The sequence below is a fragment of the Strigops habroptila genome, chromosome 3 (assembly GCF_004027225.2).
Source record: "Strigops habroptila isolate Jane chromosome 3, bStrHab1.2.pri, whole genome shotgun sequence".
In the NCBI taxonomy this organism is placed as follows: domain Eukaryota; kingdom Metazoa; phylum Chordata; class Aves; order Psittaciformes; family Psittacidae; genus Strigops; species Strigops habroptila.
In genome coordinates this window covers 54,243,921-54,532,278 of record NC_044279.2, presented here as the reverse complement: position 1 = coordinate 54,532,278, position 288,358 = coordinate 54,243,921, and the positions used below count along the sequence as shown (strand labels likewise).

The 288,358-nt window shown below is 41.7% G+C and overlaps 5 protein-coding genes and 2 long non-coding RNA genes across 18 annotated transcripts in view; 4 read left to right on the top strand and 3 right to left on the bottom strand.

The window, feature by feature from the left end:
* Positions 1-84,432, bottom strand: part of LRP6 (LDL receptor related protein 6) — a 131,848-nt gene extending 47,416 nt beyond the window's left edge. Inside the window, exons 1-7 of the mRNA XM_030479714.2 lie at positions 83,854-84,432; positions 68,800-69,193; positions 29,055-29,252; positions 17,002-17,198; positions 16,121-16,252; positions 7,100-7,496; positions 6,062-6,233 (exon numbers count right to left, since the gene is read on the bottom strand). Coding sequence (XP_030335574.1) covers positions 6,062-6,233; positions 7,100-7,496; positions 16,121-16,252; positions 17,002-17,198; positions 29,055-29,252; positions 68,800-69,193; positions 83,854-83,908 — 1,545 coding nt within the window. The 5' untranslated portion in view covers positions 83,909-84,432. The remainder of the gene's footprint in view (positions 1-6,061; positions 6,234-7,099; positions 7,497-16,120; positions 16,253-17,001; positions 17,199-29,054; positions 29,253-68,799; positions 69,194-83,853) is intronic.
* A 13,196-nt stretch (positions 84,433-97,628) lies between these two features.
* Positions 97,629-103,726, bottom strand: MANSC1 (MANSC domain containing 1). The gene is made up of 3 exons (XM_030480496.1): positions 103,407-103,726; positions 102,434-102,574; positions 97,629-98,960 (listed from the first exon to the last, which is right to left on the bottom strand). Exons 1-3 carry the CDS (start codon positions 103,624-103,626, stop codon positions 97,960-97,962), a joined length of 1,362 nt encoding a protein of 453 aa, XP_030336356.1. The 5' UTR covers positions 103,627-103,726; the 3' UTR covers positions 97,629-97,959.
* A 4,589-nt stretch (positions 103,727-108,315) lies between these two features.
* Positions 108,316-177,926, top strand: BORCS5 (BLOC-1 related complex subunit 5). Its single transcript, XM_030480924.1, has 4 exons — positions 108,316-108,718; positions 109,333-109,476; positions 154,937-155,094; positions 173,769-177,926. Exons 1-4 carry the CDS (start codon positions 108,661-108,663, stop codon positions 173,997-173,999), a joined length of 591 nt encoding a protein of 196 aa, XP_030336784.1. The 5' UTR covers positions 108,316-108,660; the 3' UTR covers positions 174,000-177,926.
* Positions 177,927-180,574: 2,648 nt separating this feature from the next.
* On the bottom strand, positions 180,575-248,447 carry DUSP16 (dual specificity phosphatase 16). Of its 8 annotated transcripts, none has more exons than XM_030480916.1 (10): positions 247,929-248,447; positions 246,880-246,965; positions 219,691-219,955; positions 218,537-218,614; positions 211,068-211,668; positions 209,776-209,914; positions 196,112-196,275; positions 189,362-189,521; positions 188,569-188,692; positions 180,575-184,697 (listed from the first exon to the last, which is right to left on the bottom strand). In XM_030480916.1, exons 5-10 carry the CDS (start codon positions 211,296-211,298, stop codon positions 183,533-183,535), a joined length of 1,983 nt encoding a protein of 660 aa, XP_030336776.1. In that variant the 5' UTR covers positions 211,299-211,668; positions 218,537-218,614; positions 219,691-219,955; positions 246,880-246,965; positions 247,929-248,447; the 3' UTR covers positions 180,575-183,532. The 8 variants fall into 8 exon arrangements, with proteins under 8 accessions (XP_030336776.1, XP_030336782.1, XP_030336777.1 ...); XM_030480922.1 differs by having other exon boundaries at positions 218,541-218,614; XM_030480917.1 differs by lacking the exon at positions 247,929-248,447 and adding an exon at positions 247,622-247,730.
* An 18,729-nt stretch (positions 248,448-267,176) lies between these two features.
* On the top strand, positions 267,177-281,278 carry CREBL2 (cAMP responsive element binding protein like 2). Of its 5 annotated transcripts, XR_003990749.1 has the most exons (6): positions 267,194-267,379; positions 274,726-274,923; positions 276,064-276,211; positions 278,760-278,823; positions 279,625-279,747; positions 280,271-281,278. XR_003990749.1 is itself a non-coding variant. In XM_030480913.1 (4 exons), exons 1-4 carry the CDS (start codon positions 267,365-267,367, stop codon positions 280,273-280,275), a joined length of 366 nt encoding a protein of 121 aa, XP_030336773.1. In that variant the 5' UTR covers positions 267,177-267,364; the 3' UTR covers positions 280,276-281,278. The 5 variants fall into 5 exon arrangements, 3 of the variants coding, with proteins under 3 accessions (XP_030336773.1, XP_030336772.1, XP_030336774.1); XR_003990748.1 differs by lacking the exon at positions 278,760-278,823; XM_030480913.1 differs by lacking the exons at positions 278,760-278,823; positions 279,625-279,747 and having other exon boundaries at positions 267,177-267,379.
* On the top strand, positions 270,117-273,967 carry LOC115605861. The gene is made up of 2 exons (XR_003990750.1): positions 270,117-271,920; positions 272,259-273,967. It is a non-coding gene; the product is annotated as an uncharacterized LOC115605861 (long non-coding RNA).
* Positions 281,279-283,875: 2,597 nt separating the features above from the next.
* Positions 283,876-287,433, top strand: LOC115605862. The gene is made up of 2 exons (XR_003990751.1): positions 283,876-284,722; positions 285,073-287,433. It is a non-coding gene; the product is annotated as an uncharacterized LOC115605862 (long non-coding RNA).
* The last annotated feature ends 925 nt before the right edge of the window (positions 287,434-288,358 follow it).

Sequence of the window (288,358 nt, the reverse complement as noted above, 5' to 3'; positions counted from 1 at the left end):
ACTGAATTTCCAATGTGGAAAGCCTCAGTCAAGCTGCAGGGATGTAAGCAACAACCAAGTCTGAGAAAGGTAAGCTTCTACCATTAACAATAATGCGCATTAAGGTTACAGAAGCCAGTGTGACTTTCTGCTCACACATGTCCTGAGTGTGGGCATCTGCTTCTGACACGGCTGCTCCAGGCTCTCCTTAAGACTTAACAGAAATGAAAAGGTGCTTTCAGAGTAGGACTCATCCAATCTATTTTAAACATTTACTTTAAGGTAGAGTAAGGCACACTGCAGAAGTGTTGATTTCTAACATTTCCTACAAAGGCAACTTACTGAGCTGCAGGTATCTACACCTCATTAGATGAAAACCACCCACAGATTTCAGGGAGAAATGTAGATCTATGACACAAGAACCATTTTAAAACTGAATGTTGAAGTCTTCTGTAAGATCACATCTTTTCTAGGGCAGTAATTTCACTTCTTAGAAAAATACCATGCTTGGTATGCAGATACAGAGTTACGTTACTCCTGGACAAGAGTTCTGGCTGTATTTACCCAAAACCTTCCCTTTGTATCCTCTTTCTGCTGTGAGGTGCTGGGAACCTCCCCCTGTTACATTAAGTATGACAGCAGATCCCTCAGGACTTCTCTAAGAACTCCTCAGCACAAGTAGCTTGTAATGGGTGTCTCGATAATCAAACTTTTCACATTTCAGTTTTTTTGAGATAGTCTCCATTTATCAAAAGCAATAAAAAGTTGACTTTTTAGTGTTCCTAAATCGAAACCAATATGGATGGTTTAAGTATGTTTTTTCTTTTTTACTTTTAAAGCACTTTGAACAGCTGCAAAAAGTACATGCCTAAGTGACAATTCTGTAGCACCATGCTCAAAAGCCAAAGCAGAAAAGGAATTTAACTTTTTGTCTTTTTTTTCTTATTTTTTATTTAATAACAAACGTACAATTCCAGGAGGTCCTGGGGTCCACAGATAAGACATCACTCAAATTCTTGTATGTGGCTCTTTGACAGTAAGGAGACCTTACCAATATGTGATCTATGGCTGTCATTCATTTGCTTTGTGATATAACTTTCCTATCTTGGTCTCTATAATGAAATTTAATTCTTCCTTAAGTTCATTCAGAAGTTCAAAAGAAACCTCCCAAATGGGAATTATATAAAGTATAAACTAATCTGTGCTTTTGTTGTTGTTTGTTTAGGGGAGGGTTGTCATTTTTTTTGTTTTAGGTTTTTTACTTGTTTATTTTTTAAATAAGCCCTTACCCTACTACTAATTTTAAAGTGTATATATACATATATACATATGTTTTTCCTTAATGCAGGCCTAGCAGGTGTTAAGAAATAGCTGCGAATTCCCTGACAAAATAAGCTTTACAGTTCCGAAACTGGGATGGAGTGGAGGGATCTGCCCCCACCCTCTGCAGCGCATACTTGTTGTTCTTTGCTGAATGAACTTTCCACGTGCCGCAACTATTCCAACCAGGTGGACATAGAAACGTGGCCAAAACTAAACAGTGAAGCAACTTCACCTACCGTGTTTCAACCACCTCACTTCCCATATCTGCAAAAGCAGCAGTGTTGAACAGCTAGGAATTCAATGGTTTCTGCTTCTCAATTTTCAAACCTTTGCTTCAAAATAGGGTGGATGGGGTAGGATCAGTAATCAGGCTTGGTAAATCATCAGCATTTCACAATACAAAGACTAATGCTGTGAGACAAAATTTCTCAGTCAGAAAGTAAATGGTGCATGCTTAGAAAACAGGATTTCCTTATTAGGGTGGCAGCAAAATTGAGGGAGTTGTCATCAGAGGAAAATGTAGCCCTGCAATTTCAGGATTAGAATATGAATTAGAGCATTCTCTAGATGCCAAGCTATTAGCTCCTAGGTCAAAGACAAAAAGGTTCTCTCTGTTCAAGATTTTTGTGCTCAAAAAAGTCTTAGCAGCATCTGCTTTCTGTTGTCCAACAAGGCTGGGTTCCGAAGACTTATGTGTACTTATTCTGAAAAACAGCAGGATATAAGACTTTCCATATTAATCATGAGGATTAGAGACAGCAATGCCAAGCACGGCTAATAGATTTGGGAATGCAGAAATACTTCAAGTTAGAGCTGCACTCAAAAATCACTAGATAATGGTGGTTCTGTATAGGAGGCAGAGTCCTTTCTTTAAACTCACCACTAGTAGGTGTAAGTGGGTGTCATCTCTGGCTCTGAGAATGGAGAATAGGAAAGAAGATGAATAAAGAAAAATGAAGCAAAGACTGAAAAATGGTGAGAAATCAGCCATATCACCGTTATTTCCTCTTAACGCACACAGCCACACATATACGCAGCCATTTATAACTGCTTTATCAATACGAGTTTTGCTGACCATTTTAAATCCAACCTATGCCTTAGAACAGGTAGCGTACGTGCTCAGAAGACAAATAGTCACTTGAGCAGGAAAACATAAGACCAATTCAACAGAGCAGATCATACATTTTTAACCTCATAGCACGGCAGGAAAATGCTTTAAACCTGTAGCAAGTCAATGAGAAATCTTCCCTACTGGTAAGCACAATAGCAGCCATCCATTTCAATAGAAGTTTATCAGCAGTGAAACCTGACCGAGATAAATGACGAAGCTGTTGAGCCACAGCCTGCTTCTGCCTGCTGCAGGCTGCCAGATAAAATGGGAACAAAAGCTCCCTGCTGTACCCCCTACCCGTCTCCATTAACCCCTGCTGATGCTTTATTATCGTCTGGGGGCTCCAGAACAGCATAGCATGAATCAGTGTGTAAAAAATAAATAATAAAAGCTCATATGTGGCACAAACAAACCAGAAACATAGCCCTGCAAGAAGCATTCATTTTGGTAGTACTGCAATTAAATAATGGTTATGAGGAATTCCATATACTAAGGGGTGGGGAAAAAAGGAGTATGTATGTATAATCATGTATGAAAAACTGCTTAAAAGCAACAGAATGCAAGTACACAAAGGTGTTTCTCCTGCTGTTACCCCCCTCCCAAACATATACAAACAAGGCAGGGACCGGGCATTTATTCTGATGTCTTCATGTCCAATTCCAAGTTTCATCTTTTGATCCTGTCACAAGAATCCTCTCTGTCACACCTCCTCCAGCGTCCTTTCTCCAAATATAAGCTTAAAACATTTACTGAAGGTCAAAGTGTCTTCTACTAAACTGATATAAAAAAAATGGATGGGAAGGGCAGGGAAAGTGTAACAAATCTCCTCAGGATTCATGGTTGCCATAGGAGAGAAAGGCAGTTGGAGGAAAAGGGAAGACTTGAAATGTTAATAGTGTTTTAGCTATCATAGATTTAGATAGTAGAGATATTTCTGTACCTACCGTAACAAAGCCAATCTCTCATAAAAGGTTACAGAGAGGCCACATGAGATCCTGGGGAAAATTCACTAAGATTCATCACTAAAGAAACTCACCACTACATTTGCATTACTTAGCACATGAGAGGGAAAAGAGAACTGAACCATTCTCTTGGATGAACACTCCCTCTTCATCTTATAGAGCCTTTCCATGCTTTATTAATTACAGAAGCCGCACTGAACTCACACTCCAATCTATCGCTATCAGAGGTCATAGATTTTCAACCTATTTCTTCCCCTCTGAAGCATAGTTAGGAAGTTAAGCAAGCAGCAACAGCACATCTAAGGAAGAGCACAAAGTTTTCCCTAAAGCTAATGCAACTAGTTAACAGAATAAAGACTCCCTAAATTGTCACAGAATAGAATGGCCTCAACACAAGAAAAGAGAGGCTATACGGGTTCAATCCAAAGGTCCCATCCCAGTATCCACTCTCAGAGAATAATTAAAACTTACATTACAGAACAGCATACTAAAGCAAACATACTGAACGTTTTCAAGAAGACTCTTTCATTCCACTGCAATTTACAGGTCAGTGATTTGTGGTTCAGAAGGCAATTTTATCTTCTAGTAAACTGCAGTGGAATTCCCTTCCACAGACTTACCCAGTCTTCCCAGTAACACATGTAAGCTTTTAACACCCACCACCACTTCCACAACTCACCACACACTGTTTGAAGAACCACCTGCTTTTGTTTGTTCTGCACCCATCACCTGCCAGTCCTATTTATGAATGTCAATTTCTTCTATCAAAAAAGGTGTGTGTGTGAAAGTCCTGGTCACCTCATACATAATTTTCTTGATTTTACAGATCTCTATTACATACCCCTAAATTAACACCTTCTGCAACTAAAGGGAAAAAAAAAAAAAATAAAGGTAAAAATCAAATCCTCAAATAAAATTAAAAACCAAAAATGCCAAAGAAAAACTGCGGGAAAATTTCTTCTCTGCTGCTTTTAGCCAGGCTTTTTCAAGATTCTCTGCACATTACTAAGAGTTAACAAATGTTAACTTTTTGTAAAAAGCAGCAGCAGTAAATTCGTAACTCTAACACTTGGAGCCTCATAGGAGAAAAAAAAACCCCTAGTAATTCTGAAACCTTACGACGATAAATCTTCTCTGATGCCCTGCATAGATGTTACATGACAACCTGGAACAAACTCATTCTGCTGGCTCACATTGGTTTAAAAACAATGAAATGGAAACTGTCTCAGCAGACTTTGTGCCAGATCAGATATCTTCTGTCCTGCCACAGACATAGCAATGTTGGCATAAACATTCTATCATGTGTTCTGCCCAGTTTGACAGAACTGAAGCAGTGAGCTCATGCTTGATCAAGATGAAAATTTCTACCACAAACTGATCCAGCACTGAAAAGAATTGTTATTAATGAATATGGAACCATGGTCTGAGTAAGACTGAAATGCATGAAAAAATTCTCAGTGTTTTGGCAAGCATGAGAGTGGAGAATGCTTAACTTTCCTTTTGCAAAATACATTCTAAGTCCAAGACAGTATCAGGGCTGAAGTGCTCAATCTGTTATAAATAAGTCTCTAAGCATACCTAAGACACTTCCCCCCCTGCTCATTTCCCAGGGCTGGTATAATGTTAAGTGAATTATAGACTAAAAATCTTGTTTTCAGGACAAAGAAAACTGTGCTTCCTGAGGCTCTCCTGAGGAGTGCTTCAAAGCAACTCACCTTGCAGGACTGGAGTTCCTTTGACTCTGAAGGAGAACAATGTGACCTTCCAGTGCAAGACTATGACTCCACATTGACTTATTTGAAGTTATAAATAAAGAACAATTTCATAAGGCTAGAGAAGATAATGTGCTATGTGCTGAAAATTATTTGCAATGGTAAGGACTACCTAATGGAAAGCTATAATTCATCAAAAGAAAGGTAAATCTACCAGGATATAGCAAAGGTAGGTGGTGCTGCTATGCACCACGTAGTAGCCAAATCTCCTGCTTCCCGAAAAACGTCTGCCTTCTGACAGTAAACCAAACAAATATAAAACAATACCATTTTCTTCAAAGACTGGCAAAGAGATAATGTCAAATTTGTTCCATAAATGCTATGTAACAAAATAAACAAAATTTTCCATGGGAGAGAGAAGAAAACAGCTCCTTTTTTTTTTTTCCTTCCCCCCAATTAAAAGTTTCAGCAGAACAATACCAGAAAGAGAGGAAAATCTTTCCCCTCGCTGGAACCCCAATAAAACAAGGGAGATGTAAAGCATAGAGGATTTGTGGGAATACAAATAATTACATGTGAAATGAGATTTATTTCTTTGAAATATGTTCTACTAGCATCTAAGCTGAACAGCGCAAAGAATGAGGGTTTTTTTTAACCTACAAACATTGTTCTCAGTAAAAATCTTTTTTCCTTGATGATCTAAGAATTGAGTTATTTAACAAATACTAATCATACATTCTTAAAAAGAGAGATCTTCTACATGGATATCGTTTCCATTTTTAACACAGAAAAACGAGGGAAGAACAATGAGCAACTTGCCCAAAGACACACAAGAAACTGAACTGTTTCTCAAAACACAAATCAACCATTAACCCATTGCTCTTGGGGTTATATCAGAATTTGAACACCTAGAAAAGTAGAATAACTACATTCTATAGCTCCATGGAATTAAAAATGCAGATGCAATTACAAACCTCTATTTTGTCTGTTTTGGCATCTCCCCAGTATATTTTGCTTTCTGCATAATCCAGTGCCAGTCCATTTGGCCAGCCAAGCGAAGTATTCACCAGCACAATTCTGTCTGAGCCATCTAGTGCTGCCCTCTCAATCTTTGGCATTTCTCCCCAGTCGGTCCAGTACATGTACCTGCAAAGGAAACAAAATCCTAAGAACTTTTATTGATCCAAACTTTCAATATTCATAGAATCATAGAATGGTTTGGTTTGGAAGGGGCCTTAAAGCTCATCTAGTTCCAACCTCCCTGCCATGGGCAAGGACACCCTCCACTAGAGCAGGTTGCTCAAAGACTCGTTCAACCTGGCCTTGAACACTGCCAGGGATGGGGCAGCCACAGCTTCTCTGGGCACCCTGTGCCAGTGTCTCACCACCCTCATAGTGAACATTTTTTTCCTACTATCTAATCTAAATTTCCCCTCTTTCAGTTTAAAGTCATTGCCCCTTGTCCTATCTGTACACATCCTTGTAAAAAGTCCCTCTCCAGATTTCCTGTAGGCCCCCTTTAGGTACTGGAAGGCTGCTCTAAGGTCTCCCCAGAGCTTATTCACATAGCTTCTTATGAACTGCTGTTTCCTGAAACCACACTGCACATAGAAAAGAAAATTTAAAGCCAAATATATTTCCTCACCTAAGTAAGGACACTCTAACCATTCAAAAAGCACTGACATAGAAACACACTGCCCCTTTACACCAAACTCCCATATCAGTCTGCCCAGTGAGACAACATAAACAGTGCTATTAGCTAGAATAAACAGATCCATCTAAGTCACAAAAATATTTTTAAACAGGAAAATGAAACATAAAGATGACTACCTAGGTGGCCAAAATAGAGCAGCAGTCCCTGTGCCTTAGAGCCTTAACTTGAAAGAATACCAGTATTTTCATTTTGAAGGCCTGAAAATTTATCACTGCATTCCATTATCTGCATACAGGTAGACAGAGGTATCTTCTCTACATGACTAATATTTAAAAAATGCTCACAAAAAGCTCCTCACCCAGCCATGGGATCCAGCACAATAGCTCTGGGTTCTTCCAAGTCTTCTGATATCAAGATTTTTCTCATGGTCCCATTAAGCCTTGTAACTTCTATACGGTCTGTGCCAGTGTCAGTCCAATACAGATTTCGGGCAACCCAGTCCACTGCAATGCCATCAGGATGAGCAATCTGTGCTGTGACAATAAACTGACTACCTGACCCATCGATGAATGAGCGTCGGATGGCCCTAACTTCATCATCAGTCCAATAGATGTATCCTTCCAGAGGATCAAAGTCAATGGCGATGGCATGGCGGATATCTTCCAGTGGCAAAACGATGTCTGTAAAATCTGGGGTGTCTAAGGAAATTCGCCTCAGATCTGTCCGGCGGGCTAGAAGCAGCAGTTCAGTGGCACCTACATGAACAAAGCAAAAACACAACCATCTTACAAACGCTGTGCAGTAAGCCTGCAAATAGCGAACCTGATTTTGTACCACTTGGTACAAGCTTATCTAGCTGCCTTGATTTCACAGGACCTAATCAAACTGATGGGCACTAGAAAAGAATTTCACTCAAAGGCTTCAAATATGAGGTTGCTCTTCTGCAGAACAAGTCAGATGTGTTTACAGAGAAAATTCAGTGGTCATTTCCATGACCAAAATGTATCATGCTGGACATGTTTTCTATCCATATCATTCCCTCTAAAGGTACTGAGATAGATACACAGTGACTGTGCTGCTATTCTATGCAAATCAACAGATGGCCTGCAGCCTCTTACATGAAAAATTAATTATATAAATAATCTACTGACTGTTTGCTGTTGTTGGTATAGGGGACAATCACGACAAACAAGCTGCATGTTTCAACAACACCCTTAGAAGTCGGAAAAAATGTAACACAGAATGCCACAAGTAAATCTCCTTTGAGAAAGGGGGAATCAGATTTGGGAACTGAAAACTGTCCAGTGACCACGCAAAGCAGGAGAGCTGTCAGCTTCTCAAATACTTGTCCTGAACAAGCTTATTGAAGACATGAAGATAAATGACAGTGTGTCTTATAAAGTCATATTGAGCTGGAGCATACAAAAGCCTTGCTGGCTTTTAGATCAAAGGTCAGAATCACAATAAATAACTGAGATCAGCCTGCACTGCGGAAGATGTTTTCATATAGGGCAACACAAGCTGTTTAACGGTACCCGTGCTGGTCATCTGATCAATAACAGATGTACTTATTGTCTGTTCTAATTCATTCTCATTTCAATTTCTATTCTATGTCACTGGATTTCTATGTAATGAAGGACAAACAACCACCACACCCCATTCCAATTAAACTGTCTTATCAGTTTGGAGTCTCAGGGAGGTAAGAGCAGCTCAAGCCTCAGGGAAGCCTGAGCTAAGGTAAAAAATGCGTGCATCCTAAATGCAGGGAAAGTGTGTTGCAATGGCTGCCCTCAAACAGTGAGGGGAAAGGGTTTGGCAGGGACTGATGTAGGTGTGAGGACAAAAGTGGGGGGAGGCAAGGGTGGGGAAGGTTTAGGAAACTAAACGCATCTGAAAAAAAAGCAATCGCCAAGCCACATGCTGTCTTGATCTTACAGAGGTAGAAATAAGGGCTAGAACTAGAAAGAGCAAGAAACTAAAGCAAGCAGGTTGCTGATGAAAAAAGAATTTTGGTGTCTGATGCCAAATTTCTTTTTAAAAGAGTTAGTAATTGCTGTTGGTGCTAGATGAAACTTCACTGCATGCCAAACTTTGGAGAGATGCCAAAGCAGCCATTGCTTCATTTACAGCAAGTTTAACACATTAAGAACATCTAAGACACTTTCACAGTGCTGCAAGAAACAGCACCTTTCAGCAACTGAAGTTGAGAAAATTATTACAAGTGCTCCTGATTGGTAGTCCAGAAGGGATTAAAATCAGCTTGGGATCCTTTGTCCTACAACACCTTGTGCTCAGAAACACATGTACACACTATCCAATTGCTGTTCTAGTGAATAACCCTCATGCATTAATTAGTATCAGGAAGGGGGAACCTGTGATTACATGTCTATGCATCCTTCAAAATAATGTAAAGCATGTGACATAGTAAATGGAAAACAGGCATGTTAGTAAGACTTTTTATAATTACAGAAGCAACTAATCTTGTCACAGCAGTCTATATGTACATCTGTATTTGTTGCTGCTAAGCATATCAAACAATTCAGCATCAAGACACAAGCATTCAGCTGCATTATGGTCATATAAAGCATTAGCACATAACTAATCCTAACAATTTAGGTTCAAGTAAGAAAGAAAACCCTAGTACTTTCTTTCTTACCAACTTCATGATCATTTTATCCAACTTACCTTTTAAACAAAACTACGAAAATCATATAAAAAAAACCAAACAGTAATACCTTTTTTGCATAACCTAGCAAAAGTAAGTTTGAACAAATGCACTAACCTCAGATTTCTAAACAGTTACAAAGCTGCAGGTAGTCTACCATATACAGAAAAAGTGCAAGGCATAATTGAAAAATTACTTGTGTGCTCTAGCTGAAGTTGACTGTCATTTTGAAGAACCAATGCCAGGTCCCCAGAAAGACCAGGCTGAGTATAACCATGCCTTTGCTGAAACTCACCCTTAAAATTGACCAATTGACCTTCCAATTCTTCTCAAAGATGACTCATTTTAACAGCTTCAGTATCCTGCTTTCAGGTTGCAACACTGTTCTTTAGTCAAATAACTCACTGTGTCTAAGCTTTAATTGAGCTTTGGGAAACGGCTGGCTATCAGCTAACCCATGTTGCGCTCTGGATCCCTGAGCTAAGAATTTCACGGTCTTTTATCTCAGGGCTTGACTAACATTCCAGCCCCCAATCAAACACCCCCCCCACACACACCCCTCCAATCAAACAATAAAAAGTTTAAAGCTCACTTTAGAGCTGTTACCCACCCATTTGCAATCCCACACCCCAGCTGCTCAGTTAGATCACCAGTCATTCTGTTCAGGAAAAAGAAACTGAGTAGTAGAGAAGCATCTCACTCAAGGTAGGTTGAGGGAAAGATTACTCTGAATGCCTTCGGGCTTGTCCTGACAATAGCAAAAATAACAAATGCGAGAGCTGGGCTAGCTTTCTGACTGATCTCATTACCACCTTGATAGCAGTCAAGGAAAAAAGGTGGTCTCAGAACTAAAACAATTTATTCTTGTGGCAAACATCAACTGTACAAAGTTTACCTGGCTAGGCACTGATAGCCACTCAGTTAAGGAGACTGCTCAAGGTACTGAGAGTTGCCAGGACATAACAGAGCCAATCAATTTCTTCCACTTGTATTCCAAAGACCAGCTACGATGCAAAAGGTAAAAAGTGACAGCAGGGTCTCCAGACTTCCTCACTCCGACTCTCCCAGAAAAACCCTGCCTCTAATAATGAGCATAATGGAGAACATCCTGGGTATGGAATCATACTTGAAAAAACAGAATGAAAAGGCAGGAATAGACAATGCAACATGTGTGCCAGCATAACTATTTGTTATTTTCAATATACCAGCACTTACAGGGAGACTGGAATGAGCCATGAACATACAAAACACCTCAATGCTTTCAAAAGGTTCATCAAGGCTGCAGCCAGAGCTCTGCCTTCACCAGGCATATGCAGACCTGAGGCAGTTTTTCCTCCAGACGCCTCAAACTGCACCTACAAGGATGAAGTGGCCTAGACAAACACACAAGAGACTTGGAGCAGAGTTTACTGCCCACGCTGCTGAATTCTCTCTAACTACTGGTGATCTCTATTGCACCCAACACAAGAATGCCTGTAGTCACACATGCATCTCAAATACCGTGCTGGGTTTGAGGACACAGACCACTAGGTATGCTGGGGTGTGTGCTCACAGCCTTCGAACCATGGTGGACAAAGTTCCTATGCAAATACTTGCAGGCAGAGTAAGCATATCACTGCCCAATATTTAAAGTTAGGTCCTTCCACCTACCCTCTGTGCTGGTCTCTCAGACAATTCTAAGTGATCTTCGCAATCCATAATTTATTTTAAAAGCCAACCCTCCCATGCTATTCAAATTGGGAATCAAGCTCAAGATTCTTTTTAGCAGTGCCTCAAGCCATGGGGTATCCAGGCTAGTTAGCAATTTTTCTAAAATCAAGACCCTTACTTAAGATGTCTAAATATGGACATAAAAGCTTTACTCCAGACTCTTCTTTTTGAGAGCTTTAGCCTACTTTTATTAAGCACTTTGAAAGCTGGGATTACAAGCTCACGGATGGTGCATTACATTAGTGCTGGAACTAATACTTTGCTCAAGAAGTCACTATTATAAAATCAAAATAATTTAAATCTATGTGCCACTGGAAGTCAAGGGAAGGGAGAGAAAAAGAGAAACAGCAAGCATGCAAATACATGCAACAGCATAGCTTTAAAGTCCAATGTCTAATGCCCTGCTAACCTTCACAATTAATTACATCTTCTCAATGATATACAGGCCTCAGTCATTTGTAAGTTACTGAACTTTAAAACCATCAGTGGTTGCTCAGGCTAGTACAGCTATACATACACATACCCAGGAATTCAAACATAAGAAGTGCTAGAGCTAGGACATGTATAATGGATTCTCTGTATCTGAGAGACCAAGGTTATTAATACATCCTCAATAGATTTACCACACATTTTACTAAAATATTTCTTTCCTGTCTTTCCTTAATTGTAAAGTCATTATTATCAGAGAGTCCCTGACACTACAATACAAAAAAAATTTTTTCATCTAGGCAAGCTCAACCTTAAAACTTGCCTCAAAGGACAAAAAAGCATCTGAAATCATGTATGTTTTTCTTCCCTTCGAAATAAATGAAAGAATTTGGATGTTAAATTAACATCTTGATCTGTGCAGTCAAATTAGGATTCTGGCTCTTCCTGACAAAGCAAATTACGCACTGGGCAGCCCTAAATTGCAAAAGGAAGTGCAAATTTCTAATCACTGCCTCCAGGCCTAGGAGGGAAATAGGATGTGAGCATCCACAGACAAAATAAAGACTCCTTTCCTGGAAGAGAACAGAATGGCCAAATTAAGGCTGAAATCAAAGTCTGAAGGACTGCTTTTTCTTCATGAGGAAACTCATCTCTCCTTGCTCAGCTGAAGACACCATTGGTTTTCTCAGTACAAACCACACACCCATACTGGTAGTAGCAAATGCAGGAAATAGGTAAAATGCACTACAGGCACAGACAGAAGCTGAGCACACAGACAGAGATCTTCAAGCACTAGTAACAACGTAACTCCAATGATGAACTTGTGAAACAAACCTTAATTTCCTTGTAAAATCAATTATCAAACAGGTCATTTAAATGTAGCACTGCCAAATTCAGAACAGCAGTGCCTATGATAACGAAAAGGAGAAATCCCAGTATGTCCTGCAGAGAGAACAATAAATTACCAATAATATGACAACAGTAGGTAAAAGCTGTCTGGTAGAAATGCTTGGGTACTCGGACAGGAATAGCTGGCCATGAAAACTGCTTATTCCACCTCTCTTTTCTGAGGAACAGGGATTTACAAACTTTCACCTAGGTAGTGGGGGAGCTAAGAGCTTGCTACAAGCCCATGTCTCAAGTTATTAGCCATTTTGCTTTGTAAAAGGAACAGAAATTAAGACATGAACAACCAGCCAGCATTATCTGTTATGAGAAAACAAATAGCTAATTTTATTCCAAGTTACTACTCTTTCCTGAAATACTATGGAGAAGTGTTTCTAAATGGAGGGTATTATATTCATAGCTCTCACAAGAAATGGTAAGACTCCTCTAAGGCGCAATGAAAAAACCCCTACAAAAAATGGAGAAACTAACACTGGGAGAAAGGGGAGGGAGGAAAAGATTTCCTATAAACCAAGATAATCCAAAAATGCTAGGTTGTCATGGAAACTGCTCAGGAGGGTCAGCCAGCCTCACCTTTGGCTGCCGGGATCATCTGTCAATGCCAAAGCACTGCAAACACCACAAACACGCACTCAAAATTCACCCGTCAAAATCTTTCCAGTCCAGGCCAGTGCTCTCAACAGCGCAGCATGAAATGAAGTTCTCTCCTCAAAGAGGCTCCTTTCAGCATGAAACAATGCAGTTTAGAAACCAGTCTGATTTTAGTAAACTGCTAGAGGACAAAACCGTCTTAAAGAAGAGAAACTCTTAGCCTTGTTTTTCACCTTTCTTCACCCGTAAGTCACCCTTCCCTCCTTCCTTCCCCACAGTCATGTACATGTTCTAATCGCAAATGGAGATATAATCAGCCAGTGTTTTGGTTTTTTGGCATAATAGCTATATACAGAGAAGATCCAAGGCGAAAGTGTTCAGTTCTCAGGGGTCAGCTCTACTTTCACATCAGAGATAGTAAACACTGAAGTACAAAGGGAAAAAACCAGCCGAAGAAACCAGAACCAACCCCTTCACCCCACACACCTGAAAAAGAGAAAATAAACTGACTTCCTGAGGGTCACTGAGCAGCCTAAAAAGGGAAGGCAACACACAAATACATACAGATTTACATCTCAAAATCTGGTCTGTGGCTAGTCTGACTCTGCCACGCTCTCCTCACTTCCCCAAATCAGTAATTGCAGCCTGCAGAAGAAATTCCACTGAATTTCTGTCTTGAAGAGCTCTGGAAGGTTGTATGTCACTCGCAAAAGCCCTAAACCTATCGCCTGAAACTCTCTTCAGTGGGAGGAGTGAAAAAACAGTCAAAAAAAGTTCATTATTTTGGGGTAAGCTCAGCTCTAAATGCTGAACCTAAAGCTCCATCACGCTCCCCCCAGAAGTCAGCTCTGCACAGAATCAAAGTAAAAGCAATGAATCTGCTGTATAGTTTGAGCAGGTTGTTTCACTCGGGTTATGTGCTAACTCATTTCTAAGTCCAAGAAGAAGTGGTATGCAACACTCACTGAGCTAAATAAACACAGACTCCATTTTCTCCCCTCTTTCCCACCCATTTGTCTTCTCAAAAGGGAAGGTCAGAATGTTTTGGAAAGACACAATAGCAGAATGGTGCTTAAAATCACAACGTCATATTGACAAGATTAAGATAAATGTTGTATAAAGTTTTTTGCACACAGATGGACAATGTAACCAATTCACACTGGTTAACAAAATTTCTCATAAAATGGCAGCTATATTTTGTGAGCCAAATATACTTTACGGCTGACTGGGAACATAGAATTTGACTTCTTGTGTTGAGGGAGTGGGAGAAAAGAGCAATAATTATAAATTCCGAGACATAAGGAATGGCTAACAAAATGAACTGATGATTTTGAGTATCTCTGCGTGATAAGTTAAAGTCCTTTTAATAAGGGTTTTTTTATTTGTTTGTTTGTTGTTTTGGGTGGTTTTTTTAATACGATTCCTCTACTTGCTCTTGGTAATTTATTTTGATACATTGAAAGGTGCCATTTGGCACTTCAGCACAGGGCTGTTAACCTGTGTGGTAGGTTGCCTCTGTGAGGATATGGGGCTGAACCTGAGCAGTGAAGCAGGCACTTCTGTGATACAATGACCTGTTCCTTAGAACACAGCATGTGAGGAGCAAAAGGATACAGCCCCTCTTGCCTAAAGTCCTTGGCCCTTTTCCTATCAGCAGTGAGTCAAAGGGAAGCAATTTCCCGCTCTTGATCTCTCCAGGGCTTGTTCCAACTGTTGTCCTTAATCCTTCAGCCTCTGCTGCCTTACTGTTCTACCTCTGCTTGGCAAGTGACCAAACCTTCACCACTCCCCGTCCCCCACATGGACTTTTTGTGCAGCTCTGCTTTTGGAAACATGCCTGTATTGGGTAACAACTGCTTTAGGTATCTACTGCCAGAAAGGACTTTATCTGTGCGTGCCAAGGATTTTTTAAAAAGCACATGAATTTGTGTCACGTTCTGACTAAATATGACCAACCCACAAGCAGTATTATTAAAGTTTGTTCCTTGTACTAGCAGAAAAACATCTTGTGCATGTATCGGTAAATTCTTACAAACGATCCTGCAAGGCTAAATTGGGAGCTGCTTTTGAGTTTGTCACATAAAAGCAGAAATTTATTTTAACAAGGTTCACACAGACACAAATAACCACACAAAAATAATCAGCAGAGAGCATGAAATAGCATGAAATTAAAGAAATCACTGAACAGTAGCTGACAAGCCTAGAAGAATTTTTAAAATATAAATCCACAATTTAACAAAAATTTCTATATAATTTTATTTAGCCTATTTACAGTAAGTTCTACTGTATATTCCTGTTTCTTTCTCCATTTACCCTTGGCATAGAGAGACAATCTGCATAAAAGATGGCTATTTATGAGCAAGCTAATTAATCTTCCAGTGTTAATTTTGGTCCTGTCAACGTACTACAGCAACCACAGTGTCACAAGACCAATACTTACAGAATAGAACAATTTAAAATCATATACATTATCCCACAATGAGACACTAAAAGCAGTTTTGGGTGACTGCTTGCTGCCCTGACATCTTGAGTTTAAAAGCTGAAAGACTTTCAACACTTCTAAAAACACACCATTCTTTTCAGTCTTCTATACAGATGTAGGTGCCTAACTCTAAGCATGTGAACTGAAAGAGATCCAGGTGTATGTGTGGATAATAAACAGACATCAGATCTTAAACAAAAAATCCCCCAACAATTCTGTTTATTGCACAATCCTATTAACCAAATACTAATTCATAAACAATAATGTTAGATTCATTTGAGAGACAACAGAAGGAGGTATGTATCATTGTGTCTAAGAAAAGAGAACAACAGACTCCCCCTTCAAAAAAACTGGCAGGGAATTAATGACAGACACAGCACTGCAACCTACATTTTGCAACTGGAGGTAGGTATGAGGCTCTTTTTTTAAAAGTAGAGGGCATTTTTAAATCACTTTTATCTGTACCGCAAAATCACACACAATTTCACAATTTGCCACCCCTAATGTGCATTATATAGTGAATGCTGGAAGAACCCCTTTCCCTCCAAAAAATACTTTGTGCTTAATCTAAAAGGATTTTTAAAAACAAAGCCTACCATCTTTGCAGGTCTTTCCATTCTCAAGAAGTTTCACACCAGTGGGACATGCACACTGATAAGAGGCCTTGGTAGGAGACATCAAACACAAGTGGGAGCAGCCACCATTATTAATTCCACATGGGTTTGTAGCTGTTAAACATAAATCACACAGATTAATGTTTCTGATAACGAATGACCTCATCTCATGTGTTAAGACACATACGGCATCTGAGTGGTAGAATCAGTGGCAGCAACACAGATTAAAGAAGGAAATGATAAACACAGAACAAGTTAAAATTAATTCCAAGTGTTGACTAGTGGGGTATTTATGGTACCAAAATGCACGGATGTTGAACGTTTCCTTTCTTGGGGAAGTAGCACTTAGCTCTAAACATGAGCCTTACTTCAGCTCTGCACTTCTCATCTTCACAAACTATTCAGCATGTTGGTGCTGAATGTATAGTAGGTTGTATATATAAAAAAAAAATGCAAATACAGTAAATTAACACAATGGTTAAGACATGGTTAAGTGGTTATTACATAGAGCTAGTCTTGCTTAATACCATCTGCCAAATTAACACTACTTTCCATTCAGGAACTACTACTTGTAAAAAATAAAAATACCATGTTGCCTAAAGTTATGGCACATGAAACAGAAAAAGGAATACGACAACAGGATAAATGTAGCAGGCAGAAAAAAGCAAGAGATGGGTTTTTGCACTTAAAACCAACAATGTAGAGAATATTTGGTTTCTCTTTGGGTCTTTTCCCAATCTCTGCATTGGAAAAATCACATCATGACGCGGGTGAAGCCACCCACCGCCATACAGAAAGACTAATTAAGATTTTTGCAAATCAGTTCCAACTTGCAGTTAAAAAAGGAAAGCAAGGCAGCTTACCATTTGGCTGCCTCTTTTGGCTGAAAGCATGGATATCCATGGGAGAGAAGATGTTGGAATGTATTTCACGCAGGTCCTCCCCAGAGTACTTGCTGCAGGCTAAGATCGAATGTGTGTTCCAGTCAGTCCAGTACAACGTGTCCCCAAACAGCGTCAAAGCAAAAGGATGTGGAAGGGAGCCTTTAACCACTGCTTGCCTAATAAAGTACAAGGAAGAAAATAAATGCTCAAACACAATTCATGCTACAATTTTGCTTGAACATAGCTTTGTGAAAAGAAGCTCTACAGTGTAAGTACTGTTGATCAAAACTTTCTATGTATTTATGGGGAACAAAATAGTGTACATACTTAAGGGAATGACATGGAGAACAATACAGGAGTCCTATTGCCAGGCTCCCTACTGATGCTGCGGTGGCCAAGAGATGCCAGCTGAAATCCTTACGAAGTCTGTGGCTATTTCTTAGCACCCTTTTAACATTCAATACCTGTGGGACTCTGTATCACGGTGTGCAAGAGGGGAGAATGCCAACTGATTTTACGCAAGCCTGACTGCTGCCTGCTGATACATAATGTCCATTATAGTCACCCTCAGCAGATTTCAAACTGGGACAGCATTCGGTCAATTAGCAGTCCACCCACCTCTTCCAGTTTCATTCTTTTGAACCACCAGAAAAATACTCTAATGGCAAATAGTTTCACCATAAAGAAATCCTTAAAGTTACTTTTCAAGATTCATTATTATGATAATTATTAAGCTATTGTTTTTATTATAAGCAGTGACATTAAACAGAGTTCTACTGATCTTCAGCCATGGTAATGGTATCATTTCTGAGCAAACTGGGTCACTGCCTGTCTCCAGGTTCATAAACAAAATTAAAGAGTATACCCATATATTTTATGTATATATACAAACACATGCTCATTAGCCATCACAAAACTGCAGCACAAACATTACTGAAGACAGTTTTTCCAGGTTCTTGTGATGTAGAAACTAATTATCTATACTCAGGTTCCTCAGAACTGGAATTAAGTAGCTCAATTCTTATGGTTATTTTATTCAGAATCATAGAAAAACTTCAGATGGAGAGAACCATGGAGGTCATCTGGACCAACACCCTGTTCAAAGCAGGGCCACACAAGTACCATTTACACAAGCATTTCTTCCCACCTCCTTTCTTCTTAACTCCATGGGTGCACGTGCATTCCGGGGACACAAGCTCCCATGGAACAGTGGGGATCACCATACTTCTCCGAGACTGAAAGTGTAAAGGACTGACACACAGCTCTACTACTCCTTCAATATAGGGTACACCATGAACACTGGCCTCAGTTTTATTTTTGCAGGGAAGAGAGTCATTGTCTGTATATTTACTGAGAAAACACCCCCACACTGTATGCATCACTTTTGCAAAGAAGTTGGCAACCCAAGTGGTTTAGTAGAGGACAAAAATACTCTTTATTTTCCAAGTATTTTCTGTTAAAATATAACAGAAGTGCATATTAAAGCAAGAAACTTGAAGGTGTCTTCTGCCAATGATTCCGAGTACAAAGAGACTGCAGTCATTATTGCTCTTTCACCTCAGCTTCTGGAAAAAGATGTATTATCTTTAAAGCTTCTATTTTTTTTCTGCTTCTAAGAAACATACACATACATTCCTTTACTTGTCACTGTAGTGTTCCAATTCTGCACCAAACAATTTTTTATTTCTTGGTATTTTGCACTCAAAAGTAGGACATACTATCTTTTCTTTCTTATCTCTGTCTGGAGTCAGGTATGTATTTGCTTCTAATTAAATGCACCAACTAAGCATCTTACAAAAGACTATTGTAATATAATTTACAGCTGAAACCTACCAGCCAAACAGTGAAGCCAGAATGACACAACACATTCCCCTACCAAGAATAAAGACATTCTAATTCTGTAAACAATTTTTCTACCAACCCCACACCCAAACCCTAAATGCATTCAAATTTGAATAATTTTAGTTTACAGCAGGCTTGCAGACTATCTAAAGTTTTTATGACAAATTTATTACATTGGTCATATGGGACAGAAGCAATTTAAGTCCAAAGCTCTCACTCTAACCAAACCTGCACCAAAGACAGCATTCTCATGCACAAGAGAAGCCACATTTTTTATGAAGCATTCTGAGTATCTTGCTATTTACTTAAAAAAAAAAAATAAAAAAAAATAATCCAACAACAAAAAAACAAAACAGAGGAATTTTAAATGTGATTAGTGCCCACCATTCCTAGTGGGAATAAATCTTCGAGTACAATAGATGCTGCTACGCATGCCTAACTTTCAGACAACCATCTATTCATGTGACAATGCACAAAGTGAACTGTGACCCTTATTTAAACCAGCCCTTATCTGGAGAGATTCAGGAGCACTGCATTCAACTGCATCATCAGCCACAGCCTTGAAGCAATTACTCTTAAACTTGTATCATTTCTCTCAGCAGATATAAGGTACCATCACATGAAAATGGCTTTGGGCTCAAATACAACAGCATGTATTTTTTGCATCTCATTAAGATGAGTATTACCAGTAACATGTACTCCATATCCCTTGTTTCCAAACAAGATGATAGCTCACTTCCAATCAGCAAAACCCAGCAGGGCTCTTTCCCCTCCAAACATCTTTCACAGGCTGCACTTGCAGCCTCGCTGAACAGCAGCCAGCAGCTGAATGTGTGTCAGCGCGGAAGCAGTGGCTGAGTTGCGCTAAACAAGCCTCCATAGCCTAATGAGGAATGGGGGGAAAGGGCTGGAGAGCAAAGGTGCTAAAAATCAGGAAAAGGAAGGGGAAAGTGAGCAAGAAATCACCTTCTGATGATTGCTGTGAAGCAGTTATGCTTTAGCACAACCCGCATGAGGAACTGCTCTCTCTCTTTTGGCTGGTAAGAAGAGGGGTCCCGACTTCTGCCTTGAGCAGTAGTTTATTAAATACACCCAGGTGAATGAAGAGGACCAGAACATCACCTGTAGTACTCAACTACTGCACACAGTCGACAGGAGCAGGCGCTTCCCACCTGCAGGGCGTTTCACAGGCACCCATGCAGAGCTGGGGACCAGCCAGGTCTCCATGTTTCTGGCTTTGCCAACACAGCTACCAACCTGGGTACCACATACAGCACTGCAGGTGTAATTGAACTAACATGACCCGACAGCCCTTTGGTGGCAACTACCTTCAGCCCAGGCTTGATTAGAATAAGTGACATGACAACAAAACGCACTACGTCATAATAATCTTCACTAAGCTCTTCAGTTCCTTCAAACCGCTGTACTTGTATCATTAGTCTTGCTTAAAAAAAGACACCAGAGATGAGGATAAGAAGTAATATTACTTGTTCTGGAGATATCAATAGGGCTTCAGCAACATGCAAAATGGCTACATATTAGATGGTACTAAGCACACACTAACTTTAATAATCTTCCCTGTGCCGAGCATATGATCACCCAAATTTGCTTTAAAAATCTTGATGGCAATTGACATTTAAAGCATCACCATCTCTGTTTAGTTGGCTGGGAAGGAAATGCAGAAGGGGACAGCAGGGAAGGAAGGTGAGCACAGAAAAAGAGAGAGAAAACAAGCAGTTTTCCAGAGAAATTAAATTCCATCTGTGCTGTGTATCACCATTTCTTAATACAACTATTTATAGTATCATCCTGGTAATCAGAGATGCAATTGCAACAAAAACTTGTTATAGTCAAGCATTTTCTACTGCCTGAAGAAAACGTAGATCCAATTTAAATACATTCACCTTTGTTCTATTCTTACTCTGTTATAGAGGCCTGTGAAATACTTTGTGAAGATAAAGGCAATAAGTAATAAACAAGTTAAAGCAAGCATTACAAAAGGGGCTACTGAACTCTGAAATGGAATACATGAAAATTCATAGACAATCTATCCAGCTTTATACTAACAATGACAAAAAAGCTCCTGCTTCAGGAAAATATGCATTTCAGACAAAGACTAAGCTCACTTGAAATAAAAATTAACAGTAAAGTGACCAAAAGATTAACTTCAAGCTCATATCCTTCATCCCAACTAGGTCTTCCTCAGTCTGCCTTTATTTCCGTTTTTCAGCTAATAGTAACATTCAAATCCAAAGCTAGATTATGGGCATGAAATTGAAGAGGTTTTCACACCAAAAGACAGACACAAAAAAATCAAGATAATATAAATTTAAAATATCATCAGAATAATTTTTTTACATTAGAATTTAAGCAGATGTTTCATATCCAAGCATAATAGCATTTCTCCAGAAAAATAAACAAGCACACACTTTCCATTAACCAAATGCCTTCTATTCTGGCTGCATTAGTTCTCTAATGTCAAACACTGATGAGAACACCTGCAGAGAACCTGGTGTAACTCAGACAGCCTGGCCTGTACTTCTCTCAATCATTAACATTCCAGCCTCACAGTAGCAAAACTCCTTTCAGGTGACCTCTGAGGCTGCCTGCACTCCATTTCCAGGGCAGGTACATTTATGTTTCAATGCATTTCTCCAGTGTCCCTCTGGAGGATGCCATTCCTGTTACAATCTCCTAGGCTATCAGAAAGGGGGGAAAAAACACCTCCTCTTGTATCAGTCTTTGTAATCCCATTTCAAATACAACTGTGAAGACTTGGGAAAAAAATGAAGGTAATTCATCTCAATACTTCATACTTAATACTGTAGCAAAACTTACCATATTGGCATCCAATGACAGTACAATATTAAAGAGCTGGAAATTCATACCAACTAGATCTAGCTAGCTCTCTGATTAATCTATATACTGTTGAAAAAGTCTTTAAGGGATGTTCATATCTGCGTTTATTGAATTTTAATTTATTTTTCTTCTTATGCTATACCAGATCAACTTCCAGTTAAAGATACCTGAGGGCTACATTCTTATCAGGCCTATTTTTCTTTTTCCTCTTGGTGTAAGAAAAACAAACCAGAAAGTTGTTAAGTGGCAATTATCATCAAATCTTCCTTCGTGAAGGATTAAAAAATGTAAAGACCCATCTTCCGAACCTTGCTTTTAGTGCTCATCATGTTAAAGAAAGCATGTAACAGACAGGCTTGCATGAAGCAAATTATACTACTTTACACAAAATGTTTCTCTCCATCTACAGATTATGTAATGCCTGAGCATTCAGGAAGTTGCAACAATTACACAGCTTCGACTTGTGACAATACAAAATATTAGCAAGTGGCCAAAGCACTGAGAGCACGAATCCCATACACCATCACATGAAGCAGGATGAAAGACTGATGGACAACCACATAACACCATATCAAGGATGCCGCAAGGAGGGCAGGGAGCTCCAATTCCCTCAGAAGCTTACAAGGTTTCCCCTCCTGCCAACCCAGCAAAAATATTTGCAAACAAACCTGGAAAACCGAGCTGGATTTTTACCATGAATGCTTGTTCAAATATTCCTATCAGAATACAGGCCTGGTTCTAATTACCTGAGAATGTAAACAGGAAACATGACTTCTGGGATATAATTATGTCTTTTAAAAATCTCTTTTGCCACCTCTTGAAGCCACGATTATCATGTGTTTCCAGAAAGTATATGGAACAAATAACTGGTCTAGCAATGACATTTCAAATCCCACCTTCGATGAAAGTCTGAAAAAGTCAATTGAAAGTAAAACAGTGGTTGCAAAATGAAGTCATTCTGCAGGTCATTTTTTAGGCAAACAACATCAGGCCTGGCAGTGTAGGTGACAGGCCTCTGGCAAGAGAAGAGGAGACTGGGAAGCCAGCGGAAGAGATAAGGGAGTTAGGAGAACTTGCACCAGTCTATAGATTGGTCTACGTACATCCTAACCAAAGCTGCTCTTCCTTTGCTTTCAGCTGGGCTGTGATCCCGATCTAATTCTGTGTTTGCCATCTCAGATCTTAGAAGCAGTATGGATGAGCTGCTCCGTTGATCCACCTGGGCTAATCACCCTGTACTACATGTTTTTAAGTCTAGAAATATACACAGACCTGTGACTCCAGCTATAGTCACTGCATATGTGTATCACACACACTAAACTACAAATGTCTTGAAGCTCCATCTTTCCAGCATTTTCGTTCAGGAGCACCTTGGGGAAGAACCAAAAAATTCACCCTACCTGTGTGTCCAAGTAATCTAATTAATTCTGCTTATGCAGGATTCTCTAGCAGTTTTAATTAGGGCACTATTCATCTTCTGCACCAGCCTGTAATGTGTTGGTGAGGTACTGAATCAGGCTTTTCACCACAGACTGGTTCCTCTTTACTGCTTGAGGGTGTTAAGCACTTTTATCTCACAGAAATACGCACAAAGATATATACAGAATGCAATATTTTATACCTAATAAAAATACCTACGTAATGTCATACATTGTACACATGATACACAAATAATGAAAAAGAAACTCTTCTAAATGCAAGGACACAGTATTTTTAAGTGTTTCATCAAATCTGCAAGTAATCATCTGGCAGACAGACATGAGCTGATGCTTGAAAACAGAAACTAGAAAAATCAATGCTCGAGTGCAAACTCAAGACATTCACCTCCTCGCAAGAGCTTCCCAGCTTTCTGACAGTTGCTGAAAGTATGTTTTCTTACAGTGGCCTCAAAACCCATCTCATTAGCACAAACACTTCCTGGGGGACCTTGTAAGTGCATTTCCCTTCAGCCAGTAATGTGTTAACTTATTAATTAGAACTGCTGCTGCAGGCTAAAGGAAAAGAAAATTAATTCAAGAGCTGCCTTAGCAGGCCAACCTATCTCGGGTACTCTACTCACAGGAGAGCTGTCTGCAATTCAGTTTTGTTTAATTAGTCCCACAAAAAGCAACTGTTCACTCTGATAAGAGCGGGGCGAGAGCTGTAAAAAAACAAAACCATCTCTTCTGTGCGCCAATTTGGTTTTTTAATTGTTACATTCTGACATGAAAAAGCTGTTCATTCCTTTCTCTCGCTGGCAAACCAAGGGCATTAGTCATCAACTCCTGTGCTCTTCCTCTTTATTCTAATGAGCCCATCACTGGAGTAGCTAGGGCTAATAAGTCCCAGGGCTAGCAGGTAAGGAATGATCCATCATCCCTGTAAAATCTGCTGTAGAGGTTCTCATGAATTTACAACTTTAGCACATATTTACTGAGTGCTACTGCCAGCGCTGTCATGCTGCTTACTAGTTTTGATGCAGAGGCTCACCAAGTCCAAAGGGAGCTTATCTAGGTCCTGTCCAAAGACGTGACAAAGAAATAATAATAATAAAAAAATAAAATCAAGGCTTCCTTTGTTTCTCCCCCTGCATATTCCTCCCACCTGCCTACTGTACTCGTCCACTATCCAGACCCCTGCAAGCGAGAAGCAAAGCATCCATGCATATCAATGTCCTTCTCTGACATATAAATCTTTAAATTTTAATTCTTGTGTAGTGCCAGGTGTAGAGATGTGATAGTCAGACTGCAGGAATAAAAAGACAAAAAAGTTATGGATTGCTTACAGGTTTAGAAATATGCCAAGAATACTTCCCTTTCACTCCTTCCAAATTTTAGACTGCTGAGGTCTGAATCTCAACACTTTAATATTTCAGTGACACCAATTAAAATATTTTCCTATTTGCACTGTATTCTCTCTCACCATCCAAACCACAAAAGCAGTTTTCTTTGAACTCTGTGAAATTCCTTTTGATATAAAGATGTTAGTTCCTGCTAAATATTTCTCACTTCCCCAAAAGCAATTAAAACTCATGTCATCCTGCTTTACACGAAGCTTTTACAGTCATTTATCTGCTACAGACTTTCCCACCTCATGTTATGCAACACTAAACAACTTGACAGATCAAATCTTTACTCATCTGCTTCCTCTGCTGAAAGGCATCAAAATCATTCAGATCTAGAACATAGCATATATTTATGAAGCTATGTGTCTTTATGTGTCTTTATGTAACTCAATTTCTTTACAATTTCTTCAACAGCTCTAGCTTCCAGAAGCATAAATATTTTCCAATGCATGTTGACAGTTGGTATAGCACTAGAAAAACTAGTAACACTTCACAACAGTAAGATAAAATATCTGTTTTAATCAAGAGAAATTCAGATAGCAACAACAAAAAAAAAAATTATATTTACTTTCTAAATACAAAACACCATTAGAAGAATGGCCTAAATAACAAGAACAATTCACTAAAACTAGCAGTTTCTTAATAAGCCAAAAAGTCTGTTTTAAGTTAGATTATGCACTCAATGACAATGATCTTGCCCCTCCCCCTTTAGTAACTCTTAGGGAAAATGACTTTAGAAAAGAGGATTTTAAAAGGTGGTGGTAGTGGAAAAAAGTTGGCCTAATCACATAATGTCATCTTTCCACACAAAAACAAGGCTATTTGATCATTCTGGGTCTGTCTGTTCAGCATCCATCTCCTCCAACTCCATACCCAATGCATGTTGTATCTCTTGGACAACCATTCAGGAAAGCAAGGATCACAAAAAGATTTTTATTTTTACTTTTTACAAGTTTTCCTTAACAAACAGATGGCTGTGAAGACACAAGTGACCCTAAACCTGGTGTATTTGACCCACCTGACAAGAGGAGCAGCTGAAATAAGAGGCCCAGGAGCAACTTATTGAGCTGCCAGCCCCAGCAGGAGTGTGCATGGGAGACAGACAGGAGCAAAGGATAACGTTGGGTGAAGGAATGAGAAGCTGTGGGTGCATTTGAGGGATGCCAAGGAGGAGGGAGGAAAAAAAACGAGGGGGGGGTGGGGTGTGTGTGCGCACATCGGGCATAGGGACATACAGAGAAAAGCCAGATGGACTGCTGCTGAGGTGGAGGGGTAAGTAGAAAACCTTCTAACCCCAGATGTTATTAGTTTTACCATTTACAGAAAAATATGGTTATTTTTAGGGTTTTTTTGGGGGGTGGGGATGACTAGGAGAAAAGACTGAAGGCTCTGTGGGCTTGTGTTTGTTGGGGGTTTTTTTCCACTTAAAAGGAAGAGCAAGGGGTTTTGTTTTGTCTGCAGAATTAGAAATCGCCTTTGCTTTTTTTTCGTATTAGAAAATCAGTTATTGAAAGAGAGTATTAAAATGATTAAGAGAATACAGAATTACAGCTGTAAAATATCACATTGAGAAAGGTGAATTTGCTGAATAACTGAAAGTCAGTATTTAACAAAAAAAGAATCACTTTAGACAGCCTTTTTTCTTAAGACAGGCAGAGGCTAAGAGGTCACAGCAGAGAAAAGAAATACATAAACCCCCATTGCAGAACAGTTTAACTTCTGCAATTCTTTCCTTTTTTTCCCTCTCCAAATGATGTAATTGCAAAGAATAAACAACAAAACAAAAATGCCTGGATACAGATGTTGACTATTTTCTGAATCTTCAGAACTTTCTCACATGCCTAGGGAAAAACAGGTGCTGTTAGAAGCGGTGTGTGCTTCTGAGCGCTTAAGGGAAGTCATATGTGCTTTCCTCTCTAAAGATAATTTCTCTTTCTCCCCTCAAATGGTCATGTATTAGGATACTGCCATAAATATTTCTGATACATTTCAGTATCAGTTTAGAAAATAAAACCAACTTTAAAGTATTAGACTGTTTTGTTTTTAATGACCATATAAGAAAGAATTGGTAGATCAAAAAAAAAAAAAAAAAAAAAAATTACTTGTGTACGCAGGTCTTTATTACAGGTTTCACCAATTGCAGAGAATTTACTCTGGAATGAGGTAACTGCTAGGACCCAGGTGACTTCACTTCCGTGTCACAAGACAGCTGTTAGATGCAGCTCTCTGCAGACAGTAAAGTTTGGTAAGCCTCACACACCAAGAAATATCAGCACCTTCACAACCTCATCTCTACAACGAATCATTTCCACGTTAACCAAAGGCAGACCAGTGAATAAACACCATTAAAATAAAAACAAAATACCAAACCCAAGCATATTTACACTACTGTGCAACAGACCACCAGTTAGGGAAAAACCGCTAAGAAGTCTGTAGCAAAAGAGGACTGAAAACACAGTGGTGCCAGCAGGAAACACCGAAGTAGCTCTGGTGCCAGAAAGACTGGAGACACTAGGTAAGACAGGGGGGTTTGTGCTCCGTGGGAAAAGCAGGAATACAGATTTGGGTGGTGGTGGAGTCAATTTTTGATCAGCGGACACTTTCATGCAATTAACATTAAAAAAACAACCCCATCTCTACATCCTGCATCATTTTCCAGGGGTGCTATCAGAAGCAGGAACATTTAACGCCGCACCCCACACACACACTCTTCCTAGAAGGGAATCAGCCAGACTTCAGTAGTGTGTTGTCATATTAAGGCGGGCCTTTCCCTCTCATATAAATAGTAGAGCGCAAAAAGGGTTGACTCAACAATAAAACAAGCCACCAAATTATCCTGTTGGACAAAGCTGCTGTAGTACATTTTAGGTGTGATATCAGTAATAATTTTGGGAGTGGTACTTTCTTCTCTGTAACTGGCGTTACTGTTTGAAGGCCAGGCTTGCTTTCAGTTTTGCTTGTTTGTTACTCCTACAGCAACTGTGAATATTTCATATTGGTATAAGAATTCCACATCTAGACTACAATTTTTCAGGTAGCAAGCTGTCACATTGACCTCACATGTGATTGCTTTCAGTTGAGATGAGTCTTTTTAAAGCTGTTACACATCTGGTTTCATGATCTCTCTATTCTTATCACGAGAGATATATAACACAATAAATAATTTTTAAAAAAGAAAAATTTTAGGGTATTCCAGTTAACTAGCACCAACTAAAAAAATTTAAAAATACTTCAGTTACTACTGTACATGACAATTCCTATCCCTTTTCCCCCTTTACTTGAAAACTTCTGTGACAGCCTTAATTTTTTAAAGAAAGTATCACTACAGAATATTTCTCTCTTTTTTGGTACTATTAAGTTTTCTGTCTTCTGAAAGAAACAGCAAATGAAGGACTAGTTCAAAATAGTTATCTGTATCTCCATGTTTTGAATTAACAAAGCTACTTATAATATTTATATCCAAAGACAAAAACTTAAAACTGCATTTGACTTCTGCTACTTTCTATGAAAACAAACCATTACAAAAATACTGCATGAACTTCTGGTCTCTTAACAAGCAGAATTTAAGAAGAAAATGACATAACCTTTCAAACCAGTGCTACAAGAAACTGTGACATTCAAAATAAATACCATGAGAAGACAGTGGATGTATTGTATGCATGCTGCCTATGTTCCTACTCACAAGTCTACACAAAACACCTATCTTGTCAATATGATTGATTTTTAATGCCAAATTAACATCTGTAGTGAAAGAAGGAACAAATCCCTAAGAGGTCCGAATGAAAAGCATAAGAAAAGATATTTCATGCCCAGACAAACCTGCTGAAACATCACAAAAATTTGCGAAGAACCACCTCAAAAAATTGTATCTCTATATGATACCTTGGGCACAAGCTAACTGTCATTCGTGTGTGCGAACAGTACTTGTTAAAGCTCTCCCATTCAATGAGGAGGGTCATCACCCAAATTAGGGATAAATACATACATACGAAATGCCAGTTATATCCTTAATCAAGAAGTAGCCATGACTGGATCAAAACTAATTACATCATCGCTAAAAAATTGTTAGAGGAAACCAGTCATTTTAGCATAGTTCTCTGTAAAGACTGTTTTTCACAAAATTCCCAACCTTAGGATTAATGAAATTGAAATAATACTGTATGATGATCCATTTTTTTCAGATTATTTTCTACATTTCTGAATGCCACAGCAACCTATTGAAAAGGGACAATTTTGCTATATAATCTTACCCAATTAAGAACAGGATTCAAGGATTTTTTTATGGGACTGGTCCCGAGAAAAGACTTTGTGAAAGTTACAGGATACCCCAAAAGAGGAGCACACATTCAGCTTCACAGTGTTTGAAATGGGAGGATGGCGAAGGATAAAAGCTTCTGATAGCACTAGTTTGCTTAAAATTTTGCAAGTGCTAACATGACAATTCCCTGCCACACAGCTTCACCTTCTAAGAAAAGCACATTACATACATCAAACAAAAACTTCTTACCTATGACTTCCATCCAGATTTGATCTGTGGATGAAGTTCAGTTTAGCATCTGCCCAATAAAGTTTCTGTTCCTCATAATCCAACGTCAGTCCATTTGGCCAATATATGTCCGTGTTAACTATAATGGAGCGACTTGAACCATCCATCCCAGCGCGTTCTATCTTTGGCACTTCTCCCCAGTCTGTCCAATACATGAACCTATAATTATTTTTAAAAAAGACAAAAAAAGGCAGCAATCATGTATAAGTCTACAACTGGAACATTGACTATAACTTCCAGTAAAGGCAAAGGTGCTTTCTGTTCTGCAGACAGTCTGTGGAGCTCTGTTCTACTGGGTAATGTATGTATGTATACATGGCCTGTGAAACACAATAGAACAAAGTTACGTTAAAATAAGCTGAAGAAAAATGACTTAAGGCAAACCCACAGCGCTATGTCATGTTATACTTCTATATGTGTCTTTCTTTCCTTGGGTCAAGTGAGGATGTTGGGGATATCCAAATGATATTGACAATAATCTCAGAATTCAACATTAAACAGTGAAGATAGATATTACAGACTATCACAGAAGTGCAACAGTCTCTTTAACATGGGTCAGACCACTGGGGGGAAACGGAAAAAAGGTGTGTGGACTTATATCGGACATAGCAGTTGCATGCAAGGCAGTAAAGTGGATTCGATGGAAGACCAGTTCACATCCTTTTTTCCCCAAGAGAAATTCAGAGACAGGCAGCGATGTCAACATGTTTAGAAGCACAGTTTGCACCCAGTGAGCAGCCAAAACACTGCAATGTCTTTTAAGACTGGGGAAGCAAGTTTTAAAACATGTTAGCATATACATTTGCCTTGGGCAACATGGTCTAGTGTGAGGTGTCCCTGCCCATGGCAGGAGGTTGGAACTAGATGATCTTAAGGTCTTTTCCAACCCAAACCATTCTGTGATTCTATGATACTGGAACATGTTTAAACATTATTTAGCAAGTGGTGGGGGGAAGGAAGTTACCTAGTTGCATTTAAGACTGAGGTGAAGAAAGGGAAACCACTTTATTATGGCTGGAGACTAGTAGGGGGCAAGAATATTTGTCTTTTTTCTGCAGGTGGTAGAAAATGGATTTACTTTTGTGGGTTGTTAACAGAATGCATAACTAAACAGAAGTAACAGATAAACAGATCAGACAAAGTGCATCCATGGTGCTTGCTCTGTTTTGTTATTGCAGCTGGGACGGACAAGAAGACTACTGTTCTAAATTGCTTCTCATAACCTCATGACATCTGCCAGCATACCTGCTTGTCTCTGTGCTCCCTAACCTAGCTCAGTCAAAACAATCCAGATTAGGAAAGATCTGAAGCCTTTAAACTAACCCAGATCTTCACACAACTACAATATGTCACTATATGGTGCCCACATGTGAAGAGGCCTGGCCACCCATCCTTTAAAGAAAAACAAATGTGCAACACATTTAAGAAACATTTGCACATGAAGTTATTCTTGGCAAAGATTTAATTTTTTTATTATTATTTAAAAAAGTCAGGAAATTCCATGTCATATTTCCCCCTTAATTCATGTCTACAGCATGTTTGTTTTAACACACAGCTCTATCTGCGGACAGAAATGCAACTGATTAACACAAATATTGCCCTATTCAATCTCAAGTGAGTCATTCTTCACGGAACAACATGCCTGCCTGAAACAGAGAGCAGAAGTACCTGAAGAAAACATTTGCGATTTCTGTAGACATAAACAACTGCTACAGAGAAACTGGGTTTCCACCAGGAAGAAGGAAAAAAAGCTAAGTAATTTTCAGATGAGTAGCACAGTAGCAAGTCACCTGGTCCAGCTATGCAGTAAGAAAGCTACATGCTTGAAAACAGAAAAGTTAAAAAAGTCACGCAGCATTTCACCAGCAAACACGTGTGAGAGAGAAGAGAGAAAGAGATAGGTTGTTTGGGCTTTTTTTAAGAAGAGCCTTCTTGCCCCAGCTGTCAGGTCCTACATTTCCAAATACTTCATCAAGGTTAATAGGTTCCAAGGCTCTGGCCACCCTGCTAGACCGATTTTTCAGGCTGAAACAGCTCATTAGTTGCTGTACAGCCTCATCTTCCCTGTCTCACCTCTCATGCACACTGCAATTACTCAAGCAAAAACAGGTAAGGGTAGTTTGGTAACAAAGAAAAGCCTTCCCAGACTTCACAAAAGCATCCCCGTTTCATTTGTCAGAGGAGCACACATGCACACAGAACTGGCTGTAAGATTCAGTAACATTTCCAATCAGCTCCGGTGACCTCTGCTCGGTTTCTCCAATAGTTTTTTTCCACTATCACCTGTTTGTTTTCCTCCACCAAGCTTGAAAGCCTTTATGGAGACAGGTTTTAATGTCTCCATTAGAAATCTTTGGAACTCGCCATGCTCCAGCCAACAGCATCAAGGGCTGTGCTTCACTTGGGAAGCCGTGCTTTTCATTGCTGCAAAAAGTAATGCAGGTTATAACTTAATGACCATTTCTTTTGGCAACAGTTGCTTTTAAGCAACTTCTTGCAGATCATCTTTGCTTCCAGTACAGGGCCTATATGGCTACGGAGGAAACTAGATTCAAGGAACAGATCTGAGCTAAAAATCAACCATTAGCCTAAGCAGATTCCAGGACACAGCTCCATGAACACTTCCACTTGTGCATAGGGTGTAGGCTTCTGTAGCTGCGTCAACCAGCATCACACCAACAACAGGTACCTTCTAACTCAGTGCACTTAGGCCCTTTCCTGCAACAGCTGAGCAAGTACAGGGTATAGGAGCAGCAGGAGATGGGAAGAACTGTACAACAAACAGCTGGAAGAAATGCTCCTGTTGTAAGTTAACTGCAACTACTAAGAGGGAGACCCAGCTAACATCCGAGGGAGAGTTGGGGGGCCAGCCAGCCAGCCATCATTCCCACTACTGCTGAGGTCTTTCTATAGATTTTTCTACAGAGAGATCAGATCCCTCTTCCAGGAGGTACCAAACTGTTCACATATGTCTGCTGGTTCCTCCTTTCTGGAAGGCTTACAGATTCTTGTTTCATTATATAATGGTTGGTAAGTAATCCATCCGGAGACCATACAGAAAGGAAGATGTTACAACATGCAGATGTACTGCATGCTGGTAAGCCAGCCATACAGTCAAGGTAATGGTCATTCTCCCTCCTCCCCATTCTCTTAAAACACATTTAATTATTCCCATTAAAAAAATAAAAATAGAAGGCATCACCGAAGCCCACATGATAGAGCAAAATGTTAAGCAAAAAATAATGCCTTGTGCTAAATTATGGCATTCAGATACCACCAGAAGAGTACTGTTCCATTTGGCCTCTGTTCTCACCTAGTTATATCTTGCTATAAACTTTAAATCCAGGAATCGAGATTTTAACTCTAGCCCAGAAGAAAAAAAAAAAATTATAATTTACATCACCCTTTGAATTTTAAGGAGAAAAATAAAAACACAAACACATGTAGCATGTTTACTGTACAGTGGTACAAGCACAGAACTTAGCTCCATGCTGGGCAACCCCAAATCTGTAAGATCCAGCGGACAATACACAGACATGCTGGAGAAGCGAAGCTGCGTGGAGATCTCACAGCAGCCTTCCACTATCTGAAGGGTGGCTACAAGGATGCTGGAGAGGGACTCTTCATCAGGGACTGTAGCGATAGGATGAGGGGTAATGGGCTTAAACTTAAACAGGGGGAAGTTCAGGTCAGGTATAAGGAAGAAGCTCTTTACTGTGAGGATGGTGAGGCACTGGAACAGGCTGCACAAAGAAATGGTAAATGCTCCATCCCTGGCAGTGTTCAAGGCCACGCTGGACAGAGCCTTGGACAACATGGTCTAGTGTGAGGCGTCCCTGCCCATGGCAGGGGGTTGGAACTGGATGATCTTAAGGTCCTTTCCAACCCAAACCATTCTATGATTCTATGCTGTAAATGACCTTAGCAATCCTGCTTGGGTCTAGAAACAGGAATTCTTTCTCATGCTTCTTAACTTTGGCTGCTATTCCAGGCAGTCACAGCCAGGACAGACTGGTGCTAGAGCTGTGGACTTGTCCAGCTGCCTGTTATTGCCTCTTGCTGATGGTCACCCCCACTGGGGTCAGCAATAGGGACCACGAGCCCAGACCTCACTGCTGTACTTTACATAACAGCTACTTCATCCAAGCTCACCTTTGCAAGGAGTTTAAAACTAGTATGGAGAAGCTGTAGTGCAACAACACAAACAAGTATCAAAACTTCAAACTCTTAGGCCTAGGGATTTTTAAACACACATAGAATCATAGAATCAACTAGGTTGGAAAAGACCTTTAAGATCATCAAGTACAATCATTATACCAGCACTGCCAAGTCCATGGCACACTTTCATACCTAGCAGGAGTACCTGACTTTGCAGGAAGACCTTTAATTTAGTGTCAAATCAACCCATAGAGCCAAATCTCTCTACAACCTAATAAGAAATAATACCACAGCTGATTAAAACTTATCCTGTTAATCCAGTCTTCCTTTTCTTTTTATTTTAAATAATTAACCACTTTATTCTAAAGTACTTGGGTTTTAATCAAATAACCTTAATATTTTGAACTGTTTCATTATTTTTCACCTGCGGTATTTTCTCTATGCTGTTAAATGCCACGCTTGTCAGACTTTACTAGCAGACTTCGGAAGTGGTTGTGAGCTGTTATAAAAATCTAACAGAAAAACAACAACAAAGTGTATTTCTATCTATCCATGCTTGTAATTTTAATATTAGGGACTCATGTCAGGAAACGATACAGGCCTCTTTGCACTGTGCATCTGTAGCTTCATAGTTTTGATTTGTCCCAAATCAAAAGGTTTCGCCACAGCAAAATCAAAGGAAGAAACAGCATTTCTTGGTTCCATTCTATGTGATGAACAAATATAATAAATAAGAGCTTCTTTTCTAAAAAGCTCATAAAGTCTAGGCATGCTGACAGCAGAATATCCCACATACCTAGAAAAAAGCTTGCAGAGTACAAATGCCAAGATTAAACGCTATAATTTAGCAATGACTTCCGACAGTTATGCACAGAGGGAGAGAAATTCATCACCAGCACCCATCAGCTTTGCAACTTTCTGATCTATGCCGCTCCCCAACACTGATGCAGATCCTTTCAGCCCTACTATCCCGCACGAAACCAGGCTCCTGCTAGGAGCGTCATTAAAGCATCAGCCCCCATCGAGATGCTTCACTCACTGAACAGAGATACCCCATGCGACACTTAGCTGATTTTAAGGCAGTTAATTGGGACACCTTACAGGGCAGGCAAACATTTACCTTCCTTAACATTATTCAGTGGGAAGAGCAGCTGCTTAATTGGGACAGCCAATTATTTGGTGAGGCCCTTCACAGTGAATGCTCCAACTTTGCAATTATGCTCGTTTCAGCCCCTAAGAACCACTGAGCTCGACAGGGACGCAAACAGCCGCCAACTTCAGAGCCTGCAAAGGTTTCAGAAGTGCAGCAACCCCTGTGGAGCTCATCAGCTCTGCAGTGGTCCTTGTGAAATGCAGCCCGCTCCAACTCAAGCACTAGCAGGACTGGCACTCATCTAACCAAGAAATACAAAGCTAAATGACAGGCACTGGAGTAGTTCAGGAAAACTATGCACGGCAAATATGTCTGGTGATCGAAAATAGCTCTTGAGAAGAAGAAACATTTGTGGCTCTTCAGGAGCTTAAGAAAAGACATTCGAACCAAGAGACCCTTCACGTATTCGTTAACAGAAACTTCCTGACGCAAGTTCACAGAAAGATGGAAACCGCAATCCAGAAGGACATAAGCATCCAATGACACAGAAAATTGATTTTCAAAGAAGTACCATGGAAAGGTTTTAGTACAAAGCTTCTCAACTGATTGCAACATCTAGGAAATATTTGCAGTGCTCCAAGAGAAGCAAAAATGTGCACAGCAAATTAAATATGGAGATAATTCTTCATAAAAGAGAGGAAGAAATATCCCTTTGGGATGCAATCAAGATAAACATGAGAGAAAAGATGCTCTTAACTAGCTGAGAACAGTACTCTTTTACAATAGCTTGTCTCTGCCAGTAAGTGAGCATGGACATTAGTTGAATGTCATTTTCAGAGTTGCTCTACAGTGAATTCTTATATCAACAGTGGGTGGATTTAGTGCACATTTTTTGTGAGAATTAGCTTACCGTACGCAGCTTTTCATCTGCCTTTACAAAATCACTCTTGGACATACTAACAGCAGCTATATGGAGAATGGGTGTGAATGAAGTAGTGAGCTATTAACATCCTAACACACTGAATCTACTTGCTTAAACTTCCCGCTTTTAGGAGCCCACAGGTGGCAAACAAAGCTGCAGTTTCTCATTTCAGCTAGGCACAGCTGGCTCAGAACCACCCATCTTAAGCATTGTGACATACACTGGACAAGAAGAAAACAAGACTCCTTCCACTGAAAACTGAATGGTTTTTATTTTACTCTCCTCAAAAGCATCAGTGTGCCTAGCAAGCGACTGAACAACCCAGATGTGTTCAAAATGCTTGACAAGCACCAGCATCCTGGTGAAAGCTGGAGGACTGGCAGAACTCCATTGCACATCACCTATCCCATTTCACAGCTCAGACTATTAGACCATCAAAACTAGACATGAGTCTGTCCAGTGACTCTCACACAGTGACCTCTAACAGAGGCATCTCATTCTGCCACCGCTGCTAACAAAGCAGTAAACTTGTGCAGAAACAGAGGTCTGTAACAATGAACAATGGCCACCTCCATAGCTGATCTGTCAGGGATGCCAAAAGACTCAACTGACAAGAGGGAGAAATCAATGTGCAAAATTCCACATCTTATGTATGTCTTTGATACACTAGAAAAAGGTCTACTGGAACACATAATTTATAAGGCATACAGATATTTTTCCCAGTATACTCTATACTGGTTCCCTCGAGAAGCAGCAGCTATCCTCGTGATACTACTTTTATGCAAATGACTACATTTACCTTAGGACATCAGGCAATACACCTGTAACCAGCATAGCAATACAAGGATTTCCACTTAGAGTTGGCTTTACTCTCCTATTCAGACCTTATCTAGCAGGAGAAAGAATATTACCACCAGACCTTCTGTTTTCTTGGAATTCATTTCTAACATAAGGGATAAATGAAAAGACTCGTGTTTTGGAAAGAAAACATTCTGTGTGATTAAATGATCAGAAGCTGATGCTTGGTTTCTAGCTCAGTACCAGCAACACAGTATGAAACTAGATTTTCACAATGGTTTTCACAAGCCCTGAAAAGAATACCTTAGCAAAATCACTGATAGTCGCTCATAAGAAATCAATGCGGAAGCACAAACTTCATGATATTCTCATTTCATAAACAGAAATAAACAACTCAGTATGCAAAAGTATCTCCCAGCCACCACGCCATCTGTTTTCAGGTATTCTAGCTTCAAGAATATGCTGGGCAATCTGACAAGAAAAATGCAGATGAGAGACTGCTTCTCATTTTCACCCAGACATTGCTGAGAGTCCACGGGAAGTAAGTTTTGACTTAACTGTCAAACGTGCTGATGCACTGCAGTCACATGCATAGGGTTGTTCTTTCGGTCACAGATCCCAAGGAAAAAGAGAAAGAGGTTCATTAAAAAACAAGAAGCGGCTATTTTTGCTGAATGCTCACTAAGGCAGAATTTCAATTGTTTGAGCAGGTGGAAAGGTCTCTTGCTCCTTGAACTTTGAAATTAACCTCTCCTACCTCCAGACACAAAAGGTCTAACAACATGCCTTCCACAGTTATGAAAAAGAAGCCATTTTCTGGTTTCTCCTAGAACGAGCAGGAAATAAAGCTTGTAGGTTTAGCAGCATTTAAAAATCAGTACCTGAAACAACAATTTTCCTCGTTTAAGCCAAAAAAATACAGAAAGAAACAATTTCCCCTCTCTGTTACCTATTTAACACATCCCTAGAGCCTAGCTGACTGCAAGATGGAAGCAAGATGCAGATGTGCTTTGGAAGGCCTCAGACGGCCCTTTGCACAGGAATCACTCCAGATGTAATACACCAGACTCTTCAAAGTTCAGACAGCTTTCAGTAGCAGCTAAGCCAACAGAAAGCTAAAACACCCATTAACGTAACAGGAGATGGTCAAACTAAGAACAGGAAAATTCTTGCCTTCCAACCTACCTTGGTTCTTCAACCATAACAAGAAATTAGCAGAGGAAGGCAACCCAGCTGGCAGTTTTGATAGATTTTCAAAAAACACACACACAAACAAGAAACACAAACCAAACCAACAACCACAGTCTCTCAAGAAGCCAGAAAGAAGCTGAGCCAAGACTATGTGCTGCCCCTGAGTAGCTCTTCAGGGCTGAGAAGCATCACAGACATCTGCCCTGGCAGTGCCTGGAGCTGTACTTGCTGCTCAGCATCGCCCTAAGGAGCCCGTGTACACAGAACCACTCGTTTCAAACAGCTCTTTGAGATCCTACTAAAAGGTGCGGATCTATACAACTGTGAACCAAACAAAATGCTGAAACCAACTATAAAAGAATATTTAGCTACATTAAAGCTACAAGCATTGGAGAGCAGTGGGAAAACAGTGAGATCATTGTTCACCATCTTTCCCAGATAAAACTTAAGTTCTTTGTACAATGGAAAATAATCTGTTTCTTTACACGGGTTTACACTAAAAATACAAACATTTGCACTGTAAATATTTAGTTTGTAAATGGGAATTTAGAATTCAGTAATTTCAAGGAGCCTTGAGCTGAAACTAGACCAGTGAGCTGCTACAGTGAATTTTTCACTCCCTACTTTGACACACAAGGATCTTTTTAATTCAATCATAACCAAACTTGCTGCTTATCTTTCGATAAAAACCTGGGTGAATTCCTATCTCCTTATACATCCTTAATACATGAAGCAGAGAAAGATTTTCCCTATGCTGGTATCTTAAATTGAAGCCCTAACAACACATGTACTTCTCCATGGCAAGAGAGCACAGTGACACATCCCAGTCTCCTTGTCCAGTGATCGAGGGAGAGAGAGAGAAATGTGTGCCATTTGGCATTCTGGGCTGTTTCTTACAAGCACAAATCTAGTCATCCTATGGTACATCACTGTAAAAGATTTTGAGTTATGAACTGCACACAGGATACTGCACAGATACATTGACTATACTCACATTAAACAGAACACACTGGTATAACTATCCTTATGCAGATGCAGCTTACAACAGTAACAGTTTTTACCCGAGACCTACTCATTTAACTTTATTCTCCGTTTTACCAGACTAAGTTGGGGCCCAATCAATCCCTTGAAGCATCTTACCATACCACCAAATGGGTACCCATGCTAAAACATGAGAAGGTAGGGTGGGCAGGCAGGATCAAGAGAAGAGATTAGCTGAAATTAGCTAACTCTCCAAAAAGCAAAAATACAAACTATCAGTGGGATGCCCTGTCTCCCATCAACTGAAATCAGGAAATAGCATGCTCAGTATCAGGAGATCCTTCAGCAATTTTTCCTTGGTGAGATTTTCTTATCATTCTAAGTAAGTCCTTCATCAGTAAAACATCCCCTTATTATTGCCTCTCCCCCACTACACTACTACCAACTGGATCATCTTTGTGTTCCTGATCCCAACTCCTCCAAGAAACCCTAACGAACTTTAATGCATTACCAAACCAAGCTGGCTCCTACCCTTCATATCACATTTCCAGCACTCTGCTAATTCTTTTTTTTCATTGTTTCCACCCTATTGATTGGTATGTAACTCAGGCTTACTCATGTAACCATCATTCCTTAGCCTCTTTTTATTATTATTCAATGAATTCATAACGCCATTTAGGAGTCAGTACATTTTCAGTGCAGTTCCTGTCCTTGTGATTTGTTTATCAATTTGTTCGTACAGAAACCAACCTAATGCCCTCAGCAAGGAACACACAGGCAAGCAATTCATTTATTTCAGCTTTTCTGAAATGACTTTATTTGCCTTGACTACTTCTGGGTTTTTTTCTTCTATACTTTGATCATCCAACAGACTCACTAAATCGCTTACTCTCCTGTAAGAAAGCAGCATGCACCAATTAGTCTTTCCATATCACAAAATTACCAAAAATAAGGTCTTATTTTTAACCTATCAAAAGCTACATGATGTTCACTAAAAATAAACAAAAAAGATGGGGGGAGACGGGGGGGGAGAAGAGGGGAGATTGCTCTATGGAGGGTAGGAAGAGTAGAAGTAAAGGGACATGTGTAATTAATACATAAGGAGATAGGCACTGTCTCCTTACACTGGAAATTTGGTTAGAGCTCTAATTCTGGGCATACAAACCTAGGTGGGCTTGGCTTTTATTGAGAATGAGGAATACTTTCACAGAGCATTCAGAAAGGATCCCTAAATGTGACCTGAATATCAGCCAAAGGCTTCACACTCTGATGAAACAAACGCCCTTCTTTTTTATATTGAAAGCATTATTGTCAAATAACTGAAACATCTGAGACTTCACTCTATCTTTTTCTGGGTTAGAATTTGCAATAAAAGTAGCAACTCTGCTTTTACTTTTCCATTCCTAGTTTAAACGGCTCAATACCAAGTACCCAGATTCAATTTTTATGGGAAAAGTGGCCGTGCATTCTACAGCAACTACACTTATAGTATGTATACAGCTGGAATTCTGAAGTTAAAAAACAATTAAAACAGCTTTAAATCCAAGTCATTAGCATTTGTCCCTACAAACTTTTTTGCGAGTCATTCACCTGCTGTTCTGGTAAGAGCCATCATTAACCATGCACACACTGCATACAAAGAACTTCTGGCAGAGATGCATCAAAAGTGAGGAAAGAAATCCCAAATCGTCCCCCAAGGACAGACCTCACTCTCAAGACACTTTCTAACACGGTACAAAGAAAGTGGCCACCAAACTATTGCACTAAGAGGCAGAAACCCAAGTGTGCTTCCAATCACTCAAAAGTGTCAATTTCAAACTTTCAGCTCTACCCTGAATTGCTCAGAAGAAAAATAAATAAATATATAAATTGCTGATCATTTGCCATCAGCTCACAATTTAAAATAATTATACTAAATGCCATTTAAAACACAATTAAAAGTACAGGCTGCTTACAAACAAGCAGAGCAGAGCCTTTCTCTGTTTTCGCTATAACATCTGGAAAAAGAAAACAAAGGAACACATTTTGAACAGTTTCATTGGATAAAACGTAAGTTTTGAAACTCAGCTGGTGCTTGGGAGGTGGAGTGGGAAATGAGTACTACAGAAATGATAAAAGGATATACTGATAAATGTTTTGGGAAAGGGAAAGCTCCATTTATTTAGGAACAATGTAGGGAACTAGTGCTTACAAAGAAACATGATTTAGAAATTGCACATCTTATTTAAAACAACAGATTTTCAAAATCAGCAAAAAAAAGTTTTCTTAGTGGAAAACTCTGAAGTTTACAAAAGCAGAAAATAGGATTCCAGCAGTATTCTGCTTCTTTGAAAAATGTTGCTTTCTTGGCCAATAAATAGGATACTGGTTAAACTGATCTGTCTGTTTGCAGTTGCTTTTGCCAGAGGCCCAGCACCTGAGGACTGCCACTTTTGCACCTCTCTGCTGCATCAGTGCAGAAGGCAGAGAGTTGAGACACTGAGGCAGCAGGGACCACCAACTTCTCTCCTTACACCTACTGGCTGGCTACTTTCCTCTGCACTAACGAATGTACTTCAAGTACTTCTGAAGAATAAGTCTCTTTTTCTTCCCTTATATCTCACACACAGAGAGTCTTCCAAGTGTCTCAAGCAAGCTAGCTATTGTCAACCCAGACAGAAAAGATTAGCACCCCTCAGTCCAGAAGACATCATCTGGCCCAGACTCTGGGAAGCCTGGAGGATCTTCTTGTGCTGTGTCAGTCCAAGGGGATGAAGGCAGTGTGAGCAGAGCCTGCTTGCTCTTACTTGTCTCAGACACTCTCCAAGGAGGTGAAAAAGAAGTGCTGATGACAAGACAACAAGATAAATATGAGAAGTGCAGAAATCTAGTGCTGGCACCCAAGGAGTGCACCTAGGCCAATCCTGTTAGCTTCTGTTTTCAAAATCAGATGTTTTACTTAAGTTTTACTTCTCATTCAACAAAACCCAGCCAAAACCAACATTACGTGGCACAATTCAGAAGAATGCAATGCTAGAAGGTATTAAGCAGGGAGAAACCATGCGAACATAACAAAATCTGTCCAATTCAAAGCTTTTCTTGCAGAAGATAATAATTTGAGTGGTTTCACAGAAAAACTCACACAACTCTTTTGGAGTATTTTAAAAAAACAATGAAATTTTTCCTTGTATTTTACTTGCAAAACCAGCTGTCATGGTAAACAAAACACTAACCACATATAAAGTAAATTATATGCTAATACATGTAAAACGAGCGTAAGAAGAAACCTCAAAAACAAATAGACATCTTTTCTACATCTAAATATATTGTGAATTTACAGTCCAATACTTTTTTAAAGACTCACTGTTAGGTATGAGAGACCCTCCTAGTACACGACCATGTTATATTAGGAAGCTGGCAGTCTCTCTTATCCACCTATAAAACGCTCCCAAATTTTCCATATAGGACTAGAAAATGGTGACTTTAAAAACGTGATTTAATCTGATATTTGTTGCTGTGTTTACACTCACTACAGTTCATCTGAAAAATGAAAATCTGAAGAAATAAAAAGGCACAGAGTAAATAAAGAGTTGAAAACATTAAACTTCAGCATAGCAAAGGTCAACATGCACTGGTGGGAAGAACTGCTTTCTGCTCTGAGCCAGTGACAGAAATTTGCTTATTGATACCAAGGAGCACAGAAGGAGCCATTTGAATAGGCTGCAGGATGGAACAGGGGAAGTTTTAGAAATGTCTCTGTTACTGCACTCCTCAGCTATCCTATAAGACTTTTAAAGAAAAAAAATAAAAAGAAGTAAGAAAACCTGGCATGTTACAGCTTGCTGAAAAAAATAATAGTGCCTGGTAAATTTGTGCTTTTAGTAATTTTTTTGGTACTCAACACAGTGATGGTTAGTTCATTTTATAAGCATAATATATATGCACTATAATTTACCTTCCAAAACAACCTGTTGGAAACGCCATCACTTCTGGTCACAGCAGAACACACGAAAAGGCATTTCTGCTTTTGCATATCATTGTTGTAATTTGATTTTTAGTTTTGATTCTGCTCTAGGGTCAAACTTACTGTTTCCTTTAACAGGAACCTAACATTTCCAGCTAACTCGAGAATAATATTTGGAAGAAATAATTTAAAACCTGAGAAAGTCCAGAGGAAAAACCGAGGAGTTCAGGCCTAAAATGCTTAGAACCTGTGATGCACACCACCACAAAAGAGCAAGTGATGCTTGTGTTGGTACGCAGCCGGGAACTCCACTTCTAACGCATCCCGAAGCTGCTGGCAGTTTTCTGCCTTTTAAAGTTGGTGTTGTGATGTTCCCTTACCTATATGTTTCTTTCATAATACTTTGTTACCAGACTTGTTTTAATAGGGAGAAAGCCATAGTCCTCTGTGCCACTCTGCAGGTGCCTTTTGAGCTCCCCCCACAAACCACAGGACAGGGCAGCTGAATTTGTGAGAACGTAGCACACTGAACACTGAGCAAGGCAAGTGGAGAGAGCATGCTCTCTTCTGAAATATAAATATGCCACTGAAAACCTGACACACATTTTAAACATCACAAAACAAAACTGGACAGCAGACTACCTCAGTTTTTATGTAAACTGCTCCTAACAAGTAAATTCACTGTACTAGAGGAAACACAAATAACATGGTATGGCTAAAGGACCTGCCCCCCACATCAGGTAGTCTTGTAAATTCTTGCCCATGGCCAACAGGTGAGTGAATGCAGAAGCTGAGGCCACAGGGGAAAAAAAACAAACCCAAGGTAACAAGTGAAGAGAGCAATCCCAGAGACAGGGGTACACAGAAAGTTTAGATCATAGTGATGCCAGCCTTAGGTAAGCTTCACCCAGAACTGAATACAACTATGACAGCAGTTACTGACGCTTTAGAAGTTTGTACTAGATACAAAAGCTTCAAGGGAGCTAAAAGCACAGAGGAGCTCATGGAAACATGAAAACCTGTGTGCAGCAAAGAAGAAAATCTGGTGGCTGATGATAATCTTGTCTCAGACCTAAGATCAACATGATGAAGCAGCAATGCCAGCTGGGAATCCAGATATGGAGAAGGTTGAGTCTTGAACATATCGTGCAGAATAACACTCCAATCTTGGCAAAATTACCTAAACAATTTATATGAAAGAAGTCAGGAACAACGAACTGAAATCTTTATATTTGCCAGGAAATTCAAGAACTATCACGATACAATCCACCAGCACAACTGCACTTTAACAGCAAGCTACAGCTAAGCAGTAGTTTATGTACATCAGGGGTGTACTCTAATATCAAGTGCAACAATTTCTGAAAACTGTGTCCGCTTCCAAAAAGATCGTATTTTGCTCTAAATTTAATTTATTCCTTTCATATCAGGTCCAATTTAGCCTGTTCACTCTGTGGTCTGCTTCAAATAACAATACTTTCTCTTGTTGTAAGTCACGAACAGTAATCCCTTCATGCTTGTTATCCAATTTTACCAAAGGCTTTTATCTGCTTTATTGACAATTACTGTTTAACTACTCTTCTCTGAACTGAATTTAACTGTAATAATATGGATCTCCAGTTCTGGAAATCAAAAAAAAAAAACCAAAAAAAAACAAACAAAAAAAAAAAAAAAAGAAAAAAAAAAAAACCCAAAAAAAAAAACCACCAAACCAAAAAAACCCCAACATTTGGGATACCACTGAGGACAAAAATCTGTTTGGAAAAGAACTATACAAAGAAATTCAAATAAGAGGACAGTTACTCTACTAATACACAGAAGCAGTGGCAACAGTAAGAATTTCCTTCAAGTGCATAAGAAATATAAAGAGTGAATTTATTCAAGGGAGTCTTACCTCTTCATAACCTTGCTCCTGTGGGGTTTTTGTGGACTGTGCTGTGAGCTGCCAGAATAGGTGGTTTTGCACACTGATAATAGTGGGGAGGCAGAAGACACAGACCGACCAGGGAAGACTGTGATTCAATGGCACCTGACATTGACAGTTTGACAGAACCAGGCCAATCGCACAAAAGGAATATATAGCCCAGAAGGGCTATAATCTGTTACTTGAGAATAGAAACAAATGCATATTTACCTTGACTAATTAAAAATCCAAGAAAACAGGCACTGCAGCTTTTTCACAGCATGGGAAAGCAAAATGGACTTACCGACAGCAGTAGGGCTAGCCCTAGCTGCTGAAAGCTGCTTCTAACCAACTCCCTTCCTACGTCAAGAACAATGCTGATCCCTAAGTCAGAAATCATAAATTTGAAGAAAGGGAGTGGGAGCCTTGAGAAATTTTTCCACCGCAAGTCTAATTGTCTGATGTCTTCAGGATCAACTCAATGAGTTGACATAACTACTTGAGAAAGGGCTTTTCAAGGGCAGCAAGAATTCATTCTGTAAACAAGTCTTTTTCTAGGATAGGAACTTGAGCCATATTCAAGGCCGTGCTCTGTACTCAGGAAAGCAAAGAAGCTGAAGTTCCAAGCAGTACATAAAATTACAGGTTTGTACATATTGATGGCATTATTATCTTCTTAAGATTTTCAGCACAAAAATCTTCTCTACTCAGAGCCTTTCAGTGTTCCTCTATGTTGGGCTGCAATGCCTAATAGAAGATTTTCTGAATTCGCTTTGGAAATGAACGCAGTAACAACCATGAGGACTTCTAATAAAAGGCAAAAAAGGGAGAAAAACTAGTATAAGGCTTCAATTTGCGTCATAGATAAAAAAATTATTTTCAATGGAGATGAAATACAAAGACACTTCCTTCATCACAGTTCTATCAGGAACAGTGCTTTAATGACCAGGTCTAAACTATATGCAAGTTACTCTCATCTCACTGAACCAAGGTTGATGTCCACTAAGGAGCCTCCAAGGTGGGTAGGAAACTCTTATTTCATGAACTGGAATAGGAGAGAGATGACCTTTTTGCTCAGTCTTTCACACCACATTAAATATAATCCAATAAGCTCATCTTTATAGTGTTCATCTTAGGAGGCATTTTTGTTTTTAAACTTGATTGTTGAACTATATTCATTTTTCAAAACAAGCATGTACATTTTTGCCTCCTTCCTTTTTACAGTCCATAGCAGCAATTGTGCTCACCAAGTTTGGCACTGAAACAAATAATTATTATTTCTAAATAACCAAGGAGTCCCCTGAGACGAAACAGCATTAATCACTAGGTTCATTTTAGAACCCAACTCTGAAGAGTGAGCTTGCCAGCACAGGCTCCTCAAACGACAGGTGGAGAGTAGTTGTTTCCTGCAGAGGTTACAGTACTGCTCTGACTCAGCCCGAAGATAAAGCCACCCTCCTCCAGTGACCGTAAAGGATGTTGAGCTGGCTTAGGTCAACTCAAGCAGTTGGATACCTAAGTATGGCATGGGAATATCTCCCCTCAAAGATCATGTCTGGCTAACTTTCAAACAGAAAGGCACAAACTCGCTTTCTTTTTTTGGGTCCAAGGTAACAGTGAAAGAAAGAATGCTTGCTCATCTTGGCAAAAACTCACTTTCACTTAAATGCTAACAAGAGGTCACTATGCGGAGGTTTTGTTCTTCGCACAGGCAGAGACACCAATCCAAACTGATGTCAATGAAGCAGTTATATTTGGGACTAAGCAAAGATACCAACTCCTGCTATTTAAGCAGGGATGTCATCTCCTCCTCTGTAGATAGCTCCTCCTAAAGAGATCTGAAACTTCCGTCGAAGTAGACTGGGTTTTTTTCAGCACAAAGAACAAGCAAGATTTTTCTAGATCATTTAAATGAACTTTACACACATGGACTATCTGTTACCAAAAAATAAGTACCAAAGTACCAGAGATCTATGTGGTGCTTTTTCTGTTGTGCATCCCCTGCAATGAACTGGCACTTGCCCGGGCCCCCTCCATTAGCCATACTTCTAGGACAAGACACAACCACTCCAATGTGGAATAATGACTATGGAAAAAAAAACCAAACAGCATAACAATGCAAGTTTCTCTGTGAACACTGGAATTACAACAACTTGGTCTCCTAGAAAGAGGCATCTCATAGCTAAATTCCTTGAAGCCAACGAAAACAGAGGCACTGAATGAAGCATGTCCAGCAGCTCCAGTGTTTGGAGTAGGTCTGTCTGACATGGGAGCCCTGTTCCAGACCTGCACAGTGCCACCAGGCTCCCATTGGGAGGTGAAGCTGGGGCCTGACTTGACTAAAATTGAGCAACAAATTGCAAAGATCAAATTGGGACTTTTTTTCTGACTTAGGCTCAGATACCTGCAGTATTCACACATGCACCTTATATATTAGCTACAAGTGGTGCTTGTCCCTATTTTTAAGCTGTTGTCAGCTCCTAGATCCATCTTTTTTTATGTGTGTACTCATTGCTAGCTTAACATAAACCAATCTCATATGCTCAATGTGAAGAGCTGTGAGTATTGCTCTTCTCAGCTACACAAACCTCAGATGCATAAACCTGTAACCTCAGAGGAGCTAATTAAAAGTACAGCAAAATTCTGCATCAACCCTTTTCCTGAGCACTCGTACATGTGACCCAAGGTCAGGAGTGGAAATCAGCACCCATCACCAACTCTCCCACACTTGCAACACAGTTTGGCTTTTAATCACAATAGCAGAGGTAGCAAGAAACACCAAGCATCCATGCATGAAATATGTGGAAACCTAGACAGTTAACAGAGCTGTTGGTACAGCTTCTTGTACAGAGAAGCTTTTAGTTAGTTAGTTAGTTAGTTAGTTCTTGTAGTACCACTGAAGAGAATGGTTTACCACTCATCTTGGTTAAACCCTCCACTGGAAGCCAGGACTGGAAAGCACTAATGCGTGCCAGCACTGTTTTAGAGCTGTGCATATTTTAAGCCAAAATTACCAGAGAAAATATGTATTAGTTTGCAGCACAGCCTGTCACTAGTTATGCTGCCCCACCAAAATAGTATCCAATCCCCACACCATTAAGCAGGTCAAACATTTGGTTAACAGCTGTCTTGACAAGACTGGAGTGGTAGATGAGGTCCATGAATTATTTATTTTGGCAGTACAATGCTGCTACTTCTTTTCTATCTTCTCAATCTCCACTGTAGAAGCAAGAATCCATCCTGTGCTGGAAGGTGGTGGAGCAACAATATCTACCAAATGATAACAAGGGTCTGTTAAACAACTGTGTGTATTTCCTCTTCTGCATCTGCTCATATATTTAAAGACAATACAACTTTCATAAAGCTGCTTAATATTCAGACAAAAGATAAATCTCAGGATGAATTAGAAGGCTGCTTGTTGCAATTTAGTGACATTGTTTATGACAAGTAATAAAGAAAAACGCTTCTGCATTTCATAGTGTGGTCATTGCCATGTCACCACGAAAATCAGACCTTTCATAGGGGTGACACAAAACTTGAAAAGTGTCTTAAAATTTGTAATAATCTTAGAGAGCAAACACCAGTGAGCAGAAATGAGAAAGCTGATAAGATGGCTTAGTAACTCTGGAAAAAAACCCCTGATTGCCACTGAAAATAGGTAACAGATAATGAGCATTCCTGTATGATAACCAGAATCTACACCCATTGTTACACAGGCCAACCAACACAGGAAGCTAAAATATCTGACAAGGGGAAGAGACCCCATCTCTCCTCAGATGCTGTGTTCCTGTCTCCTGGAGGGGCGGGGGGTGGTGGTGGTGGTGGTGGAGTAGAAATCCAGTTTTTCTCCTCCTCTATATTCTTATCACCCTCTTGCCTTCTAGGGCCTGCAAGATGGGTATTAAAATTCTGGTGACCCAGACAAGCATAACTCTTACCTTCCACACAGGCAATATACCCAGTGTAGCACGAACCATGCCAGGATGAAGAAGAGACGACAAAGGAACGAGAACTGGGGATGTGAAAAGGGCAGTATTGTTTCTTTTAGCATGGAATTGTTTTATTCTCATCTAAATTTTGCTGTAATCAATGAAAGAAAACCAAAGTTTACAAGTTATCACTAGAATGGAGTAACACTTGACAGTAGTGTTTAAAACAGAGATCTACCTGGACAGAAACACCTAAGAACAGTTAAAAGATCACAACATTATCACAGCTGAAAATCCTCGACCATTTTACCAGTCATACAGCTAGCTACTGCGGGGTGACTGCAACTGAGCTGGAAGCTCAAGACTCCAACCACGCGAACTAGGATGACAGCCTGATGAAAAGTTGTCAAAACAAATGTTCCACAAAACATTTCCGTTTTGATGAATCGGCATTTTCTACAAAAATAAACTGTCAGATAATTCCACACCAACTTCAGCTAACTGAAAATCCTTTAATGAAAGCGTTAGTTCTTACTTCACCATTTAATGTAGTTTATACAATTCATCTCCTTAAATTAAGGCAGCAGGTCAGTGCCTCTGTTTCTTTATAAACAGTTCAGCAGCGCATTAGCACCATATTTTTTGCATTTGGGGATGCAGCAATGGAAAGGAGTGCGTTTATCACAAACACTCCTTGAGTCTGTCTCAGCATCCCCCAAAGAGTTCCCAAAAGTGTTTATACTTATTCTAGGTTTTGAAACACATTTTTGCTTTTCCCCTTCTAATTCATCTAAATTGTTTGACAAGCAGTGCTGTTACAATGAAGGTGCAACAGCACAGCTGCTGCTTTGTATGGTTTAAAACACAATCACAAAAGGCTGGCATAGCATTGGCCCAGGCCTACACCATTCAGGCAGATAGAATTCCAGTACCTCTTCCAGCAGGTATCTGCAGGAGTGGGAGGAAGGAAGAGGAAAACCAGAAAAATGCACTGTGCTCACAAACCAGCTAAATAACATCAGTGTCTTGAAAAAGTAAGTTAGGGCAGGACTAGTGATTCACCCAAGATTGCTCATCAGATCAAACAAAAACTGAAACTACAACACACCACACAAAGAAGATTCAGAAACAAAATCCTCAGTCATCTATCCCTTGAAAAATATTGCAGTAAGCAGTGTATCTGGTCAGTGGTACACCAGTAATTCATTCCACCCAACTATAGTGATATGGCAGACCACACCGCTACCAAAACTCTTGTCTTTCTAGACACATTACACCACTGAATGCGTGATGCTTTTGTAAAGTTGCATGCTTGTAACTATTGCCATTTCACAGCATAAAGTCTTCAACTATATGTGTACATAAACAGTCCTTACTTGACGAAGGAAGCTGTGCAAGATGATGCAACGCAACCATACTGTTATTTTCTAAACACTGACTTTCCTTTTGTAAATATCTGTTGACATTTTAAGAAGAATGACCATGCTGTCTAGATCTCTGTAGCATGGCCTGATCTGCTTCTAAACAGAGGAGTGGAGCCTTCATTATACCAAGAGTTACATGTAGAAACCTTCCCTTTGAGAGATCGCCTATTCATCTGCACAAATGGTTTGACAACTTTTAACCTTAAATTAAATGGCATCTGACCCTCAACTGACATACCCAGTTTCTAGGCTTCCTGACTCCATAATACCACCATTCCCCAGGCTACATTTAGACCTTTACAACACTGAAAACCTGCACCTCATGCCCTTACAGATGACAAACCACCAATTAAGCGCTCCCTATAGCAATTGCCTTTTTCATGCTTTGTGCAATGTTGTGATTTTTAAACTATCACCTCTACACTTAAAGATGGAGGAGAAATATTTCTCTTATAAACAAGGCCAAACATACTCCACAACAATCGCCTTTATATTCTACAACATTAATAGCCTTCTGCAGCATAAGTATCTTCTCACCACATGGCTCTCACTGTGGTCTAGTTTGGAAGACATCCACAGCTATGTAACACAACCCAGCCATATGACTTGCACCACCGCCACACCACCACAGACCCTGTGCAACCTGCCATTGCTTGCTCAACTGCAGTGCCTCAGAAGTTTTCTTAGCACTATGAGGTGACAAGACCAAAACACCAGCTGCTTGGCTGCAGTAGTTTCTGCCATCTCCAAGAATCAAAACACACGAGATGCAGATGAAAAGGAAGACACTTTGCTTTTCTTAAAATCATCATCTTTGAAGGGCCCTGGCTTTGACCTGAGCCTGTGGATGTCAGCATTTCGAACAGGCTCCCTATAGCCTATGCAAAACTAGATTTGTTCATCTCGCATATGTGAAGCTGTTCAGTCAGTTCCATGCAGCTAGAAAGGGTCAGTTGAACAGTTCTGTGCCGTGGACGCATACACAACCTCTACCCATCAACTGACCAACCAAGTGCACAAGGTAACAGTTGCCTCTAAGTGGACTTTGGCTCCAGCCTAGTACCTACCTTTTACATGTGTTGGTGTACGCATTATTCACAAAAATCATTCCACAAATCACACAGTATTCTACTTCAATATTTCTATGCAAAAAGAAGCTAATTATATGTATTAAAAAAAAACCCCCACCTACTTAAGTCTCTATGAACAAATATCCCAGTACATTTACCCTACTCAAAGTCACCTTGGAAATTGTCACAGACTGGGAAGACAATTTTATAGCCGAATACACACGGTGTTACCATTAAAATGCCAATTCAACTGAACTGTATTTTTCTTCTGGCAGCAACAAGAGTTTGTTGTTCTTTATAAACAGTTCAGCAGCGCATTAGCACCATATTTTTTGCATTTGGGGATGCAGCAATGGAAAGGAGTGCGTTTATCACAAACACTCCTTGAGTCTGTCTCAGCATCCCCCAAAGAGTTCCCAAAAGTGTTTATACTTATTCTAGGTTTTGAAACACATTTTTGCTTTTCCCCTTCTAATTCATCTAAATTGTTTGACAAGCAGTGCTGTTACAATGAAGGTGCAACAGCACAGCTGCTGCTTTGTATGGTTTAAAACACAATCACAAAAGGCTGGCATAGCATTGGCCCAGGCCTACACCATTCAGGCAGATAGAATTCCAGTACCTCTTCCAGCAGGTATCTGCAGGAGTGGGAGGAAGGAAGAGGAAAACCAGAAAAATGCACTGTGCTCACAAACCAGCTAAATAACATCAGTGTCTTGAAAAAGTAAGTTAGGGCAGGACTAGTGATTCACCCAAGATTGCTCATCAGATCAAACAAAAACTGAAACTACAACACACCACACAAAGAAGATTCAGAAACAAAATCCTCAGTCATCTATCCCTTGAAAAATATTGCAGTAAGCAGTGTATCTGGTCAGTGGTACACCAGTAATTCATTCCACCCAACTATAGTGATATGGCAGACCACACCGCTACCAAAACTCTTGTCTTTCTAGACACATTACACCACTGAATGCGTGATGCTTTTGTAAAGTTGCATGCTTGTAACTATTGCCATTTCACAGCATAAAGTCTTCAACTATATGTGTACATAAACAGTCCTTACTTGACGAAGGAAGCTGTGCAAGATGATGCAACGCAACCATACTGTTATTTTCTAAACACTGACTTTCCTTTTGTAAATATCTGTTGACATTTTAAGAAGAATGACCATGCTGTCTAGATCTCTGTAGCATGGCCTGATCTGCTTCTAAACAGAGGAGTGGAGCCTTCATTATACCAAGAGTTACATGTAGAAACCTTCCCTTTGAGAGATCGCCTATTCATCTGCACAAATGGTTTGACAACTTTTAACCTTAAATTAAATGGCATCTGACCCTCAACTGACATACCCAGTTTCTAGGCTTCCTGACTCCATAATACCACCATTCCCCAGGCTACATTTAGACCTTTACAACACTGAAAACCTGCACCTCATGCCCTTACAGATGACAAACCACCAATTAAGCGCTCCCTATAGCAATTGCCTTTTTCATGCTTTGTGCAATGTTGTGATTTTTAAACTATCACCTCTACACTTAAAGATGGAGGAGAAATATTTCTCTTATAAACAAGGCCAAACATACTCCACAACAATCGCCTTTATATTCTACAACATTAATAGCCTTCTGCAGCATAAGTATCTTCTCACCACATGGCTCTCACTGTGGTCTAGTTTGGAAGACATCCACAGCTATGTAACACAACCCAGCCATATGACTTGCACCACCGCCACACCACCACAGACCCTGTGCAACCTGCCATTGCTTGCTCAACTGCAGTGCCTCAGAAGTTTTCTTAGCACTATGAGGTGACAAGACCAAAACACCAGCTGCTTGGCTGCAGTAGTTTCTGCCATCTCCAAGAATCAAAACACACGAGATGCAGATGAAAAGGAAGACACTTTGCTTTTCTTAAAATCATCATCTTTGAAGGGCCCTGGCTTTGACCTGAGCCTGTGGATGTCAGCATTTCGAACAGGCTCCCTATAGCCTATGCAAAACTAGATTTGTTCATCTCGCATATGTGAAGCTGTTCAGTCAGTTCCATGCAGCTAGAAAGGGTCAGTTGAACAGTTCTGTGCCGTGGACGCATACACAACCTCTACCCATCAACTGACCAACCAAGTGCACAAGGTAACAGTTGCCTCTAAGTGGACTTTGGCTCCAGCCTAGTACCTACCTTTTACATGTGTTGGTGTACGCATTATTCACAAAAATCATTCCACAAATCACACAGTATTCTACTTCAATATTTCTATGCAAAAAGAAGCTAATTATATGTATTAAAAAAAAACCCCCACCTACTTAAGTCTCTATGAACAAATATCCCAGTACATTTACCCTACTCAAAGTCACCTTGGAAATTGTCACAGACTGGGAAGACAATTTTATAGCCGAATACACACGGTGTTACCATTAAAATGCCAATTCAACTGAACTGTATTTTTCTTCTGGCAGCAACAAGAGTTTGTTGTTCTTTATAAACAGTTCAGCAGCGCATTAGCACCATATTTTTTGCATTTGGGGATGCAGCAATGGAAAGGAGTGCGTTTATCACAAACACTCCTTGAGTCTGTCTCAGCATCCCCCAAAGAGTTCCCAAAAGTTCTACATGTAGAAACCTTCCCTTTGAGAGATCGCCTATTCATCTGCACAAATGGTTTGACAACTTACTTCTGCTGACACATTTTGCCCACTCTTGTGCTCCTGAAGAGACACAAAAGCAAACTGCTTCTCTAAACAAATTCATCCAGTGCACACTGAAACATGTAAAGAGTGACACAGACACAACCCTACAATGCAGATTAAAGGCTGAAAAAAGCAGAGGAACTCTCTTAAAAAGTGATTAGCAAAACAAAAAAAAGTTTGCTTCCTTTTATGATAGGTGAAACCAACTCTGCGTCTGATTAAGAGGAATAGTAGCAAAACATTTGGTTGCAAAGGAGTGGTAGAAGGCAGAAAAAAAGCCTAGTGTTACTGTGTTTTTGAAGAAGATACTTCATCAAACCACACTGTTCTCACTACCATTCATTTTTATTAAGTTACAACCTCTTATCTTTCCACTCCACTTTTTTACCTTCCCACATATAGCATAGTACTAGACACAAAATTCAGCCAAACCTGAGAAAAAGAGACCAAGACTAAACTAAAACTGAATTCTTAAAGAACCCACAGACCTCTTCCAGTATTAAACTGCAGTAACTCTTGCTGGAAAGCAACTCTATGCCTCCAACCAGAATGCTGTCCATGCCCACACTACTGTCTCTAAATTCACTGGGTGACCACAGAGAATTTATGGTTTTGAGAACTTCAAGCACGTCGAATCCTAAAGAGGGTAACAAATCTATCCACGAAGAAAAGGTCCTGGATAAATAAGACACTTAAGCTCTGAAACAAAACTGGGCATGGCCATTCTTGTCAACAGTTCCTATTGCTCAAACACTGGATAAGGTGTTGTAATCAAATTAACTACACAACAGGGCATGCAAATTGCATAACTCAGCCTACAAATGTCTAGGTGGTGATTGCACCAGGCCATAAATTACCACTTTATTAACTGACATGATTTCTTGTTGTGCATTGAAACACAGCTACCTTAAAACGGTGTTGTCTTCAGTTGCGCAAAACAGGGTAATTCTAGGTGAAATAAAATTATTTAAGGTCAAAGGGTTTGTTCTGTACATAGTCTGCCTACAGCTTTTTTGTCAACTCCCTGGATACAGCAATTGTCCATATTATTCTATGATTTTTGAGCATTAAAATTATTTAATACTGACAACCCTACAGTTAGCCATGCAAAGAAAACACCAAACTATCTTTGTGAAGATTAATACACAGCTCTTGACAGCATTGAGAAAATAAAAGCCAGAACATTGCGACTTTGTAATTCCAGAGGGACAGGCTGAAATGAAGAAACAAGTCATGTAACGTCTTCAAAGTCAGTCATAAAAAGGCTAACTGTTCCCATAGATTTTTCTTATTGTTTCTAAAAAAAGGAGCCAGAACTTTTCCATCAGAAAAACATTAGTCAAGCACTCACTGAACATATGTTTGACAAGCTGTGTCTTATGTTCATGTGGACTTCTTGACCATGGTCACACCAAGAGAAACTTATCTGGAAGCAAGCACAGAAACAATCTGAAACTTGCTCTCACTACTTGGCTTGTGCATTTTACAAATTTTCAGCAAAAACTCCATTTTACTAACCAGATTTGGCCTATACTTATATAAGGGAGAGCAGTCATCCCTTACACGATTTTAAGCATGATTTTAGTCTTTCCTTATTTAATGGAAAAAATACTTAGATTAAGCTTACTTAGGACCTTGGGGGTGGAGGGTGGGTGGGTCGGGGGGAAATGAAGTTAATATTCAGCAGTTCCTGAAAAGAAATTTTACATAGCATCTAGGTCCTGCACTGAAAAAACAATCAGTTAAGTCTGGACACTGGAATGCCACAAACTCCCTTTGCACAAAACCACAGTTCTCCACCTAAGTAGCATACTCAATACCGCTCTGGCAAAATAACTATTAATGCTGTGATTTTTATCTGTCCGAGCTTCACAGCCAATCACAGTCAACAGGCACAAGCCAGCCTGAAAAACCAGGCAGTTCACAAGACTGATTCTAAGAACCTTCTTTAAGATACTCTGGAAAATAGAACTTCAGAAAGAAAAACGCTTAAAAGCCACAGCCCCAGAGGATATGCTTAATGTTTACATTATATACATTCCCTCGAAAAGTTGAATGTAAAGCATGCTTTGAAAATTGAAAGTTGGAAAAGTGGATGGTGTATGTGGTGGGGGCAAATACTGTGGAGGGGGGGAGAGAAAGAGAAAGAAGAAAGGCACAGTTATAGAATCTTGATAAATACACGTTTTTTAGTCTCATCTTCCTCCACTTTAAAATGCAAGTAATTTGCGTCTAACTAGGCTTTTTAATGCAGAAACGTCACTGAGTACAACTGTCTTCAGAATACTACTGACTTTTCCATTAGCACAAAATGATTTTTTAAATTCTTTAAAATAAATTCACTTAATAAGTTTATTATATAATTAACTTGCTCTACATTTTTTTTCATTGGCACAAAACAATTTTTTTCTTCCTTGAGCAGACAACTGTGAATTCAGGAATTAAATCCCCAAATAAACTCAGTCTTGCAGATCAACAATAGAAGAGTCTTATGCCAAATCATTCACGAGCAGGAGCCTAAGATTAAGACTTCTTAATCTGTAATACGATAGGCAGCACCCAAGTCAAGGTTTAAGTATCACGTAACTACTATTGATGACCTTCCACTTGATTTCAGGAGCATTCTCTTTAAGCCCATTTAATCTTTCAGGGTAGCTTTCTTTCCTTGCACTTAGTTTTAAATATAGGACTTCTGCTAGTCTCTAAAAGAGCTGTCAGGCAGCTTTCCCCAATATGTCAAATTGTACTTCTCATTTTCATAAAGTTACTTTTAGAGTATCTTAAGAAGTTTCTCTCTCCACCATCTTTTCATCCTTCCAAAAATACTGATAGCTGCTCTGATCTATTAGCTCCAGGACCACAGACTGCTAAGTAAGTATTCAGTCTGGGTCCTGCAAAGCATTTAAGTACATTTCTAATTTTGACTAAGCAGCCCTGTCAAGATCAACAGAGCAATCGCAAGTAGTGTAGGCCTATGAGGATCCCCAGATAAAAGTCTGAAGGCTTTAGCCTCTGAAAGACCTACACTCAAACCAAGTTTTTCTCTAAGTCCATTCAATTTTTAATGGGTTGATTTCTGCAACAGATTTCAGACACTTCTTGTTTGTTGATCCTTTAGTGTACATACTGTTAATATTTACACCAGTGAACTCTACAGATAAAATATGCATATACACTTGCATATGTCAACAGCCACATGCATGCACATGTGGGCGAATATAATGTAGTCCACCCTCTTCATAAAGTCACATCTCTTTATTCAAAGTTTTGGCTGAGGTTATGTATTTCTAGGGTGCCACATGTCAAATTCTGTAAGGGAGCTTTTCATGTGTCATAAGGAGGATTAAGGGAATGGGCAAAATGCTCTGGGAGATTTTACAAACTGTGCAGGTGGGTGCGGGGAAGAGCCAGTCCCAAACTACGCAAATCCATAGTCTGTCTCATCCTGTGTGTTTTTGAGAAGCACAGAAGACAACTAATATAACTAATCCTAATGTAACTCATCCATCACAGCCACACATGAGAAATTCAGCTCAGAAGATTTCAACTTTAGATTACTAGCAGTTGTTTGCAGAGGGCCAGGCTTCAAAAGGAGAGAGTGACAAAGAACTTAAATAGGAACCAGAGCTCAAAAATCTTAATCTTCCCACCCTGTTGCACGGGTGGCCCTTTGGCTCTGTAATCCCGTTCTCGCTGGTGAAAACGGGAAGACTTCTCTGCATCCAGCCCCCAAATGACCATAAGGCCTATCAAAACTCAAAAATCACTGAACCTTTCTCCCAGTCGTTGCTTGGCTCCATTTCAGGTATGTCCTGCCAGATATCCAAAAGCTGATGCATAGAAATCCTCTACATTCTGAGCTAGATTTTCCTTTTTTTTCACCCTTTGTTAGCTAATTATCTGTGTAATATCAGTTAACAGCATCCATTTTATACAAAGGGGGATACAGAGAAAACAGAACATGCAACAATAGAGCCATGGGCTACAGTTCATAGGGAATCTGGCCCAGGCAGGGCAACTTGGGACTGTAAGCAAAGAGCCTCTCTCTGTTTCACAGTTATCAACAAGACTGCCCTTTGACTACCTACTGAACAGTGGGCAAAATGCTCTGGTTGTATAAGCTGATGAGATTTCACCAATTCTAATGAGGCTAAAACAAGTATATTAAGATCAAGAACCCTGCTTAGGAACTCACAGTTTCTAAGTTGGAATAGAAAGTCTCATTTCTGCATTGGAATAGAAAGACATTTTTATGCAAGGAGACAATTCTTCTCTAGTTAAGTAACAAATTTCTGTCAAACCTCAAGAACACATTGTACTTTTATGCTTTCATAGCATCCATCTCTTTAAATCCAAATTTGGTTTGTAGCTATAAAATGTTGATTAGGACTATATAATTTATTTAATGCTAAAGCTTTTAGTGGTTCTGAGCAGCAATCAGACCTTTACTAAAACAAATCTCTGGTTTCACTATTGACTACTTTGCCAAGCCGTTCTGCGCCTGCCAGCTCAATGATGAGTGCTGGCTTGAACACCACATTCAGCAATCCTTCTCCCCAGTCAAGCATCTACTTTTATGTATGTCTTGGGGCCAACAGAAATTCTCAGTCCGAACCTCCAGCCATCACTTCTGGCCACAATAAGCACACTATTAAATGCTGTTTAAAATAGTGTGTCAGGTTATCGCAATAAAACAACAAAATCAAAATAGCATCTTTCATTTCAGCTTACTCAGAAGTCTACCAGAGTTTAACCTAAAAGTTAGACAATAAGATACAGCTTTATTCTATGACAAATAAATGCATTTTCAGTAAAAGAGCCTTCTGCTTAAGAACTGAAGATGTTTCTATGCATCACTACAATACACAGCAAAAGAATTATGCAAGCTTAATTTGCAAGAGAGTTTTGTTGAATTTATAGGTAATTTTTAACAACCTGCTAAAGCAGAGATCATACTTATCCTTTAAATAAGTAAAATAAATTTCACACTTACATAGATTCATTTGGAAAAAAAAGCTCTCTAACTTAACAGTGCTTTTAGTTGCATAATCTCCTATCTTTACCACTTCTTACTTGAAGTGACAGAGAAAACTTAATACAACTAATACTTTACGCTGAAACATGGAATTATGATGTAAAAGTGAAAAACTACAAGGTTCCCATGAGAAATGAAAATGTAAAGTATGTGTTAAACAACCCTGGGGAAAGAAAGGAGGCAGGGGGGGAGGGAAGAAAGAAGCCCAGAATAGATGCTCGCTTCTTTTTTTTCTTAAGAGAGTGGTATTCGAAGGATTCTAATTAAAGAACTACGGTCCACAAAATGTGTTACTATGCTTTGTATTTCTAGTCATCAGTCCAACAAAAAAACCGAAAGGTTTCCACATTTATGGGGGTTTAGCGTTCGTTGATTTTGGGGTTGATTTTTTTTTGGGTGGGGGAGGGGAAGGAAAAAAGGGAGGAGATATTTTGGAGAGTTTGCTTGTTTGTTTTTTAGGTTTTAAGGTACAACACTATTAGAATGTTCCAAGTATACGATACAATTAACTAGACACAGACACCACAAATACATATTACATATACATTCTCACCCACACATATGCATTCACATATGCATTTAAAGCACACTATTTAACATCTAGAGCATTACTGTGGAACAGCATCGCTGGCCCATCTGAAGTGACTCTGCTCCCACAGACAAGGTTCAGGTTTTTCTATTGCTTTCTCTTATGATGAAACACCCACAACTGGACCAGATGTTTTAAAAACATCCTGTAAGGGGGCATCCCCTACCAAGGAAACAGACAGACAAGAAACTCACCACATGGGCTACAGCAATACAACAAAGAGTTAGAAGTAGTAATTCTTTCTCCAAGCACCAAGCAGAAATCCCAAGCACTAACTTTTGCTTTGCTCAGCTCATTTTCAGGTAGTTTGTACATAGATCAGGAAAACTGTATTGTGCTGGTCCAGATACAGGCCCAACAAACAACCCTTGCACACTGACTGTAACACGAACCATCTTCTCCTGTCCTGGGGTCACCACATAAGTTCTAGAAACACTTATTTAGGTATTTTAGGTATTAAGGTATTTATTTAAGTATTTATTTAAGCTTCCTCACAATTTATGTTCCTCATATGTCCTCCTTTCTTACCAGCTGCACTGTAAAAGCTGCATTTGCTTGAAGTCCTCTGTACAATGCATTATCCTGTGACATTTTATCTGACCACTCTATAGAGAAGACAGTACTGAAATACATTCATTCTCCACAGGGATAGTCTTATTTTTTCCAGGAACGCAGCCAAATAAAAATGGTTCTTCTATAGACTTTTTTCTTTGTTAATCATGCTGAACTTTCATACAGCTGAGTGCTATGATTTTTATTTTTTAAACAAACTTAATCCACAGCTTAAGTAAAGAATATTACCAGTCTGTTCCAAATCATGCTAGCAAGTGGATTTATTAGATTTCTTCAAGAAATGAGCCTGACATAAATCAATCTTTTTTTTTTTTTTTGTCAGCAACTTAAATTCAACAATCAACTTCTTGCAGAGGAACAAAGGTGACTTTCTGCTTCATTTTCTACAATGCAGATCAAAACCTTTGGTCTAAAGTTCAGACCAAACTTTTAAGCTCTAAAATCGGCACATTTCAGTCACTACCCAAAATGCTGAAGGGGAAGGGGAGATAACCTAACCCACAAAGAAACAACCCTATTTGATTTTAAATTAAGAAAATTTAAGGTTTTTTTCCTCCAGCATTCCTTCTTCCATATACCTCCACACTCCTCAAGCCCATGAACAAGCAGACTCCTTAATGATAAAGCCAGACACTACCTTGCTCCCCTTAACCACTGTGACTCAGCTTGATTCCACCTTACACATTTCTGCTGCAAACGCACTGGTCAAGTGTACAGTGTGCTGGCCGATATATCACAGCTAGAATTGTCAGTATAATCTTAGCTCATGGCAGAAAGTGTGGCTTTGACAGTGAAGCTTATTTAGAATGGGAAGATGGTCGCAGGAGGGACAAAGAAAGTTTAAACCACACTGAAGTGAGCTGCATTCGCTAAAGGCTAATTTTGCCAATACATTTCTTTTGATGCAGACCTGCTTTAACACACGTTGTCTGTAAGGCTCACCATCATTTCCAAAAAAAACCCCTCCAAAATAACCTGCCTTGAAATAGTAGAGATGACAAACAAAACTCTTCCTTAAGATGAAGTATAAAAAATAATTTCTTGCAGCAATTTTCAGGTATTAAGCTGAGCCAGCTGCAGTGGTTTTAGTGAGCAATCAAAAGCTCATGACATTAGTAGCTGTCATGGATTCTGAAGTAATGATTTCCTGACAAACACTGCCAAGTTATGCAAGTTATATTGGGGGGAGAGGAGGATTTTTTATCTACTTCATTTTTTTTACTCTGGCCCCTTCCCCAGAAATAGCTTGAACATTCCTTTAAAGCCACTCTATCCTTAACAGCAATGCTACTTTGAATTTCTCCAGCAAGAACGCAGAATGAACAATGTATCAGATTATGACTCTGCTGTAAATTAATATGGCCCTTTTGACTTCCTGTTCATAGTTATTAGAAGTTGTCTCAGGATTATTTTAATTTTTTAAAGTGTGTGAACAAACATTTTTTAATTAACGTCTAGCTAGTAATGCTTACCAGAAGTCTAAAATCATTATTTTAAAAATCATTTTCCTTGTGTTCACTCAGCATAACGCTTCATTCAAAATGTTGTTAGTGAAAACTTGTTTGTTCACAATTCATTTCTTTTTTTTTCTTTAATACAACAGGTCTTCATAGTCTAGACTTAGATGCTAAATTATAATTGCAGGGACTGAAAATGCAGATAAACAGAAGCATGCCCAAAGACTCATCATCACTAGAGGTTATTCATGCAGACCAGAAATTACTACCTCAGTTTAAATACTTCTAACTTATTAAACAAATATTGCATGCAAATATCTGAAGTTTAGATTGATACTTTACAGCAAGTTGCATGAAGTTTACTAATTCTTATCACTGCAGCACTGAGGTACATGTTAAGAGACAGCCAAATCATCCTCTTGACTGTTACCTTAAATTGTCAATAGACTATCATTTAGCATACCATATTCACATGCCTCACCAGAACTAGTCTGAAACTGAAGACACAAAGTGAAGTCAGTGAACTTAGTGTTTTGGCAAGATGTTACTAGCTTATTCAAAGGAAAGTTGGCAGAAAGGAAAGCACAGCTCTCAACTCAGCCAGTCCACAGTCTTGTTTTCTAGCCCAAGCACTAAACGGAGGGAAGAAAGGATATTTTCATACTTGCCCACAGCTAAAAGCATCTACAACTTTTAAGATACCTAAGTCTATAAGAAGAATGTTTGTCCTGCACAAACCAGTTCCATGAACTCTAGTTTGATTTCTAACAAGCAAAATCTCTCCTGTCTCCTTGCACAAAGGGAAAACTAGGTACAATGCCAGAAAACTAAATCTATTAGTGAATATGTTCCTCTGAGTTCCTGGCAACCTCTGGCAGTAGGGTGAGGACAGGCAATCAATGGCAGTAACATCTAAAACCAGCACAGCAAGATTTACAAGAGAGGTCACTGCTGCAAGCCTTCGCTTTGTTTTAAATATGTGGGTTTCTGGTTACCTTCCTTCACCTCCTCCTTCAGGTGAGGTGAAAGAGAGGAGGAGAAAGAAATTAACATTTTGAGCTGGCAATAAAAGGACACCTTTACAATTTTAGCATCTAGCCCCATGGAAATAACCTAGCACAGAACAGGAAACCAGTATCACATGAACCGTACATGACAAATCTCAAACAAACCTTGCAAAGTTTTGTGAAAGAACCTTTCAAAATGAACAGTGTCAATGAGACCAAAACAAAACACAAAAAAAAAAAAAAAAAACCAAACCAAAACCTAGAGTTAATATTCAGCGTTATTACAATAAGGGAATAGTGTCTGATCTTGTTTCCAGAAGCCACGAAGATCTTCACTTGACCAAGAGCTAAACCCCAAACTCCTTACACTTCTGAAGCAGAGGGAGTTGTAGTTCTGGAGCAGAAGATGGCAAGGATGTTTCACATGCCATGCTAGCCTCTTGCAGGATGAAGCACTGCTTTGTATTTTGTTAGGTTTTGAATCATGAAGTATAATCCTGGCCTAGGCAATGTTCTCTGACTTGCAGTCCCCCATGCCTAAAGATCCAGGTCACCCAACAATCCCTGTGCTAGGATCATCCAGCTGCTAGCAACACCGGTGCTACATTTCAGATCTTCCAAGTTACACGCAGCGCAAGAGGCAAAGCAGGCCACTCCTGATGCAGTGTCATCAGAACATTCTGTGCAAGACTACTGCTATCTTTGTGTTAGCTTCATTATCTTTAAGTCACAAAAAAAAAACCAACCTTTTGGTTTGTTTAATATCCTAGCTGTTAACAGAATCTAGTGATGTATTTGCAACCAACATCATCTGATCAACAGAGCCTCCTTAGGTGAAGAAAGATTAAATACACCTTATAAATCCCTGTGCCAACACCACAGCAGTCTGCAGATTTCATATCAGCTTAATACCTGCATGTAAGTCATCTACAAAACCTCAAAATTAACTCCTTACTGCACAGGCCAGGCTATACAGCAAACAATTAGCTGAGTGCACTAAATCTGCTGCCTGTGAAATATGTTAGTATCAGCAGAGGAGCAGCAGAAAGATTTTCAGCCAGAAGCAATATGCTGAAGGGAGAGGTGGCATCAAGCAAAAGAATCTAGAAAGCAAAGCCTTCAGTTATTTGCATTATTTTTGGAATTTACATTTAAGGTGCCATTTTATATAATACTAACTTGCATGCAAACAAAAAACCCTTCACCGAACAGGTAAACTTACAAAGAAATCCTGGTTGCTTTTCTTATTTTTAGTATGTTTTTCCTGCCAAATCAGATTCTGTGTTATTAGAACTGTCCATGTTCCTTTCCTTATATTGTTGTATAACATGTACCACTCAGCAACAAATACTACGAGTTCCCATTAATCTTTTGTTATGATGTGCAGATGTAAGGCCTGTACTACAACTGCTTTTGTGTCAGAAGTCAAGTTTCCAACTTGCAAAGAAACAAAAGAAGTTGTTCCATAAAGAAAGCCAGCATAAGTATTATATGTATTCCCTGCAAAATCTTCACATGAAAAAAAATAAGAGAAAAGTCTGCTGGGGGAGGGGCACATGTTAAAACTGAAGATCTTCCCCAACATGCAAACTACTTCATCCAGAAATCAACTTCAGCTGTCATAAAAAGTGTTGTAGCTCTTTGTACTCTAATTCCATTCATTAACTGAAAACCTTTACAACCCAAAAGCTTTACAAGAGCTTAACAATTAAGGTAACTCTATAGAGTCACTTGATTTAAAACATGTCCTGAAAAGTAAGCAATCAGTCAGCACTTCTGGGAAGCACTTAAAATTCCCTTTGTGGTGAACAATATATCTAGAAGTGAGAAAAGCCAGTTCATTTTGATAGTGCTTCTTGTGAAGAAAGCTGATCAAGTTGTCTGAAGGGTAATTTTTGAAGAACTGTAACGATGATAATGAAGTCTTTTCCCTGAGGACAAAAGGGCTGTACAAATTGTAAAAAAACAACAAGAAAACAGCAGTACAAATATACAGTACTGCATTTTCAAGAAGTACTTGCTAAAGAATCTGAATAGGTATGCCATTTTTTACTGTTTTTCATCTCGAGTGCTGAAGCAGAAAAACCTCTTTTCCACTTGCTCAATTCTCGTGTGAGCAGTTCCTAAACCTGGTGCTCTCCTGCACTTGGTGGTCTAACACCTGGTCTTCCCCTGGCAAAAAGTCAACATTAAAGTGTCAGAGTATGTGTTATTCCCAACTGCTGATCTTACTTAGAGGGTCTCCTGTTTAACGCAGGTCAGGACTAAACGGTTTCAGAAAGCATGATTAGGACCAAGAACCCTTCCTGAAACTGCCCTGAACCCTCCGACTCACTTCAAAAGGCTGAGCAAGCACCCCCATTCCCTTCCTCTTCATCTGATGTCCCTTCTCTTTGCTGGTACACACACAATATTTTACTGAGTATCAAAACAACTAAAATAGAAAAAAAGCGAAGTTATAGCGTATGAATGTAAAAAATGAGAAGCTCAAACCTCAAAATGTACACAGGAGATGGCCAGTAAGAGAAGTCTAGACATTTTAGATCCTGATTGCTTCCTAGACAAAATACCAGAGTAAAAATGAGACTTGGCTGCTGTGCCTCAGTTACCAAATGAGAAATCGTTTCCATCAGTAAATGTATCGCATTTTTTATTATTGATAACAGACATGGGAACCAAGTCTAACTTCTACTCCAGTGTTTTCTTTACACATATACCTCACACACAATTAACAGCTGGCATTGGCAGCAGTAACAAAGGCTACCCAAACAAGTTAATTCTTTGATTGCCCCTACTGTTGCTGTAACATGGCCTGCGAGAGTCCAATCATACTCCTCCAAACTAAGCACAGAGTAATGACCTTCACAGAACAACTGTTGAGTATCTTACAGCGGATACGTTGCTAAAAACATCAGTGTTAGTGAAATGTTCAATTTAGTCTACATGGGACACGGCCAAGAAAATACATTGTTTGTGTCTAGCTTATACTGTTCTTCACATTTCACATCAAAATAATGGTTTTAAACTGAAAGAGGGTAGAAATTCTTCACTGTGAGAGTGGTGATGCACTGGTACGAGTTGCCCAGAGTTGTGGATGCCCTACCCCTGCAGTGTTCAAGTCCAGGTTGGACGGGGCCTTGAGCAATCTGATCTAGTGGAAGGTCTCCCTGCCCATGGCAGGGTGGTTGAACTAAGTGATCTTAAGGTCCTTTCCAACCAAATCATTCTACGATTCTATGAAGTTTGTTAAGTATACGGTTGGCTTTCTGGGCTGCAAGTGCACACTGAAACCGATTCATGTTCAGTTTCTCATCAACCAACACCCCCAGGTCCTTTGCCACAGGGCTGCTCTGAATCTCTCCTCTGCCCAACCTGTAGCTATGCCTGGGATTGCCCCGACCCAGGTGTAGGACCTTGCACTTGGCTTGGTTGAACTTCATGAGGCTGGCATCAGCCCACCTCTCAAGAGTGTCAAGGACCCTCTGGATGGCTGCAAACCACACAGCTTGGTGTTGTTGGCAAACTTGCTGAGGGTGCTTCAATCCCACCATCCATGTCACCAACAAAGATGTTGAACAGGATCAGTCCCAACACTGACCCCTGAAGGACACCACTCATTACCCGTCTCCAGTGGGACATTGAGCCGTTGACTACAATTCCTTGCACGTGGCCATCCAGCAAATTATTTATCCACCGAGTGGGCCATCCATCAAATTGATGTCTCTCCAATTTAGAGACAAGGATGTCATGTGGGACAGTGTCAAACGCTTTGCACAAGTCCAGGTAGACAACATCAGCTGCTCTGCCCCATCCATGAGTTCTGTAGCCCCATCAGAGAAGGCCACCAAGTTGGTCAGGCAGGATTTGCCCTTAGTGAAGCCATGTTGGCTGTCACCAACCACTTTGTTGTTTTTCATGTGTCCCACCATGGTTTCCAGGAGAATCTGCTCCATGATCCTGCCAGGCACAGAGGTGAGACTGACTGCTCTGTATTTCCCCTTCTTGAAAACGGGGGTTATATTATCCTCTTTCCAGTTGTCAAGAATTTCACCTGACTGCCACGATTTTTCAAATATGATGGACAGTGGTTTAGCAACTTCATTCGTCAGCTCGTTCAGGACCCGCAGATGGATTTCATCAGGTCCCATGGACTTGTGCACATTCAGGTTCCAAAGATGATCTCAAACCTGATCCACTACTACAGTGGGCCTAAGGTCTTCTTTTTCTCCGTCCCTGCATTTGTCTTCCAAAACTTGGGCGGTGTGGTGATGATGAAGACTGAGGCAAAGAAGTCATTGAGAACCTCAGTGTTCTCCAAAGCCAGGGTAGCCAGTTCTCGGGTTTCCTTCCAGAGGGGGCCCACATTATCCCTGGTCTGTCTTGTTTGCGAAATACCTGTAAGAAGCCCTTCCTACTGTATTTCACATCCCTGGCCAGACTCAATTCTAACCGCGTCTTAGCTTTCCTGGCCTAATCCCAAACTTCCCAGACAATATCCCTGTATTCCTCCCAGGTTGAACTGATGCTTGATACTGTAAGCACATTTGAAAAATTCTTTACATCAAGTACACTTGACAAATAAACTTTAATGAAAAATGGAACTTGTGGGTAATGATGACCTTAGTGTAGATTTGGCTGCTAAATCACTTCTTTTCATGAATTGCAAGAGTTTATAAAACTGTATCTGGAATAACCATCAACTGAGCATAACAGGAGATGGATTAGACTGCAGGAAAATGAGAGGGGTTTTGCTTTTCCAACTTTCAGATTTTATTAACTGTTCTTAGATACTTTTATGGTTTATTCCTACCACTGTCTGCCAGACAAGAGTGTGAAACCAAAAGACATTTACAGGGCTATAAAAATATAAATATTAGTGAAAGAAGCATGCATGCAAGAACAGTCTGGGATTTAGTTTTTATTTATTTACATCCCTGTGCTGATGCCACCTTTCCACCTATGTTTCAAGTTTTGGAGGCCGTTCTGAAATGTAACCAAATTTATTAAAAGCTGAAAGGTTTTCTGTCATAAAACTGCATACAAGAATCGCAATTTTTGCAACTGGAATGTGGTAAGACAGCAAGTGGATTATTATTGCATTCTCTTCCTAAAACATACACTTTATACAAAAGCTTAGTACCTGACCCTTACAAAGATTTAGAAGAAAAAAAAAAAAATATTTTGTCTTTCAATTACAGTTGTTGGAGGGTTGCTTTTTTCTTCCTGGTTGGGATTTTTTTTGTTTGTTTTGGAGAATGGGGAGATAGTGTTTGGGCTTTTTTTGTTTAAGTTGTTTTGTTTTAAATCTAGGCATATAGAATTGTTTACTTCTACTGCTTCAACTGCTTTAAGATCATCAGTATGGAAAAAGTTATGAGCTCACTTTACCTTTGATCTATTTCATTTTTCTTCTTGTAGTTTCCTCTTTGTTTGAAGTATTAAAGAGTGCAAGAGTAGGCAATCATCTAGTTTTGATCCATATTACTGTACATACTTGGAAAATACAAGTACTCTTCAAAAAAAGACCAACTGGCTTGACAAGAGTGCGTTATTCCGAAGAGTGCATTATTCCGAACTAACAAGAACCTTGGTCTCTCTGGTTACATGCCAAATCAGAAACACTCTGTGGTTTTCCTCACTTCTCTCAGTTTTCAGATGGTGGGTGGAAGGAGCACAAGCGTTACATCTTTTCTTGCACTCTTAAATGGTTTTAGAATCCAATAAAATAAAACTAATGTTATCATTGGCTGCAATTTATAAGTTGTAAAGAGATAGCAGAAGGATGGATTTATGCTTTTCCTACTTCCAAAGCTGGAAATATAAGTAATGCAAAAGAAACATCTTTCCCATTTATATATTGTCAAAGGCCTATTGAAACTGTGAAAGAAAATATTCCAGATAGGATATTTCTATGAAGTTTGGGAAAGAAGCCATGTTTTATAAAGAGACTTTATTCTTTTGGAGGAAAAGACCCAAACGCACAATTTCAACACATTATAACGTACTATAATGTAAAGGAGCTGCAAGCAGATAAAACAGCCCTTCCCTTTCCAAAGAAATAATGCAGTGATTTCTCCCCCAAAAAAAGTTGACTGAAAAAACGTGAAATGGCAGTACAATGGATTCATTTTCCTGATTGTTCACGAGAAAGGACAGTATAAATAAGATCTATACTACAGATTAATAAAAACATATCAAAAGATTACACAGCATCAGGAATATTCCATTAGACTTCCACTTTGGGAAAGCCAGTCACTTTATTACAAGATGACTACCTATGTGATAATCTCAAGCTAGCCATTTACACAACATCACCAAAACCACCACTGAATTTAGCGTTTCTGGCAACAACAGCTTTGTCCCAAGAACAGAACAAAAAGATTATACTGTAAATCTGAGATGAGACCTGTTCTAGAATGGGCTAAGCCAAAGTACAAAACTTCTTAAAACAGAAGTTCCCTCAACGGTTGGACAGGAACCCTTCTGTAAATTTTCTGGTTAAGTGCTAAAATGTGTCTCAAATCGTTATTAATACAGCATGTTGATTTCTTTCATTTCTTTGTCTGTTCCAATAAAGCATGAATATCAACAATGAACAAAACTCAAAAAAAGTCCGTTACTTGACACTGCAGAGAGGTACAAGCCTGTTCACAGGCAGCTGATGGTCTTTCAAGCAGATCATATCAGGTTTTACATTAGAACTACTCCATTTCTGTTCAACTTCTGCACTATTGCTAAAATGAGTTTCTAGTACTTTTTTTAGTATTTAGTATTTTTTCAGGCATGCAGAGTGTTTTCAAATCACACTAATAGAAGCAAATAATACAAAACGGCTTTGGATAACTTCCCTAACAGTACCATCACTTCATTCACATTCATTCAACAAACAAGAAGTATCAAGAAGTATTCTACTACTTGTAATTGGTATATTTTAACAAAGACTTACCCTCTGGCAGGATCTAAGGCAATTGCTCTGGGTTGATCCAATTCTTGCCAAAACAAAACTTTTCTCAGTGATCCATCTAAATTAGAAACTTCAATCCGATTTGTTTCAGAATCTGTCCAGTATAATTTCTCTCCCAGCCAGTCACATGCCAGCCCATCAGGTGACAGAAGTCCAGAAATGACCACATTTTGTACACTCCCAGATTTATTGAATTCTGTTCGTTTAATGGCTTCTTCACTGACATCACTCCAGTATATCAACCCCTTCACAAACACAAAGTCCACTGCTGCTGCATCCTCTAAGCCACCCACAATCACTGTGGCATTCTCCTTCCCGTTCGCAGCATCCACCAGTCGCAGATCACGTCGGTTTGCGTACAGCAACAGCGGGGCAGCTACAGGGAGAGAAATAAGGGGTGGGGGTATAGACAGATGCATTAAAACCACTCATATTAAGTATAGCTTGCACTATGATGGTGCACCAGGCCACAACTAATTTAAGAAATTTAAAAATAGTAATTGAAAGGTGGGGGGACATTTTGTAGTTTGACTAAAAAGCACCGACTTGAAGCCTTTCAACAGTGCTTCAATTCAAGATGTTAACTTGTAAGGGGCAGCTCATTATTCTGGGCTGTGCATTATTAAACTAAGATTAAAGAAGAAGGGAGAGAACAAAGAAAACGGGGGTCTGAAGTGCCCAAATGACACTGTTCTGCAGAGCAGGATGCTTAAATAAGAGCCTGAAAGACAAGGGTAATGCAGTTTTCTAAGCACTCAGTGCTGGCCCACTTGAGCTAAGATTGTGGGGTTTTTTTCCCCTATAATTTAGTAATATACACTCCACTTCCATCAAAGTGTAATTCATGTCAAGCTATCAAAGCCACCTGTATGTTGATACTCTCTGAAATTATATATCTCAGACATGTTACATACAAGCAAATACAAAATGAATTGCATAGCATGAGACAGATGTTGCTTTAGAGTGCTGAAGCTGATAAGAGGAGTTAGGGAGAAAAATAAATCTACAGGAATGGACAACACTTGAGTTCTTTCAAACTCAGCTCTACCACTCCTGTTTACTTCTCTAATACAAAGCCTCTATTTTATATGCTTTATTTGTTTACTCCATCAGTTTCAACCATTTGTATGTTCTTCACACACAACACCCAAGATGACTAATGAAAACTAGTAACCGTGAAAACAGACAGTTTCTAAAGTATAATATGGCTGTTTAATTGTCTTTAACCACAAGCTACACATAACATTATGGAAATTCCAGCCTCATTCCTACTTCAGCAAAAGGTTAAGAAAAACACTACATTTGTATAAAGCAGACAATGACATCCTTTTAAATCCACTATCAGAAAACATTTTTATCTTTCCCTGTGTCTGCTTGGGCACTGTAGCATCAGAGCTGTACAGCAGCATTGAGATACATACTCCGACTGGCACACTAAATGCTCCTCTACCTGTCACCACATAGCTTCAACAAAAATCTTGCAGATTCATTTGTTAGCATAGGCGAGCACTTTAAACTTCGAGCAGTGTGTATGTCCTAACCAAAGGGTTTACATTTATAGAGCCAAAGATGTGCATGGTTGAATAATAATGTCAAGGGCTACACTGCGAGAAAGGATTCAGTTCATTGTATAAGAAATTCACACTGAAATCAGAAATACTAACACAGATGTCAGAAAATCCAAAAGCTAATTTCCAAGATCTCATTACCCTCATTACCACAAAACTATCAAAGACATTGCTACATGTGCACTGTGAGAAGCTGATGGAACTAAGTAGTTCTACCTCCAAATAAGCAAGTTCTGTTATGTATGTTGGAAGCTCTTTCTGTCTTTTTTGTTTTGTTGGGTTTTTTGGTTTTTTTTTTTGGGGGGGGGGGGGGTTTGGGTTTTTTGTGTATTTTTTGTTTGGGTTTGGTTTGGTTTTGTTAAGTAAATTGTTTAGGCTGTCATCCTAATTTTAGAAACACTGAATATGAATTGATTTATGGCAGTCTTTAAAAGGGAAGTTACCAAAATGGGGGGGAGGGAAGGGAAAGGGGGGGGAAGGAGCTTTCTTGGTTTTAATAATGCTAGGTTTTTATTCAACCCTCCAGAAACAAAGTTTTTATTGTGCAGCAAAATATCTAGTTTAAAGATGGTATTTCCATGGAGAAGGGGTAGACTCCTTTAAATCAGAAAGCAGAATAAGTAGGTTTACTACCTTACTCTCTACCTCCTTTCCTTCCTTGCATAATTTCCCATCCCCTAAAGATTTCAAATTAATTACAGCAGTTTCTTGCAGTGCAGGTTGCTTATGGTAACTGCATTTTCAGAAAAAAAGTATTCAATAAACTGCAAGTGGTAAAAAATAGATACACAACAAAACCCTCTACTTTTTAAAGCCTGCATACAATTGCAACCTAGAAAATCTAGTTAATAGCCAGTTCAATGTCATCTAGTGCACCATAGGAAAGCGTGCAGCCAACTGGCAGAGCTCTCTCTAGTAAGACGGCATGCCCAGCATTTGAAAAAAGGTAAATCCATGCACAAATGAGAACAGGCTCCATTATTATGTGCAACATGGAGCAAGAGCACCCACGCACACAGCATGCACTGAATTGGAACACCAGGCATGTCAAGTGTAATCACCGAGGCCTGAAGGCACTGCTGAGCCTAACACAACCGCATTGCATAGGTTATTCACTCCTTGCTGGAGCTCAGAGCTGGCTCAGGAAGGACTGGAGAAAACCTCCTTTTCATGAATGATACAAGCTAGTTGAATGATGGCTAGGAAGAAACACAGCTACACTTAGGATGTGTAACTTCATGCAGACTTATTCAAAGCCGCAACTTGTAACATGTCCCGCCAGGCTGGCAGATGAGGATATAAAGCTTTCCAATTTGTTGCGACATTCAGGAATGAAGCATGTATCACCAAAATAATAAGAACCAGGTTTTTTCCTCCCCCCCCAACCCTTCCCAGAAAACACGAAGGCTTCAAGATCCTATAAAACCCAATTACTGAAGTTGGAAGCATTAGTGCCTAGAGTCACCTTCGCTATTTTTTTGACCCAGACAGCAATGCCAAAAGTAAAATTGTGGCAGAAAATCCCATTCTGCCCCATACAACTCACTTTAAAAGCAGCACAGGTCCCTGAAAAGATGGTTTTCTTGAATAACTCAGTTATGAATTATACTAATAACCAAGGGGAAGAACTACAAGAGAAACTCCTTTCAAAGCTAGGCAACTGTTTTGCAGTTTAGGTTACAATGGGGCAAAGAGATACAACTCAGATCTATTTTTTTTATGCTGAACTCTTTACATATGTTTCTATTTCCCTTTCTATAGACATCCTAAAAATACATATTAATTGCAACAAACTATAATACATTGGAAGAAGCACACATTTTTAAAAGTAAAATAAAAACCACTCATCTTTGAAATCAACAACTCAAACAGCAGTGAATAGTGTCCTCTATCACCTGAGAGGTCTAAATGTAGTTTATTTTTCTAATTAAAGTACCCAATACACAAAAAAGCTATGCTTAGTTATAAAATTAACTCTTTTGGTATCCACGAGCACGAACAAACATTTGTTTGGAGAACACAAAAGTTATAAAGCCTAAGGTCTAACACATTTGAACTGCAACAAAAAACATTTAAATTGTAAGAAACTCTTGCCAATGTTGGGTCACTACTGAGCCTAACTGCATGTTAACTCCAGTATTCACATAGCACCCTCCATAAGCTTAACACATTCAATATTAAAATCCAGGCACTGTCTTTCTTGCCTTAGTTTTACAGCTAGAATTCTACACCAGCATCCTTCTCCTCACCACCCAACTCCAGTTCTTGTATCAAACAGCTCTTGATTGCAACTCTTGTCTCTCTCCCGAGTATACTGAAAGTTGCTAATCCCCAAGGTACTCAAGTCTGGTTTCCCTAACACTTGTTTACTTAAGTCTTGCTTTGTTCATCTGATTTGTGAGCATCTGATACTGGCTTAAGAATGCTGTAGCACACAGGATGCAAAGCAACGAACCAACATAAAAGATCACTGTACCAGTTAAAATGTTTTCCAAATTTTTTTCTGTGTTTAAGTGCCAACTTTAAGCTGTCAGAATTTGTCGTGCTTTCCTTTAACTAGTCCAGAGGCCTTTTCCACAAGTTCCTGCTTGCTCCCTTTCCACTTTCAATGATCCATGACACCTCCGGGTGCCATGAGGTCAGTGTTACCTTCAGCATGCTCATCTCTTTCACTGACATGGAATTTAGCCTGGTTAAAGCAATTAGCAGTGTCTCATTTTCCCAACCCTCTTTTTTCTCATGCCCAACCCCCAGCAATGCTGTTCTACCCCTTCACTTAAGGGCCCCTCCCCGAGCTGATTCAAATCATTACGTCAGAGAAAGGTTTGACTGGGTTAGCGAGTTGAATTAACGCAAGAAGTGGTCCAGCAAACTCCAAAACTAACATAAGGCGAGCAGCAGGGAGCTGGAAGAGGGAGCAGCTCTCCCCCCGCTCACTGGCAGCCTGCTGGATCTGCTCAAGATGCGGCTGCAGCCACATCCTTTCTCCCAAGCTCCACTTTCAGCTGTTGGTTCCCAACCTCTATTTTGCATTGGCACCTGCACTTGTCCCACAGCGAGACAATGCAGAGAACTAAACCAGCAAAGGGCTGCCATGTTCTTGCCCCCACCTGCCAAAAAGTAGTTTTTAGCCAGCCATCATCTGGAACCAGTTCAGAACAAAGTCACATAAACATGAGTACTAGCACACATGGGAAAGGGAGGACTGCATCAGCTTTGACAAATTAGTTGAACCAGTTGCTTGTGAACCTCCAATTTAGTAACAGATCTCATCAGACTAGAGGTGGCCACTCTAAGTTGTGGCAACCTGTCCCAGAATCCCAGTGTGACCCAGCCAGGAATACTGGGCAACCACTCACACTGTGGAAAGAAACATCCATGCAGGAGTCCACTGGTAAGAAACCCATGGATTGTTACATTGGAGGATGTCATTGACATGGGAAGAGAAAACTCACCATCCTTTAAAAGTCTTGCTGGAGAACTCTGAGCATCTAAAGCTGAATTGATACTGCCAAGCACACTGCCACAGGGATGGCAAACATGAGGAGTGGAAAAGGGGAGACACGTTGATGACATGTGCCAAGCAAATACACATTGCCCTGGATGAGGCACAGTGAGCAAGATTTGCCAAATGCCTTGATGGACTGACATGCACCTATATTCAGCCCACAGGGAAGGAAAAGCACTTAAACAGGCACAGATAATGCAAAGCGCATTAATTGCAACCTCCTCAAACCTGAAAACTCCTTGTATGTAATACAATGCTCCCCATTCCCAGGGTGTGCCACAGAGCGCCAACAGAAGACCATAAGTCTCTGGACTGACACAAGGATTCTGGCACAGTCAGTTGTGAGGACTCTTCCTTCACTCCCCATGTTTAAAGTTTCTTCAACATTGCTTATGCTTATAAGGAATTATGTGTATTTATTATCCATCAATGTTTGAGTTTGGCTGCTCAGTCTGGCGGAGCAAAAAGGAAAACGTTGAGGTAGCATTGGCAATAAAAGCCCAGGAGACTGGTATCAAATCAGAAGAGAGGCAAGTTGCAAATGAAAATAACTTCCCCAAAAAGCAGGGACGCAGCCTCAAGAAACCTTATACAGAGATGATTTAGATTTTCAAACAAACAAAAGAGATCATCAGGAAATATTTGAGTTTCAGCAGCAAGCAGCAGGCCAGGATTTTGCATCAAGTGCTCCATCACAGCACCTTTCCTGATTTATTCCACACAAATCACAATTCCACACAAGTTTTTTCAAGAAAACTAATGAACAGACTTACCAGTAGCTCCTATTTCATCTTCACTGGATTAGCTCTCCTTCCTCTGAACCTCCTTGTTCTCACAAATACACTTGCAGGACACAGCAGACAACCAGGACTTAAGAAAACAAGCATGAGGCAGCCCAAGCTTGCTAGAAAGGACCTTTTCTCCTCTTTTCGGCTAACCTAAAGTGTATTCCACATGCTCCAGCCATGCAAGGGCCATTCAGATGGTAAGTCAAAAGGTCACAGGAACAGCCAGGCTTACCAGTGAATGAGATGAGTAAACCACATCAGTGCAAAACCAAAGACACCAAGCAGCAACAACAGCACTTGGATTCTGCACCAAGCTTGTAGCATTAGATGGAAAATAATTCTCTTACTAAAGAGCTAGAAGGATGGAGGTAAGAGAATGAGAGGATGAATAATAATTTTAACAAATGGAGTACAGGGAATGATAAAAATACCAGGTCCAGGCATAAAAAGCCAACAGACCTGGCAGAGCATAGTAAAAGCACACAGGACTGAAGTACACCATGAACTTCAGTGTATCACAGGCAAATAACTTTCTGAATGACAGGCATGACCCACCAAATCATCCTGTTGGCAAGAGAGCCACAGAGCCAGTTTTGATAGTTTCCAAATTATCACAATATGTCTCTTCTTAGTATTAGGCAGCATACCCACACTGACCCTCTGTTCATCTTTCCATAACATTGACTCTCCTACTCCGAAGTTGTTTCCAGTGTGCTCTCATGATGATAAAATGCACTGCTTCAGTAGCTGACATCTTCATAACTTTAAATGCTGAATCTGCATTGCTGACAACAACCTAGGATGCAGAGAGAGCTATGCTCCCTGGTCAGACACCTGCTTGCAGCTGCTTTGCCATAGAACACTACAGCCTTCCTCCACAACCCTGCTGCTTACAAGAGAGAGCCACAAAGTTGCAAGAATAGGAATATGTTGTTTGTTGCAGCACAGTACACTTCCCTGGGCCAGCAGCAGACTCTGGAAAGCAGGAAGGCTCCTAGGTATGTGTGACCAAGTAGTACCGTGAGCCACATTAATGTCTGTAGAACCTCAACATTACACTTCCCATTTCCTCAGGTGGACTTATGGCCATCCTCCACTACTCTCCCACATGCTCAAATGGTTGTGAGAATAACACAGCGCTGCAGATTGAATCATACCAGTTCTATGCACACAGGGAGTACTTCCTTAGTTTTACTGGGAACACCCATGTTTAAATCAACACAACCTGTTTAATGAGAAAGTTAGTACGCATGTAGACTGCCACAAAGTTGCTCCTGTCTGCAAGGTATGTTTCTGACAGTTCTCCCTAGCACACCCCTTTGCTCATGCGGAAAAAGAAACCTCGTTTGGCTATACTGGACCAATTCGAGTCCCACATCTCAATGGGGTTGGTATTTTGCAATGCGAACTTGAAGTCGTACTATGATAGATAAGACAACCTGATCCCACTGAAACAAAATGCTGCCCTTCACACCTTCTGGCATCATCGTTTGCTACAGCGTTTCTAACAGTAAGAAAATAAATGAAGAGCCTCTATCATATCCCCCATGAAGCCATTGAAAGACTGCATTGCTTGAGTCCCTCTGCTGAATTAGAGCGCCAAGACACAACATTGTGAGGCTGTTACAGAGGTAGCCCATTTCCTAAAGCCTAGGAAGGCTAAAAGGCCACAAGATACACCTTGTTCACCTTGGCAAGATGAGACGGAATGCTCCAAAGTTTGTTGCTGGAGTGTTTGCAGTTCATTATGTGTTCCAGCCTGGACAGCACACGTGTTCGGAGGTGCACATCCAGTCAAGAATGCCCTGGGAGTCCTGCCAGCTCACTCGCCTCCCACAGCTGGAGGACCCTAGCTATATGGGCAGACACAATGTGAGAAAAGCTCCAGCCAACGTGTCTCACTCAGACTGCTAACAGTTCCACATGGACCAAAAAATCCACACCCAGAGCAGCAACACACTGGTTTACTTTCAAACTAACAAAGCCTTTCTCCACATCGACAAGAAGTTCATAGGCGCTCCCTTAGATGACTTTTTAAAAGCCTTATGGAAAAAAACTGTTGTAATGGGAGATACAAATTCCCAGGTTTTGTTTCTGAGGCAGGTAAAATACCTTAAGACAAGACAGTATCAACAATTTTGCAAACATCTGAAGGATTCACACTGAACTAGAAAATAGTTTTGTAAGAAAATTGAAAGAAAATACGCTGCAAGTGAAAAAAGTTCTCAAAACAAAATTACACTTAGAATAGTTAAATTCTTAAGACTATTAAGTTTACTATAGATTAATATAATAAATAACAATCCCAGTTCAAATGAACAGTCTGGGACTGTTTTGAAAGGGTAAGGAAAGATGTGCACATACTTCAAGAATAAAAAAAAAAATAAAATGTGCGAGAACTTTCAAACAGTTGGAACTACGCAATTTATTTTACCTATTTTTTTTTAAACTCTCAAAGCCACTGACATCCCAGCGCTATTAATGTAAAATCTTCAACAGGCTTACAGTAGACGTAGTGACACACACATGCAGGATCCCCTGAAAAAAGTTAAATGATCCAGGGTTTTTCATATTCAATAGGGCTCATTTCTGAGAAACCAAAAGAAAAACAAATAAACCCATAAACACAAAACCACCCAACTTGGAGTTATGAATTTTACCATTACCTACAGGGTAAAGGCCACTGAGTCTCAGTTAAGTCTCTGAGTTATTAGAATACCAGTGCATTTTCCAAATGGACATAGCAAGAGTCACTACAAGGTTTACAAATGCCTACTCTATTATTCTTAATAATCCTACTCCACTAATCCATGTGTAGTCAAGAAGATTCTTGGATTTCCATAGTGTTAACATTTTAATTAACATTAATATTATGAGTAACAAGAGTTTATTTTCTGGCTTGACAGAACAACAAAGGAAAAAAGTCTGAAATTCTACAACCCCTTCCATTTCTGTTACCTTCCACGTTCAAGCAAACGTATCAGCCACCTTCTAGAAGCCTCAACTCTGACAACAGACAGAGGAGAATGCTTGTTATTGAAAAGTTCTGGAGGCATAAACAGTGAAATAAAACCAAAAACATACAAACTTACAAACTATGTTTTTCTTCTGGGAAAAAATGGGGAGGAGGTAGAAAGAGCAAAAATATAAAGGAGAAAATTACATTTCAGTATCATAGAGAAGGAAAACAAGCGATTTTTGATTAAGCAAAATTATATAGCTAGTTGATTAAGATTTTCTTTCTCAAATATGATTACTTTTCAAATCTGACATCAAGAGCTCACACATGGCCCTCATAAACAGACTTAAAACTATAATCCCATTTCTGCCACATTGATTATATCATGAGGGAGTAATTCTATTTAGGTAATCTGATCCTGTAACAAGATACTAAAAAAATCTCTACAAATATTGCCATTTTCCATGTCTGTTTATATTAAAAACATTTCCTTATTGTTCTCTCCGTATAAATAATGAAGCTCGAGAAGCATTCCACCTTCTGAACTGACACACTGCTTTCTCCAAATAGTTTATAATATTTTGCAAAGCAAACAAAGTATTACTAACTAAACCATTGCTTCTGTTAACCTGCATTTTGAATGGTATGTTCTTAAAAGTGTATTATAAATCAAATGGAAAAAGGTATTACAGTATTTCCATTCTATTCATAGACTGGTCGGTTTGACTCCATTTCAAAATTGGTGGGGATTGTGCCAATTACATTGAAATAGAAAGGTCTGTACCAAGATAATCACAAGGAGACAAAAAACCCACCCTATTTTCATAACCATTTCACAGGAGAACATATGAGAAAGAAGAAACGACAACAAGCTCAATTCTACCTGCAAACACCATCACTGTGTTCAGAGCAAGTTCTGTCCATGTGGAGCAAATATTGAGCCTGTTCACATTGTGAATCTCTTGCCATAAATATTTATAAACTACAAGAATATCAAGAGAGCTTAATGAAGGCTCTCTATGTCAGCTTGCCTGCCAAATATATAAATCTGGAAAAGTTACTTAATATTTAGGGTGTCGATAGCCAGCATTTATGTACAGTCCATTAGAAATGCAATGCTTTCCCCTTCAAAGCCTTGGACAATTACCACAAAAGAACGACACAGCTTCTTTGTTTAGAGCACTGTGCATTCTGTAACTCTGCAAGTGGCATACACCCTGAAGTTACACAAGTGAGGTATAAGTTGAAAAAAATAAAGATTGTTATTAAAGAATGTTTTTCTTTCACCGAACAGCAACTACCCTCTAGAAGAGCCATCGCAACAAAACACTCAGCATAGAAGTGGAAGTACTTACTGCATGCTCATCCTAAACCTCATGTCCACACACCAAGTCACCCTTGGCGAGCCATAGCGTGTAGGTTCAAGGGCTTAAACTTTTAAGTGAACAATGCCAACTCCTTCATATGAATGTGAACGAGCCATCCCTGAAGTCTGCAAGAAAGTGGCATGCCCCCATGTTTCTCCAACCAACTTACACCACTTACCAGTAAAAAGTCCATCTGTGAGAAATTCCTTTACCAACGTGAATTCTGCTTCACTGGCACCAACTACCTTGGAAGCACGAGCGGCCCGCACGTGCCATCAAAGAAGTGGGTGTCAGCAAAGAATTTCACCAGCCACTTACAGTTTACTAACCAAATCTCTCTCTGGTAAGTGGGCTGAAGCATGAGGGCTCCCCAGCAGCAGACCTGGAAGAGGAGCTGAGCATGCTCCCAGACACTAGCTCAGCCAGAAACATGCAACAAAGCAACAATTGTGTTTCTGGTGCCGCAGAACAGTAACGCGTACCCCTCCCTGTAGTACAAGGAAGTGTACTCTTCTGAAGAAGCCACCAGCAAAGCAACCCAAGTATTTAGCATTTCATAGCAAATTAATGAAGTTAAATGTGCTGAGGACAAACAATATAGTGTTTAAGTCTGCAGACTGGCTGCAGAGATTAACAGTGACAGATCAGAAACTGAGACCTGTTTCTCCCTGTTTTCCTCCCCTACCCCACTCCCTCAGAAGGAAAAAAATTAAATTATCTTTGCTCTACTTGACATGAACTAAAAAGTAAATCCCATATTACGTGCACTGCAGCAGATTATTTGTGAAGCTGTCATTTTTGAGATGTGACATCATCATAAAAGTGGATTACAGATGTCCAAAGGAATCAGATTTCTCCAGCTCCCAAAGACAGAGTTTCAAATGTTCCTATGCTCCAGATCCTGACCTATCTTCCTGAAAAAAACCAACCCAAAAAAAAAACCAACCAAAAACCAAAAAACAAAACAAACAACAAAACCCAAACTAAACCCAGAAACAAACAAACAAACAACACTCCTCTACCCATTCTACAGCTTCTAGCCAAATCCCTTACCTAGAACTCAGGTAATGCAGAGGGGAAAAGGAAGAAGCATCAATATGGTTAATGCCCCTCTAACCAGCATTGGTGTGAAACATGAAGAAAGCTTTTCACGCGAATATGCACCGAAGGATACAAGAAGCCCATCATCTGTATACACCTCTGACCAGATACCAGATATACCCATAACTTCCCTGCATATTCAGTGCACCTTGCCAAAAATGCTACTTCACCTTACCACTAAGACACAGCAAAATCTTCCATCAAACTTTTTAAGTCCTAATTTTTCAGCTTTAAAGAAGAGCTAAAGCAATCTGATGATAAATGAACTATATCACAGAGACACAATTGCAAAAACTATTAAAGTAATGGTGGATTTTGTAACACCTTAGATCACACTAATTTCAGACTGTTCTATGGAGAGATGAAAGAGGAAAACGCATTGGAAATCACGGCAGACAAAGGCAGAGTGATTTCTGAGGAATCATACAATGAAAAAACATGACTAGAATACGGCTGACTCAAACTTGGGTGAAGAAACAGACCATGATGATTACAAATATACATATGTATTTCCAAGTCTCATTGTCAGACCTAAGGGTTGTACAGTCCTAGGTGAAGAGACCCTTTGCCTGAAGGCAAACGCATAGCTTCAGCTGGAAATGCCACACTTCACCACCAGCCTGACTGCTTCAGAAGTAAAAAGCCTAACCCTTGTCCCACTCTCTGTCTTCTAGGAGAAAAATACTTGCAAACACCTCCAGTCACAATTTAGCAAGTCTTGAACATTAAGCTCTCCTAAACTACATGCAAACAATCTATCTATATTGATACAAAAAAGCAAAGATGATTTGTTTATCAAAAGCAACTAACAACAGATTAAAACAGATTAAACCAGTAACAATATTAAAACAACAACAGATTAAAACAAACCCTCCTCTGAATGCGTAAGAGGGAAGCTTTAATTTTAAAATGCCCATTACCAAAGAGGCATTTTCATCTCTTTGCTAACTGACCTTAAGTGCAGAGGTCTGCAATATTCAGTATGTCTGCACAAACATCATTGGTAAGATTCCTATTCAAACAAGAGCTTTGTGCACTGTCTGCATGATCACAGTTTAAAACCAAAACAAAACAGTGATTTCATGCTGACTGGAGAGTTATTTCTGGAAGAGAAGCAAGCTGTGAATACTTGCAGAGGAAGAACTCTCTATCACTTATTAAAAAGTTGAAACCTCAGTTTCACACTTACCTGAGGCTCCCTGACAGATGTGATGCCACTGCTATTGTCTCTTTCAAACTGACAATTATCAAACAAGATCCTCATTGGTTTCACAGCTGTCATGGAGAATACAGCAAAGCTTCTATGAAGAAGCTCTAACTCACTCCTCCACATGCACCCTCTCTGAGAGCAGCTTTGAGAAGCACTGTGGATGGCCAGAGAGGGGAAAGCCCAATCCCTCAAATCACACCAGGGGCTGAGAGAGGAGAACAGAGACCAGACTGTGACCAGGGTCGAGAGATTCCAGGAAAGTGAACCCTTTCTTCCATGAGCCAGAATATGGGAAAAGAAAAAAACCCAAACCACAGCAAGCTTTCACGACAGTTACCTCCTAATCCTTAGAAATCCAAATACCTGCCCTGAAAATGTCAGTAGGATCTGGATTACGGCAGTCCTTGGACAACTTTGAAAGACAGGTAGCTTGCCTTGTGCATCCACTTCTGACTAGTAATGGCCTGGTACTTCTTCAAGTTATTAGTTTACAGGGCACTGAGCTTCCAGGTTACCAGTTTTATTCCATTCCAGATCGGTAAATGAGTCCACCATAGTTTCCTCAGACTAATGATCACAGTTCAGTTGTTGTAAACCTCTGCCCATTTGATTTTTTTTTTCAGTGAGAACAGGGAGGCTAGTTCTGTAAGCAGAGAGGATGCTGCCATCCACAAATATACACTCTGACATTTTCTAAGTTTCAGACTCCAGCACTGCTGGCTTGGCATCCTTCAGAGCACTGAATTCACAAAACCAAACAGTGAACTTCATAACTTTACCTCTACTTTCATGTATAAACTTATTCATACTCATGCTGGCACTGCCTCTGCCTCATTAAGGAACTGCTGACACCTCTTCTGAACTCAACACATCTTATTCAAACCAATTCTACTTGCATAGATGTTGTTTATTAGGGAGGATGCATGCATTAAAATCTGATTTTTTGTTTCTTCAGAAGTCACCTGTTCCTGCTGTTTATCTCTATCTAAGGTAACAATTAGCCAGTAGGAAAATTACTATCGCGTCACAAACAGATTACAACTTCAGGTAGGTGATCAAACAGCAGGAGACCTTGAATGCAGAAGAAATAAAAACACTGTTCAGATACAAATGTCCTTGGCTACAGACAAAGACAAGATACGAGAAATGACAATCCAGATGGTTTATATACTGAATGTATCTTCAAAGTGTCTTATTAATCATCATTAAATATACAATAATTTGCAAAAGCACGTCGCTATTGTGAGACTAACATGAAGAAATTACAGTGACAATATTATGTGACATTACATATGACAGCAAGTGAGAGCCAAATGAATAGTTTCTTAATAACAGGTACAATTGGTACTTAATCAAACAACCTAATCAGGAAATAGCTTCTCTCCATGCTCCAGACTTAAAAGTTGAGACACCTTAAATTTTGAAAATTGGGGTTTAACCACCACAACAGGAGTTTGAAATGTTACACAGCCCATTTATAAGAATACTTGTATCTTTGCAAACAGGATACAATATGGCAAACAGATGCACAGGAGGAAAAAAAAAGCGTATGGAGAAGAGGAAAATTTTTGTTTTCCAGAGTACTGAGCAACCGGAGACAGAGCAGTCACTTCAACCTAAGCCACCTTTAGTCTAGCTTTCATCGAAACGCAGTGGTGTTGATGAATTTTCTAAGCCAAAGTGTGGTTGACTGTTAGCAATTAACCTCTTCCCCCATCTAGCATGAAAAAATTCGAGTAAACGGCAAAACGATGGATGTAAACACTACTGAACACAGAGAAACAGTTACTGTAATTAAGTTTATAGCATTAAAAAAAAAAAAAAAATCAAAAAACAACCCCAGAACTCGGCTTTCATACCAATTGTGCCTTACACGACAAGAAATATTGTTGGAGAGGAGAAGCGGAATACAAATCCTCAGCTACTTTAAGTGACATCCCCCCGTAAGACACTCGACTGCCGATTTAAAGCTGTATGAACACCCGTGGCAATTCACCAGTGAAACACAAACTTCTCTCAAGTCCCAGCGCAGAGCCAGCACAGCTGAGAGGAGGGAGCATTCATTCCCCTTCTCGCCAACTCCGCACGCTCACTTCGCTGCGAGGAGGGGTTCACCGAAACACCAGATCCCGGCCACTTTCCAACACCCCACACACACAAACACAGGCTGGATACGCGAAGCTCCGCGCTCCCCCCCGCACCCGGCAGCGTGAAGCCCCACTGTCGGGGGAGGAAAGGAGAGGAGCCTGGCTATAGTAACAGCGGTATCAGCCTGACACCGGCGTGGCCGAGCTGCTGCCTCCCAGGGCCGGGTGCGGGGTGCGCAGAGCGAGGGGGGCGGCGCTGACTGCGGGGGCTCGGCGCGGTGCGGGCCGGCGGGGAAGTTGGCGTGGCGGCGCGGCGGCTGGGAGAGCGCTGCCCCCGCGCCGGGCCCCGCGCCCCGCCGGCAGCCAGGCCTCTCCCCTCCCGCACGCCCAAACATGGCCCCTCGCCGCCACCCCGGCAACTTTTCCCCCCCCTCCTCGCCCCGCTCACCTCTCATCAGCGAACAAAAACTGCAGGCGAGTAGGCTGCGCAGGACGGCCCCCATCTTCCTTCCCTCCTCGCTCTCACCGGCGGGGAGGCGGCGGCGAGGAGCAGCACCTCCGCTGCCAGTTCATGCTTCCAGGCGGGCAGGGGAGGTGGCGGGGAAGACGGGAGGTGGGGGGGGTGGAACGGAGGGAAGGCGGGGAAGGCCGGCCACGGAGATTCCTCCCTCGCTGGTTCCTAGCAGGCCACTTGCCCCGCCGCGCCGCCGCGGGAGCGGGCGCTGCCTTCCATGCCGGCCGCCGCCGCCTCACCGCAACTGCTGCGGTCGTTCCCCCATCCACCCCTGCCGCTCGCTCGCCCGGCCTCGGCCTCCGCCGGGCGCGCACAGGCGCAGGGATACAGCCCTCCTCCTCCTCCTCCTCCTCCCCCGGCCCCCGCCTCCCCGCGCCGCGCCCGGACGGCTCCTGGCTCCCGGAGCAGCGCCCCCCCCGGCACCTCTCCCCCGTCAGGGAGGGAGCGGGCGAGCGGAGAGGCGGGGGCAGGCGCACGCAGCCGCCTCGCACCCGGACGGTCTCACACACGCTCCCGCCCGCCCCGCGGCTGACAAAAGCGCGGCGGGGTCGGACTGGACCGGACCGGGCTGGGCTGGGTGAGGGCGGGGATCACGACGCCCCCCGCGGTGCCCGCCCGCGGGTAGGGTGAGGGGAGGCAGCTGGGGGCGGCCGCCGCTGTCGCATTCCAGCGGGACTACTTCCCATTCTCACCCCCTCCGCCGTGTAGCGAAGCGGCCCGCGGAGCAACACCGGACCGGGAGCGACGGGACTACTTTCTGCCACAGAGCGCCGGCGGCGGCCGAGGCAGCGGTAGCACAAAGGCGGCGGCTGGTCCTCCGCGGGGTGAAGGTTGGGGACTGCGCGGTAGCGCAGCGGCACCCGCTCCTTCCTTCTCCGCTGGTGCCCGCCTTCCCGCTGTCCGGGAGGGCGTGCTGGCGGAGGGCCCTCCCCCAGGGCCCGGCACTTGGGCAGCCGCGGAGCCACGCTTGGCTTTAAATGTGCGTGGGACTGCGGTGCCCCGCCGGTGGGGTTGGAAATAAGCGTGGGGGGGACGGGCCGTAATAGTGAAGTATCGCTCCGGGAGCGGAGGGTGGGGGAGATAAGCAACATGCCAAAACTAAGTTACAATTAATACAGCCAGTGCGGAGGTTACAGGGCAGTAATCTTGATCTTTCCCAGAGCAGCAGTACCAGGCGTTCCTTCTCAGTAGGATTTGCTGCTCGGTTGATGTAGTGTTGCATGATTTATTTCTCAGCACTTTTGGGGGTGGTTTGGGTTTTTGCCCCCCTTGCTAGACTAAATGTATTATGCTGGGTTTGTGCTGATCGGCACAGTAGTACAAAACCGCCTTAAAATCAGTGACCTATGTGCTGTCTTGAAACATAACTTACTCTTTTCCCCTATTGCATTTGTGTAAACACACACTTTTATTTCTGAAGAGGCTAAAAGTTAAGATTTTGTAATATACCTTCAGTTAAAGCTTCCCTCCTTACTTGCTTTGTTCATTCCTAATAAGCACTACAAAACACAACTTTCTTGCATTTCCTTTAGATCAGGACCTCTGCTTCAGGATTTCTACAAAGAACATTAAGTCTAAATGTCTGCATCATGTTCTCCCTCCTTCATAGAGTATGGCAGCTGGTTGGTAGGATGACAGGTTGGCAGGACATCTTACAGCAAAATTGGAGATCCTTACATTCAAAAGTCTGTACTATTTTCAGGGGTGTTAGAAACTTAACAGAAGCATGTAACTTTTAATTTCATACCTGTTGGACATACATTTGGCCATATTAAAGGCCCGGATGTTGTAAACTGACTGTAACAGCAGGCTCCTGGAGCCATGTGATAATGACAGAATCTCAGCTTTTACTGAGGAAAACCAAAAAACCCCACCCAGAGTGTTCTGTGCAAAGAAGTATACTTCTAACCTTCAAGCAATACCTGCCCAAGGCCAGGTCTAGGTTGCAAAGTGCTGTCATTGACTCTGCTGGATGAAATTGCCTCCTCTGTAACTGTGCTGTCAGCTGGGAGGATGAGCAAACTCAAGCAAGATCCACATGGGTAGCAGAGGGGAAGGGCTTCCCACGCAAAAATGTACCTAGACGGTAGATAACTCACATCTAACCCTTGTTGTCACCACTAGATTTTGCAGGAGCAGGCAGAAGGAGCACGCCTTTATATTTATTTTCACTGTTCAATTGGAATTGAAGAAGAAAAAGAGCTTTTGGGGGGGTTCCTTGTACTGTACACTCATAATGTTGGACAATCCATGATTAACCTCTTGCAAAGTATGGCAGATGTGTAAGGAATTTGTATCCTAATCGTATAGTGCACAGCTGAGGAAAACCTCAAGCCTGAACTCCTGCATCGCAGAACACATTTCTCTACATGCCATTTCCTCTCATATCTCATCTGTTTCTGCTGGAATCACTCTGGTGTCTTGACTGTTTCCCTTGGGAACCTCATCCCTCCCTGGTTGCTCGTACTCTTACAGGCATCTTCCCTGCTGTCTGGGCTGGATGGTTTTATTTTTGGCTTTCTCACATTATATGCTGTCACCCCTCACACTGGTGCAATTCACTGGTTTTCTATAATTTGAATCCTCTCCTGCTTGGATTTCCTCTGAGCCATTTATGATAACTGGCTTCACCTCCCTCAGCCTGGCCTCTTTCCCCCATAGCCTGCATAGACACAATCCTCTTGTCACTATTCCAGCCCAGACAGCCTTTTTTGAACCCTTTTCCCCATGAATGCTTAGGATTCAAGACAAAGCCTATCTCCTAACTGCTTCTTGGCTTTACTTTTAATTCTTATGTGTAGAATTAACTCCATGCCTGAGGTTTTTACAAAGTAAAATAGGAGGCAAGATTACGGCAGACGGAAAAGCCTGAGATGATTATGTTCCTTTAGTTGAGCTTAAAGTCAAAGTAAATGGGGAATGGAGAGGGATTGTCTCTTTTGTTTCCCCTTGTTGATTGCAGTTATTTTCATTAACCTTAGAAAGAGAAACCTTGGTTTGCTGGCTCAAATCCAGTCTGAAGCTCCAACTGCTAAGAAACCTGCACAGCCTTACCCTTCCTTACCTTCAGACTTAGGTGGTAGCTCAGTAATACAAGAGCTTTCACAGGACATTTTTTTTATACCCAGGTTAGTTCCCTGGTTTGGTTGGTGGCCCAGCCTCATAAGCACTTGTATCAGCCCACAGGACAGCAAGGGATGGCAGCTGGAGCTCCTGAAACCAGCAGCGACTGCCAAAGTCACTCTGTTTTTGAACTGTGCCCCAAGTTCCAGTGGAGTCAATGGGATCTCTTGTAGGACTGGGACTGAAGTCCCTAATGAGCAAAAGCTGTCAGGAGAAGATGGCTGCTCAGCAAATGAATTTGTGGCTGCCCACATCACAGAAGCCACTATCATAATTAGCTCTCTTGCTGAATGTCTCAACAAGAATTAATGGGCACGGCATGGTGAAATCCTGGTCCCTCTGAAGGCAATGGCAGAATTCTCACTGACTTCAAAAGGGCCAAGGTTTCATACTGAAAAACAAGCTCAAGTCCTCTCTTGCCCCCAGCAGGAAAGTCTGCAGCACAGTGGCTTGGGAAACTGGACATGATGTAGTGGTGACTTCACCAATGATGCCTGGCACAACCATTTCACAGATAAAATAGAACACCCTGACTTGTGGTATCATCACCTTGGCACTTTGCCTAGGTCATACAGTTTATAAAGAAAAATGCTTCATCCAGAAATGCTTCATCTTACCCAAAATAAGGTCAGCTCAATTAAACATGAGAGGTGTACCTGATGAGGTTTATCCTTTTCTAAGAGTGCAGTGGCTTTACTGTGGTGTTCCTCCTTCAGTGGTAGAGTACCAGATCATCTCTTCCTTCCTAAAGTTCAATAACAAGCAGACATACTTTTCCCCTTGCTTTTATGGTAGAATCATATAATCATAGAATGGTTTGGTTTGGAAGGGACTTTAAAGCTCATCCAGTTCCAAGGCCCTGCCACAGGCAGGAACACCTTCCACTAGACCAGGTTGCTCCAAGCCCCATCCAACCTGGCCTTGAACACTGCCAGGGATGGGGCAGCCACAGCTTCTCTGGGCAACCTGTGCCAGTGTCTCATCACCTTCATAGTGAAGAATTTCTTCCTAATATCTAACCTAAATCTACCCTCTTTCAGTTTAAAACCATTTCCCCTTTTCCTGTCACTACATGCTGTTGTAAAAAGTCCCCCAGCTTTCTTGTCAGCCCCCTTTAGGTACTGGAAGGCTGCTATAAGGTCTCCCCGGAGCCTTTTAATTCCATACCTTATGAACTGCACCTTTTCACCAGGACGTAGGCAGCTTCCAAGCAGATTTTCTTGGACTGATAGTCATGTCTCTAGCCCACAAATTTTCTCCAGGCCATGAGGCTTTACTTGTTTTTGCAGTCTCTGTCTGCAGTTCCCCCCAGTCTGTCAAACCACAGCAATATCTAGCACTCCTGGTACTTTTGTGGCAATTTTCCCATCAGACACCCCATCAAATCCCTTTTTTTTTATTAGATACAGAGTTGTCTCTTGTTCTTACATTTCAGGACTACCTTATTCCCCCCTGCCCATTTAGTATAATACCCATTCTTTCTTTTCCATCTCCTCTACCAGAAGAGGTTGCCTGGTGCCCAGGATGAGAACTGCATTTCTTTGTGGCTAAAAAAGAATCCTTACAACAAAATCTTCACAGAGGAGAAGGTGATTGGGTTCAGCAGCCCATACAGGCAAGCTAGTCCAACAGGAATCCATTGATATCCCCAAGGGAAAATATGAAATAAGATGACCTGGAAGGCTTGGGCATTTTCTTTACGCCTTTGGAGGAGTGTTTGGACTCCTGCTGATGGTGCATTCAGGGTCAGGCTGTCTACCTACTACCTCTTTTCTCCTCTTCCATCTCCCAGGGAGTTGAAAACAGCACTGCCTGAGGAAACACTTCTTCAGCGGTTATGTTTTCAGTGTGAACCATGCAGGATTCTGATTTTAATTTGGCACTGCCCACCAGACCACAGGGCAAGTCCAAGACTTTTCTTAGGAATATTTAGCTGCAGCTACATTTCAAAGCCAAATTACAGAAATGTCATTTGAGAAAGTTACAGTTCTAAAATCTGTAAAGTATTTTAATGCTAGGTTGATACAGAGAAAATATCCTTTTAAAAGAGCTCTCATTTCAGGCTGACAGACACCAAAACACTACTTTGTTTTAGTTTGCTCAAATTTTCAAGCCCAGTCAGCATCTGGGCTCTATTAACCATAACGTGCGTGCCTTTTAAGCAACAACAATTTAAGAATATTTCCTTTTCAAACCCCTTTCATGGAGTTCAGTGTTTTGCAATATGCATCCAAAATATTTAACAATTCTGCTTTTCAGTGCAGCCTTTGAAGTCTGAAAATTATTTACTGGTAAAGCATTGTACATTTGCTTGCACTCTTTAGTCACAGGGATTAATGACTAGAGTTTATGCCTCTGGTCAAGCAAGGTAAGTCACTGTGTCACAGTAATTAGCAATCTTTCCTGCAACACTTTTCAATCTTTATGTAATGTACACGGTGTGACACACCATTTGTGCGTAGGAAAGCGCTCATTTGCAACTTGAAATAGCCACTTCTGGGCTAAAGTGTCATACCATGGAAGTGCGTTTTATGGCAAGTAAAGAGACTCATCCCTCTCCAGTTCAAACTGTGGGAGGAAGATTCAGATTTATATTTACCTGTCCGTGTCCATATTTTATTTATACTTTATATTCATATACATATTAGTCTGCAATTCAGCCAGAACACTAAGTGCCTCAAAGAATATGGCTATGTGCCATCAACCGTGATACCTCTACAGGGGTGTTGGTTTTATTAGCTGTTAGGTAAATTCTCAAAATAGGCTAGAGAAGCGAGATGAGCTCCTCAGAGCAGAAAAGAGTGCCCTCTGATGGTTAATTTTTAGGTTTAATGTCTGCTATGTTTTGTGAAGCGCTCCTAGTTTTTAAGAGATTTGTAAGATAAGGCCACACAAATGTAAGATGTTGGGACAGGTCCTTATTTTAAGGAAACCCCAAATCTTTTCTTTTTTACCCTCTTTTTTCTTTTTTACCCTCTTAAAAAAAGAAATTTTGAATTGCTTTTTAAGTAGCAATTAAAAATAAGGATAGAGTCATATTCTTGGTAACATTTTTATTAAATTACCATTTCCCAGGATTTCTCAGAGAAAAATCAATGCCTCTGACAGTTTGGAACTATTACTCATACTCCACGTTTTCTGTTTCACTGTAGGAAGCTTGTTTCAAGGCCTGAAAAGGTAGCATGCAGGACATATATAAATTCCCAGTTTATTTCAGAATTATAAAAATGATTGTGAATGCCCTAAAGCAACTTTAAATCAACTAATCAATTAATCTTTAAATCAACTAATCACAGTGCAGGTAATAGTTTGAATTACTCCTTGCTCACTTCTCAACTAGTAAAATCCCAGGATAATCAACAGTGACTGATTCTGTAGTCTATCCTGGCTTTAAGAGGCCTTGCCAGTAATTTAGTTAGCGAATTTCTGTTTTATTAAAAACATGGTGATCTTTGCACCAAAGCAATATAGGACTTGGAGGGCATGGCAGGAGTGGAAACTGAGGGCCAGATTCTCCCTCCCGCCTCACTACCAACTGCCGCAGCACTAAGCACTATGTAAGTTACACACAGAGTATGCTGTAACCACCCATGCTTCCACAAAAGATACTTCAAATATAGGCACAGGACAGCAAAAAGCTCAGCACGTATTCACCCCGGCCATTAGTTAAAGTGTCTCCCATTGATTTCGTTCCCTGTTAGAGCAGGGATGAATGTGGGTCCTTAAGCATGCACTAGCTCCATATCTAAAGGTTTCCGTGGCTTATGGCCTGTAACTCATTCTTCATGTGATGAGGGGATAGAAGAGGCCATTATATATATTTGAAGTCTCATTTGCTGCTTTTCCATCTGCATTAGTTCCTTGAATAATTTCCTTACAGTGTGGACTGTGATAAAGAGTCCTCCAGTACAGCTGGCAACTAAATGTAGATAAGTGGCAAAGGAAAACACAGACAGACCCACTCCCCAAATATATTTGCTAAAACAGTTGTGCCCACTATAAAGATATTATTGAAGGATCATCATATTCCATTTTGGAATAATGAGATTGCATTTTCTCCTCTTAAGAAAAAAACAGTGATTAGAGTGAGGCTGTCCAATCCATTCCTCATCCTGCCTTCTTCCACCCCCTCCCCAGTCAAAGCCTCAAAGACAGTATTTGGTCACATGGATCTCTGAATAAAAGGGAATTGTGTCTGAATAGCCCTGACTCATAAAGCTCCTTCCAATGCCTTTTTCAGTGCTGGAGCTTTGCTGTTAATGCAACTTCTACTAATTTTTTTCCTTACTACAATTGTGAAAAATCTAATACCTTTAGAATGATCTGAAAGAGCTTACACAGAACAAAATCCCCGTTTAATCTTGGCATATTAAGAAATCTTTTCTTTGAACAATACATTTAAAATGCTATTTTCCCCAAACACTATTCTTTTTTTCCTTCTCCTTTAAGATAAGTAAAGGTCTAAGTGTTGAAAGAAATGATGATTTAGAGTCCTATCTTCAGTTGTGGTTTAGGAATCCTGGCACTTTAACTGGAGGAAACATTAGTCAGGGTATATGCATCCAATGGTACGCTGTGGCAGGAAATCATGAATTCAGTATGTCAAAAGGTGTTCCAGTCACTATGTTAAAAATAAAAACATGGGAGCGATAAACCCAAACCACTTAAAAATAGGAGAAAAAAAAAATTGTTTGCAGAGCACTGTATATACCGATTGTTTAATTGTTGCTCCCACTTTGGGAACTACCCCTCAGTTAAGAGCCGTAAAACCATAGAATCACAGAATGGTTTGGGTTGGAAAGGACCTTAAAGCTCATCTAGTTCCAACCCCCTGCCATGGGCAGGGACACCTTCCACTAGAGCAGGTTGCTCCAAGCCCCGTCCAACCTGGCCTTGAACACTGCCAGGGATGGGGCAGCCACAGCTTCTCTGGACAATCTGTGCCAGGGCCTCACCACCCTCATAGTCAAGACCTTCTTCCCAATATCTGATCTAAATCTCCCCTCTTTCAATTTTAAGCCATTCCTCCTTGTCCTGTCCCTACATGCCCTTGTAAAAAGTCCCTCTCCAGCTTTCTTGTCAGCCCCCTTCAGGCACTGGAAGGCTGCTGTAAGGTCCCCCCAGAGCCTTCTCCAGGCTGCACAAACCCAACTCTCTCAGCCTGTCTCTGTAAGAGAGGTGCTCCAGCCCTCTGATCATCCTCGTGGCCTCCTCTGGACTTGTTCTGACAGATCCACGTCCCTCTTGTGTTTGTTGCCCTGGAGCTGAATGCAGGACTGCAGAGCAGAGAGGGAGAATCCCCTCCCTTGAGCTGCCGGTCACACTCCTTTTGATGCAGCCTGGGATAGAGTTGGCTTTCTGGGCTGCAAGTGCAAATTGCTGTCTCATATCTAATTTTTCATCTACCAGAATTCTCAAATCCTTCTCTGTAGGGCTGCTCTCTATCCATGCATTACTTGGTCTGTATTGATATTGGGGGCATATGGATCACTCGGTAATTATTCTGCTACGTAGATATCATTTCAAAAGAAAGTTCAGAACATCAAAATTCAAGTTTAAAGTACTGTTCATTTTTAAACAAAGATATCTGAAAACTAAAGCAAAACACAACCTAGCAAATGCAAATTCCCATTTTCTTTCCCTATGCAAATCCTCCACTCTTGAAAAACGTTGGATAGACAATGAAACAGCTGTGTGGAAAAAGAACGTGGAGGATAGGTACTGAGTTGTCACAGCTGATGGTAATAGGGCAAAATAAGTTGAGCTGAGTTAAAGATTGAAATGAGATTTGTTAAATTTTAGGTCAAAAGCCAAATGAGAAATATGCAAAGTCTTTCCTGGAGAGACTTATCTTGCTTTAGCAGGTCCGTTAGAAGACCTGCAATAATTTCTAATTAGGGTTTAAGGAACATCCGATCAGGTGAAAATTAACTACAGAAAAAAAAAAATAATCTGCGTTAAAAAGTTAAAGTTATAAACTTTACCCCAAACCCAAAACTCATCTTTTGAAATCACCTTTCAAGCCTACTTCTATGTTCTCAGCTGGAACACAGATGTCAGCTGGCAGCAGAACAGGTACAAGCAGCAGTGTGTCACTTGCCAGCATGGTGACTTGCTGCTGTGCAAGGCCATGGACCCCCAGCTGTAATAGAACAGAAGTTAATGCACAACCTTTAGTTTTTTCCTCATGAAGTGAGCCAGTGTACAGGAAACAGAGATCGAGCATAGTTGTACTGAAACGTAAAAACACATTTATTCATTTTTTTATAATATCTAACAAAGAGGACAAAGAGCAGCAGTTTTATGCTTTGCACTTTGATATCCTCAAGAAGTATAGAGACCCAGAGGAAAAAAATTAAGTGTACGCTTCCTGAAGATGAAGAAAACTTTTCAATATATCCCAATCCTTCAGGGGACGTACCCATCAAGAGGCTGGTAAAGCATCTGGGAATATACCCTCCTGGGTACATGGGGGGAATGCAGCTATCCCATAACTATCAGTGAATGGGGAGGTAGAGAAATGTATTGCCTATAAAAGAGAATGAGTAATATATGGGAAGGGCCCAGCAGCCTAGACCAATTTCAGGATTGTGGCAGAGCACTAAGTATAGCTCCTCTAAATGAAAGGATACTGGGTGGCAACTGTTGGCTGCAATAATGGCACTTTAAACTCCTTGTTTGTATCGGCATGGAGTGTGGGATGGGGGATCAAGGCAGTATCTAATGGTGTCTTCAGATTCAAATCCAGTAAGATGGTTTTGTAGGAGGAAAGAAAGTAAGATTCAATTTTGAAACTGACTTCTCATGTAATTCTTTTTTGTTTAGTTTGGTTTGGTTTGGTTTTGTTAGTTGGTTAGTAATTTACTTGAAAGAATCCTGAGTATAAGCATTCCGTACTCCTACAGGAATTGCAATAATCTGAGGCACCATTTGAAGAGAACATGCTATACTGAGTTTGCAGCCCTTTGAGGTAGGGACTGTGTGGTCTTCTCATCCATCTCAAAGAGATCGGCAATTTATTTCTTTATGATTGTTTGCAGTTGTTATAAATTTGGGCTTTCTGTACTACAATACCACAAAATAGTTTTGTTCACAACAGTCTGCATTTACATACCTTATGTTTCCTCAGCACTATAAAGCAACAACATGAAAACACGCATTTATTACACTCTCCAGGTGATTAAAGTCAGACAGCTTTTGGCCTCATGCCATAACGTTGCTGTTACTTTCAGAAAGAGCCACCCCAAGTGCACAGGTTCTCATCATACTGTGATGGCTAATGATCCACTTAAATGTGGATCATAGTGTACAGTTCTGGTGTCCTCAACATAAAAAGGACATGGAGCTGTTGGAGTAAGTCCAGAGGAGGGCCACGAGGATGGTAAGAGGGCTGGAGCACCTCCTGTATGAAGACAGGCTGAGAAAGTTGGGGCTGTTCAGCCTGGAGAAGAGAAGGCTGCTTGGAGACCTCATAGCAGCCTTCCAGTATCTGAAGGGGGTCTATAAGGATGCTGGGGAGGAACTCTTCCTTAGGGACTGTAGTGGTAGGACAAGGGGTAATGGGTTCAAACTTAAACAGGGGAAGTTTAGATTAGATATAAGGAAGAAGTTCTTTACTGTGAGGGTGGTGAAGCACTGGAATGGGTTGCCCAGGGAGGTTGTGGATGCTCCATCCCTGGCGGTGTTCAAGGCCAGGTTGGACAGAGCCTTGGGCCACATGGTTTAGTGCAAGGTGTCCCTGCCCATGGCAGGGGGGGTTGGAACTAGATGATCTTAAGGTCCTTTCCAACCCTAACTAGTCTATGATTCTATGATTCTATGTGTGGTGCACAGTTAAGACCATGAGAGATGTCAATGGAAAACAAGAAGAGAGCACAGAAGTTTTAAATAAAGGATGTTGAAAAGCAATAACAAACTGAATGGATTTTTTACAGTTACTCTGTCTCACTCCTTTCTGTTTCATAATACAAGAGCATTATCCAGACAAAAAATAAGCTTCAAAAATGCATATAATTAAGCATCACCATTGAAAGACTGATGATGGGAAATAGAGATCTCTCTCCTGGCAATGCCAATACGGGACTAATAATGCAATCTGATTTAATATTATAAAAATAGATAATATGCTTAGTTTTGTTTCTACAACTGCTCATTTCCACTATATTATCTAGCAGCAAGTTTTAAAAGTGTGCGTGTATCATCCTCCACCCAGAATATTCCAATAAACAAAACAGCTTTCCTATAAAGCATTTTTGCAATGAAACAGCCATTGAAAGGGAAGTTTAAGACCAAGCTAAAGAACACATTTTTAAATTGGCACCCTCAAAACGTGTCAATTCTATTTAATAAACCGTTGTTGCCCTCTAGTGTTCAAACACAGCTTGTAAATGCCTCTCCAGGAAGATCAAAACTGGCCACCTAACAATTCCCCATTTGTTCTTAATCCAGCCAGACAAATGGATGGCAAAACAAGAGATAAGTGTTTCAGTACACCTGCCTAATACCCACTTGTCTTTGCTCAAGCATGAAAAAAGGGGTTTTAATGTAAGAACATTTAAAGTTGGTTGTTTCACTCAAAGATTGTGAAAGGCGACTTAGCATCTTCACGGAATTAGTCATGGTACTTGTGCACCTCTCTGCTTCTGCCATTCATTGTGCTTGATATACATTGCTGTTTGGGTTGGAGGGCAATGTTTCTAAGGGCATTAGCCAAATACGTCTGGTGCTCTGAACGACCCTGAGAAATGTCTGCCTGTCTTCTCTTAAATGTATGTCTACTGCACTGTGCCATATTAATTAATACAAACCATCTTTCCCTCTAACAAATTAGTTGTTACAGCAGAATCACAGTGAGGATTCAGGGGTTGTCCTCAGCACCTCTCCTGCAATAAGCTGCTATGATGGCAGCAGCAATGTAGAAGACTTATTTTGAGAGAAGATTACGGTCAACCTCAGATCTGCGCCTGCATTTTTACAGGCCACAGCTGGGCCTAGTACTTATTTTATTAACTAATTTCCCAGAAATGTGGTTCCCCCTTGTCCCGTTCCTTGACCAGAAAACTTTGAAAATAGCTATTAAAAAAAAAAAAGAAAGAACCTGAGGTTAATCAAAGTGCAGTCAACAGGCAAGCTGATGAACTGGAGATACTTTTCTTTTGTAGTTCTATTCATTTGTAAGAGGTTACACAGAATGTTTTTCATTCAAGCTTTGTCAGACTTAGGCAATGTAGAAAACCAGCTGGTTTGGTATCTATAAAGCAATTTGCAGCCCCCACATAGTAAGAATTCAACTTCTTGACATAAGTAACACTGACTTTTCTTTGATCTTTGAATAATGGAATTTGCAGAGAATTTTCTGCATAAAATTGTTGTTAGAGCTCTCAGAAAACTTGCCTTGAGGCCATTTTTGGATCATGCCTGCTTCCCACTGCACTAGGCTTGACAGATCTAAGAACCTCTTGGACGTGAGTCACGTTTCATATTTTGTAATAGAACTATTTCCTTGTATTCATGAGGCACCCTTCCTTCTCTGTCTTGCTGTTCACTGTTGCGTATGCTGCCTGCCACACAGATACTTTGAAATCTAGTCTTTCACTCTAAAAACAGGTTTAAACTGGGTGTATGTGAAGGGAAATGTGAATAATACAAACTGGAAGTTGTGTAGCTCACATGTACTCTCACTCATCTCTTGTTGCAGAGTCAGGAAAAAAATATGAAGCAGCTATGATTATTACCAGTCACATGGAGATGACCCTAGAAGGGAAAAGGGTGTGCTTTGAGAGCCAGCAAGAGCTCTGTGTGTTCAGGAGGTACAGTCCATCACTGTTGCAAGCGGCTTTTTTGAGAGCCACCAGCCTGGTGAGGGAAGTAGGAGAACACCAGAAGCATGAAGATAATGCGAACTTGTTCGTCTGCTCTTGGTGACTGTAGCAAACTTCGAGGTTGGCACCCTTCTACGACATAGCCACCATCCTCCTCTAAAACTTTTTTACCTCCCTTTAGATGTTCCGCAAATGGAGACCACCCCTTTCTGTCTTGTCTTCTGCCAGTAATACAGCTGTTGTCTTTGCTAAGCCCTCTCACAAGTTTCTGCCTGCTCTGCAGTCAGGTGTTGAGTCTCAACTGTTAGGGATCTAAGTGTATTAGAACAGATTCTCTCTCGTGCATATGCCAAGTCACTTGGTCACGCTGTTTGTCACGAAAGAGCTTGATTACAGCTTGCTTTACTTTGATATGATAAAACCTCTCTCCAACACACATTACAAAAAAACCCTAAAATGCTACAGGGCATCAGGCTCTTTGGAAAAGGCAAACTCACATTTGCCCCATTTGGTTTTAAGGATAGTTTGTGATGTATGCAGAAAAAAACCCATTAAGGATACATATATATCCATAAACTGTATGTAGCTAAGGAAAACTAAGCTGTTTTATGTATACCACAAGTTTTACTGTTTGTACCTAAAGCCATTTGGATGCAAAGTTCTTCTACTAAGTACTCCTTTAAGGCTACAAATAGAGTAAATAGGATTGCCAGGCAATCATGTAACACTATAGCATTTGGTGGAAAACCACTAAAAATGCTCAAGCACTGCACAGGTACTCAGTTTATTAGGTGTACTTCTATTCCACTAATCTCGTCATAGTACAGATTAAGCTCTTGAAATGCTTTTTCCCCTTAAATATAAGACCTTCTTAGCTTAACTTGGATTTGAGTGTTTATTTTCAGGATTTAGTCATAAATCAAAAAATCAGTGTAGAAAGAGCAGTTCTCTACTCCACCAAAGCCATCTGCCACTTTCGCGTTCGTGGCCAAAACAGGAATCCATCCTCGTCTGAGATTTCACTATCTACAGTTCCATTTCAGAGTTGTCTTCTCAAAGATGAGAGATGCTCCTCGCAATCCTATCCCTCTCCCTATCATACGTCAGCATACATTCCATTGATCAAGTAATCTAGCCTGGTATAATGCCTCTTCTGAAAAGATTCATGTATTTTCTTCCCAGTCAGTGCAATAACTAGCAACAAGAATATCACCCCAAAAAGCAAAGCCGCTACAAGGCTGCTTTTTTCTCCCAGCTGAACAGCACTCCTCCCTCTCAGAGGGCTCTCCGGCAGGTAGCTTTCTAAATCAGATGGGTCATAACCCTGAGCGTTGTTTTGGGAAGACATGGGGGAATGACTAGCAAACAGAGTGAAACCTGAAAAAGAGAAGAGGGTTACATGGCTAGTAATGTTGGAAGACACAACTGTTGGCTCAGGAGGGATGGCTGGAGTTCTTAGCCCTGATGAGGTAGCAGCAGATCTTGAAGTTGCGGTCACCCGCTTGGTTGTAGAAGTAGAAGCAGAAGTTGTGGGACTAGAAAGAGGAACCTGAGTAACAGCAATGCTGGTGGCAGGGATACCAGGTTTAGCTCTGGCAGTCGCAGTAGGTGGAAAGGTAGCTCTGTTGGTGGTGGTGACAGTAGTAGGTTTAGCACCACCAGGATGCAGAGAGGTTGTACGAGATTCCAGTTGGGTGGTACTTGTAGGCAGAGGAGTGAGAGTAGTACTGCTGGGTTCAGGAGCATTAGACTGAGTGGCAGGGAACAAAACAGAGGAGTTTCCATTTCGATCAGCAGAAGACATATTTTGTGGCAGGTCAATTACCTTCTGCTTTGGGATGGGGTCTAAGCTCTCAGGATGTTTTGCCCTTTGATATTCAGGAAAAACTGTATGAAATTCAGTGTTGTCTGAATGCTTGCCCATGTGGTTTGGGAGTTCAGATGCCTGATGAAAGACAGACTGTTGCAAAGCAGCAGTACGATTCCGATGGCTAGTCTGGCTGTGAGAAATAAAGGCTCCAGCATCTGGAGACAAAGAATACTCATTCGAAGAAAAGTACTCACTTCCGAAGGATGTATCCTCTGGAGCATGGGTATCTGAAAACAGAAAGGAAATGCCAGTATTTAATTATTTTTTATTACCACAGGCTTACTCTATTTGTATTTCTTAGTAAAAGAGATATAAGAGGGCTCCAAAAAGACTAACAAAACTGAGGCATCACTATCTTCCTTTCTTTAAAGTATGCAGAGTGACTTTTAAATCCTGTCAGCCGCAAGCCTGGTCACATCAGACCCTGACTACAACTTCCTACAGAATTTACCTGTGCAGAGCCATCATCCCAATCTGACTGTTTTATCCTCATATTGCATGCATGTAAGCATTTATTTATTTAGATTTGAAAAGCAGAGTGAGTAGGCTCATTGTCTTCAAACCATTCTCAGCCTTTGTCAGTTAAGAAGTCGGTATCATCAACCTCACTTTTGTCAGATGTACACATTTCTACCTAGCCAAGATGATTATATCCTTTCCTTTCTTGTAGTATCCAAGCACCCTGTGATTGCTTGACACAATTCAATTCACACATAAAATTGTCTTATAATACAAGGTGGCAATAATATCTCCATTTCATAGGCCATTTTATACACATACTGATTTGTAGGAAAGACCTGAGCTTCTGCTGCCACGCTAGAAGAAACACATTGCTCCAAGAGTCTCCGAGGTATTTGCAGTGAAGACCTCCACAAGAAGCAGACTACACTTTATAATGTCTCCAGAAGTCGATACATATTCCTTGCAAAACATGTGGGTGAATGTCGTTTAGTAGAATTTGGAAGCAAGGCAACAGTGTTGTGTGACAGAAATTCCATACAAACAATAATCCTAGCAGTTAACTGATTCTAAACAGGTATTATTTTCATTGTCACTTTGTCTAAGTAGGAACTCTTATCTAAAGGGATGGTATATTTTCAGTTTTATTATATGTGCAAAGAAGCCTACTTAGCTGCTGCTTCAATGTATATTTCCAAGCCTTAAGACTCCGCAAAAGAACGAAATGACAGAAAAAAACCCAACCCAAAACAGCAAACCAAAAAACTGTCAATGCTTTAAACAAGAGCACAGCAAATATTTCTTGAATCATAGACACCAATTTTTATTCTCACCTTCCAGTCAAGCACAAGCTTGTTACGCAAGTAACATCTTAAACACAGATAATGGACTGACTTAGAGAAAAGCCATACTGTGTTTTTAGAGAGTGGCTTTAAATAATAAAATATTCAGTAATTGCAAAATATATATATGCATATATAGTGTATGCATCATTAGAAACTGTATGCTCAAAGACAGCCAAACTGCTTCTGCAACTCTGGACACATTTCCACACCAGCGAGGAAATGGCCTGTCACCACCATGGAGCCAGTCGCCAATTCACTTTTTCCCTGTTTCTGGCATACTCCCATGGATGCTCCCCCCGTGTGTTTAAACAAACAGCGGATGTAGCGTGACAGCTACAAAGCACTTGCAGCATGCTATGTCATCTTCACTTCACTCGCCTGGGCAACAGCTAGAAAAGCATGGAGCAATCACGCAGCGTTCAAAGGATGGAGGAGGGAGCACAGGGAGGCTACATATGAGTCCCGTACAGGAGTTAAGTATCACTGCTACTCCGCAGCACTCAGATTAATTAATGTAACTGCCCACATGAACTAACTCTACTCCACATTTTCAGCATCAAACATTGATTTCACAGTATTCTTTGTCTCCATCTGAGACAAGCTCCCAAGCACGGTGCCCCAAACCTGTCCTGTGCGAGGTACAGATGGGGTACTAGGACAGGCTTGTTGGCAAGAAAGAACCAGGGCACTACACAAGTCAAACTTTAAAAAGAGATTAAAAACCTGAAGTGGTTCTGCTGATATCTCAAATCCACTAAGCTGCATTAAACCCCAAACTTCGGGTTGTTTGTTAAAAAACAACAACAAACACCACCTCCTGAGCATACTTTGCTAGAACCCACCAGTGCTGCCTGGGTATCTTAGTGGGGTGGCAAAGGCAAGTGCCACAAACGTACATGAACAGCAGAAACCAGAGATGTTCTTGCTTTTTTAGCAATAGCTTTTTGCAGCTGAGACTAGGAAATGTTTTACTTCCCAAGCCATAGGTTGTTTCCATTAGATAGCAGCCACAAAAGTAGTTAAAAAAGAAGAAAATTAAATAAATCACTACTAACATAGCATCAGTATTTTACGTTGCTTTATTACCAATAAAATATCTTTTTCCCTTTCAGTTTGGTTTTCAGTGTAACCACATGCAGATATGAAGGAATGACGCTTGACATGTTTGTCAGTGCCAGCACCACTCAGGTGCTACCTTTGAAAACTTATTAGGAACATAAAAATAAGTTAGCATAATCTTTCCACAATTCAATGTTCACAGAAGCTAAAAAACAATGCAAAATGAATAGAGAAGGAATATGCAACCAAGTTGTTAACTGAGCATTACACTGCATGCAGGATGAAAGCACATGCACAACTACATTCCTTGTTTCTTTGTTTGAAACCCCTATATTCTTCTAGGGGAAAAAGAGCTGGAGAAGATAATAGTTGCAATGATAATTTTACAGGCATGCAGTTCATTTGTTGCACATTGCTTTTGCCCAAATCCTGCGTGATTGTGCTTGCACAAAAGTATTTGGTAACGTATGTGAATAATCTTTCTACAGATCCTGCTGTTGCATAGTTCCTCTTGGAAAAGTTCTCTTCTTCAGAAAAGGATCAGTCTCTGGAAATAAGAAATATCTGCTCTCTCAAGCAGCCACACTGAAAGCACCTTGTGAACTCTTGGCAGGACAGTCTAACTATCAGTTTCTTACCTGAGCTGTTCAAACAGGTTTGGTGCAAGTCAACATCAGTCAATAAGTACAAGTTGCTATAAAAAAATCCCACTGCACATGACAGCGAGAAATTTCTGAGCGTGCACAGCCCACATGCCATAAAGCTGAATTTAGACAGTTTGCATCCATGCTTCAGGTTCCCTAACCGAAAACAGAAAATAACCATCACTATTGCCGGTTACTCAGCAACATCACTGTGGTGCTCCAAGGCTTGCCCAGCATTTGCTCAGTGTTTCTGCCTCCATGTATATGGTGTTCATCAGTGTAGCATGGTTCCTTGGAATACACAGATGGCTACAAGGGCATCATATTTCCGTTGCTTTCAGTGATACTCTTTAGCATTACGTACAGGAAATTTTCCTTCTAAACACACCAAGATGGAAGCAGCTTCTTTTTGTTTGAAGCAAGGAAAAACTATGATGACTTCTGAATCTAATGTGAAGGACTTTCGTAAGGGTCAGGACGTTACTCAACGAGGCTGGGTCCACACCGGAGCTCACCACACACCTGGCCCATCCAACTTCCACAAAGCAAAAGAGCAGCATTTTCAAACTACAGTGCTTGCCTTAGAGCATTTTACTAGAATAGCAACCCCCAAACATTTTCTGGTCACTACTGAAAACTCACAGGTGCCAAACTCATCTAGTGCGGGGACTGGTGGCTCTTACTGTTATTTACCTCTAGTTATCTTGTAGCTCACAAGTCCTGTTGCGGGTTTCATCGGGCAAGCCTCTGTGCTAGGGCAGTAAAACAGGTAGCAGTTTGGATGTGCGCTTGTCCTTCGAGCATCAAAAATCATCAGATTGCACTTCTTGTCTCCTGCAAAACATGGTAACGACATGTTTCAGTGATAAGAACTTTTACAGAATCTTGATAATGAGCTCTAGTATGTTAAATTAGTTTTTCTTAATGTGAGTAAGAGGAAAACTACTGACATATAACATGCCTACAGGAAAACCAGCCCAGGACTGCAAAAGAATGGCCCAGGGCCAGTATACAGGTCACACCTTCCTCTTCCTGTACAGATGAACTTGGGAAAATAATGAGTCTAATCCCTCACCCTCCCCTTGCTCCTACCACACTGGCACCACTTTATAGTTTCTTGCTTACAAATCCTGATAAACTGGAGAACCTCCTTGATATGCTCATGGGGGAGGAAATGATTTATACACATTTCCCTATCACACCCCATGAATTGCTTGGCTAGTTCCTGCTTGTGGGGTCACCTTTACCATGTCATTTCTACTTGCCTCTCTACAGCTCCAAAGCAAACCAGTGGTCTCAGAGAAGGGTAAGCACTCTCTTTTTTTCCTTTAAACGTAGTGCAAAATGTCAGTTACTTTTACTGTCAGCTACTCACTCAGTGCATCTACTAACCACAGCTTACATATCTCAGAGTCTGGGGATCTGAGGGGTTTTAACACTTAAAACTACCGCTGTTTCTTTGCTGCAACTATTTTCCTGAGCACTGCGGGGTCCTGCACTCTCCTCACGCTCGGCAAAGCAGGATCAGCAGCCGCAAGCTGTTACTAATCGCAGCGCGCATGGAAGGATAAATTAACGTTTCTGCGCTGACCACAGAGGACAGTACTCCAATACCACGCGAGCCCAAACTCCGTAAGTAATTTCCCAACAGAGCGGAGCGGGTTACCTGAGATCTTTGCCCCCGAGCAGCAGGCGCGGACACAAGCCTCGGGGGCTGGGGCGTACACGGGCTCCGCGCCCCGGACGCCTTTGGGCAGGGAGAGGTCGATATCGATGATGGTGTTTTCCATCCTCTCCGCGGAGCAGTCCCGGCCCGGGGGTGGCCCGGCCATCACGCCGGTGACCACCAGCAAGCACAACGGCCACCGCCCGCTGGAGGGGGGCATGGTCTCTCGGGTCGGGGGCTCCGCCGGCCCGCCCCTTGTCCGACACAAACCGGGCGGGAAGGCACCAGCAGCAAGAAAACGGCGGCTGCCCCGGGCTGCCGGCACGTCCGGGAAGAGGGACCGCGGGAGGCGGGCCCGGGCCGCCCGCCTGCGCTCCTGCCCGCCCTCCCTCCCGCTGTCCTGGCATGGCTCCGGGAGTGTCCCCGCTCTTCCAGCCGCCCGCAGGCCCAGGGGCTCGTCCCGAGCGTCTGAGGCAATGGAAAAACCATCCGGAGAAACTCTTCAGGTGGAGGCGGTGAGGGTCAGGCTGGTGTGGTTCTGCTCGCAGCCTGAGCTGCCGATCCTACGACTGAGATCGGGTTTTGGAGGCTGTATTAAAGCGATTAATAAGCATATCCTGGTCTAAATGCACATGTGCGTGTTTCAGTGTCTGTGTAAGCGTCTCTTTAATACCTGAGTAATCCTGTTCAAATCATAGCCAAGCACAAGGTGTTTGCTGAAAAGGTGGTGTATGGACAAGCCTGTCTGCTGGAAGCATGGGCTGACGGCTTAGCCGTTCTTCCCTCAACAGCCTTAATGCGATGGCTTGCTTAAGTAATGTTTTACTTGGGAATCTTTAATTTCCTCTTTGGTTTTTCTTTTTTTTTTTTTGGGGGGGGGGTGAGGAGGCAGTGTTTCAGAATAAAACTGGCCTAGAGAGTAAGGAGTGCAAGGAATAAAAAGTTTGTAAGATATATTCATATCTATTTATGTCTTCATATATATATAGTAAGATATATTCATATATCTATATATATTTCCTTGCCCATGGCAGGGGGGTTGGAACTAGATGATCTTCAGTTTCTTTCCAACCCAAACCACTCTATGATTGTATGATTCCTTCTTTTTCAGGTCTCTCATCTTTAAAAGGATGAGCATGCTATGAGTAGTTAGAATAATACAGTTGTCTGTAAATAAAACACATTTTCTTTTTAAGCGTGGTCCATTAGCTGGGGAGATACTAATGGGCAGGTTATTTTGCACATTGTAATGGTTTGGGCAGTATAATGAAACTAGGGAGTCTGGTTGTGTCTTTGCTGTCTACTTGAAAGAATCTCATAGAATCACAGACTACCAGGTCGGCAGGGACCTTAAGACTCATATGGTCCAACCCTTCTAGGCAAAGCATGACCTAGACCAGATGTCCCAGCACTCTGTCCAGCTGAATCTTAAAAGTGTCCAATGTTTGGGAATCTACCACTTCCCTGGGGAGATTATTCCAGTGGCTGATTGTTCTCATTGTGAAAAATTTTCCTCGTGTCCAGTTGGAATCTCCCCAGCAGTAACTTGGACCTATCACCCCTTGTCTTTTCCATGTGGCTCCTTGTAAAAAGGGAGACTCCACCTTTGTAGCCACCCTTTAAATACCGAAACATGGTGATAAGGTATCCCCTGAGCCTTCTTTTCTCTCAGCTGAACAAACCCAGCTCTCATAGGGCAGCCTTTCTTCATATGGCAGGCTTCCCAGCCCTTTGCTCATCTTTGTGGCCCTTCTCTGGACCCTCTCCAGCCTGTCCACAGATTTTTTGCAGAGTGGGGAAAGAAACTTGAGTTGAGGTGAAATTTCTTCCTTCTCTGAGATCCCTAGAAGGGCACAGTGCCAGCAGCAGCAACGGGGCCACATCCTGCTCCACGCTGACTGCCCTGCACCATTCCTAACACCATGGACCCGTGCCAAGGGATGGATGGCTGACTTGTTCTTCATGCTCAGTCAGTCCCTGTCTCCGTTACTAATACAGCTGTGTGTGGCTTTTATTTGGACATCAGTGCTGTAAGAGGCTGAGCCCATCATCTCATTGCACATCAAATGGCCAATTTGGAGCAAGTCCTAATGTTTTGTTGCGACTCTTGCATTCTTGGTGCTTTTTTTTGAATTTTTCAGCTGCATTTGTTTAAGAAAATGTGTATTTCTCGGTTTCGGAAATGTAGTGGAATGCATCTGGTAGCCAGATTTCCCTTTTTTTCTAAGCTGGTAAAATTATTTTCACTGTTAAAATGCTCTAAGAGAATGTGAACATTTTAAGTGTCACCTATTAACTGTGCCACACAGTGAATGACCTATGGGACTGAACACTAACAGCAAGCACAAATACTACCTGTGCGTTAGGCAGAGTCCCAGCTGCCACCTGCCTTTGCTTACATAGTGGTGGTGGAAGAAGCCAAGCCTAAAGAAACTGAAAAGAAAAAACGCTAAAGGTCTGGCTGGAGTGGTTGTAACTGGAGGGCTCTTCACTGGGACTGCTGGGATAGTGTTAAGGATTAGGGTGTCAGGATACCAGAATGATAGCGAATGTGAAGACCTGTGCAGAGACTACTGTGTGAGGCAGGCATAAATGATTATGGGCATATGAGAAGGGCTGATGTGATATATAATGTAATTACAGGGAAAAAGAGACAGCATGGGATGACATGATTGCGTATTTTGAGTATTGAGTATATTGAATATATTAAGTCATAAAGGAAAAATTAAACAGATAAGAAATGATATAAAATATTTGCCAAAGACCTTAAGTTGTTTGGGTCATGGTAATACAGGTAAAACATCAGAGGTATATATTCTAATGTACATACAGCTGTACACTGTTTCAGGTACATTCAGTTAGGTACTGGCTACAGGACACCACAGAGGACTTGCATTATATCCACATCAGAGGCAAAATAAAGAATTAATTTACACATCTAACACATTAATATATCTTTATTTTAAAAATGTTTTCAGTGGTAACATTCCATGTGGTAGACACATGTTGGTTGACAGGTAAATTAAAACTCTCTGGGGTGGTGATGTATGACAAATTCACACTTTCACAATAATAGATGAATGAAATCATCTCTGAAGTGAAAACACTTCAGACAGGAGTCAGTTGTCCATTAAACAGCAGCAGAAAGGATGTGAATTGAAGTTAAATTTGTTGATGCAAAGCAACTGATTTAAAAATTTGTCTGAGATGGATAATGCCAAATGACCTTATCGCAAGCACTGGTTAGGCTGTAGTCTTACAGACATCACACACTTTACCTGTAAAGGCTGCATTTATCTTTAAACACTGCCAGTCCTTCCTTACAAGCCACTGAAACTACTCATGGTGTGACTTTAATTATGTGTGTGCATGTTGCAGATTAGGAACTCCAGTTTGTAAACTGACTTGTGCCAACAATAGTTTGTTCTTCCCCCAAAATAATTACATTGTTTTCCTACTATTTACTTGTTATTTTGGCAGGAATCAAGCAGTTGTTCAGGTAGTTGAAAGAAAGGTCTATTATTTTTAGGTTACAAAAGCAGAGTGCTGCCTACAGCTAGCAAAAGGTGGTGTTGGACTGGGATTGCCTTCCCACAGCCTTAATCTCGATAACAGTTGTGAGGTGTAGTTCCCATGAGATAGTAGCATTATTTTTGTGTCAAATTCAAGCATGGTGGCAATTAGCAAAGGCAGCCAAGAGAAATGATGATGAGTTCAGTGCAGAGCTTTTGGTGATGCTGGGCATCGTGCATGAGCGCAGAACAAGCTTGTTCAGCAGCTAGCACACATAAGCACTGTTCTGTATTTTATTCCATATTCCATTCTGATGGGTGCCCTATCCCTGGCAGTGTTCAAGGCCAGGATGGACGGGGCTTTGAGCAACCTGGTCTAGTGGAAGGTGTCCCTGCCCATGGCAGGGAGGTTGGATTAGGTGATCTTTAAGGTCCTTTCCAACCCTAAGCAGTCTGTGATTCTATGATGATTCAATGATTTATAGGCAATTGTCCTGTCATAGATATTTGTGTGGCTTCTTTGCCAATTTGACAATATGCAAATAATGTCTGAAATCTCAGAGTATGTTTCCTTTATGTATCCTTGGCTCCTGGCACAAGGCTAAAGCTAGCTGGGATAGCTGTTTCCCACATGTGACTCTGCTGGGGCCCTGCCGTGGGCAAGAGGCTGCAGTTTTGGGGGGAGTGTTGTCTGTGAGCCCACCAAGCAACCCATGGGAGAACAGCATGGCCCTGCCGGGGGTGGCTTTATAAAGTCACAGAATCATTTAGGTTGGAAAAGACCTTTAGGATCATTTATCAGGCAGTCTGGGATGCAGATCAGCACTCTGGGGTTTAGCAGGTTTGACTTAGGACAGGAAAATTAATACAGAATCATGGAATCATAGAATGGTTTGGGTTGGAAGGGACCTTCAAAGGTCGTCTAGTCCAACCCCCCTGCAATGAGCAGGGGCATCTTCAACTAGATCAGGCTGCCCAGAACCACATCCAGCCTGGCCTTGAATGTCTCCAGGGACGGTGCATCCACCACCTCTCTGGGCAACCTGTGCCAGTGTTTTACCACCCTCCCTGTAAAGAATCTTTTCCTCACGTCCAGCCTGAATCTCCCCTCTTTTAGTTTAAATCATCGCCCCTCGTCCTACTGCAACAGGCCCTGCTAAAAAGTATCTACCCATGCTTCTTATGGGCCCCTTTTGAGAACTGAAGGGCTGCTCTGAGGTGTCCTCGGAGCCCTCTCTTCCCTAGGCTGAACAAGCTCAACTCTCTCAGCCTTTCCTCATAGGAGAGGTGCTCCAGCCCTCCGATTACTGTATCCGATTACCATTTGATTATTATATCAGTAATTAAAACAGATTCGCGATGCTTTGCTCCAGTCGTGTGTCCAACCCCCACAACATATTCCCACGTTCCCACCTCCCCCGTGCGCGCTCGCCGCCGCTCCGGTGGGGCACCCCGCGGGAGGGCCGGGCCGAGAGCCAGGCCCCCCGCAGGCCCAGAAGGGCAGCAGGGAGAAGCCCCCGTCCCCACAGCCGCCAACCACGCCGCTTCCCCTCCGCTGCGGCCTCGGCCTCCCCGCGGAGCCCCGCCTGCCCGCCGCGCCGGGCGGGGCCTGCTCGTGACCCGGGCGCAGACGCCGGCCGGCGCAGCCGGAAGCCCCGTCGGCGGGCGGCGGTGGCGGCCGGGGGAGCGCCGCTGCCCCCCGCGCTGCAGCAGGGCGGGGAGGAGGCGGCGGCGGCTCGGCCATGGGAGCGGAGCACAGCGCGGAGGCCGAGAGCCGCGCGGGCGAGCCCAGCACCTCAGGTGGGTGCCCGGGGCGGGAGGGGAGCGGGGCTCCCGCTGGCTGCGGCGGCCCGGAGGGAGGGGGTGCGGCGGTGTGGAGCCCCGCTCCGCTGCAGGGGCCTGGCGCGGCGGCGGCGGGGGGGAGGCGGTTGCTGTGGAGGAGGGAAGGGCTTTGCTTTCCCTTGCGAGGCTGCAGCTGGCGGCGGCCCGGCCCTTGTTCTGGGCGGGCGGGAGAGCGCCGGGCCCGCTTCGGGCGGCACCGCCCGGGTCGGGGGAGGCGGAGGCGGCGGGTTGGGGGCACCCCCAGGGCCGGGTGAGGGCCCTGCTCCCGGTGGCGGGGCGCGGAACGGCGGGAGCGGCGTGCGGAGCTCGGGGGAGAGTAACAAGGAGGATGTCAGTGGGGCACGTGTGTCATAACCACCTCTCCCCGGGTCTTGAAAGACCTGTGCTGAGCATAATGTGTTCTCAGAGGGTGGGAAGGGAGCTTACAGTCCTCGGGTGGTCCCGGTTATGTGTTTATACTATAAAAAATGTACCTGTGCTATGTTAAATATAGTGACAGTCACCTAGGGTTGAATTCTGATGGAGTCATCTTCTTACTTTGATTGTTCCCTTTACCTCCCGCATCCTTTCAGCATCTCCGTCACCGGCCAAGCAAAGAGCAAAAATGGATGACATTGTGGTGGTAGCTCCAGGGACACAATCCTCCCGGAATGTCAGCAATGATCCCGATGTCATAAAACTGCAGGAAATTCCAACTTTCCAGCCCCTTTTGAAAGGTAAGCGATTGTTCTTTCTCTGTTTTTAAAGTCCTTATTTTTTCATTTTGTACCTAATGAAGTGTGTGCTTTGTGTATCCTGAGGTTCCTACTGAAGTTCATGCTTCCATCTATATTTTTCAGTACCTCTCTTGTTTCAAACCTTACTTTAATTATTGCCAGCCTTCTAAACAGCATGTCAACTGGTTTAGAGGTGTGCTGGTAATGTTTTCTACAGTGGACCCATCTACTGTGAAGACAGTACAGCTCCAAGCATGCCAGCTTGCCCTGTACCACTGGTTGATGAGAGACGCTATGTTACATTCTAATATATAATGGACTGCAGTCTCCTGTTTGGCTCTAGGCTTTTAACAACGTGTGTGTGACTCTCTCGGAGTCATAGCTACCTGTGTATGGGTGCAGTTGCTTGAAATCAAGATATCCTGTGGGAGTTTCTAACACAGAGTAGATTTTGTTCTTGTTTGTGGGGTGGGTGGGCTGAAACTAGTGTGGGTCCTTGAGCCCTGTGTTGACAACATTGCTTTGTATCAGTGGACTTCATAAATTCCCTCCATGTCTTTTTGCTTTGTTTCTTTTCCTCCCAGTCTTTTTCTTCCCCTGTACCCATTCTTTGTTCCTTCTATTCTGTTCAAAGGGAAGTGAAGATTTAAATTGGAGTTGTCAAGCCTACAGTTACCAAAAACTGTTTGTACATTTTGTAGTCTGGCTTCTAGCTACCTCTTTTTTGTGGAGACTATGCAGTGTCCTTTGTATCTGAAAGTCCCTTAGGAAGGAAGTTGTCTGGAGCAGCCTGCACGGTTTAATTTGGTAAAAGCAGCCTGCTGCTGAGCTCCTCTCACTGGAACAGTGTGGGTCAGCAAACTTGTGTGAGTGAACACTCAGTGAGGCAATGGTTCTTGAAAATGTGAGGCTTGCTGTGCATGCATACATTGGCTGCAGCACTTGCTCGTGCCTGCTGTGGCAGAGAGGAAGGAGTCGGGATGTTTAGCCCTCGCTGCTAGCGGGAGAAATGATGTGGCTTCATGCAGTCGAGGGTTTAGGCACTACTGGTCTGAGTGTCACCCGTTCATGCGTGGCTGCTAGGAAGATATGGCAGCCACTTTGCCCTGCAGGCATCTCTAGAGGTGGTGTAACATCACAACGCCACTTTTTGGACAGAAACTCTTTACTTTTTTGTTTGTTTGTTTTTGTTTTCTTGTGTCTACTGGATGCAGACCTTGGAACATGACTAGGACTTGGAACATGGATTCTATGATAGCCCATTGGGACAGTTATTTGTTAGGTACTGCTGTGTAGGGGTCTAGGTGTGTGCAGCTCTGACCACTGTTTCCAGCAGAAGGGGCAGAAAAGATGGGGAAACCATTAAATTGGAGAAAACCAGACATGGATGTTTTGGGGGCTGGTACTGCAGTCCCTCTTGACCAAGGAGAGAATGTGTGTGTTGGTTATACTGCTGGGGGTTTTTTTTGAGCTTTACAGAGAATGATGTAGAAATCTGTATCTGATTAACTCCTGGTGCTTTCACTGCCATTTTAGAATTAACTGTTAAGATCACTGATGCTGGCACAGCGTTCATGTTGGCAGCAGGCTGGGTCATTACCTGTGGGCAGAACATGCTTTGCTGGAGTCCTGCATTGTATAAAAGGCAGAACCAGAATCTTGCCAGTGGCAGTTTAGAATGTAAGTGCTGGAACCCAAATCCAGAAAAGAAATAAGGAAGTTTTAATTTGAAAGACCAAATTAGAAGATGCATTAACATCTGGCACTGAGGTTGTTATGTATGCATAAGAGCGTGATGACAAAGAGTTTCAGTTCCCCCCAGCCTTAAATGTGGTGAGCGAACTTGGGTTGCACAAGAGCTGTGGAAATACTGGGAACCGGGACTGGTTATTGCTTCCAGAGGCGGTGTTCCTGTGTGGGTGTTTGAGGTGCAAAGATACAGGGCTTGAGGTGGAAGTGAGAAAGAAGAGAGAGCAGTAGCCACATGGCTGAGAAAAAGATTGGAAGGCACTGCATAGATGGCCAGTTCAGGTCCTTTAACTCCTAAACATGCATGCGTTCTTTGGTGGGAAGTCGTCTTGGTCACAGAGATGCTTTCTCTAGTCTTTCTTTGGACCTGAAACTGTGTATGTATGATACATACCTCCTTTTCTCTTTTTATCGCTTGGCCTGCTGAATTTCTCTATGAGTCTCTGGAGATGTGATGACATCTGGTGACTGCTTCGGAGTATTGCATGCTTCATCACGTCTGTGAACAGCTTTTTCAGCCTCAAATACTTCTTATTACTTGAACAGCAGGACTGTGATGCTTGTGTTCACTACAGAAAGCAGTGTGGGCTGTTGAGTGAGTTGACTCTTGAGACACCCCAGATCTGCCACAGGCCTGCTCGGGAAGCTGTTCTGTTTTGGACTGGTTTCTTGTCTGTATTCTTAACATGTGAGATCATGTTCCTGGAATGGATGAAGAAGGATATTATAGATCTTCTAGGAGCTAATACTAAAAACTTTTTTTTTGTGGTTTTTTTTGTGGTGGTTTTTGATCTACCAGCTTGCAAAGCTAAAGAGGTGAACTTATACCCCTTGTGGGCTTCATTATTCTTTTCACTTTCTCCTTGGCTAAGTAAAGTCAAGGGCTTTTATTTTGCTTTTTAGTCTCAAAAGAAGCCAAATAGTTAAATTAGTGAACTGGAGAAGCACATAGTCATGAAGAAACTGTTCTTGAAAGAGAAAAGCATTAGTCTCTTTTAGCCATATTGAGTTGAGCTTGCAATTGATGAAGCTGAAGGTCTTTAGTATTGTACACTCTCACTTGGAAGCAAATGCCAGTGGCATTTCTGTTACATCTTTCATGCTAGGTTTTCCTTGGCTTCTGCAGCAGAAATTGCACCTCAGTTACAGCTATGACTGTGTAGGGTCCTTCTGAGTAATATCTGCTACCTTTGAAGTTCCGTTTGTGGTTACTGAGTATGCGTAATAAGCAGTGTTTGAGAGGTCAGCGTTTAAGCATCTGCTGATTCCAGTGTTTGAACCTGTTGGACATAGCTGTATGGTGTGGTTATGTTGCACCTCCTACAGCAAGTCAAGGACTGGAGCGTGTCCTTTTCATAATGGCAGGGAATATCTTCTATGGTCTATATTCATGTGGACAGAAAGTGGAGAATTTCCCCTATACAGTGAGGTTAGGAAAGATCCCTGGGGATGCTTGTTATATTGCCATTTGTAAACATCAAATCCCAATCCTACTCAAACTGAGAGGAGAAGAAAACTACTCTTAAGATGTACACCTTGGAGTGAAGTGCCTGAAGCTGCTATGTATTTGCAACACAGAGAGGTCATGTGTGCAGTAGAAATGCTAGAAGAGGACTTCACTGTTTGATGAAACAAGAGGATGGGTTTTGGTAGTTTTTTAGTGGAAGGAAAATGTATAATCTACACTCCTGGGAGCAACAGAGGGAGTCTTCCACCTTCTTCCTGGTCTCAAGTATTCCCTGTAGAGACCTGTTTGTGAGCAATACAGAACAAAATGTGATGTGATGTTTCTTTCCTCTATGTGGGTTCCTGAGGGTGTTTGCATGAAAGTGAAACTTCTGTCTGTTCGTCCCTGGTTCTTGCAGTCTGTTCATAGCATGAAGTCATCACCAGCTGTGTATAAAATCAAAGTCATCTTCTCTGAGTAATCTTTTCAAAATGGTGATGCTTTTGTAGCTTATGAACAAAGCAGCCTGTCTTAAGAAGGTGTTTGGAAAAAACCTAACAATTTTCTGTGTGGTCGTGACTACAGAAAGCTTATAAGTTATTACAATGTGGGATTGCTGAGAAAGGCTCTTACTGGATCTGTAAAGTATCACGTCTGACTGGAGATTTGGCTTTTATGACCAGGGGATCCTCTTTGAGGACTGAGGATGTTGGGAAGAGATGGGATCCACTTGGCAAAGTGGAGTTAGAGCATCTTTACCAGCAGGTGGGCCAACATGAAAAAAGAGTGTTAAATTAAGGATGATTAATGACTACAGTTAAGTGAGGAACCAGTGGACAGGGTTGAAAAGTAAATGACGAATATTTTTTTCCATGCAGTTTTTCTTGGTAATTCAAGTAAGGTTGGTGGGGTGAGGAAGTAAACATTGTTAGAAAGCTTCCCAAAGGCTTTTGAAAAGGGTGTTTAGGTTTTAAGTTTGTGTTGTGAAAACAGAATGTTCACTGCATTCTTCCAGAGGGCATCAGCATCTCAAGCCTCAAGAAAGGCGAGGTCTGTCTTTCTGGTAGCAGTGAAGTGTTACGGTAAGCAGAAAAGGTGGGTACATATAAAGGATCTATTGGTGTGTGTTACTAATATAGGAGACACTGTTCAAGAACTAGTTATCCAAGTACAGATACAATTCCTATTCTGTGCCAAGGTCAGCAAGACCTAAGGCAAACAAAATGCTGGGAGCTTGGTACTAGGAATAAAAACTTTGGCAGGTGTATTGTTAAGCACCTATTAAGCCAAGACCTGTCGAGGCATGAATTAGAAGTAAATGAATAGGTTATGGTTAACCCAGTGAGATCTTTCCTTACCATGCTGCCTGTTACCCGTATTTACATTGCTTCATTATTTATCAATAAATGTATTTTACAAATTAAAAAACAAGGCCTTTACTCTGAAGAGTCTAGGGTACAGTTTACCTAGCAGTAGCGTAAGAAAGAAACTAAAGTTACATGGCAGAAAGAGTTTTGAAAGATAGGTCCAGCATCAGGAGTGTCCTTTTTGTCTCTTGATATGGTTTAAAGTGAAAACTTGGCAATGATGTGTTTATTATAGCTCGTGCACATCTTGAGTAGAGGGGCAAAATGAGATGCTGAGAAATTTTCTGTGAGAGATCAGTGGTAAAACTTGTGCTGCTGTACTGATGCTGTGCTGATATTCTGTTGTCCTTCAGTCACAGGAAATATAAGCTTGTGTTAGGCAGCTTGAAAGGGTTGTTAATACCTTTATAACTTTTTTATGAGGTTTTTTTTCAGACAGGAAAACTACTTGTCTGAGAAATACCAATGTATTTATCTTTCTGGCATAGCAAGTAGAGGAAGGATGGGTGTTTAGAGTTTATTGCCCTTAAAGCAGTATTTGGTCACATCTCGCTCCTCAGTATTTTATGCTGATTTACATCCTCTCTTCTTTCCCTTACTTCACTGTATGCTCTGTTGCCTAGGGAATTTAGCTAATAGGACATGTTAGTGAATTTTGTTCCTACAATTCTTTACTCCTACCAGTACTTCAATCCTTTTTAATTCTGCCCTTATACCTTACAAGGAGGATCTGTTTATTGCACACTTAAAGGTACTGCTGAGGGTATAGGGCCCCAACAGAATTTGCAACATCCAAGTTTGTTGGATGGGACCCCTTGCTTAGTGCTTGTAACAAGGTATATGAGAATGAGCTAGTTGGGCAGAAAGAAATACCAATAATGATAATGTGAATGCACATCTGCTGGCGGGTTTTTTGTTGGTCATTTGTTTTGTTTTGGCATTGGTTCGTTTTTCCTTTTTAATTATTATTTTATTGATTTAGGCTTGTGGACATGTATTCTTTATATTATAGAGAGCTGTCCCTCTGTTATGATTTCATGACTTGAAACTAGCTCCTGAAAACACAACCTAGAAGATGCCTCAGTTTTGAGGAAAGGAACTTTCCTTTCAGAGATAGCTGGAGGAAAGGAAGATGGTGATGTCCTATTTCCATATATTTCTCAGGTGTGAGGTTTGTGACTATTTGGAGACCTGGACTAACTCAGTTTTATGTGTGAAAGGATTTGAATCTGTGGTTAGGTATTATCTAGACAATATGCTCAGCACTGGTTGGAAGAGTATTAGGGACTGTGAATACTCAGTTGTTTATCTTTTCCACCCTGTCCCTTTGCAAGCTGTTCCACACTGTGTAGTATTATTTGTGTATTGGCAGATATGCTCACGCTCATTCTGTTTATCTGCTTAGACGATTAGCCTGGCCTTCTCTTTCTGGGGTGAGTACCCTTGAGCTCCAAATAGCTGTGACTCCTGTCTGGACCTCCACAGGCATGTATGGCTCCTCCCCACCATCTTGCTGCATGTGAATAATCTTTGGTGGTCATCCCAAGTCACCTGCAGATTGTCCTTCCTTTACCTTCACAGAGCTTCTGTGACAGAGCTCTCCAGCTGGCATGTATGGCTCTTGTGGTGCAGCCACCCTTTGGATACACTAGAAGATGTGCTGAGGAAAAATACCATGTGGTAAGGAGTTAACTATGTCCTGGCTATAGATTTGCCACACACTTTGTGGAGGGGTACCTGCATGTTTGCCAGTGTACCTTGAAATCACTATTAACTGGTTAAGGTGAAATGAAAATAATTATTTCTAACATCCAAAATATATAGTACAATTAGAAATGTTTACAGATGGTGTAATTTGTTTATGTCAAGAAGAGATTGGAAGTCAGATGCGTCTGACAATGTATACGAGCTAGTGTGCTCTGCTGGAGTGTTACTGATGAATCTTTCTAGGACAAGGATAAGTGTGTGATGGGAAGGTACATCACAGAACATTTTTAGTCTTCAAAAGACTTCAGGCACCAAAATCTGGATAAACTTTTTCCTCTCCCTTTCTCATTCACATTTGTGTACTTTTATTCAACATTATTGTCTTGCCCATAAGTTAAGACATGCTCATACAGCTTGGTTGAGTCTGCGACTGAAGTGCCTGTGAAATTTCTCTTCCTGCCTTCCCCATTTGGTGTGTCTGTGGGCATCTTTCTCTGAGGTATATCCCTCTGTTGAGCCTGGTGTTTTATATTGATGAAAGTTGCATGCAAAGAAAGGTTCCTGTTAGAAATATGTATCTACATGTGTGTAGAATATGTATATAAATATTGAGAGTGTGTGCATATTTATTTATAGATATTGGGAGGGATTACTGTCCAAGACTGCTGCTGGAGGGATATTGCAGCAGTATTACTTGGTGGACTAAAGCTTGTGAAGTAAGCTTCCTTTCTGCCAGCCAGATGGGGTTGGAGAAAGAGAGGGGGACCTAATAGAAGCTCCTTGGTGCCATTGGTTTGGTTCTCTCCTCTTTAGCAGGCCACTGTGGTACCTACTGCTCCTTTCACTTTTGCTGTGTTCTTCCAACCATTTGTTTACTAGATAGGAACTGTTATGTTACATGTTGGATGCTTGGATGTAGAGAAACAAGAAGTTCATGTCTGGGACGTCTGTCATGCTGGGACTGGAACATCTAATGGTCAGGGAAGGGATGGGACCTGGAGTGGTGACTGAGTTCCTGAGGAGAACTCTTGACACATGGACAGAAAATTTTAGTGTCTTCAGTTACTACGGCAATGAGCAACGTAGATGTGTTCAGTTAGAGATGCACAGGGAAAGGCTGTGGATGCAGAAACAAAATGCTTGACTTTTCTTAACGAGAAATTTCTACTTACTATCTTGGAGGAAAGAATGAATGGTAATCGCATATTGAAACAGCACTTTAATGAGGAATCTCTCTGCTTATAAATATAACAGATTTCTCTGTTACTATCATTGGTTGTCACTTCAGTTATGAAGTCTTACTTACCTATCTTCTGGTGTTGGAAATCTAAAATAAATCACTGGACACGAGAGGAAAATTTTTCACAATGAGAACAATCAGCCACTGGAATAATCTCCCCAGGGAAGTGGTGGATTCCCCAACACTGGACACTTTTAAAGTTTGGCTGGACAGGGCGCTGGGACATCTGGTCTAGGTCATGCTTTGCCTAGAGAGGTTGGACCAGATGATCCTTGAGGTCCCTTCCAACATGGTAGTCTATGATTCTATGATTCTGTAAGGAAAAAAATGAGCTAGATGTGCCAGAGGTCACTTTGCCATTACCTCCAGGACAGATCTGCCGTTAGAAATCAGTGAAACTGTGTCCTAGTTTTGGCTGGGATAGAGTTAATTTTCTTCCTAGTAGCTGGTACAGTGCTGTGTTTTTTCTTAATGCTGATAACACGCCAGTGTTTTAGTTGTTGCTCAGTAGCACTTAGCCTGGTCAAGGACTTTTCAATTCTCATGGTCTGTCAGTGAGGAGGGACACAAGAAGCTGTGAGGAAACATCATTAGAGATTTTGTGTTCACCTGTCTGTTTAATACACTCTCTATTAAATAACCACAAGCTAGAAAGATTTGTAGCTCAGAAGAAGGGATTGGAAACTAGTCTGTGCACTGCTTCCTTAGCTCTAGCTCTCCCCCGTTTGTTTATCCACCTCCCTCTTAGTTATTCCGTGGCCTTGCATACTGAGCTAAGGGGCTCCAGACAGCCGTTGGCATGAGCTGCTGAGATGCTACTCAGCCTTCATAAAACTCTGGTCATCCTTGGCATACTCTGTAGCAGGATCTATCTGTCTGTCTATCTATCTATCTATCTTTATTTATGATGGTGGAAACTATCTTCCAGCAATCTTAAGACACTTGAAGTTTTGAAGGTTGCACTGCAGTGGTATGAGTGCCTTTAGTGGGCTGACATCTTGGATGCTTGTGGAGTTCTTTTGTTTGAGGTTTTCTTCTTGTGTGAGTGGTTGAGCTCCCTGGGTACTCTTACCTGTGTTGCACATGTCTAAGTTCTCTCATGTTCCAAAATGTTTACTAACTGTAGTTTTGGCACATAATTTCAGAGAAGACACATGATATGCCCTGATTGGCCTGGATGTGTTCATTGAATGCAAAATGTCATTCAGTGCAGTGTCTCCTGCCTGAGTTCTGTATTAGAGATCCACTTTGAGCTGATTTGAGCCTCTGTATGCAGTATGTTTTTTCATGTGGTAAAGAACTGAAGAGCAAAAGAAAATGCATGTGCTGTTACAAGAGGTATTTTATTGAGGTTAAGAGCAAACAGTAAGAATACTGGACTGGGGTTTGAATTCACTTGTGGTTGGTGTTTGTTTTAATTTTTTTTGTTTCGGTAGCTGGTGCGTACAGAAATTGTACTCTTGAAATGGTAGGTGAGTCTGTTCTAATGCGGTGAAAACTGAGACTTGATGGTGGCAGGCTGCAGTCCTGTAATTGATACAGTTTGGATATGCCTGACAAGTCTCTTGTGTAACTTGCACAGACAGAAATATCAGAGTTTGAAGTGCAGTTTGGTGTTGCAGTGAAAGACCTGAGAGGCTCAGTCAATAAAACTAGATTCTTGCCAACATGTTATGTCAGCCTGGCAGTGATGTACTGTGCCCGAGGGAGAGGTGTAACAGGGAGGGCAGTACTGCCTCTGAATCTGCCCACTGAGCTGCGGCTCAGGAGTCAAGAGGGCGGCATCACAGGTTGCCGGTAAGTGACGCTGCTGTGCAAGGGAAACCTGTGCCTTTCATGCCTCAGGAGTAATGAGGTGCAGCAGCAATCCTGCAACTCACTGCTGCTGAGTCCTTTCTCTGTTTTCTGATTTGCTGTTTTTTACCCCTGTAGTCCTCTGTCAATATGGATATTGAGACTTGGAAAGACTGCAGTCTAGGTAACTGCCACAGGGTGTCGCTGGAATACAAAAGGAGTAGTAGAGGTGATTGAAGAGAAAACCTTGCTGAAACAGCACATTTGAAACTGCTTTCTCTTTAGGCTCTTTTCATGAACATTTGTGTTCTATTTGCATTCGTTGTACGAAGTAACTAAGGTCTTGGTGGCATTGCTGGCAAGCTGGGTTTGGTACCAGCTGGACCTGTGAGCTGAGCCACACACTGAGAGGTGACTACAGGGTTGAACAGTACTGGGTCTGTGAGGAGGAGGTGGTGCAGAGATCTTCAGCTGAAAGTCTTTCAGAAGTCTTTACGATCTTGAAAAATAAAAATCTTGTGTGCCACTTAATTTTAATTGTTGATAATAGGGGTTTTCTAAGTGTGTATGGTGAGAAAATGAAAGTATAGATCCGCAGTAATTCAGATGGAAGCACTTGAGGTTCAGCTCCTGTCCGTGGTTGTTGATCCTTTCCTCAGTACACCGTCTATAATACGGAATTTAATAGTATTTTCTTGGCAACACTGTTTTGATCATAGGTATGTTGAAGACTCTGGTGTTCTCATCTCAAGACACTGGTACATAGTAAGTTTTTCCCCAGTGGCCCATTGTGCTGGGAAAAAGGCTTATCCAGCATAGGGAGTAGAACTGAGGAACTTATGTCTAGAAAATGATTGCGACACTCTCTTCTTCTCCCCAACCTCAGCCCAAAAATGTTCAGCTCAATCAGATCCTTTTTTCCAGTTCATCAGCAGCTTTACAAACCAGTGTTGCTGACAGGGTGCGCAGCACTGTGCAGATTGAGACCCTTTAGCTAGGGAGGGAGGGAGGTAAACTGAGAAAGGCTGGAAAGGGAAAGAGGTTATGCATCTGTTAAGTGATCCAGACTTTCACCCTACCTTCCTAGTATGTGGGGTACAGCTAAGCTCCTGCAAATGAACACATTTGTTTGGGGAGGATCTCGATATTGATCTCATATGTCTATTCAGCTTAAAATCCAATCCTTTGCTAATTCTCAAGTTATTTCTTAGGGAGTGTGAAAGGGGAATGTCTTGAACCTTCATCTCTGTTGCTTTGGAAATGTCATTAAGATATCTCGTCTCCAGGCTATCATGACAGTAAAAGCCCTTTGAATATGTGAGGGATTTATGTGGTTCTTTTTTCTTTAATGCATTAGTGGGAGGTGTGTAGCAAAACATCTGGACATCAGCTGGAGAGTCATGTCCTGCACTATACGCTGCCCAAACCTTTTGGTGCTTGGGAAGGTGTTGGTGCTCACCAGAACTTGAGGCTATAACCTATTTGAATATAGCCAGGTTTTAAAAATTAAAATGCTAATATAGGCAACCTTAATGCTTGCCTAAACTTGTTTCCAGTGAGACACCATGCAAAACTGCTTGGTGCGTGTTCTCCTTGCCCTCAGCTCACTGTTCACACTGAGACTGCTTGAGAGACATGTCTCTTCAGCACTTGGACCTTGGTATAAAATTACTGGATTCTGAGTTTCCTCGTTTAAAATTCATTGTTTCTGCAAACTCTTTCTAAACTCATGTGCCAGCTACAAGGGATGGGTGGTCATGTTTCAAGTTAAACCAGAAGCAGAGTGCTGAGGAAAACCTTTCTCCTGAAGAAGCCCTTTCTTTTTCAGATATTACCTGGCTCTCAGACAAGTGACCATCTCTTCCTATTAGGTTTTCACTGTTATGTCCTTATTGTGGTGGATTTTTTTTCCTCTATGTAGGCAATCCTTCACGGACAGGATGTTTCTGTGACTGATCCTGCCTAATGTACCTTGGCATATAGCACCCTCTCTATGTCCACTGTGTGACTCTGAGTCCACTGCACTGCAGATAATTATGGTTGTGGCAGTGTAAATGGGGCATTTCCAAAGAGCTCCCTGGAAAGTATGATCATCGTGTGGATCAGGACATTGTAAGTCATAGCAATCTGGAGATTTCATGGTAATTTTCACTGGGCTGCATTTCAGTAAGGAACCCTTTGGGTTTTCTTCTTGGTGAGACCAAGAAGATGGTGTGATGTGCTTCAAGAAGCAGGGTGCTGCAGTACACATTATCCTAGTAATATGTTTCACAAGTTCTAAATAAAGTTGCTAATGTTTTAAAACGTTCCTTTATGTATGACACCAACCACAAATAAAACTGCTGGAAAGGCACTGCTGACACTCTTGGTGCTGAATGATCTCTGTTTGCAAGGAATGGGTTGGGGACATTCAGCCGTCCAAGGAGCAGGATGGGCAAAAGGTTGGTCAGGGTTTTATCAATTCTCATTCTTTGTAATAGCAGTCTTGGAAGATTTCTGTCAGCTAAACAAAGCCTGAAACTAAAGGGAAAGCTTTTTTTTTTTTTGCTTTTTTTTTTTTCTTTTAATCCTTAGGTCTTGACTTCATCTGAGCAAACAGAATTTTTATCTGTAATAGGAAGTGGAAGAGATACTGGAGATGGAAGTTCTGAAGTAACGTGTGTTGCTTTACCTCCTGTGAGATTTAATCTTGTTTTTCTGTGATACGAAAGTAGCAAAAAGCAGATGTTTGGAATGGAAGTACATGTTTGCATTTATACATTTGTACAAACAGGATGAGTTAGACTGGAATCCTTTTGCTTTTCGTTGCCTCCCATTGAGGTGTCTTATCACCAGTTTTAGTATTAACTTAAATTTGGAGTCAGTTTGGGTGGTGGCTGGATTATTTTCACTGCAATGGTTTGAAATTCTCCACTGTTCTTCATTTCCTCAGTTATCCATCTGATTTATTACATTCTGTGGTAAAGAAGGCAGTAAGGAAGCATATATTAGTCATGGAGATGAGAGGCTTTATTTCTTTTCTGTTTGCATAGTTGTGTTTTTTGTTTTGTTTTAAACCAAAATCATTCCCCAGCTCTGACATGTGCTTGGATGCATGGGTGGCAGAAACGACATTGCTGTTTGATCAGAGATTAATTTAAACTTCACACAGCTCTGTTGTCTTTGGAGCCAAGAGCCCAGTGGAGCTTTAAATGGAATTGACTGCACCTCTGCTTTTTGCTAACACAGGGTGATCCAGAGACTTGAGGTGCTAGGGTGGATTCTCTTTGGCCAACCTAGCACATGAGGTGCTGCAGGATCTTACATTGGAGAGGAAGGGGATTCGGCTATGGCTTCGAATTCTGTGGGAGATTTGGCCTCTTGCCTGGCAGCACAGAAGATTTTGTCCATGTTGTCTTTGACACCTTACCAGTAAGACAAAAAGCGTGGTAACAAGTGCAGTGTCCTATAAGTAAGTATCACTGCAGGCAGTTGGAATTTTTTTGCTTCATTTCGTAATAAAGACAACAGGAGGCAAAAATCAGACTTCGGTTCACATATTAAATTGGTCTCAAGTGGTAATCATTTCAAGGGTCCAAATGGCTAGTTCAGTGGATTCTAGATAGATACTTGCCTGAAGTATGTTTCTCCAGAGGGACTCTTAAACTTGTGTGCCTGTGATAGTATCCAACAGGTGAAAAAAGAGGTGGATCCAAAGGTTGGGTACCGTTGCATAGTTTGTGGACTAATCACTTGGGTACATGAATTATTTCTCTTGTCTAATGATCTCTAGCACATCAACTGATGACTGAGCTGCAGTGGTGTTTTAGACTTCCTGTTCTTTACTTTAAATGCCAAATGCCTTTATTAGTATCTAAATCCTATTACTTTTGTTGTCAGTGTTTGCATCTGTATTTGCATGAAGAATGTGAAGACCCAATGTAGCTTTTAATGCCAGGCAGTGGGACAGATGGGGGAAGAGTAGATTTATTTTTCATGTCATATTTCACCTGTGCAAGGAAAATTGCAGTGTTGTGTCTACCTTTGTACAACCTCAGCTTGCAGAAGAAAACCATATACAAAGGTGCAGGTTGAAGTTTTAATTGCATCAAGTATTTAAAATCTGAATTATAATGAAGTCGTTTTCCTGTGCAGTGAAATGACAGAAGTGAGTGATTTTGAGGCACTGTACTGCAGCAGTAGGACTGATGTGAGCTCGTAGTAAGGGTACAGAAAACTGGTTTAGTTGGCTGAAAATAGGCTGTGCTCATGTGTGCCATCATGGTCGATGTGCAACAGGGAAAGATAAGGATGGTGCTTACAGGACAAAAGAAAAGGGAGAAATTGTTAAATATTGACAGATAAGGTATACTTTTGGAAAAAGGGGAAAACTGAGGATGTTTGTTTTCTGACCTCTAATCAATTGATATTCAACCAGTGGTCATGGGTGACACCTCTCTACTATCTGTTCCTTCTAAACGCAATCTTAAGGTGAAAGAAAAATAGGGTGATCAGCGTAACCAAGGAATTATCTGGGAAATAAAAAAGGGAAAACATTTCTGGCAGGCAGGGAACGTGAATTGGCTCTTCATGGGATCCAGCAGGCTCTGAGGCTGGTACGGAGAGAAATCCCACAGGTTGTGGAGTGAGGTCACATTGGGGCCAGCTGAGATCAGCTTTACCAGTTGTGGAGCCGCAACCTCATGTGGTCGAGTAACGCTGGAGCATACAGGCTTACGGCTGCGGTTGCTACATCATTCTCCATAAATCCGTCACAGAGATTTCCATCTGGAAACATCTGGCACAGTACTGGTTCAACTAGCTGTCCTGGCTAGGTACTTCAGAACTAAGGAGACTCTTATCTTGGTGCTTTTAAGCCTACTACCAGATTAGGTTCTGGACTTGAGAAGGTAATGTGCACAGAATTTATTGAGGTGCTCATGTTTCCCATGAAGTGTCCCAGCTGGATTTGCCTCTATGCTTTGCTGACCAGCTTACCTCTTTGGGAGTGTGGAAGGGCGGCTGTGAAGCAGCTCTGGGTGGTGGTGGGGTGGCAGGAGCAGAGGTCCGGCGATATCAGTGGGATTGGTGGTCTTGCACCTCTGTTCCTTTCTGGACAAGTATTTTGTATTCTCCTCTTTGATTCCCAGTTTGGTTTAGTGATTTTTCCAAAAGCAGGGGTGGACAGAACAGGCTAAGCTAAGGATTTGGGGCTTTTCTTCCCTAAAAGTAGCAGAATTCATCTTTTCTTTGGAAAGCAGCCATCAGAGGGAACTGAGGTTAAAAAAGATAAGTGCTGAGACTATTCCCAAACCTTTTGCTTAGAAACTGCTTTGATGCCAACTATTTTGATGTTTTTGATTTTCCCCCTCCCTTAACTCAAGGGGCTTAACAGGAAAACAAAATCTGTACTACTTCTAATTTTTGACCCTGCTGAAGTTTTTCAGAGGGTTTTTAGTCACAGACCATACTGTGCTAAAACGGCTCTTTATTATCCACATTGCTAGGTTTATTCTTCTCACTTATCAAAATAAGGTACAGTGAAATTGAGATAAGAACATATTATTGTATTGTTCAAGCCCTGAATATCAGATTAAAAAACCCCAACTCTTGCTATACATTTGAAAACCACAGAAATCTCTCTCCTCTTCCATTTCCCCAACTTGTAGTCTGTACTACCATGCCTTAAATGAAACTTGCAGTTTGTGTGAGTTCCTATCTCTTTGACTGAAGTCTCTGTGCCCATATGAACAAAATAAATGTGCCCTCTTCCGAAGCGTTTTTCTCCTCCTGTGGCCCACTACAGTTTACTTCCGCTTTGAACTATTTCCTTCACAAAATGGAGCCACAAATGCACCCTTGCATGAAATAGAAGAGATTTGGGTTGATGGCATTTGGGTTTTAAAAAAATAAAGAGGTTTTCTAGTATGTGAATTCTCATAAGCAGAGGCATTGCTCAAGCATGAGGTGGTTGAGGGGGGCTAGGCTATCAGGTAATGTGCTAAATTAGGTGTGTCATGGTACACTAAATGTTTTTGTTGTGTAACACTAGTTATTGGGTGGTTTCTTGGAATTAAAGGCAGGTTGTATCTTTAGTATTACTCATTTTATATTAGGTATAGGTGGAGACAGTGTCTCAGTAGGATAGGGGTGGGGTAGCTCAATATTTACCAGTGCCCAAAAGAGTGTTATTCAGTCTCTGTATTCAGCTAAATATGTCAGGCTACAAACTAAGTACATCCTTGGTGCTTATAGATTGCTTACAGTAAAGATGAGAATGATCTCACTTCTCTTTCAAGTACATGGTAAAAGGTCTTTGGACCTCAGTGTAACAGTCATTATGTGAGGATGTGTAATGCTTACATAACTTATTTTTCCCAGAACTTTTAATGGAATAGAAAAGTTTCTCCAGAGCATTTGAGAAATTGTCATTTTCCATGGACAAATCTAGTGTGTATATTCATCAGTGTGCTTTGACTGCTTTCACTCAGCAATAATATTTACTTCTAATGCCCAAACTTGCTTCACCTTCCTCATTAATAGGGCAGTTTCTGGTGAGCATCTGTGACAGCAGCAGCTCTCCATGTGCTGGGACTGTTTCCTGTGAAGCCGCCAAGGAGCAGATAGGTTGAGGAGCAGGTAAGTTTCTGTCTCCTGATCCACAGTTAGCCGTGTGCCTCATGCCATGCTGCAGTGGAGCAAGCACAGCAAAAAAGCAAAAGTAGGATGGAGTGGGATGCAATGGAAAAAGGGGCTGGATTCCCTTTTTGAGCATAGGGAAGGAATCCATGCCAAGGTCCTAGCTGTACTATGCTTTAGCATACTGGTGTCGGCTATTCTGTAAGTACATTTCCACTCCCTCTGCATAATGGTAAAATAATATAATGTCTGCTGTGACAAGCTCACCACGCCATCTACTCCATTGTCCATTTAAAACTGTCAGTGTAACTTAAGGGAGGGGCAAGAATTCTCATGGTGAGATCTTAAACGCTATTTCATTAAATGTCGGTATTTTGCTCAGAGCTATTGCTGTCCTACTTTACATTCTCAGCTGTGGGACATTTTCTCCTGAAATTAAGCCAGAATGTGCTCACTTGCGCGGAGCTGCGTGCAAATGCCTTTTTTTCCCTTGAGTCTCAGTTATCAAAGTTTGGAATCCGCTGTACCTCACTTATATCTAATTTTGTTCGGTTAACACACTAGACTCATTCCATCCAAAATGTTGGTCATGAAATACAGGGATAAGAAAATTTTAAGCAGAAAAGAAAAATTTTTCATTCCTCCACAGGAAATATAATAAATGACCTTAAACTAGTGTCTTATCTCATGTTTATACTAAGCTTCAACTCTGTTTTTTTTTTGTAGAAAAAGAATAAACAGTCTTTGAATCTGTAAGGACCAGAGAGCTGGTAGACTCCCGTGTTCACGTGTGTCCTTTTCCTTTCTATTTTTTTCTTCTCAGTGACATCTTAGATCTTGCCTACCTGAAGAGCCTTATCCTTAAAATAATACTGTGCATCAGGGTGCATAGTGGTGGAAGAGCAGCTGCTCCCCATGGAGCTTCCTGTAGTTCCAGGGACACTCACAGCCAGGGCTGCTGCCACTGTATTGCTACCGTAAAATAGGTCAGGGAATGGAGATGTGCTGTTCTAAAAGCACTACTTTACAATGGCCCAACGGCCCCATAGGTTTGCTGATATTTGGGGTCAAAACAGATAATTTCGTATCAGATTAGGTTCATTGTTGGGGTTTAGTGGAGTTTTGGGGGTTTTTTTTGCCTTTGGTTTCGGCTGTGAGCCTTTGAAACAAGACCTGGGTTTTTTGACCGTGTCGTTCTGCTTACTAAAAGCAAAGTAGGGGGTGTGGTTTTAAATAATATTCAGCATTAAGTAGAAATGGATCATCAGGATTTCTGCACATTAGAAAGCAGTAAGATAAATGAAAACGCCAATGTAGGGGTTTTTTTCCCATATTCTTCTTTAACTGTATGCCCCATGATGCCTGTGAAGCAAAGACACATTCACTTAATAGGCCTTAATGTTCAAAATGGCCTCAAGTGGCAGCTTTTGGTTTAGAACTAAAGTAGGAAGTTCTCCTCAGTATTCTTGTCCTTGGAAGGACACTGTTGTGTCTTCATTAGGACCTCAGCAGGATGATTCCATCAAAAATGGCAATGTTTTAAGACGTTTGTTGCCTGTATGTAGGTAGGGATTAATGAATTGTAAAATGTACAGTTTAATTCAAGGGGGTGCCTTACATTCCCATTCTCATGTGAAGTGGCAGTGTGAAGATATTGAAATGATCTCTTGTGCAGGAAGGTATACTGTCCAAAGGTATACTGTTAGATTGATTCTTTGCTCTTCCAATATAGAACGCAGTTAATTGCTGTAGCCCCAGAGAGCTTTCCTCTTCTGAGGTGTCGCAGGGGAGTCGGGCATGATATTAAATATACTTACCCTGAGGTATGTTCTTGTTATGTAAAACCTCTTTCTAGGTAGACATGTACCTTCCTTGTAGAAGGAGATTTTAAAAATACTTCTGCGTACAAGCTTACCGTAAAAGAAAATGTTAATATTTTTAAGAATAATTAGTGATACTTGGATCCTTTGGGTTTTGGATGCTTGGTTTTAATAATGTCTTCAAACAATCCTAAAATAAAGAACCCGTTCCACAAGCTGCCACCATTTGTGATACCCTAGTAGTGAAAGCATCTCCAGTGCCTCAGGCTGCAGCTTTATGCTTGCTGTAGAAGCAGATGTGAAGCTTGAGGGGCATTATTCTGATGGTGGCTGCTGGTCATCATAACAGTAGCATGGCTGGTAGGACTGGGCTGCCATAGGGGGCTGTTGCACAAGGCAGTCCTAGCTAACCTAGCCTTGCACTCCTCTTAGAGTAGGTCCTACCCTGTCCTCTCCATCCTTCCTTCCTCTCACTGCTCCTGACCTGGTGGACCTGCAGTGAACTAAAGCAATGAGAGCAGATGGGTTTGCTGCTGGGCTACGGGGTTGGATTGTTTCATGGAGGGAAGTACCAATGAGGATGGGACTACCTAGTCAGGAGCAGAGTAGAGGTGTGAGGGAAGAGGACACTTACTTTTGCTGGCTATGGACTTTTGGACTGGCTCAGCTGGTGGTTTTTACTGGCAGGTAAAAATAACTAGGGGTCTGTACATTGAAATACATAAAGGGGACTCCTCTGACGTGCTTTGCTGTCTCTGCTTCTGGGAATAGTAAAGTCAAAAACAGCTATTTTAAGAACATCTAAACCACTGCAACCTTTATTCAGTGACTTTTATTCAGTCCATTTTAAGTGAATGGTCACAAAGTTGACTTTTCCCTGTCCCCTGCTTCAAATGCAAATAAACAGTCATTGCATAGCGGGTTTCTGATGTCTTTGGGAGGAAGCTATTTCTGCAAATTGAATACAATCTGTCTGTTATCTGAGCAATTCAGTGCATGGCTGAACGGCTAATCAATTGCTGCGTGGAGGGGTTGACTGTAATGTAGTTCAGAAATGTTCTAGATGCATCATTTCTTAATAGAGGGATCAGACTGATGCATTAGTTCTGCTTTTTGGCTACATCTAGCAAGCTAGCACCTCATGGAGGATTTGGAAAAGTGAAATAGGGAAATACGCTGCTTTTTTTCCCTTCTTAAATGAACATTTGATTCCTATCAAAATGACATTTGTTGCCTTGAAATTGTATAATCCTTTTTGTGTTCAAGTGAGGCAGTCACTGAAGAACTGCAGGTTTAAAGGGTATTTGCTCTGAAAGCTTGCAGAAGGCAAAACTTCTCTTGCCTGTGTGAGCAGAGTGCTTGGCTTGGGCTCTACCTGTAGGATGAGTACCATGGGGATTGTTGTTCACTTCTTCCATGCAGATTGTACGTAGGGTTCGTGTAGTTCATTTGCCTTTGCTGATGGAGATGGGAGAACATTAAAATGATGCTGTATACAACTGGAAAACTCAGAATGCAGAGACTAATGGAGGGAGGTTGATGTCTTCTCCAAGGCACAGTGAGACACTCTGGCTCCTCAGGGTCAAGTTATGCAATGTATGTAATCAGCTGGAGCTGATGTAATGGCTCCCTCCTCTCCAAAGGAGGAGAGTACACCCCCTCGCATTCCTCCTCTGTGTGTTGTCCCCCCTCCATTCATCTTATTGAGCCTGACATTTATCTGACCCTACGTGAAGCAGATTTGTCTTGTTAACCTGGCAGAAAATTCTTTTTGTACCGTTAATATTCCACCATTAATAAGCTGATTTGGTTTACTGCTCTATCAGACAAGTGCCGGGGTTGGTACAAGAGAGGAGGTAGGTGCAGGGCCACCCCTTTCTGATAATGATGAACCAATAGCAGTGAGCTGTTACAACTTCATGCCAAGGCTTTGCTTGTGTGGCACCTAAGCGAGTGTTGCTGCTTGATGAACCAATCCTTTCCCACTTTTCCTTTGTGCTGGCTCCAGCACCCACTTGGATGATGTGCTGAAACACGTCAGCTTCTAAGCTGCCATGAAACCACGATCTCCACATGTGATAAAAGAGCTTTGCCTGGTTTACTCTTGGTGAGCTTTGCTAGGTTTTGCGGAGGGCTTCAACTCCGTGCTGGCATTAGCCTGGTAGGTGCATGCTGGCATCATGTGTCACACATGTGTCATGCTGTCTGTCCCAACATCCTGCACAGAATTCCAGGGTGCATCTGCCTCTTCAGATTAAGTCATGCCTTCCATGTCTGATTCCAGCATTTGCTGGGTAAAATCAGTCTAATAGATCCTACTTCTGCCGTTTATATTGTCAGTTGCATGCATATTGACCATTTCAGCTGAACTGTGTGATTTTTGTCTGTTCCAGCAAGCTACAGTACGAAATTTGGACACAACAATGAGTCTCTAGTGGAATAAAATCAGATTATTTTTTTTTTCTTTTGGCCATGACTCTAATTGTTCTGAGTATCAGAGACTCTTACTAATTCTTCTTTGTTTTTAAAGTCATTGAAGAGCTGTTCATTCTTGGCTGTTTTTTTTTTCTATTCCTCCTCCTCTCAAGTGGTTGCACAACTTGACATTAAAATCAATGATTCCTCATTGATAATTGCTCTCAGGCTACGACATCAGGATTTTCTGGAAATATAAATTCATAGTGCTGATAGCAGACTATATGACTTCATTCTAGAAACTGGCCAGTATGGTTGGGCTCCCTGATGTACAGGATGCAAGGGAGGAGATGATACAGCATTAGTGTGCATATGTGCCTGACACATTTCGTCTGTGTTCTCTGTTTTGTTTTTTAGGGACTTCCATTTTACCAGAGCACATCTTTAATTCAGGTGTGCTCTGATAAAACCAGAGCATCTCCTTGCTAGTAATTGTTTGAATGTTTTGTTGTTCTGATTCAACTTTCCTGTTTTCTGCCTTTGCAGAGAAAAAACTATTTCTTTTTGCCTGGTAGAGTGAATTAATTGCTTCTTAACAATACTGCTGCAGGGATTGGTCTGCCGTTCTGCAGTTCCTGATGGTCTAATATGTGGGTTTCAGGGACCTGCGCTGCGGCAGCACTCTGCTCTGAAGCAGATGTGTTCAAAAGGATTATCAGGAACATTCTTCGTTTGCATGTGGGCGGAGTGGGCTCAGTGCTCTAGTGAGAAAGACCACGGCAGGCGGCTCCAGAAGTTAGGAATTGCAATTAGATGCTGGAACAGTCGACCACAGGATGTTGACAGGGCCAAGAATTTAACAAGGTTCAAAAAGGAGCTGGATGTTTGCTTAGGGGTTAGGAATAGTGGGAGTCATCAGAATAAATTATTACCAAACATTTTGGAGGGAGTCTCAAACCTCATGTTTTTGAGTCTGTGCTGGTTTCTATGTATTGGGCCAGGTTACCTGTCTTCTGCTAGTTCTAGGGCTCTTAATATTGCAGGTGAGATGCAGGACTAGTCAGACCTCTAGTTAGTGATCCACTTTGGCAGTTGTAGGGTCAGAAGACTGTGCCTGAGGCCTTTGGGGGCTGGGAACATCACATCTATAGGTTTGGCTTGCAGTGTGGTGTCCTCTTGGTTTCAAACACCTTTGGGGTAGACTGCTGTGTTAAGGGAAGATACTTGCACCCTCAGCAGTAGTACCATTGCTGTGTGGACTTGCTGAGTGCTTTGGTGAGGAGTAATGTACGTGACGGGCTGACTTTTAGACAGTGCAAGGCAGTGTCAGGGAGACTTAAACCAAACCAGTGAGGTAGAATCTTTCTTGGCTAATAAAGCTATTAAGTGTATTCCTGAGCCCAGGCTGTACACTTCCTCCAGACCTAAGACTCTGTCTTTTGCAAGAGACTACACTGGGCTTTGTAGCTGTCCCTGCATGTTCGACGTTAACTCATACCTCTTCACAAAACTTTTTCTGTTTTAAGCACGTTTGCCTCACATGTGCATTGTGCACACCTCAGGCACTGCAGTGGTCTTTGGGGAGTGGCATGAGCACAGCAGGTTTCATCTCCTGACGTTCCAGCTGGCTCGCCAAGTTCAGTTTGAGCTTAAAGCTGGTTGAAGGCAGTCTTGTTTTCCTTACTCCCTTGTGTTATCCCTGCCTCTCATGCAGCCAGACAGGGAGCTGAGCCAACTGAAAACTTAACCCTACCCTCTCTAAAAATAACGCTAGTTTTCCTCAATCTCAGCTCCCTGAACTAGCTTCCTACCTAGCTGTAGAAGCGCCAGTGACAATGTAAAGGAGAGGTCAGTATGATGTGGGCAGTTATATATGGGGGTGTAGGACAGCACTTTGACTTAAATTGGCTTACCCTGTATGCTGAGGTACGCAGTAGTTCTTCCTGCAATCCTTAAAACAGATGCAAAGCAGAAAAAAGTGTGGGATTTATCCGCCTTTTTTTAAGAAAAAAGAAACTCTCAGTCTTTGAGCTTAGGCTTCTATGAACTGTCTTCATCTGCAAAGTGGTTATTTATTCTCCTGCCAGTTCTAAGATTTAAGAAAATTCGTGAAAAAAATCCTGTAAGTTAATTCTAGTGGTTTTGGCTAAAACTGAAAAGGAGAGAATTTTCATCCTTTCCTATGTTTGCTGGAACAACCTGTTACAAACAAAAGCAGTGATATTGTCAAGTAATGCTCATTAATGTTCCCTTTCCTTAGCAGTAACATAATTTCTTGATAGTTAAATGGTAGGGTCTAACACTATAGATCTGCCAGTTTAAAAAATTCTCTTTAGGAAATGACAGTAGGGTGGAAAGAAACTTCCAGGATTGCAATGTATACAGCACCATGGATGAGTGAATGAAACCTTGCAGCATACGGTCTGATGACTGTTGAGAAGTTGGCATTTTTCTGTAGGGAAAGTAACCATTTTTTTTTTTTTTTTTAATTGTTTGGGTGACATGAGTGAAAGACATTCAGTAATTGAATGTTACCTTCAGTATGGCATGGTTAATGCCAGGGAACCTAAGAGCTTTTTTACATTGTGATTTTTGTGCTGCAGCCATAGAATCATCATAGAATCACAGAATGGTTTGAGCTGGAGGGGACCTTAAAGCTCATCTAGTTCCACATCCCTGCCATGGGCAGGGACACCTTCCTCTAGACCAGGTTGCTCAAAGCCCTGTCTAGCCTGGCCTTGAACGCTGCCAGGGATGGGACATAGTTGAGAAGTGTTTAGTTTCTCCAGAGCAAGGGTTTCCTGCCCCATGGTTTTCTGTGTTTTGAACCTGCCTGGTTATCTGGCAGCGGTCAGGTGAAGGTTAATGTCTGGGATGTAAACTGCTTGCTGTCTTCCAGACTCTCTACTGAGATCACTGCTCTCTCTAATGGGACTCTTGCAGTGAAACCTGGAGGATGCACCCTGCTGCAAATCTAACTCTTGAACCTGTATTCCACCTGGTTAAAGCAGGACAGATTGGTTAAAACATGTCGAGAAATGGTGGGGCAGCTATCACAAAACATACAAAGGCTTGCTTTCTTCTTTTTGAATTGTACTGAGGCATGACAGTATCCTGGTCTCAAACCTGGTGGAGCCTGTAAAACATGTTTTATGGTATTGGCCTTGTGTATTCTTAAAGACCGAAAGTGGGGAAGCTGGAGATAAGTAGCTTTGAAATTTGGCATGCTCTAGAAGGATAGAGCTTGGGATAAATGAGGCAGAAGGGGTGGATTTCTGATCTAGAGCTTGGAATGCTATTGGAAAAGAGGACCAGAGAGGGGCTTCAGGCCCTCTGCTTGGAAGAGGTGAGGGCACAGCTGCTTGTGTTAAAAGGACAAGTTCCACATGATTGTTGGTGCTGGTGGGTGCAGGTGGCAGAAGTTGTGTGAGCTGGGGGGTTAGTGGCTGGTTCCTGAGTGGCCTCACGGGAGCCTTTCTGCATACCACAATTCCGGGTGGTAGTCATGCAGGATTTTTAAGCACTTACGTGGACATCACAGGAATTGTAAGTTGGAACACCTGTGTTTACCTTGGTTATCGCTAAGGAAAGGCTTGATGTGGGTCAAAGTGTTCTGGTTGAATGACAGCTTGCTTTATCAGCCTCAACCACTGAAGAGTTGCATTCTAACCATGAGAATTGCCACTTAGGAATTTTGCTTTTTAGACAAGAAAAGCAAAAGGCAAATGAAGAAGTATGGGAAGAGCATGTGGTTTCCAAGCTCTCTGCAGCCAGCGTGTCTAGAAGTACAGGGGATAGTCCTATAACTTTGCTAATGCTGTAAGAAAAAATACTATACGTTATGAAACTTGCAGTGCAGTTATGGAAGTAGCACTGAGTCTAAACATGTGGGGTGGGTGCGTGCATACATTCACACATACAACAGTAATTACAATAGCCTAAAATTCATGTCCCGACCACAATGATGTTGCTCCATTTTTCAGTAACTAAGAAAGGAATTTGGCCCAGTGAATGAATTTGAAATGCTCTCGGTTGGCCTGAGTGATCCAGAAGCATTCCTTCATGTTATAAGAAACATGTGCATTTTATGTTCGCAGGCAGTGATTGCTGTATATCAGAATGCAGATGGAGTACTTCTTGCTGCTGCTGCTTCTTCTCTAACTCAGGCTGAACTTAACTAGTTTGCATTAACCAATTGGGGTGAAAAAGGCATAGTGCAAACACTGAGTTAGAGCTGGGTGTAAGTGAAAAGACCTGTTCTGCTAGCGATTCTTTGTAGCTGTCTGTCAAAAGGATATGCTATAAGCCTACTGCAAAGGGGTAATATACAGAGTAGTTTTATGATGTTCTTTAAGAGTAGTAGGGATGACATAAGCACTGTTAGAAGTAATCTGTCCCCTTATGAAGCTTAATTTCTGTCTTTGCCTGTTGCTCAGAATTGCTGAGGGTGGCAGGTGCCTCTGGAGACAGCCTAGTCCAATTCTGCTGTTCAAAGCAGGGTCAGTAAGAGTGGGTTGCCCAGGAGCCTGTCTGGTTGTGCTTTGAGTATCTCCAAGGACAGAGACTTTGCAGCCTCTCTGGGTAACCTTTACTGTCTCCCATCAGATCAGATTCCTCACTGAGCCTTCTCTTTTCAAAGCTGAACAGTCCCAGCTCTCTCCGCCTTTCCCTTTGTGACAAATCTCTAGTGCCTTAATCATCTCCTTGGCCCTTGACTGGACTTGTGCCAGGGCTGGAGCACCTCCCATACAAAGACAGGCTGAGGAAGTTGGGGCTGTTCAGCCTGGAGAAGAGAAGCTGCGCGGAGACCTCAGAGCAGCCTTCCAGTATCTGAAGGGGGTCTATAAGGATGCTGGGGAGGGACTCTTCATTAGGGACTGTAGCGGTAGGAAAAGAGGTAACGGGTTTAAACTTAAACAGGGGAAGTTTATGTTAGATATAAGGAAGAAGTTCTTTACAGTGAGGGTGGTGAGGCACTTGAACAGGTTGACCAAAGAAGTGGTAAATGCTCCATCCCTGGTGGTGTTCAAGGCCAGGCTGGACAGAGCCTTGGGCAACATGGTTTAGTGTGAGGTGTCCCTGCCCATGGCAGGGGGGTTGGAACTAGATGATCTTCAGGTCCTTCCCAACCCAAACCATTCTATGATTCTGTATCCATGTGTCTGTCATACTGGGAAGCCCAGCACTGGACACAATACTGCAGAGGTGGCTCCTCCAGTGCTGAGCAAAAGGGAAGGATCAGCTCCCTCAGTCTGCTTACAAAGCTGCCCAGTGCAGCTCAGGATCTGTTGGCTATCCCTGCTGCAGAGGCATGCAGCTGGCTCATGTTCAACTCACTGTCTACTGTGAGAAGGACCTGCAAGTCCTTCTCTGCAAAGCTGCTTTCCAGCCAGTTGGCCCTCAGTGTGTGCTGGTGCTTGGGGTGATTCCTCCCCAGATGCAGGGCCCTGAATTTCTTGTTGCTGAACTTCATGAGGAGCACATCAGCACTTTTCTCCAGCCTATCAAAGGTGCCTCTGGCTGACAGCACAACCTTCTTATGTAGCAGCCATTCTTCCCAGTTTTCTATACTCTGAAAGTTTGCTGGGGGTGGTCTGTCCCATCATCTAGGTCATTAATGAACATGTTAAACAGTATTGTCCCCAGTACCACTCTCTGGAGTAACAACACAAGTAACTGTCCTCCAACTAGACTTCATGCCACTTATCACACCCCTTTGAGCTTTGATCAGCCAATTTTCAATCCACCTCACTTTCTGCTCATCCAGCCCATTTAGAGATTGTAGGAGGTTAAAATCCGTGTCAGTAAATAAGGACCCATCAAACCATTGCTAGTTCAAAAATCCGCATAAATATTGCTGGAAACAGGAGATGAAAAAAAATAGTAATGGAGAAGCAGATAGGGAAGGCTGCAAAAGAACAGGGAGAAGAGGTGGATAAGTACAGTTTTGGCTGGAAGTAGAGTTCTGCTAACAAGCTGTGGCTTAACTTTTCCTTTGTCTATGAGAGACTTTAAGTGTGGACTGTTTTTATTTTTTTAAGAAAATAAGTCAAAATGATGGAAAGAAAGGTTCACAATCTTGTTTGGAGATCTCAGAAAGCTCCTCAAAACCCCTGAGCCTTACCATGGCTCAGTTTCCCAAGGACAACTAGCTGAAATCAATGTACTGGATTGAAACCCTTCTTGTCCCCATAGGAGAACAACTTTCCTTTGATTACTGTTGATTTGTACAAACTTTTCCCTCTTGAGTATGGGAAATGATCCAGTACTTAATTATTAGGCATTGTGAACCTCAAGGTTATGCAAGTTATGTACACGTTTATCTCAGCTTGTTCTGTTTAAATTGATACTAATTTGTTTTGTTGAAAGCAGAGTTTCTGATAAGATGTCTTGTTATCAGTGTTCCTGCTATGCTAATTAAACCCCTGAGACAGCACTGCTATATGGTTTTTCTTCCTGTTGTGGGGAAAAAAAAAGTGTTTATTTAGTTCATAGGCATATGAATTCCTGCATTGCAACTATCACCTCTCTTGCTACATAGGGGTTTATCTTACCGGGAGGGCAGCTCTGGCAAATTCTGCAGTCAATCTGTCTGTTGAGACAAAGCAGCCAGGGGCTGTCCCAGAGGTGTTGGTTGGCCAACTGCCGACTATAATTAGATGGTTAATTATAGTCAAGGTCATTCAGGAATTTGTGTTCATGTCAGTATTTCTGTGACCAAATATCCCATTTCCAGATACTGGAAATACTCAAATACTTCAAATATCATATAAATTATGATACTCTGGAAAAGAACCCTAAAATGAGCACAGGTGTGAGTATCAGTCAGGTTTCCTATGGAGCTATGTCACTGTGTCAACCAACAATTGTTTCACCTTTAGGACAGTAAAGCAACCACCATTGCAGTAGCGCCAAATGTGTGTGCTTGTATCTCCAGAAATCTTCTCCCCTTTTCCACCCAAGCTCTGACCGCTGATTTAAGATATGTTTCAGTGCAAATGTTTGTAATTAATTTGGTACTAAAAATGTGCTTTGTGTATTCTGGAAAATCACTCAGTTTTTTATGCGTGCTTCCGTAGCATGGTATTACACATTCAGTTACAGATTTGCAGTGTTGTTCCTATGTAAATTGTTGGTGCATCTGGCTGGCTGTTCAGTCATGCCTGACCTTGACTGTGGTGGTTACTTGTACTCTGCCTACTTGTTAAAGGACACTGATATGGTCATGAACTTTAAAAGGAGCAGTCGGGGCTTTTAGAAAATGAGGCTGTGAGTGGAGGAACTGTCCTGTTTGTTAACATTTTTTTGTTTAAAATAGAAAACGATGAGAAACTACACAAGGGCAGAGTTCACTATTGTGCAGGAGGATGTTGTTGCAGGTAGCTCTGTGGCAGCAGGTATCACTAACGTTTGTGAATTCACTAAGAGTGGCTGGATCCAAGTGATACTAACCACTGAGTATTGGAGAGGTTAAAAAATCAAAGGACAACTTAACTGACCTGTCTGAACACTGGATTTATATGCTTTGTTTTAAGCCAGGTCATCACCTGGTCTTTCTTTCTTCTAGCAGATTCCTCTAAGTGATGGTGGCAGGGAGTAATTTTCTAGGGTTTTTTCTCCATACTTCTAGTGCTCTAGTACAGTTGGTACGTGTTAATAGTACCATTCAAAGTAATTTTTTTTCTTCACTTTCTGAAGGAAATTGATCTTCATTCTGTCACGTATAAGCTAAAAGGACATTGTTTTTATAAGCTGTTGAGAACAGCTGCAAGCTTTTCATGAACACCAGAGGAGGTTTTAGAACTGGTTTCCTAGAAAAGCAGGAGTCTGTAGGTGCTACAGAACATTGTAGGTGCTACTAGAACATTGTCTTCCAATTACAGCAGACTTTTCCTTCTGGAAAACTGTACAAATGGGTTTTTCTTACTCCCTGATGACCCAGGGAAGGATGCAGTTGTACATGCAATGTATCCGTTGTCCTGTAAGTTGAAGTTTCTGTAGAGTGCTTCCTCTTCAGTGAAGTTGTAGGAGTTACCCCAGGCTAGAAGGTGCCTGTTTTCATTCTTTGTTCAGTGCTGGGTATTTCAGGGCTCTTGACATTTACTTAACCCTTTCGGTTTTGTCAAAATCTTCTCTCTTCCTTACTTTAATAAATTGTCCATGGATCCCATGTTGCTGGCATAAACAGTAATGCATTTCATTCAGTATTAGTTGCCTGAAGGCACAGGTTGATGTACTTCAGATAAATGTCAGCTTAGGTAAAATGCTAAGGGAGTGTGCGAGGGAAAGGATCATCTGCTTCCGTTTGCTACAGAAAGCTAGTGGCTTGTGAGGAGAGGATAGAAAAAGGAGGGAGGGGAGAAGAGGAAAACATCTGAGGTACTTTATCAGGTGGGGGTGAGCTGAGAAGCATGAGATAGCATAGTTGCCAGATTTGAGCAAATACTGCTGAGTCTTTGTGGAGAGTGCTGTTGTGCAAGGTACATCAGCCCGTTAATCAGCTATGCCTCTTCACTAACTTTAGAGCATTCTAGGGAAGGATATAAGAAAATCTGAAAAAAACCCAGAGAGAAAGCAAAGGTAAAAAATCCATAGGTCTACACTCCGGAATGCTTTTGCATACACTTTGTTCCTATTTTTTTTTTTTCTTCTTCACAGTATCAGCTTTTTATTGTTCATAGACAAACAGACTCTTGTTCCAGAGAGAAGGGGGTGGTGGGAAGACCTGGGTAAGCGGGAAGGAATGTCCTGTTCACTGCCTGACTCTGGCTCTAGGTCGACGACATGAGGAGTGTGAGGGGGATATTTCAATATATAAGGAGCAGCAAAGTGTCAGAAAACAAGCGACAATGAAAACAAAATGCAGCCAGTAACCTTGGGGCTCTGACTCTGAGCAAATGTTTATCAGAGGAAGATTCTGCTGGACATCACCGGATAAGAATGAGTTGATGTCACTCTTGGCAAGGGCGGGAGCTTGGTTTTTTCCACACAAACAGCACAACACGGCAAGGGGGAAGGAGAGGGAAGGGTGGGAAGGAGGGGAGGGGAAAGAGGAAGAGGAGGAGAATGCTGTTTGCTATAAATTGGGCTAATAAAAATATATAAAAGCATGGCTTGTTTTGTTGGAAAGGGTCTCAGTGCTGGGACATAAATAGACAAAGGTTAAGGATGCTTCAGGGCTCCTCCTCCACTGTGGCTCTGGAGAGCTGTACACAGATTCCTGGTGGCCGTTGCGTAATTTGCTTTGACTTGCTCCCAGTCGAGAGTATACTGTGGGCTCATTCCCTTGGCCCTTGTTCAACAAAACCTCATTTGGCTTTAATGGGAATTTTCGCTTGAATAAAGAAGTTCAGCTTTTGTGAACTCTGGTAGCATCAGCGCCTGGCCAGTGAATCGGAGGACTTCTCTTCACCCTCAATCTGTGCATACCCTTCTGTTAAAGCTTCATCATATTTTATCCTTCAAGTAATGCAGTGTTTTATCTGCAGAAATCTTACACCAGCCAGGAAGGCAGGCAACAGAACAGTGAAGGCAGCCTTCCAACAGGTACCACTCTGAAGCTAAGAAGTAACTACTGGTGTTTGGTGAACTTGATGGTGAGCAGTGTTAGAAAGTACCTGAGAAAAGGTGTAGATACAAGGAGTGAATGTTATGATAGAACAGTTGTAGAAAAAACTGCTTCTAAAACCAAGAGAGTCTTCTCAAACCAAAAAAGCATGGGAAATCATTAACAGCAGCTAATCCATGAGGTCTCTATACTGGAACACCTACTGCTGCTCATCCCCTGTATGAATGCTCTTGGAGAGCATAGAAGTGACACAACCTCTTATTTTATTTTTTAAACATATGGCTTGGTCTGATAACTTTTCTTTCTTTAACAAAAATAGGAGTTGTATGGTGTTTGCTCTGTTTGTGTTCATGCATTCTAGTTCAGAGCAGATTGTTTCTAAAGTGGCACAAGTTAAACTAGGGAAGAGCTCTCCTAGGCTGGAATAAGTGCCAGTACTGAGCCTCCTAGCAGTATAGATGCGAGGTACTTTCTGTGCCCTGTATCCTTCCCTTTCCTCATCTCCCCTATATATACAAGTTGCTATAAGCAGCCTACAGCTACCCAAACATCTGTAAGGTGCTTGTGGTGTTAGCAAAAAGCCTTTCAGGATATTAGCACTTTTTCAGAATGTGAAAGGATTTAAAAACTGGATTTGTTTGGGGCACAAACTTTGCAAATCATTTTAACAATGTAACTTGTATTCAACTGGCTTGTATCACCAGGCTTTTAGAGCCGCTGTGCTAGTGTAAGGAGGCAAAGCTTTACATTTGACCTTCTTGATATGCGAATCCATCAGGTGTGTGTTGCTCTCCGGAAGCTTTTCGATTTGATGACTTCCTGCTGGACCACGCTATCTCATTCAAAAAATTCAGCTAGTGTGGTGTTCATTGAATAGATTTGAGTGCTCTCTGTTGAATGACCTTACTAGACATGTGCACACTCCAGACCTCTTTTGTAATGGCTCAGCTCTGGGTATGAGGAAAGAACAGCGCACCAGACGTGAAGGCAGACTGGACAAGGAAAAGCTGCTGTGTTTGTGCTGGAGCTGTTTAGAAGTGCAGGCAGTGCAGCTGGGAAGGAGGGACAGTCAGCTTTGTTGTGTGCTCCACTCCTTTACTGAAAGCCACCAGAGTCAAACAAGCCATTTAACTGCTGCTGCAAGTGCTGTCCTCTCTTAAATTAGGTCAGAAGAAGAGGAAAAAAAAATAATCACCTATTCATTAACTAGAGTGTTGAATGAAAACGTTTAAGATGCTAATGCATTTCTAAGAGAGTCTTAAGAAATCAAGGCTCCAGCCTTTCAAGTTTTAACATGTTCTAATTTTTTGTACCTCAATTTTAAGGCGTTTGAGGAGTTACTGTTGTATGTTGCTGTCACTTGTGTCTGCTGTAGAGTTAGTTTTCCTTTCCTCCTTCTCTCCCAACCCAGGAAGAGATGCATATGTGTCTGCACTACCATGGTTTGTTTTCCTATTGCTTTTAGACTTTTTTTTTTGTTAGAGTGGAGATTTGATATGGTGAAAACAAGAAATGCTTCGTGATTTCAGAACAAAACATGGTAAGGCTCTTCTGCCATCATGCTTGTAGTTACAGGTACCCAGATGATCAAAATTCTTCCCCTACAACTGCTAAAAAAAATTGTGGCTCATCTCCTTCTGCATCCTTTTTATGAAAGCACCTCCGAGCCTATTTTTGTACAGTTTGAAAAAGCAGTGCTAAAATCATTCGAAAAGTGGATATATTTATGTCTACCAAAACAGCATCTGGAACTTTCTATTAACAGCTGCAGGTCTTATAGCCACCCTGACATTACTGGTGAGCCTAATGTGAACAAAGTTTAAGCATGCAAGGCCTATCACCTTCATAAGAAACATAAGAAAGTATGGATTGCATTCTGCAGAGGGAGAACCTAACGGCAGTTACAGTGAATCAGTTGTACATGTAATAGTTGTTTACTTAGACCTGGGTATACTTTTCATAGGACTTTGCTGTTTTGCTGGGTTCAGTCTTATTCTGGACCTGATGGAGGGTTTTCTGAAAGTCAAACTGAAGCTGCCAAGTCTGCAGACAGGAACAAGCTGCTGCAGGTAAGGAGTTGGTGTAGGTGCAGCAGCTACCTCTTGGAGGCTGGCAGCGGTGAAGTGAGGCAGCTTATCTTTATGGTCTTGACAAGCAAGCCACCTTACCTTGCATTTCACCAAGGGGGAGAGCTTATGTTTGTGGCTTATTGCTTCATTTTTGCTTTGTGTAACCAGGCTCCGAATCTTACTGAAACTGGGAGGATTCACAATGTAAAGGCATTGCCATCCCAAGGTGCTGCTGCTGCTGAAAACTGCCATCATCTTCTGTTATGGTGGGCTTGGTGGCTGCACAGCCACCAGGTGCTTTGCTTGGCTGGGCTGATGGGAGGGAGAAGCCGTTCTGCTGAAACAGGAAGGTTTTTTCTGGATCAGCCAGCTTGTACCAATAGGTCCCACAGTGTGTGAATGCTGACCCTGGGGAAGGGTGGCTGGGGTCAGAGTGGCACACAGCCCTTTGGGAAGGGGGTGGCTGTCAGAGCGAGGACCACTGACTGGACACCCCTTACCCTGCAAGTGCCAGCACAAGAACTAAGCCTGTGTCTGTTGATCTGCAATTGCTATGGATGAGCAGCCCAGCTCTGGCTGATAGCAACACCAAGTAACTGCTTGTAGGCACTGGAGCATCATCCTTTCTTGAATCCTTAGTAATTTGAAAATCAAAGTCTTAGATGCAGCCTCACGGGAGCGCTGAGACTCTACAATTTGCTATTAAGAGCTTTAAAAATGCCAGCTGCAGTGAAAAATAACTCTTCCCCATGTTTTATAATGTTAACATAGCAGCAAATGTAGATAATGTGCCACCAAATGTTTATTTTCAAAGTGCTTTCATGTAAAATCTTGAAAACTTAATTTGGAAGCATTCTGCCTTCTTTTTTATTTTTTTTTTCTTCTCTCCCTGTTTTTGTAACAAAGAAGAGTATTTTCCTGGGAAAAAAGCTGTCTTTGGCTTTACAGCTCATCCCTTCCTGGTATTTTATTTCTTATCTGAAGTCAGAACCTTCTGCACAGATTATAAGAATTAATTGCTGTCAGTGTCACAAACCAAATTGTTGTTTCATAGAATCATAGAATGGTTACGGTTGGAAAGGACCTCAAGAGAAAATGAGCTTTATGTGCATAAATATACATATTAGTATAGAATAATGTGGCTTTCTTGAGGCACCTTTCTGCACAGTGGTGCGTTGCACAGGAGAGAGGTGTCTGGCTGGTTCTCTCTTGCTCAGGGACTCTTCTTGGATGCTGCAGAATCCAGAGGCCTTCGGTGCTGCTGACAGAGCAGTCCCGTGGCAGCCGAGGGCTTGGGGGTGAGGAGGTGAGAGCTGCCCCTCCGCCCTGGCAGGCGGCCTGAGCTGAGGGAGCAAGCCTTGCTTCTCAGCACCTCAGCCACAGTGGCCAAGCGTCGCAGCTCTGTGCTCTGATTCAGGCCTCTTGTTAATCATTAGAAAGGTTGTAACTGGCTTTGTGCACAAGCACTACCTGATGGAGATGTGTTAATTGAAATGCTGTCAAGTTTCTCTTACGGTAAACCAACTCAGAAAGTCTGGTTTGTTTGGTTTTGGGTTGTTTTTTTTTTTAAAACCATACCAGATAAAATACTCAACAGTTGAGTATTCAGTGTTTCCAGTTTTATTTGGCTGATGTGCATATTTTCTAGTGTTACGAGCAAAAGGAGTAGATGGATGTCCTCACCTGTGGTGAGGTTACTCTGGTGGTATTCTGATGCATTCATAACATGATGTATTTTTCTTTCTTTCTTAGTCAAAGGATGACAAGAGAGTCTCCTGTGCTTGGGGGTGCTCTTATAATTTTGCATGCCAGACTCTGCCCCAGACTGTGGAAGAATGTGTCTGTCTTCCAATCATCCACAGAGTAGGAGAGCTGATCTAACAGCTGAGAGGAGGAAGGACATTTCTGCAACTGTGTTTTGTGCTCCTTCTGGGGCTTGTTGATGGGGAACTAATAGTGATGAATGGGTAGTTTTTGGGTAGGTTGATGAGCTAATCCATCCGTGGAGGAGTTCAGTGAGAACCAGAACTGGATCAAGGACGAGGGCTGGCCTCCATAGCAAGGAGGGGTGGAAGAACAACAAGATTCATCCCCTTTTCAGAGGCACAGCACCCTAAGATCAGCTCAGGATATAGTTCTCTGAGGGTACCTTCTTAAATAGAGGCAGGGAGCTTTTCCTGGCTGCTTTCCAGCTATAAAGGCTCTACAGGTCTTGTAACGGACCTTAAAAGTACCTTGAGGGAGACATGATATAGGATGAGCAAAACTCCTCTTACCACATATTTAGAACCATTACGGTGAGGAAGTGAAGTTCTGCTATAAAATGACTGATACTTTCCATGACAGACTTAGGAAATAGGTTCGTGCTGTGTGTGAGCACACCATCAGCGGACTGTATATATATAAAAAAAATAGGGTGTGTGTGTTTTTACAGCTGCACTGTTTGGGGGGGTTGAGCAGAGGGAGAAATGAATTGTAATATTCTGGGTATCTCTAACCACAGAGGGAGTGATGCACGTTCTCAGTGGAGCTGGAATGTGGAAGTTGTGAGGGTTGGCTCTGAGATGCATCTCCCCGGGCTGATGGCCACACTGGAACTCAAGTCATTGTCTTTTCAGAGTGGGGAGCTGGGGCTCAAGAAGCTCCCCTAGGCTTGCTAACCCTATGCTGTTACTTCTTGTAAGTGATAAAAGCAGTACTCCTAGTTTACCCTTACCTGCGGGTTACCTTTAAGGACAGGGTTGACAAATGTTGTCATTAGGTATTCAAAGCTTGCTTAAGTAGTAGCTTATTTTAATAGTAAGATGATGCTCTTTCAGTGAGTTCATTTACTGAAGTGCAAAGGGAATGTAAACTACTACAGAGGAGGTGCAATTTGCTTGATGTTGGTGGTTTTTCCTCTTTCCCCTCTGGGGATATTAAAACACTTCATGCTAGGGATTCCTTATTGTGCCTTGTCTTTCTTCAAGGCACTTTACCACTTGACAGCATTTGACAGGAGATGATAAACATGGAGGTAATACAGAGCACAGCCCGCCACTTACTTCTGTGTAACTGTTGAATGTTTTAGGTGCCCTAATAAGCTCCACAAAGCTGAGTGATTAGTTTCTTAAACATGCTGTCAAAAGTAAATAGTGTGTGCATTGCCTCCTCCTTTTCTCAACCTTGAGTAATTTCAATATCCTAAATTTAGTTGTTATAATTTCATGCCAGCTTCATGTTTCCTTCTAGCCGGGGAAAATACCCCTATGTTTCAATACAATGCTGGGAACAGTAGTAGCTACTTAGATATTAATACTGCTTGGAAAATGACATCCATTGAGTTACTTCTAAAATTGCTTCTAATGGATGCAGGAAAAGAATCAAAGCTGACTGAGGAAGAAAAGTACATCATTGCTTGAGTTTGGCTAACTTCAATTAGGAAGGTAGGAACAAACCCCAACATATAAATACATATGGGAGAGGTAGGACAGGGATGAAAGCATTGGTTCAGACTGTGGCAGCAGGCGTTCACAGAAGAAATGTCAGATGGTAGGATCAGTTAAATAGAAAATGGCTCTTCCTGAATAATTTTGTGCTGATTGGGTTGTGGGGTTGCCAAAGAAAGAAGTTTGTCTGAGGGCATCCAGGTTCCCAAAGTGGTGCTTCCTCACTTCGTACTGAAGAGGAGGAATGCAGTGAGTAGACCTCTCTCTCCTTTACTCAGTTGGACTTGCTAGTAGGTAACCACTTACCTAAAAACCAAAATAGTCCAGTTAAACTTGTTATAAGTAAGCAGCAATTACTTAATTTCTGTGAAGCATATGCTGTATGAGCTATGTACATACGGGTTGTATAATTTCAAAAGTTTCATCAGCCCCACTTGGACTAGTGCAGCTAGTCCCAGTCATGCTGAGAAAGCCTCAGAGAAGAAATAAGTATCATCCAAATTTTAATTTGGATGTGAAGTGACAGCCCACATTGTTAGCAAAATGGCTGAGTGGTAAGTTGGGTAGCATGTAAGAAAAGAAGATAAAGTAGGAAATGTCAACTCTGTTATGTCTACAAATGACACTTGTTCTTCACTATGTTTTTCTGAACAGACATAGTGGAGAGAAATTACTATTCCTAGTACCTATGGCCAGAAAATGTCAATAGTGTATTTTGGACAGTACTTCTTTCATGTATATTTTAGATAGTGCTCTTGGAAAAATGGCCAAAGGCCATGACATGGCCATAACTCTTGATCATGATGTTATTTTTACTATGGCAATGTGCCTTCGCACATGGGGGCTGCAGTTGTAATTGAGGATATAGTGTTTGTCAGAACAGAAGTGAATTCTAAGTCTAGCACTTGACTGTATTTTGATCTGATACAGAAATTCGCTGTGAGGAAAGGCAAAGAAGATAACACAGGTGTCATCTACTCTGTGATGATATAAAAATGTTAGGAAATACATGAGAAACGATGCTATATACCAAATAGAAACAGTGTATTTCATGTATATAAATGATGGTTATACCAGAATCAGCACTGTGCTTTGTTTGCAATTATAAAGCACTGATAAAAAGTTTCATCAACAGATCCTTATTTAAATGGAACTCTTTCAGTGAAGGTCTCTTTAAAGTTTTTTCTGCCACTTTTAAAACAGTTTTCTCTGTCTCTGGGAAAGCAAACTGAGGTGTTGGACTTGCTGAATCTGCAAGGAAATGGTCTTGCTCTCTGTCACGCTGTGGCAATAAATTGCAAACAGAAAACTCTCAAGTTGACATCTGAACTGAACAAAGTGCCCAAAAGTTCGGAGAAAACCGACAGGCAGCAACATTGGTTAATCTAGTAAAAGATGTTACGTGTTGAAGAAGCATACCTCACGTCATAGATGTAATCCATGAGCCTGAAGTGGTTGACCATTTTGCCTTAAATCGTCTTTCCTGTAACTTGGTCTCAGGCACAAGGCCTATGAATGAATTACCATGGCAAAAACTAGGTAGTGATCTCGGGCTTGCAGCTCTTCAGCCACGCTGTAGTAATTGCCTCTATGTGTGCTTTTGCCTCTGCGTAAGAGCAGCACAGTGTACTCTGCCCCCACTGAATGTGCTTGGTGTTAGTGTGTGTACACAGGCTGGTTATTGTAGAATAGCAAACGTGCCCCAGCTTCACGTGGGTGCCCTTGTGTTCAGAGGTGACTTTAGATGTCACCTTTCCTCTAAACGAATGAACACTGGTTGTTGGTTTTTTTTCTGGTAGTATGTCCTATGTTGTGTGGATTAATATCCATGCACTTTGGCCTAAAATAAAATAAAGAGGCAAATCTTTATTACTAGTAATAGAATCATTTAAACAAGTTTTAGCTTGTAATATTTTAGAAATTTTATGTAAAAGAAGTTGAGTTTATTTGTTCCTGCTGTCCCTTTTCTCTTCCATGTACCGCATAGAAGACTTTACATCTGCTGGCAAACTTCAACCAAATTTTGCAGTGGGAGAGAGATACAAAAGGTAGTTATAGTCCTGTTATTTCAAGGAGGGTGGACAGGTAAAGTTGAGACTTTCTCAATGCTTTGCATGTATAAAAATTTGAAGTTTCAGCTTGATGTTGCTAAAATGGAGAAGTCCCCCTCTGTCCTTTCCTTCCATCTAACCCACCTCTCCTGAGACTAGCTCTAGTTTTTGATCTCCTGGCACTCCGATTCCTTTTGCTACCCTAGGGGAAAGAGGAAACCACTGGATTAGTTCTCTGTGGTTTTAGTAAAGTGAATAATGCTCTGTGCAGGAGCTGTGGTGAGGCACGTGATGAGGAAGACGAGAGTTGGATCATGCCTTTTGTGGAGCGTGTACATGGGGGTTGGATGGAAGACGCTGTTCATTTGGCTCTGGTTGTCTCATGAACCTTTGTTAGATGTCTGAGGATCTGTGTGGGAGAGACCATGTTGATACTCAGTGTTCAACGCTGACAGTGCTATAGGAAAGCAGGCTCTGCTGCCACCTGCCCTGCTGATGTTTGGTGTTTGAGGGCAGGAGAAGGAGAGGGATGTTCTGGTAGTGAAGTCATTAGTCAAGGGGACAGCAGTTTCCACGTGGTCTCAGATAAATCGTTTAATCTGTTGGTGCCTGAATTCTTCATCTTATAAGATGACATTAGTCTTCTGGCCTTTGGGTTTACAGAATACTTAGGATAACAGGGTCAGTTGTAGCCTGCAGATATCACATGCTTACATGATCAGGAGATGGTAGGTCTTGGGTCTCTCAATGTGTTTTTTTAAAAACAAAATGTTGCTGCAGAGTAAATACAGCTTATTGCATGACACAGGACCATCGTCTCTCATTCTCCTGGGAATTATCCCATCCATTTTTCCAGCCTTGTGCCTATTTTTACACTTTGGGGTTTGTTGCAGGAAGTTGGCCGTACAGTATTGCAACTGCATAGTTAAACCCACTTCTTTTCCATATTACTTCTGTGCTCTAGAAGTGAAAAATCAGTGGGGAGATGGACTGAGTAGGATCTTGGTTGCTTTTAGTTGACAAAGTGCAGCCGTATGATTTTCTTCCGAGTATATTGTGTACCTTTTTCCCTACCTGAAGCTTCAAAAGAAGGGTATCAGTAGACATGCTTCCAGTTTTATGGCAACTGCTAGCGACTTAGGTATAGCCATCCCTAAGTGACAGGAGAAAGCTTTGATAATGTATAGAAATTTTTGCAGGGTCTAGTCCTATGCAAAAATGAGGCTCAATAGGAATGCAGAAATATCATAAACAAATATTTAATAACAATACAAAACTGCCTCTGAATCACAATTTCTTCTAATGTAAGTTATGTGACCTTAATAGGGGGAAATCTTTAAGAGTGTGGGGGGTTTGTCTTTGAATTGTAGCAAACTACATTTTTATAGAAGCCTAAATATCTTGAATCCGCTTAATGTTTGGGGGTTTTAAGACAAATGGTAGAGGAACAAAAGGGGAGGTGATTTAAATATCTTGGAAAGTAAAGTCTTACAGGCAATAGCTTACACTGTACTAGGAAGCTGAGGCACAGTATTCATGCTGAGAGCACATTTGAGCTCTGCGGTTAGAAAAGTTGCCTGTTAAACGATGTGACAAGATGAGAGTCTTCAGCTCATCTGTCACCCATGCAGAAGTAAATGATCACATGGTACTGACTCCAAAGTAGAGGGAAAATCTACTGTTACAGCCAACATTCCTTGCCACAATACAAATATGTTCTTTGCTCACATAATAGCTATTCAGTTTGCCTACAGTCATGGTGTTCCTCCATTAAAGTTCAAAGGAATTGAAAATAGCACAGTCAACAAAGCCAACTTTTGTCTTGGAGTGAATACATATTTTATTACAAGGTGTTTTATCAGTGAGATTTTTAGAAAATGAACTGGTCTGTGAAAAACGTCATGTGGTCATCCGCATTTATGTTTTCTGGGTGAGTAGCAGTGATTTTTTATTTTCTTCTTTATCTTCTTTCATTTTCTTTACAGTTGACATTTACTAATTCTGTGGTGTATACCCTTTTCTTAAGGGAGACCTGGGTTTCCAAATTTGGGTGTACAAATTTTGATAGGAAAAAACCAAATAACCAAACACCAGAAAAACCCACAACACCACAGAACAACTCCAAAAAAAAAGCTATTTTGACCCTTCAGGCTGTGCTGAAAATGTAGTATTTTCTTAGTCTTCAAGAATGAGAGAGGAAGTACACAATTAAAACTCAAAGTGTTTAGTCAGTAAGAGCCTTGTAGGTCTGATTAGCTTAATGGTTTGGAAGTATTTTAATGCTTTTTATTCTGCTGCACATACATGTGCAATTATTTATTTTCCATAGGTCATATTAAAGTCCTCTTGCATGGAGAATACATGGAAATAAGCTTTCTATCTCAGCTAATAGCAAGTTGCTGCCTCCAAACTTGTGCAAGCAGTGACAGTCAAGAAAGAAGACTCAGTCTTTAGGGATGTAATTTCATCTGTTTCTTATGTGGATCTTTTTTTGGTACTTAGGATGCCTGAAGGTACTGGCAAAACAATCTCCCCATGCAAATAGTAACAAGAAAGGCGACTATAATAGTTAACCTGTGGCCACCGAGGCCAGACTTTATTTAAGAAGCTGGCCAGACTGGGTAGCTTCTAGCCAAGAGCTTTAGAAATGCTTGATGAGGCAAGTTGTGGGGTTGATCGTTTTTAAATACTCTTGGAAGATAGGAAAATTCCTGGAGACTTGAAAAACACTAGTGTTTAAGTTAAAATTAATGCTGTTTCAGGGTAAATGAAATGGCTCAATGCTATTATATTAATAGTAACCATAGTCTACTCAAATTCAATACGAAGAGTTGAAAAAGTCTTACTGTCTTGGATTAAATTTATGAAGAGAAGTTTCGTAAAAGGTTAAGGGTAGTAAGAGAAGTTGGGAACAGCTGAAATAAGGTAAGTTGTAGGCAGCACAGGTGACTTTGAAGGGTGGGAGAGAAAAAGTGTAGTTAAAGCAGTGTGAAGTGAGCTGTAGGCAAAAGGATATTCATGCACAAAAGAGGCAAAAAGAAACTTGTATTAGGAGAGCAAAAGCTTAGAAATTCTAGCAGGTTAAATAGCAGGTTAAAATCAGCAGGGGGCCAGAGTGGAAACTCCTTGAAAACCGCTTTCTACCAGCATATACTTAATAAAAGCTTTTTAGATTCTCTAGAAGCTTGCTGAAGAGTCTGTTGGATTGCTTCAGAGAAGAATTTCAAAAAAACAAAATACATGAATTGAATCAGCATTTACTTCAAAAGGAGTACATCATTCTTTATAAGGATGAATAAGAAGTGCTCACAGAAGAGGTTTTAGGATTAAAAAATGGTAATGTACACAGCAATAAACCTCCATAAACAGGTACCAGAGCCGGGAACGCCCTTGTAAAGTTGATGTGCTGTTGCTAATCATGTTGCCTAATCTGTTGCTTCGTTTAACCTTGCTCTCAGGAGAAGAGGTGATGATGTGCAATATGCTGTAATGCATGTTCTTAAAAAGACTATTGCTGATTAGTAGGTCCAACAAAGGGGTAGCAATCATAGAAGTAACTGGACTGTTAGAGGTGTAACCATTATACATTGTAGAAGAATTGACTTGGCTTTTAAAGAGGGAAGTCAGGCCTCAGAGGTATTTGAAGGTGTTACAAGAGTTCTGGAGCTTGGAAGGATGATGGGAGAAGGTACACACTGCTCTATAGATTTCTATTGTGTCACAGCACAACCACTACAGTGTAGCAACTGTAAAGCAAGTGAAAAGAATTTTCTTCGTGCCGTGCATAAATAAGCATCTTAGTTATTACCACAGGATATTGTGGTAACAAACAGTTAGTGAAATTCAAGTGTCATAGCTTCACTGAGCATGGCACTTTGTGCCTGGAATTTTTATTGACAACTTTTGGAGCCAGAAAGGGTGTGGAAGAAGAACTGATAAAGGTGTTTTCTAAATGTCCACTGTTACCAAATATTGAAAGTCTACCTGGGCAAGGTAGACTTCTGGTCTGATTAAAAAAGGAGTTACTTTTAAAGTCCTCCCTTATATTCCACAGGAAGATTGGTTAGCTGATGACAGCAGCCTTTTCTGGCCTTAAAATTAGTAACAAGACCACAGTATCACATGCTTTGCTGTCTGTAATAATAAAGTAACAACTGTGGGCATGTTGGTTTTCTCTTTGTAATATCTGCTGTTACTGGTTGAAAAGGGGATTGACAAGTAGAAATATGGAAGTAAAAAAGAAATATTAGCACTTTTCAGGTTGGAAAGTGCTCAAGTTGTTAGGATTGTCCATTAAAGCAGCAGAACATAACTGTGGTGGGTTGCTAAGTTCTGTATGTATGTAGAATCAGTATAACATGTAAAGCGTTTTTTCAAGAGCTTCACTTCTAGTCATAAAAATGATTTTTAAACTAACAGCTTTCTTCTGCTCAGTAGGATGTGATTTGTTGGAAGTGTATATTGACCTGGAACCAACAAGGAGATGACTAAGTAGGAGGAAAATGGTTTTAACATGCCTCTGCTTTGCCAAGGAGTATGGAAACAATAACAGATTTGTCAAGTCTGTGGGTCAGCTAGCCTTGTAGTTGATATATGATATTTCTCTATGCACAACATACTTGGTGTATTGGGTTGGGTTTTTTTCTAAAGCACTATTTAGGAGCTGAAATGTGAGTCTTTGTCCCAGTTGCTGTTTATCACCTTCATGGGCATGCTGTTTACTGACCAGATGTATCCACAGGAGGTTGGGAGATGTTGTCTTCTCTTCATTGTGGCAGGCACATAATTGGGTCTGTCTTCTTACTTGTTTTATGGTGTAATTTGTTAGCCAAGACTACGCATGCTTGGCAGTTGCCAGAGTGTGTTTGGTCCATGCACTAAAGCTCTGCAGTAGTCCTTCTCTCGTTTCCCTGTTGTTTCCTCCTCACCCCAAGCCACGACATCCTCCATGCTGCCTTTCCTTACCATGCCGGGGTATGTTGCATCGCTCGTGTGCGATTTCAAACAGTGCAGAGATGATTCCTGGTGTGCTTCCGTCTTCAGAAGAGAACCAACAGCTTGAAAAATGAGTATTCAGTTTACTAAATTAAAACTTTAGATGCTGTTTTCTTCCCATTTAAGAGCAGAACTGTGCTCTTGGGGTGCAGGGAATAACAATCACACAGATGAAATCACAGGTACACCGTTTCCTCAGTGAAGAAGAGGTAGTAGCTCAGCACTTGGTTGCTCTGACATGTGCTGGTTACCAGGTCCGAGTTCTGGGTGTTTTGGGAATGTGCCTGAACCACTCAGTGACTTGTGTCTCTCCTCGTTTTGGCACTTGTAAGAGTGATCTAATAAATATTTTGTTGCAACAGATATGATCTCATATCCTCTAACAAACCACGTGTAAAACAGTCACTGAGAGATGGCCCTGTCCAGTGGAGAGTTCAAAGTGTGGGACAAGGCTTTAAGAAGGAAGCAGTCATTTTAAAGAGAGTAGTTGTTTAGTGATACCTGGCAGTTCCTGGTGCTGGCTCTCTCTCTTAGGGTGAGCAAAAATGGTGGGTCAGCTTTTTGGCAATGGGAGTTTCTGCCAGGTGGAAGGCTGGATGGCCTTTTCCATGCTGTTGTTTACTCCACTTTTTCCTTTCTCAAAGCTGAAACTCTTAAGCTGATTTTTTTCTCTGGCATTGTCAGCATAAGCCCAGAGGTCTTTGGAGAAGCTAATTCCTTTGGCTTCTTCCTACTGCATCACCCAAAATAATATCATAGTCTGTCTTTAAGCAGCATATGCTGTTTGTTTTTTATCGCTACTCCAAACATTTGTACTGGATTGTATTTCTACCTCTACTGCCTTATGAAGGAATTCCAGCTGAACAGCTAATGTCTCCCTTCACTTGAGCTCATGTTTTTCTGGACAGTGAATTAGAGGCTTCTTACAGTTTATTAATTTTGCTTTTAGCATTATGTAAGCTGTACAAGGTTGTAAGTACATAATATAAATTTGATTAGTGTCTTCCTTTATGGCTCATTTTACAGTCCTTGGCCTATTCCACTTCAAAATTCTTATAAGCAGCATAAGTTGGCCAAAATACACACTTCATGTTAATTAAATCTCTTAAATAGAGTCTAATTTTCTTCCTAGTCTTGAAGTTGGTGAGAGATTAGTAATAAAAGAAAATTAGTTGGTTGATAGCATCATGTATTTGATCAGTGCAGAAAGAGGATAACCGCCTCAGGTGTATGGTGAACTCTTCGTTCCTATGTGAACATTCAACACGTTAAAAGTTGACAACATTATTTGAACATTTATCCTGACAAGATAATTTCAGAACTAACAAGCAGAGGAAACACTAGAGCGTGGAACAAACACATTTTTAAAAAGTCTAATTTCCTTCAGAGGGTTTGCCCCATCAAAGTTTTGTACTTCAGCTGAAAGTAGGCTAGAAAGGTTTCCAATTGAAATTGCTGGACCTAAGATTTTTGTTTGAGATGATTCTTTCTAAAACATAAAAAACAATTCACTAATATACAGGGGTTTGAGACTAAATAGTGAAGTGTCTTGTTTCCTCTCCTGACCTCTTGACTCAGGCAGTGCTGTCGTAGTGGGCAACAAGTCACTAAAACAAAATTACCTTTTTTTTCTTCCTAAGATGAGGAAAGAAAAGGTTTTGTGCAAAGGGTAATTGAGAGCATCTTGAAAGAATAAAATGTTGAGTGTTGATAAGTAAACCTACTTCATTGTATCTGATGAAGTTGCTGTGTCCTAGTTTTGTTTTTATGTCTATCTGAAAATGTTTTCAAAGAGGTTTAACTTTCCCAAATTCATAAGATGCATCTGACTTACATCTTGGTTTCTATCATGTTCTTGCGTTTTGGCAAGAACTCTGTCACCAGTTGTAGCTTCCAATAGGCATGGGGGCCATCCAAAATAGTTTCCATTCCCACTGAGGTACATTCTTAGAAGAACTTTTCCAATCCAAATAACTGGCATTTATTACTTTTTAATTGCTTAGTGTGATATTTGCTTACATTTGCTGTTTTAATGTCTTTTCCTGTCTGTAAACTGAGAGTCCCAAAGGGCACATGTGTGCAGTCACTGAATTCAGTTTACACAGCTTGACGGATGTTTTGGGAAAAGCAGATTGTGTGTATGTGCTGTTTGTCACAGATAGTGTCCCAGCAAGAAAAAAGTTGTGCTAATGCTGAAGGAAAATGAAAAGAAAGTAAGTAAACAAAATAGCAAAAATCTAGGATGGCCTTAGAGTTTAGCATACTTTTTTCCAGCAGCCTCGGGGAATGCGGTCAGTATGGCAGACGTATGCTTGAGCTCAGCAAAGATTCTCAAGTTGCGCTATGAAGGCAACAAACAATAGGCAGAAGAAATTTCTCTGGGCAATTTTGCGCTCTGGATATTACCCATGTCCCAGTTTTAAATCTAATGCCTTTTAATTTTTTAATGAGCTTTTTGTGAAACCTGGTCATGCAAGTAGGTAAAGTATCTTTATTCTGAAAACAGTATAAAAAAGTATATTGCTAGTCTTTGAGATAGTAAAGAAAAATCTTTTGAAGGTGAAAGTGTTCCGAGTTTTAAAAAAGGCAATGTAGGCAAAACACGACCATTTCACCTCTACTAATTTAACTTAGGTGGGTTGTTTTTTCATTCAGGTTTGTTTTGGGGGATCAGTGAATTTTTAGGGCTTTGGTTTTGACAGCATGATTCTAGTGAAAATAGTTTGAATCCCATGCCCATATTGGAATGCAGATCTGAACTCCTTCCCCTTCTGGCATACATGAATGAGGAGCGCATTCATTTTTCACAGGTTAGGATTGTTTGTGAAGGAAAAGAAACAGGACTTGCTCTACACAGTATATTGCTGAAAACCAAGCTGATGTGCATTATGGACCTGCATTTAGATGCTGTGTTTAAGTTCTGTCAGGGAGGGCTAAGCTGTATGGCAAACTGGTATTTGCACTGCTATAAATCCTAAACATCCATAGATCTGCAATCTGTGCCCTTCCCACTTTAAATCTTCACTGGGCTATTGCATTCCTAAAGTCCATTCAGTAGCCTAAGATCCTGAATTAACTTTACAAGGGGTAATGAAAAACTATCTTCTGGGTTTGTTCTGCTGCCTCTTGGCTTGCAGCTGAACTAGTTACATGAACCGTCAGATTAACTCTGGTCCTTCCCTTGCCTTGTAGGACTCCTCAGTGGGCAGACCTCTCCGACCAACACCAAACTGGAAAAGCTGGACCCCCAGCAGGTGCTGCAGCTGTGTCTCCGGTACCAGGATCATCTTCACCAGTGTGCAGAAGCTGTTGCCTTTGATCAGAATGCGCTTGTGAAGCGGATCAAGGAGGTACTGCCTGCAGCATACCTGCTTCTGGTGGGGAAGGGCTTGGGGCGTCAGCTTGTCCATCTTGTGCTATGCATGCAGGTGCTTGCTGTAGATGACTGTGGGTCACTTGCAGCACATCAAAGTAAATCCTGTAGAGAAACTGGGGGTGTGCACTTCAAGCAGTTTTAGGGCTTTCATTGTGGTTACTGTTAGGTGGTGGTTTTATTGGTTATGGCCCTGTGATTCCTGGCCATAAACAGGAGCAGTTCTTCTGGTACAGCTACTGCTTGCAGTTGTTGAAGAAGTAAACCCAATTGTTGAAGAAGTAAAAGATTATTGGAATTTTTAAAGGTAACATTCCTTATTTTGGTCTGTATAGCATACATTTTATTGCCTCATGGTTAGGCTTTAATTTAAGGAAAGAAATGGTTATCTTAACATCTTCTATGATTCTTGAATTTATTTGTAGACCTAGACTTGTTTTCAAAGCCCATAACGTGGTGTGTCTTCTCTGAGACAGCCTAGTCCAATTCTGCTGTTCAAAGCAGGGTCAGTAAGAGTGGGTTGCCCAGGAGCCTGTCTGGTTGTGCTTTGAGTATCTCCAAGGGCAGAGACTTTGCAGCCTCTCTGGGTAACCTTTACTGCCTCCCATCAGATCAGATTCCTCACTGAGCCTTCTCTTTTCAAAGCTGAACAGTCCCAGCTCTCTCCGCCTTTCCCTTTGTGACAAATCTCTAGTGCCTTAATCATCTCCTTGGCCCTTGACTGGACTTGTGCCAGGGCTGGAGCACCTCCCATACAAAGACAGGCTGAGGAAGTTGGGGCTGTTCAGCCTGGAGAAGAGAAGCTGCACGGAGACCTCAGAGCAGCCTTCCAGTATCTGAAGGGGGCTACAAGGATGCTGGGGAGGGACTCTTCATTAGGGACTGTAGCGATAGGACAAGAGGTAACGGGTTTAAACTTAAACAGGGGAAGTTTATGTTAGATATAAGGAAGAAGTTCTTTACAGTGAGGGTGGTGAAGCACTGGAATGGGTTGCCCAAGGAAGTTGTGGATGCTCCATCCCTGGCAGTGTTCAAGGCCAGGCTGGACGGAGCCTTGGGTGACATGGTTTAGTGTGGGCCATCCCTGCCCGTGGCAGGGGGGTTGGAACTAGATGATCTTAAGGTCCTTCGAACCCTAATCTATGATTCTATGATCTGTATGGCAAAAAGATCTTCCCGTGTTGCTGTTTTTACCACTAAACCATCATTTGAAAAATCACTGATCTGCTTAAATATTCAATAAAACTGTTGGGGAGGAAATTAATTCCTGGAGTGAGCATCCTGCAATTGGATTGTCTTTCTCGTGTGTGACTACTGATATTGGAAGCAGTAAGATGGCTGGCAGCTTTGTGGGGGTTTTCGTGTTTCTTCGTAGTTTTTAGTTGTGTGTGGTGGTGGTGTTGGTGTGGGTTTTTTTTAAAGTCAAGACAGACTAGTTTAAGACGAGGTGCTGTTCAAGAGTGTTTTTTCACATACTCCCAGTTGTATAAAAGAACTGGTAAATGTAGCATATATCAAAAGTCCAGACCAAATACCTTTCAATGTCAAAAGAAAATTTTTTGAACAGGTGGTTAATTTTTATTCATGCAGTATAAGCAATGATCTTGATTTGTTGTTGCTCTATTGGCTTAGACTTAAGAAAATCCCACATGACAAACTGGATAATAAATTTGATTCATGGGCTGTTTTGAGAAGCTGCTGTCATCATGAAGTTTTAAGTCCAAACTAACGTGGGAGCCATTAAAAAGGCCTTTTTACTTTGGTGTATCAAGATCTGAGGCCAGCTATTACACAAGATGTAAAGATATTTGCAGATGTTGGTGACTCAGATCATACAATCTCAGAAATGGGATTTAATTGCCAGCCTAATGACAGTGTACTGCATTAATCCAAGCAGATTGTAATTCTTTTGGCTGTTAAAGTGTGAGAAGGGATATTGACATGATTTAAAGTCACAGTAGACACCACCAGTGCAATCGGCATTAGTTGGATTTGCCTTCTGTAGGTCAAGTGGCAGAGTCCCTTTCAAATAAGCTATGGTGATATTTTCTTCTAGTTCATAAGGCTTATGTTTTGGGTTTCTTTTTTCATATGAAATAAATAAAATGATGATACTGGTATTGTCACTGTTGTCTTTATAACAAACTCCTTTCTGACAAAGGGAAGGAGAAATGGGCAACTCTGTAACACGGGCAACTGACAAGTCAGCTGGGATGTGGGGGTTTTTTTTGGTCATAATACTTAAGTAATTTCAGATGCTTCCAATCTCTCTGCCAGATCTGGTGGGTTTTTACTGTTCATTTCCTAATAATTTTTCAGTGTTTTTCTTGCATTGGCTGTTCTGTGTGTGTGTTCTGGAGGAGCTGGGTGGGATCATTCTTTCCAAATTGGTTGGTCTCTCTTTGGCGCACTAAATTGAACCGCTGTTGACGGTGTTGACAACAAGGGGTGCAGCTGAACTACAGCAGGGTATGTCTCTCTTTACAAGTGTAGACAAAGGAAATCACATTTGGCTGCACCCATTTGTCAGCAATGATTTAGCTTCACCTTGTAGACAAAGTTTTGACTGTTGGTAAAGAGTAAAAATGAAAAAGAAAATGAAGTGTTTTGTGAAAAGCATAATGTGTGCATGAGCTGGACAGTAAATTCTTGTATCCTTGTTTTAGTAGTCAGTATTTACCTTTTTCTTTAACACTGTAAACATTGAAGCATTTTTCTTTCAATAAGAGACTTATCAATTGAGTTTGCTTTTAATTTTCCTACAGAACATTGGTAAGCTTTAGTTTCTGATTTCCTACCATTTGTCTGAGGTATGTTCACTTTTCAGACTGTCACTGACTGTGCTCAGTGCATTAATAGTCCTACTGTATAGTATGCTACAGTCATACTGCCTGCAGCCGGGATTTCTTTTAGTCTTTCATTGTCTCAGGGCAAATATCTGCTGCTCATTGTGTGGCCAGAGCAGAAGTTTTCCTGGTTTCTGGCAAAACTCAGAAGTAGTGTTGTAAATCTACTAGTCCTCAATAACTCAAAATTAATTGTGGTGGTTTGTAAATCAGCACACAGTCTGAATTAAAATGGTTCTTAATAGGAAAGAGAATAAGCTAAGGAAAACAAAAACATTGCACGACAGTAGTTACTGCAGGTCTAAGTAGACCCATCTGTGCATTCCTTTACTTTGGGGACCAAAACAGTTTAGCTTTGCTCTCCATCCCATTTCCCACTTAAGCCAGAATTTCTTTGCAGTGTGTTGGCTACACCCGTCTGCTCCTAAATGTAGAACCTGTGTGGCTTCCAGGTTGCTCCAACTGCTCTCTCTCGAGAAGAAATACATTTACCCAAGCTTTTCCTTGAAGAGGAAAGAATTGAAGGTAATTCAGTCAACTGCCTCTCTTCAGCAGTTACAACTACTTCACAGAATCGTAGACTGGTTAGGGTTGGAAAGGACTGTAAAGCTCATCTAGTTCCAGCCCCTGCCATGGGCAGGGACACCTTCCACCAGACCAGGTTGCTTAAAGCCTCATCCAGCCTGGCCTTGAACAATTCCAAGTTGAACTTGAACACTTGTACCTGAAGTGTTGGTTTTGGAAAGGAATGATTTTTATGACAATAGGTTTTGCCTTCGCTGCCAAAAAAAAAAGGACGTGCTTGCATCTTTTAAAGGAAAAATAATCATTATGTATTAAATATTATGTTTCGTATTAATTTTTGGCAGCTGACTCACCGTATGTTGCAATACTGCATTAATTCCAGGACCACTGAAATATTTAGGATTCCTTTTAACTTTGTCTCCTTATCAGTTTGAAAAACAACAGAATAGCAATTTGGTATTTATGTCTGTGTTAATCCAGGGTTATGGCATCTCGCAAAATTTGACAGTTCTCAAGAAAAAAGCCTGTGTGCAGCATTTTCTGGGTAATTTTTCTACGCTTTGGTATTTTGTAGGGTGAAAATTTATAGCTTATTGGATGAATCGCCACATTATTGACTTCTGGGAGCATTCTGTTCAGATGGGTGTGGGAACGGGATCTAGTTTGTCTACTGATGGTATGCTGGACCCATGTGAGCTTGGGAATGCTAGGAAAAAGGTGCATTTTTAAAACCCAGTAGATGTGCTCTAAAATGATAGGGTATAAAAGACAACTTTAGCTGGTTAACAGATTAAACTGATTTTACACTTACCTGTACGTTGAAGCTTTTGCCACAGAGCGTTTCGTGATGGGGGCAGTTGATGACGCGCCTTATGGAGAATGTGGTACTTCAGGCTTAAAATCACAGGCATGAACCATGACTTGCTGAGCAGGGATAAAACAATCTCGGACTGCTTATTCTTGGGTGTTGTATGTAAAAATAATAATAATAATAAAAAATAATCTTCAGTGTCTGTCAGCATGAGCTCAACTCAACTGCAGTGTTTTTCCTTTGTTTCTGTGGTGAGTTTAGGGTCCTAGCTGTAGATGGATCTTAACTTGCCACATCCCACATCTGGCTTTGCCATGACAGTGCTGTAGGTCTGCATCAAAACTAGTTGGAAGTTCTGAGCTACTTCAGCTGCTGTTGGGTTTATGAGAGCTGCATGTGCAGTCTTTGGCAGGAGTGTCTGCCTCAGTTTTGCAATCTGTAAAATGGAGGGTTTCTGTCAAGAGTAGTTTGAAGGCAAACGTTGACCAGCACTGACTATCCTAGGTATGACTTTGGGGAAAGAAGGAAATGAAGCAGGGAGAGAGGTACTTTACATGAAGACCTTATCAGTGGAAGATATCTGTTTTGGGTAGCAGGGAGAGAATTTGGAGAGTCATCTGGTAGGGGATGGGAAACACAGAGGAGTAAAGGCTGGGGAACAGAGCTAAATTTTCAGAAAGGGCCTATGAGTTTGTGTGCCTCAAATTGTCTAGTTTCAGTGTCTTAAAAAAAAAAAAGGAGTACTTTTCATGCACAAGGTGCAAAGCTTCTCAAAAATTGCATCTTTATCTGAAGTTAAGTATCCAAAAATTACTAGTCACACTTGAAAATTTAGGCCTAGCTTCTTTACAAGAAAGCAAAAGGGAAACTGAACGCCATCTAAGTTCCTTCAAAGAAGCTTTGAATGAAAAGATCTTCAGAATTTCTTATTAGACTTCCAGTGTTGGCAAAGGAGATTTGCTACTCTTAAGTATCCCATGTACCTTTAAAGGCAAATGTAGCTCCTAGATAAATTGTGCTTAAAATGTATTTGGATGTGGATTACTGGGAGGGGTCTTATGCTTTGCTCTAAAAACCTATACTGATGCAGTGTTATCTGTAGCTTTTATTGCCCTAGGAATCTCAGTCTGACAATTTTGAAAACAGGACACATTTTACAATACAAAATGAAATTTAAAATATCTATCTTAAGTTGTCACACACCTACAGGGAACACTCCCCACACACTTTCAAATATAATAAAAGTGACTTTTATATTCTTAACTATTCTTAATAGTTAAACAACTTTTGTCCAGGAAGGCATTAATATCAGTAATTGGTTTGCCATATAGCAAATTACAGTGTATGGCTTGTTTCATACCTGTGAATTCATAGAATCATAGACTAGTTAGGGTTCAAAAGGACCTTAAGATCATCTAGTTCCAACCCCCCTGCCATGGGCAGGGACACCTCGCACTAAACCATGTGGCCCAAGGCTCTGTCCAACCCAGCCTTGAAACACCACTAGGGATGGAGCATCCACAAGTTCCTTGGGCAACCCATTCCAGTGCCTCACCACTCTCACAGTACAGAACTTCTTCCTTATATCTAATCTAAACTTCCCCTGTTTAAGTTTGAACCCATTACCCCTTGTCCTACCACTACAGTCCCAGAGAAATGCTGTCATGCAAATTCTTCTATGGGAATAGCTCATTATTTTGAACAAGTATTCCAGAATGTGTATGGATTTATTTTTGTATTCGTTAGGTTTTTTCTTTCTTTACTTTTTTTTTTCCCTTTACCAGCTTGCTGCAAAAGGTCATTGTAATGGGTATGGTAACTACATACTACTAGTATGTAGTTAAGATGTCAAAAAGTGCATCCCTTAATATTTGGCAAGTAAATAACTTCTGAAGTCACACATACATCACATCGTGTCTCCCAATATGTTTCAGCTGTTTGAAATTATGGATAGGAGTTTAAATCATTGTTTTCTATAAGCAACAAGTCTAGTGCATTTGACAGACTAACAAGAAAAGCACTTTTATACACCAGCATTATAAACAAACACATTGTAGCTTATCCCATGTATTCAAACTCACAAATTGTGATTCAGCCATTCACGTCACCACGTGTGTGAAGTAAAACATGCCCAGCAATTTGGGGATTTAGGAATTTCAATTCTTTTTTTGTGAATGCCTTGCGGCTTTTTGACCTTTATCACAACTATGTTGTTTCTGTGACGTGGAGTGTTTGTTTTACTGAAGAGACCTGTCACCTGGTGGCAAAGTGTGCTGGGGAATGTGGCCCGCAGAGGTCATCAAGATGGTTTTGTTCCTGCTGAAGGGAAGGATGGGTTTGCTATGGGCAGGGCGTGTGGCTTTGAACCCTTCTTGTTAAGAGATAGGAGGGCTGGCAGTGGTAGGGACAGCTTGTAAAGGTGTGACATTCCCTGGTGGAAATTAAAGGACAAAGTATCTTGAAGGTGGTGATAAAGGGAAAAGCTGTCTAAGTGTGGGGAGCTGTTCCATCACCAGGAATAAATGAATCTTGGGCCAGAAACCTGAGAAGGACATTGTCTGTCTGGGGACCATGTTGATGCAGTGCACAGTCCCAGTAACCAAGGCTGCAGTTATCATAGAATCATTAGACTTGGGGTGCTAATCTGCTGCAAGCACATGTAGTTTCTACTGGGTGATATACCACAGTCACTCTCTTCTTAGCTCCATCCCTCTCTGAGCAGGAAGATTTGGAGTGTCCGGGGTTCATCCTGTGCTCCAGTCAGTTGACCAGTGTCTCTTCAGAGAATGGACTCAAATGAAGAGGAAGCTTTTTGAGGTGTTTTGCTGGTCTTCGGTTTTGTTTGGTTTAGTACTCTGCTGAGTGAGATGTTTGTTGCCATTCCTGTTAGTTGTGATTTCCTTGTAGGTGGTATCAGAGCTGATTTTCCAAAACTGTTTGTGAAACCTGTTTTCAGCAGACATGCCCTGAGAACGACACACCTTCTGACTAAACTGAAATAGATTAGCAAAATATGAATGGCCTTACAAGTCCAAAGTGCTTCTTCGACTTCAGGACTTTGCGTCAAGGTCCATGTGCTCATACAGATCAGACTGCTAAGTTACCTGCCATCCCATTAAAAGGGAGGGCTCAGAGGTTCCAAAGTAAGCCTGTTACATGAAGCCTGGCAAAAGTGAAAACAGAGATGCGTTTAGTTTTGACACAACGTATAAAGACTTTCTAGATGAGACTGTGTTAACTTGCAAGCAAAATTGAGCCTTTTGGTACACTGACTTAAATTAGCAATAAATCCAGGGAAAGAGGCCTGAGGATTCCTTGGAGTGTAGTATTTCTGAAATGGGGAAAAGGGGTTGAAATGGGTTGAAATGCAGCTTATGTTTTCACAGGATTTAATGCCATGCTGCCATGCTTTTTTAGAGAAGCTAGGGAATAAAGTCTTCTGTAGAGAAATCGGTACCTTAAATACAGTCTTTGACATCTTGGAATTATGCGATTGATGAGGACTGTGGCAATTTATCAGCCTCTTTTTCTCCTTTCTTCTGTGATGAAATGCTATTTATAAAGACTGGAATCTTAACAGGCACCATCATGCATAAATGAATGTGCATGGTTGTTAAGCTGGAAACTACATTCATGTCCTTGAGTTCATTTTGCTCATTTTTCTCCAGCCTGATGTGTAAGTAGCTTGAATTCTCGAGTGGTGGGGTGATGTCTTAACCAGCCAGCACCAAAACTGGAAAAGGCTTTTGAAAAAGCTTCACAGTTGTTACTTTAATGCATAGAATGAATGTCTTGCTGTGTATGCCTGAGGCAGATAGGCAAGTACTCTGTTGTAGATGAACTTTATGAAGCGGTCTAGCAGTTATCAAGAGGATAGATTGATTGCACTTGTGACAGCCTGAAATTGGTTACGTTAACATGCGCTGCCTCATTTAATGTCATAAAAAAGAGCAGTCCCTCACTCCTAGAATATATGTGTGAAATCAGCTCCAGCATGTTCCCTTCTCTTGTGCTTTGGTTTCTTACGACCTTTTGAGAAAAGATCTAAACCGGAATCCTTTCCACCACTAACTTTCCAAGGAAGAGTAGAAAATTAAACATAAACAAGCATCTAGCAGTCAGAAAGGTTTGTATTATTGTAGAACTTTTGTGCTCAAGAGATGGGCACTAAAGATTGGAAGTCTAGTATGCTAAGGCTTGTATTAGTGCTTTCATCAGGGTAAGTGCGTGGAGTTCATGATTATCAGGTACCAAAAGGAATAGAATTCAGTTTTTTCTCACAGCTTGTTTAAACTAGGAAAGTTGTTTCTTATTCTAGCCTTGTTTTCCCAGGAAAAAAAATCCAAACAACATCCTAATACCACCCTCCATCCCAACATTGTAGATCTTCAAAGAGGAGTAAGAAGTATTGAAGTCCATTCCAGAGTTAGCAGACTTGATATTGAATTTGAGCATGAAAAAGATTTGAAATACACCCCAGGCTGATACTTGCTCTCTTCGTATCACACAAGGTACACCCACAAGAAATAGGAGTGTATTGATTGTATTGCACAAGGCTGAGAGTTGATTTTGTCTGATATGCTGTGTGCAGTTCCCATTATGTTCCAGGAAGGAGAGTTCATAGTACAACAGAAGGATTATAAGGATGCCTGGGGATTGGAGAGCCTTGGGGCGGAAACTGGAGAAGCTTTACTTGTTTGGCTTAGTTAAATGAAGACTGAAAATGGTATGATTTTTCTTTCTAAGTAAGTCTGGGGTTAATGTAGATTGAAAATTGTCTTCTCCCTCCCTTCTGAATTGTGTCGATACAGGAAAAGTCGCTTTACAGTCTTTCATTCTTAACAATTACATCCTGTTTCAATGTTGAATTGAAATTTTCAAGGTGTTAACCCTAAGTGAGAATTGGGGGAGTGGGGGAGGTGTCAGGAATGTTAGCTAAAAGCTGTTAAGCAGTTTGATGTTCATTTTAGATTGGTTAGCCAGTATTATTTGCAAATATTTGGAGTTGCACTGATGGCTTAAAGATGCTAGGTCGTAGGCTGGGGGGAGCAGGGTTGACCTTGTGTTAGCAGCCCTATAATTAGCATTCTGATAACAATCAGATGTGATCTGCAGAAATGACTTAATGTTGAAAGTATTACAAAGCTTTAGTGCAAGTAATCTGTTCATCTTGCTTTTTATGAAGGGTAGGGTTTCCTTAATGTTTCTGTGCCATTGGGGCATGAATGTTTCTATATGAGAACATTATTAGCCAATATTTCAACACTGCTCTAGAGGTATGAAACACATCATTTACCAGTAACTAATTTGTGTGGGCGTTGTTCCTGACTTGATGTACCATCTGCCTCTGGAAGAGCTGGATAAAATGCTGAACTATAGTATAGCGAATACCCTGTAATCAAGTGTATGAACTGTGCTGAACTGTGCCAAACTGTGGTGTAGCGGACAAGAAATAAGATTGATTATTTATTTGTTTATTTTTTACCAGAACAGAAAGTGATGTATTGGAAGAACAATTGCTGGGACTGGCAAATTATCTAAAAGATAAAATCTCAACATAGATGAATTTCAGCTGGAGAAAGGTGCTTAGGTAGTTGTTGTAAAACAAATCCACATAACAGCAGTATATGGCAAGGAATTTATAAGATTTTTTAGGATCAGAAAGGATTCTTGGATCATAGCCTTTCCTTTTGCTTAATCCAGTCCATAGCATTAATTCTTGCTTATGTCTGACCTAAGCTATGTGGGAACTGAAGAGGAACTACTTACTTTTCAATAGTAAGTTCTCCTTCCAGGTCATACTGTAAATTTTCAAATGCCTTCTTGCTTTTGATCAATTTGTTCTAGAGATCCATTTGTAGACATAAACAAGGAGAGAGAAACACTGAGCCCTCTGTGAAACCTGATGCCACTGCAGCTCAACACAATAAAAATTAATTCTCAGAGTGATTTAGAGTTGCCACTGCTCACTCGTTGAACTTTCCTCTGAATTGTTGGTCATTGGTATGTAACTCTTGTTATCATATTTTGAACAATAGCCTGTAGCCTCAGAAGAGCTTGCTGTGGAAATGATCAACAGTGCTCAAGATTTCCTTGAGGCTTTCTTGAAGCCAGAAACTTACTATCAGATGTTGTGACTCCAGAAAAGTGCTGTGACATTTGAGCTTCAGCACTGTGGAAGTATAGTGGAGTCAGTCTTAAAAGCAGCTCTTTTGTGAATGAAGGAGTAGATCCTCCCCTTCTCATCATCACTGGGATGTACTTGGTCATTTCATGTTCTGTTTGAACGTGAAAGAGCTGATGCAGAGCTTTAAAAAGATCTTTCAGAAATTTTTCAGATTACCAGTGGCTAACATTTTTATAGCTGACATACCTTTGAGTTTTCCTGGTGAGAAGTTGTTGTGTGGACTTTCATATGAGAACTGTGGCTGTTCGGGAAAGAGCAAAAGCTTCATCTGCACTGTCAGATGTCCAGAAATCCTCGATTCCTGACTGCTGGGCTTGTGCCCCTACACATCTCATGCTTCAGCCTCCTTGTGTGTTTATGGGACATCTGCACAGCACATGGGAAGTAGGTCTGATGCAACCAGATGCGTTGGACTGGCTGTGTAAGCGTGACAGGGAGCTTGAACCCATCTTTGTCTTCAATTCCCCAGACAACAAAAAAGAGGAGTCCTAGCTAATCTTTTTACCACTTTACAAACTAGGAGATGGTTAAAACTCAGCTCCTTTGCATTCTCTGAGAACAGATTTAAGAGGTTTTTCTTCTTAAGTAGGTTTTTTCTTCTAGAAAACCCTTTCTTCTAGTATGTCTAACCTTGACTAAATATGGCAAAAGTAGCATTAATTCCTTTTGAAAAATTTTGGAAGACCTTCTGTAGGACATCTGGAAAAGAAGACCTACGGCTATCAGGTCCAAAGTGTGAAGCTGAGAAAAGTATCATTGGATCAGGTGGCTTACAAATGTAATGATGCTGGCTAGATAGCACCTTTTCACCCTGAAATGAGAAGTGTTTTCTGAGAAACACCTCACTAGTGATAGTGGTCATCTCTTTTTCAAATCAAAGCTTATTTTTGATAGAAAAAACAACTTGCTTAAAACTAGTCATTCTGACATGTTGAAAGTATGGAACTCAAATTTATGATAAAATAAAAGCCTAAGGGTAAATAACATTTATAAGTGCTGTTGTCCTATAATATTCAAGCTCTGGCTGGATATAGGAGTCTTCTGAATGAGTAATACAGCAACAGTGTAAGATCAGGAAATGAGGAAATTGAAGGCCATGTTTCGTAGTAGGATTATTAGGTAGCCTGAGATAAGAGTTGTGCGAGTTATCATTTAGGTAACAGATCGCTCTGTAACAGATACAGATTTTTCTTTCTCCAGGAACAGCTAATTAAATACAGACTATGAGTTTCTTATTAATTTCTGTGGAGCTAGACTCCATGAAAGAGAGGTTTTGTGAGGACATCGCACATGCGGGTTCATTAATCTTATATATTGTCTGTGTGCTTTTTTGTGATATATTTTTCTTAAACTTTGTCATTTAGGAGGGGTATGGAAGCATTTCTGATGCTTTGAATGTAACATATTTTTTTAGTCATGATTAAGGTTTAGGGATGACTTTTTAGATGGATATAGATTGTTCCATGAAAGCAGCAATTGAAAGCTCTAAAAAACAGTTCTTACTAGTTAAAGTCAGTACGCTAGAAATTACTATAACCTTTTCTTGGTGACAGTTTAGAAAACTTACGGATAGAATCAGGTAATTATTTGCCCCTTAAGAATCTTGTTGCACACTTAAAATCTGACACAGCCACAGCAAACAGTGAGTCAGGATCCAGGAACATGTGCAGTGGGAGAGATGGTGCTTTTCTTCATGTGGTGGTCCTGCCACCTCTGTGACTGTTAGGCTGACAGGTCAGTCAGGCAAGCTGATGGGGCAGAAGACCAAGCCACTGAAGAAGAGTGAGCCTGGGAAGACCAAACTTGTTTTGGTGTCCCCTGCCAACTTATGTGCAGAACTGAGTCCATGATCATGCAGCTAATTCGAAGGAGGAGGGTGGGACTGCTGATTTGCAGCCTGAGGTTGCATTGGATTTTGTGTAATGTGAAACTGTGCCCTGAGTTTCACTTGCTTATGTTGTGATTTAGCTGTTTTGAGAGAGAAAGATGATAAGTAGCTGTGGTGTTGAGGGAAATTAAGTAAAGAAAGTCCAGTAGAACAGGACTGGTGATATGAGATGTATCCAAGCTGGAGAGCTGGCTACAGTATCTACAGCACCAGATTCCAGAAGGCTGCTGGTTGTCAGGCTTTGCTGTCCATCTTCTCCCACCTCTGTGAAGTGGGGCCTTGCCTTTTCAAGCGCTTGGAAGTCTACTGGTTCGTTAGTGCTGGGCGAGAGGTAGGTATTGTTTTAACCGTAGCCTTAGGACTTTATTTAGCAACAGTTACTGATAGCAGTCATAACTTAAGCTTGGGGGACTGCCAGTTGGCAGAGGGGTGCTGGTAGCTCTCAAGCATGGAAGTCTCACGTCGGAGCTGTGAGGGAGACATGGGCTGCGGAGGTCAGACTGCATGGTAGCAACAAACGTATCCTGTCCAATTACACAATATGCAGGAAAAGATTTACATCAAGGCGGAAGAGCTAATTTCAAGAATGAACCTTCAAATTCTCCTGAATTCTGATTTAGTTGTTTGGGGGTGTTTTGTTTTGTTTTGTTTTGTTTTGTTTTGTTTTTTTTTTGCAACCCAAGGCCTCCCAAAATAGTTAAATCTTGATGTTACAGGCACAGCAGCCTATCTTGTGGTAGCATCTATCTACTATAGCTCTAAGGGACCAGGTATGGATTTAGCTGTAGAACTTTTGAAGTAAGGGCCCTGATGTACCTATTAATGTTACTAAAGCTCAATGTTAAAGCCAGTTAAAATGGTTACTCTTCATTCTCTAACTTGACTGTTACCTATGTAATGCTTAGACAGAATAACCCTTGTCAGTTGTTTACAGCAATGACAAGTTACAGAGGGAGCAAAAGGAATATTTTTGGCTTGGGATTCAGTCTTGGATGTGATAAGCAAAACTTAAACACAAATTATAATTGTTTACCTGGCGGTTGCGCAGAGGAAGGGTGCTCATGAGAGCTGTACTCATGACTGATGCTGAGGAGAAGGACGTGGGATCCTTGGCTGGGCATCTCTGTTTCCTACCCTGGCAAAGATGCTACCCAGTGAGTTTATCACTTACCAGTGTGTGGGATGAGTTGGAGAAACAGAGGATGTTCCCATCATCAGGAAGTCATCATGACCTATTGTGCTAACTTTGCATGATACTATCAAAGAGAGAGGGGAAGAGCGAAGAAAAAACCCCATTCATTGAGCATATTTGTTTTGAAGCAATACAGAAAGAGGAGCTGTCTTCAGTTTTAAGTGCGTTGATTGAAAAGTATTTTCACACCAGCACATCGTGACTAATATTCCATGCAGTCATGTTCCTGCCTGTCACTTTCTGATGTGGTTTTTGTGCAGCTGCAGGAAGGAGTCCATTTAACCCCAGCCAGGCACCTGACAACATAAAGGGAAAGGCTGCTTGTGCTCGGAGTGCTGTTCTAGCAAGTGAACTTTCTGGAATAAGGTTTGTGCCTTAATTGCTGTGGTTTTTTGAGTGGCAGCCGTAGGGGATGGGAGCTGACAGCAAAATCATTAGGGCAGAGGGACACAGGGCAAATGGATGTCTAGCTGAGCTCTTGAAGTCTGTTGCTGAGTGGGGGGAAACAAAACATCATCTTGCATATTGGCATTTTGAGGGAGTGGAGAAGCTGGGAATGACAGAGCTTCCTCTTATGTTTTGTTATGTATTTGTTTTGTTACGAGTGTCAGCAGTGCCTCTCTAGCAATTTGGTTCCAAGTGTAATGAACTTCTGATTGCATTTGTATGTTCTGCAACCAAGGAAGGTATGTCTAGCTGCAGTTTTCAGTCTCAGTCACTGAACTAATGAGATGTAACCTCTGTTTCTGAGAGCTCAGGACACTTACATGCCCATGACAGAGATACTACAAAACCATACCAGGTAAGAGGTATATACAGTGCACTGACTGGTTTGTTTTCAGTGTGGTCTGTAGAAGAGAACTGGGCAGTGTCCAGTGCTGACCTCAGTCGTCTTGTGGGCTAAATTAATGTCTTTATTCTGCTTGGCAGTGTGGGCCATGAAGAATTTTAAAATGAATGCAAGAATTTGTGGTGTGCAAGATGTCTCAAAGTACCCTCAGTTGTTTTTGTGTTTCATCAAATGGGCCTGTGTAATGCAGAGGAGAGTCTGCAAGCCCTTACTGGTTGACCATGGAATGGTGTAGCAGGAGGGACTGTGCTGGGGCCCTTTTAAGTGAGGGAATAGCCATCTTGCACTGTTGTAGGAAGTAATAATGAATCTGTTTTCATTTGAAGAAAGAAAAGACCAGTAGATATCATTTAATGTTTAAAATGTGAAGTTGAGACATAAATTAGTGTCCTGCTGCTACTGATCTATGGAGGAGTCACGAGCTTTGAAACGGGAACAGACCCAAATTCTAAATGTCACTGGCTGTACGAAAACAGTGTGCCAGGCTGGAAGGTGAGTTTTAGGCTTGACTATTTTTATGATACTATACTTCTAGAAGCAAAACTGAAAAAACTCTTCCATCCTTTTTGATGTCGGAAGGGGAAAATATCTTGTCTTCTACTCTGGGCATGTCCAGCCTTGGGTTTGCTGCTTTAAAAGGAGGATTTATTTTTGGAAAGAAACAAAATGTGCATTGGGATGTCTCACCCCATCACTGAGAACATGTCGTCTTTCCTTAATCCTTTCCCATCCTTTCAGGCTGGGCAGAATCTCTTGCTTTCATGAGAATTAGGATCCTGACCTTGCGCACTGGGCTCTGCCCTCTGCTTTTGTTCTTAACAGATTTCAGGCAGGTCTTTCAACTCTCTAAACTCTTCTGTACCTGTAAGTTGGGGATGATGATAGCTTACTCAGTGGTGATGTTTGAAGGAGAAATTGGTGATGGTGAAGTCATTGAGGGGCTGGTGACAGCACAGCTCCACATCTGTCATGGCTTATGGGTACAGGGTGGTGACCTGCTGAGGGGGAGTTGTCTGCGACTGTGGTGGTCTGGCATTAGCAGGAAGCTGGAAGCAAGCAGAGCAGAAACAATGGCTCACATAAACGCTTGCAGATGGTTATAGGGCAGTGGAAGAGCTGCTGGCTCTGAGGTGTCTTGCTGGGATTCCCAGAGAGCTTCTTAGCCGGGGGTGGGCAAGAAGGCTAAGACCTGAGTGTTTTCCAGAAGAGAACATGGCAGGGCCTCAGGTCAGGGAGGTGCGAATTGATGGCAAGCTGCTCAGGTTAGGCATATTCACTCCTCTGACTCTCAAGGGTGTCTCGAAAAGTCATGGACTTCCTTGGCTGCAGGCAAGGGAGCAGACTCTGCCTGAGCTCCCCTTCTCCAGGTGCTTTTTATTGCTACTGCATGGAGTTAAATAGATGGGAATTAAGCGGATTCTTATGTGCTTTCCCTGTTCACTGCAGATTCCTAAAGGACAGTTTTAGTCTCTGTGGTGGGTAAATAGCACTGACCCTCTGGGTCCTGCAACTGAAGGCCCTGTCTGAGTGCCAGAGGAATGGGACTGCATGCCAGGAGAGGTAAAATCACAAGGTCTGGCACTGGAGCTCACTTGGAGGGGAGGAGGCAGGAAGGATGTAAATGTGTATTTAGGCCTGCTTCAAGGAAAGCTGCAAAGATGCATTGGCATTTCTATACAGGAGTTAACATGAAGGGTTTTTTAATTTTTTAGTTAAAAACACCAGGTTCAGACAGAGTAAAAGTTGACCTTTCCTCACAGTTACACAGCTTCAGACCTCCTTGTCGTGTCTCTGGCTGTGCAGCTGCTGTGGCCTCCCACAGCTGGCAAACTTGAACGCTAGGTGCAGGGAAGCCATAGGAAGCGCTCACTTCCACCCTTTCTCTGTTTTGTGAGGCAGCTTTTTTTATAACCATTGTGAATGTGTCCAGAAGTAGCTGAGAACTTGGAAGGCCACTCCTTCCTCCTTTTGCAGGTCAGCTTCAGCTTCCCCTTCAGTAAGTGTGTATTACTGGTATTTACACAAGGAGCCAAAGAGTCAACCGATGGAAATTATTGGAATGGAGAGAAAAGGGGGCCTTCGTATCTTTTTGTTTCAGAGCTTGGTAGGTGTGAGCTTTGCCTGTTGTGCTGAGGCCATGTGGAGAACCTGCCTGTGGAGGAGAACTTCCAACACCAGAGGAGGTTTCTGCCTGGGTCCCCATGCTGCTCAGTTTAATGAGGCATGCTGGCTTTTGGCAGGTTTCCTACTGGCTGCCACTCCACACCACTGTCTCTCATTAGGTACGATGTTTTTAGGCACTGGGTTGAATTTATTTCCATCCCGTACAGACCTGGTGGTGGTCTGCTTTTTACACACTCCAATTTACAGAGCTAGCACCAAGCTACTAAATTATTAAGCTGGGGTTTTAATAGAAACCCCTGTGTAGGCTTAAATTGTTTCCACTCTATTTGGAGTTTCCTGCTCTGCTGGTTTTTATTTTGTCCCGTGCATGAAAGCGTGGAGGGAGGAATTCACAGGAAAACACAGAGGCAAAGAGGAAGAATTCAGCCTGAGAGCACTAGAAAGTACAGACGAAATAAGAGGTTAATTGGTGCTGTATCCAGCTCTGATGGAGGTGATAGGCGGAAAAAAATGTTTCCTAAATCCCCATGACAGTTGAGCGGAAACTTGTGTGTTTGTTTTCAATGCTGTTTGTAACTTGGGTTTCTCAATAAAATATTTTTTTGCCTATTTTTGACTTGACCTCTTCCCCAGGACTTGAAAGGGACATTTGTCAGCAAACACAGCTCCCCCAGCTTTTCCCCCAGTGATAAACCCTGCTGCTGCCAGCGGGATGGGAGTGCTCTGCCTGGTGGGACTTCCCTTCTGGTGTGGGATGCCCCTTCCAGCTTTGCATCGTTTCCACCCAATCCTCCCCTTGCTGCAGGCCCTCCTCTGCAGCCCTGCACCACTGCATACTGGGTCAGGATTACCCTTGCTGATTAAGTGCGAAGTCAGTCAGATCTGGTCAGCACGGCTTGGTTTTTAGCACTGCACTGATAAACTGGTGGTGTCTTTGGTGACAGGTACAGTTGCTGTCCTCCACCAAATGGGCTCACTCTGTCACAATGAGGGATGATGTTTGAACCTGGGCTTCCTGGTAGCCCAGGAGTTCTCAGCACTGATTCCCTGAGGTTGCTTCATCACAAGCCGTGACCTCCTTCCTCTGGGGGTAATTAGATGGCAGAGGTTCAGAAAAACAGTGGTAAAAGGTAGCAGTTGGCTAAAACTGGTCAGTGTGTGTCCACTCCTGCCCTTCACTCGACAGCCACTATGGGCAAGCGCCAAGTCCCAGGCAAGAGGACTGCTTTCCATGGGGACATAGTGTGTTTGCAGGATGCGTGCTCACTGGTCATTTGAAGAGCCAGCATACTGGAATAACTGCGGTTGTCGAGCACAGCTACAGTGAACCAGAGCATCCAAGCTTCAGGTGCACACTTGAGGGCTTAGAGCAGGCCTGTTACCGAGCTCTCTGAATACATAGTATGTCTTACCATGCGTAAAACAGCTGAAACAGTCTGACCTGGCTCATGTGCATACGGTGCTATCCTGCCTGGGGTTTGCAGGTCTGGCTGAAGAGAAAGTTGGGCTGTGAATTATAAAGGCTACTTTCATCACTCAGTGGCAGGAATAGCACTGCAGTTCCTGTCATTGTCACCATGCTCCAGCCATGTTTGGGTACTTACTGTGTTTAATTGCATGGCTGATTTACTTAATGTCTCTCCTGGGGTCACTCATAACACTTCTATTTTTAGGATTCGGGGAAATTAGGGACGCTAGTAATCCATTGTGGTTCTCTCTCGAGGCAGGAGTTTTCCAGGTGATGATGGTAATAACAGCCGCAGCTTAGTTGCAGGGTAGCCTGGCTAAGCTGAGGAAATTAGGTCTGGCAAGTATAGTAGAGCTTAACACTTGCAAAAGAACAATCTCTGCTGAAACTATACTACTATGGGTGTAGGCAGAGGCTATGAGCTCCCTTGGTTTGGATAACTTGGAGGATATGCAGATGGTTTATTTGGGAAATCCCTGGCAGTGCCTGTTGGCTTTCAGCCCTGTAAATACAGAATTTTCTCAGTGTTTGGGTGTAGACCTGAGGTGGTCATATATCCTCCCTAGTATGCAGCTATGAATTATGCCATTTCATGACAAACTCGTTATGTACCGACAGAGGAACTCCTTTCTACCTGGCTGGTATCCCCAGTGGGGCATCTAAGGTTCTTCTCAGCTGCTTTTAGGAAAGACGCTTTGCAGGAGGGCCTGCGCTAACAGTTGGCCTAATGCGCCTTGCTCTGCTTGTTGTTTTTAAACAGATGGACTGCTCCGTGGAAACCCTTTATGGCTTCATGCAGGAGCGCCAGAAGAAGTATGCCAAGTATGCGGAGCAGATCCAGAAGGTCAATGAGATGTCTGCCATCCTCCGCCGTATACAGATGGGCATCGACCAGACGATCCCGCTGATGGAGCGGCTGAACAGCATGCTGCCGGAGAGCGAGAGGCTGGAGCCCTTCAGCATGAAACCCGACCGGGAGCTGAAGTCCTAGCTGATCCATCAGGCTCCCCCTTGTCCTCCTCACCTTCCAGGCTCCAGTGTTCAGCACAGACGCACTTCAACGGGCTGGATGGCAGATGTTTGGGGCGCACAGCACTGCTGCCGGACTCTCTGCCAGGGCATTGGAGGAAGAGCAGCGCCAGCTGCCAGAACCGCACAGCCAGGAATCCAGGAGCTCCCCAGTCCCGTCGTCTGGAGAAGATGATTTACCATCCTCTCATCTCCCTCCTCTCGCCCTCCTGTTTCCTCCACTGCTGCCGCCTGTGCCGAGACATTGGTTTCATTGCTGTGACTAGATGGGGGTTTACAGAGGAGGAGTTTTCTTTCACCTGATTTTTCTTTTTTTTTTTTTACTAGAAAAATTGAAAGGGATACAGGGTGTGACAAACACTCTGACACTGGTTTTGTGCCACTGGGGTTTAGACCATTAGATGGCTGGCAGGTATTTCTGATATCTCCTGGCCTTGGAAATGTGTGTGTGTTATAGGTGAAAGTGCAGGAACTAGGGACTGGCTTATTAAAATCTGCCTATTATCATAATTAACATGGCTTGCATGGCAGGGGGTTGGCATGTCCTCCTCAAGGCTCCTGTTTTTATGGGCTCACTAATTTATGAGGCTGTAAAGGAATAACTGTTACAGATATGTATGTCTGTTAATGTTAAGCAAGCCCTAGCATTCCTCTGCCTCGCCCTAGTAATGTCCCTGTTCCCCAGCTGGTGGCATTTTGTGTCCCTCACCTTGCGCAGTGGTTCTGGCAGGCACTGGCATTGACCTGCTCATTTTGCATCCAAAGTTGGACACGAGGTGTCTCTCTCTATTTTTATTGGGACACTCCAGTTGTCTTGGTGCTGTCTTTTCTACCAGAGGGATGCAGTTGTTTCTTTACCTTCAAGTGTATGGAGGTGGACGGGGGAGACATGAGAAGGCCTTTGGGCCCTTGCTTTGGCTTAGCTGCTGTTACACTGAGAGCTTGCCCAGGCATGGCGTTTAATGGCTGAAACCACCTTGCCCTTTGGGACTGCACCCAGCAAACTGCTCCAAAGGCAACAGGGTGTTCTTGCCTTTTCCCAAGCTGAGGGCCCTGCAGGAAGGCAGGCAGCCTGTCTGTGCCACCTGGGTGCTGGGCTGGCCTGTAGGAGACAGGATGGTTGCCAAGCTTGCCACTGGTCTGCTGGCTGCAAGCGATTTACAGCACCACTCTGAGCTTTGGGGGGGATATTTTACACGCTGCTGTAAAAATACTTGCAGATCTAGAAATAGGGTTTAACAGCCTGTGTCACCATTGCGTGGCAGCTCCTGTCCGCAGCAGAAAGAGCATGTAACCAGAAGGGAGGAGCCCGTGGTTTGCTGGGACAAGGATAGGTTTGTGTGTGTTAACGTTAGTCCCAGGATGCTGTTGCTGGTGAGGAGAATGAAGCATGCCCATGAACCCCAAGGGTGGGTGTATGTCAGGAGCACAGTTCCAGTGGTGAGGGCAGCCCTATTTGAGAATCAGTGACAGTCCTTCTTCTCGTACAGCACAAGACTAGGTGATTGGCAAAGGCGACTTGCTTCAATACCTCTTAGTACTTAAGAGCACTTAATTAGCAAAAGATTGTCTCTAGGCATTTGGGAGTAAGAGCACGGTAGGGTTTTGGTGGTATTAATTATTGCCTGGTGGCAGGAAGCAACAGGCTGTTCTTTCGTTGCATTCCCAAAGTCCATGTAGCCTGGAGTGAATTTTTGGGATGCAGACTGCAGGCAGCTGAGGTCCATATCTGAACCATAGCAGTGATTGGACCTCAGGGCCCGCTGAACACTGTCTGAAAGCAGAGTCCTGTAGAAATGGAGCCCCCCTGGAATGATGCCCTGGAAGGGGGATTGGCCGTGTCAGAGAGGGCAAGGAACTTGGCAGGAGATTTCTAGTCAAGGCAGCAGAGTGGGCCTCCTTGTCTGCTGCTTCCGCCCTGGAGTTGTTACACAGGCGTGTATACATAGGCGTATGCTGTATGCTGCATAGAATAGAACATGGGATTCCATCCTTGCTCACCCGTCCTGCAATATTTCACACTTGGTTTCTTAAAAGCTTACATGAGACTTAACAATCCAAGAAAACCTGCTTGTCATGGCCATGCCCATGCGGGTCCTCACTGTCCGTCATGGAACAGCCTCTGCCTCCCGCCATCAGACACACCAGAATATTCAGCAGCTTTAAATAGCGGCTGCAGGCGGTTTTGTCCTCCTCGTCCAGATGATGCTGTCTGGAAGTTTAGAATGTGCCACATTCACCCGTCTGCCAGACGGGATCATGGATATCCCACACCCTGGTGTGCTGGAAGCCTATACTGATGGGAGGATCCCGATATTGCATCTTGAGGCCGGGGCTAGGCTGCAGATGCTCTCTCCTGTAAAGCTTCTAGACATTTGGCCTCATGCTATTAAGTCTCAGATCAAAGCATTGCGGTGCTAATGAGGGCAAGCAAATTGTATTCCTGTCTGAAGGCTGCAGGCGTGAAGGCTGCAAATCAGTTCCTTCCTCATTTGCTACAGAACACCTAGGCACTGGGCTGATAATGGGAGAAAGCGCTTGTTCTATGAACACGGGCCTTCAAGCTTGTGGATGTGCTGCTGGGCTGCCCAGCTAAAGCTTTCTGAACAGCAAGAGTAGGTTGTGAACAATGTAATAACTCAACTAGAAAGAAATCAGAGCTGAAATGTGAAGGCTGATCTCTTCCAAAGCACACAGGTCATCATCTTCATTTCACAGGTCATAGTGTCTTGTATGGGTACTGTAAGAGAGCGTGCACCCTCTAATTGTTCTCAAACCATGGTTTACAGTTTTATTTAAAACATCGTCTGTGGCTTCATTAACTGTAAGTCTTTGGCCCTCTCGCTGAGGGGAAGACATTTCCTGCCACATCCTTTTGAGCTGCTGTTTGTTGCTTGGCTGCTCCTTGTTCGCTTTGCTCTGCGCACTGCTTTCAGCTTCATCTCAGAGGCAGGTGATGCTCCAGGTGAGGCTGGCGCTCTGCTCCCTTTCACACTGTTTAGCAGGAGATTTGAGCTGTGACTGGAATTACCTTTCTGCTTATGAATTTCCTTTTCCAAGACAAATGCTTTTGGAGAAGGCCTCAGGTATCTCTCATGAATGTACTCGCCGTTATTTCTCCCATGAAGTTAGTGCTATAAACAGAGAATTATCTGGTGTGCTCCACTGAAAACAAACATCTCTGCCCAGTTCTGCCTTTGGAGGTGGTGTGTGGTCTGGGGTATGGGCTAAGCTTCTTGGTATGCAATCTGCTGAGAAACTGGAGAACAGAGCGAGTCTCTGGGTCTGTGGTTCCCTGCTGGCCTGATCTGCTTTGGTTCTTCCCCTAACTCTGCTGTTGTGACCCCTGCTTTGCACCGCCGCTGGTGCTTGTTGTGTCCTGGTCAGTGTGCTACAGGCGCAGAAGAGGTTTGCTGTGTTGTTTCCGTTGGTTTTTGTAATTCAATGCATTGACAGGGTGCTAAAGTGCCAACCTACCTGCAGGGCAATTTCTGTGAAGATCTGCTGAAGGGGACAGAAAATAACGTTGGGGTTTTTTTTAAATATATGTATTCTAAATTAAATATATTTAAATATATTTAAATATTTAAAGTGTATTTTCCCCTCCTCTAAGCTTTTACACAGAAAGAATAGAAATACATGTTTTCGCAGGCCCAGTCACTGCATGAGCCAGCCCCTCTCTCTCAGAGTGTGCCACTAGTTTCCTGAGGTACTATCGCAATGTCCCTTCCGTTCCTGAGCTGCCAGGGTGTATTTTGATCACCAGCCTTGTGGCTGAGTGCTCCTTGGTTGACGGGTGGTTATCCTGTTCGCAGACTTGCTCTGCTTCCAGCTCCCTACATGCGATGTGTTCCCAGCTCCAGCATTAAAATGTTTGGGATCACTTTTTTCCAAGTGTGTTCTTTCTGTGATTGCCTCACTTTTTCTTCATTTACAGCCCACCTTTTCTTGCTGTGATGTCTATGGACAGCACACACTGTTTAGTGTGGTAGGTCATAGCTTTACTGCTTTGTACACAAGTCTGGTTCTGGCTGCCCTGGGGCTGCCTCTGCCCTAGGGCTGTAATGAAAGGGGTGTCCCAGAATGAAAGTAAATGTTGGGATTTTTTTTGATGCTGTTGGAATTCTGCTTGGCACTGATGTTCAGTTTAAATAAATGATGTGTGCAGCGATGCCTGTACCTCGCCAGCAGTGGGGCGGTAGTTCAGCTGACTCCCTACCTTTTCTGTGCTGGTAGCCTCTTGGAAATAATAAAGAAGAGGGTCTGGGAGTGATGGATTCAGACACTTGTGTAAGACTGCAGCTTCCCTGTGCAAAGCACTTGTGGTGTGAGGTACTCCCTGCCTGTGTTGTTAGGGCATTTGCACCTTGTCTGCACCCAACAGTTTTCCCAAGCAGGAAGGCTAAACCTGAGCAGCAAGGTATTCCTCATTTCTTCCCCCCCTCCCCTTTGTCTCCCTGTCAAAAAGAGACCATTTCCTCACAGATGCTTTACATCAGCTCTTTTGCAGAAGGACCCAGAGCTGGGTGTCCCTGGACAGGCCCCTGCCCTGCCAGCTCCTCATCTCCTCCTGCTGATTCCTCACACATCACTGAATGGGTCAGTTTGCACTTTCAGCTGCTTTTCAGCTGGTCTGTGGTACTTCTCAGGGGGCTTTTGGCTTGCTTTCAGCTGCCACCATTACGTTTTAGCTTCTTCATAATGCAAGCCTGCACGGGACAGCCTGATGCCCAGCAAGGTGACACGGAAGGGAGAGCAGCTCAGCTGATGTATTATGAACACTGTTATTCTACCTGAATTTCCAACTGTGGTCTTGTGTATATACTACAGCAGTGATACTGTATTATGCTGTAATGGCTGAATGTGCTAGAAGAAACTCCATCTCAGGAACTTTAACGACAAGTGCAGGGTAGCGAGGTGTTCAGTCAGGGTTACAGTGTAGGTGAGTTTGGCTGAATCTCAGTAATGTCAGATTTGGAAAGTGGCAGTAACAGCCTTAGTAACCTCAGTGCCATCCCCAGGAGAAGCACCAGGCCACTGGTCTGGGCCTTTGCCACCACCGCTTTCTGGTAGAAATCAATTTATGTGCTGTCAGCCAAAGCCTAACGAAAAGCTGGCTGATGAACATATAGCTAGTACAAACAGCAGCTCACGGAATTACTGCATTCCTACTTTCTCTCTTACTCACACCTCCCCAGCCCCTCAAAAGTAGGGCTGCCTGATCCATGCCAGGGGAGGCTTGCCCTGTTTTCAGCCCATTTCCCTCTAGGCCTGTAACTCTGATTGTTACATCAAGAGGCCAGTGACCTCAGGGACTTCTTCCCAGTAATTCCAGTCAATGAAATGAAAATGAGATGTTGATGACATCTATGAGATACATTTCAGTTGCCTCTCAGGTTTTCACTGGAGATGGAGTTAGTCTGTGTCTTCAGAGCTGTGTGCTGGCAGGGGCAAGAGCAGAGGGACGGAGGGAACACAAGCAGAGCAAGTCTTGCAAAGCAGGCAAAAGGAGGAGGGGTGAGAGCTGAAGTGCATGCCTTAGAAAACGGAACATGAGGGAACAAACACAGCTAGTCTGACCTACTGGGATCAGAGCTGACTCTGGAATAGGGTGAGGGAAACTTGAGAAGGTAAACCTTAGAAGACTGTCAAGTCAACCTGTTTTGTAGGCTAACAAGATGATGCCGTTTAAGGTCTAGTATTGCACATGGTTCTTGTTTTGCTGCACAATGGATGCTTCCTATGTAAGAGCTGGCATGTCTGGTTTGTAGAAAGTAACTGCAGAAGCTCACGCAGGTTGTTACTTGTGCTCTGGCTGATGGGCTGGTCTCTTCAGAAGAGGCCAAAGATTCTGCATTTCTCATTCTGGGATGGTTAGTGCATCCGCGTTTGAAGTTTGTCACACAAACTTGCAGGCTTTGCCATCTCAGGATTTACCTGTAACATAGTCTACTGCAGGATTTAATTTTTAACATAGGCTACGGTTGTATAAGCTGCTCTCTGAAGGAGCAATGAAGGGCATATGCCTTGCTCAGCAACTAGAAGTTGCTCTGAATGCTTCAGGACTGGCAGAATCAGGCAAAACAAGTCTTTAAAACAAGGAATTAACTTTTTCTTCAAATAAGAAGTATGGGAGGCAAGAAAAAACCATGGGATTCACTCTAGGTAACTTAATCAATTTGAAATACTTGCTTCAGGAAGACTAGCCCAGCTGCCTTGGGCACAGTTCACTCAGAGCAGTATTAGGCACTGTATGGTGTTAATGGAGAGAAGTGCTCCTGTTTGAGGGAGCAGAAGAGGTGGGGTAAGCAGGAACAGGTAAGAGGCCTACACTGTTCCTGTGCTGTAAAATCACCGCTGCTTGTGACAAGCGGTCCAAAGCCACCCGGTTGTGGATGTGAGCCAGTCATTAACAGGCTCACATCCACAGAGAAGGATAAGTACTGCAAGGACAAGCCCCCTGCTCGACCTGGGTGCTGGGGAGCAGGTTGTCCTGCAGGGAGGTAACGCACGCTCCACAGCCAGAGGCACACAGGCTCCTTCTTCAGCCGTTCTGTATGAACAGGTACCATTTCTGATTTTATTTCATCATAACATACAGGTAATGCTCATGACACAACGAGAAACTCACATCGCTCTGAACCATTTAAACAGCTTGCCATACACCAAAGAACATTATATTCATATTGAACATGTACACATCTCCCCCCTCGCATCCTCCACTTCGCTTTCCAAACTTCTACAAACCATTTCCAGCATTGTTCAGGTACAGGACACGAGTTCAGACAGGAGACAGGGCACCATCCTGGGCAGGACATGGGGTTAAGGCTTCCTCCTACAGGAAGTATACTGAGCCTACAGCTTTGATTCATTCAGGGACTGTAGCCTACTGGAAATCAGGAGGAGCCACAAGACCAGATTTCAGTTCCTCAGGAGGCGATTAACCAAACAAAACCCAAACATATGTATCTGTACAGAGAGAAGGGGAGAACACATGTGTGCGAAGGAGCACAAAGGACAGGAAGGTTCTGTTTCTGCCTCTAGGGATTGATTTGTGTTAGCCCCCCATTAACTGATTTAAATCAAAGACATGGGCTTTTACTGAAATCTGGCTGAGAGGAGCACTGCTAAACTGTTTACATAGGTATGTATACACACACTGGAGTGAGTGTATATGCTGCAAATGGTTGTAATGTAATTGCTTTCACTTGATACATAAACAGAAACAAGTGGCAGTATGTTTAATGAATAACCAAGACCTGACATGCTTTCCAGTGTGGTGTCAACCTACACCTTGCCTGGACTACCCCTTCCTCCAGCATCTCATACACCCAGCATGAACACAGCCTCTGGGTTCAGTTACTCCTGGTGCTGCCTCTCTGCCGTTTGCACTTTTTAGGATCAAGTTAATTAAGGCTGTAGCTTTCAGTGCTATTTTCAGCAGTCTGCTGTAGGAAATTAAAGTCACATCCTAGCCACAAAACAAAACAAAACAATGACAAAATCTTCTGCACTTTTCAGTATAGTAAAACCTGAGATTTGAGTCACAAACTAGCTAAACTTACAGTAAAAAACCAAACATAACCCAAGCTGCTGACTTGAATTAGGGCTTCAGTTTGCTGCTGAAAATTTCTTTTTAAAGCTGTTGGCCAGGGGTAAGTATTTGTTACATGTGATTTACAATTTTCAGCTGCCTGCACTGAAATGGGACAAAACACTACAGTTCCCCCCAAAACACGTTCTGGGAGGTAAGGTAACTCGTGTGCAGCTCCCATTGGAGCAGGAAGGATGAAGCTTTACGCTGTGCCTCTGGTACCACCCGTTGCTGACTGTAAACCTTTTGCAGCAGTGTGCACATAGACCAACTTGAGCCATGGCACCGCAGGAATGGCAAGCGGGAGGGGAAACAGCTGGTTTGCTGTCAGAAACAACACAAGAAGGGCTGTGCCTCATCTCCCATGAAACACGTATTCCCTTGGGTGGCGAGGATGCGGTGCCAGCCAGCAGCAGCCAAATCACACGTCAGCGCGGTGGGAAACCAGGACCCTGCACTGGGACGGAGGACAAGGGCCAGGATCGAGTTCTTTGCAGCTGCTAGTGCGGGAGGTAAGCAGGCTTCCCACTGAAGCTGTCCCTTCCCAAACCCCCCGCTCCTTCACTCCACACTAAGAGATGGGATGCTGGAAGCCCCCTTCTGTTTCCCTTGGACAGCCAGCCAGATTTCTCTTTCTCAGATGAAGTCAGCACACCTGAAGAGAAGCTTCTTTCTCCAAGTCCCCATCCATGTTGGGATGGAAAAACCAACCACCTGCATTATCCTCACCCCACGCATGACTGGAACCATATATGAAGAGCAGTTTCTTAATGATACAGCTCAGCTAAGGACAAAAGCCCACTCCAACTCAACTTCAGCTTTCAAAAAACACCAGGAAAAAAGCCTTCAAGAGCCATGTATCGAATTGTCAGTGGGCAAGAAAAGGATGTTGCGGTATTGTACTCGCCACTTCTCTTGTGCATAACCCACTCCACTATAGCTCAGAAGCCAAAGCAGCTGCCCCTCTCCCAGAAGCCAGCTTAATATCAAAAATACAAATACTGTTTATTTTATATGTTTCAAAAGACTTGGGGAAACAGTCATAAGCCAGGATGGTTCGATCGCCTGTTTTAGGAATTGCTGCTGAACCAACTGAAACACTTGTGCGTAGACAGCTTTTGGAAACAAAGAGAAAAGAAAATCCAATGTGGCCAGTCGGTACTTGTTCACATTGCTTATGAACTGACCACCAGCATCTGGCAGCCATAAAGCCCTAGTTTATTTTTTAAATGTATGTTTGAGGTACTGGGTTTGTTTTTCTCTGAAGCAGCTCTCTAGCAAATCACCTAAAGCCTATCCATTAGAACAATAGTTACACCAGTATTTACATTGGTCTGAAGCATGTGTTCAGACAAGCCGTGCTGTAACCAGTCCCTACATCCTTTGGAATCGCTCCCGGTCGCCTTTCTTACAGGAAAAAGGTCTCCCTCCAGAGGCTGGCTCAGTGTCAGGGCTAAGGTGCACTGGTGAGGACATGGGGCATGAGGAGGGGAGAACAAAACTAGCTTTGATGGGGAGGAGCGTGTTTCAGCCGAACCAGAGAAAGGGTTTGATACCAAGAGAGCTTCCTTTTTAAAGGCCACTGAAAGGATGTGCAATCCATTGCATATCATTGCTTCCTCTGTCAGGGAAAGGTCTTTGAAATGTTCTGCCCTTCTCCAGGAAGGAGGAGGAGGAAAACCCAGTGGTACACTTGGTCTCCTCGGGCAAACTTGCCCTTTCTTTGCCGTACTCATCTAGTCACTGCGTTCACACTGAAGCATTCACTCGCATTTCTTCCCTCCCCACCTGCTTTTTGCACAGAGTTTGTTCTTTTCAGATTTACAGGGACCTCTCAAACGCTGGGGGAGCAGCCTGGAGGGGGAAACAACTCTGACACAGTCACATGAGACTGCTGCCCCTCAGGACACTTCAATGATTTCCATGCTTCCTGAAAAGCTCGACTGACTGCCTACTTTCCCCAGTTCTTCTCTGGATCTGTTGTCTGACATGATGCTCTCCCCAAACTCCATCTGGCAGCTTCTGCGCTTAAACTGCTTCTCAAAAGAGCTTTCCTCGTGCCAGCTCCGCCTGGAGTCACCTCGATCACCCTGCTTTGCCCTCCTGCGCACAGCACAGGCTTGGTCACAGCCTGTGGGCAGCTGACTACAGCTGTAGGTAGAGTAAGCGGCGCTGTTCCCATAGATGGCAGAGGCAGAGTAGAAATGTGAGGACTCGGCTGCAAAATACCAGCTGTTGGTAAGGGACGTAGCCGATGTCTGAGGAGCCAGGATGTCCGAGTGCCAGCCTTTGAGGCCCAGCCCCGCAGCAGACTTTGCCAAATGCTGCTGGCTGGTGGAGAGACCAAACAAGAAGTTCGTTCGGTAGTTGTCTTCCATGCTGCCGCTCCGGTGCAGGGGGTACAGGAGCGACCGCTGAGTGGTGGCACTGCCACTGGCTCTCCCCAAGTGCTGCCGTTTGCTCTGGCTATCCAGCTGCCAGGGGGCCTGGGCTTTCTTGGGAGGGTTTGCTTCCTCTTTGTCAGGGCTGGTTTCTGGGCTCTGCTCCGAGACCTCCTGGACAGGGGAGAACTGACACAACTTGCTGCTGCCCTCTAACGCAGTCGTGTGTTTGTAGTATTCCAGGGTGTCTTCCGAGGAGGCAAAGCCCTGAACTGATGCAGTCACACAGCTGCTGCTTGCTGAGTAGGATACAGATTTGATATCCAAAGAAAAGGAGCGCTTCAGCCGGTTGCTGTCTTCCACCTTATCCAGGGATACGTGCAGCCCATTTATGCCCTGGACCAGCGGGCTGTCTTCCAGAGGGGACAAGTGGCTGCTGCAGTCCGTGGGCTTCTGTTCCACGATCTCGGAGGTAGCAGTAACGCAGAGCTGGCTAGTGGAGAGGCTGCTCTGCCCCCCTTCTGGGACCAGCATGTGCTCACTGCTTTTCTCCAGGTGCAGAAGTTTCCTCTTACTGATATGGCCAGGCTGACCGCTCTGGTTCTTGATCTTCTTCTCAAAGTCCAAAAGCTGGCCCAGGAAGTTGAAGTTGGGAGAAATGGTTGGCCTTTTTTCTTTCACAAACCTGGAAAGAGGGGACAAACAAACTGAGAATTAATTTAAGGACCTGCTGTTCAGACCTGAGCCAGTCCTACAGCAACTGCTGTGGATGTTAACGTCCTCTTAACTTATGGGGATGCTTGGACTGAGGTTCAATCAAGCAGAAGTAACCTGATGATGGAGTTTAAAAAAGGCAGCTTTTAAACAAGATAATGCTGAACGCTCTCAATTGTCTCTATAGATTACTTAAAGGTGGCTAAAAAAGGGGGAAAGAAAGCATTATTTTTTCTTTATGATGTCCACAGCAAGATTTAAGTGAATCATTTCCCTTATTTTGCTTCACTAGTGGGATCTCTGCTACCTTGATTTCTGACCAGAGTTAAGAGTTCCTCCAGTTCTGCATGAAGAGCTTCAGAGCTCAAGCCAAGGGACCTTGGCCTCTCCTGCGCTACAGAAAGCAGACCACCATCCCCACCATTCAAAGGGATGAAATCCCATGTTCCTTTCACCTCTCTCATGCTGTTGTTACTGCAGTGAGTGCTTCCTACCCTGCTTCTCTTTGTCAGGCAAGACAAAGAGCTCTGATACATGCTGCCCTTATACAGCAAATGCCAGCACTTTCTACCACACACTGGTATTGACCACTGATAGGATAATCGAAAAGAGAAAACCAGAAAGAAGCAAGTGCAGCATTAAAATAAAAACATGTAGATGGTCAGCAGGAAAGGGCAACATTACTGACAAATCACTGGCAGAGTTAACCTATTTTTGAGTCCCGTAGGAAGCAGCGTGGCTCGCATACATGTGCCAACCTAAGCATGCAATTACATACTCGGTTGATATGGAGAGGGTGCAATGCATACTTACAATGTTTTCCTGAACCAGGGCTCTAAATGTATGAAAGACTTAAGTAGCAGAAGTCATGTCATACACTTCAAAGTTAAATACAAAAGTGTACTTCCTACCTGTCTGAACTGCAGTACAGCTAAGTACTCTCTGCTTTTTATAGGCTGCAAAACAGAAGGCTGCCCAACTCCCTCCTCCTCTTGGAATTAGCAAGGGAAGCAACCTTGAAGAGTTAAATCTAACACAAACACACATATAATTCATCACTGGGAAAATTAAATATATTAAAAATAAAGCCTCTCTGGGGATGTGTACAGAAGGTGAGTGTGCAGCCATTAAAAATGGCATGTGAAAAATTCAGAGGTGTACTTGTGTATGTGCACACACTAGCACAACTGCAGGTGAGCACGTGAAAACTATCAAACAGAACTTGCATTTATTTATTTCCCAAGTTGCCAAACAGCAAACGATAGCAGGGATAGTCGAACCGACATGATGACCTGGAAAATCAAGTTGCAGAAATTCATAGTGGAAGCTTCCACCATGAAGTGTAACATTGTCAGAGAAAACTAGTAAGTCTCCTCAGGAGAGATTCTTTAGCTTGAGCTCCTAACATTTAATTTGGGGGCTTTTATTTCAGTGTAACCAACCAGCTCACTTGAATTCATAGACGCTTTGTTCACTTCTTTTCCAGTCAAAGCTAGTTGTACTTGTTATTGGGCTATCTAAAGCAAGATTCTTCTGGTCAACACTGCAATTTCTGGCCTGTATTCTGATAGTCTCTCTAAATCTCTGTTCCTTCCACTTTCTCCTCATCTCACTCCAAAATACTGGGTAGTCCTAAATGTAAAACTAGGTTTTAAAAAATGAGAAAGGTACAAGAAAGGCTGCTGGATCCCCCTGACAAGTTTTAAGATAGTGCAAACTTTGTCATTTCAAAATGCACACTTTTTTTTCCAATTGGAAAATGCACATAACATTTAATGTTGATGTTTATTTCCCTTCTATAGTCCATTATACGAAAGAAAATATTTAAGCATTTATTTCCTCAGATCTTTCATTTCAAGTAACAGTGTCACCTTTTTATTTTAGTAATAGCATCAGACATTTATCTAATGACTTTCACTAACTCAGAGAAATGTAGTTTTCTTTCAAGCTTTGTCAACAACAGATCCCTGACCAATGAGTGAAATGTGCTGCAGACAGTTCTCACTAAGCCATATCAAAGGAAATATAGTGAAATATAATCTAAATTTCACAGCAGTTGCTCAGTATCTACAGTGCAAAGAGAAGGCGGCCTGGGATGATTAATCCTTCACACACGGTTCACACTTCTGGGTAAGAAGCAAACTGGAATTTAATACAGAGATTTCATGGAGGAGTTTGGAAGCAGCACTTCAGAAGTTCCCTGAAGCTGTGCATTTTACAAGTGTATTAGTATTCTATAGCTCCAACCTTCAGACCACTGCAACCTGAGACCAGACAGGTTTCTTTAGTGACACACACCTTACACAATATCCATCCACATCCACTAATTCATCCATATTATCTATATCTGTATACAGTTTTCGGCTGTACCTCTTAATCAAATCTGTTTCATCACACATGTTGAAATGACTGCACAACACCCAACTGTCAGCAGGCTCTAGTAAGAAACTGTGGAAAACTTCTAAAGGCAATGGGAGTGGGTAATTCAGTTACCCTTTACATGCACTTTTTTCACTGCATACATAATTCATTGTAATTCATCAGTTTAAAAGAAAATGCTCCATGGAAATCATGCTTCCTACGGGAGCTTTAAATGTTCATCTTTCTGTGCCCATCACTGTTTTAAAGACGGTAGCAGCAAACGCACCAGTGATTTTGAAGTACCCCCCTCCACCTGCTCCAACACAACTGTTCACATTGCTTCTGCACAACACAGTGATGCAGCAGCTGTGCCTATAAAGCCCATCAAAAAGAAAACCATTTTCTGTACAACACAACAAAGCAGTTTGTTAAATGAAATACAGAAGTCATGGTAAACTGCAACCGAGCCACCTGGAATGTAATAAAGTGTTCACAATCCAAATACAGACAAAAATAGGATTTGAAAAGTTAAAAAGGGAAGGAGGGAAGAAGGTCTCCACAAAAAAAGAGCTGATACTTCAAAATACCTTCTCCCAGAGTTTTTGGTTGGCTTTATTAGCAACAAAGAAGCTTTCTTAATTCCTAGACATTTCACCTGCAGGCAGTTCTTTGAGAGCATTACCAAACTGCAGTCAATAGAGCCAGCCTAGCATTTGTCATAAGCGTGATTATAAATATCCTCAGTTCTCTTTCTGTAACCCCATTCATTCCATTCTCTCTCTGACTTAAAAGATACTGTTACATGTGTGCCATAGCTGGATGTGTGTGTGTATGTATCTATACACACACATTTAATAAGCAGTTTAAATTCCATGTATTTGCCTACTTGGAGCAAGGACCAACATCAGCATTTTGCAGGTGGGCAATTAACATTAGCTATGTCATGTCTGCACAACACCATTCTTTTGATTTATGGAGGAAGCCTACATTTAAAACAAGAGCATGCGGATGCCAGTGAACTACCAGATAAAATAACATCTGCTTCTACCTTTGGTCATATAAAATCACAGACTCATAGAATGGTTTGGGTTGGAAAGGACCTTAAAGCTCATCCAGTTCCAACCCCCTGCCACAGGCAGGGACACCTTCCACTAGACCAGGTTGCCCCAAGCCCCATCCAACCTGGCCTTGAACACTGCCAGGGATGGGGCAGCCACAGCTTCTCTGGGCAACCTGTGCCAGCGTCTCATCACCCTCATAGTGAAGAATTTCTTCCTAATATCTAATCTAAATCTGCCCTCTTTCAGTTTAAAGCCATTTCGCCTTGTGCTTTCACTACATTCCCTTGTAAAAAGTCCCTCTCCATATATATAAACTTTATCATTTATATATGCACAGACATATATATAACCTTTTATCATACACCTTAAGAACAAGCCAACAGGCACAAGAATTAGTATGAAGGGAAATTTTCTCCTTACCTGTAAGCTTCATCTAAGGACATATCCATTCTCTTCATGATATATGCAATAGCGATTGTGGCAGAGCGAGAGATTCCAGCTAAGCAGTGCACTAACACATGGCCATTTGATGCTTTTGCTTTTTCTGCATAGCAAAGAAATTGGCAAGTGTCAAACTCAGCAGCATTTATACGATGATAAAAGGTTTGCAAAGAAAGCAGTGTTATTTAAAATTGTTCAAAACTTCCAAATTAACTAATTGCAAATCTCATGGAAGCTTTAAACAAAAATCACCTATTTTCTCTAGCACTGTAGGGCATTGAGTCTACAAAAAGCATGTGAATACACACAGGAAACACACGGCAGTTACAGCATACCGCATTTTAATGTGCACATAAACAACCCTATTTAGATGTCTGGGAAAGGTGATTGTTTCTAATTTTATATGCAAGTAAAAAGCAAGCATTCATGATGGAACAATTTGTCCAGTTCAGATTTGGCTAGCTCACTTCTCAAAGGTAAAGACAGGATCTGTATGTCCAATTTTCTAATTTGCTCTCTGCAGACATATATCATCTAACAGGTTGCCAGAAAGCAGAGCTGTGCTCTTAAAAAGTCTCTCTGTTCCATAATTGCTGGAACATGCAGAGGCAGAATCCTCCTATGTTATTTTGCTTCTGTGCTTGTAAAGTGATGGTGATCATGTATGGAGATCCTTGAATCCAGAAAGGATTCAGGTCTTCTCCAGCCAAAACAGCAAGGCAGGCATGAGGAATCCAGAAACTGTTTTAGAGAATTTAAATTTTCTTCTCACCTATAAAATCGACCGATTTATCCAACCAAGGCAAAATTTTCTCACAAAAGCTGTCGTTCACAGGCACTCTCAGGAAATGGGATTCTGGAATAAAATCAGGCTTTGGACAAGTATTGCTGGCGTTCAGTACATAGCAAATATCATTCTGCTGCATCAATTCCTAGGAAAGAGAGAAAGATTAAGCCTAGAGAAGTCAAATGGTACCGCTGGCACATTACAAAGCTAAAAACCAAACTGAAATTCGTGTTGGAATTGCTCTAGCTGTATGAGGAGCATTCTTTAGTGAGACAGACAACTCCTCAGCTTTTAATTCAAGTAACTTTTAATGGGACATTCAGTGTCCAAATGGACTGCAAAGCCCACAGAAACAGTTAACAGAGAACAGAAATAATGGTAGAATACCTTCTGCTGCTATGAAGCATCACTTTCAAGAGACTTACTTACTTGCTACTTTGGTTTAAGTTCTCACCATGCAAGCTGACAACAGAACACCGAACACTTCCCATGTGTAGTCTGCTGACCCAAATATGTGTTTTCTGGATCACATTATCTAATAAGACTGAGGTTGCCCCATCACAGATGCTGGTGAGAAATATGAAATGATACGGATGCCTCCTGTGGTCACCTCTTAAAAGCGTCCATGACTTCCTTGTTTCTAAGGCAACATGCAAAACTCACTCAGAACCTTGAGAGAAAGCTGAGTAAGAGCTGAAGGCCTTGAATTAGACCATTTTCACACAGCACTAGCTGCAGTTTTATAGGAGTTCCGCTTTCTGGTTTACGATTTAGTTGCTCAGATTTCAGTTTTCAGTCTTTAGTCCTCTTGCACCTCAGAGACTGTCACAGAACAAGCAGAGACTCAATGCGTAAGAGCCAACTGGGCTAATTTTTACATAAGTTGATTTTCATGACTGCAGATAAAAAGACTGATGCACCTTTCCATCTGATGCAGTAGGTACCTTAGTGCCAAAATGTGTGAAACAAGTATTAGAAAACCAGAGATAGCTCTACCAAAACCATCCAGTCTCCCGCAAGTAAGCATCTGGACACCGAAAAGCAGTTAAGCAGGTCGGAGTAGTACTGACTGAACAATCTCTCTGGTTCAGATATGATCTGGGCAGTAAGTGACGTGCGACACTATGCTTGGACAGTTACACTGAACACAAACACTGGGGAGCTTTTGGCCAGATTTCTGTACAAATTTTGCTTTTATAGCAATTATGTAAAAAAAAGTTATGTCAGTCCATGGGAGCATTAGCAAGAATGAATTCTTACACTGCAGATTTCAACTGGAGATCTACCAGTATGAAAATATAGTCCCTTCTTCCCCATATGTATTTTTTTCTGCAAGCATAAAATTGTTCCGGTGAGGAGAAACAGGGATATAGCTATTTAGCTGAAGAGACAGAACTCTGTCTTGTTCAAATCACAGCAGCCTAAGTAGTATGTGATGTTGAGTACATAAGATGTATATTCTGGTGTATTACGAAGAAGGGATACACACACACACACGTATGCATGCATGAAGTAAATGTTCAATGAGAATGAAGGACTGCAAGGGAGGAGGGAATCTACAGCAGTCATTTGCACAGGAAAGAGCATGAAGTCCAGCCAGTAACGGTTGTAAAAGGGAATTTACATGAATTTCTGCTAGGGAGCTGTATTTTGTTGCCTGGAGCAAAATCAACAGCTCCTCCAAACTTTCATCCAAAGCCCCGCACATCAGCACATGCAGAAGTGCCTGAAGGTGCAGGCATTCACAAAGCAAATCATCAGAAATAGAACTGGCAGCAATGGTAAAATAAAATAAAGGGGCTAGGTGTGTCAAAATAAGTTCTCGGCCTTACTGCTTCTTACCTTGCTAATTTCCCAGGTCACACTCCCAGTAAAGCTCAGCTTCTCAATGATGACAGTTAATTCCAACATATCACAGGTTTCCCCCCTCTTTGACATCTCCCCAACACAACCAGCAAGCTCCCTTCAGCCCTGCATGCCTTTCATAACCACCTCTGTTGCCCCTTCCTCTACTACATTTAGCTCTCACGCACCGACAGACCTACAAGTTTAAAAGCAGGAGTGCTGTAAGGGAATATTTGGAGTGCTGTAGGGGAATATTTGGAATTACCCAGAGAGGGAAGGTAGGGGGAATGGGGTTTTAGCCACAGGGGACTAGTTACTTCTAGATCTGCAATATCTTATGTGTGCGAGGGAGACCCCTGATCCCCAGCATCTCTGCCTCATTGTCCTGGGCAACACAACTTTCCCCTTCTAGGATCCCAAGCTCTTCAGCCTTAACTTCTGTAAAATAAATCTCTGCTTTAGATCACTATGGTGAAATACCGGCCCCCAAACAAGCTCACCTACTGTTGTCGCTGCTTGAAGGTGAGCGAGGAACAACTGGAATAGCAGGTACAAAAGTACACGCAGGATCACAAACATTATACCATGTATAAAGGAGGGAGGTAATGAATGTACCACTAAGGGGAGGCTCATGAATTTGGAAGAATTGAAAACCTCATTATTTCTTTTAAAGCATAAGTGCTGGTGGGCTGCACAGGCCAACCATCACAATTCCACAGTTATGCAAGGTTTTTGATGTGGAATTGATTATTCAAATGGGAATAAGAAGGCTGCAGATGCCAAGTCTGAAATCTCCGAGCCAAAAAAACCACACAAAATTGTGTTAGTGCTTGTCTTTGAGACTAAGGCTAAAGAAAGAAGTTATGCTTCCTTCTGTTCTAAAGTATCAATCATACCCTGTGCAACACGCTCCAATATAATAAGCGTAACAGTGCCTTCATTGTAAGGCACCCAAGAGGAAGAAGTGAATTATGATGAGAGGAAGATCCAGAAATCCTAATACTAACAACTTTGTGAAAAGAAGGTAAATGCTCTTTTGTCAGCTTATTTACATTTTATGACTAGTTTAATCTGAAAATTAATGGCACCCTAAAATGTTATTTTGCTCCAGGAAATAAAATCCAGGTCTGGAAGAAAAGAAATAGTTATGTAAGTAGCAAAGCAGAAAGTTTTACAGTTTAAATGCTGGTACAATGAGATGTAAGTAGGAGGCTCGTTCATGCCCATAACCACAATGCAGATTTTTTTCTATTACACTCGCTTTCAGCAAGGACACCGTCACTCCCATGTAGGTTAGAATTTAGTTTGCCCCTCTTTCACAAAGAGCAACAAAGATCTGTAACAGTAAACACCCTCAATACATCCCACTGAGATAATCACCATTTATCACACAGAGACCCAACAACTGAAAGAAACTTTTCTGTTAGAACTTTTACGAAGACCTTTCATGAAGTTTTTAATATTTCAACACTGCAAATAAATATTATGAATATTTTCAGAATTAATCATTTAGAAAGGAATCGGTAAAGCAAAAATATCTCCAAAGGCTTTTCTGAAGTAAACATTAACTTTGCTAAAGGACACAAACCAAGCATTTGTGTTTGCATATCCTTCATAAATAAAGCATTATCTGCTTTGTCAGAGATATTAATGGCCAAAAGGTCATGAATACAGACTGTCCTGCAACAAGACAAGCATTTCCCTACCTGTGCACTCATAGATAAGCTTATAAAGATCCTGAAAAGATAAGCTCATCTTGATAAAACATGATGAAAATTCACCTTTAAATCATCAGGTTGAACAGTGCAGATTAAGAGTTCCTTTTGCAGATATTTGAGAGACATTTTAATTTTAAAGAAATCGGTATGTCTGGTCAATGGAAGGAATCGTGGGAACTCACAGATAGCATCTGAAGGCAAAAATAAGGTCGATGTATTCAACGACATTGTAATAGTTTGGAGAATCTTACCACATTTTTTAAGTTTTTTAGTTTTTGTTTTTTTTTTTTAATCTGGACCTGAATAAAACCCCCTCATATTCTAATCTTACCAGAAAGCTTGTTCCACGTAGCCGACAAACCAGCAAGGCCATTAAACCACTTATGATCTCCTGGACTGTCTGTCCTGAGAGAGACAGAACTTTGCTACTTATTCCTGCTTTTTGCTTCTTGCCCTTCTCTTTCGAGCTTGCCCAGCTTTCTTACCATGCATTGGCATTTCTGGGCACTTGGTGTACTAAGAATCATCCTCCTTGTTCTCCCTGACACCTCTGCATAGGGTCCAGGGTTCCCCAGGAGCAAGGCGTGTTGAAGGGAGAGCAGCAGAGACCTGCTGTTCATGTTTCTAACATGCTGATGTCTAGCTACTGCTAAATTTTAGTTGAACCAAGAAACTGAATAAACCCAGGAAATTGAAGGGTGCTGACAGCTGGGAAAACTCGAGTGGATTCTAAGAGGCAGAAATCGTAACTTGTTCCCACAGCTTCTTTAGGTTAATAAAGTTACCAGTATTAAAGCTGGAAGCTATTCTGACTTTTCCATGGGCAGTCACTGAAACTGAAGAGGTAAGATAAAGCTACCAACGCTAAGGTCTACTTCAGTGCAGCGAGCAAGTGACTGCTCAGACTAAAGCATTGCCTGTGTTTATTCAAAGAGAAAAAAGGTACAAACCCCAAGTAGATCTGAAATCAGAAGATCTGTATCTGTCTTAAATTGGGTAGGAGATCTAAGAGGTATTTAGTCATCAATGGAAGAGCTTCCAAAGGATCGACTGTAAAGGATGACACCAGACAGTAAGAACTTACCGAACTTTCTTTGGATTGTACACTGTTGTTCTTGTGGTTTTCCATACAAAATGGGAAACAAAATAATCCTGGATCATAACTCCCAAGAATACGTGAGGAATTACAAACCTGACCAACTCCTGGAGGTTTTGTGTTAATTCTAAAGTATCAGCAGCTGTATCCTCTGACACATGCTGAAATAATATCAAGATTGTAGATTAATAGGCAAAAGAGCCACCACTAGGTCTGAACTCTTCCCACAGATGACTCTGCCACAGTCAGGGCTCACCAGTAGCAGTTTTAGCCTCCTCCAGCCCTATAATGAAACTCCTGACCGCTGCTACCACTTGGATTCCTTTCCTCGTAAGGCGTACATGCTGTGCCTGTGCCCAACACCTATTCATCAGCACCAATTTACTGCAAGGAAAGGGAACAGCTTCTTTCATCTCTCTGGGATTATTCACCACTTAAGAGTCACAGCAGTGGAGTTCCAGTCACATCCTAATTGAAGTAGGACATCCATGGCCCTAGAGGAGAACAAGTTCCCCCTTCACTCCCACTGTGACCTAGGGTAGCACTTGCCATTCACACATTGAAACAAACAGCATAAAAGCATCTTTCTAGTACTCTACCATTGAAAGAAGGGATCTTATTTTATTTTTTAGATTAATTAGTTCCTGCTGTCTTTTGTCTGGGGACCACAAATTACTTCTGTGGTTGGAAAAGTAATAAGCTGCTTTGACATCCATCATAAGTGAATCAAGTTTGAATTGCTGACTTGCTACCTGGCAGTAAAGACAAAGAAGATTTTAAAGGACAAAGTAAATACAATGACTGCTGAGTATCCTCTATATAAAAAATTTTTCTGTGCAGTCTATTGAAGCATAATTACCTTCTACATAATGGCTTGTGTGTCAAAAATCCCCATAAAACAATTGTGAAATATCTAAACATAGCCTGTTAATGGCCAGACTTGGGATGGAGTGAAAGTAGAAGAAACCAGTGAAAAATATTATAATGGTCAAAGTGTATTAATTTGATCCAATTACAGGACTATTAGGATCGTTCCTGTCTTAAGCTTTATACATGGATAAAAACCATACACATAAGCCTGCACATAATTAAGGCAATATGCTAGGGTGAAGCACTTCTTCCCTCTCCCCCATCCATGTATTTAATGCCAGCTTATAAAGGCTGTTGGAGATTCAACTGATGAATAGACTGTCAGCAAATATGGGAGGGAAGAGGGCACATGCAGCAGAAGTAGTAAAAATGCCCGTATGAAGGAACCCAAGATGCAGATTGTAAGCAATATGAGTTGGGTCTCCTCACAGAGGCAAACATCTGTGGATATACTTAGGAATATAGACCTGTAGCAACTTGAGACAAGATCTTTCAGACATCTGATATTCCAGCACCCTACAAGTGCTATATTTAATGACTTTGCCGACTATTTTAAGTATACCAAAATATCCTGGGCTATTCTCTAGGAAGAGAAATTATTAAATGCACATGTATTTAGAAACAGTAAAAGTTTCTTAGTGCAGTGCTACCATAAAAACTCATTTTAAATGACCCCACTGATTGTCCAGGTCTGAACATTTTATTAGGTGCACAAAGATTTGTTTGCAGTAGTACCTCATTATACAATTCATAATATATAAGTGCTATTTTTTCCAGCACTTCAAGGAAATACTAAAAACCAGACAATCTTCCTTTGTCCTGCTGTAACCATTAATATAATCGTGTTAACATTCAAGACCTGCCAAAACAAACCCATCAGAGCTATACACACAAAGTACCTGACCTGCTGTAATGGCAGATTTGATAGTTAGCTATTGGTTGATAGGTAACCGAGGAAGAAGATACTATACCATCTTCTCCAAGATGAAGGAGAAAGGAGACCAAGTTTCATGTTACATGACATGTAGGTTAATTATACGGTCTGTTTATCCTTAGTTCTCACATAGCTTTCCATGGCTTATGCACAGACAGCTATTATCTGTATCTTTCACAGCTGTAATGATGCAGCATGACAGAAGCATGGACAAAGACACATGAAGACTAGATATGCATCTAAGTAAACAATGTGACAGCAAGAACACTCACCTTGTTGAGGACATCCCGCTGACACCCAAGGTAGAGATGAGGCAGGATTCTGGTTGGGCCATTGCTGGAGACAGGTAGGCAGGGTTGAGAAATGCAAGTAGGGATGAGCGTGGATTTTCCTTCACAGAGACCAAGGAAAGAGCTGGAGAACTCAGAAAATCCACCTGTGAGAGGAACAGTATGTATAAATTACATGCAGTGTTGTAGGCATTGGTGCCCATACCAGTTCTGGTAAAGCAGCTCCATTTCTTTTTCTTGCTTGGGTAGTTCTGACATTCCTGCCCATCACAAGGGCTGCATTACAAATCTGTGCTACTAACTGTGGTCTACTCACAGTCAGAAAACAAACCTGAAGAAACCCCTAGCAATGAACTTACACTTTGGCTAAACACGTTCTCCCAAAAGCTAGCCAGCTTTTTCCAAGCGTAGCTAAACTCCAAGCTCAGCTCATTCTCATCATCTTGCAAACTAGTATGAAGAAGAAGCAGAGGCAGCTGCTTAAATCCATATGTTATAGGCTTTTCTTGACCGTTTTCACCATTTAACAACCAAACAGTAAGGGTGAAAGTCACAAACCACAGTGAAAGTCCTCAGCTCTTTCCTCACATTAAAGCATAGAGACAAGCAGAATTTTAACTGAAGAAAAGGTAATTATAACCTGTTCAGAATGAGGCACCTTTGTATCACCAAGGAATTGGGGTATTAGCATGCTAAATCTGCCAAATGCTATATTCACTATTATTACAGTTTGAAGACATGAATTAAAATTATTCAGGAATAAGATAATGTAATGTTTTGTAAAGGCTTGCATTACCATTGCCTGAATTATGCCTAGTCTTTGGATTTTAAAATATGCATCTTTATGCATATGTAGAAAAACCCCAAGGTAATAGCCATGTGTGTAACAGCCCATTCTATCTGATAAACAAAAAAGCCAGGAAGCAGATTTCGGAACAAGTTTTACGAACAGCAATTCCTGTTCAGTCTCCTGACTTACAAAAAAAATTATAACACCCCCCCCAAACAACCCTCCCCACAACAAAAAATCCACACAAAACTCAAACAAACAAAAACCAACCCCAAACTTGTTTATTTTGTTAGATAAGGGATCCTAGCCAACCATGAGGATGCTCATCGTGAGAATATGAGGGTGAGGTTGCCCCGTCTGGGATGGGAGGGAGGATGCTCAGCTAAGGCACTGCCCATCACAGAGCCATACCCCTAAACAGAAGCACCTAGGCGAGGGGCACAATAAAGGTTTGGCTCTGAAGTCTTCTATTCCCAGTACCTGGGATTCCTCCTCCTTGCTTTACAACCTCCCTGTTCAGGAGCACAGGTGTCACTTTTTCAACGTATCAATCAAATGACAGAAGGAGTTTGCAAAACACTTCTTTCACATTTTCTTCCATATGGCATAATGTTTTCCCCTCTGTTATACGAAGAAATCCTTGAATTTATAGGCATTATATGCCTCTCAGATTAAATGTAATGTAAGACAGGGTGCCCAGCAGTTCCGAGAGAGTTTGGGGGAAGAGGAAATCAAATATCGGTCTTTGGTTTCATCTGCTTATTATTTATTTCTTGGGAAGACTGTTGGTTGCTTTCTGGATCCTCTCTCTGACAGAGAGAAGTGACTCTTCCTCCATCCAAAGAAGTTGCACAAGCAAAGAAGAGATTTTACATCTGTGCTTTGCAAAAGGCTACATGGGCAAAGTTCTACAACAACCAAAGAATTTTCCCAACTGCCTATGGATTGGTCTCACTTCTGTATGAACACTGCAACAAGAAACTAAGTAGAAGCTAAATACGCAAAACCCCTGAGATTTTGGGAGGTAGAACCCATGCTCTGTCATCATAAATATACAGAGCAATTTTTTAATTTTATTTTTATTCTAGGACTTTGTCAAGGCAGATTTGAAGTGATTCAAGATTAAATGCTTCAACACTTGCTCTGGGACATTCATCCTTTCAAAGGCATGTTTCTTCTTTCTATTCATGCTTTCCTAGTAACACGTTGCTTTGGTACCTTTACAACATGAATTACAACCACAAAACTCAAATTGGATGAGTCTGACATTATACTACTTATCTTCATACATGTTTCCAAGTGAACTCTCCTTTCGTTTGAATAAATTTTAACCTGGTATTCGTATCAGTAGTGAGCTGACTTTAAAAAGCATGAAATCAGTGACTTGTTTCAAGTATTTATCTATCCTTCCTTGCCATCTTCTGTAGCTACTTCAAAAAGTTAGTAGCTTTTCAACAAATATGGCTTTGATTTATGGCACTCAATAGCAAAAACATTTTCCGGATCAGTGTTATGTTGAAAAACTGCTTTAAAAACACAAAACCCATACCAACAATACACATTCATATATATATCCTGCTAAACCAGTGATTTCACAGTACTAGGGGTCTGGAACAACAGAATCCATGAGTATGATCACTGAGCTGCCATGTCATTATAAGACTAACTTCTAAGGAACTCCACTCATCACTATTTGCTTGAATTCACTTAAAAATATAATTTTTTTTTAATATATATAGTAAAAAAATCAGCACCTAAAGATCTGTAGAAACAAGGTATTTATCTCACGTGTCTCTGCTTCTAACACAGATTAGGCCCCCATGAGTCCTCAGAGCTGAAATCTATGCACAGTCTACTCAAGGAACCTCTTACGAGAAAAGTGCTTTAAGCACTTCTACTGTAAATGAAGCAGAACGTCTTCAATAAACAAACTTTAAACATTTGGAAAATGAATTTAGTCTACAGGTGGGAATGCAGAACAGATAATTGAGCCTTGAAAGAAAGATGGGATGGGTTTAGTTTCAAATCCCATGATTTGAGGATGACCTTTGCATCAAGGCAAATTTCTTCTTTAAATCTTGTAAGCTACCTCAGTTGGAATAGGGCCATCAACAGCACTGTGCAGTTTGTTTTAGTAAGAGAAAATACACTTTTCTTCTGGAGCTAGTTTCTAAATAATACCCTTGATCCCACCACTACTCCAGGCTCTGTAAATAATAAATCAATCACAAGAACATGTTGAAACTGACAGAGGAAAAAAAATTCTAGAGGTCATTAACAGAGCTACTGGGTTAATAAAGTTTCACTGAAGTCTTTGATAAACATAATTGTGCCCTGGAAATAGATGACTGACTAAAAAGGTGTTTAAAAAGTTCTCTCCTGCCCCCCTGGATGCTTTTGAAGTTTTTCACTCTACTTTTTCCAATATCAATGAATTAAATGGAAGACTCTTCTGACACCACTCATGCAATAGTTCCATCACTTCTGAAAACCTTGATGGTCAAGCAGGATGAGCAGCACAACGCATCTCCTTCTTCAGTTTTAAACAGGTGGTTGCTTCTGTCATGAGTGTATCCTTTGGCTGGAAGCAAGTAGCTAAGTCTGTCTTACAGCAGTAATAGCCCCTACCCAGCTTTGAAGAAAAATGTCTTTGTGGATGGCAACTTCCATCATTATGGGAGCAAATTAAAGCAATATGGGACAGAAATTATTTCAGACTTTATCATGCAATATATTTTTCCAACATGAAAGCAAAAGATATCGAAGTAGCAGTGGTAAGTTGTGATGTTCAGCTCATTGTCCTTCATGTTTCCGAGACAAAAATCAGTTCATTAAATTCTGCTCTAATTCTAGATGCTCGATCAGAAGACTGCAAAGTTGTGTAACTGTCCCAAGGTGTAACAGCTCTCGCTTATGTAACTTGTTAAACTGAACAGACTAGTGAAGTTATTTCAGTTTTATTTTAAGTGGCTGCAGCATGTTTAATGAACAGCAGCACCATACCATGTTCCAGTGCTGACTTGTTCTGTTCACTTCTTGCGGCTGCGACTCACACAGGAGTTTCTACAAAACCATGTTAAGGTGCCAAAAGCTGTCGGTGGTTTTGCAGCCTGAGCCCTTGTGTGTGTGGCAGACAACACAACACCTCCCAGGTCTTTACAGTAAAGCCTGCATTTCTTGCTTACAAGCCTCCACATAGATTAGCAGAAATTTGGCAAGATCCAGTAAACTCTTCAATTACCCTGTTGATATGGTTCTGCAAAGTGGTGACTACAGACTTCCCTTTGATCAAGACACTAGTGTTTCCTAACTATGATTGTAATTGTAAAGGTATGATCATTAAAAGTTTCAGCTCCAGTCTCAGCCAACTCAGAAAACAAAATGGGGCCAAACCCAGAAGGGATGAAAAAGTTTCAGCAAAATTCCACAGTAAAAGTTACTCCTTCTTAGAGATCCTCATTTAAATAAAGCTCCCAAATAACTCTGCCAGCAGCAGGAAGAGGAAAGAGAGAGAAGATGGGATCAGGGGGCAACAAATGATAGCCAGGGAAAATTCACTGACTTGGGAAGAGCTACCTTTCATTGAAAGAATGGAATCCATCCAGATCCTTATGACTACTTAGTTTAACTGCCATCAGAGACAAATCCTAAATTAATACAGAGGAATAACTACTGAGAACCACAAGCATTTACATCAGCTCATCCCTCTTACGTTTTATGGAAAGAGACCAAGAGCATTCCGCAGTGCTGCCAGCTGCTATGCTGTAGTTGCAGGGACAGTAGTCCTGTAAATCACTATGGAAGTTTGCAGATAAGAGGCCAGTTAAGCCCTGCAGTCTTGATTTGAACACTTAACACAGAGTTGTAAAGTGCAGATAACGTTTTACTGGTTTTATGCAATACAAGGAATATTGTATTGCATTTTATGGAATTGTTTTATTGTATGGAACAATAAAACAATTGCAGTTAAATGACACCATAATAGGACAGAAAACTGGGGAGAGGGAAAGGGTGGATGTTTCCTATGTTCATTCCACGTTAAGCTGGTTTCTCTTAGAATCATAGCATCACAGAATCAACTCGGTTGGAAAAGACCTTTAAGACCATCAAGTCCAACCATTACCCCAGCACTGCCAAGGCCACGACTGAACCACATCACTAAGGGCCTCATCTACACGGTTTGTGAACACTTCCAGGGACAGTGATTCCACCACTGCCTTGGGCAGCCTGTTCCAATGCCTGAGCACCCTCTCTGTGAAAAAAAGTTTCCTAATATCCAGTTTAAACCTCCCCTGGTGCAGTTTGAGGCCGTTACCTCTTCCTCTTCCCTGTCAAACAACTCAGAGATGTCTAATTTTGGTTATAAGACACTTTCACAGAACACATTCTGTATTAAAAACTAAAAGCATTTTTCTTTGCTTATAGTAGGCCAAGTACTTGTGACACTGATTTGACATGGGGAAGAGCAAAAAAATTAAGCAGAAAATCCCGTCTACTAAAAATTCAGTTTTCAAAATGCAAGTGTTACTCCTTATTCGCATCAACAGGAATCCCTTCCTCACACAAACACAGGTTACTCAGCTTTGGCTTTAGGATATCATGGCTGGTCCAGTGAAACTTCATCTGTTACTGAGCAGATGGATACCTGCATCTTCTCTGCACACTTCCCCATCCACCAGCCCAGTACCCCCTTTGCTCTGCTGCCCTCCACCTCCCCCAGGCATGTTTCTTTTCTGCAGGGTGCTGGAAAGAGAGGAAGATTCCATTTTCTCCTTCTACCAGCTTCTAAAGGTCACCTTGACCAGCTCACCGATGCTTCCATGCCATAGTGCAGTAACCTGGCTGCTGGCTGGTTGCAATTACCAATGGTTATGTTAGCCAAACAGGCCTGCTTCAACAACATCCACACATAAGTCTTTCCTTTGCATGCATCCCGACTGCAGCACAGATGTTCCCTCATCCATTCACCCTATGCCTCAACTTGCACGTATTTCTAACATACAGAAAAATCAATCACGAGGCAATCCTTAATATCTCTTTAACGTTGATGTCAAAATGACTGTTGAAATGGACAATTCTGTAATTCCTTTCCATCCATCCTCTAGTGTTCGCAGAGATCTGCACCAAAAGTTTTGTCCTTAATCATCTAGAGAGAGCTGCTCCTGCTAATCAGGCAAATGCGTACTGACAAAGCACAGAAGAAAGCAGAGACCTGACTATACTTCAGAGATAATGTGGAATAAGGTTGCGTATGAAATTGAAGTGCTGACGTGCCCACAATTCTGCTGTGAAAGGGAAATGTGAAAACAGGAGATCTTCCCATCAGGTTAACTTGCTTTTTCTATATAACTGTCCAAGTATGGAGACAACTCCTGCGAACACGAGAGCTCCATGCATATACATATTCTAACAGTAAAAACCAGCCAACAAGCTTACACTGCATTTGTCCTGGGAGGATTTCTTACGACTTCTTTGTAAAGGCAGTCACAAAACACAACATGGAAGGAAAAAAAAAATAGGTGTTCACATCATTTCATGTGCTTCCTATGAGCCTGCCAGCTAAAGCTTGAAGGAGAACCCCAGCAATTCCTTTCCACCATTAGATCCTGTTAGCAAAGCTGAGGCAGAGGGACAAGAGATTCAGCTAGAGAAGAGGTTGGTAACTGAGATGAAGGTCTTTGCCATCTTCCTCAACTAATGGAGACCGATTCTAAAGACCAGAAGAGCAGCTTTCCACTTTGGCACTAAGCAAACATGGTTTTCAACCAAGTAATTTGAGGGGCTGCAGAACCATAGATTTCCACCTGCCACCTCACACCTTGGGAGCTATTGCAACCTGAGCTCCCAATGACCCTTCCTGCACTGCTAGGGGCACATGGCATTGCTGCTTGGTCTCACCAGCAAATCCACAACCAGCTCAGCTCAACCCAAAACTGCTTTTCAGGAAGAAACACTAATTTGAGGCTCTGCACTGTACCAGTGCTCATTTCCATAGGCCTTACAAGAACTGCCATTATTTTCTTCATTTAATCGTAATTATTGAAGTTGACCAACAAGCTTAAACACCTTTTGTGGGTGACAGCAGAGAGACAGACAACATGGCAACTCCTATGAGCGTGGCTTCCCTAAAACTTCAGTCTAAGAAAAGCCTGTGAAGTGTTTTATACCACATCTCTGCAGATCCAGCTGGCTGTGCAGCTCCCGTGTGCCTCACAGTGATGCACAGAAAGATCCTGTCTTGTGCTCCTGATGGAAGACAGTGAATGTGTCTGTTTTTCACAGGCCATGAAGTCTGCTGGAGAAGCCCAAGTACAATGCACACTGGTAACAGAGCAAACTTTGGCATTTCTCTTAAGTGCCATTCAAGCAGATACCGCTCCTTTTCCTCCCCGCTTTGGATTCTGACTGTTCAGAAAAAGCCAAAGGGAGAAATTGCTTTTCTTCAATGAGTTCTTGAAAACAGACTTCAAGCAACTTCCTTCCTTTTCCTACAAGACCTAATTGTCTGCCAGTTCATCACTGTTAACTCAGCATCAAACACAATTATTTTAAAGCAGGGAGTGGAAAAGATCTAAGACCCAAGTGATGAGTCAAAAAGCAAAGACTGCATGCATGTATGAGGAAAGCCATTGCAAGAAGGAGACTTTGAAGCTTGTGGATTTGACAGACTATTTCAGCATCTTCATTAAATCCAGAATTTGCTTCTTCATTAAAGGCACTAATTATTCATAATCTTACTTAACCACATACTAATAAATATTATATTGGTATCCCTTTTTAAAGGAAAAGAAGAATAAAAAAGCAGGAAAAATTTGCAACTACCTTTACAACAGAGTATTTAGACCCTTTAATTTTCAGTAAGCCTTGCCAACCTTCTGTATTCATCAAATGTACGCAGTGGACTACATTCATGTTTAGTGCTTCTTTTTTAACTCTTCTCCTAATACCAATTCAGAATTTGTTACTGTATATACTGATTAGTGCCAGGCACACAGTGTAACATTACTGAAAGCTATGCTAAAGAAAAATAAATCAAACAGCGCTATAGTGAAGACAAAATACACAAACCCCTAACTTTAACAATTACTTTGCCTCAAATCAGATCAGCGGCTCTTACTGCTGTGACTTAACAGCACTTTCACAGTCACATTCCCATCGAACGTTAAACTGTTTATCCAAAAGCTGCAGTATAGATTTTTCCCTTGCCGTAAGGAAGGAAAGTTGTAAACTTTCTGACTCACAAGTTTTATGAATCTACAATGTTTCCACTCTGTTTAAACGAGCTGCAGACCTCCACAGGCCATTACAATTCACGCATTCCAGCTCAGCTCCGCAGGGATGCTTGCCATTTTCCATTACATAAGCTCAGGCTGGAGAGCCCCGTTAGGAGCACTGCCATCCCCGCGCCTGCCCTCCCCTTCCCGTCCCCTCTCATCAGCCACAGGGAGCCCTTCCACAGGATTCCAGGTTTTGGGGTTTGGGAAAGCGAGGGCTGTTTTTATTACGGCCCCATTCAGAAAGTGGCCCCGTTATGCCAGGTGTTTTACAAGCACAGTAGCAAGGGAAGTTCTTTGCCCTGGAGGGTTTCTGCCTTTGGTAAGAGAAGGTTAATAGGCAGGTTAAGCAAATAAGGTTTGGGGGGGCAAGACTGGGGTCATACCCCCCCTCCCACCCAAGTGGAATATAGAGAAGTCAGACTAATGTCAAATAAAGAGAGCATACTGGACACTCACACTTGCCCTTTTTGCCTTTAAAGTAAAAAAAACAACAAACCCTTCATTGTAATTTCAGTCAATTAAGTTTCACAAGCATCCAGAGGTATCCAAAACAAAAGCAAACTTAACAAGTTATTCTTGGGTTTGAGAAATGTTATGAGAGCTCCACACTAGTCAAACTTTGCTCTCTCTCAAAAGACAGCAAGTGGATACACATATGAAAGTAATAAACCCTACTCCCATTCTTTAAGTGCTTAAAACAATCATGGCACTGAACGAACACTCAAAACTGCATTTTAAGTACAAAGGGTGAGAGGGATATTCACAGAGGACTAGCTGTAGCCAAAGGTACTAGTTTCTCCTCACTCTCATTAAAAATTGATGGAGAGGGAGACTCCTGAAGAGGGTGATTCAGAGATAAGCTCCTCTCTCACTCTTGTCTCCTCCCCACTGACACTGGCTGAACTCCATGGGTTATGGGACCACTTGGGGAATACTGCACTCCCTTGGCAAGGTTTTTACCTCTTTCAATAGAGATTTGCTTCTAATAGCATCAGCCAGAGTATCAGGAAAGCTGGCATCACTGTGCAACTATCCTTCCTTCTCTGAACACTGGCAGGGTATTTAACAGCTCATTCTCCCTCTAATTATTTCAACTTGCAGATAACTTGACTATTTTAATAATAATTTGAAGGCTCTTCTCCTTGAGGGCCTCTGCAAAGACTTACATATTGGGAACACTCAGAACATAAGTCAGCCACAACCAGAAGTTACTAAGGTCCAAATTTAAGCGTTAAAAGGTGTCAGGATGTCAGACAGGAGTTTATCAGATGGCACGAACCACAGCTACATCATGCCATCTTTCAGTCCACACTGGGTACCTGCCTACTTGGCATATGGGGCTGCAGAATAGGGGAAGAAAGCTCAAGTCTTGCAGCCCTGGTTTCTTCAGGAGATAGAAATGACCAGCTCTACCTATAAGGGAATATTCTTAAGATTTCCTGCTCCTCTGCCCCAAGGCACGTTTTTTCCAGTGACAAAGCAGGGAGAGAGCACTGGGCTTTTTTTCTGTCCAGCTTTGCTTTAGGCAAGCAGAGACAACACAATGATAAATGTACCCTAGAGATACTGGCATTTTTATACTAGGATTCCTTTAAATGGGCTTCCAATTTCAAATATTTTTAAGAAAAAAGCCAGCATAAACAAGACTGTAGAAGAGTTCTTACTTGTTTCCTTCTTGCATCCTCCATGCACGCCTTCCATTCTGTACATACACTGTTAGGTGAGGGACAGGTCAGGGGAAAAACAATGATTTGGGAAGTTTCAGCAAAAACGTACCTTTTGCAAGAGTCCCTGGCTAATCACTTACTATTTTGTTTCCAGGACCTTTGCCCAATCTCACTGAACTCATTCTGTTTGCGACTGACAGAAAAATATGTCCTTTGCTGTTTGCTCGCGAAATACACTGTCATCTTTGCAGCACTAAAAAATTCTTAGAGAGTTCAGTGAAACTGTTTCTATGACCCTGAGTTACAGTACTCAGAAGTCTAGCTAGTCCTTCTTGGACATTTACCATTGCTCCACATCCACCACCCATTTACAAGAATTCTTGCTTTTGGCTTCAGTTCAGAACCAGTACAGGCCACTACAGTTTTTAACATCAGGTTGGAAATAGAGAAAGGTAGGCACTTCTCTGGTTTGGGGGTTTTTGGTTGGTTGGTTGGGTTTTTTCTTTCAGAAATCCTTCTGTTCCTTCAGAAATCCTTCCTCAACAAGACTGTCGAGTCTTCTATTAAAAAAAAAAAAACAAAACAAACCAAAAAAAAACCTAACACAAAATAAAAAGCCGGGCTTCGTCTTCTGCACAGGCAAAATTTGAGAGGTAACCATCACAAAGACATCTGTGCTTGCACAAGTAGGAATAAACCAGATTAAGAGAAGTAGCGAAGAGCAAGTGTAAAGTAGGACATGAATGATTTTCATTGGTGTAGAGGAATGGAACAGAATTAAAGCAAGACTCTTGATATTTACAGCTTTAATGGTAATTCAAGAAAGAATCAGTACTCTCTCTTAATTGTTTCTACTCAGCAAGCAGGAACATCATAAAAACACTGTAACTAGGAAAAGGACTCCATGAAAGTAAATCCACTTCTCAAAATAGGAGAAGAGAAGGAATCAAGACACATCTCTGTGTTTAAATCTTACTTACCAGAGTAAATGCAGTGATGGGAGTGGGGTCAAGCCTTCAATACCCACATTTCAGTATTTTGTGCACTGTTAAAACTTAAGAACCAAACCAAATTCCTGAAAACACTCCCCCCCAGATTATAAATATCTTTATGAGTTTAGGTCAAGAGCTTAAACTAATTGGTAAGGGTTCCTTTGAGGTCTTTACATCAGTTACTGAAAAACAACCTCCAGGGTAGAGTGTACCTTTATGCACAACCTAAATAAAAACCCACCTCACTGAGTGCTCAGTAATGGGGGGAGGCAGGAAGAACAGATGCAGGAATATCAGATATTTATTAACTGCTCCTTATTCTATCCCAACAAAAAAATATTTTCCTACCACAAATGTTTACTTAAGGTCACTATTTTAAATAAACCTGATTAAGTGGCATAGAAAAAACTGAAGTCCAAAGGTTGTCCTTTTTACGTGGTGCACTGATCCCTCCTCTCATTATCAGCCATAAACATTTATGAGAGTTCGTCATCAGCTTGCTGAGACAACACATTTTATCTAGTTTTCTAGAGCCGCATCTCAATAATCACCAATAAGCTTTCCGTAACACTGAATCTAGCATCTTCTCTTTCACCCTACATCCGGAAAAGTTTCTTGCATGTGTGTGCTTGTTAAGTAGCTAGTTTTTTTAATAGATGTAAGAAAACAAGACTGTGAAATGTATTTTCTTATTTAAGGATTAAAATCTGAGCAAACTTACTGTAAGAGAAAGAAATGGTAGAGAGCTGAAGTAATAGATCTGACATTCATTACTTCCAATTCATCTTGGTTGGGTATATTTCCTGAAATAAGCATTTACCTACAATGGATCAGGAGAAAACCCTTTCCCTGTATTCCCCTTTTGTTCCTATACTCCTCTAACCACTGGTTTTAAAGCTATCAGTTGTTTCTGCATTCATAAATATCCTCATCACTATTTAACCAAAAACAGGATTAAGTTGTAAAACCTAATATTTTTTGAAAGAAATGTATTTGATATGCTAAAATAAAAATCCTCCTTTTTATAAAGAGTGTTTTAACACATTAGATCCCCTTTCCCTCCAACACCCAAACTAATCCTTACCAGCTGCACATGGCGAAGTTCACCTCAGCTAGCAAACACACACTAGTATCTTTACATGTGGTTTAAGTTACATTTTTAGCTTGAATAGACAACTACTGTGTGTTAGAAATAAAAAAACCCCTATTTTTCATAGCATCATTACGATACACACAACTGGGTTTTGCCCAGACTATGCACTTGGAAGCTGGGAAACACTCCCTTCCTGGTACTGTCCATTCCTACAGGAATTCCTAGTGTCCATCCACAGGCAAGTCTGAGGATGAAGACACTCTGACCACCTCCTTCATGGGGTCTAGCAGAGGAAAAAGATGATAAAAGCCATTTCTCATACAACTTATCTATAGCGATACAGTGGAAGGAAGGGAAGTTTTGTGATACTCTCCTCTGCTTGCCCTTATTAAGGATTCCCCCACCTCCTCCCTGCCATGAGGTCTAATTCTCAGTTATTAGAGAGCTGTGTCTTGTTCTATCATGGAAATTAAGTTGTCTTTATTGCTGCATGGAGTTCTAATATACTTCCAGTTATTAAAGAAACCTCAGGACAGATGAGCAGAGCTGGGTATATGAACAAGAAAAGGATTTCTTAAGAGAAATGAACTGCTTCTAGGTTAGCCTGTTTTTTAAATAAGATTTAAATTTATGGGAGTATTAACTACATTATTTCATTGCTTTTATATTAAGCATTTACTGTGCCTAGATACCACCCATTTACTTGGTGGCTTGTATGGAAGAATAGTTACTTAATCTAATATTGTAGTCCTAAACCCACAGGTAAAATCCTTACCAAGACAGCAAAGAAAACAGAAGCACCAAACATAGCCAAAGCAAAACCCTACTTAGTTTACTGTAAGTACAGCTCACATGAGCACCAAACGCAGCTGCCCAAGTGCAAAAATTACTCATTTTCTCTGTACTCGCTTTGAAAATAGTTTGAAAAAGGTTCTTACAGTAACACAACCACCTCCCTATCACTCTAATCTGACGTCAACAGAAACCTCAGTGAAACTTTCTTGCTAAGAGGAAGCATCTCTTGGAGTTCTTTCCCTTTCCCTCATCATTATTCAGTCTCTGACTGTAGTTTTACTATTTCTCAGAAACTATGTATACACTTCATTAGATCACTGATCGACTCACTGCAATGGATTTCCTACATGTATCTGCCATTCCCTCTTCTTTCAGCCCCGGATCTACTTCACGTCCCTCCTTATTCCTTCTTGCAAACAGTGGGTCTACTCTTCCATGACAGAAATAACACCACAAGCACACTTTAACACCACCAAATCCTGTATTATAAGGACTGTAATGTCTATGAATGCTTTGACCTGGAATGTAAACAAATAAATAAATAAATCGATAGGGAGGAAGAAGACCTAACTAGAGTGCTACCCCTTAAGGAGCTGAAGTTTAAGAAGTCACACAAAATAATCTCCATAACTCAGGGAGAACATTTCTCTTGTTCTTATTGTGGTATTACCAATTCAGTAAGGATGAGATTTTCCTCCTAGCACATACATTACTTAAAAGACCAGGGTAACAGATTTCTTTTGCTATTTTTGCCCCTAAGATAGCAGACAAATGCATCTAAAAAACCCTGCATTGAGCAGTTTCCACTTACACAGTACTAATGGTGTAATATATCCCCTGTAAGCTGTAATTTCTAAGCATTTATATGTATTATGAGTGTCACTATATGCATAAAGAACTACAGGAAAAGCTATGCTGCAACTGAAATTTGTACCAGCACTGTTGCAAAACTGTGTACATGTCTACTTTATGATAGCATTTTCTTTCTTCAGTTATTCAAGTGTTTCAGGTTTTTTTCTTGGTACATTATACCTGAAAGCAGATACACAGAGCTGAAATTCTTCTCCAGTTTGCCCAGGAGCACAGTAAGAAAGCAGTCAGATGAGAGAGAGGTCACATCTCTAGAGCTTTGGTCATACACCACCACTTCCTGCTTGCAATCAATTTCAACCTGAAACACAAGTAGTTCAGAATAAGATGTCAAGGAGAAAGATGATTAAAAGCACCACATTATCACCCATATCAGGGTTCCCACATATTGGCTATGCAACAGCTTGGATACAGATTTCTTACACAGCTGTATAGAAACCAGTTTAAAATAAAAACAATATATCTGATCAGATTTAATCCCTTTGAGACTTTGTAAATTGATTATCTGCTTCAAGTTGAAGCACACTCTGTAAACTTCTGCCATTAGATAGTTTTATGTCACTTGTAAAATGCTTCACCTTCAGCTAGGTTGGTTGGTTGGTTTAAAAACTAAGCTTTCTAAAAGAAGTCCCTACTTCAGTTTCTGCTTTGGGGTTTTTGTGTATAAAGAGACCTTAAACTGCCTAAAGCCACAGACATTTTAGCCATCTACAGAACTTTATATATAAAATATGCTTTAGATAATCATCATCTTCAGTTTTTAACATGTCAAAGCAAGAATGTAATAGATTCTTTTTGTATCCAAAACATTTGAAACAAGTACCAGTGGATTAAAAAAAAAAGAAACCCAAACCCCACACATACACACACATTAAGTTTAAACAGCTCAGCTATTTTCTTTTCACTGATAAGACTATTTAAAGAAAAAAGAAACAAAACAAAAACAAAACTAAAAACCTTGACCAAACCAAACCAACCAACCAATCAAAACCCATCAAACTACTCACACGAAAAGCATTTTAAACAGAAAGTAAAAGCCAGGATTGACAGAGCTACAGTTTCTTTGAAAACTGTATGACCACTTGCTAAGCAATCCCCAGCACCACAGACCCCAAAGAACCCTTCGAAGTTTAGGAGAATGTTTCCTGCCTTAATTACATACATTTTAGGGACTGGGCTTTGAAAGACATACAAGAGCCCTGAGAGCATTCTTTCTGAGTAATTTCTAAATCCCTCCCCATTACTCTGTCACTCAGCAGAAAGTGGGCTACAAAAAATCCCAAAGATAAACTTAGTAGTAACCAATAGCCTCTTAGGTCAGGTAAGAGCTCAGCAAAACTCAGTCCCTTAGTTTTGTTTTTTTAAAATGAAATCCCTAAAGAAAAGCTACTACAAGTTGCCTTCCAGGCACTCCTTTAAACAAATACAAGGAATAAGAGGAAAATGACCCCTACCTTGTGTTTTGCTGAATGCTGAATGAGCTCTGTAATCAAAATTTTGTCCTGCTGCAGCCTCCGCTTCATAAGCTTGGAGCAGTTGATGTTGATGGCATCCAAGATGTGGGACGTATTGTATTCCACAAAGGGGCGGCTATCAATCAGCAGCAATTTTTCTGTACCACTCTCCAGCAAAGCCACCAACTTCTCGGCGACAATGAGTTGAGTCCTGATCATCTCATCGGCCATGACAACAATAAGGCCTCTTTCACCACCTCCCTCTCTAATTTGCTGCGATGATGTAATGGCTGTGTATTCAAAGGCTTAGCCACACCATTGTACTAGAAGTGTATGAGGTCATGCTGGTAGTGACTGGCAAAAGAAAAGTTAAACCCATTTTCAGAAAGAGCTCTTCAACTGAATGTCTCCTCCTGCTTCCAGTTGATGTGCCGTTACAAAGGGTTCATTCCACAAAGCAGCCCCTCACATCTGATTCATCGGGAGATGACTATGGAGTAGCCATTTCACAATTCAAACAAAAGATGCTTTCTGGTGGCTGCTACATTACATCATTCTTTACCTTTGCTCCCACCCATCAGCTTTACACCGGACTAAGAGCCTGTAAGAAAGGGAAGATGAAAAAAATAAATATACCACAAACCAGATGAGGCCATGCAAGTTTGCAGAACAAAACACTCAACTCTGAGGTCAACTGCACAGTGGTCTGCACCATATAATAAATACGCTCCTGAGAAGTTACCCTCTCTGCTGTATATGCCAAACACCTCGAGAGAGTATTTGCAATTGCAGTCTCTGAATCTAATCCAATGATCTTGCCTGGACAATTATCCTGTATTTCAGGCAACATACCCTGTCTTAATTGCAGACTCTTTTTGCTATTAGCTCTGCCTCTTCACAAGACTTTGTTAGAATATAATTAAGATATACTGCCCTAAATCATGCATTCCTTTCAATAGCAAAACTAATTAAATGTGTTTCAGTACTTCACCACTTAGTAAGAAGTTGTAAAATTAGCTAAGACACATTTTTAAAACTTAATGCCTCGGACAATATTTCACAAACCAGCACTGCGAATCGGGGAACTGACACTGTATAAAAGAAGGGACAAAACTTACATCCACCTCTTTCCTTGAAGAACATGGTTGAAGAGAAACCAGAACAAGAAGATGCTACAACAGGACACATTTTATTTGAATTAATCACCAGACATGGAAACAGAGGCCTCATGAATACACTACTGAAAGATAAAGCAGTGAGTACTGTCTCAGGCCCTTCTGGAGCAGATGGGACATTAGAATCATAGAATAGAGTCATAGAACAGTTTAGGTTGGAAGGAACCTTCAAAGCTCATCTAGTCCAACCCCCCTGCAATGAGCAGGGACATCTTCAACTCAGTCAGGCTGCCCAGAACCACATCCAGCCTGGCCTTGAATGTCTCCAGGGATGGTGCATCCACCACCTCTCTGGGCAACCTGTGCCAGTGTTTTACCACCCTCACTGTAAAGAATTTTTTCCTCACGTCCAGCCTGAATCTCTCCTCTTTTAGTTTAAAACCATCACCCCTCATCCTGTTGCAACAGGCCCTGCTAAAAAGTATGTCCCCATATTTCTCATAGGCCCCTTTTAAGAACTGAAAGGCTGCAATAAGGTCTCCCTGGAGTCTTGCCTTCTCCAGGCTGAACAACTCCAGTTATGTGAGGTGCATTACACTTCTCACACATGCTAGGCAGTATCTGAAGCAAACTCTGCTTTTGTAAAATTAGATCCTGTCAGCATCCAAACCACATCAGTTGAAATGGCACTGGCAGCAGCAGAGCAGTAAAAACATCTGACATGTTTCACCACCTATTTCTATTACTGCCTCACAGTTATCCTCAGGCTTTCCAGTGTGTCCCAACATACACTTTAATGGAACAAGTCCCTGTAGGAACACTCCTCAGAAAGGAGCCACCACAGGGCTTTGTCCATAAGGGATTTAGCTGCATTTTAGTGTATATTGTGCTGCAGCTATAGATACAACAGAAAACATGAGTGAACTTGCTTTGCTCCAACCATTCAAAACTTGGACTCCTAGTGCAATCATGGATAGTTACAGACACAGCTGTCTACAAAAGGCTGCAAACAACCACTCTGGAGGAAACCAGCCACACGTTCAGCTGCCTTGGTCATCAACTCCAGCAAGAGGGGACAGCTGAGGGTGACAACTTCTTCAACCGAAGTGGCAAAGCCCACAGGTTAGAGCCTGTCCATGAAAGGACAAGCCTGACAGAGTTCCTCACCTTGTTAGTATAGAAGACTGTTTGGGAATGAGCAATCTGCGCTCAGATAGGTGCAGGGTAAAGCCAGCTCAGCAAGAAACCACAGTTCTTCAGTTTGTGTGTCTCACACCATCACATTCCCTTTTCCTGTCAGGGGAAGCGATCTTAGGCCAGCAGAACTATGAAACACCTCTTGTACAAGGTAAAGTACGCCTTCAAGCAACTCCTACGTCAGTTCTGGCCCACACCACCCAGCCTGCGACCCAAGCTTTCTGCTGGCTCGGGCAAAGTAAAGTAACACAACCATCACAAAACTGAAGTGGCTAGATGAAGAAAACCAAAATCCTATTGATTGACATTCTTGAGGCAGCAAAATGTTTGTGAACAGAAGCAAGTTATGAGGCTATGTTTTCCTGGATTCTTACTGCACATACAGGCATATATGAGGATGAAGATTTTAAATATTAATAAATAGTTTAACAGGTTCAGATGGAAAACTTCTATTTTACTTACAGTCTTGACTTGCTTCTCCAGTTTGAAATGTTTGTTATCTACCTTAACTGCAACAGAAGTAATGAATTCAAACTAACATATAGATAGTTATTAAAAGTCCTGTTACAGCAACAGGTCAGTTCTGTTTAGCAATGGGAAATCCCAGGTCAGCACATGTTTTACGGGTTAGATATATTATACAAATCTACATAGACAAAATCTTAAATAAATTCTGAGAAAAGTGCAACCTTCACTTGAACAACCCGAAAAGGAAACTGAAAGAAACTTGTTTGGTTAAAGTTTCATGTAGCAATTAAAAACCACCAGGTTTCACATAAAGGGCCATTAGGTTAACAAAAAGTCATTTTCTGTTTGCCCTGATTCTAGTGCTGTAGAGCCAGTGCTTTTAAGTTTGTCCAGATCAATGGAAGTGTATAGCAGTGACATGCATATTGCTCTAAACTACAAAAATTATTGGAAAAATTACTACCCCAAGCTTTAATTAAACCTATTTAAAAAAAAACCCCTATCTTTACAACTTGGTTCTCAGGTGTATTCCCCCTCAAAGAGCAGTCATTATGTCCTGGCCTCAGGAAGGTATTAAAAGACCATGGCATTATGCAAGGGGGGGGAAGTGAAACTTGATAGTTGTGTCCACATTTTTTTCCAGAGAGAAAAAAAATATTCTGCCTTTTTTCTTTTTTAATTCTTTTTCTTTCTCTTAACATGTCCTGTCAGGAATTTTGATTCTCTTTTATTTGTATCAACGGCTGCCAGATACCAAACCCTCTGAACTCAATGAAAACTTTTCCACTGGCTCTAGTGGGAATTGGCTCAAGCTCCTCTGTGAGCTAGACAGTTTGTTCGTGAACTAGACAGTTTGTTTTGATGGGTAAATTGCTGACTTAAAGTCCAAGTAATAACAGGAAAATAAAACAACTGAGAAACTACAGAACTCTAAACTGGAGGCTGTTAAATAGATGTAATCTTTGATTTGCAACTTTCAGTTTGGGTATATTTCTGATCTTCTAAATGCTTACTGCTCACTGTCTCAGTCTTCTCTCTCAAGTGATGGAAGTTTGTTTCAGAAAACCCTTAAAAAGAACTCAAATCAGTCATATACGGTGACTGGGGAAAACGCATGTAAAGAACATAAGGCAAATGGGCTACCAGTCAACAGTCCTTTTAAACAGCACTATTACCTTTACATATAGCTATGTGTTAAGTTTCTGAAAGCATTCTGCCCATGGCTTGAAAGTAGAAAACTTAACAGTAATGTCACCTCAAGTTATTGTGATTGAAATCCTATTTTGACAGGAACAGCTCCATTGGGCAGAGGAGGAACAACATTTTTTTTTTCAATTATGGGGTCTGGGTTTGGTTTAAGCCTCCTTCTGGTCCTATCAGACTTTGGGACTCTTCCTTGAGACCTATCTAAACAAGAGAAACTGGCAGCCTCCTACTTCAGCTAAACACTAGAGCTCTCCTCCCCTTCCTGGTGTATCATTTAGCTACTATGAGGTGTTGATACATGTTTTATTCCTAATCATAGTTTGTAAAAAGCTAAAATTCAGTTTCTTGACTGTTCTCTTTCTGTAGTGCTACTTGTGACTTAGATCGCAATGGTATGCATTAACACCATAGTGTCTCATAAAATGATGCAATATAATGAATGTTTTGCCCTAAATAGGCCATTATGTTGGTGATCTTCAAGGTAGGAAACCATCTTACTCATAGGATGTTCTACACTGAAATCAGGATTACGGAAAAGTGATCCATAATCAAGTTATGAGAATACTGCATGAACCATGTGACTCCATGGTAACACTGCATGGCTTCTTCCTCCTTGCAGATGGACTGGAACATGGCACTGTTTGTTACAACTTCTTTTAAAGAAGAAAACTAAACTTTTGACTCACTGTAAAACTAGAAAGATCTGTTCCACACTTGCCCAGTGTTTTCAGTTTTTCCCTATTGTTTAAAGAACAAAAACAACAAAACCACTACTATCTTCCATACAACCAACAGTGGGTCTCCAATATCTATGTGTAATGCTGCCACAGAACTACAGGATCTCTCTTTGCTTCCATCTCAAATGGCTCAGATGGAGCGATGCAGGCAACCACTTAACTGTAAACCTGGCACTAAAGTTGTGTGTCTGATTCTTCAGTCAAAATAACTCACATTTTGTATGCACTACTAATTTCTACGATTTTGAGTCCAAGCAATTCCATTGCATCAGAGAATGATGGTTTTTTGAATTATCTCAGGCTTTGGCTCATGTAATAGCAACTTTTTTTAAAGAGGCAGATGTAGAAGAATGTATTTTTTAAACTCTCAGAATGACACTCTAATTCTACTTCAGTTAAGGAACTAGCAAAGAGCTTCCAGAAGCCTTGCTACAATCTCTAAAAGACTTCTACCTCACGTAAGAAGATAACCTTGAAGTTGGACTTTGGTGTCACAAACACTCAGCAATCGTGTTCCCGACGCCACTAATGCCTGCTTTGTCAGATGCATACAGCAACGCTACAGCATACGTCAGTGCTGCGTGGCTAAAAGCCAACCTAATAACTTTACAGCACCTGAACATCAGAAGGTCCTGAAGGGCAGCTTTTGCATACTCAGCCTGAGACACCTGAAAGAGTTGAACTTTTTAAAACCATGTCTCTTTCTACTTTCTAGAAGCAAACACATACACATACGAGAAAAACACTATGCGCCCTTACAGCCAACTTCCCTTTCATGTTTCTCAGGATGGGCACCAGCATAAAAAGAAACCCAAAAGCTGAATCAAAACACAGACTCAGGAGATCCTGAACTGCAGGAAACATGCCACTGCCAGCACGTCAGCTGTTTTCAAATGAGTATTTGGCTTCAGTGTTACTGAGCTGGGAGCTGACAGTGGTTCAATAGCTGGTGCCAATACCGCACCAGTCCCTACCACCACAGCCACAGGTGATACTCAACAAACAAGCCTGCACAAAACTCCTGCACCAGAAAGGAACTCCTGATCTAAGGATCACAGGGTGAATTCCCACTCCTGCAAGATTTCCCCCTCGTCCCCCCACCATCTGTGACAGCTGCAGCATTCCCTCACCAGCCTCAGAAAGACAGAAATAAAAGCTGTTCTGGGCAGATGCTTGTAACCTATGCTACTAGTGACTGAGTGACAAACAAGGAGAGCCAATCCCTCCTCAAGTTGCTACTCATCAGTAGCAAGTAACCTGAAGTGTCTATGGAGCACAAGGGAAATAAGATTTTTAAGTGAAAGTGAGAAACAGCTATACCTCTTCTGAATTTAGCAAGCAAGCCAATAAATTCCAGAGATCGACAACTGTGTAATAAAGTGTAAAGGGGAGAGGGGGGGGGAATGTAGCTGAGGTTACAATAAGCCTATGTCTTGCCTGCCACTGTGCAGACCACACAAGAGTGAGATTACAAATGCTTGTGATTTAAAAGAGCTCTGTTAACAAGGGCTCCTGTTCTTAACTGAGGGGAATGAGGGTGTCTTGGCTTTTCAGATGACTCAAGCAAGTGTCATCATCTCATAAGCACGTAATTTTCTCACATTGATTGAGGGGGGTTGAAGAACACAGATTTTCCCCCACTCTCCCAAGCACATTCCACTTTAGTGCAAGAGAGGAGAGCAGTGAGGAAGTCAGTCAAATAGAAACACATAGATTTTTAATACTTTTTTAAGTCTCTTATGTACCATGTTCATAAAATAGAAGCAGTTTTAAGAATTTCATGCTGCTTTCCTTAGCTTATCCCTATGATCAGAATGGCTGCTCCCTCCTCTCCTACTTTCAGTGCATCTGTACTTTAGATCTATGTAAGCAGTCAAAATGGATAGTACTACTTTTCTCTTCCTTCCCCAATCTAAAAACTGATACATGGAGAGACAGAGTCAGAAAAGAAATCAACTTCCCATGTATAAGCTGCATAAAAGACCCCAGTCTAGATTTTTAAGCTTGCTCAGTTTCTACACCTACTACACTTATCTCTAATATAGTTGGGCTAAGCAAGATAAATGGACTTAGTAAGATACTGCTTTTCATACAAATAGTGGTATTTGAAATAATATAATGTGTTCTACTACCAAAAACAAAACCAAAAAACACACCACCAAAACACATTTTGCTGACCTACTCAACATAGCCCCCAAATACGTGCAACATTCTTGCAAGAATCATCCATGTACCATCACCAATTGTAAGCAATAAACCAGATTATCATCACTTGCATTTACCAAGAAGCCAACCTCTCTGCCATTCACTGTGGAACAACAGACATTTATTAAGTATTATAGCAGGGAAACCTGATAGAATGTGAGCTCATGGGAAGAGTTAGAACATGCTGTTGATCTGTTACATCACTCTATTCAACAGCTCAGAGACTTTATCTGGGGACTCCCTTCTCCACCCATACAAGCAAGAAGCTCTTTTCATTTCAAAATACTTTTTCCTTGCAGGTTTACAGCATATAGCTCTGTGACACCAAGAATGAAAGCTTACCTAATCCACTCCAAACAAATACTATAATACATAACATTTTTAGTTTCCTATTGCCTGGGACACTAGGCATCCAGGAAAAGTGTCAATGAATTTTTAAAAGGTGATTCTTCCTGTATGACTTCCAAGTCAAAGCAAATGAAAATTCTGGACTACTTTTACATGAATTCATTATCATTTCATGTCAAAAGCAATTACTCACCTACATTTAAGTCAAAATCTAAATGGGCTGAACAGGACAGAGGGCGGTCCACATACAGAGGCCAGCAGAAGGAAACACCTAAACATAGTTGGAGGAAAAAACCCCACAGTTATTACAAGACAAAAAACACCCCAGAAAAGAGATTTCACACTTTCAGTGCAGTCATTTGCTGTAAAATTCCCCCAAACACATGAAAACCTAAGTGAGAAGAGATTTATAAATGCTAGCGTTAGGTTACACAGAAAGGGTCTGAAACAGAAAGCGATGTTATAGTGATTTTCTAAAAGAAAAGAAAAAAAACTCACAGCAAATCTCTCAACTATCTTTAAAAACGTTGGAGATACCTGAAAAAAAAAAAAAACCAAGAAGCAAAAAAACCCCCAACCAATAGCAGCCTTCCAAACAACTTGATACATTTTCCTGCTAGAAAACTAATCTGTAACTAGGATTGATGGGTGAAGCATTCGTATGATTTCAAGCAAGTTCACACACTCACATTCAGTATCTGTTAATATAGGAGATTGCCATAAGTAAGTCTCACTACAACTATATTTTTCACGGACAAAGACTAACGAAAACAGAACATCTCAGGTAATTAACCCCACCTCCCCATACACTAGAAAAGTCAACACTGGAAACTGGTAACACTGGCGTCAGCAATCATTACATATAGTCATACCCGTACAACCTCTATACAAAGCACCTGCTGTTCCTAGGTGAACAAATTAAATTACAACCTTTACATGAGGAAGTAAAAATAAACACATTAGGGTCAATTCCAAACCGTTTCCTGGGCAGCTAAAAACAAGATTCAAATCATCACAATCAAGAGATGACAGCTCCGCTTAATCACTGTAATATAAACCAGGGTAATAAATTATTGCCAAGCACTGCCTTATTACGAAATCCAGGAGTGGCTCCCAACCACGTAGTAAACTATAGGACAACCACAAAGAGCCACTGTAGCAGAGGGCTGAGCACATTATGACAGTCATATCGCACATCATCTTGTAATCAAAGGAGCTACAAGAATCACCTCTCTGTCTTTGGGCAACTGCTCTAAAAACCTTGCCAACACCAACAGTGGAACATGGGGCTAGAGCCCTTCACACAGGTAATAAAAGACTTTGCTATCCAGAACATGCTCTGCTCACTGGGATGGAGACGTTGGCTGAGACCTGTGTGTTTGTCCTTGGGGGGTCCCAGGCTGGAGATCCTCTCACTTGCCCATCATTAGCACACAGGGTATGTACATGAGAACAGCACGGCAGAGAGGTGGATGAGAAGATCTGGTGGACTGTTGAAGACTGTGCCATGTCTTTCTCCCTCTGCCTGCTCTGGCTGGCAGACGCCCTTTCAAGCCCAGGAAGAGGCTCTGCAGATCTCCCTTGCTCCTTCCCCTAGTCCAGCAGCAGAAGCCTGGCAGAAGGCAAAGGAGAATGAAGAGAAAACTCATCCTGCTCACTGTATTTGTTACTATCCCCCTTTCTAATCTCATCCATGGAAATTAAAACTAACCTAGTGCTCAACATTGATTAGGCTAGAGACAAGGTCCTATGATCAGAGACCACCTTGTGACAGCCCAAGGAAACAAAATACTGGGACAAAAAGCATCTCCCTCTGCTCCTTACTGCTTCGCATGCAGTTTCTAACGTCTCTGAAAACTGCCAGGTAGTCTTCACATTCACTGGTAACAGCCACCCATGCCTCTCCAAAGTCCTTACAAATAAACTATCTACCACTTCAGGAAACTATAGACTATTTTTCCCACTTCAATAAACAGAAGCAAAACAGGTTTTTAAAGCAGCCCCCAGGAGCCCTCATTTCACCACTGAGTGCAATTAACTCTGCTGAAGAGCAGATGAAAACCAAAGCATATACTTCATTTCAACACAGTTTACTGGAAGCAGGTATCACATTTTTAGAACAGGATCCACTCACGACTGAAGACCGAGCTGCTGCAAGTTCAGCCATAAGCATTAAGTGCATTTGGAAATTCCCTGGCAATGCTGTTTAAGGAACAGACATTTCCTGTAATTTTCAGAAACATTTTATATCTCCCCTCCTCCTTTTTAGCCTTGGTGGTAAGAAGGGGGAGGGAGAAAGAGAACACCATATTACCATCAAGTGAAATATGAATGAGCCACCCAAGTTTCAAGTGGAAACTTCAGCTATTTGTGCTTAGGAGAAAGTTTTTTAAAAAGCCTTTTTTCATTATGAGGCCAGGATTTTTCTGCTGACCTTAGGAAAAGAAATATACATCCTTTCAATTAGAGTGAATTACAAAGGATATAAACTTGCCTTTTTATGTACTTCTGGCAAATAAGAAGTCCTCCAGGCCTTATTTAAATACCTTCTTCTATTTTCCAGAATTAGAAATGGAAGACTTTTTTTCTCCTCTCTTGCTCAGGGCCTTCCCTAAACTGCAGCTAAACAAACCCAACCAGTTGGGTCACATGGAGCTACGGAGTTGTGGTGCATCAAGCAAGCTAGAAGCCTTGTGAGAAACTGAATGGCAAGCGTGACAGCATCCTTGTAAGGACGTCAGTACCTACCTTTCCTTTCCTAAAAGTTTAATTCTGTCCTTTCCATAAAATCTAATCTTGTATGGATTATCTGGTACAAAAATTACAAGGTTTACAGTAAGTAATAAAATTATTTTATTTATCTATGTAATCTGCGTCTGCAGAGAACCAACCCACAGCCACAGCATGTAGCCTAAGAATAATCAAGCCAAATTATAACTGGAGGACAGCTACCTATCCTTACAAAACACATCATGAGGGCTATTTGGGTCCTATATACTGAATAGTGAAGACTCATCATTTAATTCTGACAACTGGCAAAGTCCATGCCTGCCATCTCTACCAGCAACTGCATTTTAGCTTTCAACTCAAAGACTCAAAGTACAAAGAAAATCTTAAACAGTTGAACTACTTCATAAACAGCTGAACTTCATGAACAGTTGAACTACTTCATAAATCCTCAAGCTGCTGAAATTCCAGCATATCTTTACACTTTGTGGAACAAGACTGCTTCACAGCAGCCCCTTTCATGACACCAAGGTTTGCAACTACTCCACAATCAGCATATCCCAAATTGACGGTGTTCTGCAGCTCTGCAGACCAATATGAAAAGTGACTTTTGTATTTCACATGGTCATCTTTTTGCTGACAAACATTAAAAGGAGGAGTACTCTAAAGAGTAGCACTAATAAACATCAAGCACAGCTGTTCTAACAGTCAGTGCTACTTCTTTAAAAGACTTCAGATAATGGCTAGCCTTTAAGTTTAAGGCTTTGTGCCTACTTAGAGACTTTCAGAGGAAGACATTCAAATAATACGGGCCTGCAAATAAGGAGCTAAAATTAAAAAAAAAGGAAAAAAAAAACCCAACCAACTCTGATCTGCTTTGTGGTCACTGTATGATGAAAACAGAAGGTGGATCTGAAGCCTTCGTACAAGAACCAGGACGGATTAAAGGCAGAGGATAATGACGGTAATTTTATTAGGGAAATAAATCAGAATAGCTTCTGGGCAAGGCAGGGGTGAATTTCTTGCAACAGCCTTTTTAATGACTTTTCTCTTAAATTAAATTGAATGACTAAAGATCACAGTGACTCAATCTCCTTTAAGAACAGAGACTTGTAAACTTGCTTCCACAGTATGGTACGCTGTGAGTTAAAATGTTCTGGTCTTTCACCCATTTGAGGAAATGACACCAGTTCTCCCGGAAGGCAACATGCACATTCAACCCCTTCACATCAGGGCATGAGAAAGTTTGGAAGGAATTTCTTTTTTTTTTACTTTTTTTTTTTAAACTGTCAACATTAATACTTTGTTTCTTCCTGCTTGTGCCTGAAAATACAGTGCTGCACTGCGCTGCATGCATGTCCTGTCAGCTGTACAGAGAAACATCTAGAAGTTTACAGAGAAAATACTTAATAAGTGATAATTAAATCTGTTGTCGAACTCATTTAAAAAACCCTCTGCATGCTCAAAACAAGATTAATATTGTGAGCAGTGTACACTACATCGTGATAAAAGCACATACAAGCATCTTCAGAAGGGATGCTGGGCCCAACAGAACATCAACATTACACATATGTAAGCCCAATCCTACTCAGTAGAGCGGTTAAGTTTAATTGAGTTTCTCCTTAAAAGACACCTATACGGTAAGGAAACAGAATAAATGATGGAAAACAGCAAGTCCACAAAAATGGTACAGCTCAGCTGTCTTGAGGTGTGAGTAGAGAAGGAAACATAGAGGTATATGGTGTACAGCAATAGCTCCCAATTAACGTGGTGGAATAATTGAAGTTGTTAGGAGTCCTCAGAAATTCAACAGTTGCAGTAATCCTGTTAAGAGTTCTCACGTTCTGGGCTGTGCGGAGTAGGAAGGGGTTTGGTTTATGACATGGAGTGACTGCTGAATTGCAAGTGAGGCCCAAGAAATGAACTCCTAGATCCAAACATTTGGGACTCAAATCTCTCACCATGATGAGAGATCTGATCCAGATCTCACCACGATCAAGACTCCTGATAGCTGACACACTGGGAACAGAACATAATTTCATACCTAATCTGTACCCGCAAAGGTAATTCTGATGGCCTGCTTATTACAATTGCTTTCAAACTTTAGTTTAATTGACAAGAATACCAACAGTGCCTCAGTTCAGGAACAAAAGCAGAAGTCATGGTATCTCACTGAACTACGCTCCAGGTAACCTGCCCTGTTACGTTTTTCCCAAAGGATCCCAAGTGTTTCTTTGAACTTGAATCATGTTATACAAGACCTGCAGTGGTGCTAAAGCCAAATTTCTAGCATGGTAACTATACAGCTGAAAAGAGAAGCCATATATATCTTTATAACGGAAGGAGAAAGCAGAGGGTGACTTACGTTCCCCAGCTGTGCCTCTTACATCACTATAAACATTACCATTTAAGTAGAGGAAGAAGAGTGACATAAATGCAAAAGACACTAATCCCACTTAAGAACAATCGACAAAATGTGACCACCATTACATCTAGTTTGCAAGAATTAAAAGGGAATGTTTTTTTTTTTTTAATTCTGAAGAGCAAAAGCATGCAATACCAAACCAAAGGAGTAAATTCTGCTGTGATTATCTGATACACACCTTAGTCAAAGACGAGGCCCAGCAAGAAATGTTTTGTAGCAATCTCACTGGGCTTCTAACAGGATTTTGAGTAGCAAAAAGAAACAAAATGTAATCCCTTAAATTACATTTGTATTATCCTGTTTGAAGTCTGCTTACATGTATGCACAGTTCTGCACTAATCGATAAACAAGATTTTATATTTCTCCAAAATTTGTAGAGGTGCTCTGTTTTACATAGTCCTTCAAAAAGCAACCAGGAAGGCACTGATGGTTGTCAAAATCAGCCCAAATTAGGAGAGTTCAATATACTTCTGCAATAATTTAAGTACTGTATCAACAGAATGGATCAACTTCATGGCATACGGAGCGAACTAAAATACTTGGAAAGAAGTATATCATCAGCGAACTGAGAGATCCTTGTGTTTCTTAAGTGTTCAGCAATGGAAGAAACACCAGTTATTTGTCGAAGATCATGGATACATCAATAAATAATAATTCTTAGTTTTATACTAATTTACTGATCATACATAAATTCCTGTTCATACCACTGCCAAGCATTCTGATCATTTTCAGTCAGACTTCCAGTCTGCATGTGAGCAGCCCATAGGAACAAGTTAGGTTTTGGTATACAATCCTGAGGTTTTTACCTCCAGGAAGCTGATCTTGAAGGATAAAGGTATATGATGGGTGGTCCTTAATCACTTCCTTTATGTGAAAATTGAGGTCAGAGTGGAAAAAGAGCCAAGGAAGGAAGTCTGCAGCACCCCTCACACACACACCCCCCTTCCTGAACAACTCCTTTAACAGTTTAGAGGGTTAACTTGTAGTTTAAATGAAGTAGTCAGAGGTTGGGATAGAAATAAACAGCTTGCACAAGCAACACACTGTGCTATTAAGTTTTTAGAAGTGACTTAAAAATTAGGTCAGTCTAATTTGTGGCTGATACTTTGTTCTTTCACTACTATGAACTCACAATGATGTCAGTCTCATGTTCAAACATGCCACATTTAGCAGCATACAGGCTTCCTGAGAGACTCTCTCAGCCTTCCTTTGTGCAAAAGGCTTCTGCCAGATTCTTAGCTCATACTTCACTGACTCAGGCATGCCACTCCAGTTTCAAGGGAGTTACACTGGCTTCCCGTCAAATACTGCACAGTTTGGGTTTTTTTTACTTTTTTTTAACTAACTTTACTGACTATAAGTTTAAAAACATATGCCATATTCAGCTTACCATTTTGGGCCTCACCTTCATTAGACAATATCCAGAAGAGAACTGTCCATTAAAAGATGTAGGAAACAGGTGTTTTTAACAAATTCAACCCACCTTTCAATACTTAAAGGGGACTTATAAGAAAGATGGAGAAGGACTTTTTACAAGGGCAAGGGAGGATGGTTTTAAACTGAAAGAGGGTAGATTTAGATTAGACATTAGGAAGAAATTCTTTACCATGAGGGTGGTGAGGCCCTGGCACAGGTTGCCCAGAGAAGCTGTGGCTGCCCCATCCCTGGCAGTGTTCAAGGCCAGGCTGGACAGGGCTTGGAGCAACCTGCTCTAGCGGAAGGTGTCTCTGCCCGTGGTTGGGGGTTGGAACTGGAAGATCTTTAAGGTCTCTTCCAACCCAAACCATTGTGTATTTCCACATCCTTACCTGATTTAAAGAAATCCTAGATGCCCCTGTATTCCACTCAAATTCAGCTATCTTGAGGATGCAAAGCATCCCACTCGATTAGGACAGAAATGCTTCTTATGCAGCCACCCTAGAAAAACGAAACATGCTTACATACAGAAGCTAATTTTTCTGCATAAGTTTTGATGTTCAAGGAAGATACCATCTCATTGTTATTTCTGACACAAAACCTGCTGCAGAGTTACTGTGCCTGTTAGCAAAGACGACAGTTTGTGAAGCACAAAGATACTGTAAGTCTGTCTAGCTAAAAATCTTCACATGAGCCTTGAACCCAGCAGTAAGCTTATGCAAGCATCTTCAACTAGACCCAAGCAAAGCAGCTGTTTGAACCACCACTGCTGCTTGTTTTGGCTGAATAGCAAAATTAAACCGAAGAAGATAAAGGAAACATTTTAAAATCAGTTTTAGAAGCCTTCCACTTCTCACCTCTCAGCAGGAGACCCACTCCGAGGTGCCACCCTACCTCTCCCCTACTGTTTTCCCCTCTCATCCTCTCAGATAAGCCCAATCAGCCTTTTATGTGGCTGCTCCTCTTAACCTGAAGGCACAAAACCAATCTCCAGGTGGGAGTAGAGGAAAGCCATCTGAAAATACACCAGCAGGTAAAAAGAAGAAAGTCACTGTTTGAAAATGGCCAAATGCAAGCTTGTTCTTAGCAACCCTAATTCTCACCATTTAACCTGTCACTAAATACTTCACATTATGTGCATCTTAACTGCAGTCAATCTATGTATCCCACTGCAGCATCCACCACAGAAACTACCTTCAGCTTAAGCAGAAGCAAAAGAGTCAAAAAGGATGACCATTTATATGTTACTAAAGCATTTCTCTTGGGGCTACGCTACAAGACATACAACAGTAGCTCAGCCTCTTCCACTCTCTTGTGCACAATGCTGGATGCACAACTGATCTGTATCAGCTGCTACAGATATCTTTGATGTTTGTTTGTTTGTTTTAAACTATCAAGTCAGTGTGTTTAAACCTATATTACACATCCATGAAACAATGCTACTGCATGAATCCTTAACACGGTTAGAAATGCATCCCACTGTGTCAGGAAAAGACGCATTATCTCATGGTCATTTCCAGCACCACACTGAATTCCAGCAACTCTATGAAAGAAAACACACAAAACCTGCCTATCAGAGCCCCACTATTACTGCTACAGCTGCCTAAGGATAGAGGAAAGGCCAGTCTTGCAGGGCGAGGTGACGTCTTTTACGAGACCAGTTAGTATAGAGCGATAAGAACAGGGAGGGCACAAACTCCAGAATGCACAAGCCCTACCTCATACATGGACCTGAAACAGAACCAAACCGTGACACAGAAACAAAAGCCAAGGCTTCCAAAACATCTCCACATCCAGCCTGTCCCTTTTCCCAAACAGGAAAAGAAGTAGTCCAAAGCACATCCCGAAGTATGTCATAAATTACCCAATGAATCATATTCCTCATGGAAACTGTCTGGCTGAAGCCACACCACTGAAAATACACAATAAAAGACAGAAAGAAACCTACAAGATACCTTCAAAGAAAGAATGCTCTCCCCTTCCCAAATTCTGGGAGTTAATACCAAAACAAGAAAATCCTGGAGTCATCCCAGAGTTACTAGATTTGTAGTATATTTTTCCCCATAAACAAATTTTTCTCTGGATTTTCATGTTGTTTAACTCAAACTTGACCTAGATTTAACCTTATATTCTCTGCTTTTGTTTCAAGTTTTACGCGGGCTTTGTGTTCCTGAAAACTTGCCTGTCTTTCCTAAACTAATCAGTTTAAATGGAAAAGAAGAAAAAAACCAGTAACAATCTCTCTCCTTTCTTATAGCCTGTATGAAAAAAAGTTTGTATTTCCTGAGAGGGAAAAATCCAAACACAAACAAACAAAAAACCCCACCAACAAAATACACAAAAAAACCATACAAAAACATAACAGTTTCCTTAAAAGTATTTTTCACGTTACTGAAAAACTTTGACCATTTCCAGCTACAACATAAAAATGCACTGCATTACCCGAAATTATAAAACTAATAGAACTAATAGAAGTTTCACTCTGCAATGCGATGAGGAGACAATACCTTAGCTCTTTCAAAGTAAACCCATTTTATTTCCCTTCAGTTCCAAGTTGACTTAAAGGTATCGGTGACAAAGATAGCAAGTGAGATTAGATGCATTTGCCTTTACAAAGTTATGTAGTTGTATCATCTTTACAAAGATAGATGTAGTTGATGTGTTTGTTACCTGGGTTTTGTTTGTTGGGGTTTTGCTTTGGGTTTATTTTATTTTATATTAAAAAAGTGTTTTAATAGTGTTTAAAGAAGTGTTAGCTAGCTAGTTTGCTACCTAGGGTGGTGTATGCAGCTCTCCACAGGAACTCCTGAGTGGCATGAAAAGACTCACCCTCGTGGTTTGAAGAACAGAGTACAAGTAGTCATGGCAAAGCACACACCTGAGAGCAGCCAGTTTCTACCAACGAATGCCAGCAGCGTTTCAGCTGTGCAGACTTAGGCGAGAAGTCTTTTCCAGAAAAGACTTCATCCCTGACTGCAATTGCCCTCTCCGACAGGATTATAGCATGGGTCAAAATGTGCAGGAAAAGAGTTGAACACAACCACAGAAGCGGAGGTCACCAGGAAAGAGGGGAAGGAGAAGCACTCCTCCCACCCCCTTCAGGCTTCTTCCTCCGCAGCCACACCACCAGTTCAAGCCGGAGCAATAAATGCCTAGGGCACGTGCTTCTGAAATCAAATAATCTATAACCTGGGAGCTGGGCAAAATGAAGCACAAATCCAAATAATTTTTAGAATATCTAAATTTTAATTTAGCTTAGATTGCTTTGGAACAGGCAAAATAATAATTAAAAATACCCCTATGACTTAGATCTAGAAGAAAACATATCTAGTCTACGTGTAGCTACAATGCCTATCCAGGACAAACATTCTTCCTAATCTTGTTCTCACCATCAGTTTAAAGCATAGTTTCGCGAAGGTTCAGCTTTCTGGCATTCTATTGAAAGCATAATCAAGTAAGATTTTCTTGAGAACCAGCTTTAGGTCTGGCAGGGAGACCTCCTGGCATCAAAGGTATGCCTACGGCCATATGTTTCAATTTTAGTCAAAAAGCTGCAGGGATTTTTTTGTTTTTTAATCTGTTTGGCAGCTAAATTCTTCTGATATTCCATGCGTGCTTCAGTGCAAGGACAGACAGTGTGCAGAGGAGATGCTTAATTCTAAGACTCATGAGCTAGCTCTGAACCAAACCACCAACTTGGTACTCAAACTAGCCTTGATAGAAAGGAGAGTTTATTTAAAGGGGCCCATAAGAAAGATGGGGAGATACTTTTTAGCATGGCCTGTTGCAACAGGATGAGGAGTGATGGCTTTAAACTAAAAGAGATTCAGGTTGCACATGAGGAAGAAATTATTTTACAATGAGAGCAGTAAAACACTGGCACAGGTTGCCCAGAGAGGTGGTGGATGCACCATCCCTGGAGACATTCAAGGCCAGGCTGGATGTGGCTCTGGGCATCTTGATCTACTTGAAGATGTCCCTGCTCATTGCAGGGTGTTGGACTAGATGACCTTTGAAGGTCCCTTCCAACCCAAACTATTCTATGATTCTATGATTTGTTCAAGCTCACCCCATGGCACAGCTATACAGCTTTCCATACCCAGACTAAATACTTTCTCTGTGGCATTCCAGAGTGTAGGGCAAGATGGACTAGGCTGAGCATCTCAAGCTGCACTGTCCCCCTCACTGCCACATCCAGAATGATTTGTTCTGCAATTGCTGCTGTGTGCCATTACAGTACCAAACACCACAGAACGCATATGATCTCTTAAGCTTGCATTATCACTTCTGCTCGGACACGCAGACAGCATAAATAATGGAAAATAATCGTACCACCAGCACAAGTTGGTGCAGACAGCAAGGGTGGCCTGTATACAAACTGAGTGAGAAGTATGCTGGAATAACTGAAGGAGAAGAAAAATACACTTGTGCCCACAAAAGATGAACCTGGCCAGATATTAATTCCCAAAACCCATAGTTGTCCCCAGGAGTTTACATGCCTTTGCCTTTAAACACATGCACTGCTTAGATCAGAAAGGGGGACCTTTATATTAGACTGCCATAGTTTTTTGGTGTGTTTAAGGTAAAAGTCAAGTTAGTTAACTCCTTTCAGCACAAGTCTGTAGAGTCAAGAATGAGAAAGCACCAGAGTGATGATTGCTCACACAGTCTCAGCACAGCGTCCTTGTTCTTATGCAGCATGATAGGGATGTTCCTTACACAGGCACCTTCCCTGGGGCAGTCCTCGCTCAATCAAGGAGTAGTTATTTAACCACAATGTCATCTCTTCACAGTCCCATTAAAGAAAATCTTATGCAAAAAGGTAAGAGCTTGGCTACAAGTCCTTGGCGCAAACATCCTCTTACCCACGCTGAGCTGCTTGCCAGGTCATCACTGTACTCCAGAAGTCTGCAGCAGGCAGACTGTGCCAAATCCAAAGAACTCTGTCATTAAAAGAAAAACCTTAAGCCTAACAGTAGGAAGTGCTCTCCATGCTTTGCTAATCTTGTCAAACTATACTGTACAGACAACTACAATTAACAAAAGTACTCTTAGGAAGCTTATTGACAATTCCGGAGTCATGGTTTCTCTGCTTCAGGTAGACTTGAATGAGGAAAACAGCAGAAAAGAAAAATTTCTCTTGCTATACTTCAGTTCCTTACAAACACAAAAAGAACTCCCCCAAGGGAAACTACCCCACTCCAGGCAGCAATTCAAGTGGTACATATGTACCCAGGAACACCAGCTTCTCTTTCTGCCTACCCATGGGAAATACCTTTACTACCAGCACCTGAGCTTTTAACCACAGAAAAACACAATCCTTTCCTGCATTACCTAAAGGCTTTTCAGGTGTTTCTTCTGAGAGGAGTGAACAGACAAAGCTCACCAGCTCCAAGAACATCTGAATAAACACTTGTGCTGTCACCACTCAGCATAGATAGGTGGAATAAAGTGGCCCACTCGTTCACTGCATTTTCCACCTACTACTGTTTGTAACTTCCCTGACTTAAAGCAGTGGTTCCCAGACAGGCCAGTGAATAGTCTAGATAAGTACCTTTTAGCACATGCCTATTTTGACAAAATCATAGTCATATCCAAAATTCTTTTGCTGAACAACACACATCAAGTAAAAGACTTACTCACTTAGAATTCATGTTTCTTTTTAGGGATAAATGATGACAGAGGACAAGACTAACTAAGAATCTAAATATGGGTACCTTCTTTTAGTATTTTTAAGGCATGATCAAATCCTCCTGGGGCATTTCACAAACTGTCTATCCATCCAGCAAAACTAAAGGCAATTCCCATGGTACTCCACCCAACCCTTGCTCTTTCAGACATGTAAATACATTCAGGTTTATTCACAAGAAAGCTTTTCTGAAGAGCAAGTTCCATGTCTGAACCCAGCAATTAGATTAGTTTCAGACACACACAAACTTGCAAAATCCATCTGATACCCGAAACAGGTATGGTGTGTTGCATCCACCATGGCAGAAGCATTCAGAACTTCACAAAGAGAGCAGCCAACATGCAAAGAGCCTGGAGGTAACACTGCTGTCAAGTTTACAGAGACAGGAATCATCTGATTGTCTCACTACAATTAAGAAAACCTTAAAGTTAAATAATTCTGAAGGAGAAGAACAACTCTGGGCCATGTATTATGCTTCGCAGGTTTCAACTAAACCATAAAGAACAAGAGATTAAGCCTCCTGAAAGGCCTACTAATTTTGTTACTGTATTTATATTATTATCATGATCAATTGTGTTTTGATTTTAATTTTTTAATGCAGAGATGAGTTACTTAATCCGTATAAAACTATAAACAGAGCTGAATTACTTGAGGTTGACAGCCACATTAAAAGACAAAAGAATTAGTGGCATCCTATACAAGCAGGTTAGTGAAAAGCCAGCATTACATATTAGCACCTGAAAATTCAATCAGAAGACTTACCAATTTTTTGTAGCTTTGAGACTCAAAAAAACCCCCCAAACTCACCCTAAAAACAAATCTCAATTTAACACACGCATATGCACTACTTCACTAAGTTCACAGAGAACACAGTAACAACAGTGGTCAAAGGGATGTCTTGCTGGAGCAGAGACAAGTTTACATGAACTGTGTTTTAGGAACTGTCAGGAACCACATGTAAACCCATCACTTTGACACCTCATCTCATCTTATGATTGCTCTCTCAAAATTTAGCTCTGTCAAAATCTCCATAGCAAACCTAATCAGGCATTAAGGAAACTACCACTACTTGTAACATGGTCTCAGGAGTACAAGTAGAAAGACAGGAATTAACACCAGAAGTTACAGAAGAAAGATGGCTTTGTTTGTTTAAGACTTACTTTGAAGATGTGGTCTTGTGCACACCAACTTTTGGCAGTCACCAACAAAAATAAATTCTTGCCATTAAGAGAAGTAACTTTAAAGACAGGCAACTTGAGATGTTACTACACCTTCTTCTAGATTTTAACTGCCACCCACTGGAATAAAAACAGTTACAGAAAGAAATCATGATTAACTGATGGCCGATCTAGAAAAATGCATCATGAGCTAATGGTTTCACCTATAAATCAAGTCACTGCATGTTTAAATAATTTCTAGTGCTCTCATGAAGGAACTAAATAATCTGCTACTGCCAACATGCTCCCCTTTTTGCATTTCCTTTTCCCATCACCTTACTTTATCTCATGATGGATTTCTGCCTAGACTTCTACATCAAAGCTAGGCTTGTACCCTGCCCATATTTCCACTTGGTATCAAAACAACTTAAACAGCATAAATGGATGAAAACCACTCTCCTAGGCACAAGATCTCTTTTTGCTAGTAGCACAGTAGCATTTCCTTTGGCTTGATTATCTGCTCACACCTACATGGAACACTGCAGCAAATGTAATTTTCCAGACCTGTTCCTTTGACCAGATGCATCTTTATTTTCTTCTTAAGCCATATGAGATGAGACCCTCACCTATTTCACACTCCTTCTGAACACTGCCTCAAAACCTGCTTTGCCAGAATGTCTACAAGGACTTTTGCACCAGTACCAAGACTATTATGTTGACCAGAATTGCCTAGGTAAAAACCGCTCCTCTCTGCCTCTGGGACCACCAAACACAGCAGAGTCCCTGGCCTGTGACTGGCCTCCTGGGTTCTGTTATAAATATCTGTATTACTGCATGGAAGGGATACTCTAAAAAAAGCATGCATTAAGTAAAAATAAGCTGCGACTTTGGTTTTAGATGCCAAAGCAAACAAGATTAGTACTCCATAAAGAAAATAACCAAGTTATTTACCACTTTGGAGTTCTACCAAGTATTTGATACAACCAAGCTAAAGCTGAGGATTTTAGTGTATTTTCATTACAACTTGTTTTTAAGTAACTGGGTCTCAAGACAGCACTGATTTTAGCAGAAAAAAAAAAATGCAATCTCTAATACCTCTTCCCTACTTCTGGAGTAACACTTCTTAATCATTCCATTTCACAACAGTGACCTTAACAAAAAAATATATGAAGAAACAAGTATTTTGATAACAAGTTCTCTGTGCTTAGTGTTTCACAACAATTTTGTGCTTGCAGAGATGCCACGTCATTCTGGACAGATTGTATTTCAAAATGGAAACCTATCAGGAAGGAATTTAGAGAATCATGCTCCCCAAATGAAAGGAAGACAGCTGACAGAAAAGCAGAGAGCGCACTCTACTAACAGTCCAGCCTTCCTTACTCCTTTAGTTGGTAAAATGGCACTGGCATTACTTTTGAAGTCAACCGAAGCATGCTGTATATAAGGAACCATAAGTTGCCATGAAGATTGATAAGGAAAAGCTTTTCCTAGGGGAAAATCAAAACACACCAACCAAGCCCCAAAAGAGTCTGCATGTGGCTGTTGGGAGGAAGAAAGAAAGAACAGGAAGGAAGAAGAAATCACTACAAATCTGGCATCTTTAATTCAGGCAAACATCAGAGCTCTTGCAATTCCTACAAACTAAACAAAGAATCATACAGTTACTGTGGAAAAGGGGGAAGAGTCAAGTCAATTCTGTTTAGAGAAGGAAGGGAATACCATTACAAAATCAAGAGAAATTTAATTTGATGAAGGAGAATCTACATTGCAATTTAGCCTTTGAACCACAGCAGGCCATGCCAAGAGACATTTTTCATTCCATGTTTGTTCTTTACCTGGCACTAAGAAACTAAGCTTTTCCCCTGCTCTTCATTTAGAGTGATCTTAGTGCTATGTCAGAAAGCCAGTTTTACTGTTTGCATTAGCTCACTGCTAAATGGTGGTGGCCATAATACAACTGAGTTCACCACACGCATGGAAGGAATCCTACCAAAACTAGTACCACGCTGTTACATTTCAGAAACAGCCATTAAGACACCAGTGGCCCAAAAGATCCTCAATTCAAGAAGAGAGAGGAAATTAAAAGCTGCATGTTTAGCTCCCAGCTGAGTCCGAAAGTTGCGGAAGGTATACATACCGCTTCACAAGGAAAGGGAACAGGAAGCCAGGGAAGAAAAGAGTCATTATGTTCAAATGGTAACATTTTCATGAGGTTACACAGGCCAAATGAGCATATCCCAGAAAAATGTGAAGCCAAGCCTGGGTAAAAAAACAGCAGAATAAGTGACAGCAGATCAGAAAAAAAAAAAAAAAGAACAAGAACTTTAGAAGAGCAAAGAGTATCAGATTGGAAAATGTATCAAAATACAGAGAAAAATCCTAAGAGCTGGTGCACAAAAATGGAAGACTGCAATTAAATTTGATACCAGCAACCAGATAATAATAGCTGAGACAGCAAAAACAGGTTTCTTTGCAAGAGCCTCTACCACAGAGGATGCTGGCAAAAGATAAGTTCAAGATGGAGGAGGACTGACACAGCAAAAGAAGAGAAGAAAAAAATCTTCTAGTAACTAACAGTAAGCCATCGTGTCCTCAAGATTTATGAGGAAACTGAAGAATGTAAGGGCTGAGCAGAAAACAGAAATATGTAAGGCTCATTAAAGCGACCTATTCCAGCATAGGCACAAAGTGTTTGTGAAACATGCTATAGGTGGCAGATAAAAAGACAAAGAAAGAAAGAAAGAAAAATAAATAAAAATCAGTGAACTTCAGTACTAGAAAAATTTATTTAAAATTAGCCACACAGAACCTCTGGCAGACCTGATGACAGGCTGAAAGGAGCATAAGATAAGAAATGAGGGAGGACACGGAACCACTCTTCTCCATCAGACCCAAACTCACCATTAAATGTAAATGCCCATGTGTATTGGAGCATGTCAACTTAATTGTTTAAAGGAAGTTTATGTAGACTCACTAGAAAGGTCATTTTGTAGTCTGTAACAAAAAATTCCAAGGAATCTAGATTTTGTAATAAACCTATTTACAACTATATGCACACATCCATTCCCCACCACTGAGGAGATGACTGAAAAACCTCAGAGGAATAGTAGAGGAGTTAGTAAAGACAAACTGATGTCTCTGTTGATAGAAACAATATTGGATTAAGTCACTGGAAATTAACCACTTTTTAGGTTAATTCTTTAGCTTTGCACTAATGGCTGAATGGGAGAGCTGTGTTGACAGACAGGCTACTTCAGTTGCTGTGCAAACCTGATGCAAGTCAGCAAAACTCGGGTCTGCATGGAAAAAAAGTCTCTTCCCTGAATGACAAAAGCCCTCAGCTGACAAAGTGCCATCAGTAACAAGGCTAGCACTAACATGCTGTGGGGACAGCAGTTCCATCAGTAGGATGCTCTGGATTCCTATCTGCCCTATACACGATCTTCTGCAACACCACCTCTTCCAGTGTGGATGCCACTGCATTTCATCAATGCAGACAGCCACAGTAACAAGAGCTCTGCAGAGCTCCAGTTGAACCAGCAGAACCCTTTTACCCTAGGCAGGACCCCAAGAAGATGATCCTGCTATCAGCATACTATTACTCAAAAAACCCAAAAGATTTTGAGATCAAAAGTATGCAACAAATACAGTCTTATGATTAAAAGGAAGTCAGAAACACTGCCTAAAGAGGAATGGGAGTACTAAATTGAGTTACAGGTTTAATCAACACCTCCAAAGCAGTGGGCAGAGATGACAAGCAATTAAAAAGTGAGCAAAAGAAGAGTTCTGTATGACAACTCTGAAGACACTGGTACCATTTAAATCAATACAAGGATAAGGGGGAGGGCAGAAAGAGATTTTTATATCATACTTATCTGGTAAAATGAAAAGAAATTATTTCAAGTTTTAAGTAAAAAGGGATGAGGTTTTCATTTCAATTTCCTTGAAAGACCAAGTAATGATCACAACTATAAATCACAACTATATTCAAACCAGATACACCATAAGCTACAGAATGGACAAAAGTTTTCTACCTACTTCAGGTAGGTAGCTATAACCACTAAAACTACATACTAAGTGTTCTGTGAAGACCATGTATCCAGATCTTCCCAATTTATTATACCTAGATGTAGCTTAATCTGCAAGACTGTTTTGCTTTGCTACCTAATTAATTGCTTTTCTTTTCATATAAAACATATATAAATCACTTTGAATGAGAGCTTTATAAGATCGTAAACTGCTCTGGACAGAGTATGCATGTATACGCATATGGGCATGTTCATGTATGCGCAGATACACAGTTTGTATGTAGATGTATGTATAGAAAAACAAACACACGTATGTGTCCTGCTCTAAAAAAAAAGCATCCTGACAGAACTCAAGTTCTGAACTTGTCAGGTGGCAGACAAACAAAAGTTTCCAATGGAGCACAAAGCTCTTGGAGCTCCTGGAAGTCAAGCCAAGCCAACTTGAATGCAGATAGCAAACAAACAGCAATCAGTTTTTTAGCTTGGATCGACGGTTCCAGGTTTAGCTTCCAGTGGGTAAATTCATGTAATGAACATACCCTTTGCTGCCCCTGCAGAAGACAAGCTTGGAAAAGAATTCCTCTGAGTTTCAATTACTTTCAGATTGCCATGGACTCCAATGGGCTTACCTGCACTGCGAGACACGGGTAACTCCAACACAAGACTTGGCCTGTGGGCCAAGCACAGGAAACCCCCGAACAAGAGCAAACCGTGGTTCTCTGGAACAAGAGGAAATTCTTCTGCTGAAGCACGCCTGGCTATGAAACCACGAAATCCATTCCTACCCCTTCAACAGGAAGTCACAGCAACAGGGGGCAGAGCCCATCATACCTCTGGCTGCTCCAAGAACTGCTGTTTCAGAGCCTCACACACACACACCCCAAACCAACATGGCAGACTGAGGGGGTACACTCCATGGCAGCTTAAAACATGCTAGCTCATGGCTACCAGAGAGCAACCATGTCCCTTATGCCAGCTCATACGTTAATTCAGTGAGCTGACTCAAAGAGCTAAATCAGTCACAAACTAACTACAAACAAGCAGTATAAACAAACACATAAACAAACCACATTCAAACAATTCTCAGCCATTTCTAGTTCCCTACTCTGGCTTACTGTGGGATCCTGTGAGCCATTAAAAGAGTTAGTTTGCAATGACAGTGGCTGGGAAGACAAGAATTACAGTGAGTATTTTGTATTACCTGCCACAGAAATGCACAGTATGTTGCACCAACTTGAGACAGCTCCACCAGTTTCAGTGGATCCGTGCTAATGATCTCCTGTTTCACTTTTACTGCTACTGAACCTATTTCTTTTGGACAATAAGTGTAATAGCAAGTTCGGCAGAACACAGAAGAAAGGAGAGGATGGTCTACAGAGTATTCTACTTCTAAGGTTTGTCTACATGTCAAAAAGGCAGGTACTTTAAGGTCTGGAATGGAGTGAACAGCCACCTAGATCCGACGGAGCCAACAGCATGATGGATTTCTGGTCTGCTTCAAACAAAGCACAAACAGGTTAGCTCAAACAGCAGAATAAGCTACTTGTGAGTTCATTCTCTGACTTGGCCTCAAGTGAAGTACAGTCATAAAAGCTACCCTAAGCAGCAGATTCAGGGCAGCAGCCAGAGGCAGAGGGACTGTGTCAAGCAGCTGGACTCAGTAACCTTTCCTATGAGCACAGCTGGAAAAAACCACTTTGTCAACAGCCTTTAGACTACTGTTTTCTGCTTTGTGTATTTAGGTTAAAGCTTCTTATGGCACTGATTAGTTGTACTTACAAAGTCCTCACACCGACGGCAGCATATAACATAACATAAAAATGTTAGAAGACAAACAGCAGGGGAAGCTGGTACATTTGTACCTGTAATGTAGTTAGAGAACATGAGGCTCTTGAACTGGACGTATTCTAGAAGCAAACACAAGATTTGCCAAGTTTGGTTTTTTTTTTTTAAAGATAAAAGCTTCTCTTCCATCTAGAATAACTACAAACATGCCAGGTTTTAAAAAAAGCCAAAAATAAATTACTAACAGCATGAAGAAAAATAGCAACTCACAACAGAAGTGTTTAGACAGATAATTTTCCCCACTGCTTCCCACCTTCTCAGTTGCATTGAAAGATATATCTTTACGTGGACTCAGAAGCATGCTATTTGAAGATTAACTGTCTAAACCTTACAGATGTCCAACATGAAGACATGGTCTATAGCGCAAGGTTTTGAAATCAACTCATTCTTAAATATTTACAAATGTCTAGCGATAAAGACCAAATACACAAACCCACGCAATATTATTCTCTCAACAGCTGCCACATTCTAATCTATCATTTCTAGTTTTTAAGATGTATCTTTAGTTACACAAATTATAAACGAAAATACAGTCTCTGAAGGGCAAAACACATAACTCATTAGTGTTTAACAATCTTCAGAAGATATTTTCTACATGCAGTATTTCCAGTGAACTCACTAGAAGCTACACCTTTCCCTGTACTTCCTGTAACTTGTCATTAGACTTCATTTAGACAGCCTGTCAAATGGCTTTTCCTCATACACATAGAAAAAACCTCTTTTGTTATCTACTACTACAAGCTTAGTATTACTAGCAAAAGTGGAATGATCCTACCCTGTTGTCATATTAGAATTGTTTTCTGTGATTTAAAAGGCTCGTTTTCATGTGCAACTAATGCAGAACTTTTTTCTTCCTTTTAAAAAATATGACACTTCTGTTGACTCTACTTTCGTATCCCTCCCTCCTTTATTTAGCCCATATGGGTATATTTTTCCAACATTTGATCAGTAGCTCTCCTTTTCCATTATTCCCTGTTCTTTCTCTCTCTCCAGTTCTGTTCCTTACACACATCTCTCTTTTCTTGTATTTTCACGATGACAGAAGTTGATCCTAATACCACACAACTTTTGAAACTGGACATACTGTTTGAAACTTCAGCTCCAGAAAGTTACAACCCTGAATATTTTTCCATTGTAGCACAATGCAACCACATTTTGAGTAAAAGCAGAAGGATCACAGGCATCAGAAGATAGTACTGCATTTCAAGTTAACCGTTTAAACACACATCAGAATATATTCTGCAGAATTCCAGATTCAAGGAAGCCCATTTTACTGCCAGTAGAGAAACTAAAAGATATGACTATATACTGGTGTTTAATTACTTCACCTTCCTCATGTCACAAAGCAGCTGATCAACCTGATCACCATCCCACTCCACCTGTCCAACAAAGTAATGCTATTTTCTACCAATAGGTAGACTTCTCCAGCTGTGTTTTGATGTATAACAATTGATATTTAAAGGGAGGGACCTTTCAAGGAGGAAGTTACACTTGTAGATGCACTTTGCCAACATAAACAGAAAAAACAGGTGATAAATAGCTAAATAAGAATAATGTTTGACTGTACTGAAAAGCAGAAACATCAGTTGGGCCAAATATTAAGCGCTTAGTAGAAATGCCTTACTTTGGTGGATATAACACGAAGACTGCTATAAGCACACTCTGTAATTTAGTTAAGCAAAGATATATAAAAATATGCCACCACTGGATATCTACTCCAGTATCAGGGAGGTTTCAGGTCAGGGAAAGCATAAGACTAAGTGATTTTTATTTTTTTTCCTTAGGACCTTTAACATCTGCCATATGCTTAAAGTTTTCTTTTTGGTTTTTTTTTTTTTTAAGCCAAAATTGAACTGGAGACCACGCATATCAATAGTGGGGCAGGACTATTTGCTGAGCATGTATACATGAAAACCCCTAAATGCTCAACACCTCTCCCAAGACAATCCATAACATAAATTCTTGGCTTTGAAATATTCAAAGATTTAAATCATCAACACTGTCCTGAATTTTACTTTTTTTTTAATTATTCATCAAGCCATGAAAACCATTTTTCTGCCAATGTAGACAGAGTCTTCAAGGAAAAGGGGAAAGGAAAGAAAAAAGAGGAAAACCCACCACTGAAGGACTTGGCAGCCTTTAAAAATTCCCAAAACAAACACAGCTTCTCTCTAAGCTAGCATTTGCTAACAGTGTCCCTGTATTCAGCTTTTTTTGTGTGCCTGCCACTAAGTAGCACGTACGAAGAGATAGTCCCAAAGCTTCCTGAAAGGCCAAGACCTGAACCTTTAACCTGAATCAGTCCCTCCTTCCCCACCCACCCACCTCCCCTATTGCATTACCTCCTTATTGTTGACTGAAACAGTAGACAAAGTCAATGACTAAAATGAACATTCTGCCTATTTTAATGCAAAATCTTGAAAATCCTCACCACAGCTCAGTTGTTAGAAAGATTAGATGATCACTGGCTGAACCCTCTCAAAATCCTGTAACTTAAAGAAAAAGATTTAGTGTTAAACAGCAGCTGTATTTTCACTTAGCTATGCAGACATTTCATAGCCACTCTGCCATACTGGCTTATGTCTGGGCATTTGAATAAAAATAGCTAATGTGCTTGCCTGTTACGCCATTAAATAAAGTGCACAAAGGAATTGACAGTACTGGTTTTGCCCATGAAAGGCAATGGTCATTAATAGCTTGTAGTTGCAGAAGGCTGTCAGAGGAACAGCATGCCTGAGCTTCCTCCACAGCTTTCTATAGGTTTAACCATACATGAGGCAGAAGGGAAAAGACACTAAACACTTCCTTGTTCTAGAACAGGTCACACCTGCAGGAGAGGTGGCAAGTCATGCAAGCCTCAGTTGGAGGAAAAGATTCGAGTCTTGTAAATTTAAGAGGGCAGAAAGATCACAGAATCAAAGAATGGTTTGGGTTGGAAGGGACCTTAAAAATCATCTAGTTCCAAACCCCCTGCCATGGGCAGGGAAGATGTGGCTCTCTTCATGGAAAGAGTATCTTGGGAAACTGCAATGACAGGATTAGTATTCTGATACTTTCTTTTGCTGTCGTGACTAGTGTCTTGGAGATTTGGACTCGTATTTCTATACTTTTTCATACATTTTGTGCTTGAAGGAGTTAACTTTCAGTAATATTTTGAGATGAAATAGGTGACAAACAGGCTACTCATACAATCGTGCCTGGGCTGAATAAACAGATTTTTCAGGCATCTTCAAATAGGTCCACCTGGAAATCACAGCAGACAGGTGAAGTGAGCCACACTGAGGAAACAGGCTTTGTCAGCTGGATGGTATTCAAACATGGATCACCTAGCAAGCAGAAAGAAGGACTGAGAAGCTGACAGCATGCTCACAACCTGTCAGCCGTTAGAAGTCAGGGATTTTCATCCGGCTGGACAAGAGACCTCACTCCACTGACCAGGAAAAATAGATCGTATACATATTCAGATGGTAAGTTACATGCAAGTAAAAACAAACCAAAATGAGAAAGGGAGACAGTAACAGGAAACAAACAAGGAAGTAAAGTACAAGTACAAGCAGCTTTATTAGTTTGCCTAAATATGCCCTAAATAAGTCTCCTGCTTGCTAGGAGAACATGAAGTTTACCAGCTCTCATAAGGACAGTGCCTGTTTGCCTTCAGCTGCCATGTCTTCCAGAGATCATAGAATCATAGAACAGTTTGGGTTGGAAGAGACCTCCGAAGGTCATCTAGTCCAACCCCTCCTGCAATGAGCTAGATCAGGACTATGAACGTATACACCAGCCAGTGTGGATTACCTCTCTTCAGTAAGGCCTCAGAACAGTCACTGTAAAATGTAAGAGTTTTAGGAATTTGAAACAACATGGGAGTACCCTGGGAGAAGAGGGAAGAAGGTACTGGGTCCTGTTGCTATGAGAAGAAACTTGCCATTAATGCAGAATTTCAGACAGACTATAGAAAGAGAGATTTTCACAGCCTATCCTCAATTTGGAGCACACCCACCTTGCATGCAGGGTCTTGGGGCAGGCAGAGGGAGCCCCACTAAAGTGGTGAGAACATCTGCCTCCTGCTAATCTGGATTCAATCATCTAGTGTGTTCTTTCAGACTTACTTAGACCTAACAACATGCCAACCCAATGCATTAAGACTGCTGCTGTACTTTTTTGCTGGAATATTCTTTGTCCTTGCTTAAAAACTGGCAAAGCTTTACGAATCTTTGTTGAAACCAAGATGAAGTTTATTCTGCTTGCTCCCCCAGTGTTCCTAGTAAGAGGACTCTACCTAAATTCTTTTATTTTAGAACGACACTCCTGTGTATGACGGAGTTAGAAGACAGACATGTAATCCAAAGTTTCTTCCCTCTCCAGCTCTCTTCCCTCACAGTCTTCCAGAGTTCAAACAGACTCCATGAAACTGAGGGACAGCAGAGCTGGAAAGCAAGAGAAAATACTGAGAAGGTATGAAATCCCAATACGTAAGCAGGTTCCCACCTGTAACAAAATACTTGTGGGAACTGTATAGATGATATGTGCTATACTTACTCCAGATAGCATTAATACAATGAGTTGAAAGTAATCTCACACCTGTTCTTTAGGCAAACATTCTTGGTGCTTACGGCCCATCTTTGAAATTAAGGCTTGTTTCGGTAGCAGGACAGCATGCTAACAGAAGCCCTTTAAAAGAGTAGTTCAGACTCTGTGTGTATTTGGTGTTTAGAAGATAGATGGCTTCCATGCTGAAGGGACTGTATAAACTTCATGAAATATGCGCTGTCAAGAAAGTTACTCCCCTGCAAGCGCCATCTCGCACGTAGAAACCCAAGTCCCAATACTGGCGTTGAGTCTTTAAATTCTGGGGTGAATGAATCTTACACCTTGCAAGTGAGAAGCAAGAACAACACTCAGGCTATTAGAAGTGTGGTTGTTTATATCCCTGACATTATGAATTATTCAGCCTTTAAGCATATTTTACTAGGGGTGCAGTAGGAGCAAAACAGTACCAAATCAATTTTATCCGGAATAGTGTGGGGGGAGGGAGAGTTGCTTTCCTGTTTTGAGAGCAACATCTATGCTACACATGCAGAGCCAAAGCCTTCTAATCCAGCAGGCTGAATACATACTAGTTATTCAAACTCAAGAACGTGTGCATAAAAGGAATTTCATACAATTAGTCTCTGTTGTCCTCCTCGTTTTATACTCTCTGTAAAGTTCTCATTCCAATGTTTCTACATTATGCACTCAAACCCATCTTTTTGCCTCCCACAATGCCTCCAGTAATGTAAAAAACATTAGGCAAGCAGGCAAGGATGTCTAAAAAGAGAGTATTTGTACAAGCCACTAATCTATCACTTAGTCAACAAACAGGCGCAATTCGTAGATTATTATAGTAAAGCACAATCAAGTATAGCATAATGAAAATAGGTAACACTGTTTCAGTCTTAATATTAGAAACTGTGTGTCAGAGTTTTCTGCCAAACTAATGTAATGGAACACAGTTATGATTTTATGAAGAAAAATATTCTAGCAGACTATCACCCTGAATAGCGTGTAAAAAGGTCTTATGGAGGAAAATAATTACATTTATCCTCAACTAATGAAAGCCTCTGCACACCTCCACTTCTGCATCTTTATTTGCTAAAAAACTGACAGAAGTTTGACACTAAACTAGAGTGCAAATTCACCTGAGGAGGTCCATGCAAGCAACGGATCCTAGTTTATGAGAAACAGGATGAAAACTTGGAACTAATTTTGCTATGTGCAGCAAGAATAGACTAAAGAGAAGCTGTACAAGTTACTGGTGACATATGGCTCGTATTGTGACCAAGAAAAAGCAGAGATAACTGACTTCCTCTCAAAGAAGGACCTTGTTCCAGCAGTTCCTTTCATATATTCACACAGCGCAAATGTTACAGCTTCAGACAGTGCAAGCACAGAAAAGCAGCAGCACGGCAGCTTGGGACGGTCTGTGGCAGAAGAGATCATTCTGCATCCCCACAGCCCCACAGGAAACATCGCATCACTGAGGCAATACTCTTTCCTACCCTGCCCAATTATTAATTTTGGGGTCTTTTTCAGCTGCCGGAGCATCTCATAGGGACACAACATGGAAAACTGCCAGCCTTTCCAGAGCCAATTCCGAGTAGGTCAGTCTTGGCTCAGCAGCAGATCACATAGCACAGCAAAAGGAAACACAAGGCCTTGAACTCATGCCCATCTTCCCTCTTATCCTCCATACACACACCCTAGACACTGATTTTCTTTGATCGCTGAGAAATAGTAATTCGCTGGTGGCCAACATCATCTCCACTGGAGACCGTGACAGCTGCCAACAGGCCCTATCCATAAGCAGAGAACTGCTCAGATTAAAACTATGGAAACCCAGAAGTTAAGATGCGAAACTTTACCATTAAATGTGTATTTTTTGCTTCCTTCAGGTGTTACGGGAAGTTACACAATAACTATAATGGAGAATTCCTATTTGGAGCTGTCAAGCTAGTATCAATCTGAAGATCAAGTCTGGCGAAGGAGGGAAGTGGCGATATGAACTTCCCTGTTGCCATAGCCATGTGTAGCAACACTGCAGTAGCACAGGGCATCTCAGACATTAGCCAGAGGCTCTACTCCAGACCCGGTTTCATCTCAATTAGCTTTGGTATCAAGGTGGTGCTACTATTCAACTAGTGATAAAGAAAATACTGAGGACAGGGTCCCCCAAATAATGATCAGAAAGTAGCCTGAAGTTGCAGTGTTCACATTCACACAAGTGACTCCTGGTCTTTAGTCAATCACTGACCTTAGTCCAGACAGCCTGATACACATCACCAGGCTATCCATCAGCTATGGCTTTTGATTCACGCAGAAAGTAGAGGCCACGTATGCAATCAACAGCCCTAAAGAATGACCCTTTGTTTATGAAGGGGGACACCAAATAAGTCAGAGAAACCTTACCAATACCAATATGATATGTAGTTACTGACATTTAAAATATTCTACAGAAACCTTCCATATCATTACATGAAATCTGGAAGCAATCCTTAAAGAACTGTAGGCAAAGTGAACATACCACACAGCATCAGGGACACAGCTACTCCCCTACCACCCAGAAAGACAGCTTCTTGATAATTCTTCTTAAATAATCATGGATGTACCATTACACAACCATGCACAAAATATTACAAAACTGCAAGAAATGTTTAGTCATTTGATCAACATCACAACAGATCAGTAGAGACAGAGTCACAGGATTCACAGGCCAAACCCACGTTTCTTCCTAGGAGTGAAACAAAAAGGAAGGGATGTGCCAATCCTTCCACACCTCATCCTTTGGCAGTAACTGCTCCTTGCCATCTGGCTATTAAGGATTGTCAGCACTTGAAAAATATCTGTGATGCTCTCCTGACTGCTCTTACAGGAAAGGAAAATTCAACAGACATACTATAAAGTGAAAACTATCACCCTGCCTACTTTCTCTTGAGTGAAAAAATACTTTAACTGTGCTTACTGTATTTCTTAGAAAATCTGTATTTTGAAAACAGCGAATATTCCTGAACAGGTCCAGGATTAAGGCGTCAAACTTTGAGAAGTCAGGTGACTAAGGCCCTCAACCCACATGCAGCTCTTAATGCACAACGCCTTGGAGCAGAGCTCACTTGAAGACCAATGCAAACAACAGAAATAAATGCTAACCTGTCTATTTGGCATTTCTTACAGAGTTCTAGAAGACTGCCTGAATTTGCCTTTCAAAGGCTCTTTAAGGCCTACATGAATCACTTATCTTAAAGGCAGAAGAATGGCTGACCTGTCCCATCATCCAGTCTCCAGAAACTCCATGCAACTTCACTCACCCTGTCTCCAGCTGCTGGCTGCAAAGCAAAGGAAGCACAGGGCTCCCAGGGCAGTCATTTTGCCAAGGAAGGTGCAGAGGCACATGGCAGACACAACCAGAACTCCTCCCAGGGGCTGAGGGCTGGCACGACCCCAGAAGAGCTGGGGCTGGCTTGGGAGACAGAGTTCCTAGCGAAATCCATTTAACACATTCCTGCACAGCTTCTGCCGATACCGTTCCTATGGACAGTTGAAGCTATTCTAGTTAAAAAGCAAACATCCTTGCCAGGCTAGTTGCCTTCGCTGAAAGAAAAGCATGCATTTTACAGAAACAAAGATAAATTAAGCTTACTTAGTTCTACAGAAGTTTTTCTGGAGTGATTTTGTTCCAGTGTACCTGCTTAGGTAGCTAACAAGACCAGAGCTACTGGAACAGGAATGTATTTATGTATCTTCATCCAACATGTTGCGGTTTTAAATGCTTGGTTGGGCTTTCTGGACCTTTGCACATGTACTAAACCATACAAGCATTTTGCAGCTACCACCTCCAATTAGCACAGGAACTGGCACCTTCTCTGCTGCTTTTCCTTATTCGTTCATTTTAAAAAACTTTGAAATTGTGCATTAAGGTACACTGAAGCACTATTGTGTTAAATAAGCATAATGACCAGAATTTATTATACCTTGGGCATTTTTTTTATAGATTCCTCCTAAAAATATTAATAAGCATACTCAGTAAATGCAGGATTTACTTTTGAATATCACTGTTCTTTGTATCTTTTGTCATTAGAAATTAAAGCTAGAAATACATGTACACTCCCCCGTTGCATACTTGCTCCACATTCTAACAGAAACCCCCAGACAACCAACATAAACAACTGTGATGAATGCTTCAATCTCCAACGGGCAGTGGGATGAACACCATAAAAAGAAATTAAGACTTACTATTTTTCCACCTCCCCTCAAAACACAAGAGTCTAAACCAACTCCTGTTTGGTCAGTTGTGACTTCGTAAATGCTCTATCTACCAAACCACATGCTGCCAGGAATAGCATAAATTTCAAAGCAAGGATTACAAAATCATTTTGGGGTTTTGGTTGGGGTTTTTTTCTTTTAAGAACCCCAACACACATCCTTACAAAGAGAAACAGTTCAATCTGCTTTTAGCTTTCAAAACTAGCATAGATCTATTTATTCTGCTGGGTATACATTGAATGTTTGAACAAAAAAAGTTAGTCATAGGTCAGACAATACAGCTCGCTATGACTACACCCTTTACTTGAAGGAAAACCAGAATATCAATTTTCTATTTCAACCAGCTGAAATGACAATAAAATAAAAGTAAATTCTCCCGGCTTTTGTGTTCTAAAAGAACACCTTCCCATCTGACATCTAACCAAATGGTTTTTGGCCACTGAAAAACCCTACCATTGGTCAGGCTTTGCAACAGGTGCATCCCATACACCTTGTTCGGGACACACTGATGCACGCTCAACTCCTCATCCCCGCAGCTTCTATGGGGGAAAAAAATATGAAGTCAGGAGCGGGTTATTTGTCAGGCCGCGTCCTGGCACCAACCACCGAGTTAGGAGTTTACGCGATCGCAACACCAGGTTAACAATTTGCAATTTGCTTCACTCCTGGACTCCCCGGCAGCCCTCCATTTTGTCAACTGCCTCAATTTAAACGTTTTCCAAGTTGAACGGCACAGCTTCCACCTTCGGGAGTCCTCCGGGGCTTTAAAGCATCCTCGCCCACTTTAAGCACTGGAAAACCTATTCGGAGCCAGCGCTGTTTACTAAGTTTAGAAAGGCAGGCGCGCACCCACGGCTTATCAGGAGCCTCCCCAAACAGCCCCAGCAGCCGGTTTCGGGGAGCGCTGGAGCAGGCAGCGGGCTCCTGCTCATCCCTTCCCGCGGCGAGCTGCCTCCCCTCCACCCACAAAACGCGCCCGGCTTTCTGCCCCTTTCCCCTGCCTCTACGAGGGGAGGCAGGTGGCTATCGGGAGGTGAGAAGGGAACGGACGAGGAGGAGGAGGCAGGAGCCGCCGCAGGCAGCAGCAGGGTGCCGGCCGCCCCGCAGCAGGTAGGGGGAGCGCGGGGCGGGCGGCCCGCCGGTGCCGGCACCGTCCCCGTCCCGTATCCCCCTCTCTGTCACCCCGGTGCCTTACCACCTGCGGAGGCAGCCGGAGCACGCCCGGGCCGGGGCAGCGACCTGTCCGGTGCGGGCGCTCTCCTCCAGAGGTGAGGGGCCGGCGGGGAAGGGCATGCGGGAGGAGGGGGGGAGGGACGCAGGGAGGGAGGGCTGGCTCCTGCCGACCGCCTCTCCCTCACCTCCCTCCTCCTCCTCCTCCTCCTCCTCCTCCTCCTCTCCGCGCGGCCCGGCGCGGCCCCCCCCGTGCCCCTCGCCCCCCTCTCGGGCTGCCTTCCACGGGGCGGGCCCGGGCGAGGGGTCCCTGCGCTCCTCCCGGCACTTACTGTTTCACCCCCTGTCTGTCTGCCTGTCTGTCCGTCTGTCCCCTCGGCGGGGATAAAAGTTGTTGCCGCCAGCCTCGCCGCTGCCGCCTGAAACAATTTTGTCTCCTTCCAGCCGCTGAGGAAGCTCCTCTTTTTCCTTCTTCTTGAATTAAAATAATAAAAAAAAAACAATTAAAGAAAAAAATAAAAAGTACAGCAAAACTATATTCGTCTCTTTTTTAAGAGGGGGAAGCGTGAAGGTGGGAGGGGAGAGCAAAAGAAAAAGGAAACATTTGGAGCCTTTTTTTTCCCTCTCCTTCTTCTTTCCCCCTCCCCCCACCCCCCCAAGATGGCTTGAGAAAATTAAAAGGGGACAGTGATGGGACACACACACACATTGAAAAGATCGGGAGGGGGGAGAAATTTGTGGGGTTTGGGGTGTTTTTTGTGTTTGGTTTTGGGGCTTTTTTTTAAGCCTTCTGTTTTCCCCCCAAGGGCTCAAACGCTTAGAAACAAACGGGCAGAGCAGGCAGGCACAAGGAGGGGAGCGAACGAGAGAAAAGAGTTTTGCTGGTCAGTAAACTTCAAGCTGCAGGGATGAGGTCATTGGTGTAAAAATAAAGCGATGGCGTCATTTGAAACCAATCCCAGTGAATGAACTCAGCCGGGGGGTGAAGGTGGGGGGAGAGGGTGAAGGAGAAAGAGGAGGAGCGAGGATCCCTGCGGGGACACCGAGGCAGCAGCAGCAGCCGCCGCGCAGCCCCTGCAGCGGGAGGCGGTGGCTTGCGGGGGGGGTGTCTCACGCCGCACCACGCTGTCACCGCGGGGGACACACGGCCGCTGCCCCCGGTCCCCCGCTGCAGCCGCCGGGACGGCCCCTGGGAGGAGCCGGGGCTGCGGAGCGATTCAACTCAGCCGCCGCCGCCGCCGCTGCCGCGGCCCTTCCCGCCCCTCGGCCGGTCGGGCGGCAGGCTCCGCCCGCCCTGCCCTCGCTGCCCGGCCCCGGCCCTCGCCTTTCCCGTGCTCTGTCCGCAGAGGCCATCTCGGCTCAGCGGCCCCGGCCCGCGGAGACGCGCCCTGCGCTCGTACCCGCGCCCGGGTCCGACGGGGGCCTGTGGCCGAACCCGGTTGTGGTCGGTGCTACAGCAAGCGCTCCAGTTGGCTCCATAAATGCTGGTCCTGTCTTTTAAAGTAGCGCTGTGTTCTGTAGTGCAGGGCCATTGCAGTGCTAAGGTGTGAGATCCTCCTGTGGTGGTGGTGATGTGGGCAGAGAGGCCTGGGGGCTTTCACCCTTTGATAGAATCACAGAATGGTTGGGGGTAGAAGGAGCCTTAGACACCATCCAGTTGCAACCCTCTGCCACAGGCAGGGACACCTTCCACTAGAGCAGGTTCCTCCGAGCCCCATCCAATCTGGCCTTGAACACTGCCAGGGATGGGGCAGCCACAGCTGCTCTGGGCACCCTGTGCCAGTGTCTCGCCATGCTCAGGGTGAAGAATTTCTTCTAATGTCTAATCTAAATCTCCCCTCTGTCAGTTTAAAGCCATTCCCCCTGATCTTATCCCTCAATGCCCTTGTAAAAAGTCCCTCTCCAGATTTCTTGTAGGCCCCTTTATGGACTGTAAGTCTGCTATGCTATAAGGCCTTTAAATAACCTTGTTAAATAATTAAAAAAAAAAAATCTGAAACCAGTAACTTTGGAAAGTGCAAGCTAAGTCTAAACAGATACACAGGAACATAATTATTTTTGTCTAACACACATATGTCTTCTGGCTAGTACCAACGTAAACTAGCAAGGTACATCCTTCAGGGGTTTGGTGGGTCCTGCCTGTCTTACACATCCCTCTTCTAGGTACACCAGAATATTCTGCAGCCCTCTTTCTCCCTCAGAGGCATCACCCTCAGAGGCACAAAAGGGAGCCTGCCAGCACTGCTGGGTATGCAGGATGTCTGATATGGCAGAATTCAAACTCCAGCCAGTCACCTCTGCTGGCTTTTGAATCCCTGTGCCACAAACCTTTGGAAGACAGTACGTGAAACAGGATTAACCGCATGGCTCCTTACACTCATGGTGTCTGTCTCTTAACACTAAGTGCTTTGGGAAAGGCACGCAGCTATTGCCTGCAGTAAAATGGTTTGTGTGGTTGGTATGTCAGAAAGCAAGAAGCTCCGAACAAATTTTACAGTGGTGGGCTCTGTCCTGGCAAAATTGACCAAGAACAACCTTGATGAAGGGCCTGGTGTTAAGGAGTTGCGAGTTGTCTCCCATGGGGAAGCCTTGTTGGCACTTCAGACCAGTCCTCTGCAAGGGAGTGCAGAGTGTGCAGGGGAGAGAGAATTCCTAAGAGAAGCCCAGTCGCCATAAGGCAGTGACAAAAGAAAGATCAGAAGCAGTGAAGGAACTGCGGTGAAGCAACTTACGTCAGTATGTTCGCTATTTTGCATGTGTCTGTCTTGTAGAAGCTAAAAAGCAGTTTTGCCCTTCTGTCTCGGTTAACCAGCAGCCTTGAAGATACCTTCTGCAGATCCCCAAAGTGCCCACAGGATTGAAAGTCTGCACAGTCAACTGCTGGTTAGCGGAGCTACAGCTGACCCATTTCGATGAAGGGGATCAGAGGAGAGCGTGCCAGAGAAACTCAAGGTGACAGCCAGTGCCCCAGCTTATTCAGACCAGAGAAGTGCAGGAACAAATAGTTCCAGCATGGTTATCCTCACAAAGGGAAGTGGTGAGTAGCAGAGGAGGCGCGTGGTGAGGAGGAAAGACATTTCAGTTCTCTTTTCCCTTTTGTCACCTCAACTCAGTAACACCTTACGTAACTTTTCTCTTTTTTTAATTGGGAGACTGAAAAAGCTTCCTCACTGTAGAACTGTGGGAATAAAAAGTAGTTGTGATCTTTTTGGAATATTTTTATTTTTAGCTGGAAAAAAGTTACATACAGAAAAGTCTAGGAGAACAAGTTAAAGCCTTTTCAATATAGAGTGTCCTGTAAGCTGGCTAGGCTTAAACCACAACACAGAAGCAGGAGATTTCTTTTTCCTAATGTAATAAAAGGTGTGACTAAACCCCTGTGATATCACAATTGACTCCTGCAGGCTGAAGTTATTACTAAGAATAACTTTATATTTCCAGCTTGAGCTTGAGTTGGGAGCCTGATCCGGGAGAGCATTGCAGGGTGAAACTGTACAAGTTTGTTGCTAACCTGAAGACACAAACAGGAGGAGCCTGGAGGACTCAAACGCAGCAGCATCTGACCTCACTTCACTGAGATTAGTGTCTGCCTCCTTTACCTCCTGTTCGCAATGGGCAAGGCGTGCGTGTGTTGGCAGCTGACATGCCTCAGCTGGCAGGTGGTCACTCGTCAAGGAGCAGTAACTCGTCTGTGTGTCAGTCTAACTACAGCTTAATTTTTTTCCTTGAAAGCCTTTCGTTCCTCCCTACCATTTGCACAGCAGGCTCCTGGAAATGATCCGAACTGCACGCACGAAACAGGCAGAGAGTCAGGCCTTAGCTCGGTGAACTCCTGAACCACCTGAGAGGGGGGCTGCCTGGCTTTGTGGGTGTCCCTGGCTGCTGACCTTTCCTCCCCAGGTTCTCAAAGATCTGTCAATTCTATGAAATATATTTTGCTACATTTCTGTCCATGGATTTTTTTTTTTTTTTTTTTTTTTGCCTCAGCACTCGCTGCCCCTTTTTGGCAAAACAGTACCAAAATAGTTAATGTTAGCCTCCCTTTCTTGTGCCTCCTTATCAAGCTCATGAGATACGACCTGAAGTGTCTATGTGGGGTAAAACAAGGGCAAAAGACATTGTGGTGTCTATCCAGCAGGCTATGCAACAGCGCTCGAAATTTAACATGCTCCCATGTCCTGTCAGTTCACATACTGCTTCTGCGGGAGGAGCTGTAAGTGTGTCATCCCTCACTGCCCCTATTGCTGAAGGGCTGGGGAGATGGAATAGGTGGGTACTTTCAAGAACCGGAGGTCATGCACCTTGTTTACAAAGGTTTCTCTTCCTTTATTCATAAAAGCTAGCATAGCTTTTTGTTCCTTTTCCAGCTAGTGGATTTGGTGGCACTTCACTTGGTTAATCAGTTAGCAGTGATTAAACAGGGGAAAGATGAATGGCAGCCTGAGTAACGTCATCATGTTTTCTGCACAGTGGAAAGGAGTGGTTTGCCAGAGGAACCTCTTGCGAAATCAGTGAGAACTGAACTTAAAGCACAGAATTTACCATGCTTTAAAATCCCCTTGTGGGTGCTCACTTCCTCCACAGGCTGAAGCGGGGTTGTTGAAGAGGTTACCATTCCCAGACAGCTCCCAGTCACTGTCACAGCTATCTTCTGCCAAAGGTTACCGCCTGTCCTACCTACCTGCAAGCTGCTCATGCAATCCCTCCCAAATTTGTTTTGGCCAAAGTCAATCGGAGTAGCTTAAGAAGTTTAAATAGTAGATGTCAGCTGAACTGCTTTGTTTTAGACCGCTGAAATGGATTAGGGGAAACCCAGGTCAGCAGATGGGAAGTCAGATGATGATCTTTTACTCATGGACAGCTTCAGGGGCAGTGGGTAGTTTGGCCTAATCTGCTTTCAGACCAGGCTGCTGTACCAGACATAACTGCTACTGACAGCTCTTCAGGGTATTTAAAAATAGAAGGGTTGTCGAGACACCCACATTGAAGCATTCATAGCATTTTTAGATACCAGCTTTGTTGGCATAGAGAGCAAGGTATGGCAGGAGAAGCAGCGCTGGTTTGTGGGAGAGCAGCAATGGGAACATGAGGATTTGGAAACCAGTAGGAATAGAAGATGTAGGACTGAGGGTTGGGAAAGAGCAGAAGAGAAAAAAGTTTGCAGATGGAGATCAGTGGGAGATCACAGAGTTCAGCCTGGAGAGGGGGAATCTGAGTGGTGAGAAATGCAAGCATCAGAGACGCAGGATGCAGAGTAGCAATGCTCAAGGGAAAACAGTGAGTTGAGAACAACCACTGTCTCCCCATTCTTCCCTTCCATGTGTGTATCAGACCTTGGGAAGCTTTACTCCTCTGGAAAACGCTTAAATGACAATAGCTTCTCTAGTCTGTCACTGCAGGTAGTTTTCATACCTCTACTTTCCTGTAGCTTCTCCAGCACGGCCAGCTTCATAGCATGCCAAACAAGCTGGGGTTAGTATGCAAGCAGAGAGGTCTAGGTTCAATGCAGATACATATTCTTATGCTGGGAGGAATGTAAGACAAGATGGAGCAATATTCCTGCTCTCTGTAGGACGACAGTGGGTGATTTGGAGCAGTAGAAGAGAAAGGGAGAATTACAGGAACTGGAGTAGCAGAAAGTACAGAGGAGAGAGAAGGAGAGCGTCAGCTGTCTGCTTCCCTTACTTCATAAATCCTATCCATTTCTCAACAAGAATTTACATGATCCCTATCTCTATAGTTTCTGAGTAGGACAGAGGATACCATGTTTTATGGGTATGAGACTGAGCTACTGAGATAAAGTAACTCATTCAAGATAGTATAGCAAGCCAGTTGCAGATCGGAGAACTGAACCAAGTTCTCTTACATTCCAAATCTAACCACTAAGTCATCCCTCTCCCTCTCCTCCACCTCTTGAAAGAAATAGTAACTTTTCTTACTTAACCTGAGCAGGCACATTTAATAAAATTAAGCACTTGTACAAAAGTTTGTTGGCTTAGTTTGCAATTAGACACACATACACAAAAGGCTATAAGTGAGATAGACAACAGGAGACAATGAGAAAAGACGAAGAAGTAATAAAAATTTCTGGTTCTATGGATGGGCTTTATAAAGCTTAGGGGCTTTTCATCAATCCTAATCATCCTTAACAGAAAAAAAAGTGACTATTTTGATAGTCAAGCTACTTTAGTATGAAGCAGCAAGATTAAGTTTTGAGAAGGCATTTGAAATTGGAGATCATAATAAGTATTATTTACAGAAAGGGAGCATAATAACATGTTGTCATCAGGAAACAGAATAATGAAATACTGTTCCCAAGAAACAGCAAGTTCAGACAAATCTACAGCAACTGAGAAACTTAAATAGTAACATTTCTCACTTTTCTCTATATCTAAAGAAAAAATATTTAAATAACAACAAAATTCCCCAATACATTAAAAAACAAAATCACAAACACATTCCAGAAATTAAGATAATTGTCACAATAAACACACACATCCCCCTCCCCTTACCTTCTTTCTTTTAGCTCCTACTCACTGCTAGTCATTTGTCTGTAGGCTGGTGTACTTGTATTGAAATCAACTTGTAATGGGCTGTAAGCACAGATGGTGTAAATCATCATTGCTCAACTAACACTTAAGTTGCTATGTCAGTTTATACTATCTGGAGAGTAGCTTTGTATGTTCATGTTTTGTTTGTGGCCAACGATGAATCAGAACTAAAATGTATTTGTGTTTATTATGAGTGCAACGTAAAATGTATGAGGTCTTTGACTATTCATAACCACCTTTTTAACTACTTGAATACTTTAGATGATGTGAGAGTATAGTAATTACCAACCTGAAATACATTTTAAACTTTTTTTTCCTCGTAATGAAACATTTTCTTTAGAGTCTCTAGAATACAGTGAAAAAGGACAGCATCCATAAAATGCTCTAAAGTTGTGATACGTGAAATGTAATCTGGGTCAATATAAACCATTAAGTACAAAATTACTGTCTTGATAGCATGTTAAGGTTAACTCACAGTCAGGAAATTTGTTTAAAAGCTTAATACAGAAACTGAATGAATAACCTGTGGTATTAAAGACCAGTTTATTTTTTATTTATATTTCTTTATTTTAAAATATTTTTATTTTCAAGATGTACACAGCAGAGGAAATTTTCTGACAGTTTTAGAGTCTTCCCCATTTCTCCTAATGCATTTTGTTGTTTCTGCCTACCTTTAACAGTTCCTGATACCCACAGATATCCTGATACCTATCAGATATATACAGAGCCATGTGGATTTGATAAGTTAATGTTCATTTTATTTCTATTACTAAGGTGCAATTTGGGTGTTGCAGTAACACGCAAGTGAAACTATGTTGTTATTCAGATTGTGAAAGAGAGAGGTTTCTCTTCTGTGGAAGATACAAAGACCCTCATATCAAAAAAGAAAGAAAATACTTTAATGGAAATGAAGAAAACTCGAGTTCTGAAAGGAAAAAGAAAACTGAGTTAATTACTGTTTGTTGTTGCTGCGGGAAAGAAAGGCATGAGCATCACAATGACCTGCATTTGTAAGCTTTCATTCATATAAATCTTTAAGTGGATAACACCCAGAATATCAATATTTGGGCCTCACAATAAAAACATTCATAGGAAAAAAAGCCCTGTTAACTCTGAAGAGTGTCTTGTTTTGTTGGATGCAGTGGTCAGAATATTGTCTGTCTGGTACTAGCCTAATTGTCAACAACAGACAGCAGAGTTTGTCAAGAAGGACAGGTGAAAATATCAGGTTACAGGGAAAAGCAGCATGTGAAAATTTCAGAGCATGTCATTTGTGGGTTTTTTTCAGAATGCAAGGTTAGAATATGTCTATTTTAGTAGCAATCTGAGTTCAAAACTCTAAGGTGAAGGTGAGGTGAAGGACTGCTTGTTTATTTTTATATAACTTTCTTGTCTATCCTTCCGATGCTCAGGAACAAGCTGGTTTCTGTATGCTGGGTATGGGTACAACTCTTTTAGCTCAGGGTGGGGGGGGGGAGTTGAAAATCTTGCAGGAATATTTTTGCTTCAAAGCAGTTTGCCACTTGTTCTCCTTGTTGCTGGGGTGAAGAATCATTGACATATTAAAAATGTTTAAAACCATGGTTTATGTTCAGCCTGCAGAAAGAAGGAGAGAAGATCAATGAGGGTAAAGCACAGGGCTCCAAATCCAGTGTTTTATTTTCTATGTGGAGGTCTGCCTCAGACTTCTCGTGACTTGAAGCTTCACTCTCTTACCTCAGATATAAATTTGGCTTGTTGACTCTCTGGTCATTAAAAAATTGTTTCAAGCCACTGATCAAATGATGATGAGTTCCAGATAAACTTAGGCTGAAGAATGTGCATCTTCATGACCATTTAAAATCTAAATGGGATATTATGAAATCAAATGGGACAGAAGTTTTTTTAAGAGGGGGAATTTCAAGTAGAGGACATGACTTTCCAAGTCATTATTTCTTGGCAACAGTGTAAGCTCAGAAGAACTTCTTAGACAGGAACATGAGGACAGATTATTTTGTGAGCCAGCCAGTGGAGACATTTATGGGAAAATGGTAGATGCAATTTGAGTTCCAGAATATAAAAGGAAAAAGAAGTCCTTGTTAGAAGGGCTTGTTTAATTACTAAGTTGCAGAAATTGTATGTTTATTCATCTGTTATTTTGTACTAGGACTTACAATTAAATGATGTCAGCTGTAGTTTAAGAAAAATGGTTACTATAACTGATGATTCATTTAAAGTACCTTCTTACCATATAGTGTTGGCAGGAGATTAGGTTGCAGTTGCACAAACACTGTAAGCTGGATGTCACTAAAAGAAGGGCTCAGTCTCCCATTTAGTTTACAGCATGCGAATGAACAAAGGCTTGAACCACTGCAGAAGGCACTCAACTTAGGAACAAGGATGCACAGCAATTGGTAGAGAAAGAGTGAACCAGCATGTGGCAGTGGCAGTCCTGACTCACAGCGGGAGAGAAGATGCAGGCAGATAACTTGGTTGAGCCCATTTAACAGGCTGCTGATGCCAAAAGGAGATGCTGTAGCTCACAGTTTCCTACCCTCTCCTTCTAAATGTGAGCTCCTGCTCCTTCCTTTGCTGTGAATCTGGCATTGTTATAATGCAATGTAAATCAATTCAGCTTGCTAATCCAGCAGAAGTAGAGTGAGCTACTCTTTCTGACAGTCGTTAGGTGGACGTTTGCCATCCAATGATATTAGTAAAGAGGGTGGTCAAACACTGGAACAGGTGCCTAGAAAGTCTGTGGCTTCTCCATCCTTGGAGACGGTCAGTGCTGGAATGGACAAGGCCCTGAGCAACCTGAGCTGACTTTGGAGTTGGATTTAATGTTGAAGTTGGCTCTGCTGTGTATAGGGAGTTAGACCAGCTGGCCTCCAGAGGTCCCTTCCAACCTAATATATGTCATAGAGGGGCAGTCATGCTTCCTGTATCTTGTATCCTTATTTTACACTGAGAAATCTCAGTGCATCAGCACCCCTGGCTGAAAATTTATCTGTCAAATATTAAGGTAGTCCTGTCACTATTATGAAATTTCAGTGTATAAATTTCTAGGTACAAATTTCTATGAGCAAAGCTCTTTGAGGAGGAAGTTTGGTTAGATGGTAAAAGTCACTACTTAAAGTCACTATAGATATTGCAGGGCTGATCTCATTATTGCTAAACCAAATATCATAAAGCCAGGTTATTAAATATGAATGTATACTGTGAAAAATACTGAAGTAACATGTACACAGTTAAAATTTACAAACAAGCTTAAATTTATGTTGAAGAGAGACTTTACAATAATCTTATGATAATTCATAATGTATTTTAACCGATCCAGATTAATCTCAGTGGTTGTTAAAAACATACTCAGATTCTCTCTACTTTGTCTCTGTGGCATGCCTGCAATGCAGCATGGCTTCTGGATTTTATTGGACCAATAAAAGTTGTTGTTGTGCTTAGCAATTGGACTTTTTTATGGTAGGAAATTACTTTTACATCCATATAGAGGCCCTTTCACATTGGTAGAGGTGTGAAAAAAGGCCCTGGAATAAAATGAGTCAAGGCTGTATGTAAGTAATTGAAGCAATGAAGGTATGAAATCCGTCAATAATAAAAACAACAAAATCCCTAGTAACAAACACATATGAAAATACGTCTTTAAAAAAATCCCAGAGTCTTATTCTCAATTACATACCTCCCTCTCTCCATAGCTGTCCATCAGCTGGCAACGTAGCTGCACAGGGTATATTTACTTCTAGGTAAATGTTCCTCAGCACTTCTGGAGTGGTGCAAAAGGGCTGTATTGTACCATTCTCTTGTTTCTTCTCAGTTGTGCAACCAGATTATGAACTTTATAAACCAAAACCATACAAAGCAACAAAGTCATCTAAATTGTTTATGAATTATTGTAATGTCAAGGAGCTTCATAATTTTTTGAAAATATTTCCATTTATACAAACTCTCAGCACTATGGATTCAGGGACACCTGTCTTTTCTGCTTTTGAGGACAAGTCAGTACAACCCTACCCTGATCAATAAGCACCTATCTTATTTCAGTGGTTTGTGCAGGTATGCTCAAGTGGTTTCAGACTCTAGCCTTTCAAAGAGACTTTTAAATAAGTATGTGCTTCCTATGGCACTTCAATGTATTTTAGTGGGAATACGACCATAGACTCCACATTGTGTTGAGAGAGGGGTACAGGCACAAATGCAACCACACTGCAAGTTGTCTGGCACCAGGGGATTTGGACCTGCAGTACGCTGAACAGATCATGCATATGTTGCACTACAGTGCCCACCAAATAAATGCGTTGCAAATAAATTTGCCTCAGAGTGGTTGTCTGTGCATGTTTCTACTCAGTGAGAATCTGTAGTACACCATCAGCAACTGCAGCCTGTCTGGAACTACATGTTCTTCCGCAGAGATTTTTTTCTATACCGGATATTGAGTTGTTCCAGGTACATACACAGCGGCACTTTTCTAGATTCCTGGATGCCCTGTGACACATCCATTAAAAGTAGTAGTCTGCTGCCAAAACTGATGCAAGAAAATAATGAATGGAGACAGGCAAAACCTCCAGTCTAACTCACAAATTCCAGTTTCATTCTTTGAATTGATGTGTAGGACACCAGTCACCAACTTAAGTAGTGAATCAACCATTCTTTCCTGAAACTAGGGAATTCAAAAATTACTTGTTTTGTTTGGACTTCATTTTCAAAATCCCAATTGTCTCTAAAATATGTTGAGTCTAATTGCTGGTTTAGAGCAGCTAAAAATCTCATTCTTCAGGAGTGTATCTGCGCTGCCTCATAGCTACTATACTCAGTTGAAAATTATGTCTAAGTCGGAGTCAAATGCTGATACCAGAAAGTAGACAATTGCAGCTTGGTGGTATTCTGCATTTGTGAATCTCTCTGGCCAAAGCACGTGTGAAAGAGGCGTGAACTTGTAAGAGATTTTGCCCTTAAATCTCCACATGGAGCAGAGCCAGTAAGAATCAGGCTTGCTCTCTCAGTACATCTATCTGCAAATAGCTACAGTATAGTCTAAACAGACATAATAATCCAGTTTATTTTGGATGATTGATTAATGGGAACATTACTCATATACTCAGTGCATGACATTTCCTATTACTTGTTCGTATCATTTGAGAGTTAAAGGATATAAATACTTAGGAATTTGCCACCAGTTGGGTTGCCACCTGTCTGCTGAACACATTAAAGGGGGAAAAGGGTGAGTTGTATTCCATTCAAGAATGCTGTAGCTATCTATCTGAGGGACTCTGAATAACATTTCTGACACTGTCAGGGGAAAATTTTCCATAGCAGTCTCAATACAGACTCAGCAATAGGGTCTTTTCTCCCTCTCATAGCCAGGTATTTAAAGGCCGTTAAGAAAGATGGAGGTAGAGGGAAGGGAATTATTTCACTGAAGCAACTTTACAGTGCTCTGGAGCTGGCACTTCTTTCAATAAGACAAGTCAGTAGACAGCTAAGGACTATATATATGCAATCAAAGTGAACATTTAGCAAACAGCTGTTGATCTGTGTATGGATTCATTGCTTCCTTGGTTAATGTTTATACCTGACATTGTAGCAGTTGGTTAATAAATAGCTCATTTGTGTGAAGAACTGGAGATGGTAAAAAAACAGCAACAAAAAAATCTAGAACAAACACATATGCAAATCCCCACCACATTTCTTTATGTAAAATACCTATCAAACTGATGGCAAGCTATTCTGTAGCATGACATCATTTGGCCCTATGAAATGACCACTGACAGGTCTATTCACGGTATCTATAATTAGCTACTTACCTCTAAGTTTCAGTGATTTTGAGCAGCAGACTGATGTAAATGCCTTAAATCAGCCTCTGGAGATGCCTTTGAAACCAAGCAGACTAATGCCTAACATGGGCATCAACACTACATACATATGTCAGGCTTTCTCCTGCAGCTTAACCTTGGCCTTAAAATCATGGAAATGCATTGAGAAAACTCAATGTCCTGTTTGGAAACAGATAGCTGTGCATCTCAAGGGATGCTGGGGAGGATGAAAGTTCCTCTTGCTATAGGTTTACTGCCCTTGAATTACCTCACAGCATCATTTTTCTAGAGATATGTACGTCCCAATAGACAGAAACCACTAATGGTGCCTTGTGGAGTGCTATAGAGGGGAAGCCATTCAGGAATTAATAAACCTTTAATGTACACTGTTGCTGGGTCTGACAGCAAAACTGCTGGAGAGCGTGCAGGAAAGGGGCACAGTGCCACAGAGAGCTTCTGTTGCATGTACAACCACACCACACAGTCTGACTCTGAATGATTTGTAACACAAAACAGCAGAGACATAAATGGAGTAACTTATATAGTTTTCTGAAATTGTAATGTCAGTCCCCAATTCTGGGGGGACAATATAGTTCCCAGTCCCAAATTCTTAAGGGAAATCCTGAGGTAGAAGTTAAAATCAGACCACTTGCTTAAAAACCAGCTTGATTTCAGTGTGTACTAGTGTTTCACAGATCCTTCTTCCCTTGGATCAGTCTTGTCTGAAATTTGTTTAACAGTATTACAATATTCAAAAGAAAAAAATAAAAACCCACAGTGTGTTTTTTGATTTAAAATGAAGTCCATTTAGACACAGGGACCCTCCTGCCCCCATCTCCCAGTGTTGTACTTTAATGCTTTTTGCAAACTAGGCAGTATTTTCTAATTTTGATTTTATAATTGCAGTTAATCCTCCAAATCTTCAAACAGTCACCATAAATCAATTACTCTTTCAAGTCAGAGACAATCTGGAGCTTAAAATTATTACATATATATTTATGTGTGAATGAAAAAATTACTAGATATTTATGTGCATTTTACTCAACAATTTTCTTCATTGTTACATTTTTCATATGATAATTTGAGAACTAGCAGTCTGACTTACAAATTTAAATGCAATTTCTTCCAGTGAAATTAAAACTGAAGTGAGCAGAGTCAGAGTAGCAAAAGGCTAAAAGTGCACTAGATACCTCTGAGGGTATGCTGATGTCTACACTCAGCTGGTGTCACACTTGGGCAAATCCTCATCCCGCATCACAAAGTAGGGCACCTGAGTATGACACAGCTTCCATCAAGAGCATACATTTAGGTTCCCCTTGAATAGAAACTGGAGACGAGAGAAAGGAGCTGGCTCTTACCTAGATCTCATCCAGATACTAGATGTTAGCAGCATATATGCCTGACTGAGGAGCTTAACAGAGGTTTTGGGTCTGTCATTTTAGTTATAACTTAAATTACTCCAAATACCTGAGAAGCCATTCCAATTTGCTGTGAGTTACTAAGAGAGAGGCGTGCGAGTATTTTCCAGGTTGCTCCAAGCTCTGCCCAACCTGGCCTGGTACACTTCCAGGGATGGGGCAGCTACAGCTTCTGTGGGCAACCTGTGCCAGCACCTCACCACCCTCACAGGGAAGAATTTCTCCCTTCTATCTAATCTAAATCTACCCTCTTTCAGTTTAAAGCCATTTCCCCCTTGTCCTGTTCCTACATGCCCTTGTAATTCTTGTAGGCCCCCTTTAGGTACTAGAAGGCTGCTATAGGGTCTCCCCAGAGCCTTCTCAAGGCTGAACAAACCCAACTCTCTAAGCTTGTCTCATAGAAGAGGTGCTCCAGCCCCCTTATCATCTTCATGTAGATCTCTTTGCAAGGGAAGAGAAAACTTGAGTTTACTTTTTCAGGAGATATTGATGGTTTTGGAGCTCTGGGACAAATGAGGAAGATTCTGAGAGCCACAGAAAGGGGAACTAATGACAGGTTAAGAGTCTCTGTGCTTTGTTCTGTATCTTTCTGAAACAGCACATTTTATTTCCCCTGTATGGATGGGAAAGGCAGGCGGCCTGCCAGCTGCCAGTAACATTCCGCTTATTTTGCCTGTTGCCTTGAAAATGAGTTTGTGTTATCCAGGAGTGTGTTCTTGATTTATATCCAGTTAATAGAACACTTTTCATGGTGCACCCTTTGATCCTGCAAGTAACTTTTGTTCACATGAGCAGTCTCATTAAATACAAATCCCATCAAATGCAAATACAAGGCTCATCAGCAGTTACAACAATACTAGGAAATCCAGTGTGCTTAAACAGTTGCAAATCATGAGTTAGCTGATACGATGCTGACTTAAGATGGAGTGGTGCAGACCAGGGCGAAGCACTGTATGTGATGACCTGACCCTTCACATGAAACACAATGACATTTCTGAAAGTAGTCAAGGTCATTATGGATGTTCTCCGACCCAGTTACAACGCAGATCCAGCTTGCTATACGAGTCCTTCATTTTGCACTCAAGCTATACAGAAATCTTGTTTATGCCCTTGAACAAGACAACAATATTAGACTTAGATTAGTAAATATTTTGAGTGTGAGCACAGCTCATTCCATAGTATCTGTGCCTGGACAAAACTTTAAAATCTTTTGAAGTGCTGCGGAAAGCAACCAGAAATACTCTTACCAGAATGGCCAGCTACAGGGAGCAGTTTTGGGCTGGCTCTAATAGGTATGCATATGCAGGCATATTTGTTTGCGTAGGCCAAAGAGGAGAAGCACATTGCAAAATATCTTAAGAACAAGAAATGACACTGAGCTGAAGTAGATTTTTAAAGCTCTTGAGAATGAACAATATGCTTTTTTACTAAACCAGTTGCACATAGATATCAATGCACACAATTAAAAGAAAAAGACTAATCCTGCTGTAAGTTCACCTCAAGTATTTCATGAATTTCACATGATCCACCCACTTTTTTCTGTACCTCTGCAATTACCATATCAGCAGCAATAATTCTCTGTTGTTCAAGTGCCAGATACAACATGGCTTTCACATTCCTGAACGTGGCATATTGTGCTGCTCTGTTTGTTTGTTGTTTCAGAACAAGATTAAATTTTATTCACTTGTGCACCGCACTGAACTTTAACCCACTCTTCGTCATCTTCTTAATCAGTGATTTGTTTGTCTTGCTCTTTGGTTCTCAGTTTTTTATATTTACTTTAAATTATGCATGAAATCCATGTTATTCAAACGCCTTTTTGAACCATTCCTATTTTTCCCTCTCTCATCTTATTTGGAACTATCAATCATATACATAAAGTGTAGGAGCGTCTGATTTTTTTTTCCTCTTTTCTACTAACTGGAAAAGATGAAGTAGCTCCTTTCCAACTGCAGCATGAGCATTTTCATGCAATATTTTAGTTGACAAATAGTCTATCCATTCAGCAATACAAAAGCTTCATGAACACCGTTTCAAGATTTTGCTTATATGGGAAAATTAGTTTGGCTAGGTAAAGCTGTAACTTTTCTGTGTGTGTGTGTATGCATAGGACAAGAGCTGATTATTCCAAATTAACTTATTTTGAGTCCATTTTACTTGAGAAGTTAATTTGCAATAGCTAAACAGGAAGAACTCCCCTTGTAGATGAGACTTTGAGCATGTGTAACTACAGAAGGTGCTCATCTTGTCACAAAGTGGAATATTTGGCAAATATAAGAGAAAACCCCTTATCAACATCTAATTATAGAGTGTATAGCAAGTAGTCACAGATCAGGCTCCCAATGTGATGTGCTTTGTTTAAACACTGATAATATTTTAAAAATCAGCTTTCAAAGAACTTTAATTTGGAATAGAATCTTCTTTTAATCATACCAACAAGGTGATCAATCACTACTTGTTAGCATGTGCTGTTCATGGGTTTACCACCAGGTTGTTCAGAGCTTTAGCATACATAGCTTATTTCTCTAGTGTAAAAAAGCAGCACTGGTATACTTTTATCTTAGTTATATAAGCAACAAAAGATACATAATGTTATGTAAATAAACATTTTTTGCCATTCCCCTGTGACAAATAATTTAGCTGATGGGTACAAATGACAAGTTGAGGGTGTTCTCTGTCTCAGTATCAACAGAGTCTAAAAACTGGAAGACAAAGTTTCTGCTTGTATTTCCAGAAATGTTTCTTGGGTATCAGATTAAACGGTATAAGAAAACGCAATTTCTTTATTGTTTCTGAAAAAAAAAAAATATAAATGAAGGGATTGAAAGACAGGCTGTAGTTGTACAATCCTTCCCTAGAAATGCTAACAATAGAGTCAGCATCTCTATTAAAGCAATTGGCATCTCAGTACGTTTGGAAAACAAACAAGAAAGTATCTTAACCGCATCCTTGTTTTCTCATCCATGAATGAACTGATCTCAAAGGCTCTGAGCCTGCAAAGACTCCACAAATGGACAGTGAAGCTATTTCATCAAAATTCTGAGTCATGATATCAACAGGCTGCAAGATTTCTTCTTATTTCAAGCAGGCTCTCAGAGAAACAGATTTCCATTTGCCTGAATTATAACATTTACAGTTCCAGAGAGAATAAACACCTCTTTGGGATGTGTGGACATCGCTGCAAATACGAGCACATAGTGCAAAATCACCCTTTTTTAGTCACACTGACATAAGCAGTGATTTTTAAACTACTGCCTGATCACCGAACCCAGTTTATTTATGTATCTCAAAGTCCTTCTGGATCTCAGAAGTACAACCTTTCTTTTAATAAATACAATTAATTTGAGCAGGGAACTGCCAGTAGTCATTGCATAACACACTTGTGACATTGGGTAGTGTAAAAGATAGTGTTTCCTTGGTGTGCATCACTATTGTTTAGCAATAAAACCATCAGGATGTCTCAGAGAATCACTTAGGAATCATCATATATGAGGAAAACCAGTAACCTGGCATTTTTCCTGGCAAGTAATTATGGCAATTAGTCAGGATAGTTGGTCTAGTATATATATCATCTGCCTTTACTTTAACCAAGGAAGTTTTACTTAAAACTCTTAACTCACCTGTGAGTCTTTGGGGGTCAAAATGGTGACTTATTAGGCAACATGAAAGCAAGAAAAGCTCTGCTGGGTCAGACCATGGGTCCATTTAGTTCATTATTCTGTCTCTGGGAATGGCAGGAGGAGGTGCTTCTTAGGGAGGATATGTGAACTTGGCCTTTTTCTGTGCTTTGCTCCCCTCATACATCCCCATATCCTGAACTGTTAGATTAGGGATGGTAGAGAATACATCCCCTTAGTAGCTGTTTATGAAACATAAATCTGCCTAATCCTTTTTTGAACCTGCTGCACTCTCTGCCTTACAGTGTCCTGTGGCAGTAAACTCCAAGAGTTCTCTGTTTGCTGTGTAAAGAAGTACTTTCTTCTAGCTGTTAAATCAGTTTAAAGCATCATAAGCTTATGTGTTATATATATGGGCTTATATATATTATTCAGTTCTATTCACAGCTGTTCTTTGTGACAGGCTTCCATTGAACATACATGTTCATATTCATCCAGGAGGACAGTACAGCTATAGTGGAAAAGCAGACTGAAATGCCTATTTTGAGTTGTTCTGTGCTAAAATATTGAAGTTCTTAAGTATTTAGGCAGGGAACTTGTGCTTATCCTGGTCTGAAGCTGAGAGCTCTGCTTCTTAAGTGATACAAAGTAGAATGGGTAGTGTGGGGTAATCTAGTGGAAGGAAAAGATGCAGCTATAACTTTAATTTGCTGGTTAAAAGGATTCTGGCCTTTCTGAATCAGCATCAGGTCTCTGTCTAATCTCCTTCCTCCACTCATGTTGCAACAGAGGGTTGCCTAAGCGAGCTATGTTGGCTCTTTGCCACTCAATATTTCCCTTCACCAGGGAAACCCCCAACTGGCTTTTAAAGCCAGCTTTATGGCCCCAGGATAGTGCCAAAGGCGGTATGAGGCGCCTCACCACCTTCTTCAAGAATTTGGAGGCAAAGGTGGGGGAGGGGATCACAGGAGACAACCTAGGCAAGCTCATAGTGAGCTATTCCTTCCACTTTATTAGCTGATGCCTCCTGTTTAACATACTGAACTTCATTATTGTTTCTTCAGGGGCAGAGTTGCAAGAACTGATTCATCGGTTTTGGACAGGCAAATAGGAAGCAGCGTGCAAACTGGTCTTCGACAACTGAGAAGCACATAAACTTATAGAAAAATAAAAAGCTTCTAAAAGTGCTTTGTCTCTGCCATCCAGAGAGCATATCCCTCCAAGAGGAAGCTCTGTGATTCAGGGGGAAAATCCCGTGACAAAGCCTTTAGCCCTAACAATTGCATGTAAGAGAGATTAAGTCATGGGAAACTCTTGTGAATAGGGTTGCATGAATAAAAAGGAACATGCAGCAACATGAAACATGCCTAGCTTCAGGTTTCACTGTGATCTTGAAACACAGGCCGAGTTTACAGAATTGTTCACTGGGGTACGTACATGCGTCTTTTGAGCAAGCAGGGGCCTCATTTTAAGGGACCTGGGGGAGGGGTAGTGAGGGGGACACTACGAGGCACAGCTTGGCTTTGCATCAGAACCATTCAATTAACCAAAATGAAAAGGAGGGGAAACCCGGTGTTCCTCAAAGTATTAAAGGGACTGCTTCTTGCTTGGGGTGGCTCTCGATCACAGGCCCAGTACACCACAGTGTCCCAGTGACCAGGAAGCCGCAGTTCAGCCTTCAGGAACTCGGAGCGCAAAGCAAGGCAAACAACAGCAGAAAACTTCATTTGCTGGGTTGGGTTTTTTTTTTTTGTTTGGTTTATTTTAATGCTCAAGCCATTACACGGCCGCTCAGCTGGAATCCTAGTAGCTCTGTAACAAGTCACCACAGCAGTCAGGTGCACCAGCGAGCTCGGACTCGAGGAGGAGGCACCGCTTTAACTGGGGTTACAGTTAGGATCAGAACCTACAGCTGCCCCCACTGACGGGTGGAGGCAGGAGAGGCCTTCCGGGGTCACCACCCGCGCCGGCGGTGGCTGAGGAACAGGCCGGGGCCGCCGGGCGCAGGCCGGCAGCGGCCTTCGGGAAGTGTAGTCCTCCCTCCACCCCGGGGCGGGGACCGATGGCGGCGCCGCTCTCCGCCTCGCCCCGAGGGTCCGCTAGGAGTTGTAGTCCTTTCTGCTTCCAGCTCTGAAGGGGCCCATGGCGGCGGGACCCGGCAAGACTACACTTCCCAGCGGGCCCCGCGCCGCCGCCGCTGTCCGGGCCGCCCAGCGCCGGGCGGAGCGGGCGGCTGTAAACAAACCGGGCGGCGGGCGATGGCGGCGGCCTTGGGTTGCGCTGCCGGGCTGTGAGTGCCCGTGTGCGCCGGGGCTGGCGGCTCCGGGGTGCTCCCCGGGCAGGGCTGCGGCGGTGCGGGGTCGGGGCTGGCGGCGCACATGGATGACAGCAAGGTAAGGGGCCGGCTCGGCGGTGCAGGGAGCCCGGGTGGCCCTCCTGCGCCTGACTCCGGCGGGTTCAAGTTCCAAGCGGTGTTCAAGTGTGTGATGTGAGCCCCCGCAACAGTGAATGGGCAGGGAGCTGCGAGGGAGGGGAGTGCTCCCGCTAAAGGCTTCTGAAGTCAACTTATCTGAAGTGTTCTCTTGAAGGCCTATGGTTGCTGTTGGTAGGAAGGAGGGGTTGTCCCCTTGGTTCTCTTCACTTGCTGCCTGCCTTGGAGTACAGCGCTTGGATGCTGCTGCTGGCTTTTCCTCAGAGCTCCAGGAACGGGCCAGAGGCTACTGGTCTGGTGTGGTGGATCATGCCTCTGTAGCACCTCCGTAGGAGCTTCGGCTGCAGCCTTGTAATGGGTGCTGGTGCTTTGATTCTTCCTGCATCTGCTTATGAGAGCAGCACAGTGGCATCCCTGAAGGTGCAGGTCTTCTATTTAAGCAGAGTGAAACATCAGAAGATGCACAAGGAATACCTCTTCCACTTGCTAGCACCAGGGTGCCCCTAGAGCAGGACCTACAGGGCATGTGTGAGGACCGAGAAAGTAACTGCTGTGTCCACTCACTGCAGCATTTGACAAGTGAAGCTCCCTGTTGAGTTTGGGTGTTCCAGATCACTAGAGTGGTTATGGTAGTATCCTGGGTTTTGTGTTGGAGATAGCTCACTCCTGGGGATCTAAGCTAGGTGAAACCACACGTGAGGTAAGCTGTGAGGCAGTTGTTTTCTGACTTGGAATGAACTCTGACCTTGGCTTGAGTATTAAAACTGGTCATGTGGTAGTCATAAGCCTCTGGTACCTTATCTGTTCTCAAGCTACCTGGTTTTCTTCCCATTTGAATTTTAGTAAAGCAAAATTGCATTGCCTGTGCTGATCTGCCTTAATTCAAAGGAGGAAAAAATACTTGATGTAATTTCTTAGGGAATAAATCTAAGAAACTTAGAAATGATCAATAATTTGTCGGTATAGAAGATCCACAGAATGGACCATAAGTATTTGAAAGGTTCATGATGATTTGCCAATTTAACGTGTATACTATTTGGTTTTATTGAGTCTGCCTGAAAGCTGCAAAGGAAGGTGGGAGGAATCAGCATCACTAAAGTCAACCAAATGCCAGAACTGCAGGAAAGTTTATATCATAGGAGCAGTAGTTTAGAAGATCTAGAAGATGTAATTCTGGAGGCATATACAATTTGTGAGTATAAGATGGGTTTTATTTCTTTTAGTGTTAAGAACGTTTAATTTCTCCTGTATCAGAATTAACTCACTGGTAACAGATAACTTCCAAATTTTTCATTTATAAAATATTTTTTTATCTATTGTTGTGTCTTGTGGAGACCTAATAATCTGCCTTTTTTTTTTTTTTTTCCTGAAGTGTTGTTGGACATGTTTACTAAATAAACTAAATCTTTTCACCCAGTAAGATAAGTCTTTGTGCCTTTTTTTTTTTTCCTTAGGAGAATTGATGTTGAGTGAAGGGCAAAAAAAAAAAAAAAAAGGCAAACAGAGTGGAGTATCTACTCCTTCTATCTTACAATCTCAGCTACAGTTTCCTAGTGTGACGTTTTGACTTAAAACTTACCGCCCAGATACTTGCGAGGACAGTGGCATTGAGAAGAGTCCAGCCCAGAACTACTGAGTGTGGCTGTACCTAAGGAAAGCTTTGAATATCTTTGTTACCTCAGCAGGTTTTTCATTAGGTAATAACCTCAGGTGATATTGGATCTTCTACTGAAAATAGCTGATATTAGTGCCCACTGCTCTGAAAGGCTTCTCTGTAGTTGTTCTGAAAGGCTGTGGTTCCTTTCAGAACAAGTTCATAAGGCTGCAGGTTGCACTAAGGGCTTGGTGGCTCCATTCAAGAGATGCCATTTCTCTTGGGAGGCCTCTTCCCACTGCATATTGTTGTGTCAGGATGAGGCAAGCACTATTTATACTTCATCTTATAGCCAGTGTGGTCTTGCAGCTTGAGCCAGCTTGTCCTTGATATCTTCTAAAAGTTCACTGAGTCACGTTTTCCTCCTTACTTGAGAGGGTTGTCTGGCCTGTTCAGAGAGTCCTAACTGTGAATTGAACAAATGTGACTGTGAAGAGAATTTCGCTGTAGAAACTGAGATGACTAGATTACGTTAGTAGTGAAGTAACCATTCTATAGCTACATCCACTCAAGTTCAGTGTTTTGCTTCATCTGAATTTCATAAAGAATTTAGAATTGGGCTTGCAGGCTGTTACGTTTTCCCAAATTCTTAGTGCAATATAATTTAGCCTTACCTGGTTTAAGAGCATTAGAAAAATAGTTCGTTGTAACCCATTCCTCAAAATGGGAAGGAAATAGTAAGAAATAAATGGAGAGGTAGAATATCTGAAAGTCAGATGTAGAACGCTTCTCTGTTCCAGTTTTGTAGCATGTTCTTAAATTATTCACAGGAAAACCCCCCAACCAAACCCAAAATACAACCTTTTCTTTCTTCTATAGAGCTGCTCTGAAACTAGGGCTTGTTCAGGTACTGGTCTCACTTCTCCTTGCTGTGGTTTGAGCCATTGGTTGTGTAAGGGAAAGAGTGTAGTGATGTAGGTGTTCCTTGGCAATTAATCTCTGTCAAAATAACACTTGCATACCTCTGAAGTATTTGGGCACAGGAGAAAGGAGAAATTCTGTCACTCGTTTCTACCCATGAGAAATTAATTACTCATGGAAGTATTGCCAGAATGTACCCTACATCCAACAGCTTCTTAAAATCTTTTGCTAGATCAAGTCAGCTACTTACATGTGTTGGGTATACAAAGGAAGGTAAAAAAGTAGACAGGAAAACCTTTTGTTACCCAGTTCTGATGACAATAAAGCAGTCCACTCTTTAGATTTTTAAAAGAGTAGATCTCAAATCCTTGTGCTTGTTTCAATTCCCCTATACGGACTGAGCCAAAACATGAATGAGTAGATAGAGTTTCAAGAAGTGATTTTTTGAGACAAATACTATATTTTAAATGGTATTTTTTAATTTAATAAGCAAAAGAAAGTGTCTCTCTGATTTCAGCTTTTATAGGTGAGATTATCATCAACTATATGCTAAGTTAAATTCTGCAGACCTTTAGCCAGCAATGCAACCAAGAGTCTGCTTAAGGTGATTCCTTGAGCTGGATTTCAAGTACGTGGGTTGGTGGAGCACTTAAGAGTGTCTTGTTTATCAGAGAAAGAACGAAGAGCTGCTGGAAGGTGCTGAACTGGTCAATGCAATCTCAGCACTGCTGAGATGTAGTGCTAGACAGTGCTTCAGATAGTATTGTTTTATTCTGCCAAATTGTTGCAAACCTGGTGATGTCATGGTGAGGCCAGCTTTATCACAATCTTCTAGCCGAGTGGCTCAGTTCCTTGGGGTTGTGAATGCTAGTAGCCACATTATGCATGTGTCTCCTTCCTAAGGAGGACCTCTCTGTCATGCAATCTGGCAGTGCTTCTGTAGAGATCTGCTGAATCCCTCTAGTAAAAAAAAAAATCCAGAAATCTGAGAGCTTTTTCTTTATTGGGGCAAGTAATTGCAGCTATTTCCAATTCCAGGTCAAATAATTTTCTACCCGAACCCTGATGCCAAGCAAGAATGATGTTACGATCCAAGTACTGTATTAAAGGGGGGGGAGTTACGTTTTCCTATTTTCTGAAGTCTGAGTGAACTGGAATAGGAGGTTGGTCAGAGTTCTGACAAATGCATGCCATTATTAATATTTCTATGACAGATTCTATGATTAATGTCGTTCTGGGTCTTGATTGCATGTGGCTCCCTGAAAAGAACCCCAAATCCTGACTGCTGAATGCTAATAGATCACATCCTTTTATAAACTCTAGAGGAATATAAAGGGAGTAAAAAAATGTTTGCTTGCTTGTTTTTTCTTGGTCTGTTGCCATCTTCAACATCAACTAGCACTTCTGCTTTGTCTTCTTTCTGTCACATAAGCATGGCAGCTGAGCAGGCAAACATGACTAGAAGCTGGGGACGTGGGATGGTGGCAAACGGTTTGTCAGGCCTACTTTTTTTCCCCAGCTGCATTGCTTAGGGTTACAGAATGAGCTTCTAAATATTGTTGAGTAAGAAATTGTTTAGGATGCAGGGTTTGATTAAATTGCTTACTAAACTAGCTGTACAGGGTGACGCATAAGGGTATGGGGAACTCCAGTTCAGGAGCCATGAAGACAGTATGAGTCTTTCAGGGTGGCATGAAGGCAGATTATTAGGGTTTTACTGCTTAAAGTCAGAGCTGGAAGGAAGCTTTTCATTATTTCCATAGTCCTGGTGGTTGGAGCATTGGCAAGCAGTGACCCAAGAGGTACAAGCCTTCTTCCTCCCATAAGAGATCTTGTGTGGTGCTGCAGTGGTAAAAGATCTTGGGGGAGAGAAAGCAATTAGTGCACCTATCTGTAGAAAGCTCTTCAGAGGGACTAAAGGGAAAACAATTAATTGATAATGGTGGATCAAGAATGCATTTTCAATGTGCAAAGCAGTCTACGCCAATGTCTAATTTCTTCGCAAACTGCGAAGTGCCTTTGACTGTTTTGTGCCGGCGTCTCTAGATCTGTCCATAAAACCCATGCTTTTAAACTCAGTTTGTATGAGCTCACTTGGTATCTTACTGGTGTAAAAATCCACTCTCCCTTGCCATTTGTATGTTTTCTGTGTTGATGTTACCCCACCTTAAAAAAGGCACCAGCTGCATATAAATATACATAAGATACTTTAAAATAATAGATCCTTAAAAAGAAATTATTTTATGGGATTGCAGTGTTGGATGGATTTAATTGCTGTGAAGCTGTGCTGCTTGTTTGTGGCTTTCATTCCCAGCGCTTGCCCCAGATGCTGGCTGGGGAAAGGTTGGGTGCTATTTGCCAGTAGCTTTAAGTTGTTGGTAGGGAGAAACAAAGAGTGGTAGCAACTATTGCCCAGCCTGAGGTTCTGGTGAAAGAGCATGGCTGTGAGATGCTCCTGTGTGGGACTAAGACTTGAGTTACTGTTTTGTTCATACAGCAGTACGTGGTATGCTGGGACTCTGATCTTGAGTGCTAGCTCACTCTTCTAGAGGGTCAGAACTCAAGAGTGGCAAAGGTTTTTTAGGAGAGCTAGAGTGTATGTCTTTACCAGACCTTATCTGCCTCTTGAATTCAAAGATTGTCTTGAAACTACCTTGCATTGACACAAAAACCCCTCAGGTACTAAAAGTCTTTGAGAACTGAAGTACTTTGGCTGTAGTGTATGAAGTAATATCAAGAAATCTTTCAAGTGTAAGTAATAATAGATGGCAATTGTGAGTACCTACAGCCCCTCCTGGGAAGACTGTGTATATTTCTAACTCCTGCTGAGCTAGGACTATAAAAGACACCACGCATAAATATGAGTGTGGTTCCATGAGAGGACAGAGCTGTGCTTGTCATGCCCAAAAGGGGACAATCACTTTCCTTTCTTTGGAGCTTCTTTCCTCCTTGGCCGTGGCTGGTTAGTTTTGTCCTGCTTTGGTGAATATAGTATCTCAACTAGAGGATCTTAAGGAGAACACCTTGGTGGAGTGAATGGATTATTCAAACTGTGTTCAGCAGCTCAAATCTTAAAGAGCTTGATTTTTTTTTTTTTTCCTTTGCTTTTCTGAATGTCTTATGTTTGTTTCATTATCACTAGATGTCCATTAAGTACTTTCTGTTCCTCCGTTTGCCTATGGTGGGCAGCTACTCCTGAATAAATTAGGAGAGGCTATATAGAGAGGATAGAATTATGTTGGCATGTGATTGTTGACTCACTTTCCAAAGAGAATAGGCTCAATTGTATAATCTTTTTTTTCCTCCATTCTAACACATCAGTTCACTATGTTATTGTTTCTATTGCAGCCTGCTAAGTTTGTAGAACAAGTGATTTCTTTGAATGTCGAAGCTGACTTGTTTTGTAGTATTACACAGTTAAAAGTGCCTTTTTTATGATGAACTCTGATATTTTGAACACTGCCTGTTAGAAAAAGTCTCATCTGTATACAGTATGGTGGAACACGAAGCCAGCAGTGAAATTCTTGTATGTAGGTGTGTGTTAGGTGTGTTTCTCCACACCCCCTCCATTCAAACAGTGTGGTCAGAATGCAAATAAAGAGAAATCCTCACTTCAGAGGGGAGGTGGGGTGTGTGGCTGATGTAATGCTTTTACAGGGTGATGCTATCTGATGGCCAGTGTACTAAGTTTCAGCCCATATTTAAGACTTTAACTCTTGTGCCATGGTCTCATGTTAAGAGTAGAATATTTGGGTGGGGAAGCATAGCGTAAACATTGAGGAAACTCTTCTTTTTTTATTTGTAGCAATAGAAGCTTTCAGACCTGTAAAAAGGAGCCACAAAGGAGGAGGAGAAAATGATTGCCAAATTTGCACTCCATAGGACAAGAAACTATGGGGTTACATTTCTGCAAGGAAGATCTAAATTAAGCACTGGGGAGTGTTGAATATGGGGATAGGTTGCGCAAAGAGGTGTGAGGAGACAGTTTGCCAGGCTGTGTAATAACATTTTGAAGGTAAACATGGGCAGAGTGGATAAGTACAACTGGAACAGAGGCAGCAGAGGCAGGACTCAGTGTAACTGAGTTCCCTATTTAGTAGAATTCCTCAGAAGACTCTTGAAAAAAATTGGGACTGAGGAAGCTCAGATGGCTAATGGGTAATTCTGACAAGTTGCATTTTTAAAGTAGGCTGAAACTACAGTCATTTAATTGCAACAAAACTAAGTTTTGGATTATATTGATATAAATAAATATTTCTCTTTTTTTTTTCAAATTAAAGTGTTAAACTCCATAATATAATATTTCTAGAGCTGGCAAGTAGACTGAGACAGGCCCTCTTGAGTGGTACCTGGTGTGAGGGTGACTCAGCACTGGCAGAGGTTGACCAGAGGGCTTCAAGGAATCTCCTTGAAGATATTCAAAAGCCATCTGGAGACCGTCCTGTGCGGCTGGCTCTAGGTGGCCCTGCTTGAGCTGGGAGGGGAGTTTGAACCACGTGATGTCCAGAGGTCCCTGCCAACCTCAACCGTTCTGTGGAGCTCCTACAAATCAGATTAGTAGCATTTACAATAGGACTGCTTAAGCACTGACTTCACTATGAAATTGTATCTCTCTCTTGTTTTTGATGTTGTCACTGAAAACTTCATACATCAGCACCCTTACTTCCTCTATCACTCCAGAATCAGTGAAAGCATATGCATGATTTTCTACTTGAGACATCTGGTAGGCACAGTGACATGGTTACAGCATTACCTTTGCAGAACAGGATCTTTACTGTACCCTTCCTTTCCAGGTGGTTGGAGGCAAGGTAAAGAAACCAGGCAAGCGAGGTCGTAAACCAGCCAAGATAGACTTGAAGGCGAAACTTGAAAGAAGTCGTCAGAGTGCAAGAGAGTGCAGAGCCAGGAAGAAGCTGAGGTACCAGTACCTGGAAGAGCTGGTTTCGAGCAGAGAGCGAGCCATCTGCGCTCTCAGAGAAGAGCTTGAGATGGTAAGAAACTGTCATTTAACCTAACCCTCAATATTATTTGGGACCTGTCCTCGTGGACGCTTGTTCTCAAAATCACTGTGACTGAGAGTGGGATTTGGCTAGCCATAAGGTATCAAAACATCAGTAACAGATGTATTCGGCTATTTGTCTATTTTGAATACAAAGCTCATGTCATAAGTTATCTGCTGGTTTTGAACTTGAAGCAAGCAAAGAAAGTGCCATCGCATATGAGTCTGTCGTCTTTGAAGTGTTTGTTTTGGAAAACGTCTCACAGAGGTAGAAGGAGGTAGAGGGTGGAAAGAGATGTGTTAATATATCAAGGGGGGAACATATATCCACAGTGAGTCATTGCTTCCCACAGATGGTTGTCTCTGCTGGGGAGGTTGATTCTTGCAGCATACTCTCTGTGTAGTTGATTGCACAGCTGTCTTGTGTTCTAGCACGTATAAGATGGGTGTCTTGGCCAAATAAGCTGCATTAACCCAAGAGAATGTTTCATCTGGAAACAAAGACTCTGCTCCTCAGTGATATTGAGATGCCATTGAAATTCCGCTGGAGCTGAGGCTGTTGTCTTGACCTTGCACTAGGTTTGTTTGAACAGGCAGGGTTAATCACAAGTGAATAGGGTTAGGATTGGGTGGAAAGTCAGTCAACTGACCATAGTTTTTTTTGGTGCGCTTCAGGGTTTGTGAGTAAAGAATTCAAGATGAGGGAAGTAGGAATAAGGCACATGTGCTATAACTGTGCCTTGCACAATCAGAAAGGCCCTCTTAATAGTCAGTCAGCCCCAGAGTCATGTGAAATACTTGTTTTTAATAGGCCATGAACTGGAACGGTATTCTGGCATGGCAGCAGCGAGAAAATGCACAAAGTGTTCCATATTGTTTAATGATTACAGTATTCTGTCTAGTATTGCCACCAAGTAGCAGTTTGTTGCCTGAAACTGGATTTACTGAGGACAGGTATGCAACCATGGACACGTGCTTAGGCTCATTAGTGCTCTGCAGTTTTGAAAGAGGCTTCAGCCCAGTAAATTCAAACCTTAAATGAATATACCGGAAGGTGAAGATTAGAGTTCTGTTTTGTCTGCTAATGTGATCCTAGCAGTTTGCTAATGCCTAATGTGTTTGTATATTTCAGTACAAGCAGTGGTGCATGGTGATGGACCAAGGGAAAATCCCCTCTGAAATAAAAGCCCTGCTAACTGGAGAGGAGCAAGGCAAAACACAGCAGAACTCAACAAAACTCACCAAGGCTGGGAAGACAGAAGCAAACAGCAGCAATCCCTGTAAGTATGCAGCTTATGATTAATTCCTATTTTGTTACATCTTTTGTGGTGTAGGAGGATGGCTGTGGTGTAGGAAGAAACATAAGGATGTGCTTTTGGGCACAAATAGTTGATTGAAGCAAAGAGCTCAGTGGGTGGTACAAAGACTCTGTGTAATGTTTACATGAACAACACAGAAATTACACTAGCTAGGAAGCTGGGCAGCTAATTTTAAAAGAAGACTCAATCTCTGTGTTTCACCAAGGCCTGTGGAGACCTGTGAAGACCTGAGACCTTAATCTTTTACAGCATTTTCTGTTTTCCTCATGCAAGGTAAATGGAGCACATAAAACATAATTGAATTTTAAAAACTCCATGAAGAAAACATTATTCTAGCTGCAAGCACTCAAAAGTGAGAACTACTGGACTTGGGATTTCCTTTGGAGTCTTCTTTGTGCCTCATTTGTTCTTGTCCGGGGAATGAAATTAGGTTCTTCTGGGGATTGAAAGGTGAAAAGATCATGTGATATAAAGTCATATTCCTAATCTGTACATGCAGAGGAACAGTTAAGGTGTAGCATGGGCAATTCTATATCTCACGTCTTCTAATTTTGTAGTATTTCATATGAAAGGTTAAATTACACTTGCTGTACTTTTTTAAAAATAGGAATTCCTAGCTTTATGTTTTGAAGAAATGTGAAACCACATCTGTAACTGTAACAATCTTCCCCCATGGTGCATCATTCACAGGAGGCCAATGCAGAACCTTCCGCACTGCAGCAGAGGTAGCTTGGTAGCTAGCAGAAGAATGCTGTTGTGAGAGAAGTGGATGCATCCCCAGATGCAGGGGGAAGGATCCCAGCCCGCTGTCTTCTCTTTGTTCCTCCCCACATGCAACTACTTGATTATGGTGTTCCTAAGCCTGCGTGGAGTGGGGCTTCTGGGGTAATAGGTGTTTGTGTAAGCAGAGCCTTGTTCTTCCTTTCTCTACACCACCCTCCCCAAATACAACTATGGCAGCTTTTGGGCATTCTCAGTAAGAGATGGGGGCTGCTTTTGTGTCAGAGCCCAGAATTAGACAGGCTTTGTGGTTGTAGTTATGTGGTTGATAACCATTGTGGGAGTCTGAGAGGTTCTGTAAAATAAAAGCAAGAGGAGGATCTCATAACAGCTTTGCTAAAGCCAAATGCAGTATTGTAGGTTGAGGAGAAGGAACTGGATCAAAAGCTTTCAGCAATAAGGTTTATAATAATGTAATTTGTAACCTAAATAAAGACGTTGCTCTCAGCATCCTTTTATAATGTAGCATGTCTTCTATGTGATTGAGGAGAGACACTAGATATATTCTCTGCCCATACTTCTTTTCGCAGGATGTATTTCCCACCCCTTGTGCTCCTGGTAAGATAGTCAAAGCATGTCCCTCTGCCTTGTTTCTAGCAGTGGAACAGCTGCAATCTCTTCCCACCCATCATGCCCTGCTATCTTTCTCTATCTACCTACACTTTCAGCCCTAGTATCTTTCTAGACTGCAACTTAATAAGAATTTTGCTATGCTGCCCTTGTTTCCCAGCCAAAGATAATGCCAAGAGTTGGTAGCAAGGAAAACAAGTTGCATCAGTTTGGTTTTATGGTAAGAAAGGTGATGGCAAAGTCTTGAGTCTTGCTCATCCTAGATATTGACAGATAACCTGCTACTTTCTTTAGACCTCTCTTTCTCCTGTATATGCTTTTTGCATTGATATGATGCGATGTGGAGAGTGGAGCTCTCAGGATTTTCAGTGGGGATTTTGCTTGCTTATCCTCTATTTTGTTGTGTAATGTCTTTCTCTGTATTATATGAAGTGCATAGAACATTTTTTAATCTCATGTTTTCTTCTTTGTTTCATAGAATAAATATTATAATGAATGACTTTGCGAGACTGATTATCTTCTTTTTACTGAAATAATTTGGCCTGTTTAGCATTATCTCAATTCAGAATTAGTCAAAAGCACTGAAAATAATAAGGTGCTATACTGTACAGCACAGTTATTTTCAGAATTCCATTCTAAGAGCTCATATATTAATCCTTACAGCACAGTTTTAAGTTTATTCTCTAGACCCTCCACACACGTCCTTTGTTAGCAATTGCTAGAAATGTTGCATAGGCATGGAAAACTATCATGAAAGGGTAAGTAACACTGAAGCGGAGATGGGGAGGATATGAGGGTTTCGTCCTGTCCCCCTGCCCTGTATTTTAAGCTCTGAACTGCAGTTTATCCTGAAAAATAGCAAGAAACCCAACCCATAAGTTTTGGGATTTTTTTTTTCTATGTTGAATGCTTGCCTGTCCTTTTTCTGGATTCTCTGGAGGGAAAAAACCCAACAAAACCAAACCCTAGGCCAGATGTCCAGAAGAATACTCTGTGAACTTTGCAGTTGGATTTTGTAATAGGATCATGCCACAAGTGTAATATATTATTTTTGGTTAGAATTAGACTTACACAGTCTAGTTTCAAATGTAAACTGTGTCTTGTATTTAAACATATATTCCAAATGTTATGTGTATATTTAAGTGTCTTTCTGAATCAGGGATGTAGAAAACATGCAGAGGAGTTATGGTATCCGTGACCAGAACAGCTCCACTCAGCACTAGGTAATGTGACAAATGCATCTCTGATCTCACCAGAAATGCCCTACTTCCTCTCTTCCCTTCACTTTTATTTTGTGTCACTTTCTGTGATATCAAACAAGAAACTTCTTGGGAGTTTTCTTTTATGGAAGAAACAGAGAGTTGGAATTGCTCATTGTGATGAGCAACAGTTTTCATCTGTTCCCCATTATGGTGGCTCCTGCTTCTTGGCTTAGCCAGCAGTTGGCATTACAGGATTGTGTTTGGCAAGCCTGGGCCCAGCTCTATGTCATGAACAGTGGCATCCATGTTCTAACAGGTTCTTTGTGCTTCATGCAAATGGAACAGGAGGTGTGTTACAGCCTACATCATCTTAAACCGTTTCCTTGTTTGTCCTGCAAGCCAAAATACATGTGATACATAGTTGGAGGCTCTAACTGCAATTCTCAAACCTGCTCTAGGTGCCGTAGTTCGTTACAAATGTAGGATTCCCAGCAACAATCATTAATTTGATAAAGTTCTGTGGCTTCCATCACGTGGCAGATCGTGCTGTGTTATAAATGTTCTGGCCTTAGGTGGATCTTCAGGAGTCCTTTACTTTGAAGTCTAGCAGCTCCCCTTGAAAACTAACAGAAATATTTGTGGTTCATGCTCATTTGATACTCTAGTGCTTACAGTCTTCATCCACATTGTGGTGGTTCCTAGAAGTGATATAACCAGGACTGTCTAGGAGTCCCATACAGTACCCTAAATAAAGGAGGATGGTTTAGTCTTATCCTCTCTTTGTGTAAGATGGGTACAGCCTTCCACCTGTTTCTCCTGCAGTGAGTGTGTGCAGCTGGTTCTCTCTCACAAACATTGAAGAAAGGAAATGAGCCTAGAAGTGCTTCATTTTCCCACTTGCCATGGAAATCTAATGGTCATCTAGAACTATTTGCCCAGCTAAAGGTGGGTATCTTTTGGAAACTATCCACAGTCTTCAGAAAATGCTGTCTGTAGTATTTGGTGTTCACACCACCACAAGAAATCTGCTACAGAAAGGTGTAGTAAGACTGAACTCAGTTGATGCTGATGGACTAAGCACCACACAGTTACACAATCCTTTTGGAGAATGTAAACCAAAGATTTACCAGACAGTAGAAACTTCATAAGAAAAACATGCACCAAGTCTTGTCTTTTTATGTGCTGTTTATATGCTTTGTGCATAGACTCCTGACTTGTCTATTACCTGAGAACATTTTGTAATTATATGTAGAAAAAAAATAGTCTGCTTTCATATCTGATGATAATGTTTGTCAAAGAATCTGTATTCTAATAAGTGCTCTTCAAAAGACTTATATCAGAGGTGTTCATTTTTATAATGTATGAGGTAAATTTCAAAAAGCTTTTCTCTTCCTTGACAGCTGAAACCTGACTAGCTTTGTGAGAGTGCTTGTGACTTATTTTTCCTTTTTTTCCTTTTACATTTTAGGGTGAAGATAAATCTACATAAATAATGAAGCTAGTTCTTCTGGCATCCCATGAAGAGATGAAGGAGATTTGGCATCATAGTTCCATTTGCTACTTTCCAATAAATTATAATCTCTATAATTAGCTATAAAATTACTGTTAATGTAAGGACCAAATGTTTGAGACTAGTCTAAAAATGCAGAGAAATCAGAGGAAAAGCTGAAATAAGAACCCTAGTCCTCATTATGCTTAAGAGCTACAGCCTGAGTGACAGATGATTGTCTGATGTAGAAATACCTGTTGTAGGTAAGCAAGGCAGAACACCAGCTTGTGAGTGTCCTGCTCTTAGTGCTGCTGAGCGTTAATTTCTGCGTAAGTTATGTCAGTAACTGAATTTCTTGTATAATTCTGTTGTGAATGGGAAAACAGAATTTGTATGGGAAAACAGAAGATTCTAATCCGCAGTAAAATCTGGGGTATTGCATACCAAATAGTGCATCAGTGAACTAAAATTCAACTGATGCTGTACCTATGGAACGTATAGATCTGTATAGGTGGATATAGAAGTAGAATTTGTAGTGTCAGTCACAGCAATTGCCTTAAGCAATTTCTGCAAAGACTGTTGCTTGATATTATTTATACTGCTATCTGTATTTTCTTTATCTTTACATTTTAACTAGAAAATGCTGTCGTCGTCAAGCTAATGATTTTCAGTAACACCTCATTAAAAAAAAACCAAACCAAACCCAAACCCCTAAACAACTGACTTTGAGTTTCTTTTTTTCCTCCATTAAAAGCACTTGGGAGGTAGAAGTTTTGCTTCCATAACTAGTGCAAGGTTTCCCCTGCTTTTTTGTGTGTCTGCCTGTAACTCACAACTGTCCTGGTCAATGCTACTAGCACTAATCGCTGCTTCAAGCAATTCTTCTATATGATCTTTATATATTAGGGTGAGTAATGGTGACATTTTTAACTACGCTGCAGCTGATAGGTATTCTCATGAAATAAATCGGTGAGTAGAAGACTACAAGTGGATTGTAAAGTGTGTGTTTTCATGAGACAGTGTTCCATGTGAATAGAAGTAGCTTGCTATGAAAGGTGACTCTTTTCCATGCCTTCTTTCTCATGGCAACTTCCAAAATACATTTTGATCAAGTTATACAGTGCTGGCAACTGTGTATTCCTGTACTAAAGCATACCAGCAGTGTCTTCCAACTTCACCATCTCCTTATGTGGCATGCTCCAAACGCCTGCTGGTGTAAGAACAATTCTTTCCTACTCCCTATCAAACATAGATCCTGCTGTGTTGCTAGGTCAGTGTTTTCTGCTTCGCATTTCTGGGCTTTTTCTTTCCCCTGTGAAATCTACTTCTCAGTATGCATTCCTTTTTCCTTACAGAAAAATAGTGTTCTGTGAATCTCCTTTCTTCCCCCAGTGGCCTGGCAGCTATTTTTCAAAAGCCGTCAAGGGTTCCTTTTCCAGAGGGCTACTTAAAACCAGGGGTTATTTGCCTGTTTCTCTCTGCGTCTGCAACATGCTCTGTCACACTCACCAACTCACCCTGAATATCCCTTCTGTATTTTAAGCTCTCGGTAACGTCAGCGTAAATACCCTTTCTGCACTACAAGCTCTTAGTAATATCACCCTTGGTAGCTCTGGACCTGCTTCTTGTTTTGCAGCTTAGCAGAAGCAGTGCTGATACCTGCTCTCCGCAGAGCGTTTTTTTTTGCTTGTTCCAGCCTTCTTACTGCTCAGGGGCCCCCAACACAAGAGGGACATGGGCCTGTTTGAGTGAGTCTGGAGGAGGCCACAAAGATGCTCCAAAGGCTGGAGCACTTCTGCTCTAGAGGCAGGCTGAGAGAGACGGGCTTGTTCAGCCTAGAGAAGAGAATGCTCCGGGGAGACCTTAGAGCAGCTTCCAGTGCCTAAAGGGGCTGACAAGAATTACAAGGGCCTGTAGGGATAGGACAAGGGAGAACGGTTTTAAGCTGAAAGAAGGTAGGTTTAGATCAGTCATTAGGAAGACATTCTTAACTCTGAGGGTGGTGAGGCACTGGCACAGGTTGCCCAGAGAAGCTGTGGCTGCCCCATCCCTGGCAGTGTTCAAGGCCAGGCTGGACGGGGCTTGGAGCAACCTGGTCTAGTGGAAGGTGTCCCTGCCTGTGGTGGCAGGGGGATTGGAACTGGATGATCTTTAAGGTCCTTTCCAAACCGAACCATTCTATATGGTTCTGTTTAGCTGTATGATCAGGAGGAAAGCAATGCTGTTAGCGACAGCAGTGACAACGTTGTACATTTGTAGATGTTGGGCATGTGTTAAACCAGTTCCACTACTTACACAGCTGTATGTCTTCTTTCATTTGAAACACTGAGATTTAGATTATTCTGTTACTCATATTTCTGTAAAATTCCAGGTTGCCCAGCATTTTGACCAGTGTCAAGGTTCTCAAACAAAAGGGTGAATTCAGCTTAGATTTATGTACCTGAAACACTCTATGGAGCTAGAGGGCAGTTCGTTTGCAAGAGACAAAATTTTGGCCTCAAGACCTTTACCTCATGAACATCAGCCAGAAAAGGTTTCATCAAAGTAAACAGAATAACAGAATTAGTTTTCCATTTAAACCTAGAATCCTGTCTGGGATCTCAGCTAGAGACAGGGGACAGAGGTATCACCCAGATTTCTGATCAGCTAATTACTCTTGTGACAAGTATTTGTGTAAACCTTCACAGGGCAATAGCTCACTTATACTTCAGGGGTCTATCGATGAGAACCAAGCTGCATTTCTTATTATTCTTAGGGCTTCTTGCCATCTGAAATAAAATAGTAATTAGCTTTTTAATTACTAATATACCAATGGAACCAAAGTGGATTACTGCAGGTGTTTGAGAAACAGCCAATTAACTACTACAGCTCTCTGGATTTACGTAATCTTGTGTCTTTGCAGTAGCTGCTTAATGTTGTCATCGTTGTCATCACCATACTAAAGGGGTGGCATTGTTAATGGAGCTGATATTGTCTACACATGCTAGCAGATAAAAAAGGCTGACTGACAGCTGGAGAATGATTATAAAGGCTGTCTGGTTTAATCCCTCTGCCATGAACTGCTTGTGGAATGAGCACAGTTGCAGTTCTGTGGATGTATTAATAAAAAAACGTGGGCACAATGATGAATGGCCTCTCGGGGTTGCTTCCATTCACCTTGCAGGTTTTTTTCTGAATCATGCTTTTTGCCTGAAATAAGTCATATAAACCAAACAAATTTGCCAGTTACTAACACAGCTTTGCCTTGGTTAATCAGAAATACCTTCACCAACTGTAACTTTAAATATCATCCGTTAACATAGATTAAAATTCTTTGTTACCATAAAATCACTTTTTCCCTGTCCTCGTGAGTATGTCCCTACCCATGGCAGGGGGGATGGAACTAGATGATCTTAAAGTCCTTTCCAACCCAAACCATCCTATGGTATAAGTTAAAAAACCTTTGAGAGATAAAGTGTGGTTTCAGGGAAATTTAGAAGAAAGTAATCCTGAGAACTAGGGTGAGAATGCTACTGGTTTTGCAATCACAGTGAAAAAATTCCTGAATGTAAGGAGTGAGTTACAGAGTGCTCTGTAAAGTGTGAGGAACACTCATTTCTAGATCAGCGTGGCAGGCAGTGACATCCAATACCTGAAATATGGAACTCGTATATATAAAAAATGTTTACTAGTATGGATAGATTTTTTTAGTGAAGGAAAGAGATGGTTATTTCCCTTGAAGAAAAAGCTCCAAATGCTGTGTTACCTGGATAGGAATTTCTCATGACAGTTAACCCGATCAACAAGTGGGAAGCGGTCTCTGAAGATACAGCTAGGTAACTTGGCCATCAAAACTATTGTATGGCTGTCAGAAGCTGGCTGGTAATAGTGTCAGAACATGCAGGTGGCAGCCCCTGATTGGGGGCAATGAACAGTGGTGTGGTAGTGGAAAGGCGGTGTGTCTGTCATTGCACCCAGGACTGGAGCTCTTGGGTGGGAGTTATAGGTGCTGTTGATGGTTCAAGAACAGTTTATGGAGAACCACCTTGTGCTGCATCACCCTCCCTTGAAATTTCTTGAAATAGCGCTTTATATGTCTATCTAGCTTTCTTCTGGCCTGAAGTGGTGACTGCCTTCTGCTGGTGTTCTAAGATTAAGTATGGTTTAGCTCTGAAAACTCGATGCTTTCTGCCATAGGCCGGTGCTGGCAGCACAACTCCCGGTATGAGGGCCAAGGGCCACATCCAACATCCCTTCTCTTAAGGAAAAAAGTATACACCCTCAAGACTTCATTCTGAGAAAGATGCTCTGGACCAATATGAACGACTAAGTCAATAATGTGGCAAGAGCTGTTTCAGAGACTGCAGAAAGCCTGACAGCAGATCAGCTCCCAGCAATGCTGTGAGTTACTAAGAAAATCAGGGCTACTCCTGCTGCATTTACAGCTAACTGGTAAATAATCTGAAATCTTGCTGGCTTTGGATATCACTTAGTTGTTTTCCTTCCTGTATTTGGATCAATATGGAGAGGAACTCTGCAGAGTGTGTACAGCAGCGGAGACTAAATCTCCAGGGATGAAGAGAAGTGCTGTAGTGCCTTTGGAAAAAAGATGGGTAATTACACCTATGCGTATGTGGTCTCTGCTGTCTAATTCTACATGTCCTCAACAATTCTAAAGTCCTTAATCAGTCTCTCCTCCCCAAACCATGGAAACATGTGGTGAAATGTGTCTGGCGAGGTATAAAACGAGGACAAATGAAATTATTTGGTGATGCAATCTTTTCTATTCCCTGCAAGTGTAGGACCAAATCAAGAGCTGGCCTAAAAGTTGAGATGCTGAGCATGAGGGAATTACTGCTGTCTGTGCCACTTCTGATTTTTATCCAGGGAATGGTTTAATGAGAAAACTGAAAGAAGACTTTGTGTGCATTAGCAGTAGTGTAGAATAAATCCATGGTTTAGGCCAGGCTGCTCACCAGAAGGTGACATTTATATAACAATCTTCCAGTAGGTGTGTTATGTTTTACTAGAAGCCAGTTCAAATAAAGCTTATGTAATTCATAATGGCCTATTCCACAACACTTGCTAGGTTGAAAAGAGCCAACTAATAAAGACATATTAACTTACAAAATCACTTAGGGGGCTAATAACCCTTCTTTTGAGCGTATGGGTCTGGCTTTAATAAACTTCAAATCTGCTTTATGTTCTTTTAAACAGGAAGGATCTGATACTGAGGAAGGCTGAGCACTCAGAATTTCAGCTAAAATCGATGGCGTGCATTCAACACCTTGGAAAACCAACTCCTAAATCAATGTCAATTAATTCTGAAGTTGAACTGGTTGAGTTGAGGAGACTTGGAAAACTCAGGGGATTCTTAACTGGGCATATGGAAACTCTTAAGTCTAGTTATGAGTGATAGCCACCTTGCTATCACCTCCAGGAGGCTGGCTGAAGAATAGGTTCAAGTGGTGTGTGTCTGCTTCTCACTAGCCCCCACCCCTCAACTGGAAATTTGTAAAGTATGTTTAGCCAAAAATCCAACTTTCTGCTGAAATAAAAAAAGGGGGGGTGGGAGCAGCGACATCATTTGACAATTTGTGATAGTAATTCCCAAGAGCAAGCCACTTAATACCAAAAGTAAACGGCAGTGGTGGAATTTCCACTTAATGGATGTCCACTTAATGGAAAAAAAGTGTTTAACGGTTGGCACTGTGTCATGTTCTTACACAGAAAACATTTAAGACTAAGGGATGAATGGGCTAGAGACTCAGGAGTCCTCTTTCCCAGAACTGCTCCTTTGCAGATGGGGCTGAGATGTGTTTGTGAACTGGGAGGTTTTGTTTGCTCAGTGCCAAACCTGCCCTTATAGCTTCTGCCAGCTTCAGCCCATGTCTGCGTGCTGGTTTCCTCCTCGCTTAGATGTGCGCTCACAAACATGCACGTGTACCCATGCAGGAACAGTGGTTGGCATCCTGGGCACCTAATCAATCTTTCTGGTGTCTCAAGAACTGTATGAAGCTCCAGGGACAGTCGCTGGCTACTCCCACATTAAAGCGTGGTTTCTTCAAGATGCCTTTATCTGAGGAGTGTTGCTTGTTTTAGTCCTAAAGTTTCCACACCTCTCTGTGTGTGAGCCGGCACAGGCAGGACACAGAAACAACCACAAAACCATGTATGAAAAACTTATCAAAGAGTAAATTTATTTTCATTACCTCACCAACTAGGGAGCCTCAAAGGAGCACCCAGCAGAGGCACGCAAGCATGGACGCAGGCACCATGGAGCTCGGTCCGTGCTAGAGGATCACTGAACCTGCTGGTTTCACCTATATTTCAGGGCAGGCATAGTTTACCACTGTGCGTTGATTTTTCCTACAGCAGGGCAGGAATCTCAAGCTGCTTCTATCACAGGCTTATGTTACCGAAACACAGATGTTCTACCTGTCCGACAGACAAGGCTAAACAACAATTAGTATGATATATGTGCTCTTCTACACAGGTGTGGGTCACTTGAGTGTATTTATAATCCTCCTTGCCAATCTTCCTTTTTCCCCCACACCCTCATTAACTTTATTGTTGCTTTAGATGTATCACTGAAACAGTATGTTGGCAATGAGGAGTTGTGAGGGAGTGTGGAGAGATTTGTTTATACTGATCATGCAAATCCTGCATCATTTTCCATTTCTGGCTTAGATAACCCATGATCTTCCTCCTGAGTCTCTGGCACCTCTGGGGCCTTGGCAGACCAGAAGGACCAGAAGGACCTGGATGGGTGCTATCAAACCCATCCATCACCTGTCCTAAAATGATGGAAGGAGTGGAAAAATTTGCTCTTTGCTCTGGCGCCAGGCCAGCACTTGTCGGTCTACATCCATTTCATTACAGGCTTCCAAAGTCAACCCTAAGCATGGAGTAGCTGCCATTTCAAAAGTCAAGCTGCCAGATATTTTCTATCTTCATCTCTGCTGTAGCATGGTGTTTTCTTCAGCTCTCACAGTGGCAGCATCAAACTGCCTGTGGCTGGGTGTTATCTAAAGGGCTGGAGCTGCTGGGGTGGCTCAGGCAGCCTTTCCTTAGGCACCTCTTCTGGAAGCACAGCGTTCACCAGGGCATGAGCCTGGTGAGCAGCCACAGCAGATGGGATAGAGAGGCCTGGCAGAACTTGGAAAAAGGCAAAAGGAGGGAGATAGGAGTGAGCAGGTATATAAGCACCTGACATACAGGCACACCACTGCTCCTTTCACTTGTGCTGTGTGGTGAAGGCTGGCTTCTCAGACTGAGGGTCTGTCAGCAATCAGAGCAATGGGGTTTATTTGATTGCTCTGGATAATCTTTTTTAACCGTACCAAAAGCTGTGTCATATAGATGCAGGAATCGGGAAGGTTTATCAGTATAACTGCATAAAGGGACAGCTGCACAGGCAAACTCCTCCTAGTTCAAATGCAGCTTATGTTCATGTGGATGTGTTTTTACCAGTATAGTGTTGGCTAAAAGAAGCTATACAAGCAGAGTCATGCTCACTCTGATACAGCTGTGACTGGGTGTTGCTGATATGGAAAGGTGGTTTAGGAAAGCCAACCTCCAGACTTCACTCATGGTCACAGGGCCAGTTAGGTCCATGATTTCAGGGCAGAACTGCCAGCTCCTTCAACCTGGGGACACTGTCCCTAGCTGTCATGTCAAGGCAGTCCTGGCCTTTTCCTGGCCAGCTTGTGTAGTTCTACAGCTTCTGGGAGGTGAGGAAACGTGGTTGAGTTCACAAGAGGGAAAGCTGCACAGAAGCCTGTGGTTTCACACCTTCCAGTGTGTTCTTTGGGCTTTGTATGTGAAACTACATCTGTCAGGCTGTGGGTCTGCAGAGTGACGCTGGCACCTTAGGGATGGACTGCCTCTCTCCCGTCCTTCTCAGCAATGGAGCATGTTCAAGAGCAGCAGCCCCTGCATGTGGTGGCTTCAGCAGTATTTTCCTTTGGGATCTGTAATGGTCTGAGGCCAGGCAACATCCACTGGAACATCTTCGGGGTCTGACTGCACAAGGACTCACCGCTTACAGTATCTCTGGTTACACCTCGACAGGACAGTGACTGTCAT

Excerpts from the sequence above, each read along its gene's own strand:
- MANSC1 (XM_030480496.1), bottom strand. The coding sequence starts at position 103,626 with ATGCCCCCCTCCAGCGGGCGGTGGCCGTTGTGCTTGCTGGTGGTCACC. Across the intron at positions 102,575-103,406 it reads CTCGGGGGCAAAGATCTCAG|GAGACAAGAAGTGCAATCTG; the intron begins GTAACCCGCTCC and ends CATGTTTTGCAG. Across the intron at positions 98,961-102,433 it reads GAGCTACAAGATAACTAGAG|ATACCCATGCTCCAGAGGAT; the intron begins GTAAATAACAGT and ends TTCTGTTTTCAG.
- BORCS5 (XM_030480924.1), top strand. The coding sequence starts at position 108,661 with ATGGGAGCGGAGCACAGCGCGGAGGCCGAGAGCCGCGCGGGCGAGCCC. Across the intron at positions 108,719-109,332 it reads GGGCGAGCCCAGCACCTCAG|CATCTCCGTCACCGGCCAAG; the intron begins GTGGGTGCCCGG and ends GCATCCTTTCAG. Across the intron at positions 155,095-173,768 it reads TTGTGAAGCGGATCAAGGAG|ATGGACTGCTCCGTGGAAAC; the intron begins GTACTGCCTGCA and ends GTTTTTAAACAG.
- DUSP16 (XM_030480915.1), bottom strand. The coding sequence starts at position 211,298 with ATGGCCGATGAGATGATCAGGACTCAACTCATTGTCGCCGAGAAGTTG. Across the intron at positions 209,915-211,067 it reads AGCATTCAGCAAAACACAAG|GTTGAAATTGATTGCAAGCA; the intron begins GTAGGGGTCATT and ends CTTGTGTTTCAG. Across the intron at positions 196,276-209,775 it reads CTCTGTGTATCTGCTTTCAG|GTGGATTTTCTGAGTTCTCC; the intron begins GTATAATGTACC and ends TTCCTCTCACAG.
- CREBL2 (XM_030480912.1), top strand. Across the intron at positions 274,924-276,063 it reads TCAGAGAAGAGCTTGAGATG|TACAAGCAGTGGTGCATGGT; the intron begins GTAAGAAACTGT and ends TGTATATTTCAG. Across the intron at positions 276,212-279,624 it reads AGCAAACAGCAGCAATCCCT|TGAGTGTGTGCAGCTGGTTC; the intron begins GTAAGTATGCAG and ends TTTCTCCTGCAG.